Raw genomic sequence first — 265,469 nt, forward strand, 5'->3', positions numbered from 1 at the left:
TGTATAATAAGTTTGTTGATTTTTATAATAATTATTTAAAAAGTTATAATAGTAATAATTTTTGTTTGGTTAATAATATAAAATCTTTTTATACTAAGAGTGCATAATTAATAAATTCTTATATATTATCAAAGGTAGTAGTTTGAAGTAACAATTTTTTTTATTACATAGTTTGAAGTAACAATGCAGCCGTTGTCTGTGGTCCTATGGCATATTTGGATGTCGAAAAGTTTGCAAGGGATTATTGTTTTAATGTCAAGAGTAATTATTAACCAAAAAGAAAATGTCATGAATAATTGAAATTGGATGTCTATGTAAAACTCCATCGTCATTTAAAAGAGTAAATGGGTGCAATGATTATGCTTGTCTTATATATGTACTTCAATAAGTATAACCACATCACAAAAACATGAACTACAAAATAGGAACTATTTTTTTAAACTATTTATTATCATTAAAAATAAATTATCAAGATAATCGTTTAAAGTTATTTCCGTACCGCATTAATTCTTTTAAATGTCAACAATTGTGTAAAATTTTATTTCTGATTGAAGAAGATAAATCAGAACTTTGAGAAGTGAGAACTTTGTGTTTTTTTTCTTCCTATAATGGTGAGAACTTTACTTTCTAAACTAGGATTTCTAACTTATAGTATAGGAATAGATTATATTGGATCGTTTTTTTTTTTTTTTTTTTTTTATCAACATCCTAAATTTAAATATGAAAGTCTTACAAGGTGGTAAGTTATGTTAGTGTTTAATCTATAACTTTTCCAGATAAACTATGTCACGGATAGTTTTCATCAACATCTTTAATTTGAATCTAAAAGTCTTATAAAATGATAAATTCTGGTAGTGACTAATCTAACTTTACCAGATAAACTATTTTACGGTTGTTAACTTCTTTTATCTTCTTTAAAAAAAAAGTTCTTTTCATCTTATCCCATAGTTTTTCTTTTTTTGACAAAATCTTATCCCATAGCCAACAACCTAATTTTATAACAAAAAAAACATTATTAAATTAAATCAATCTTACATTAACTTTCAATTTTAAAATTATACAACAAGTTTAAACGCAAACAAATTTTTAAATAACATCTATATTCTCCTTCATCTTCATAACCGTATATCACTTACAATTTTTTTTCTTTTACTTTTATCTCTAAATTAAATAAATTATCAATAGTGATATGATTACTTTATATCTGAATCTTAATTTTTCATAATTTCGAATCTTTAAATTTAAAATATACCTGCACAAAAAAAAAAAAAAAGGTTTGGGTCTGAGTGAGTCTGACAAAACCGTGAATCCACCCACGCCTTTGCCGCAAAATTTCCCATCAAAGAATTTTAACGGTCCCAAATCACGTAAACAAACCCTTCCACGTCACACACCCGGCCCCACACTCCTCACTTTCTCGGCGCGTGTCTCACACGTGCGTCCCCAAAACACCCTAATAACACATCAAGTTCACAGTGTCATCCATCACTGCCAAACCCAAAACCTAGAACACTCTTCATCCCTCTCAAACACCAACAACACTCATATAAATATTCTTTACCATTTAATTTTTTTTTTTTGTCCTGCATTGGATATATGATATTCTCCGTCCAATTAGGTCATACACTAATTATACGAATTTGGCTTCTATGCTGTTTCTGTATTCCATTAAAATCATATAATTTTCATGATTTTTAGACTTAAATATCACCATTAAATATTAACATAATTGTTATGCATTATTATTTTAAGTACTCCAATAAAATTATATAATTTTTATGATTTTTAGAATTAAATATCACCACTAAATATTAACACAATTGTTATGTATTATTATTTTAATAGAACAACATAAAACAGGAAAGACAGAGAAGAGAAGTCAAATTTCTAATTATACTTATTAAACATGACCATCCTTGATTAAAAAAAATCTTACATTATTAAATAAATAGTTCTCACATTCTTTACCAATTTAATTTAATTTATCCCCCCCATAAAAAAACCTACAATACACTCTTCTGGATCCCTCCTCATAACCCCTTCTGTCCTCTATCGTATATATTCTTTCTTTCACCACTGTCATCTTCTGCTCCACTCTGTCACCACAACTCACTCAAGCCATTACAAGAAAAAAAAAAAAAAAAAAACTCACCCATTATTAGCCATTCTTAATTTTCTTTTTTCTCTTCAAGAGCTATAGTGTCTCAACCAGTAGTTGGATACTTAATGTGAAAATCTCTCTTAATAAAGAGATTGGAACATTGGTTTATAATGTCTTAAGAGACTATCCTCTTCGGCTAGACTCAAAATCAGTTGGTTTCTTCCCAAAAAGAAAAAAGAAAAACCATTGGCTATCCCTTTTTATTCATTCATTCATTAATTCAAAATCCAGAAACCATGATTTACTCTATCTCTTCGCAGAACCCATTGGTCTGGAACATGCCAAGACTGCACAAACATGGCAAAAAACCATCTCTGCCACCGAACTTAAGACCTATTATAATAACTTGTTTCAGAAACCATAACAACCCCAACAGCAACAGTGCAGTCGATAACAGACCCACATTCACCGCGAACACGGTGACGAGGCACGTTTTCTTTAAGGAGAAGAAGTACGAGGAGAACGAGAGGGAAGTTGTTGGCAGCAGCAACTGCAACAGACAAATGATGCTTTTGTGTGGGTTTGGCTATTGGGTGCAAGGCTTCAGGTGTTTTCCGTGGCTGGCGCTGAACTTTCACATGGCTAGCAACCTCAACTTGCACCCGTCGACATTGCAGCTCGTGCAGAACTTGGCTAACCTACCAATGGTGGCTAAGCCACTCTATGGAATACTCTCGGATGCTATCTATATTAAGGGTGCTCACAGAATACCTTATGTTGTCATAGGAGGTATGGTCAAGTAAACCAACTTGTCTTTTTGCTATGTCTTGTGTTTATGTTTCTTTGGTTGAGGGGAAACTTAGATGCAGTTTCTTGTATGAGTTATTAGAATTTAATTTTGATTACTATGTTATTAGTACCGAATATCTATTGATTTTAATTTGTAATGTGACTAATATTCGTTGGAAACCTGACGGACCATTTTTGGTGGGGTATCCCTTCCTAAGCACAAGGCTCAAACTTGAGACCTTGTGGGGGCCAAGCCTACTACCATTTGGACCAATGACTTGATTGAGTTATTAGAATTTGAGTTTCACCGTAGTAATTCATGTTGAATTTAATTTTTTTTTATGCAGAAATTTCAATTCTGATTGAAAACGGTATGAAAAAGACTTAGGCCTTGTTTGTTTATGGTTTTCAAACACAGTTTTTCAGTTTCTAAAGTTTGTTTCTCTTTTGTACACATTTGAATGTGTCCCTTAAACAATTTTCTGATTTCTAAAAGTTTGTTCTCTGAATGAATACTTGAATACAGCAGTTGGCATTTCTGCTTGTTGGATGAGAAACTATAGGAAGAGTATGAGAAAATATCTTCCAGCTATTTCTGTTTTTTTGTTTTTTAAGGAAATTTTCAAAACTTAATAATAGATTTTAGATGAGGAATTGACTGCTAAGTCGTGTTGAATTGTTTTAAGAAACAGTTCTAAAAATAAAATAAAAAATGAGAAGGAAGTTATATAATTTTGGTTTCCTTCAAAGAGATAATGTTTTTATTTCTCTGAATGAGTCAATTGGTGTTATAAAACCAGGAATTACTGACCAACAAGGAGAAACTAACCTTTCTGTATGCAGCTATTCATTGGAATATATCTTTTCATATTAATATAATTCACTTCTGTATATATATCAAATCGTCTTTTGAATGAGAATATTGATGTGATGTTTGAATTATTTCATTTTTTTCTGTTATTTTGGGTTTTATCTGAATGAAGTGAGATAAGTTTTCAAAGAGAGTACACAAGTGTAAAGACCAGGATCAGAATTTAAAACTATATCTCTTACATGCTGATAGGGTCATAGGAATTAAAAGGTCAGTCAGAAAATGTATTGAATAAGATAGACCGAGCACAGGCTAATGGCTATGAATACTGAAAATGAAAGACAGCTTAATCCATTGATTCATGAGTTTTGAGATTCTAGAATGAAATCTCTTTAGTTTTGTTGTTTTGTTTTGCATCCTTTGGTTCTTTTTCTTTTTTTTCCTATTAAGATTAGATATCTGTTTCCATGTTAGTTACGTGTCTTATGTTCAAGGTGCCTTGTTCTGTATGGACAAATTCTAAACAGAAACAAGTAAAGGATCAAATTCGTTATAAAGCAAAATTTAATTTGGTTGAATATAATTTTTTTTATTGATTAAGAAATTACAAGAGTAGTGCTCAGAAAGACAAGAAGAAAAGCAAGGCAGAACTCCTTTATTTGACTTAGTTGTCTATTTTTTTTACCATGATTTTTAATCAACGCTATATATGATTTTGACTTTTGAAGTAGTAGAGTAACTTGTGCTCATAAGAAGTTGGCAAACATGCAGCTGTTACTTAAAAAATGTTGAGTTTCTTGTGTATATGTAGTAAATTGATTAGAGTTTTAAAAATGGTCATGTGTATATGTATATTTACTATATTAACATCAGAAGATCCGAAAATGGGGAAAACATTAAACAAGAAAAAAGTTGGCATTATGTGTAAGAAATAGAACATAAAAATATATGCCACACAAAGTCTCACTTCTGTACATTGAAGGAAGTTTCTTTGGCATATCAGAGGAGTTAGGATTAGATTAGGCATTTGGCTTAATGGCTTCTATTTGGTGTAAGGCTCATTATCTTTTTAAGGGGTCTTCCTAATGGACGGGTTGAGGGATTCAATATTTAACAAATACTATTTTGGTTCAATCTTCAGGTTTTCTTCAAGTCTTTTCTTGGAGTCTTCTGGCGTTGGTCCCTGTTGCACACAAAGTGCTTCCCAACATAATTGTGTTTGTGCTTCTCAGCAATATGGGAGCATCAATTACAGAAGTAGCACAAGATGCTCTTGTAGCAGAGTATGGCAAGAAGCACAAAATTGGTAGCCTACAGTCATATGCATTCATGGCATTAGCTGCAGGTGGAATCTTAGGCAACTTGATTGGTGGTTATCTCTTACTGAAATTGCCTCCCAGAGCCATGTTTTTCATATTTTCATCCTTACTGTCTCTTCAACTAGCAATTTCTTTCTCAACAAGGGAGGAGTCTTTAGGCATAGCACAACTTTCAGGTCAAAATCTTGCTAAGAGATCCATCTCAGAAAATATCAAAAAACAAGTCTCTAATCTTGTCATGGCTATCAGTGACAAGAGCATTTCTAAGCCCCTTATATGGATTGTTGGATCAATTGCCATGGTGCCAATGCTTTCAGGCTCTATATTTTGCTATCAGACACAGTGTCTAAATCTTGATCCTACAGTAATTGGCTGTTCTCGAGTGATTGGCCAGTTTGTGCTTCTTTCAGGAACCATGCTTTATAACCGTTATTGGAAAAAAATTCCACTGAGAAAGCTGATAGGCATGGTGCAGATTCTATATGCTTCATCTCTACTCCTTGATTTCATTTTGGTTAAACAAATAAATCTCAAATGGGGAATTCCCAATGAGGTGTTTGCTCTTTGCTGTTCTGGTTTAGCAGAAGTCGTGGCACAGTTTAAGCTCCTTCCTTTCTCAGTTTTATTTGCAAATTTATGTCCAAAGGGCTGTGAAGGATCTCTAACAGCATTCCTTGCATCAGCTTTGTGTCTATCATCAATAGCTAGTGCCTTTCTGGGTGTTGGATTTGCCTCTTGCCTTGGCATTACATCCAGTGATTACTCGGGCTTGACGTGGGGAATTCTTGTGCAGTTCATTGCGGCTTTAATACCATTAAGATGGATCCATTCTTTACCAATGTCACAATCGGTTGAGAAGCAAAGGAAAAGAAGTATGAGCAGAAGAGCACGCAGAAACAGAAGAGTTGGAAAAGTTGTGTTTGGTTATGTTGATGTCTACAGGCCTGAGAGAGAATGATAGTCACATAGGTCAAGATAATCAGTTCCTACCTATGCAGCTTCAATGATTATGCGAGGATAAATGCTACTTGAGCTCTGCCACAAATTCAACACCATCATTCTCCTGAAAATAGTTTGTACAAAACTAGGAGTTTTGCTCCATGTTGAGTTCTATCTTGGGGCCAACACCTGGCTGGACCTGGTCACTGGTGGGTTTTGAGCATAGACTAGTGGTTCTTTATATTTTCTTAGGAAGTTATTTCTTGATTCTCCCATCCCACTGACGTGTATTCTAATTACCTTGGTTGTTTTCATGTCCATATCAACAACATTTAACTGATAAGGAGTATTCATCTCACCACTCATGACCATTTGATTGATTCATAAGTGGTATAAAAGAATTAGTGATCCCTTTTGGGGTCTTAGAATAATCTCTTAAAATTTTCAGGTTTTTAAAACAAAGGGTAGTCAAGTATATATATATATATATATTTACCATTAACTATTAATAAATTTAACTTTCCAAGATAATGGATAAGTTATCAAAGGCGGCAATGATGATGGCAGCAAAGGAAACAATGGTGATAGCGGCGGTGGTGACAGCACCACCTGATTATAAGCGTCATAAAATCCTAGTTCTACATATTTGGTGTAGTAAGTTGAAAAATCCAATTTTACTATTAACTATTAATATACTAACTAGTAGCTCTATTGTCCTTTGCCCTGCTAGAAATTTAGATACTTAATATAGAGAAGTAAAAACCTTGTTTTTTTTTTTCCATTGATCAGGAACAGTGGTCTTGTTCCTTCCCTTGTGCCTGAGCTACCTATCTTAACTGGCAAGATCCCTACTAGTGATCAGTCAGTCCTATATATCGGTCACTCAATCATACTTGATCCATAACAAGTTAAGATTGTAGCTTGCAATTTATATTGAAAAATCTGTTCCCTGGCTCTCTTCGATACCAAATAAAGGTAGATTGGTTAGCCTATACGGGTTGTTTTTCTAGAACTGGCTTTTTTTTTTTTTGATTTACCTTGAATTGGCTTCTTTAGGATAACATCAAAGAATGTTTTCTGAGGTGACATGCTTCACATAAGGACATCGATCCCTTGATATTCTCCTTTATCAAGGCTTCAAGTTTTGTTAAAACAGGCCACTTTATAGTTTATATGAAACTAAGGAGTCAGAGTTCTCAGGAACATTTGCCAGTTAGTAGTATTGACAATGAAGCCAAACGACAAGGGCTAAATCCAAATAACAAAACTAAATTTTCTCTAAAACTTAAAGCAAAAGAAATCTAAATTTCTTGCTACTGCTGAGTCGAAAGGGAAACCGCAAATAAAAACTGAGAAACCAAAGGTTTCTGTAAAGCTGTCAAAGAAGACAAGGAAGTCAAAAGAAGGTATTTATAAATGAAATTTGTGACTCAGGCAATGCTGAGAAGTTTCTTACAAAAAATATTCTTGTAAGGTGTAAGTTTCTCTTTTTCTCTTGATAAAGGGTATACTGTGCTTTGATATCTATGAGTGGGTATGTTAGTTATAATATATAAAAAGCAATCTCTTGTTAAGGTGTAATCTAGATGTTTTCATCTATAAATACTATAAGTTGATTGAATTTACTGTTTCTTATTAACAGAGCCAAGTTTGTGGTTTATAGAAATGCGGCACTTAATATATTTACAAAAAGAATAAAGCAAATAATTCGTGTTTAACTTTCAATCCTAACAACTGGTTTGCATTAACTACACAATTGTGAAAAAGAAATTACAAACGACCAACAAGAGGAATATGTAATTATGAACAAACTTGAACATTCCTGAGCTTTCAAGAGCATCCAATCCAACAAGTGACAAACTGAAGCTGTTTCTGGATCAAGCCCTTCCATCAACAAAACAGGGAGTGAGTTGTACTTGAAATCACTAAATTAACTAAGATGCATGCATGACATGAAATACTAGTATTTTTTGTTTACAAATCAATGATATAACACACCTTTGTTACATTTTTGTTAATTATTGGATAAAATTTTGAGATAAGAGACTTAATTTCAATAATTAGAAAACAATGAGGAATTACAATAAAGAGACAAAAACCGTACATAGGCTAAAATGCATATGATTAAGGACCAAAAGTGTTACAACAACTCTTTGTTGGAAGAAAAGATTTGTTGGACTGGATTATAAGTTTCTCTACAAGTAATAGGAATTTACTATTTCAATGCTTGACAAATCTTATCTGCAAGCCTAAATTACAGAAGGAGAATCACAAAGTAGCCCACAAACGTCTTTACTCTCCCATTCTACTTTTATGTGTGTGCGTGAGTTAAGTAAACAAAAAAGGTTGAAGGTTATTATACATGATGCACCATACAAATTCTGCATATTTTAACGTTTTTTCAATGGACTCAATAGAGTCATAGTGACCGTGATTATTATAGTTTCTTCGGTTGAAAAAATGTCTTACATTAACTTTAAAAGTGACCCGTATAACCTCTTTTTACAATATACTGATTTAGAACCAGAAATATTATCTATATAGTACTGTTGCTAAATTTTTTAAAAAAATGTTACCTGACAAGCTATTCCAATGTATAGAGATCGATTGGGTGATTAGTTCTAGCATGACAAAAAATAGCATCTTGTCTATCGAGAGTTGCATTGTCCATACCATTTCTTCTTTGAGATCAAGACCAAACCTGCCCCATGTGCCACTACCGACTAACTTAATTTGCAGTATTGTATTTTACATATCTGATACTGGAAAGGTATTTAAGTGTGTAGACAAATTACAAACATGTCACCTATAAATTGTGCCGAGAAAGAACAATTGCTTCCACGATTTTCTAGTCAAAACATGAAACTATAACATGGATGTAATTCCAAGAGTTGCAACAATGAGAAAACTGAAAATAGTAAGAGTAAAAAATTCGAGCAAGGATTGTAGTTCCATCCTTAAAGCCTTATGAAAGGACCTTTATCTTTGATCTAAGTTTAAACCAACAACTTCATAATAAAATAGCATTTCACTTGATATTGTAATCCATGGCATAGGAATTGTTCCTATAAAAATGTACATGAGAAATTTACCTGGGTGTAGATATAAACTTGGAGAATATTTAGGACAAACTTCTATGAACTCTGCAACATGATCTTTTAACTTAAATCTGTGGTGAATCTCTTTGAAGTTAATTTGGATCCGAGTGTTATATGGCTCAGCTTGTTTAGTAGTATTTGTTCTCCATCCTTACCAGTCCCCTATTGTGTTGGTTACAAATGTGAGAAAACTTAAATGGAATTTTCAATCTAAAGAAAGAACACACCAATAAAAATGAACACTTTTTATAGTACAAGGATGCACGAATTAATTTAAAATGATATAACAAGGTAATATTTTTCTGTTTTTTTTTTTTATAAAATAAGTGCCCGTTGCAAGGTAGGTAGGGAACTATTTAGAAAACTTTCAAACGCTTTTTTAATTATAAATTTAGAAAATTGTCTTACAAATTTAATGATAAGATTAATGTGTCACACTTTTTTCATATTCGGAAATTAAATTTAAATTTTTCATCTTTTTGGTATCAATTTGTTATCATCTCACACTTTTAGGGATTAAAATAAATATTTATCCTAAAAATTATAATCATGATATATAGTTATCTCAATAAAAACATATAAAAGTTAAAAAAAAAAAAAACTAAGATAATCCGGTGACAAAAGACTCCTCTCTATGTGAAGGTTTGGGATGGTCGTTGTACTCAGTCTTGTTCTTGCAAATATTAAGAGATTATTTCAAAATTTAAACCTATTAATACCCAGCAAGTCATCAAGGGCAATTTTACTGTTGTACTAAGGCTCACCGTATGATAAAAGACTAATACATTTATCTGTTACTCTAAGTGCCTCTAGACATCATTTGAGAATTTTTACGTAACTTTTTAGTATAGAGACCTAGATGGTTTATTGTTCAAAATGTTAGGACGCACTATTAGATAAATGATTCAAAATAGGTTTGAACCAAATAACATAATTTACTGAGATGGCAATACTATTTGTACATTCTTGCATACTTGTGATAGGTTTAAATAGAGTGAAAACAAAAAATAAGTGTTAGAAATACCAAATTCAAGTAAAATTACTTTAACCAAATATCTAAATAATGCATATTCTAAATATCACTATTTCATTTAAAAGAAACCAATGTGAGGAACACAGGTTTTTATATAGACTATGTTTGCTCCAACATATTTTACTTATAAGTTACTTTAAGTTAAAGTTAAAAATTAAAAATAAGAACTAAAAAAAGTAGAAGCTATTTGTTAGTTTTTATTTTATTTTCTTAACTTAAAAGCTCCTTTTAAGCTAAAAGTTGGTTGCCATTTTTTTTTTAATTTTAATGAAATATAATTATTTTATCCAACAAAAAATTATATTTATAAATAAAAAAATATTGTGTAAATTGAACTTAATTTACGTAAAACTATTTTAATTTTAACAAACATATAAAAAAATATTAAAATGGAATTTTTTAAAAAAAATTAAATATTCAAAGTTATTTTAATTAATAAAATTTTATTTAAATGATTATTTGTAAATAATATACGTAATATAAAATAAAATAAATAAATATTGATTATAAATAATAAAATATTTTATAATTATATATTGTTGATCAATAATACTTTTAAAGTAAAAAAACAAGTTTATTTAGACATAATTTACTAATATTAAATTGCATTATAAACAATATGCAATTAATGTATAAATGTTGTGTGTGTAGGGATTTGTTAATGTACTCATATTTTTTTAAAGTATGAAGGCATTAGCAACCCTCAGCGTATATTCTCATTGGTGGTTCTTTGATCTTCATCTAACCATAACCATAAAAGAATAACAAAAATTATTATTATGATTTAATTTATACATGTCTCTCATGCATCTATTTGATACCTAGTGAGAAATTAAAAAAAAAGTTTTAAGTATATAATAGGAAATATTATAGTGTAATAAGAAGAAAACAACATAGAAAAATGATGGAGGTCAATGATGTGTTTGCAGTGAAGAGTGAATTATTTGAATTAACAAATGATAACATTTAAAAAAGAACTCCATGAATTATGTGATATTACAGAAATCATCATTTTAAAAAGAATATATTACCATTGCAATCGTGTCTTTCTGGAGATCTGAATCAATTATCACCTTACGCATAGAAGAGCTAGACAAACTTGGACACTCATAGCAGGATAAGCTTTTCAAAATTTGGTAAACGTGGACAGCAATATTTAGGCCAAATATCAACAAGTTCTGGTATGAACTCAAAAAGAGATCATCAAAGTTGAGCAGATTTATGTCAATATTAGTCTCATAGTGACTCTGGTGTTGGTACATTGAAAGATGATGTTCCTTTTCAGTGCCAAATACATACTTCAACTTGCAGCTGCATAGAATATCTAGCTCTTCCAAACTCACTAACCCTCGTGCAAAACACAAGGGGAATATATATTCCAACCTTTCACATCCATCAATAGGAAGAGTCTTTAGTTTGGGGAGCTTCAAAGAGGTATGGCTTTGACTGCTAACATAATAAACATTACCATCTATTATGTGCTTTAATCCACTACATTCTTCTACTATTAGCTTCTCCAGTAGCTCTAGAGTTTGGAGCATGGATGGCGTGAAGAGACGTTAGCATCGTGCATTCATATATTATCAGTGCCTTAAGACAATCAACTAGATTACTGCCTTGTTGATCCATGAATGGAATTACACTTTTGTAACCTCCCTGAAGGTTCCTCAAACGAAGGCACTCTGCTCCTAAAAGGAGATCCTTGATTGCTAATGGTATAAAACTTTTAGCAGGAGCATTAATTAAGACCATCTACAGATAAAGCTCTAGATGGTCTATGCTCTTCCAACATGCGAGGCAGCATGTCAATTAGTGATTCAGAATGATCTAGTATTATAACATACCTCCTCAATCTTTGGAAAGAAACATTAAGTGGAAATTCCTCTTTAGATGGAGATAAAAACAAATATAATTCCTCTAGATGCAAACATCTTCCTATTACCTCGTAAGCATTATTTTCCTTAATCCTACAGTTGTACAAATCCAGAACCTTCAATTTCTTTAATTCTACAATTCCATTAGGCAATTCATCAAAACAAGAGCATCGTAAGTCAAGAATCTCAAGTGCTTGTAGGTTTTCCAAAATGGAGATATCGCCTAATTTACAACTCCTTGAGCACAAATTGTGGAGATTTTTTAATGACTCAGTTGATTGTGGCAGTGATGAAGTGCATCTTTTTGGCCCCCAGAAACGAAACTCCTATGTATAGTCACATGTTAAGAATGCCAAGATTTTACGCATGTTCAACCTTTCAAAACACACATTTGATACTTCAAATCCAATTATTGAAGAATGAAGCAAGAGAATTTTGAGTGTTGGACAATTCATATGATTACCATTAGAAAGTTGACCATTTTTCAAATCCCATAAGGAGATTGCTCTCTTATCTTTTATGGTTTCATCTTTTATCACCGCTCTCAGATCCTTTGCAGTGCTTGCCAAAATTGCTTGGCCCCTTTCAGATGCTATCCACAAAGCTACATCACGAACCATGTCATGCATTTTCACCTTTTCATTCCCTGCATGTAGCAACAAACAAGAATCCATAAGGATGCCAACAGCCAGAAGCATCTCCTCCCTAGCTTCCTCTATTGTTTCAAAAGTCCCAGTTATTCTTAGTCCCCTTCCAAATCGAAATAAATCTTCCAAATCAATTTCATAATCCTCTGGAAATATGGAACACAACAAGAAAAAGGACTTGGCTAATTCATCTTTCAAATTATCATAACTTAATTGAAGAAAGGCGTTAGGACTTCTTAGGCCTTTTGGAATAACCAGTGGTTTGGAATCTTGTAGTCTTGACAAAGCTAACTTCCAGTCTTTTAAAGTTTTTTCCCTTAACGTGCTTCCCACTGTCACAATTGCAATAGGCAATCCTTTACATTCATCCACAATTTTTGTTGCCACACCTTTCAAAGCATAAGTGGAATCATCAGTTATTTTTGCATACAATTTGAACAAAGTCCAAGCTTCTTCACCAGTTAAGAGATTGAGCTCAACAGTACATTGGCATTGCATAGAAGTGCACACTTCTCTCTTCCAAGTGATCTGAAGTACTCCACAACCCTTCTTGTTTTCATTGATTGGAATACCTAAAGATTCAAAGTCTAGGTTTTCCCCCACATCATCCAAGATTAGAAAAGTTGTGCCTTCACTTAATCTCTCTGATAGTCTTCGTGCTTTACCTATGTCTGATTCCTCTTCTAACTTCAAACCCAATTGATCAGAAATTTGTGCTTGGATGCTTCTGATATTTGGAGTTTCAGAGACTGTTGCAATGACAATCTTCTCAAACAATTTTAACTTTTCAGCTTCCTTACCCACCTCTTTCGCCAAAGCAGTTTTTCCCAAGCCTCCTATTCTAACTAGTCCAACCATGCAAACACTTTCTTCCTTTAATGCTTCCAATAGTTTGTTGTAAGATGATTTTTTAGATTCGAAAAGAACAAAACCTTTGGAAGAATAGTAATTCATGCCTGGAAGTTCAGGAATCTTAGAAAATGGATCAAACTTGCTGTTTTGATTGAGTTGAGCCATTTCATTTACTTTTCTTCCTATTTCTTTTGAAAGAAAATATTGGCATTGCCTTCTAAAATAGCCCTTTTTCTTACTTCTGAAATTATTCCTTCCAGTAGTTTCAATTCCTTCAAGACTTTCTCAACATCTTCCAACCACTTCTCAACAGTTGGTTCAATCTTTTCAGTCCTATTAATGGCTTCTTTAACTCGATCCTTGACACTCTTTTGGGTCACTTCTTTGGCACTTGGAAGATTTCCAACAAAGTTGTTGAAGCAGCACAAGTATTTAGCATGGTGTAAAATTGGACCCACTGTATATTCTGCAATCTTTGATACGATGAAAATAAGGATATCCTACATGTGAAATGACACACTCCTGGCTCCTGATCATGAATGAATCCATCACTTTTTAGCTAAGAAGTATTACGTTATGCAAATTAACTAGTGAGTGGTGATGAAATTAAAGGAAATAACAGACTACAACATTTTTTACTTTAAACCGCGCCAAACTTATCCACAGTTAAAAAACTGTTGTCTAAATATATGATTTGTTTGGCTTCCTTTCAATTTTTTCAGCAAAACCGTTGCCTATTTATATAAGGCAATACGTAATAAAGACTTGACAGTATTTTGAAGGTTTAAGCCAAGGTTAAAGCGTTGGTATTCTTCCTGCATATTAGTATAAAGTGTGAGCCTGTGCTTTAGTGAAATCATTAAACGGTGGGAGCAGTTTGCTGGGTTTGTTGGTTGCAATAGTCTGAAATTCTGATACATACAGGGGCCGGCTGTGGAGTTGTTATTATGTTTTTTTATGGGATATAGTTTATACAGCGGGGATTCTATGTGGGAATAGTAAAAGAGCAAGGGTATAATAGTTTATGGAAGACTTAATGATATTTGTAGAGGATGAGATCTGTTAACTACAAAATCTTTAAGTGATAAGCACTTTGGTACTTCTTGTGTATGACTTTAGTACTTCTTGGGATGATGTTGTTGTGCAAGGGAAGTAGTGGCGGATCTAGAAATTTTACTTAGTGAGTGTAAGAAAATAATCTATAATAAAATGGTTTCATTTTTTTTCCTCTAAGTTTAATTTCAATTTAGAAATGTTTATTCTTAAACATTATGACTTTATAAAGCCTATTTTGATTTTACAGGCTGAACATTAAGAAGTGTTATATATTTCAATTGTGTTTATTTTATCTAACAGTGTCCCTAGAATATTCCTACTGATGGTTTAATTAGAGTGGGAATGATTATTTATATTATCTCAAAAATTGGAATAAATTGTTATAATTAATAAAACTTTTTAGTGGTCATATAAATTGCCGCTACAAGTACTTAATTTTTGCTGGCAATAAAAGAGCTTTTACCAGCTCTCGTAAAAACACTCGGTAATAGCTTTATACCGACCATGGATACGCCGGCCTTAAAAGGATTGTCGGTAAATATATTAATGACTATTTTTATTGCCGCTAAAAGGAAAAATAATTGCCTAAAAGTTACTTTTGGTGTAGTGTGTAGTGTGCTATCCAATTAAATTAACCAGATTGTTTAATCCTGATATATTAGGTGATTAAATCTTATAAATAGAAAATAATAACGTAATAGTGTTTTACATACCTTTGATTGATGTTGAATTTACAAACAAAAGTAAAAGTAATTGCTGTTATGCAGGTTGGATACCTTTTCGAACTATGATATAAAAAAATAGTAATGGCAAGGTAAACATAGGACTGTAATGCTATATGGCAATTGTACATCACATTGAATATTTATAGCAAAATGTAAATTACATTTTGAATTGTTTAACCATATGTCTTAATACTTAAAGTATAGGTTATAGAGACATACTAGGAAATGATTTTGGAAGATATCTTGCGCATTTTTTCCTTTCAAAAAGATATATATAAAAAACATAAAAACAAGTATATAATAGCATTTATTTTCATATTTCTTTATTGTAATTACGTTATTATCTTTTTTTAAAAAAGCAAATATCATTTTAACCCTTCCAAATTAATGTATGGCATAATATTTTTAATATAAATCATTTAGTTATATAAATTAAAAATACTTTATTACATTTTTACATTGAATCAAATTAAAATAGATAATGTAGTTAAAAAAAAACACGGAGTATATATATTATATTAAAAAACCGGAGCTTAAAAAAAATAGAAAGAAGAGAGCCGTTTTGGTTTTGGTCTCAAGAGAAGGAGGGCTTTGGCAAAGTCCATTGGGGTATTGCTATTCGCACATTCATTTTTGCTATTGATACCATCCATGTGGGTGTCTTTTAGCTATATTCTCAAATTGTCCCTTGAATGAAACACAACGGAAACATGTTTTCATTAGATAAATGGGGGTGAAAAAAAAACACAACGAAAACATGATTTCATTGTTAATACCCTGACGAATCACACCGGAAAGAGAAAGATCTAGAGGTTTTCCAAGTATGAGACTATACAGCTGAGGATGACTTAAAAAATTAATTGATACTACCTATGCTAACAAGATGCATCTACTTTTGGATAACCTATCACATAAGAACTCTATAGTTAAACGTGTTTAGCTTGGAGTAGTTATGGGATGGATGACCTTGTGGGAAGTTTCCCAAAAAGTGTGTGAGTGGGGACAAAACACGCTAAAAAGTCGCATGTTGGTTTATGGGGTCAGTCATTGATTCTAAAAACAATTGAAGTAGATTTTCGAGATCTCAAAAAGAACTACCTACGAAGAGTTTTAACCGGTAGAGGGTTCTGATCAACAAGAGTGTTGAGTGAAGTGTCACCATGTGAAGTATCATAGTGTGTGAGTCATCAAGAAGTCAACAATTAAAGATGTTACACATTGTAAAAGTGTACAATAAAACCGTGTTTTCATTGTTATTTCATGGTGAAAAAAAATAAAGGAACGGAAATATACTATTCCGTTGTCATGTAGGATATTGGGCCCATGCATTGATGCAAACCAGAACCCATTCACTGTAATTACCCATCACAAGCATAGGCATAGCTTACTAACTATGGAGAAACAAAATTTCCAGCTTGTAGCATCCGACATGAATCAAAGTAGCCTTTGCCGAAATTTCTAGTACCTCGCATTTTGTCAAGTAATTCCTCTTAAGTTTTAGTTTTGACTTTCTTCATTTTGATTTCATTAATTATCAACTTTTCAATTCATTTTAATCATATTATTATTTGATTCGAGATAAACTTTCAAACGGGTTCAATCCAACATTGCACACAAATAAAGTGGCCCTAAAATAGTTTAGTCCACTAGAAATAAGGACGAATGTCATAAAACTTGGGATTAGTTATTGACTCTATGAAGATATTCAGTGAATGTTTGGTAAAACATTGAAAATCATGTTCACTGTAAAATCAGGTTAAAATTAATGTAAAAGAAACTATTTGTTGGTTCATGGATCTTCGTTAAGTGCAAATCATTAATTAGTTAAATTGGTGTATTGTAATAAAATAAATAAATTAGAGACTTAGGCCCAAAATAAAGGGGTAGTTGTTAAAAAAAAGTTACTTTTTTCTTCTTGATAATGGATGAATGAATGAAAGGAGAAGATTTTCGTGTGAAGTACTTTTATTTTTGTGAGAAAAGGAAAATTACAAAATGAAACCCACGAGGGAAAACTGTGGTTGAAGCATCAGCTGACAAAAGGATAACAATAAAATTAAGAACAACATCATCATAAATTCTAAAACTAATTAACTTCGGACTTATTAAGACATGCTTCAACAACTTGGTTAGATCCCTAAAGATACGTGAGAGATGCACACTGTGACATTGTCACCACAGTGTGCATCCCTCACCACAATGTTGCAATCTTTTTTAGTAACAAGAGGAAATCAAGGGTGTGTAGAAGGACACCCATTTGATATAAGATGAACAATTGTAGAAAAGTTAAGACTTAAGTATGATATTCCTATATCCTCTTCCCCAAGAAATATAGAGACCATGGAGATAGACCAAATTTCAGCATAAAATTGTCACTTGGCACCTTTGGAACACCCCCACAACCAGATAATTTGTTTTCCTTGGATACACTTGCGTCACAATTAAGTTAAATCTAGTGCACTCGTGTTGTTCAACATGGAATGCAAAGTATCTTGAGTATGTTAATTTATCATTGCTAGTTAGGGCTAAGGGTTTATTTTTTGGTAAGTTTTTCTAGAAGTCTTTTTAGGAGAAAAAAAAATAAAATAAGTTTTTTTATATGTTAAAGTTAACTCAAAGTTAATCATTAATTAATTTGTAGATATTTTTTATCTTTTAGAAATATTATATAAGAAAGTTTTTACAAATTAATTAATGCTTAACTAACGAAGAATTAATTTAACTTATAAAAAAAAGATATACAGTTTTTCTTCTTATTTTATTTATTTAGAAGTGTTTCTAATTTTTTTTTATCGAAATATATTCTTAATTAAATAACCTGATATTACAGGTAAATTTTAATGCTTTCTGAATGGTCCACTCTTGGGATACTTCACGGTAGACAGCACCTTTAGAAATAGCTTAATGTTAAAATATTCTCAAAAAGCAAAAAAATTCAACACTCATAAAATGAACTAATTTACTGTGGACCACTTTGATGATCATGTTCCATCGTTTTATGTGAAACTAGGTTCATTGCCAAGCAAATGCAGACAAATGTACAGTCACCATTTTCTGTTTCATCGTCACCATATTTGACCAAGAGCCTGCTTCTTTCTTCTCCAAATTCGTGGTGCCAGCTAAGGAAGCCTATGATACACACCCTTTCCTTCTTAGTTTTTCTTTTCTTTCAACCACCAGAGATATCTAAAAATTTTATTTTTATTTCTCCCTTAATTAATCCTCTATTTAAACTATCATTTTGGTCCTTGGTAACAATTTACTCTCATTAAAAAAAATGAAAATTCTGATTTAATTTTTAAATGGGTAAAAAGTATAATAATTATATTTTACGGTATAATTTAATAAGAAATTAATATCTAAACTTTAGAATTCAATGTTAATTCAATTTTAAAGATACAATTTAATCTCAAATTAATTTTTCAGCATTATAATTTAATAAAAAAATATCCAACGAACTTAATAATAATAAAACAAAATTATCACCTTTTTTTATACATTCATTACTAAATCCTAATTTTCATGATGTTTCTAAAATTAAATTGTCTCTCGTTACATATCAAAATAATCATTTATAATCTTTTTCACGTCAAGTTGATCTATTTTAATTGAAATCAAACTCAACTTTAATTTTTGATACTCACACACCTCTCCAAATTAACGTGCCTTGCCATAACCGCTACAAAAGCATAGTCGCTTTCTTCTTCTTATGCCCAACTTCAACTTCCTCGTTCGGTTTCTTTTCTTTTTCTTTTCTCCTTTTTGACGGAACTTCCTGGGTTTCTTTACACTTTATATGGAAGAAAAAAAATAGTTTCGTTTATGGGAATTAAAGACAACGACATACTGTTTTTTTTTTTAGGCAATGACAACGACTTCAGTCAAACTATGTTTGTAAAATATATGGTCAATGGAGAACACGCAAGCTTGAGGTGGATGCATGCATGTAGGAATTACCAGGATCTTACTGACCAATGTTTCTTGATGCTATGATTAAGAAATTATCAATAAAAGAAAAACACTTATAAGTTTAATTTGGTACAACTCGCATATATTTTTTTATTGGAAACCATAGTTAAATAAAATTATTATAAATGCGAAACTGGTCTTAAACTACATGTCACTTGTTAAATTGTAACTATATTACATCAGTTATTCCACACTCCCGAATTCAAATACAGTGGTATAAAAAAAAATAGTCTTAACTAATTAAAAATTCCTTCAAACATGATTTTTAGAATAATTGCTATCAAAATGATAACTTTCCATTATATTTTAATTTACAACTCACAATGAATTTTGAATCTACACTTTAAGTAAATTATTCAAAATCTATCAATAGATCTAACTCAATTAATTAAACATGATATATGAGTAGTGTAAATCATAGTATATCGTGTTTAATTTTTATCTATAAAAAACAACTATTCAAAATGTCTCCCATGATACCTTATACCTTAGTGGGTTTAATTATAATCTATGATGAACTGATGGTAAAGTATTTCTATTAAAAAAATACGTTAAAATATATTGTAAGTTACCATAAAACACATTGGTAACTTTTTTTCTAATGAAATTCACACTTCATTAATCAACACTGGCTGCTTACCAACGAATCCACTTTAAAAATTGACTAACAATACATGTAAGATTATTATATTACATTTTGAAGGATATTTATTTCTCCCTTGCAAGTAAAGCATTTCTTTTTTTTCTTTTAAGAAAACTTAATCATAAGTGTTTCACATTCTAACTAACTTTTGATGCTAATTATAATCATGTTGGGTTATGAAGTCTCACATCGGATAGAAGTGAAAAGGTTGAGCACTATATAAGTTATAAGTGAAGAGAAGACCCATAAACCTGAGCCTTAAAGTTTTGGGTTAGAGTGTGGTGTCAGATCTCCTTATGTGATGGCTCGTGGTTCACATATGTATCCCTCGAATCTCGCCAACAAATCATGCATGAGATAATATATTATTATTATTACTCATATATATGTGTTAATTATAAGTATATGTTAATATATTAATTATAAGGTCATTTTAAATTTACTGTTTAGAATAAAAATTATTTGTAAATAAATATTTAGTATATTTGTACTTTTGGAAAATGAAAATTTGAGAAAATTAGTTTAAGATGAATTAATTTAAATATATTTATAATCTTACAAATTATAACAAAAAGAATTATATTTAAATTCGTTTAAGAATAAAATTTTATATAATTATATAGAAAACGTATCAATTAAGAAATGAGAGTCAAAGAGATATAAAAGGTCACTAATTTTCAGGACAAGACCAAATACTTGTAAAATGACTAGATTGCCCTTATAAGACTATGTTGGGGAAATTTCACAAAGAGATGTAAAGAATAAGAAAAAATATATTCTTATACTTAGAAGAATGTTTGATTTTTCTTTGTGAGAGATTATGAGTGTTCCCTTGTCCATTGAGTTAGAGACTAATCCTACTTGTGTACTTAATTGTTATTGGTCTAATTTTTTTTTTGCATATATTGAGAATCGAATACGAATTCTTCTATTAGATAAATTATTTTTCCACATATGAACTTAATAAAATCTTACATCACTGCGTATCAACCCTATGGATTAAACCTAAAAGAATGGTTAACACAAATAAAATGTAAATTTTGGATTCTTCTAATAATCATTTAAAATTCTTCCATAAAATTACTAAAATGATCTCGGTTATAAATTCAACTAGTACTATTTGACCTATGAAGATTATAAAAATATTATCTATATGATAATATGATGGATAAGACCATCATAAATTGGCCATATCAAGGCTAATTTTATTCATATTTTCATCTATTAAAGGATAATTACAAGTTTTTCATTTAAATTAGAATTACTAATGAAAATTTATTAATCACAGTAATGCTTTTACATTTATCATTAAGTTTAAAAAATTTAAACTCAAAATCATCCAACTATCTCACTCTTAGAATTTGGGTTTAAATCTAATTCGACCACAAAAATTAGCTCAAAGGCTGAGAATTATCCCTCATTCATATATTCTATCTTGGTCTTATCTCTAACTAATATGAGACTTCAATTTTTTCTTAATACACCCTTTCATGTCTAACACTTTTTGGGCTTGATGCATGTATACTATGGTAGACGCTCCATTAATGGATCTATAAATATGTTCTTATACCATATTAAAATGAAAATTGATTTTAACTCAATCATACAAAATCGACTTATAAAGTGACATTTGCACCTCACTTGTATACTCTATTTTAGTCATATCACTAGATGTCGTAAGATATCTAACACACCCCTCTCATGTCAAGGACTAAACATCTCAAGCATAAAATTTATTGGATTGTACATCTATAGATGGTCCAATAACAGTCCTATTGTAGGTGACACAATAAGCCTAACAATATATTTTAGGATAAATCCTGATACCAACATAAAAAGTGAATTATGTGTCCAATTTAACTTTACAAAAATTACATTTAATGTAAAATTTGCACATCACTTTTATATATATATTAGTTATATCACTAGACGATATGATATCTCCAACACTCACTTTCTTGCACCACATACATGTATTTGAACATGGAAACAAAATATAAAAAATAAAATTTCTTGTGTATGTGTGTAAACATGGCAATAAAATAGAGAGAAAAAATGGTGTGTGCTTGTGAGCGTGACAATAAAATAGAAAGTTTTAAATTTGATGTGTGTGAGTTAAGTATGTTTCTACAAATATTGATTTTCGTATAAAGTGATTTATACGGTAAAAGTTATTTTTAAGAAAATGTATGTATGCACGATGTATATTTTGGTACAATACGATGTTAACCTATCTTTTATGAATTGATATGCATATGCCATAAACTATTTAATTACCTAAGAAATTTGATTTTAATTAAGTTTGAAAAAAAGAAAAAATTACTAAAGTTTTAACTTAAGTAACTTATTAATCATCAATTAATTGGAAATAAAATCCAAAAATGGTTCTATTATGAGTCGATGTGATTGAATGTCACAAAATAAAATTTAAAATAAATAAATAATATAATAAAATTAAAAGGATTTCAAAACAAATTTTTTAAAAATATCATCTAATAATTATTGTAAAAGACTTTAGAGTTTTTTTCATCCCTCACACGTATTTTTTTTTTAGGTTGTCAATTGTCATGTTTCCACTAGAGAGAGAATGTGTGAGAGAGAGAATGTGAGGCTCTCATGCTCCCTACTATCTCAATAAGATACTTTTAATATATATATTTTTTTGTATTCATATCGGTCTAACATATTATTTTCTTTAGGTATGCATCACTACTCTGCCACTAACCAAAATTTTTATCTCAGTTATATCAAACTATTTGTCTTATATCTTTATCTATAATCTTGACATTCCTAATTGATCATCCACTTCAATACCTATATGTTTTTATCTCTAAATAAAATTTCAACAAAATTTTCAAAAAAAAAAAATCTATAGTTAAAAGTAAGCTTGTATTAAATTTAAATTGTTTATTATAAATCTAAAATGAAAATAAAAATGTAATTTAAATAATCGTCGAGATAAAAAAATTATCATAAATTTCTATTAATGGAGAAGTAACGCAAGCAAGAGGTGGAGAAGCATATGGTAACGAATCTACTTAAACTATTACCACGAATATAAGTCTTATATTAATTATATATTTAGTGATGAAAACGTTTTGGAACTTCACTAATTTAATAATTAGTATTTTAAAATTTTGATTAGTTTAACTGTCATGCAATGCATAACAAAATATGTTTGTTTTTTGAACTGACATAACAAAATCTGTTATTATATGTTTCTGAAACTTAACAGTGTAATTTTGTTACCTGAAAGTATTTTCAAAATTTGAATTAAATTTCACGTAGGATGTATTATTAGTATAGATATTATTATATTTTTTATTTTTATTCTTCTTGTAATGTTCTCATTTAAATTATATATTACAAATATGAAACTAATCTATGAATATTTACATCTAAATTTAAGGACCAAAATAATAGTAGATAATTTTTTTAAGGAATAATAGTATGTAATTAACATCATAAACAAAAATGATATCAAGATATTAATATCAAATACCAAATTGAAAACCGTTTGAGTTAACAGTGATCTAGAAAATTAATGGGAAGGGTAATTTTTCATACTTTTTACATATTTAAAAAAAAAATTTTATTTTTTATTTTTGGGAGACTTAATTTTTTTTGCTTAACAAATTCATGAAAGAAAGTGAATATTTACCCTAATACTTTTTAGTTATTTCTCCTTTATATGTACCCGATCAAACATCAGACATAAGCACCTATAAATAAGCTCCAATACTGCAACAGAAAAAAATGTCAATATTAATAAAGTATTTTTTTACTATATTATTAGTATGAAATATTTGTTAGCTTTGTTAATAGCTATTTTTTGTTAAAAAATATAATTAATTGACTTTAGTAAAAAATTTCCCCATATCTACAAAACTCAAACCAGGACGTTAGTTAAAATGATTAAATTCAATTTCACTCGTGTGATAAAGTGTTATGTTTCATCCCACTCATTTTCATTCAAAATGAATATTAATTGGTGTTTACTTTAAATTAAAATTTAAAATATGAAAGTAATTAGTATATTACTGTGAAAATGATAATAACGTTTTCATATATCTTTTTAATTATTAAATTTACTTATATGTGATCAAATCTTAATAATAATTTATAACTGAGTGTGTGGATTAACTGTGATGAAATTATTCCAACTTGACTAGTGGCAAACTTAATGCAATTATATTAAACACTAAAAAAGAAATAATTATTATTTCAATTTTACTATCCATAATAATTCAATTTTGATAAAATTAATTACTTTTATTAGAAGATACAAGTGGTCTTTAAAAATAAATAACACTTATATATAATTAATTAAGTTACTTCTAACATGACTGTGTTGTTAGCTATATATAACGCGTGTAATAAAAATAATATTTTATATCATGCATAAAAACAATAAGAATCTCATTTTAGGCTTTATAATTATTAATATAATTAAGTTATCTTAATCTCTATTTTTGTAATTTTAAAAACTAAAATTATCATTATGAGAGAAGTTAAGAATTAATCAAAGTAACTTTCATTTAATAATTTTAAAAAATAAAATGATATTTATAATTTTTGAAATAAAATTAATTAATATTCATGATTTTAGAATATATATTTATTATATTACTTAAAAATATAACCAAAAAAAAAAACTATCACTAAAATAGATGTCATGTCTTTTCTTTTCTATTATTAATTGTGGGAGAATACCACATCTCTTTTAACAATCTTGTCAGGGAATACTACATCTACTATTTCACATGCTAACACACATCCTATAATAATAAAAAAAATATATTAAATAAATCATGCACGATTCATTGTAATTTGACCTATAACATGTCTGTATTCACAATCGCGAACGAAGAAGGCCAAATTTATTATTATCAAAACATATCAACCATGCACAACTGATGTTTATACATTAAACACAACAACAAATTAGCCATGCATGTGCTTCAATTTAGGTGACAGGACATTGAGCCTGGCCAGTATCTTTTGTACAGCTGATGTTTATACATTAAACACAACAACAAATTGGCATATTTTTATTTTAAATTAAAATTAATTACAATAAATTGTTAGTTATTATTTATGGCTGCAAATTAATGATTGAAAATGATAAACCTATTCAATAAATTAGACATACTAAGGATTGAATTTAACTGGTTAACTCATAGCTAGCCTTGTTCACACATTCACACATCAGTCTGTTACCTTTAGGGACTAAGATCTCAATAGGTACCCCTACATGTCATGATAGGTGGGTTAAGACCTAAAGTTATATATCAATCACCTCCAAAGACAATCGAAGAAGAACTATATAGGGGGCACTCATCTATTATCTGGTTGAGTGTATTTAAGAAGGAAGCAAAAATGAGAGAGAGAAAAAAAATAGTGAGGGTGAATTTATCTCCTATATATGATTTAGACAAATGGAAATGAAAGGGGATGGGAATTAAATTTGTGAGACCCACCGAAATATTAATCACTACTCCCATACATGAGCCATGAAATGGAAAGAAAGAAGTAATTAATGTGTCAATTTTTTCTGATTTAAAATATAAATTATTTTATTATAATACAAAACAAAAAAAAATATAATTATGTTGAAAAAAAACTAATATAATAAAATGTTCATATTTTTAAGTTAATTTTTTTAAATAAGTCAAAAATTTATTTTATAATAACTATTTCTTTCTTTTTTATTTCATTTTTAATTCAAACAAAACATAGAAATGCATATTTCTTGAAAAGTATGAGAGAATGAATGCAATAATTCTTATGAAGGACCAACACATAAGCCTAAAGGACACCAGAAAGGACAAAAAAGAAGAAAAAAATATGGCCTAAGGGTACCTTATGAAGAAAATACAAGGAACACACCTCAATGGTAGTCCCCTTGTCAAAGATCTTGCAAAAAGTACTAAATAAGTAAATATGGAGTTTCACGTTATCTGAAGGTAGATCTGTAAAGAAAAGTCACGGAAGAACAAGTCCAATGGGTGAAAATTCAAACGTAATTATGGACACAACATATTTTTTACCAATAAATATTAATTATTAATTATCAGTTTATTGTTAATAAGAAAAATATGAGAGTAAACATGACCGAAATATTTATGTTCATAAATTAAAAATTGACAAATAGATGTATGCTAACCTCAATAAATTGACTTTGGTACAAAAATCTTGAATCACTCAGTAAAAGTATCATTGTTAGATATGATCAAATTAAACATCATAGACAAAGAAATCTTGCTCTTTAAATATTTTGAATGAAAAATAATATTTTGATAAAAGTCCTCTACAAGTGTTATTTATTTAAATAGAAGAAGAAAATAATTTAACAAAATTAAAATTTACGATAAGATCTATCTATTCATTTTCCCAAACGTTGATATTCACACAATTAATACAAATGATGTCTATTGATATTCAAACGTTAAAGCAAATGTCATAAAGATAATTTTTTTTTCAAATGTTAAAATATCAATTTAATAAAATATCTTTCATAGAATTAATAATTTCCTGTGTATTTATGCTTCAAAATAAAATATACATAAATGGTTCGTGTTTAATGTTTTTATTAAAATATTAGCTTTTAAAGTTAAAATTTTATTCTTTTTTCTATGACTTTTTTTTTATTTTCCACTTATCATGTATTTTCCTCTTTTCTCCCATTTTTGTTGTCACTATTTTTTTTTTGTCACTATTAGATTCCTATTAGTTGTTCTTTCCTCTATATTCTTTGCAACCTTTTTGTCCCTTACTTCCCTTCTCTCCCCATTTGTCATTCTATTGGCATTTTTTTTTTTGTAGCAATAGTTTTATTAATTTATTATTTTTATTTTTGTCTCAATTTTTTAGTGCTTTCAATCCCACACAACCATATTTGTGCGCCAGTGCATTGTTTAATTATTGGCATACTTTCTTTTGAGTTTAATGGTATACAGACATTTTCAATTATAATTTTATTAATTTATTAGTTTTATTTACTTAGGAATTATTTTTTTTCGTTGATTTTTTTAATGCTTTCATACCATAGTTATTACCGATGTGGTGTTTTTTCTCTTTTATTTTTATCCAAGTATATATCCAGTGTTTTTTTTATCCAAGATTATTTTTTTGTCATTTATTTTAAATTTTTTTAGAATAATATGTTTTGACTATAATAAAATTCTCTTTTCACTAGATTTAACAGAAATTTGTTGTGGTCAATTTCTACAATTGATGATTTTTTTAAGCATCACCAATTTCTTTTTATGCTTTTTATACTATAGAACAATGACAAGCACAGCTTTAGATTTTAAAGGTTTATGTTTGATCTTTTTATGCATTTGACTATATTATTTATTGATATATCATGTTTTGCTATTTTTCAAATTGGTTGTTAATTTTTGGAGGAGATATATTAGACAAATATATCTATATTGGTTATTAAGAAATGTCTAGCTATTATTATTATTTTATACATCAAATTTATTATAAAATTATGCACGTGACAGTTAATTTTATTTTATTTTTAGTTGTTGACCACCCCCTGAACCAAAATCCTGGCTCCATCCCTGCCCTTTGGTATAATTTTTTTTATATTTAATTAATATTTATTGAAAATTATAAAATTATAAAAATATTCATTAAATAAAACGTGTGGCCCTTAAATTTTTTTATTTATAATACTGTAACTTTTAACTGATAAAAAATATATATTAAAAAAGTGCACTACAAATAAAATAAAACTTCTACTTGCGTCTAAACAATAGAGAAGGAAACATTTCACATTTGATAACTCACATGTTACTTTCTAATCACCTTCTTAGTTGAAAAATACCTTTTTTAAGTTTTATTTTAATTCCAAGGTCCTTTTAAGACTGGAGCAGAGTTTCTTTCTCGCCCTCAAACTTTTTCCATCATCAGAAATGTGTTCCCACGCGCAGCCCTATTGGCCACGCACCACAACAGCCCCTCTACAAATGCGCGTGTCCATCACGCGCTTCTCCGAGAAGTGAAACGAGTCTGTAGACAAAAATATTTATATTTACTGCAATAACTAATCACGGTAAAAAAAAATCTATGTGATCAACTTTAATCAAATTCTTTGCTTTCCAATTACTTTATTTTCATGCAAAATAGTTGAATCCAGACATTATTTATGAAAAGGATTTCACTACTATTTGAATCAATGATTTATTAATAATAAATATTTTAACTTGAATGATTTCTCGAATTGGTTTTTCGGTTATTTTTGTGTTGTCCCTTTGAAATGATATTATTTTTAGATTTTTATAAATTAGATTTATAATTAAATATTAACATAATTATATACAATATTTTTGAAATGATATTATTTTCATGATTTCTATAAATTAAATTCATGATTAAATATTAACACAATCTTATGCGACATCGTTTTGGATGTTCAACAAAGAAAAAGGTTGAAAAGAGACAGAAGAGAAGATAGGTGGTTTCCATATTCAACGACCGCGCCTGTGTAGTTCTGTAACGCACTTTGGTGAGGACCAACGCGCTTAAATACTCCCTCCATTCATTCATTTCCTTTCTCCAATGTGACCAGCCATTGCTTTCTCTTTTCAGTTCTCTTCTTTTCTCTCTTGGCGACACCACTGCAACACTTTCCTTTTCTATTCTCAGAGCGTTTTTAGTGTTTTTCAAGCAAGCGAGTACGGTACCATTCTATTCTACTCCCTCACGTACGTGCACATTCTCTCTCTCTCTCTCTCTCTCTCTCTCTTTTTCTGTGTTTTGTGGTGGCTTATAATTAGGAAACTACTGCAAAAGGAAACTTTTTTGCTGAATTTTCACAGTCCCAACAGTTTTTTAAAAGGTTTTTTCTTTCTTTCTTTCTTGCTTTAACCATTGTTTTTTTCCTCTCAGATTAAAAATGAGTTTTCTTAATATAACATCATTAATTCGTTCCCTTTATTTGTTTGAACACCATTAGTCTGCAACTTGCATTGTGATCTGAATCTCCCTTGTTTCATTCTTTCCTTGGGACTCGTTTTGTAGTACACTGTCCGACACGACAGTGAATTGTCGGACCAAGTAAGTTCTCGTGTCTTTCAGGTTTGACGCTTTAAGAATTGTGTACGGTCAGATTATGAATCGTTTTAGACGACTAGATCATTCGTCCTTAGAATCCTTGAGCCTAATATAATAATTTCTAGAGGGTACACTTCAAAGCCTTGGAAATTGGTTGGGAGGAATAAAACAAAGTTTTTTTTTATCTGATTGGTCATGGATTTGAATTTTCACTTGTTTCCTTAGATTATGAGATAAATGTGAGTTTTTTTTATAAGCGTTGTTTGAACCAAAATCTTTTTTCTATCTTAAACTGAGACGCCGTTTCCTTATACTAATTTCTGGGTTAAAAAAAAAAAAAAAAGAGGTGCAAACTGCACACTTAACAAATAGGAATGATCCTCATGGTCATGCTAAGTAGTACATGCTTGGACTTTGCTTCTAAAGCATCAACTTTTTCTTTATTTTAACATATTTGGAAAACACGTTAAGAATAGAGGAATCACATCTAGGATGTAGAAGCTATCATTATTAGCATACGAAAATCACATGTGAAATGTGAAAAATCATTTCTAAAATGTGAAATCAAACACACTATTGATTTCTTGTACTGTGTTGTAATTCACAACCGTTCATTAGATTCCTAAAAAATACTTTTCAACTTTTTTTCCAAGCATAGCCTTAACCACAGCAAAAGCCCACCTGAGTTTTTGACTTCATACCAAACTTTAAGATTCCTCACAAATGTATTCTTTACCGTGAACCATTGGGTGCTCTTGCCTAGTGCATCTTCTCTCTGCTAGTCAAATTGATCATCATTTCTGAACTTTGACCGTTTGATTATTATGATTATTTAATGGAGATTGCGTAAATATGTTGACATTCAATGATTCGGTAACAGTTTTGACTAGTGAATCTTTCTTTCTTAAATTTCTTTCGTGTTGCTTTTTCTCTTTTGATGGTTATTATTCGACGTATAATGGAACTTTTTTGACCTGGCTTTTATTTATTTGCTATAGAACGTTTCTTTTTTCTTTTATGAGTGCATCATTGTTTTTATTCAGAGTGGTCGCTGCATGAATGATTGATTGATTCAGTTTTTTGTCGACAAGGGATTCTGGTTTGTCTGCCTTGTAACTGCTTCAATTTTAATCAAGTTGCTGCTGCTATGTTGTCGTTTGTTTTCAGGCTGGTTTTTTTTTTACGGGTTTTTGGTTTAATAATTGCTTCTTGTTGTTGGGATCGTGTTTTTGCTCTAATAATTGCTTCTTGTCGTTGTGATCAAGTGTTGCCTAATAGTAAGAGATTTGGCTTCTCTGAAATGAATAAGGGTAATGTAGTAAAGAAAGTAATCTGTGTAATTGACGAGAAAATGAGTTGTTGATATTCTCGTCAACCACTGAAGTTACTTACTTTATTTCGGGTTATTCACTCTTAAGGTGTTAAATCCTTGAAGGTAAAAAATAAACAAAAATAAAGGATAAAAAAAGTCAAATTGTGAAGTGACATCAATCCCTGCAGGATTTACCTCTCTTAAGTTGTATTTTAGTGTTTTTCTGTTGAAAAGACAAGTCCACTTTGGGTATGTTCATTTTTATGCCATGATGGTTATTTGAATCTCTAACAGGACCGCCATGGTGAGTGAGAGTGATGGTACCAAATTCTAACCATAAAGTTATTAGAAATTCTATTCCTACAACTATTTTTGCCAACTCTTTTTGTTTGTTTATTTGCCTTTGGTAGTTTATAGGTTGATGTTTTCATATGTTTCAATTACTTGGTCACTTGATATTCAATGAATTCAAATCAAACTAATCAATTACACGATCATTATCCTTAGGAACTCATTTGTTGATAAACTGCTACCTCAAAAGCAGTGACAAAGTGGTGGAAGTTTGATAGACATTATAGTTCAATTTGTTCTGAATACCCCTCAAAAGGTCTTACATTGTTGCTGCACTATGAAATTGTGCATAGACCTGGATCCAATGGACCCGAAGCCAAATCTTAACCCTGTCCTTACTGATGCCACACCCTTAACAAGGTCAAGGCTTGGTGTGCCTTCTGGTTTGTCACCTTACTCTCCTAAAGGGGCAACCTTTCCCCATGGTACCATGCTGGCAATACCAAGGAAGAAGACAGGAATTCTTGATGATTTTCGTTCTAGCGGTTGGCTGGATGCGATGAAATCGTCTTCTCCTACTCACAATAAAGTATCCAAGGATCTTGGTCATGGGATTGGATCACCTGATGCTGCTTATAGTACCTGGCTGGTATAACATACTTTCCTCTGTAATTTTGTATGTTCAATAATTTTGGATGTTTTGTTTATGCAGTTGCATTTTACCACCTTAATTTTTTTTTTTTTTTTAATTTCACAGCTAAAGTTTCCATCAGCACTTGCATCTTTTGATCAAATTACCAACTGTGCAAAAGGAAAGAGAATAGCATTGTTTCTGGATTATGATGGAACTCTTTCACCCATTGTGGACAATCCTGACTGTGCTTTCATGTCAGACAATGTATGTAATGCTGTCTTTTGATTTAGTGTCCAGATTTTCAATTAGGTGTTTTTCTTCTCTTGTTATTACCTTGATGATCTGATCCTGAAACTTCTGCAGATGCGTGCTGCTGTTAAAAAAGTGGCGGAATATTTTCCAACCGCGATAATTAGTGGAAGAAGCCGTGACAAGGTATTTAAAGAATTTTATAAAACAAAACAATTTTCTTTCTCGGTATTTTTACTCACACTTGCACATAACAAATTTCCTTGTTGATCTTCAGTTTTGACTTTTGATTTTAACCTTTGTTACATACCCTATTGGCTCAGGTATATGAATTTGTTGGACTAAGTGAGCTCTATTATGCTGGTAGTCATGGAATGGACATTATTGGTCCTCCTAGACAATCTAATTCTGATAATCACCCTGATTGCATAAGGTCTTCTGACCAGCAGGTACTAGTTTCAAAGTTTCAGACATATGTTTGTGAATATATGTCTGGCTTCACATTGTCTTTCTAGAAGTACCTTTTAATGTCCCTCAATTTTGATTTATGATCTTTTGAAATTGCAGGTTGTTGAAGTTAATTTATTCCAACCTGCTGCTGAATTCCTGCCCATGATTAATGAGGCATGTATATTTTGAAAAATATTTTACAATGAATCTCTTTTCAATCTTTTATTTGTACTGGAAAGTTGGATGCTGATCAACTAATCTTTGAACAGGTACGTGGGTTGCTCAAGGAGTGTATAAAAGATATAGAAGGAGCAACAGTTGAGAACAACAAATTTTGTGTGTCTGTGCATTACCGCAATGTAGATGAGGAGGTATTAACTTCTTTTCTGATGCTTATTAATCTTTAGCATAAGAATAGGGAGTTTTTCTGCATAAGATGACTTCCTCTTTTTACCAACTTATTTCATATTTTACCATAAACTAATGTATCTGGTGCTAGAAGACTTCTCGCCTTGCAAAGGTTTGGGAGAGAGTCAGTGTATGCACCCTTAACTTTGCATATGCAAAGAAAGCTGTTTCTTGATTCGAATCCATAACCAACCCGTCACCAAGGCGCAACTTTACTGTTGTGCCACAGTTTGCCCTCAATTTCATATTTTATCATAATTTGTTTCATTTAATGTACAGAGTTGGCAAATTGTGGGACAACATGTATATGATATTCTGAAGGAGTATCCACGTCTGCGTGTCACTCATGGCCGGAAGGTACTATTTCTAGACCCAAATTTATCACTCGTTTTTTAAAAAGATCTAACTGTTAAAGTACTTTTTAATAATCTATGTTTACTAATTTTCAGGTTTTAGAGGTTCGGCCAGTGATTGACTGGGATAAGGGAAAAGCTGTCACATTTCTACTTGAGTCACTTGGTGAGTTCATTGTTTATATTTAATGATTATTTTCTTTGAAGATCAGAATTTGATAATGCAGTAAAATGACACGACACATCTTTATTTAGGACTTAACAATTGCGATGACGTGCTAGCTATATATGTTGGAGATGATAGAACAGATGAAGATGCATTCAAGGTAATAATGCATAACTTGTTAATTTTGATGTCATGCCTCAAATTTCTTGTTTTCAGTTTCTCTTTCCCTCTTTTGTAGATTTCCTTAATACTGATATCAAACGGACTGTAACAGGTTTTGAGAGAAGTTAATAAAGGTTGTGGCATCTTAGTGTCCCCTGCCCCAAAAGAAAGCAACGCAATTTACTCTCTTCGTGATCCCTGTGAGGTAATTCTCTTGGTTATAATTTAGTTTGTATATATATATATATATATATATATATATATATATATATATATATATATATATATATATATATATATATTTTACTGAATCTGAATCTAAATTGATGAACTAATCTATAAGGCACTCCCTAGTCCCTACCCTTATTCATTTAGAGGAGGGCTAACAACACACTATCTAACATATCTTTTACCCTCTTTTTTATTAGTTGAAATTTAATGAAAATTACAAATTCATGAACAGAGTTTATTGAAGAACAATACCATAGGTTGTTTTCTAATCAAATTTGGAGTTTCACCTTAGTAATTTGCACAGTAAAGGATTCCATCAAATATCAATAAAACTCCAATTTTGATTTGAGAACACCACCAATAGCATTTATGGTATTGCATATTTGCATTTAAGTTTTATCCTTTATTAAATAAGAGAGACAAAATTATGTGATTTCCAATAAATTTCAGCTACAAATAAAGAGTGTGATCTGAGAGTGTGCTTATTCACAAAATTTGATTATGCTAAAACAATGTAGTATGTGGATCATTAGGTCTATTTGCTTGTTTATATTGACATCGTTTTTTATGTCATAATTTCAACCAATGTTGTATCTGCAGGTCATGGAATTTCTGACATCACTTGCTGTATGGAAATCAAGCATTCAAGCTCGCTGAAAAGCCTTACAAAGTATATAGAGGAGAACATACTCCACTATGCTACATATTAGAGACAGTATTTTGTTTGTATGTTGGATTTGTTAGAAGACTTTCCAAGAGGTCTGCTGGAACATATTTGAGCTCAGAAGACCTCTGACGACAGCAACAACACTGACGACAGCAACAACATTGTCATTACCCAATTGTTTTGCTCGAAGCTTGTGTGGTAGCTGTAAATTCCAGGCTGAGAATTATATATATTGGAAAGTTTAAGGAAAATCTCCTCATAGGGTTTTTTTTTGTTCCCCCATTAGAAGTTTATTATTGTATTTATTTCATATTCTTCCTTCAGTTTTGGTTACTGTCCCTAACCAGCTCATTGGGGATTAAATATGAAATTGTTCTGGTTTTTTTTTTTTTTTATAGAAAAATTATCATATTTTAATTTTTTAATATGTAGATTGGATATCATTATATGTATAACCTATTTATATCAATCTGATTACCATTACATACTTCATAGTGCCTCCATTTCTTCACTCTTTATACTGTCCCAAAGTTATTCTAGAAAAGATCATTTGAATTGTGATATACTTATTTGAGTAAGGCTTCAATAACTATTGTAGTAAAAATGATCACATACATCGTTCAAATGTGTATTTCATCTATCAAATTATAGTGTCCGTGGTGCTGCATTAATTACTATTGTACTGTCACTGTTTGAATTACACAAAATACCACCACACGAGGCAGACGTGCCATGACACAGACGAGGCTGTCTTGGTCAGCAAGCTGACAAGGGGGTCTTTGAGTCAGCTTGTATCTAAATGTTTGGGTCTTTGAGTGAGCACAATTGGACAATTACTTAATGCATCCTATTTTTTGTTAGGGGCACATTATAATTTTGAAGTGTAGAATGTGTCATTAAGTTCTTCTATCCTCCTCCTTCCTTTGTAGACGGTGAGGCTGCTGTTTAAAGTCGTCAAATGGTAAGTATATATTTTTTTTCTCACAAAATAATGGATTAAACAATCTGTAACATAACGAATATTATTGATTGCTCAATCTGTAATTGTATAAGAATAATTATAGAATGACTAATCTGTACTTATTCAATTACGAATCAAATGCTTAATTAAGGAGATTAAATTTAGTATTATTCGGACTAATAACTTGCTGGTAGTCATCTATCTAATGATTTGGTCCAAGAGGTCCTTCTAATGGGATTGAGACCTTGTTGGAACTCACCTCAACAACTTTTCAGTTGAAGCCTTTTGATGTAATCATATACATCTAATGATTTGGTCTGAGAGGTCTCTCATAAGTAACTCGAAGGCAAGCATAGGTTCTTCATTTAATAATATCTTTGATGATGTGTCATGATAGACTTGTGTTAATCATTCTTATATGTAGATTTATGTAACATGTTATGCATGCTATTGTATTTTATTTATTTTGTCGTAACCAAATTAACTTTCTGAGGTCATAATTAATGATAGGTGTAGATGATTTTATATTTCAAATTTAGGCATTGGCCTCATGTCATGTAAACTTTGGCTACTTAGATTTTGGTCATGATTCAAGTCATATTAGCTCATGACTTCTTCAAAATTTCCATAACCACCAAGATCACCTTAAACACCTTTCCTACAACCTAAGATATGACCTTCAAAGTCTTTTCTCTTATAGATGAAGTTCCATTTTGAGTGTATTGCAACTTTACAATACTTTATATTAGCTTATTTGGGTAGTACTTTAGAACATTATGAAGTTCTATTATTGAATATTACTTTAAACAAAAGATGATTCTTTTGACATGGATATTTTTCTACACATGTTTCTTCTTCATTATTAGAGTTGTTAAAATGTCCCCACATAGTTCGGAGGACCAAGGTATAAAAATGGGGGCAGGGGCTAGGTTAGTCTAAATCTCTAATGGGCTACACTTTTGTTGGGCTAGGGCAAATTGGCCTACTTTTTTCACTTAATTTTATTTAAATTTCACAAAATAATAATAAAATAATATTTAGATAAATAGAGTTAGTAGTTTTCATATCTATATTTTTGGACTTGACCTAGCTGGTTTGGTTTACTGGGTCGGACTCAATTTAACTTAATATGTTTTGGGCCTAATATTTAATAGTCCATCCAATTTTAACAGTTCTATTCATGATTACTCATAATTGTCTATTAAGAACAATATTCTTCTTGTTCTTGAGCAATGAATGATTCCTTTCAGTTGATGAAACATTATTCTTCATTCATTGACCTTTCTAAGTTCATTTCAATATGCAACCAAACAACATCTAAATCCTTTTAGGGCTTTCACGCTTCAAGTTTGTTAGCTTTCTTATTTGATTATTACTTTACTGAATTCACTTAAATTCTAATTTTTTTTACTGAAAGCGTCTTTCTTAATACACTTAATCAAATTTATAAGCAGCCTTTAACTCAAAAGCTTGCAATTTTTCTTCAAAAGATTTTTTATAATAAAAAACATAAGGGCTTTGGACTTCACAACCGCCATGTAAGGTGTAGTGATGAGAGTGATAACATACAAAGTTTATTTTCACCTTTGTAATCAAGTTTTTTGGACACAAATAAAAAATAGATGGAAAATAAATTTCTATGATCTCTGGTTTCTTTATCAACATATATAATGCTACTTAAAAGAAAATTAAATATTAATAAAAGAAATTAAGGAAATGAAAAATGTTTTCACTATATAATTAAAAAGGAAAATATTTATTTGATTTAATACAAAAATTCCTGACGCTTGTTATTAAACAACATAAATTAGTAAATATTAAATATCTAACAAACATTTTTAATGCCTTTAAATAAATTTTACTTTTAAATTGAGAGCATTAAACATATTCATTTTTAATAAAAAAATTCATATTTTTTTGGATTACCATGTTACAAGTATGACATATATCTATGGACTTTTTATTATTTACTAAACCAATTATATATATTTTTTTATTTATAAGACTCAAACTTAAATATTAATTAAAAAAATCTAAATTCAATTCCATTTAAACATACAATATGATGGTATAAAAAAAGTATTGTTTACATGAATTTTATCTAATATTAATTTGAACAACACGAAGTATAATGCAGGAATTTTATTTAATATTTATTGTATGTGAAAATAAAATAAAATGGATCATATATTTAAAAAACAATGTATTTTACCCAACAAGTATAGTTTAGTAGACAAGTCTCGTTGAATTTGTGGGAAAAAAATTTAAGTTTGATTATTGTATAATACATTCTTATTTTCTAAGGATGATAAAAAATTTAAAATGTGACTAAGAATTAGTCACATAATGAACCTAAATGATGAGTTTGTTAAAAACTCAAAGGAAAAATTTCATAATTCATAGTGTCATTCTTAGGATTGTGTTCCATGAATAATATATGTAATCTATAAAAAAATACTTAATTGAAATAATATCTTGAATAATTTCTCACATCTATAAAGGTGTAAAAGTAAATAAAAGGGGTAAAACAACACATCTGTTCTATTTTCTGGGTCTCTCTTATGATCAAAATCATCAAATGGTACCTTCTATATATCCTCCAAAACATGTATTTTCATTTACTTTCCATTTTGTCTCCTCTTCCAATCCTATTGGAACCACCATTCCAATCCAACTCCCGCATGCCCCATGATTTGCTCTACTCCCATCTCTACATCTACCATTTTCCATCTCCTCATATATAAATTAGCCTTATAATCGTTTTTTCATTTTAATCACAAACCCCAAAGTCCTCTACCAAACCCACCATAGCTTAGCCACAACATGGAGGCCAATCCTTCTCACACTACAACCCCTCATCTTGATCATGCTCTACAAACTCCCTTGCTGAACCATCCATCAAGAGTGAACAATATTAGTCATAGACCATCAAGGGGTATCTTTGTGATACTTCTTTCCATTGTTTTTCTAGTGTCATTGGTTGCATTGATCATGATTCAGGGCCAAAACTACATGGAAAATTTGGAGAATAGCAACATAGAAATTACCCTTTTTTCTAACATCTCTAAGCAAGAATTGCCTAGAGGAGCGGCTCAAGGGGTTTCAGCCAAGTCCAACCCACCCCTTTTCCACAAAGTTTCATATAATTGGACCAACGCCATGTTTTCTTGGCAAAGAACAGCTTTTCATTTTCAACCACAAAATAATTGGATGAATGGTAAGTGTGTATTTTTTTTCACGCGTCAAAATTAATTAAATTTATGTTTTGTAGTTGCTTTGCACGGAATGGTAGGTGAGATTTTGGTCCATCATTAATTTTTCAAATCACACTTTATTCCAATTTTGTTTTTTCTTCATTTTTTGGTTTATTTTAATGATGCTGTTAATTAAGAGGCTAATCAACAATGTCTCGTTGACCCACTGGTGTTCCTGTTTCGTGCTGATGATGTCTGGTTGAATTGGCTTCAGATCCTGATGGTAAGTTTTTATTTTTATCTGTGAATTTTATTTTCCGTTGATCTTTTTTTTTAATATTCTCTAACTTTACTTTATTAATTGTTTATTGAAATAGAAAAAAAAGTAACATTTGTTGTTTGGATTTGACTTTTCTGGAGTGATATTTTAACAAGTAAATAATTAGTAATTAACGAGAAAATCAACTAGTGATAACATATTTATGAGTTATTATATACGTATACTAAATATGGAATATTAGTTTTTTAATAAGTGTATATGAGATTACTTATTTTATTCTTTAGAGCGAGTTAATTACTTTAGATAAGCGAAATCTTATTACTGTTTTAAACATTAAATACACTATTTTTAAAAAAATTATAAACACTAATTTTGCATAAATGAAAAATCTGAATTATTAATATAAAGTAGATAAGTAATCCCATTATTCTCTTTAATATAAAAAGGTGTAGATCCACTTTCTCATATATTCAGAGTAACCATATAACCAAAAATACCAACATATTCATTTCTTTCTATAGTACATAAATGTTCAAAGCAATCCTTGTAGTTGTAACTATCCTACAAGGCTTTTCGATTGGTCACCTTATTGATGACCTGGACCTTGTCATCCACACACTTAGGTAATTATTTAATATACACTTTATTATTTATTTGGACCATAATACAATGTGTTATTTAATACACCACACTTAATGGTTTAGGTCCAATCATACGTTTTAATGAACTGTATGATAAATTATTGGACATTGAAATGTTTCTCCGGCGTGAAGATCGTCTCTAACCCTCAACTCTGCCAATTATATGCAACGATGCAATGTTTCTCTATAGATGATTCCTGAGTTTTCCTTAATCCCTTTTGTTCTTGGCATTCCTTAAAAATGTATTTCAATAATTCATCTAACAAAGTATGACATAAAAAATTTACGTAGTTTATTAATTAAAGTGGTTTTTTTTTAAGAATAATATTTAAAAAACCTTAATAATTATCTTGCTACTATTTTTTAATTATGAAAGAACGACATTTTTAGTTTAACTAAAATAGATTATTCTTTTGGCAAGAGGGATTTGTTAAATTAGAACAATTCTATTTATTCTTGAACAATATAATTGGTTAATAGAATATTTTTTTTACACCATATCTATTAAACTCTAGTTTTAATTTTAAACAAGGCCACAAATTTGATGCGCCTTTTTAACATCTCTCTCTCTCAATCTAGATTGAGCAATTTGGACTAGTTCTTTGGGCTGATCTTCCATGATGGAAACAATGAAAATGTTTTCAATTTTATTACTCTCTGAAATAGTAAAGGAATAGGCAAGTGGCAACCCTCTTGAGTGTATTCAAAGTTTGGCTAGAAAACAACCGAATCTTGTTAGACTAGTACATGTAAAGGTTATGCTATGACATGTAAACTTAGGTAACAGCAAACAGCAAATAGTTCTTTGTTTTTTAGTTTGATCCTTACATCAAAATAGTTCTTGGTGTCTTTGTTTCTCCAATGATTAGGGTTAAATGTTAGCTAGATTGAAAGGCCAAAAAAATTGTCATTAAATTGGATTGTATCCTATGATTGCAGGTCCATTGTTTCACATGGGGTGGTACCATTTATTTTACCAATATAATCCTGATTCAGCTATATGGGGCAACATTTCATGGGGTCATGCTGTATCAAGGGACATGATTCACTGGTTCTACCTTCCCATTGCCATGGGACCTGACACGTGGTACGATATCAACGGTGTATGGACCGGGTCCGCCACGATTCTTCCAGGTGGCAAAATCATAATACTCTACACAGGTGACACCAATGAATATGTGCAAGTGCAAAACCTTGCATACCCTGCCAATCTATCTGATCCCCTTCTCCTTGATTGGGTCAAGTATGCGGGTAACCCGGTCCTAGTGCCCCCACCCGGTATCGGCCCGAAGGATTTTCGTGACCCAACCACGGGTTGGATCGGGCCGGATGGAAAGTGGAGGGTCGCAATTGGGTCAAAGAAAGGAAAAAAAGGCATTTCATTGGTTTACACAACCACAGATTTTGTCAATTTTGAGTCCAATGATCACTACTTACATGCGGTTCCGGGTACGGGTATGTGGGAGTGTGTGGACTTTTACCCAGTTTCAATAAGCGGGTCAAGGGGTTTGGATACATCAGAAAATGAGCCAAATGTTAAGCATGTGCTAAAGGCTAGCATGGATGAAACAAGGGTGGATCATTATGCACTTGGGACCTATTTTATTGAAAATGATACATGGGTGCCCGATAACCCACTTGAGGATGTGGGTATTGGGTTGGTTTTGGACTATGGGAGATACTATGCTTCAAAGACTTTCTATGATCCAGAGAAAGAGAGGAGGATCCTGTGGGGTTGGATTAATGAAACGGATACAGAAAGTGATGACTTGAGAAAGGGTTGGGCTTCTCTTCAGGTATGGATTTTTCTAAGCTTAATAGTACTTTTTTTTATCCGTAAAAATTAATTATGTTTAGGGGATTTACAATACTCACATACTTTATTCAACTAATTAAGTTAGAGTAATTTTTGTTATTTAAATTTGGACTATGTGATTTTAATTTTCTAAATTTTTGTTGAGCTAATTAAGTTCTAATACTTTTTAAAAATTAAATAAATTTGGTTTATCTGCCTTTTTTTTTCCTTTCTATGAAACTCATGCATATTCTCTTTTTTTGCATCATGTTTTCACAAATTAATTTAATTTCATCAATATTAAAAATATCAATGTGATTTAACCTTTTTAATATATATTACAAGCCATATTTTAGGTGATGCAAACTAGCATAAATAATGCAAAGAAGATGATGCAAAACATCAATTTGATACCACAATTCTATTTGTCAAGTCTGAAATTCACATGGAAAAATGTTGGATAGAAGAAAGGTTTTCTATTTTTACATGTATGAGTTTACTAATTGATGAGTTTGTGTGAATTTAAAACTTGCTGACATTTTTTGTTCTATTAGACAATTCCGAGAACAGTGCTGTTTGACAGCAAGACTGGGACTAATTTGCTTCTGTGGCCAGTAGAGGAAGTAGAAAGCTTAAGACTAAGCAGTGATGAATTTGAAGGAGTGGTGGTTAAGCCTGGATCTGTTGTGCCACTGAACATAAGCCTAGCAACACAGGTTTGTCTATATATTTTTGGATAAACTATCTTTTTCGTATTTAAATTTTTTTGAATTTATGTTTTTAGTTTCTGAACTTTTTATTATATATGTTTTTAGTCCTTTAACGTTTTTTATTCTTACTTCTAGTTCTTTAATTTTTTTTTCGTTCTTAGTTTTATTCCTTTTAAGGGACTAAAGTCAGGACAAAAAATAGTTAAAGGATTAAAAATAAATAAAAAAGTTTAAGGATTAAAAATAATTTTTTAAATAAGTTTAAAGACTAAAAGAATAATAATTTTATATTTTTTTTATCCGTAGAAATTGAATATGGTGTCAAAGAATTTACAACACTTATACATTCTATTCAATCAACTGAAGTAAGCCCTTCATACAGGTTTGTATATATATATAATTATATTTAAGTTATTCAAATATTTTTGTTGCATTGTCTCTCAATAATTGTACTAATCAACAACTCCTTTTTCATTTCCCAAAAACATTCACAGTTGGACATGTTTGCTGAATTTGAGATTGAAACATTGGAATCCAAAAGCATTGGCAAGAACAACATAGGTTGTGGAAGTGGTGGTGCCACAAACAGAAGTGCTTTTGGACCATTTGGTCTTTTAGCCATTGCAGATGACACACTTTCAGAACAAACCCCAATTTATTTTCGCCTTTCTAATACTACCCTTGGTAGTTCAACCACTTTTTTTTGTGTTGATGAAACAAGGTAGGAATTTGCATTTGGTAATAAAAAAATTTCTTCCTTTAAAGAAGAAATGTAGTCATGAGTAATGAGTTATTGGATATGATGTAGATCATCCAAGGCTGCTGATGTTGCAAAGCCAATTTATGGAAGCAAAGTTCCAGTCCTTAGTGATGAAAAATTATCAATGAGGGTGTTGGTAAGTGTGAATAAAATACTTCATGTATATATATACTTGTACTTGCTCACTTTAAGTATATAGGGTTACCTTACTTATTTTTGCTTGTATTTTTTTCTCACTAAATTTAATTAGTTTCTACAATAAGGAATGCATACTAATATATAGTCAAGGGGGTGAAACAAATTAAGTTTACTTGGTTTCAATTAATATATAGATTTTTTGTGAATTAACTTTCCAATATGATTAGGTTGACCATTCAATTATTGAGAGCTTTGCTCAAGGAGGGAGAACTGTGATCACAAGTAGAGTTTACCCAACGGAAGCAATATATGGAGCTGCAAGATTATTTCTATTCAACAATGCAACTGGCATAAACATTAAGGCCACCCTAAAGATTTGGCAATTGAGCTCTGCTTTTATACGCCCCTTTCCCTTTGATCAAAGTCAATAAGGAGTGTTTAAACTATACGATGTACTTTTTAATTTGCATCCTACTCAGCTATATTCCTCTTTTTTTTTGTTTGTTTATTATTATGAATAATTCATGTATTGCTATTGCCATATATATAGAGAGCAACAAGCATTCATGAAGTTGATGAATTTTGGTTCAATAATCCTTCAACTTGTTAATCTTATTTTTATCATTTATTTATTTAAAAGAAAACCAAGGGACGGCTGTTACAAAGCAAGTACAATACATTAATCTACCGGAAAAAGGTCCATATATATGAATTGCAGAATCAAATTTCATATTGCAGAGTTGTTCACAGGACATTCTTAAAGGAATAATAAAATCCAACTAGTAGCTAATCAGACACCCAAACCTCATCAAGCTGATCCTTATATAAGATGTTTCAGTTGTTCAGTTTAGCAACTTTGCTTCTCTCTCAGCATTATTAACTCTGCATTGTATTTGTTCAAGCTACAACAGGAACAATAATTAAGCAAATCAAACAATAACTCAGCTGAAAATAGCTTCTTAGTCTGAACAACAAATATAACCACTTCCATTGGCAAGGGAGGAATCAAATGCCACAGTGCCATGTAAAATTAAAATTAAAATTAAAAAAATAAAGACAGCAAAATATTTAAACTACTTTAAGCTAACTTGTTTAGGGGCTCAAACAATATAAAAGCTACGGATTTTGTTTCTGCTGGGATTATATATTTGTGTAGAGGTGATTCTGATGTGATTAATTCCGTTGGTATCTTTGTTGTGTTTCTGCTGCAATCAGAAATTATCCGGGGAAAAACACAAACATAAAGTCAGACCAGTAACTTCTTGGGAACGACTCTGTGATAAGCGTATCTGATGTTCATTTTTATCACTGCGCATATATGAATGATTTTGCAGTATTTATTTGCTTGCTGGATCATGACTTGCGGTCCAGTTTCAAGCTTTCGATTATTTATAGTAATTGCACTTTGCTTTAAAAGAAATAATTCCACCGAAACCAAGCTTCAGAGTAGATGATCCACTCATGGTCATGCCAATATTTGGTTTGTTTGCCACTGTTGACTTTCCTCTTCACAGTGCATGAGAACCACCTAGAAGGGACATTGTTGTTAACTTCTTCAATCAAGTTAAGATCTCGCTATAACACCACATTTTATAACATGTGACTTAAATTAATAGATGTACTATGTATTAGGAATTGGATCTAGCGAACTCCTCCTTGTCGGGAGATGTATCTGCATTTAGTATCTAACAATATTTCAAACAAAAATACCTTTGAAGGAGGATACCTATAGGAAATTAAAAAATGGATTGATATATCAAAACAAGGTAGATTCGCAAGTCAATTAACAAAAAGGGAAGGGTAGAAAATTAGTCCCACAGCACCCAAATGCGTTTGCTATAAAATAATTATCTTCTGAGATTTGCAATCACTAAATAAATTTAAGAAGAAGAAAAAAAGAGGAAGGCTAGGGAGAGAAAAAAGAGATTGAAATGAAAAAGAAAAAACAAAAGAGAAGGGAATACATTGTGTTGTCAAAAAGACACCATCAGCAGAATTATAGCACTCATTCATGATGTAATACAGCTGTTAAAGTTTGTGTTTTTGTAAAGATACAGTAGTTATTGGTTGAGTAACTATCAAAGAAAAAGATGTTCACCAACCTTAAAGTAAATCCATCATTCATACATTGCACTGCACTGAATCATTGATTGGCATAAGCTGCACTTCAAATTACTCCACTCCCTTATTCCTACCATGGCATTAGAATTCGTTGGTGGCGCTCTTCTTTCTGCTTTCCTTCAGGTTGAATTTGACAGGCTGACTTCTTATCAAGTTCTGGACTCCTTTCATCGAAGAAAACTCGATGAGACGCTCTCGAGCAAGTTGAAAATCAAGCTGCTATCCATCGATGCTCTGGCTCACCATGCAGAACAAAAGCAGTTCAGAGATCAACATGTGAAATCATGGCTTGTTGCTGTCAAGGTTGCTGTGCTTGATGCAGAGGATCTCTTGGATGACATAGACTATGAACTCTCCAAATGCAAAGTGGATGCTGAATCTGAATCTCAAACCTATACTTGCAAGGTACTGAACTTCTTCAAATCTCATGTTAGATCCTTTGACAAGGACATTAAATCAAGGATGGAACAACTCCTTGACAGCCTAGAATTTCTCTCAAACCAAAAGGGTGATCTAGGTTTGAAAAATGCTAGTGGTGTTGGGGTTGGATCAGGATTGGGTGGTGAACTGTCACATAAATCGCCATCAACATCTTTTCTTAGTGAAAGTGTTTTTTATGGCAGAGATGATGACAAAGAAATTATCCTTAACCGGATGATATCTGACACTCACAATTGTAACCAGCTATCTATACTTTCTATTGTGGGCCTGGGTGGGTTGGGTAAGACCATGCTTGCCCAACATGTATACCACCACTCAGGGATAGAGGGTATATTTGATATCAAAGCTTGGGTCTGTGTTTCAGATGAATTTGATGATTTCAAGGTTTCAAGAGCAATTCTTGATACAATTACTAACTCAGCTGATGATAGTAGAGAGCTAGAAATGGTTCATGCAAGGCTGAAAGAAAAATTGCCCGGAAAGAGATTTCTCCTTGTTTTAGATGACGTTTGGAATGAATGCCAATCTAAATGGGAGGAAGTGCAGAAAGCTCTTGATTTTGGGGCTCAGGGAAGTAAGATTCTCATCACAACACGCAGTAAGAAAGTTGCTTCTACCATGCGGTCAAAAGAACACCACCTGAAGCAATTACAAGAAGATTATTGCAGGCAGTTGTTGGCTGAACATGCATTCCGGGATGATAATTCTCAACCAGATCCAGACTGCAAGGAGATTGGAATGAAGATTGTTGAAAAATGTAAAGGGCTTCCTCTAGCCTTGAAAACAATGGGAAGTCTATTACACCGCAAATCTGTTTCGGAATGGAAAAGTGTATTGCAAAGTGAGATGTGGGAATTAGAGGATAGTGACATTGTCCCTGCTTTACATTGAGCTATCACCACCTTCCTTCTCATCTCAAAAGATGTTTTGCATACTGTGCCTTATTTCCCAAAGATTATGAGTTTGACAAGGAGTGTTTAATTCAGTTCAGGATGGCTTAAAAATTTCTACAATGCCCTCAACAGAGTAAGAGTCTAGAAGAAGTTGGTGAACAGTACTTCAATGATCTATTATCAAGGTCCTTCTTTCAACAATCAAGCACCAGATACAAAACATGTTTTTATCATGCATGACCTTCTCAACGATTTGGCAAAATATGTTTGTGGGGACATTTGTTTCAAGTTGGAAGCTGATCAAGCAAAAGATATTCCAAAATCAACTCGTCATTTTTCACTTGCAATCAGTCATGTTCAATGTTTTAATGGGTTTGGAACTTTATATGATACAAGAAGGCTACATACATTTATGTCAACAACTGTGTGCAGTGATTTTTATTACCGTTGTTGGCATTGCAAGATGTCAATAGACGAGTTGTTCTCCAAGTTCCAGTTCTTATGGGTCTTATCTCTGTATTGCTATTCTAACCTAACAGAGGTGCCTGACTCTGTAGCCAATCTTAAACATCTCTGTTCATTAGACCTTTCCCATACTAACATAGAAAAACTACCTGAATCAACATGTTCACTCTACAACTTGCAAATACTAAAGCTGAATCATTGTGCACATTTGAAGGAGCTGCCATCGAATTTGCATAAACTCAATAATTTGCGTTGCCTTGAATTTATAAATACTGGCGTTAGAAAGGTATCAGCGCATTTGGGAAAACCGAAGAATCTTCAAGTATTGATGAGTTCGTTTGATGTTGGCAAAAGTAAGGAGCTAAATATTCAGCAGTTAAGGAGAACTAAATCTCCATGGAAGGCTATCAATTGGTGAGCTACAAAATATTGAGAGTCCCTCCGATGCATCAGCTGTGGATTTGAAAAATAAAGCACATCTTGTGGAGCTAAAGTTAAAATGGGATGGGATTGGGGACCAGAACACTGATGATTCAACAAAAGAAAGGGATGTAATTGTAATTGAAAATCTACAACCTTCGAAACACTTGGAGAAGTTGTCAATTAAGAACTATGGTGGTATGCAATTTCCAAGTTGGTTATCCGATAATTCATTATGGAATGTGGTGTCCTTAAGTTTGAAAAACTGTCAATCTTGCCAATGTTTGCCTTCCCTTGGACTTTTGCCATCACTCAAGGAACTTACGATTGAAAGGTTTGACAGGATTATGGGTATTGATGCTGATTTTTATGGGAGCAGCTCTTCTTCGTTTACATCCTTGGAAACATTGAAGTTTTCCGATATGAAAGAATGGGAAAAATGGGAATGTCAAGTTGTGACTGGTGCTTTTCCACCTCTTCAACATCTTTCTATAAAGGGCAACTGCCAGTGCATTTTTGAAAACAGCACGGAAGCATGGTTCCTTGAATTGATTAGGCAAATGATATCTCTTACTTCTTCTCTTGAACGCTTGTATGTTATTTCTTGCCCAAATATGAATATTCCCATGAGTGGTTGCCATGATTTCTTTATATCATTGATGATCATTGACGGCTGTGACTCTCTAACGATCTTTCCGCTAGATTTCTTCCCAACACTCAGTAAACTTCATCTCAGCGGGTGTCTTAGTCTACAGAGGATTTCACATAGGCACACACATAATAATCTCAAGGAGTTGGAAATTTGGGAGTGCCCTCAATTAGAATCTTTGCCCGAACGCATGCACATCCTCCTTCCATCTCTTGACGAGCTACTGATAGCAGATTGTCCAAAACTTGAGTCATTCCCTCACGGAGGATTGCCATCAAATCTTAAAGAGATGTATCTCCATAATTGTTTCAAACTGATCACTTCTCTGAAAGGAGCTTTGAGAGACAATTCTTCACTGGAAACCTTAAATATTGGTAAACTGGATGTGGAGTCTTTCCCTGATGAAGGTTTGCTGCCACTCTCTCTACTTCTCTGTGGATCTTTGATAGTTCAGATCTTAAAAAACTGGACTACAAGGGTCTCTGCCACCTCTCATCTCTCGAAAGGTTGCTTCTTGAAGACTGCCCCAGCCTCCAATGCTTACCAGAGGAGGGTCTTCCCATATCCATTTCATATTTGGAAATTTGGAACTGTCTGTTGCTCAAACAGAGTTGCCAGAAACCAGAAGGCATAGACAGGGGAAAGATTGCTCATATTGAAAAAGTCATTATAGGGTAGTGATGCCGAGTCTTAAGAACTATCATGAAACTTCTACATGATTCTCTAGTGCTACGTGGATCTAGGTGTTTAATAACTAACTAGATGTTGACCATCTGTTATGTTGGTAAAGAGATGTATATGACATATTTTGCAGAAGTTAGAATTATGAAAAAAAAAATTATGTTGAATAACTGTTAAATATCTGTTTAAAATAGGAAATGTGTAAGGATTAAATGTAAAATACATATATTTATCACAAAGTAAGAGGGGCTGTTTATGTCTTCTTCAATATAGGGAGGAAACACATATTTCTATTTGGAAAACAAAGGAGTTTGGAATTGTAGAGTCTTGGACTTTTTTGCTGAATGTTAGTTGTGATGGTCTTCAAATCTTTAATAATTTTTATCAGCAATTCCCATTGTGCATGTCTGAAAACGGGGATTTTTTGTTGCTGGCAAGCAATGAAGCTGGGGATGAATACAGAATAGGTGAAAACAAGAGTATCATGCAAGATTTTAGGCTAAAGCATGAGATTATATGTTCTCTGTATATTGAAAATTCTGTATTTTTTTCACACATGTTTAAGTACTCTTCACGAAGATTTGGAAAGCCTTATCTATTCTATACCTGACATTGTTATAGAATCCCATTTTTAATAACACAGCTATTGTATCACCCAAGGTGCAGGCTTGTATGCTTGGAATTAGTGCTAAAGCTAACTTATTTCTTTGTTTACTGAGGGATTTGGCTATACTTTTAGCATGATGCACACATTTATTCATTTTGTATTTCTGCTTTGCTTTTGGCTGCATTTGTTTTCTTGGTTGATACCTTATTCAAATCCCCATAACTCCTTCACTTTCTCTTGATGTAGAATCTTATTTTCCATGCAAAATATTATGAGTTGTGTAGATTTTAAATCTTTCCACTTTGGCATCTCATGCGTAAGAAATTCAGCTCATTTTTCAGTCATGGCCTTTGAAGTTATACCCTTCCAATATGTAAGCTTATTGGATTATTTTCTTCATCCTAATACTGTTTTATCAGGAGAAGTAACTTCTTCTGCAATATCACTTTCCAATCTAACAAGATTATTTTCAAATTATTCATGCCATGCGGAGGGATGGTAGGAAGAAAGGTGCATGGCTTTCTGTATCTATATAAATTTCAACATTAGTTCTAGGTGCCTTCTGATGGCTCTCTTTTAGGTTCTTTTGGGATGCATAATTGCAAATTACTGCTTAAAGATAATGTTGTTTTACAACTTTACTTGCGTAATGGTAAGCAAATGACTTACCAATTTGCAAGTAATCATTTTTTTTTTGGTAATTTCCAATTTGCAAGTGATCTAGGCATACTTCTTGAAATATCATCTAGGTCAAGGAATATTGTTGCAATTGCACATGATCTCGCTCAAATAGATATGTTAGTATTATATGGCTGTATGGATTTTTTTCTTCTTCTTATCCTCTGTCTCTATGTAGCAGTTAAGGCTTGAAGTGAGTCTAGACCTAGCTTAAGCTCAACTTTATAAGAAATCAAGTTCTTTTCCATGGCTCAGACTCAACTAGTTTTAAGCTCATGAGCTATTCAAGCTTAATGGATCAATCTGGAGCCTTGTTCTTATTGAATAATTTAAATTCAATGAGTTACTCAAATTTGTAATTTAGTAAAATTTGTGGGTTTTTTTTTTCAAATGTTCAGTTGAAAATAATTTAGTCAAATAGCATTCCTCATAATTTCCAGAACTTCTTGATGAAGCAGCATGTAACAACAATCCATCCTAAAAGAAGTTAATACAGAAATCCACAATAATTCTTCCAGCAAACAAACCAATTTGCAATCAGAAAGATAAAAGATAAAAGGCCAGTGCACACAGCCTTGTCTCTGGAATCACAGCTGAGAGGTTGTTTCAAAGTAAATAATCTCCAGGTCACAAGAGTGACCTTATCATTGCGCCAAGGCTCACAATTAAAACATCTTAAAGATAGTGTAAGAAAGATCAAAACTTGAGTTATTTCTTCTTCAATTAGTGTTAATTTCATTTGCTCCAAAACTTCCTTCTCTATTAGGCTTAATTTGTGTAATCCATTGGACATGTTCAAGATCTCAAAAAACCTCTTTGCAATCTTTGTTCTACACTCATCCATCTCAGAATAGGAATCTGACTTCTTTTTTTCTCTTTTCAGCGTTTGCTTGTTTTACTGGTTGACTATTGGTGCTTTTACTTTATATATTAGTAGGAGATGAATACAGGATAGGTGAAAACAAGAGTATCATGTAAATATTTTTAGGCGCTAATGCATGATATCATTTGTTCTATTTATATTGAAAATTCTGTTTGTGTTTTCTCACACATGTTTAAGTACTTTTCACATAGATTTGGAAAGCCTTATCTATTCTATACCTGACATTGATGTAGAATCTCATTTTTAATTCCAAGGTACAGGCTTGTATGCTTGGAATTAGCGCTAAAGCTAACCTATTTCTTCATTTACTGAGGGATTTGGATATTCGTTTAGCATGATGCATGCATTTATTTATTCTTTTTGTATGTCTGCATTGCCTTTGACTGCATTTTTTTCTTGGTTGATACCTTATTCAAATCCCCCGGTAACTCCTTCACTTTCTGATAGGAGCCAAGAATTGAAATTAAATGAGAAAGAAAAGAAAGGATTTTATAGACTAGTAAGAAAAGAACAGAAAATAGGAGAGAAAACTCTCCTTCAAAGGTTTCTTCATCACAAAAGATTTCTCCTTTCACAAAGAGTTAATGCTCAATCTACAAATGATAAGATGTTTCTCTCTCAAATCCTTCTTCCCCTATTTATATCTAATAAATCTCTCTAACTAACTAACTAATCAATATCCTAATTATAGTCACTAAGTCTCCCTTCCTCATAGTCCTAACACTTTCTCTTGTAGACTCTTATTTTCCACGGAGAATACTACACTCGAAAAAACAAAAGACAGTTAGCACCACATGAGTTGTGTAGATGTTAAATCTTTAAAGATATAATTTCTACTTTGGCATCTCATGTGTAAGAAATTCACCTCATTTTTCAGCCATGGCCTTTGACGTTGTATCCTTCCAATATACTTCTAATACTGTTTTATTATTAGAAGTAACTATCTAACAAGATTATTTTCAAATATATAAATATGCAACCTCAGCTTCAATAACTTGGTCCATTTATTCATGCTATGTGGAGGGATGGTAGGAAGAAAGGTGGCTTTCTGTAGCTATATATGTTTCTACATTAGTTCTAGCCTTCTAGGTGCCTTCTGATGGCTATCTTTTAGGTTCTTTTGGGATCAATAATTGCAAACTGCTGCTTAAAGATTATGTTGTTTTACAATTTTACATTTAGTGTAATGGTAAGCAAATGGCTTATCTTCTCTTTGCAAGTGATCTAGGCGTACTTTTTGAAATATCATATGGGTCTAGGATTCTAGGAATACTGTTGCAATTGCACATGATCTCGCTAAAATAGCTATGTTAGTATTATATGGCTGTATGGATTTTTTTTTCTTTTCTTTTCTCATCGTCCCTCTCTGTTTATTTGCCATATAGTAGCATTTAAGGCTTGAAGTCAGTCTAAACCTAGCTTAATTAAGCTTTAATTTTGTAAGAAATCAAGTTCTTTTCCATGGCTCAGACTCAACTCACTTTAAGCTCATGAGCTATTCCAGCTTAATGGATCAATGTGGAGTATTGTCCTTGTTGAATATTTTAAACTCCATGAGTTACTCAAATTTGTCATTTAGTAAAACTCATGGGGTTTTTTTTTCAAATGCTCAGATGAAAATAATTTAGTCAAATAGCATTCCTCACAATTTCCAGAACTTCTTGATGAAGCAGCATGTAACAACAATCCATCCTAAAAGAAGTCAATTCAGAAGTCCAAAACAATTCTTCCAAACAGAACCAAATTGTAATCAGAAAGATTAGTGCCTATCCAAACACCTTGTCAAAATAACACTTGTTTCATATCTTGTACTTTTTTTTCCTAAAGCAAAGGAAAACCATTGTACGATTGATTTCAATAATTAATACAAAATTCATTTATCAAATTCTCTTTTAACAGAACAGCTGTCAAAACAGTTATTAACATATAACTAACTGAACAGAGAACTATCTAAAAATTAACAAACTCTGTATTAATATGTTAATACACTAGACAGAATTGTTCATTTATCAAGTGTCAGCTAACTGTAATATGCCCCTCAAGTTGGATGGCATATCTCCAAAACACTACTGAAAAAAAAAATTAGTGGACAATTCTATACTTGATGTTAATTAAAAAAGCAAGGAGTTCAAGCTTTTGAGAAGTCCAACTCTATGGAATGACCCTGTCACTGTGTATAAATTTTTTCAACGCATGATATGTAAAAAAATATTGTAAGTTCGCTTGTTCCAGAGAAAATGAAAAGCTTGCATAAGAAATGTTAAAACATATTCTTTTATTGGTTGAAATTTATAAAAAAAAATCATAAAAATTTGTGGGTCGCATATCTTATTTACTGATTTTATTTACTAATTTTATAATTTCTAATAAATTATAATAAAAAAAAGTGTGTTCAAAAAAGAATATATTAGAAAATGTGTTTTTATCACTCTTCAAGCTTGCATTATTTGTCAGAGTTTTTAACAACTATTGTTGTATTTTGCATTTCTTCTTTTTCTGATTTATTAAGATCGCTTCGATGCTCTGAAACCAAATGTAGAAAGATCAAGTTCCTTGTGTTAAATGTTCTGTACCTCTCTTTTTTAGTTTGGGTATGCTCTATATCCCACAATTGGAGTTACATGTAAGTGATTCTCTATATCCCACTTTTTGTTGTAAGGAATTTCAACAAACCAAAATTTATCATCATAACTTGGTGGCCAATTAACATTACTCTAATATTCAAAAATAAATAATTAACATTACTCTTTGTTTTCGTTCATTAATCATTGTCACTCAGATGTTATTGCACACATTCTCACGCGCACATTAACTTGACAGTGAAATGCACTTGGCTAAATGCCCTAAGTTAATGCGTGATATTGGCGCAAAACCCGCACTCTGTATGAATCCACCTTAATCGGAAATATGATTGCGTATTATCCAAATACAAATGTTTTTTTAAGGCAAATATTATATCACTTCAGTTAAGTATACAAATATATATTGCAAAATATTGTATATAACTACTACACAAGAAATAAAATAAAATAAAATATTATATCACTGATCACATGAATCAAACTATGTTGAATTATTTTAACTTGACATGTAACCTCTAGTTTGTTTTATAGATGTGTAACTGTATGTTAAATACATAGATAAAGAACTTTAATGTTAAAATTGTCCCCTATGAAATGAAAGATAACGCAATTTGATTTCAAAAAATTGAAATTATTTTTAGAAATAGATTAGATTCGACGACTTAGTATTTAAAAAACAGAAATAAGTAACTTTTTTCAGCCAAGAAATAAGTAACTTGCTCCTTGCTCTAAGGGAGTATTTGAATAATATTAGGTGATTACAGTATTTAATACAAATTATACAGTAAACATGATCTTGAAATTTATTATTGGAACAAACTAAAAATTGTTTGAACTAATTTTTCAAGCTTTTCTAGAAGCCACCTTAAATCAATGGCCGGTTTATGTTGCTTGTTACAGTAAGTGGCTTTCCCTTATCATGTTGGACGAAAATGAACGGATCGAGCTACTTAATTGACTCTTTGGTTGGTTCTAAGTCAGAGACACGATGAATATTGCACATATTGTGGGAAACGGAAAAAAATAATAATAATAACGGGAGAAAAATACTTTAAAAAGAAAAAGTGTGGCAAGCAATCTGACACCTATGTTTAAGTAAATTAAAAGGAAGTGGGATATATGAAAGTCAATTTATTGAAACAAGAAAAAGCAATGGAAAGTATAATAATCTGGGCAATTGTTCGTCTTTCTAGATGGGCTATAACATTTTATATTGAATCATAAACAGAAGAGGGCCTTATTCGAATCCATTGTTTAATTCACTTTTTGATGGGGGTACCATGATGAAGGGTTTGTGTACCAAGTGATGGAGTACTCCTAGAGATTGTAAAATTTTATTGGAAAAATAAATTATACATCGAAAGTATAAATAATTATATATTAATTTTTATAATAATTACTTTATGATTAAATAATAATATAAAATTATTTTACGTATAACTATTAAACTCAGTTTTATTTGAATCCGTTGTTTAATTCACTTTTTGATGACTTGGAAGGAAGGTTGGGAAGTCTAATTGGAAAAGAATTGGCAGGCCAAGGCTGGTTTTGAAGGAGCCAAGCTAAAGTTCTACTGTTTCATTGACAAAACATAAGTCCTGCTTTTTTTTGGGTACGCCTTCAATGTAATTTCAATTCTAATATGCAATAATATGGGGTGACACAAACCAAATTTTATTATTTTAATTTGATTCCTTTAAGGTTGGCAGATATAAATAAGAAATTTCAGTTATTGTCGAAAAAATTAACCGTTGTCCGTTGATAATTTAGGAGTAGGTAGGAGTAAGTTTGGAATAGGTATAGAAAATATTTAAGTTTAAATTGACCAAAGTTATCTAGAAGTTAATGGTCTTGAGTCATGTTTAACTCATTTTTCTTGATTAAGCAATGATTTAGGATGAGTCGTGAGTGAAAAAATATGATTGAATGAAAAAAAAATCACTCAGTTAGATTTTTTAGCATAAATTAGTTATCTAGAAAGTTGGTGGATCCTCTCCACTAATATTATGGATACTAAAAAAATTTATCAAGGTTAATTGATTTTTAATAGGTTTAAATAAATTATTTAGAAAATTTCGACAATATGAATTTAACCAGCCTCAAAGGAATATACCACATGCTTTTGAGAGTCCAAACCTCTTCCACTTGAAGTAACCATTGTTGGTACATGACATGATCTATTAATAAAAGTAAAATAAAAAAATTGATGAATAATCTCAAAAGTCAATTATAAAATTGAAGAATTTTTTAAATATTGATATAGATAGATGGTATAATTATTTTTTAAAAATATTTTTATGTTATATTATTTATTTTAATCATTATACTAATTAATATAATAAAAGTGTGATGTATGCTTAAAAGTATATTATTTTTACTTTATTTTAAAGTTAAAAGTATTTTAAGATATATTATAAGATGAATAGTAGAATACGCAATATAAAACAATATATTAAAATAACTGATCTATAACAAAAAAAATTACAAAATTTTAAAATTAAAAAAATAATAAAACTATAAATACCACAAAATATATTTTTATAAATAGATAAAATTAAAATTTATATAAAATAAAATATAAATATGTCTATTTGTGTTATTTAATAATAACTTTAACCAATAATTTTACTTAGCATTTATAATTTAATAAATTATCTTAAAAACTTTAAGTTATTAGTTAATTTTTTTGCTTTCGGTTAAATTTCATCTTTTAACTAACTTATAGCTTGAATGTTTTGCTTTAACAAATTTCAAAAGTCATGACCAACAATATATATATATATATATATATATATATATATATATATATATATATATATATATATATATATACTAAAATACTAGTTCTTCTTTGGGATTGCTATACAACTGGGATACTTTCTTTGAAGATGTTGCTTTGGAGGCACATGAAGAAAGCTCAAATTTTACTGAGCGGGAGACGTTATACTTCAACTCTAACTTAAGGCAGAGAGAAGATCAGATGCATATTAGATGGTTGGAGCATTTGAACGTTACGTTGTCATTCATGCTTAGCACAAGGTTCTCATGCATAGTCACTCCTAACACTCTCTTCAAGATAGTTGTTGACCAACAGATTCCCTAACTACTACAAAAAAGGAAAGAGTTGTTAATAGAAGAGGACGAGGATGCACCCCTAACTAAATACATTAGGGTTCATCATGGTCACACTTTCAAGCATGAGATTGAAGCCATCGAGAGGAAGGGAAAACACACAAATCTGGATTGGTATGCTATGCACTACTAGAAAATGCCTTTCTACGTCGGTTATCACCCATCGTTGAAGTGGTCGTCATAGAATATCGAAGACTCTACGACGATGGTTGTGCGACCATCTTAAAATGCACATCATTCTAAGACGATTATGTCCCAGAAACTGCCTTAGAATGTCCAACATTCTACTACGGTTTTTGGGTCATAATTGTCTTAGATTGGTGTGCATTCTAAGACGATTATGAACCAAGGGACATTGCTCAGGATTGAAACCTGATTAAAAGCCTCCTGCAAACAAAGTTCAAAGGGAGATTGATTGTTGCTACCTGACCATTTAGCACACATGTTTCACCACAGAGACTTATTTCAATAGATCAGACCATGGAAAAAGGAATTCTATGTTGAGTCTGATAAAGACTATTCCTTCATTGTCCATCTGCCATATTCAAGGTTCTTCTTCATGCTTCTGAAGCGACCTATCATTGAAGAAAATCCTAAGTTGAGCATTCAACCCTTTGTGCCCTAACTCTCTCAGGAGTATGTAGCAACACTTGAGGCCAAGTTGTTAAGGATAAGAGAAGTTATGAAGCAGGCTCTTGAGGACAAAAAAATGTTCTCTGTTGACAAGAGGCAGTATCTGGTGATTGACTTCTTCTACAAGAAAGCAACTAGTTACTACCCTCCAAGACCCAAGACTTCATCCCTTCTACCTTCTCCAATCAATTTTGTTTTAGACTCTTACTCAGATTCTTTTGATGACGAGCTCCCAAAGAGCTTTTGATGATCACCATTCAAAAGAGGGAGAAGATATTGTAAAAGTTGAACATGTTTGCATCATCTAAGAGGGAACAGATCAAGAGAAGACACCAATCTCAAGGGGAGTAATCTATTTTTCTCTTGTTGATTTATTTTATTCATGTACTCAAAGCATATCATCTTGATGTGAAAATATTTTATGAGTAAAATTAGATGTTCTTCAGATTTTAAATCCTTTGTCTCATATATTTTGTCTGAAAATATGTTTTGCTCTGATATATGTCTCAAGATTTGTTCCACATCTTTAAAGCTTGGTATTTGTTTGGCATCATCAAAAAGGGAAAATATTTTTGAGTCATAAGACTAATTAGGATCCTCAATAATTTTGATTAGATACAAATAATTGTAATGTTTAAAAGACGTGTCTTATATGCCATCATTTGCATATGAAAGATCAGACGGAAGCACACAAATGTTAATTTTTGGGAAAGAATTTAAGAGTTCATTAAATACTTTGTGTCTAAGACTTGTTTTGCAGGAAATGTCTTGAAATATTCTTCTTAGGAATTGTCAAAGGTCAAGGAAGTAAGACAATAATTAAGTCTTAAAAGAACAACATCTCTTCATCTTAAAATACATGTCCTGGTACACTTACTGTGAACAAAATTGCTCTAAGCAAAAGCACATTGACTTATGTTGAAGTGTGGTTCAAGAAAGCTAAAGAGTGGTGTTTTAGCATAGAGGGAATGTGCATTTAATGCACTAATGGACACATCGTCAAACACAAGCTCTGAACCAAGAAAAAAAAGTCATTTAGAGACAACAAACACTTTCCAGAAGACTGCCTATAAATAAGAAAAACTTTGAAGAAAAGAAGACACAAACCAGTGGGCTAATATTTGAAACTTGTTTTTCCCTCTTCTTTGAGCTCTTTCTCTACAATTTCTTAAGTTGTAAAGCTCTCAAAATACTTTGTATATCCTAAGAGAAAAATTAAGTGTTTCATTTGTATAATCATTTCTAAGATGTTTAGAACTAGTTAGTGAGTAAACCAATATCAACAAATCTCGTGATTTGTTTAGAGCCACTAGTGACTTGTTAGGACAAAGAATACAAAGTATATTTTAAGCTTGGGATAAACTCGATTTGTAAGAGTTAGTGATCGTGAAAAATACTTGTAACTTTAATTAAAGTTAGAGAAACTTGGTGGGGTGTCAAGAATTTGATGTAGTCTCAGTAATAGAAATAAATCAATATAAAACTCTCTGCATCTTAATCTTTTTCTCTTTTATTTTAACTGACAAAGAATTTGAATTTGATTTTGGATTTCAAAAAGTGTTCTAACAAAATATGTTGTTATTATCTCATCATATCTATTTGTGAAAACTTTGTTTTCAATTTGACAAAGTTAAATCAGAAGATAGTTTTAAAACATACTTACAATCATTTTAAAATTACAATTCAAATATTTTTGTGATATTTGTCTTTACATTAAGTAGCGTTACTTAACAATTTTTTTTTGAGCATATGACTTGATAATGTGTTGCTTAAGTGCGTGTTTGGGGTGACAACATCATGAAAAAAAATCATGATAAACCTCATCTTAAACCCACAACAACTCACTTGTTTCTTTGAATTCACGGTTATATCATGATTTTTTGCCCCAAAATTCTTATTTGTATCCAAACACACTAAATAAACAACTATTGCTTAACTAGTTCAACCAATTTAACTTTTATGTAATATTTATTGATTTTATTGATATTAGTTTCTAAAAAAACTAGTTGATAAAAGTGTGATTTTTTTAGAATGAATTATATATTTTTTTTCATTTAAAAAAGCTTGTATCCGAAATTCTATTTAATTGAGAATTTTCCATTCATAATAAGGTTGATTCAAGCAAAATTACCTCAAATAAACACATAAAAATAAAGAATGGCAGTGCTCTGAAAAAGGAAACATACTCTATAGAGAGAGATGAATACATTAAATATATGGCTACATTTAGATTCTGAGGTTATGCATGTAGGAATCTGGACCCTTTTTCTCAGAACGCGTAATATCCAAAAAACGTTAAAACTGGGGCATTGAAATTGAGAACGTGAGTGGTTGCTGACTTGGCCAACCGTTTCCGTCATCACAGTACGTTTTCCGCTCGGTCACAGGCAGTAGCCAGTAACAACTCATTTTAAAGCAGCAAATTTCTGAATTCATATCTAGCATTATTAGAGGTGTTTGGTTTGAAAATAGGATGCTGATAAAAATATGTTTGGTTAGATTTTTGAAAATATTTTTAATAAAAATGAAAATAGGAAACGATTAGAAAATGAAAATAATAAAATTTTGTTTGGAGTGTTTTCAATTCAGAACGATTAGAAAATGAAAATAATAAATTTTTCAGTGTTTTTATTTTCTGAAAACAGAAAACAAAAAATTAAATCATGCATGCTTTCAAAATTCTAATCTTTTAAAAATAAAAATAGTTTTCAAAGATGAAAACAAAAAATAAAAACCAAACATATATAATTTACAAATGATGATAATTTTATTTGAATCAGGATCATAGGCTTAAAATAAGTTTTTATTATGATTGGATTTTCTTTCCATATATACATTTTGAATTGATTTTTTTAAAAGGAATTAAATATGTATCACCTCAATTAATTATCTACTTAAAAAACATTATTAGATTTGAAAACACGTTTTTGTTTATTTTTAATTGTCAATTATATAAATTTTAATATTTAAAATTTGTAACAACCAAAAAAGTAACAACCAATGTGAACTTGCGCCCATAGAATGTAACAACCAAAAAAGTGCAAATTTCCTGCAGAATTTGACTCTGCGGAAAAAAAAAATGACCGGAAATTTTTGTGGAACTTTATGTGAAACATTATTCACAGGAAATACTTGTGAGATTTTATGCAGAAAACTAATCCGAAGAAAATACATGTGAATTTTCTTGTAATAATGAAAATCTGCAGATAAGTTTTCCTGCGGATTTACATGCCAATTCATTTTCGCAGGAAATATTAAAATATTTTTTTAAAAAATTTTGGTTTTAAAATCATTAAAAATAATTTCATGAAAAAAATTATTTTAATTAATCAATTATAAAAACCTCATTATTTATAATTTAAATAAACTATTAAGTAGATTAAATATTTCTTATTAGATATTCACTTAAAAAGGGATCTAAAAATAATAATTTGGTTTTAGCTACTCATCTACTAATAAAAAAAATGCATTAAAATTACCCAAATCAGAGATAAGCAGACCCAATGACCAAACTTATTGAATAACACGGCAATAAATTGCTATATAAGATCCATGCTCAAAGTTTTTTATATATTGAGAGTAGATTAAAGTAAAAAATAATATAAAAAATAAGAATATTAATTTTTTTCTCACATAAAAAGAGTTCATTTCATTACTTCTCGAAATATGAAATATTAAAACTTTTGGTTTTATCTACTTATTAATATTGAACATAATTAATAATCAATCACCCAAGAAGTTTCCTTAAGCCATCATCTGACGCCGATCTCAAAAGAATAGACTCATAATTGAAATCATCAATCCCATTTTTTTTAAATCAACTAAATGGAGGTAAAATTTCTTAAATTAATTGAAATTAGTAATTGAATGCTCAGAAGAGTAGTCAGTACCAGCCATATGTTATAAATTACTTAATCAATTAAGATGACGAAACATGCGTGCTAACCTGAGTTTTGTTGCATGTTGTGTATTGTTTTTATTTTATTTTTAATTCAAGTTTTTGTTTAGAGACTCTTTGTATTCAGGTTTTATCCTCTTTAGTTTTAACCTTATTGACTCTTTGTAATTTTTGCAACAAAAAACAAATCAGTGATGCATAGACACTCCATCATTACAAACACTACTTGTTTGACGTACATTCCTGGTGTGTTTCTCTATTTTTCTTGTAACATTATATTATCTATTACATATTTATGTCTTTGCTTTCATTTATTTCTTTGTCTCTCTCGATGTTGATGTAGGTGTCTCATAACATTTCTTTGCGAAAACCATACTTTGGTGACAGATTTCCAACGGAAAACCAAAATTATATATCATGTATGTATATCTCTGTCTATGTTAGACACAGCTGACCAACTAGCTTTAAGCACTCGTCATGTGATTTGATTCATTTTCGTCTGGTGGTTTAACATCAAAGATTCTCTCCCTTGCCATCATTGCCTACAAAAATTGCACAAATCCGACACCTAATTAACACCAAACATACAATATTTCTGCATTGCAACAAAGAAATCATATTGGGTTATTAAGGATAGTGTCAAATTTATAAATCGTGAACCTGTTTCTTCCAGTTGGTAAGAGCAGTAACAAGGGAAAGGAGAATCGATTGGACAATGGAGCCAGTGACTATTCCAATCCAGAGGCCCTTTGCTCTTAAATGTGCAACAAAGCCAAGTACGATACCTACAGGAATTCCTACCAGATAAAATGCTCCCAGATTGACATAGGCTCCTAGATGTTGCCACCCACTTCCTCTAGCAACCCCTGATTAATTAATTAATTAATTTCCGTAGCAGGTTAGCTAAATAAGAATGATAGTTACCAAGAAAATATAAGAGGCAATTAACACACCAAATGCATATTACTTCTACAAGTACCATTCAAATGCATTGGTAACATATTACTTCTACAAGTAACATATTTTAACAAATTTTCTCTTACTAGTTAAAATTTAAACCACTCTAATCAATATAGGAATGTTATCCCCATCAAATAAAGAATATGACTTACAACATATTTAGTGAGGTGAATGGAAGAGTATATTTCTAGCATTTTTCTTGTTAGCTTTATTTTACTGTGCAGTATTCAAAAGTAACAAGCATAAAATTATAAAGGAGAATAATTTACCTGAAAGAACTCCTTGTAAGCTGTCAGTAAAAATAGAGAGACAAAGCAGAGGGGTCATAACAGCCACGTAATGAACAACCATACGATCATCGCTATAGGCATAACCCAAGATATGTCTGCAGCCGAATAGTGTTGCACTTACAATTAGACCCTCTGTGACTGCAAGGAACATCGTTGCTGAAACAGCCACACGAACTGCTTGTGGATTCCCAGCTCCTAATTCATTCGAAACTCTAGTGCTATCTCATAGAATTAATGTGTCACATTTTACTATGCTTCAATCCTAATATTTGCAAATGGAAATAAAATGACCTTAGAGTTTGATTGAGAAACAAACCTAGCAGCAGCCCCAAACCCATAAGGTATGGTGAAATGTAATGTAGAGATTGTCAAGCTGGCAATATTAAAAAAAAAAAAAGTGGTTAATTTCGTTTTCATCTAAATAATGTTAGCTTAATTTCTTCAAAAAAATCAAATTAAGCATTACCATATAGATAGGACTGATGTCTCCAACTTTGGATTTGGAAAAAGTCCGGCTAGCAAAACAAGTATCTCGCAGGCCCACCATTTAAGACTGTAAGACGAAAAATTGTATGACAGATAAGTGACCATGTTGGCAAATCATTAGAGAAATACTAGTAACATACTCTTTTTTATTGATTGAAAGTGATAAAATTTTGTGTATTATAATTGATGGTGCGGGGAAATCTTGTCAAACTAGTCGACTAATTAAGATATGTTGTAGCTATTTTAATTAATAAAATGTTTCTGAAGAAAAAGTGTATGGATAGTAAAGCTAAAGAATAGTTACCAAACCATGACTGCTGCTGGGACAGCAAAGCGAAAGAAGTCTCCAACACCAACCAAAGCATTCTTGGAGAAAGGGATGCGTGTTTTCTCACAAGCAGAGGAATACCTCACAAAGGACAAAAGCAACATCACATTAAACCAAACACAAAGGCTGAAGGAGATTGCAGCACCAACATGTCCCAACTCCAATTTAAATACAAGGGTCCAACATGTTGCTCCGTGGAAGCACAAAGCTATGGCAGAGGTTAGAATCATGGGAGAAATCAAACTCTGGGTCTGGAAAAATCGTGTTAGAGGTTTGAGAATTGCGGAACCAAATAGAGCAGGTATTAGCCAAATGGCATATTTACGAGCTTCAAGGGAAATTGTTGGGTCTTGGCCTAAGAGTGTTAATATTTTGTCCATGAAAGTCCATAGAATTGTGATTGGGAAACAAATCAAAGAAAGGGAGATTACGGCAGTGTAAGTATATTGTCCAAATTTTTCATATTGCCCTGCCCCGAAAGCTTGGCCACCTAAAGTTTCCAATCCACCAGCCATCCCTGACTTCAATATTGACATAAATATAACTAAATGAGCATGCACATTATATTTCAAACGATTTGGTTTTACAAATTTGACATAAGAATGCTCCATAATACTACTCCTTATGAACACATCTTCCCTTAAAATGTTGTTTTGTTATTTTGTGACAAAAAATAAGAGAGTTATTATCGTACTTGGAGAAATCTAAAGGCTTTAGTATAGTTGGTTTTGGTGTCAATAGTTAAATGAATTTGAGTACACCAAGAAGGAGTCAAGGAGAGAAAGAGTTTCTCTATTACTATACTAATATCTTTAAATTTTTAAGAGTACTATAGAATTTCTCAAAAAAACAATTGATCAAATTGATTATGTCATATAAAACAAATTAAGAGTACTTACGCAATTCTAAAACTCTTTTTCGAAGAAAATTCTCCCAGAACATCTAAATCGTTGATACAAAGGTAACAAAAGGAGAATATATATATATATATATATATATATATATATATATATATATATATATATATTCTCATTTTTCTCTTATTAAAAATCATAAATCATATGAAAACAATTAGAGATTTTGTTATAATTATTTTTTCATCCTTTTAAATTATAAGAAAGTTGTCATGAAAGAATATAAGTCCAAAAAATTAATGATAAAATTCTTCACAAGTTCGAAAAATATTTGTTTTAAGAATATGAAAGAAAATTAAATAACTCCAAATTCTCTTATTGATCCTATATTTATTAGATGAAAAATATTAAATATTGTTTATATTTTCAAAATATTTAATGTTCTTATTTTTATAAAATATTAAGACAATTGGTTAAAAAAAGATATAGTCATAAAAATGATTCATAAAAAATAACACAAAAGGCCTAAATTGACCCGTTGACTAAGTTGACTAGACTACATTACTAAACTGTAATTTGGACCCAAAACATGAAAAGGTGTCTATCATTTTAAATACAACTTAAGATACCTTTTGTTTTTTTAATGCAACATAAGGCACCAAATTTTTAATCATCAAGTGTTCGTATATAACAATTAACAAATAGATTGATTAAGTGGAGTATAAGTTAGTCTCACATATGACAAGTTATAAATTTAAATCCTCATTTGTCTCCATAAATAAGATAAATGTAAGTTTTTTTTATAAATATTCTGTAAGTTTGAAGATTTGTCCTGCCATTAGATACCATATGAGCAATCCTTGTTATTTGTACAACTTGACATAGAATAAAGGCTTAAAGGTTTTGAGATTAGTTTTATCATAGTTTCCAAACTCATTTTCTGTAAGGAAAATTTCTTTTACACTCAATGTTTCTTGATTTCTTTTATAAATTGTATATTTATTTTTATTTATTCGTAATTAGCACTAATAATTTAAAACGTGTTTAAATAATCCATTTTATTACTCATTTATTAATTAAATTTCTTTCATATAAATTATGAGCTATTCTTTAGTTTTCTTGAAAATCTTATTCAAATAAGTCAAAAATAATTTATAAACATATCATAAATATAGGATCAATAAGAGAATGAATTAAAAATGTAATGATTAAATCATGCAAAGACCTACTTACCAAAACACTAAACCCAGAAACATTGGTGAGAGAGGTTGCAATAGCAACAGTTGAAAGAGAGAGCTGGTTAAGATGGCCAACCATTACCAAGGACACCACTTGCAAAAGATATTGCAACACACTTGCAACCACCATTGGAGCTGCTATAGTACCCACCTTCTTCAGCTCTTCCCTCATTGCTCTCCTCCTTTTCATCCATCCCCACTTTCCTGTCTCTGAACCTTCTTCCATCACTGCCTCTATCGATCAATTTGTTCTCTTTTATCTCACTCACTTTCACGTGTTATATATTACCTTTTCTTCACACGTAAGACAACGTTGCGTTATCATTTTCAGTCACCCACGCAACTATGAACTATGTCTTAAAAACTAATAAACAAATGAGCATACAAATTAATAACGGTAGAGTATTCAAGCAAAATTACCTCAAATAAACACATAAAAATAAAGAATGGCTACATTTAGATTCTGAGGTTATGCATGTAGGAATGTGGACGCTTTTTCTCAGAACGCGTAATATCCAAAAAACGTTAAAACTGGGGCATTGAAATTGAGAACGTGAGTGGTTGCTGACTTGGCCAACCGTTTCCGTCATCACAGTACGTTTTCCGCTCGGTCACAGGCAGTAGCCAGTAACAACTCATTTTAAAGCAGCAAATTTCTGAATTCATATCTAGCATTATTAGAGGTGTTTGGTTTGAAAATAGAATGGTGATAAAAATATGTTTGGTTAAATTTTTGAAAATATTTTTAATGAAAATGAAAATAGAAAACGATCAGAAAATGAAAATAATAAAATTTTGTTTGGAGTGTTTTCAATCCAGTAGAGAAATCTCATTTTGAGTAAAATGAAAATACGATGACAAAAAATGTAATTTTAAACAAATTTAAAAATATAAAAAAGATAAGAAGTTAATATATCATAAATTAAATTTTTCAGTGTTTTTATTTCCTGAAAACAGAAAACAAAAAATCAAATCATACATGTTTTCAGAATTCTAATTTTTTAGAAATAAAAATAATTTTCAAAGATGAAAACAGAAAATAAAAATGAAAACCAAACATATATAATTTACAATAATGATAATTTTATTTGAATCAGGATCATAGGCTTAAAATAAGTTTTTATTATGATTGGATTTTCTTTCCATATATACATTTTGAATTGATTTTTTTAAAAGGAATTAAATATGTATCACCTCAATTAATTATCTACTTAAAAAACATTATTAGCTTTGAAAACACGTTTTTGTTTATTTTTAATTGTCAATTATATAAATTTTAATATTTAAAATTTGTAAAAAAAATTCCTATATGTTTTCTAAAAAACAAGAAATAAAATAAAACAATGCTATGTTTTATTAATAATAATAATAATACATAAAATATTTCTTTCAACTATCATACACTATAAATTTTAAGAAAAATTCAAATTTTGTCTTTTTTTTTTAATATCATGCATAGACATTTTTTTACCCAAAGTGGGGTTTTTATATTATTATTACGTAATTATGTAATTATTTGGGTTTTCTTCTTATTATCTGACTTTAACTTACAAGAAAAAAATATAATAATGCATAATAAAATTACACAATGATTCCTGTTAAAAAAACACAATATATTGAAATTAAATTATTATTTTTCACAATGATTCCTGTAATAGGAAGGAAATCAGAGAGATTTGTTGGGATACTTTGGACTTTATAGAATGTCATCTTGCTTAATAAATAGAGTTGAACAATTCTTTCCTTGTTTTGTTAAAATTATATATGGGATGGAAATTCCTTAAATGTCGTGTAGCTTAATTAAGATTTCTTTGGTGAGAGTGAAATCTTTATTCTTCGAAATGGTTATTTTAAAAAAAATTAAAATTAGCTACGTGCGGTCGAATTTTAAAGAGTATTTATCTATTTGATAATAACCACTAAAAAAAAACTACTAAAGTAAAGAGTATACGTGGTTATAATTTTATATTTTGAAATCTTTAAATGAATAATTAATGGGAATGTAGAAATAAAAATTAGATAAAAAAACCCTATATAATTCAATCATATATTTATTTTATACTATAAATTCAAGTTCTGACATTTAAAAATGAGACAACTTCTCTACATATTTTTGTTTTTATAAAGTACTCCTGTATTATTTTGATTTTGTGATTGTCTTATAGGCTTCATATAAATTTAAAATTGATATTTTATACATAATTATCTATATCAAGTTTAATGAAAAATTTCATTTTATTTATTTATTTTTAACTGATATTTATTTTTAATTAATATAAACTATAATAATGCATTTAGAAATTAATATTAAAATAAAAATATTGAATGAGAATACAAAGTCAAGTATTGTTTTTAGGTACAAATTCTTTTAAGCTACAAATTCTCACACACTTTCTTTACGGTCTGAGGGCCAAAGTTTTTAGCTTTTTGAGTATAATTGTTTTATCTATTAATTCTCTTACTGAATATATATATATATATATATATATATATATATATATATATATATATATATATATATATATATATATATATATATATATATATTGAAGGAGTGCTCTTACTGAATAAGGAAAACATTGAATACTTTTTTAAATTTCCAATATATTAAATATATTTATTTATTGTTTAACTTTTTTTTAAGAAAGAGGATATGATGTTTACTCTATTCGGAAATGAATTCTTTCTATTTTCTCTAATAAAGCTAGTTTTTGTTTTTTTAAAAAAGAAATCCTCCTAATGAATCATTCAATTAAAATGAAGGACTTTTGTTTTGAGCTGGAAATCTTCGAAGAATCTGAAAACAAGAATCCAATTCTTACAAACATGGCAAAAATCTGCTGTTTTTTCTCCACTGGTGCTAGAAAAAAAAAAGCAAAATAAAAAATCTACTACATAATTCGACAAATTACTATAAAATAAAAGACTTTTATAGAATGAAAGAAACTCTTTAAACGTTAATTTTTTTTGGACTTCTTATTTCAAAAAAGAACATCAACGGGTTCAACCAATATCAGGTCAAAATTTATTAATTAAGTTCCACCCTGCAGTAGCACTAATATTTCAAAGTTTTTTCCTAATTAGTGTTGATTAAAGAATTATAAGAAGAAATTATTTACTTTGGAGATCACACGAGAGAAAAAAAAATATAAATAACATAATTTTAAGTATTTTAATAAAAAAATTTAAGAAACTTTTATTTCACAAATAATTTTTTTAGTCTCATAAATATTATTTCTAGAAATAGAACATCAATGTTAATCGTAAAAGTGTGTTTGGGTAATTATAAAATTAGTTGGTAAAATTTTTTATATTCTTGAAAATAATTAAGACATATGTTTTGGTTAAATTATTTTTTCTTTGTAATATATATTATAATTACTAAAACATTCTTATTAGGTTAAAAATATTAACTTTTTCCTGATACAAACAACTTTATTATAAAATCAAAAAATAAAAAATAAATTGTACTTATATATCTCATATTTTCATGACAATTTTTTTTTTCACTACTCATTTATTATTTATTAGAATATAACCCAAAATATAAATATATTTATCCACATCACATCAAACATTAACAATAAACAATTAGAGAAAAAACAAAAAATTATAATGTATAAAATTTATGAGATTGACAATAAATAAAAATTGATATATTAACAAAATTTTTTACAACAACAAAATTGAAAAACATAAATAAATAGATCATTAAGAAGAGACTGTAATAATGGGTAATATATATATATATATATATATATATATATATATATATATATATTTATTTATTTATTTTACTCACAATTTTTTTTATCCCAAATACATATTTGTTTTTCTCTGTTGAAAATAAATATTGACTGAAAATAAGATTATTACTTACCCAAATAAAAAATATATTAGAAATTAATTAATTTATTACTTCTTAACAAAAGCAATATTATTTTATCTCACCCTCTATTCTCTGGACTACCTGTGAAACAAACGCTACCTTTGTTAGTTCCATGACCAATGCCAGAGCACCCATTAACATTTCTCTATTTCAAAAATTACAATTTATTTACTATTTATTTATTTATTCATTTATTTATTTCTCTTATTACACGCCATGCCTTACAAATGCAAATAGCCAAATAGCCGTTTCTTCTCCTCTCTCTCTCTCTCTTTGATTTTGTGAATACCCAGAAGAATCCTTCACATTTATAAATCATAACACATCATATTCTTAAACCACAATCATTTTTTCATATAACATTTGGTGATTTTTGCGCACACACTTTCGAAAACACATGAAGATGGTTCTGTCTGGGTTCTCTCTGCTGCTGCACATTGCTCTGCTTGCAAGACTCTGTTTTGGAGGCGACCCAACTGTTTTCACTGAACTTCGCGTCTCATACACCACCGTTACTCCTCTGGGTGTTCCTCAGCAGGTTTTGTTCTTCGTTCTGCTCCTTCTCTTTTATTGAAACTGCGTGGCTTTTCATCTGGGTCACTCTGCTTCATGCTCAAAATGATAAAAATGAGTTCTTTTCTCGAAAGGGTTCTTTTGTGATGCTCCTGTTTTCTTTTGTTCTCTTTCTCTCTCTCAAGTTCTTTTAATTTCCGTGTCTCTTTAGTTCTTTTTTTCCTTCTTGTGTGTGTGTTGGTATCTTAAATGTTAAGAATGCATGTGAAACTAGTATTTGGAATTTGGCTGCTGCTAAGGTATAAAATGGATCAAATGTTTGATCATTTTTTTTTTCGTTTTGATTTTACTCGTGGTTTTCTTTTTCTTGCAAAAGTCCCTTATTTGAAATTTTATAGATTAAAAAGCTATAACTTGTTCAAGTATTTTCTTTATGAGATGATTGAAGCTGGTGGAGGGGTTGACGTGTGGTCCTTGCGCGATTTTAATTGAGATTATTTTTCACACGGTTTTTGAAGCCCCCTACCCCAATTTTACTTTTCTGTTATTTTGTCATCTTGCAGTCAAATGTATCCAAAAGTTCTTCAATTTTTCAGTTTATTTAAAGTTAATTTTCCGTAATTTTATTTTGGGTATAATGTGTTTCGAGGTCTGTCAATTTTCGTTCAAAATTTGTTTTAGTTCCTGTACTATAAAAACGATGATTTTTATTTTTTATATTTGGTGAATTTCGTTCCTTGCCATAACTCTGCCAGTGAGGCTGGAGGTTGATGAGGACGAAATTCACCAAATTTCGAAGGTACAAGGACCTAAAGTATCATATGATTTAGATAAGAATTTGGCTGATACGTGTTGGAAAATCCGATTGCAGGTTATAGCTATCAACAAGAAGTTTCCAGGACCTGTCATCAATGTTACAACCAATAACCATGTAATTGTGAATGTGTTCAATGAATTGGATGAAGATCTTCTCATTTCATGGTTGGTTCCAATGCTACTTTTCACTTTGTTTTTCATCTTTTCATGTATTTGCAATTTAACAAATTTGTGACTAATGGTTGTGGCAGGTCGGGGGTTCAAATGCGACGTAACTCATGGCAAGATGGAGTCCTTGGCACAAATTGTCCAATTCCTCCCAATTGGAATTGGACATATCAGTTCCAAGTCAAGGATCAAATTGGAAGTTTCTTTTACTTCCCTTCTCTTGGTTTCCAAAGAGCCTCTGGTGGCTTTGGTCCCTTTGTTATCAATAATAGAGAAATTATTCCAATTCCTTTTGCGCGGCCAGATGGAGAGATTTTCATTATGGTTGGTGATTGGTACACTCAGAACCACACGGTTAGTCATTGTCTTATGTTAATTTTTCTTTTGTGAATATGGGAGATTGAGTGCAATGTGATTAATTTTTTAATTTCTATTATGCATACAATTTGAAAGTGTAGGCCCTAAGAGCAACTCTTGATGGTGGAAAAGACCTTGGGATACCAGATGGTGTTCTCATCAATGGGAAGGGACCTTTCCAGTACAACACTACTCTTGTTCCTGGTGGCATCAATTATGAAACAATTACCGTTGATCCAGGTATTATTATCACCCCTTTTATTTAAGGAATGAGCTTTTTATATTTTACTCTCTCAAAGTTATCATTAATTCACCAATGAAGCTTTTGTGTTTTATCTCCTCATTTTCAAGCATATCTTTCAAGTTTTCATTTATTATCTTAATCATTGCCTTTTTATGTATACTTACTATTGGCAATTTGATGCCTTTCATTGTTTCCAAAGGTTTCTTAAGCAGTTTGGTTGGCTTTTCCTATCCTCTGTAACAAAATGTTATTTTCACCATCTCAAAGGATCATTTGTTAATTAGCAGCTCCATGTCCTGATTTTGATTGCTGTATGATTTCATTTTCTGGTAGTGCAGGAATTTTTTTTTTGTTTTCTTTTTCTCTCTGTTAAGTAGTAGTTTGTATTCCTATTTCTGGAAGATAACGATATTGTACTACTGATGATTTTTGGCCCTGTTGTGATTAATAGTGTTGTATAGCATGGTAATATAGATTGGAACTTACTGGCTTCATTGGTTTCTTATAACCCCATTTCAAGTTCTTTTCCCCCTTTTAAATGTTATCATAGCTTTTTCATCTAGCAATTATCTTCCTAGTGGTGAAAAAGTTGAGTATTGACTGGAATTACAAATGTACATGGCAGGCAAGACTTATCGAATTCGTGTCCACAATGTGGGAATCTCAACTTCTTTGAATTTCCGAATTCAAGATCATAATCTACTGTTGGTGGAGACTGAGGGGCATTACACAACTCAAACAAATTTCACCAGCTTTGATATTCATGCTGGCCAGTCATACTCTTTTCTGCTTTCCACTGACCAAAATGCAAGTACAGACTACTATATTGTTGCAAGTGCCAGGTTTGTGAATGAATCATTGTGGGAGAAGGTTACAGGTGTTGCAATTTTACACTATTCAAATTCCAAGGGACCAGCAATTGGTCCTCTGCCTCCCCCTCCAAGTGATTTTTATGACAAGACAGCTTCAATGAACCAAGCAAGAAGTGTCAGGTTTGTCCCTCAGAATTTTGTATCAGAGAGAATTTTATAAGAGATTGTCATTCAATGTTGCATTATTGTTTGAACTATTTTTGCTTTGGTTTATCTGATATATCACATAAAGGGAACATATTTCATTTCGTTATATAGCATTCAATCTAAATTAGCTGCTTGCTTGGCAAACTTGAAAGTTGATTATGATAGTCATTGTCTTCAAGCTTCATATATTAGCAAATTTTTCGACTACTAAATTGCCTATTATGAAAGATGAGAGAAGCTTGTTAAGTTTTATTCTATTGACTTAATAATTAAATTTAAAGGACATAGCCATTTCAGTTTCTAGTATTTTGTTCATTATTTTTTCATTATTTCACATATTTGTCTATTGTGTACTGAATTCTCCATATGCCATTGAGCAGACAAAATACATCTGCTAGTGGTGCTCGTCCTAATCCTCAAGGATCCTTTCATTATGGCTCCATCAATGTAACTGATACTTATGTGTTAAAGGTTATGTCCCTGGCGCCAATCAATGGTACAAATCGAGCTACTATTAATGGGATCTCATTTCTCAAGCCTGAGGTTCCATTCCGGCTTGCTGACAAGCATCAATTAAGAGGAACATATAAGCTTGATTTTCCCAGCAAGCCAATGAACAGGACCCCAGTAATTGACAGATCAATGATCAACGCTACATATAAGGGATTCATTGAGATTATATTGCAAAACAATGACTCCTCTATTCAAAACTTTCATCTGGATGGTTACTCCTTTTTTGTAGTTGGGTAAGAGGATCTTTTCCTTCCTTTTGTTCTTGGAGTACAATATTGTTTGTGATTGCATACAGTTCGTAAATTGATTTCTTGAATTCAGGATGGATTATGGTGATTGGTCAGAAAATTCTAGAGGTTCTTATAACAAGTGGGATGCAATATCTCGCAGCACAACTCAGGTAAGAAATTGTCACTAAAAGGGGTAATGATGGGGTTGGCCTATTTCGACAGTGAGGTTGTTTTTGCTGCTCTTTTTTATTTTTCGTTTTCCATGTTAATTTTATGAATTTTTCCAATGTTCATGAAACCTAGAAGCTTTGATGCCTGAAACACTTGGTATGAGATTTAGTCAGAAACTGAAAATATAATTGATTTTCAATATCTAATCAATAAGTTTCATATAGAACATGTTTTAATGTTTTAAGTTTTTCATATGATTTGCACATGCTAGCTAAGGCATAGAGAGTGAGTTATAAGTTAATGGTTTGTGGTCACTAAACAGGTTTTTCCTGGAGGATGGACAGCAATCCTTATATCGCTCGACAATGTTGGATCATGGAACCTGAGAGCAGAAAACCTGGACAGGTGGTACCTAGGTCAAGAAACTTATCTGAAGATCGTCAATCCGGAAGAAAATGGTGACACCGAGATGGCTGCACCAGATAATGTTCTATATTGTGGTCCCCTCAAGAGCTTGCAGAAGTACACCATATTTCTCATGCTGCATTGACATTGTTTTAGTCCTTTTGTCTTCTCTCTTTAAAACTTTGTTTTTACCTGCAGGTCGAATTCTACTTTTTCTGCAGCTTCTACTTTGGGACATAGCTTGAACCTTTTCTCATTGCTCCTGGGACTTTTTGCTATTATTCTCTTCCTAGCTAGATAAGCCTCTATTTTGCTGCTCCATTGGCATTTTTATAGTTTTCAAAAATGTAGTTATAGGATTGTGAGAAAGGTGAATTACCAACTTCTTTGTCTAAAGTACAATTGCTTTTTTAGTTATTTCATGCTTTCTGTACACATTTTTCTCTTTGTTTAGATGTCTATCACCAAAAAGCTCATTTAAGGGCTACTTGGTTTTGGTCAGTATTAATCCATGGTATACAAATTATAGGTTACTCAAATTGAGTGAATCCAGACATGTATTGTACCCAAATTTGGGTGCATCCTTTGTTAGAAATGAAAATTGCTCAAAGGAATGCGGTTTCACAAATGCATTTTAATTGCTCAAAGAAAGTCATTTTATTGTTGAAATTGCTTCTCAATTAACGTGATTTCACAACTAAGTTTTAATTGTCTCTTTCCAAGGGCAAGATTCATCTGACACAAGGTTGTTTTAATTTAATTAGTGGTCTCAAATTTAAGTCATGTATGTAGTTTTGTTATATTATCAGAAGTCATGTTAAAAATATTTGATGAATATGTTTGATTTACATTTAATGGTTCATAAAAAAAATCAAAGAATTCAAAAAAATAATACTTGAAGAAATGCGAAAGAATAGAGTTGGAAATAGGTAGTTATTATATAAAGTAATTTTCATTTATAAATAAATCATCTTTGCCCATGAGAATATGACAATTATGAATATTTTAAATTTGTAGGTATTAAAAAGCTCGTGAATGCTGTGATAAGGCTGTGTTGTTGTGAATGTTTTTTTTTTTTTTTAAAGAAAACATTAATTTTGAAAATATGATATTATTAAGTTTATTTTCTTGAAAATTATTTGTGATATCGTTGAAACAAACCCAATTTTAAGTATGTTATTTTGATAAAATATGAAATGAAAGGAGTAATATATATATAACACAAAATTAAGGTCGGAGTGCAATAAAATCACGTTAGGGGTACAATAGTAACATTTTTCAATGTAGGCCTTTTATTTTTTATTTCTTCTTATTCAATGTCAAGACCATATAATTTTGTCAGCCTTTTTCTTTAAAAAATGTTCCGTAAAAGGCAATTATTCAAATCGAACGTTTTCAAAACAAATTAAAAGATTATATTAGAACTCCAACTTAATATGGAAATAATTCACGCAAAAAAAAAAGGAAATAATTCAAGTAGTGACAATCCCAATTTCTGATTATGTTGTATTTTAGTTTTTAGTCTACCCGTTTATAAATATTGATTGATATGGCTTGAGCTTAAGATTCATGGGCATTTTTCCCTAATGACAATGGCCAAGGTAAGATGATTTAGTCAGTAGTTGACATTTTCCCTATTTTAGGGGTCCAAGATCAAGGTGGTGAAAACACGCAATATCCGCAATAAGAAATTAGATAATAATACTAACTTTTATATCTTAGGATTTTTTTAAAGAGGATTAGTAAAGGGAAATTATTAAGCATACCTCCCATAATTATTTAAAGGTTCAAATAATCTTTTTATTCCTATAAAATATGGCATTTTTTATTTTAGTCCTTTAAACTTGTTTTTTGGTTTGAGTTCTTTAAAGTTTAAATATTTTTATTTTAGTTTTTGCTATCAAGTAACAATGCTAATTAATGCATCAAGGACGTTGGCAACCCATCGACATGTGACATTATTAAAAAATTTGACAAGACAATCATATGTATTTTTCTTTGATAAATTATATTTTTAAATCTCACATCAATTAGATTGATGCCATCATCGATTTTAAATATATAGGAATTATTACATAAATTTACCTATTAGATTATTTAATGAAATGACAAGTCAATAAATTACAAACAGTTATATCATCATTTAACAATATTACTTGATAACAAATAAAAAAATAAAAGACTTGAATATTTTTTGGACCCTAGATCTGGGTCATTTTTGTTTTTGATCTTATAATTTAAATTTACTTTTTTCAGTTTTATCAATTTAAAAAATTGCTCCTTTTTTCCTTAGTGAATGATTTTTTGTAATTTAAATTACATAATTTATGATAATTTTTAATCACGTGAAAGACTAAAAAAATATTTTGAAATTAAGAGACTAAAAGATCAAATTTAAAGAACTAAAATAATAAAAAAAATCTATTTTATATGTTTCTTTACAAGACTAAGTGAAAATAAAATTCCGTATTGAATTTTTAGAGGAATGAAAATAACTATTTTATCTTTTAACCTAAATTTTAGAGAGAGAAACAATCTTAATAATCCGTATGTATATATTTTTTAGAGGACTAAAATCAAAACAATTTTTTTAAAGGACTAAAATAGAAAATTCTCCATTTTATAAAGATTAAAAGGTTATTTAAATCTTATTAAATATATATATTTTTTATTTTTATATAAATTTACTTAAATATCTTCACCCCTTAATTAAATTTACTTTACGTGGGAAAGGGAATGATTTTATTTAGGGGATTGCTATTTTCACTCCCTATTTTACTAAGTTCACATTTAATATTTCAATGAGTTTTTTTTTATTTAACTAAAATACTCCTGAGAAAAATTCATTTTCGTTGGTTGATATAATAATAAAAATATATTTTTTTTATGCATTCATTCAAATTATACAATAAAAATATGTTTCTATATTATGTATTTTGAACTGTAATAATTCTTTTCTTTTTTCTCAAGCTGCACTGGAACTCAAGGAGTGCCTCACGGGGAATTTCCTAGTGATGCATGCAATGATGAATGGATGAAAGACTTAGTGGAACGAGTCCAATATGCCTGAGGAAGTGAAAATAAAAAAATTAAAAGGGTACCAGTAATCCTCCTATCTAGCTTGTTTAATTGATGCAGGTTGCAATGCTCAAATGATCATAGTCCTTATCTTTACACTACCTAGTCACCCTCACCCTTTCATTTTTCACCATCCTTAATTGAAAATCTCCTTGTATTTCAAAATCCTTGAGCACTTCCCTGAAATGATTTGATAGAGCCTTCCAGAAATGTAATTTTGGAATTATTATTTGGTTATTTTTTGGAACGACGAATTCAGAACATATAAATTTTTTTGTAGCCTTCCAGCATTGTAATTTTGAATTTACCTTTTGATAATTCCAGATTAAGCAATCCAGATCGGATTTCTGTGATACAAATTCATTAATCTGTAAAACTGTTGGTGTATATTCTGGATTAGACAATGAAAAACTAATATTTTTGTTCTCTGGCATGATCAAGTGGCCCCGAGCCCACCCCCTGATCAAACATACTATATTAGTTATAGCAACTATTTCAACCTTTTTGTTCTCTTGTTCTTCTTTGACCAATTTTCTTTAAATATATCTAAGTAATTAGCTAGACCATAACATATTTCAATTCTAATTTCACGGTTTTGTGATGTGAAGAGTATTACACTATTACGTTTTCCCAACCTGCAATTTTCCTGTAATTAGATGCCAATCCCCCTGTAATTACTTTTAGGAATTAGGAATTTCTAGTTATTTTCTTTCCTTATTTTTATATCTTGTAAGACTTAATCAACTTAATGACTACTGTTATATAAATATTGCATATTGCATGAGTTCATCAACAGAATCATTCAGGTAAAAAAAAATCAAGAGCATTCATTCTCATTTTAAAGTCTAGATTAATGTGTTCATATATATACCATTTATCTAAATATCGGGTAACATTCAGCGGCTCGAAGTGGACATTTGCATATATTATGATTTAGATGATTGTGTAGTTGAAGGCCAACATTTACATATATTTTCTTTTGTTCTTTAGCAATTGTACCAGCTATATATATGACCTCCAACGAAGAAATGAAATAAGAAACGCATTCCAAGTCTAGTATGGACCGCATCGAAGAAGTCATTGATGGCCACCAAGCTGGACGACTTGCTTCTGAAAATGGTGCAGTTAGAAACCAGTCAGCATTTCCCAACTTCATCAACCACGAACTAGCATACAGTCTCCCCATCTCCTAACCCTCATCGTATAAAACAGGAGGTGTCTCGTTTTGATGGGTCTGATCCATTGGACTGGATCTTTAAAATCACCCAATTCTTTGAATACCATTCTACTTTAGAACATGAATGATTGGCCATAGCTTCCTTCTACATGGAAGGACTTGCCTTGGCATGGTTTCAGTGGATAACATGCAATAGTCAGTTTGCTTCTTGGCCTAGTCTTCTTCAGGCTTTGGAGGCACGTTTTGCACCATCGCAGTATAATAATTCCACGCGGACTTTGTTCAAACTAACAAAACGTAGCTCTGTCAGTGATTATCGCTTAGAGTTTGAAATGATTGCGAACCGCATCATTGGTCTACTGCCACCCTTTCTCTTAAGTTGCTTCATCTTTGGTTTGGCGTTGGAGATTAGTCGGGAGGTTCAGACATTATAGCCTTTGACACTAGTTCAGGCAACAAGTTTAGCCAGACTATAGGAGGAGAAGTTCAATGACTTCCGTCGTTCTTCTCATAACAAGCCCACCTCTCTTCCCCTCTCACCACCGCATTATGCACTTTCCGCGAATCAACATCCTTCATCACCTCTGTTACCATCCCCCAAATCACCATCAATTCCCTTCAAACGTTTATCTCTCGAGGAGTTGGCAGCACATTGCGAGAAAGGGCATTTGCTTCAATTGTAATGAGAAGTACCACAAAGGTCACAAGTATGCCTCTAAGGTTTTCTTACTAATTGTAGAGGAAGCTAACGAACTACAAGCGGACCATGTCCTTCTAGATCTCCCACCTGATAAAAGCTACCTATCACCACTACAACAAATTTGTTAAATAATGGAGGTTATTTTTTCGTTTAGTGGAGGTTTTTATCCTCCACAAAATAAATTACGGAGGTTTTCAAAAACCTCCGCAGTTAGATTCGCCACAAGCAATTAGCGGCGGTTTTCGAAAACCTCTGGTATTGAGAACATTTTGCAGAGGTTTTTTTGTAGAGGTTTTAAACCTACGCTAACTGTGGAGGTTTTTTAAAGGAGGTTTTAAACCTACGCTAACTGTGGAGATTTATTGGAAGAGGTTTTTATACCTACACTAAATATGGAGGTTTTTTGTAGGAGGTTTTAAACCTATGCTAAATGCGGAGGTTTATTAAAAGAGGTTTTAAAACTATACTATGGAGGGATTTTTTTTAAATCATGCTAGCAATAGATGTTTTACAATTGATTTTCTAATTCTCCTTATTTTCTTGTATATAATGATTTTGTATACTCATTTTAGTTTCATAATCTACATGTATTATAATTTTTCATTTTCTTATGATATCGATAAAAAAATGTAATAAAAAAACTCATAATGAGGACATAGAAATTATATTTCAATAACCAAAATAATAGCATATAGTTCAAAGATTTATAATTTAAATTTCTATTGTAAATCAAAGTATGACATAAAATCCATAACAAAGTAATATTAGTATTGTACTAAACTTTTAATTTAAATCCAAAATACATTATAAGCAAACTAAGGGTTGCTAGCACTAGAAGATCCTCTTGCATCCAAAGGTGTATTAGGAACACTTGAAGCATCATTTGGCTGAAATAAGAAAAAAAAACACTTAGTCACATATACTATATACAAGGGTGTATCACACATACTAAATCATAATGACCCTTTGTTCTTGCATATAAAATATGTTTGTTCAACAACATTAAATTTGCGTCTCATTCCATAAAATACAAAGATCAATTCCTCTTGAAATGTCGAAACACAAGAAGTGTGGTTGTGCATCAATTGGATCTCTTTAATTCCCTTACAAATTATTCTTTAAAATAACTTATGTTTAACCAAAAATATCAATAGCTGACTTCATTGTATATCACACGCATAACTAAGAGTTTGTATTATACACATTCAATAGGTTGTTAGTGACGTGTGCAACTCCTATACTAAGCATGATAAAAAAAAAAACTCCTATACGTACCAAAAAACTCCTAAAGAGAATGTTCCCTTGGCTGTTTATTAATAGTGATCAATGTTTAATTACAGTAATAACCTAATCCCTTAATTGTAAGGATAATAATCAAGATAAATCAATTACATACAAATAGTAAGTAGGAAACTAAATCAATAATGTAAATAAGGAAACAATCATATCAAAATGATGTCTTATCCCATTGGTTGAATGTCAATGCATTATCCCCTAACTGGAGTGCACAATTTAGGGTGATTAACAATTAACATCAGCTGGTGGAATTGATTCTTCTATTCTGAAAATGGTGCATGGAATTTATCGTATATAGTATAGAGCTAGAGAGAGAAAAGAATATCAAGGCTTGTAAACTAGCATATCAATTAATAATAAATAAAAAATTAAGGGGCCCCAATTATAACAAGAATGTTCTGCACCAAAAAATGAAGGATATAATCTCTATCACGAGGCCAAAATCTAAATGAAGTATTTTTTCTCTGCACCGCACCGCACTACACAAACATCCATGATTTCTCACGCATACACATTGCAAAACAAAGGAAAGAAATACCAGAGTAAAATAAAAATAATGCCCAGACAATACACATGCCAGAAGATAAGATATATTAAAATAAAATAAAAATAGTGCTTCCGAAGATAACTGCGCAATACCTGGCCTTATTTTCTCTTTGAATCCTTCGAATCCTTCGAATATCTCCGAAGATAACTGCCCTCTATAATAGCAAGCAAAACACATGCTTGTATCAAGTGTGTATTGATTTTGTCCGAATATATACATAAAAAAAAGAAAGAAAAAAACAAAGATGATGATTCGATTAATTAAAACAAAAATAAGAAAAGAGCAACGGACCTTTGAACAAAGAGAGGAAGTACCTTTGAAGAGAGGGGATTTGGGAAGCGAGAGAAGAAAAGAAAAATCAAAGCCTGGAACAAGAAACTGAGAGAAATTTTGGGGGTAATCTGAAGAGAGGGGTTTTGGGAATCTTTAATGAAGAGAAATAGGAAGTTATGACTGAAAGAGGGGTTTTGTAATTTTTTTGAGAGGGAATTTTTTTTTGTGATTTTTTTGAGAGGGAATTTTTTTTGGAGGGGTTTTGTGATTTTTTTGAGAGGAAATTTTTTTTTTCCGGAAAGAAAACATGATTTATTTTATTTTAAAGAGAAAAGAGTGGGAAAATAATATTTAATTAGCAGAGGTTATAAACCTCCACAAATTAAACACAAAAAATTGTAGTTTTTAATAAATTAAGGAAGTTTTTAAAACCTCCGCAAAATAAGCACAAAAAATTGTAGTTTTTAATAAATTAAGGAGGTTTTTAAAACCTCCGCAAAATAACCTCCATTATTTAACATTTTTTTTGTAGTGCACCTTGAGGACAAGATATTTTTTGATGGACCACTGAATGATAAGCATAGGACTACAAGGCCTAAGAGGAAAATCAATCCACCCAAGCATTTGGAGGATCACGTTTGAAGGAATTTTGTTATAGGATTTGCTGTGCTGGCACTAGAATCTATTGGAATAATTATGTTAGTGTTTTTTGTTATTTGACCTTTGTTTTTTGTTATTTGTTTTTGTTCTTTAGCAATTACACCAGCTATATATATGGCTTGTAATGAAGAAATCAAATAAGAAAATATTAGCTTTCTCTTGCCTTCACTACTAAAAAAATCATTTTTTACAACACATTTTAAGACGATTCTATTTTGGAGGTGCCTTAGTCCTCAAACTCTAAGGAAAGTTACCCCTCCTTTCCCTAACAAATGGAGATGTTTCAATTGCATGTGAATGAATGATGTTTTGTTGTTCCTTCTATTACAAACAAGCTAGTAATAATAAATATATTACATACCTTAAAACTCTGATAATTGATCAGAGTTATGGCACAAGTTATGGCATGTATCTGCCGTTTATGTGAATTGAATTTGACTAATTAATTATTTTAAAGGAGCACAAGCTCTCCCCCCCTCAGCTCTCTCATTAACGATTGATGATATGGTATGATCTGAGTTGAGGTATGGAAGAATCGTTAATTATTTAAGTTACCACAAAATCATGTGTTGATAACTTTTTATATTTTATTTTGGCGTGTACCGACTTATATAGGGATAGAGATAACAGATAATCCGAGACTAATTTCATTTAACTATAGTATGAGATTATTAATTACTTTCAAGATATAGAGATTATTGGAGTTGTATTTTACTTTTCTTACAAAATTAACCATTTTTATATATGCTATTTGAAATCGAAGTCTAATAAGTATGTTTAAGGGACTTAAATACCTAACAACTTTTGTTTTCTACTTTCTTTCTTTTAAGACTAAGAAATTGGCATAAAATAAGGATTACGGGGTTACTAATTATTTCCAAGTTGATCATTAGTAAAAATAGTATGAAAATAATCCAACTTAATTGCGTCAAATGAAATGTGTGCACGTCAAACTCAGTCAATAATTAGTTTTGACTTTGCACTTCTTTTACTACCTTTCATTCCTCAACTCATTCACTGTCTCCCATTTTTATGCATCTCTCCCTCGCCTCATGAGTGTGTTGTCCGAGAATACTATTGCCTAAGACTAAGAAGATAACAAGACCAAACATGACTTCACAAGAAATAGATGCAATGTGTATACAAACAATTGACAAATATGAATATATTTTTTCTCTCCCAAAAATCAATAGTATCGAAGTATATAACACTTTTCAATTCTATATATATGCAGTTCCCATCAAGACCCCTTCTGCCTCTTCTTTTACCATGTATCCATGCATATACATTAAACCCACACATTCCCACATATATTTATCACTCAAAAACTATTACAATAGTTCAGTGGCCTTTTCTATTTCTTCATCTTTTCAAGCTACCTAGCTTGGTTAGTTAATCGCATTCACGTTCAATTGCTACTAGGTTAGTTGCTTCTGGTAGCTATAGGTATATCACTATCAACTTGAACTCCTTCTGTTATTCTACTTTAAATTCAGGCTTTAATTAGGTTTTAAGTGCTGTGTTTTTTAAACTACTTATGCTTATTTAAACTTTTCTGCTTATCATTTCATAAAACTAACTACAATTTCATTACTCTCTGATTCTTCATTTCTCTAGTGCTTTTAGTTTCATTCCTTCATCGAAAACTCCATTGTCATACGTTTTGTTTTTGTTATAAGATGCATCTAATGATCATAATAAATTTTTTAAGCTTAATTTTATTTTCTTGTTGGCTTTATTAATTTTTCTTTTCTCTTTTCTCTGTTTTCCTGTATGTACTAATTAAGTGAACGACATTCACAGTTTTTTCCCAGAATATGGATGCGTTGTTTGTGTATATTATTATATTTGAATCTCTGTTTATGTTACCTATAATATTCTTTGATAACCTTAATTTGTTATATGTGCCGAAATTATCCAGCCGCTGATTTTCTTTGTTCTGTTGGTTTACCAACCAAGTTAACATTTGATCCTTACCAAAAGTAAGATATATACAACCTTTTTTATAACATAGAAAAGAATAAAAAAATATTAACGTTGTCCTTCATTTATGTATGAATTATCTTTTACACAAAGAATATGGTTATCTTATTATTAAGGTTGGTATATATATATATATATATATATATTTAGTTGCAGGAATAGTTGCTAGTTATCTTCTGTGTACTTTCGTCAATTTATAACAATATTATTCAGTTCACATCAAATCCTGTCATGAAGTATGCCTCACCCAATTCTATTTCACATTTCATGTCAATTTGTCACAATACTATAATTTGATGGTTGATTATATTTAGCACATAGCAATGTTGTCCAATGCATATATATTATGGCATGATATAATTAAGAAACCGTTTGATTCTTCAACAAGTCTTTCAACTTAAGTATATGTGATAAGCCGCTCTCGATATCCTCATCATGCCTCTAATCATTGGACTAAATTGCTAGATGATTTGGTGCTACCTAGAATAACTAAATGGCTAACTAGCTTGTTATACTTTCAGTTTCAAGCCTAGGTAATGTATAGTCGATGATCTTTTGCTTGCCTTCTAAACCTCCAAGAGATTTTATATAATCATATAACTTGTCTGTATTGCGAGACTTAGCAGCAAAGCATATGTGGTACCATTGGCTTCCTTGCTGGAAGTGGGCCAGGAGTGAGCTTGAAAACAAATTTTATTATTCTTATGAACACAAATTATATCATTGATTGGATTTTAAACTTTTCACTCTTCTCTATCTTTAATATCTCTTTTTTTTAGGGCTCTTCTTATTTCTCTTAGCTATTCGAAAATGGTAAAAATATAATTTCTATCAAAATAATCTCTTACTTTTCAATTCATACTTGTTCATATATAATTATAATTTTTTACACCCTAAGTTTTACACTTTTTTTTATTTCTTTTTATTTTTTATTTTTATTTCATCGCTTATCTTATTCTTATTTTCTTAAAATTTATCCTCCCTTCACATCTCTCTCTATAATAAGGTGTATATATCTCATTCAGGTGTTAAAAAAAACGTTTTCAATGTTTTAATTTTGGGATTAATGTTATACAACCTTTTTGTCTAGCATCCTTGATACTCGACCAACAAACTGTAACTAATAATTATACTTTTTCTTTTATCTTTGCTGCTAAGGAAAGGGAACATACAATTCAAGGATGTGCCCACATGCACAGGTGAAGATAGAGAATTAATAATTGAGTGAAAATAGTATTAAAGTCTCTATAAAAATTGTCTACTAAGTTTATTGTTTGTTAACGGGCACAAATATGCATTTTTTTAGTTATGTTTTGATTCTTCTGTGCCACAATGGAAAAGAGGAACATTAATTGCATGCTAGAGACAAGGATACAAAACCATAAACAAATTAGTAATTAGTTAAGAGAACAATAAGTTTGTTGAAAGAAAATTCAGAAATTAACAACCGAATATATATATATATATATATATATAAAGAATCATTTATTCTATAACTATTTGATTTGAATGTAAAATACAAACATATATTGAACAGCTGGAGTGGCTAGAGCCCATCACTTTAAACCACACAAATGACACAATAACTACAAATCCTGCAAGCTTTATCTCTTATGGGACATATGATCACATTCTACTAATTATTTTTCTATTTGAATAAATTTTAACTTAATGCTAGCTAACAGCTAGCTAGAAGTGAAGCCAGAGAATTCACATGTACTAGCTTTAATGTCATGTTCATTTCATTTATTATGTACAAGAAATTATACGGTATTTTCATTATTTTAGTATTAACTAATTGAAGTACCCCTATTATTAGTTTAAACCCAAAATCAATTTAAGCAGAGCCACTATTTCCACATGTTAATTGGACAGCTTGAGTTCGATGTTGAGGCATTTTCAGGCATCATTTCATCCTTGTCCAAGTCCCTCAACTGTTCAATATTGCTATTGTTCTTCACTTGAAAAATGTTGCCTGTGTTTGAGTATCTATTGTGATCTTTGGATGCATCTTCTTGACTAAGTTGTGAAGCAACATACTTGTCAAGAGATCTCCAATCAGTCACTTGTTGATCATTGGCATTGTTTCCAAACACTACAGCCTGAAAATTTTGTTGTTGAACTTGTTGCATCATTGATGATGCTGGCTGCATGGCATTAGGGTTTTCTTCTATACCATATGGTGTCATTGAGTTGGAGGCAGATTGGAGCAATTTTTGGTTCTCCAATGGAAGCTGGACAGGTAAATGGTATGACAAATCCAACTCTTTCTTGCAAGAATATTGGAACTGCTGGTAGGGCAAATTAGGTTGAGAGCTTTGCTTTGGTGAGTCCAAGTCTTGCATGAAAGAGACTTGGTCATCATACCAACAGGGAGAATCATGCTCACTCAGTTTACGCATGGTTGTTAGTCTCTTTTTGAATACTCTACACACAACCCATCCTTCTTCCTGCTTTAAAGCATAAAAGTCACCAAAAGTCTATTTGAATGATATGATAAATCTAGTTGCTAATATAAAGGCATTCATTGAGAATGCCACCAAAAAACAAACATAGTCATGGCTTAATAGTGATCACAAAAGCTAGTACAATGTACAATATAAGAATAAAACACAGTTTCATAAATCAAAAAACTATAAGGTGCTTCTGGAATTATGTTTTGAACAAAAAAATGATGGCTTTTTTTAATATTTTCGTTCTCATAAGCTACTTTTTTTAATTCACTAATTTTCTGTTATAATTTTTGCTTTAATTTTTAAAAATTTATTCATTTATCATAAAGTTTTCTAAACATCTATTCTGATAAAAAAAAAGTAAATAGTAAGTAGTCTATGCATAGAGAGTGTAAATATTTTTTACACTTTTTATTTTAAAACATAACTTATTTTACTTTGAAATTACTCTTTATTCTAAAATAAGTATAGTCTAGATTGTTTTGCGTACATTAAGAAAAATTATTAAATAGATGAAACATGATAATAATTTTATAAAATTAATCGTAGTATTAATATTATATTAAAAAATAAAGTAATACTTATTACGAATATTAATAAAAAAAATAATTGATATTATATTAAAAAATTAAATACAACTCTTATTTTAAAATATTTTTTTTTCTACATGCAACACTTATAGACATCATACATGTATACGCCCTCAACTACTTTCTAGTGCAATCAGGTGTAATAGTTTTCTCTTATGTATGATACATGCATCAATTATATATATAAGAAACTGAATAATGAAAACAAATCTTTACTTAATAATTAAATTTTGTTGAACTAAATATAAATCATGAGAAGGATAGGTTATTTTTCTTAATTTATTTTAAAAAACTTGGTTATAAATATAAGTTTTGAGACTTGCCTGTGGTGCGCCATTTTCATCTGTTTCAAGTCGATACTCGTGCATGATCCAATCTGATTTTTGTCCATTTGGGGCTCGACCTTTATAAAAGACTAAGGTTTTCCTCATCCCTATCAAGTCATGCTTTGAGTAGATTGCTTTGTCTCTTCCAGTTGCCTTCCAAAACCCTGCTGCTGTTGCTCTATTTGTGCGAGTTCCAGTTGGATACTTCTTATCTTTATGGCTAAAGAAGTACCATTCATTTTGCTCTTGTGCTCCTATTCTGCAAAGCTCTTCATATTTTCAAAAAAAGAAGAAAGGAAGCCAAAAAATTAATGATATATCGTTTACAAATAATATTATTTCATGTTGATTTTAAATTCTATAAACTAATTAAGTTTAATTGATACTGAGGTTATAAAATTAACTTAGTGGTGAACCAAAAAAAAAAAGAGAAATATATCATGGGATGTGGGTTTGAATTCTTCACTAAGAAAAACTAATAATTAATATTTTTGATAAAAAAAAAAAAAGAAGTTTAATTACTACCTTGAAGGTCCCATGGCTCAATTTTATAGAGGTCAACATCTTTTATGACATCGAGGTCAATCCCTCTTGAGGTAACTTTCTTCCTTAGGTAGTAATCAACAAGTTCTTCGTCAGTAGGGTGGAATCTAAAACCAGGGGGAACATGGGAAAAATTATTCATATTCTCCCTCTCTCTTCTGAGCTCTGCGTGTATAGAGTACGTATAGATATAAGATACCATTCCCTTGTATGCTTAAAATTGCTATGCCAAATTAGTGTTATTAGGAAACTCATTTGATAAGGTATGCATGCTTGGCTTTCAATCCACATTTTGACAAGTTAATTATTCATAGATATATAAATAAAATTCAGTATATGTTTATGAAAGTTAATACAATTGATCGATTTTGTAAATAGTGTTCTACTCTTTAAGCAAAAGCTTGTGCTGATTTAGTTAAAATTAAAGTAAATAAATGGAACAAGGGATAAGACATGCAAAAACTTGAGTTACCAAATGGAGAGATAAAGTCTTATGTACCATCACTATTAAAAAATCATTTTTTTACAACATATATTTTAAGACGATTATACATAACTCTCTTAAAAAGTTATATGATGACAGTTTTGTAATTAAGAAAAGCCAGAGGTTCTCTTGCATTTTGAAGCTACTTGAATCTCTTTCAAACCTCTAAAATCTCTTTAGCTATTCTCAATCGACAAAGAGCGAGAGGTTCTCTTGCATTCTAATAAGACCAGTTTGGTCATTATAATAAAATATAGTCACGCCTGATTAAGAATTAATGCATATGAATTGAATGTTAAGAATGCACCGGAAAGTTTCTGTCATTTATTTTATCTATTTTTTTATCCTGTCCATGTCTCAAATCTGAGACCATTAATTGAGCAAATCATTAGTCCAGGTTGAGGACAGACTACTCAACAACAATAACTACATGAAAAAGATGTAAGAGATCAGATGGTAGTGCATGTTATTTATTTTATCTACTTGATCTTGTTTAATAATGCTCTCTAGTACTCTTTGGCAGGTTCATAGTTAGAAGTTAGAACCAGTTAAAAATAGCTATCAACTTGCCGTAAATTTTTACATAAAATCATACTATATAAAAAATGATGGGACGAGCTTCTGATTGAAGGAAAGTAAAAATAATTTTATGCGAACTCTGCTAGCTTCTTAGTGACAGATAAACCGAATGATGAAGATTAGGGTTTACTACTTAGCCCATCCAAAATTTAAACACTCATATACCTCAATTCGGGAAACATGCAGAAGATAAATTTCTAACCTAACTCACCATGAAGGACGGGAGAAAATAATTGAACTGTTTGGGCAATTTCGTTAACTTTAATTTTAATATTAATGTTTTTTTACTCCTACACCATGTATTCTTTTGAGGAATTATATTTTCATATATTCATTAATTCGTATACCTTTTTTATACGCATCATAAAAAAGTATAAAGTTTTTATATCCTATATATTATTGTTTATTGTTTGGAAGCAATTGCTCTCATCTCCTATATCTAATGCTTGATCCTTACACACCGTTTTCCCTTTGTAAATAACCTATAAGGGAATCAGACGTAATTTTTAATTTAAACAAAAATATATAATTAGTGTTAACCTTGAGAAAGACCAATATGACTAGTGCTAGAGGCCTAGATGATTTACTTCCCAAAACATCTAATCAAAATGTGCACATATATTAATAGTAAAAATAGTTACAGATAACTAAGCCTAATTATTTCATTATTTCCTTAGCATCAAATGAAAGTATTTCCAGAGATTCCTCGTATTCAATTGCAATCAAAGCTAGCTATAGCTAGTTATATATGCAAAACATTAGCCAAAAAATTAAAAGTAGGCTGGTTATGCAAAACACTTGACAATTAAACACCATTGCTTCTAAATAACGCAAAAGAGCGTGGAAACAGAAAATTAGAATGTTTGTTGGGTCTATAAAAAATTCCATAGTTCACATGGTGAACTGAGGGAAACCGCTTTTTCCCATGTCAGTATTTAATAATAATAAAAAAGTGAAAATGATGGAACTGAATTGAATTGAATAAAACTTGTGATCCAATTTTATTTCTTGTTATAGAAATATATGTAGATGGAGAAAAAGCATGGCCATAATTATTGCATGTGATATGCTTACATAGTCAACAGACATGCGTCAATAGACATGCACGATACACTACACAATAAGAAAACACACAAGTGAGTGTCACTCATTGTGATTCCCACTAATCCATAACCCATGCTCTCAAAAAAGGATAAAGTTCATCGTGAACCTTGTTATAATTCGTAATAATAAATGCTTAAGAAATAACGAGATGCCAGAAGATATCGTCAAGCACATATAGCCAGAAAGTGGAGATTCAAAATGCAAAACGAATTGATGACAATCTTGTCTTTAAACACTTGTACAAAAGTTTTAAATCAGCAAAATTAAAGTTCTCACCACCATCATATATCTAATTGCACCGTAAACATAATATATAATTTATGAAGAAAGAAGAGATGAAAGAGAAAATGGAAATTAATCAAAAAGAGTAGTGAGAGAGATCTCATAGATCATGCAACAGAAGTATCATGTATCTACGTACCTTTCTCTCTTGGAAGCCACAGATCAAGGTGGTGCAGTCACAAATCTTCCACCAAAGATGAAAATTAAAATCCCTTAATGTCTCAGAAAAATGATGAATTGGTCTATGACACTGAGATATGATGCAAGTTAACTAAACAAGTATATTTACCTCTCAATTTGACCAAATCAGACACAAAAAATCAATGCAAAAAGATAAGAGAACGAAGGAACCCAAGTTACTTATAAACATAGAACAGAAACAACCTGACACGTGGTTCTTGAGAGAGAAAGAGGCAAAAGAAAGGTGAGGAAGAAGAAGAGTGGAAGTAGAAAAGGGTGGAACAAGGGAAGTGGGGTTAAATAAGAAGGGAAAGAAAAGAAAAAAGCAAATGAATGATATATAGTTCTTTCTTCTTCTCTCGGAAGACGATTCGATACGATCGATCTCTTTGTTTTCTCGCAAAGAATAGAAATTATGTGATGAGATCAGATAGATCTCACTGTCAGGGAGAGCTGAATTGGTGGGGAAGCTTCATTTCTGAGGGGAAAAATGCCAGACTAATAAGAAGAAAAGTAAGGAAAGGAAATGAGTGTCTCTATAGTGCCAACTCTACCAGCAACCGATAGAGACACAATTCGAATTAACAAAGAGTGAAGAATGCAACAAATGAAATTAAACTCTCTCAAAAGGGTCTCTTTCTTCTATCTATTTATCTATCTGCAAAAGCTTCTCTAGTTGTAAGTATGTAAGAGAGGCAAAGTGCAAACGGTGAAGGAAGAGGAAGTAAGGGCACTACCAATCACCAATTTAAAGGGCCCAAAAGATGAAAAAATTAATGAAATTAATATAATTAAAGGATGCCTCAATTGAAGTAGTGATGATATATATATATATATATATATATATATATATATATATATATATATATATATATATATATATATATTAAACACTTTTATTTATTTATTTATTTTTATCAGTATGTATTTATCACTTATAAATCACCTATAATTTTTACATTTTTCTTTTTTTTCCCTCTCTAACTTTTGAATAGATTTTGATGTCTAAACCTTTTCCAAATTTTTATACAGATAAAACTTATGTGCAATATCATAAGTGTTTTCTAGGACTGTTTTTTTAATAAAAAAAACCAACAACACATTCTCTAAATACTATTTATTATTGATCAAAATTTATTAAAATTGATAAAATTGTCTAGTTAGTCTCAAACTTTATATAATAAACTTCACTAATTATTTTGTAGTTTAAATAAATTTTAGTCAAGTAATAGAGAATGTTTTACTAAGTTTCATTTTCGATTCAGATTTAAGTTTTATCTTGGTAATTCATACATCAACCTTTTTAAGTTTTATCTCGGTATTATGTAAGTTATTAATTGAAACTCTATAATTTCAATATAAAAAACTAAAAGCACATGATACTTCATTTTGATTTTCTCTTTTTTACACTCAACTTGCATGTACATTTCTCCTTTTTTTATACTTACCTTATGTCTTTATTTTTCTCTCATTTTCTCATTATCACTTATTAAATTTATTGTTTTTCTCTTGATTCTTTCTTATCCTTTGCATCTGTTATGGTGTATATTCCATGTGGAATGAGAAAAATACATTTTATTTGCTTGTTACCGGTGTTGACGTAATGGAACAGCTTCCACACCCTCATGGAAAAAAAAAAGGTTAATTAACCCTTACACAAATGAGGCATGGTGGCCCCTCCTAGGCTCCCACTCCGTTCCTAGACCCTACCATTTCCACAATCTTCTTCAATTCTAAACTGTAATGACGTTGTTGTGATGATGATATTGGGAATGAGTGACTCTGGATCTCGTAGAGGTTCTGTTGGGATAATTGATCCTGATCATATGCCTAGTCTGAAAAGCTAGCAATTGGCTTCTGTTGATGTCTCTTTCTAATTAATTCTGCATAAGTGATGGTTGTTCGACATATAATTAGGTTAATGATACAATATTTGCACACCATATAATTTCAGACACCTAATTTCAAGGTGGTTCCTACGCAGAATTAGAATGGTGGTATCTCTAATGATTATCATTGTAAAAGTGAAAATCCTAAAGCCATAATTATTTTATTTGCAGTGAGACAAAAGTAATAGATAAATGCAATACTTTAAAGTTATTAATTAAGTACTGGTACTTTAAGATTGTAGCTGCTTACGTATTAATTCCATATGTAATACGTAACTTCTACTTATATCTTTTAATTTAATTTTCTTTTTCAATTCTGATCAATAATACCAATATTATATGTTTTGAGGGTTTGGTATAGGTAACTTATCATGGAAGGATGATCAACTTTTGTATTCAGTTCCATATATGTACTGTACTGTATAAGGGTTGGAGTACTTGTTGTACCACTATTTAATACACTACTTTCTTTTATTAAATAGGTAAAAGAAATACTAACAACTATCCTTATTGTATTAGTTAAGAAACTAAAATGAATTTTTTATTAAAATATACAAAATTGTGTTGTTTATAATTCTTTTGTATTCTCTAATGATTTCTTCAATAAATATATATTGGTTTTATGTGTGTTACATATCATTTATGGTTTTTCTCGCATTACAAGGTTATTTTTATGGTTTCCCATCGTTTCCTAGGTTTTTGAAGTTGAAGGCTCATCAATGTTTCTCCAATGAACTTATCAAAATGAGGTGGAAGAAAGCAAGACATTAAATGATATGTAGTGGAAAAAGCTTACTCAGAAGAAACATTGTGTTTTCTCATAAGTAAACTTCTTTTGTTTGCATGTAGTTTAATGTCTTAGTCTCTTCTAATTCTTTTTCTTAGTAATTTGATCCACCTTCAAAAGCATATAAAGAATTGAGGATAAATTCAAATCCTTTGATGGCTCATCATGTAATTCATCTCCAAGCTGGAAATTTCAGTGGCACGAATAGCTAATTAAGCAAAGACCACCTTATTGATTTCAATCTTGCCAAGCTACGTATTGTTGATGGAAACGCAGGGTGAACTCATTAGTTACCTTGGCTCATTGTTGTAATTATTCACTGTGTACGGTAACAATAATAAGAGAAGCACGAGAAAAAAAAGAGGGAATGAACAGAGGAATTTGTGAGCCTAAAGGACAAGATAAAGGAGTTGATATTGGAGGGTGTCCTTCTCAACTACATCTACACCCCTAACAACAACAGAAACGGTTATCAAGGTCGTGGTTGGAGCCGTGGAAGTCATCGTGGAAACCGAGGACAACAATCCCACAGCGGACCTATCTTTGACAAACCAGTCTATGATGATGACATTTTTGACGATATTCCCAGTCTCAAGAGTTCTTCTAAGGTCTCCTAGGACGACAAAATTAAGCAATGGTTTTTAGTTAATTTTTAACCTTATTAATGGCTATTAGCTAACCATATCCCTCAAACAATTCAAAGGGTAAGTTTGTTAAGAGGTAAATATATGACTCTAATTTCATAACTTCTGAGTTGTAATGAGTGTTATTGTTACTTTTAGTATATCAACGGTTAATGTGTTATGCAAAAGATGAAAAAAGAAAAGAATATTTAAGTATCAAATGAGTTACTTGCTTGGATCATTGTTTGAAGATTTGGAGGAGAGGAAGAACAGTTATTTGCAAGTCTTATGTTCTAGTTTATCATTATAATTGTGGAGATTTTTCTTTGATCTAGAGACCTGTGGTCTAGATCCTGCAGAAGATAAGACATTAATTTCGGGTGTTAGAGTAGTGCTTTAGAAGCTAGGATTTCGTATATAAACTGAAAGCAAGGAGAAGATTATATGGTTTCTTAGGACATATTTGGTTCTCTTAAATACTGTTTTTGTTTTAAAGATGGTTTCATAAAAAAATCTACACTCTTCAAAAGTCAAATTCTAATTTAAATTTTATTAAGTTCTAATATTATTTTGAAAATAAATGTTTCTAAAACTAAAATACAGAAATAGATAAAAGTTATTTTGGAAAGAAAAAAGAAAAAAGAAATACACATATATAAACAAAAAAGAGAGGGAAGAGATAAGAATTCTCCGAACATACCTAACTCAAGTAAAATATGTAGATGTATAACAAGACATAACAAACTTATGCTTATTAATCCCAACTATATCATTTATCTAACCATTATGGTATGAGGATTGATATTTTTTTATCTTATTAATTGGTGTCTTAGGACACGGGTTAATAAATTAAAAATAAATAAATATAGTTCTAAAAGAGTTCAAAATTAATTTTATGGTTTGTCATGTTCAACATGTATATTTTCATGGTTCCTCCTAACTAAAACATGACAAAGTTAAAAAAAAAAAAAAACTTTTTAAGAGTAAAAATTGGTTTTTTATGTGTTGCATATCATTTATGGCATTTCATGCATTACATGATTGTTGCTATGGCTTTTCCTAACTCTTTCTAGGCTTCCAAAGGCTAATCAATTTTCTTCAAAGAGCTTATCATGAAAGGTAAAGAAAGCAAGACACTAAATGACATACGACAGAAGATAACTTAAAAGAAACTTAATTAGTCATTTCTCCTCAGTAAACTTCTATTGCATATTGTTTAGCTCCTAGTCTCTTCTAATTCCTTTAATATAAGTTCACTATTTTTCTTAGTAAAAGTTAATCCCATGGGCATGACCCAAAAATAAACCCTAAGCCACATGTTTCAACATCTGATAAGAGAAAACAATAAACAAAATATTGAAGCATCATACAAATTCCACAGACAAAATCCCAAAAAAAATCCTAACCCTATACGCTTTGGCGTATAACAAGATATGACAATTAGACATCAACATTCAAATAATTAAACAATTTATAAATCAACAATTGAATAGAATGGACAGCTTAATAACATCATTCATTGTCAAACAAGAATGCCAACAAGGGATACGTACAATGGAAGAGGCTTGCTAATAACCAAGATTGTAATGGCGGTGCAAATAGGAAAAGAAAAAAATCTTGCAACATTGAAGCACAAAAGAGTCTCAATATAATAAATATTGTAGTAGTGGCTAGTTGGTGTAATTTAATAAAAGAAATAAGGATAAACTTATTGCAACATGGCACAAACAAAGGATGAACATGAATAACAAAAGAAGAAAACAGAAAAAATAAATGGAAGGTAAAATATGTTAACCATTTAAACTTTATCAACATGTATAACAATAGCTAGGAAGCCACTTCTCAACAACTATCTTTCCAAAGCATTCACTCATCTCTTTATTTCAATATTATAACAATAAACATACACTAAACAAAACAAGCTTACATTCTTGACAACTATATTTGTTCCAACAATACCATATACATACCTAAGAAATCACATAATAATCACAATTCAACTATTCCAGACAATCAAAGCATAATCACAACACAATCACAGTTCAATATCATGCTCTCCAAACTCTGCCAAAAATTAAACCATAACATATCAAAACATTTTACTCAATAAAAGATGCACTAAATACATGGTAATAGGTAATTAAACATTGATGGAATAGTAACAGTACTTTTCAGCCAACTTCTTTTGCATACAAGTAGCTAACCAATTTAGGTCCATTTTCAACATTAAGAATCATACATAAACTCATCAAATAATTAATTTTTGAACACATTTAAATGAATTGAAAGAATTCTAACCAATCACAATTTACAAAACATACCCTAAACAATAGATGAAAATGAACCTTATCAGAGATGGGTGTCAAGTATTAGATTTTGGTATCGTCAATGGCGAAGGCAATGGTGGGCAAGGATAACCCTTAAAATCAAGATTAAAAAACCAATAAGAGAACAAAATGCTGAAGAAAATAATAAAATACAAATGAAAAGGAAGAGTTTTTACCTGCACTTTGAAGGGTATGTGATGGTGGTGACAAAGATAATAGCAAAAATGAGATGCGGTGGCAGAGGTATTGCTATAGGGTTTAGAGAGTTTGAAGAGTGAGAGCAAGAGGAACTTTGAAATGGAAATGGTCTAGTTGTGGTGGTGTTAGCGGCACAATGTGATGGCTGGTACAATGGTGGCGGTGGAAACTAGATGTGGCAACAATAGGGTTTCGAGGGATGAGCGAGGGCAAGATTGAGAGGGAGTTAGGAAAGGAAATAAGGGAGAGTGAGAGGGAGTTCAAATTTGTAACGTCATAGAATCAATTCAACATCAGCTATGATTCAAAACCTATGTTGAAAATCGAATTCGACTTCAGTTCTTAGAGAACTGATGTAGAAAGGTGGCGTAAAAACCCTTTCTGGTGTAGAAGTGGCAACAATGTACTCGTAGTGCAAAGTGCTGAAGCCAAAGTATGGGATTTTGGGGGATGAAAGGGTATTTAGTACATGATCTTGGTGATGGAGAGATTTGGGGAAGATGACTGGGAGAAATAGTTAGGAAAACTGGATTGATAAAAACATCACTTTGAAAATTGGAAATGAGATGACAGTGAAGTTTTGGCTTGAAAATTTGTTGGAAGAAGATACTTCGTCAAAAAAAATACAACATGCTATGTATATTTTAATTCAAAACAACAACAATTTGTTATTGCAAAAATGGGGAGGTGGCAGGAATTAAGGTTGTTGTTTGAGACCTAAGTTGGAGGAGGGAGTGATTTGAGTGGGGAAAATATTAGGTGGATAGGTTTATGGAAGATATCAACACGATAAAACTCAATCAAGGGTTTTAGGATAAAAGGATATGGGAATACATAGCACAAGTACCTATTCTCTAAAATCAGCATACAATGCAGAACGAGGGATCTGAAAAAGCTGATACCTCTTTTTACCAGTGTTTTTGTGACATCATACCATCAAATGTAGCGGCCTTTGGGTGGCGAGTGTTGATTGAAAGGTACAAACTAAAGATAACCTCAAGAAGATCGAGAAACATTAATGTACAAGATCTTGACTACAGCTGTTCATTCTTCTGCCATTTAGAGGATGAAACTACTACTCATTTACTATTTTCATTCAGGTTCTCATATTGTGCTTCTTGTCAAATATAACATTTTGCCCAACTTTTGCTATTTTATTTTGCAATGGCAAGTTTTCTTTGCGGAAAGAACTATTTCTTACTTGGCAAAAGGAAAGAATAAACTAAATACTCAACCTTGGTAGTAACATATTCTTTTAAGTACGCAAGCAACTATCATTTACAACAAATTTAAATTTTCTGGTTCCTACTTCTTTGACGTACTTTTAATTTGACACTTCTTTTTATTTTTATCTGAAAGATCTAAAACAAAAAACATAATTAACCATATATAATAGATGTTATCATTTTAATACAATAAGTACATAGAACTTACACGAAGATAACATATCAAACAGCTTGTTATCAATAATTCTCAAGGACTTTTGGTTGTCTTTGAGTAATCAATTTGATTATACGCTTACATAACAACTTTGTACTATAATAAATTAAAAAGAACTTAAAATAAATAGTGCAACCTCTTCAAATTAACCACACCCTTAATCATCGAGTCCAAATAAGAAAGGAATCCCTGTGGCTGGTAACCATGATTTCCCAGCAATAAAATTCTCAACTGTGAATTTGGATGCTTCGGTTGCACTTGTTATGGCATGGTAACCACCCCATTTCACTCTACCTCTTGTGGAACCCCTAGGACCAAGGTTCTTGTACTCTCCATAATACAAAGTGTGGAGGGCAAAATCGCCTTTCCACTCCAACCACCCTGCAGGGTCTACCAACAAATCAAGGTAAGTTTGCAAGAACACGGTCCTTGAATATTCCCTCCATGGCCTGCCCAAGAAGGTTTTGAAGGAACTCAGCACAGGAACTAGGTCTTCAGCAGCCATGACACGCGAGTTTTGAATGCAAATCCCAGTGTTTTGATTAGGATCTGTTCTACCTGTTAGATATAATAAAAAATTTAGAATTTGAAAGTGGAGCAATTAAAATAGGTTATATATGTATTTACTAATTACTACTGTAAAGTGGAGCAATTAATTTTTAAACTCATACGGAGTAATTAGAAATTTAGAATGCAATTCTGTCATCCAAATAAACTGATGAATAGTCAAGTTAAATAAGATTGTTGACTTAATAAATATTTTCAAAAAATTGGAAACTCACATTTACTTAGTGATATAACTAAAATGGAGTATTGTTTACTCTGAAAATTGAAAATATCGGAGGTAAAATTTGAGTTTAAATATTTGTAAGTGGTAAATTAATAACAATTTTATGACAAGTAGTCTAATAGGTTCAACAACAATTATTAGAAAAGACTTTGATTCCATTTTAAAATTTGGGTTTAAAACTTAACTCAACAATCACTAAATGATCTGTGATCTAATAATAATATATAATGGGTGAGCCAATAAATTCAACAACAACTATTAAGATAGACTTTGATACATTTAGAATTTGAATTTTAAACTCAATCAACCCCAAATTCTAGCTTAGAAAGTAAGGATTCTCACCCATTTATGCATACTATTACTATTTAACGTGAGATCTCTTATAATTGAAGTGATTCAAATTGGTTGAAGTACTGATAAAATATCGATCAGAAATAAACGCTTTGGTATAAATAGATAGATTTATTATACTTCTCTTATATTTTTTCTTCCTTCAACATTACCTTGTGCTGTTATAGCATTTTTCTGTTTCTGCATTGGCCTTCTTGCATATATATTGCAGGATTGGAAAACCACAGCGGCATTGCCAAAGATGAAGTCCACAGTGCCATAAATGTTGCATTCCTTGTAAAATTGCCTTTGGGAGTGGACATAGAGAGTGTCTTGGTAGCCTTCAAATGCACAGCGATAGAATACAGAGAGGTCAGCACCACAACGCAGTGCCACTGCTTGGTGGTTTTCTGGGCCTGCTGTGTTGCGGAATGTGATGCCACGTGCTATGAACCCATCTCCTGTCACAGCTGTAAACAATAGAAGTTTATATCTTGTGATTGTGGATTTCTTTTTAATTTAATTAGCAAAGTCTATGATTTTTTTTTTCTCAAGAAAAAAGAATTTATAAACAGATATGATTGCAATCATGGTTTTAAAAAATTGCCGTCAGAAACCGCAACCATAATGTCAAAGTATTTTGACACTCAAAAATTGTATTACAGTTATAATTATGATCACATCAATTACATTTTTCTGCAATTGCTCATAATGTCATCACAATGCGACCCGTTAGCCCAATTTAAAATCATGATTGCAATGTATGGTACTCCAACCATATATATACATAGTAACAATCCACACATATAAAGCAATGAATTAAAAGTCTATGAATATACAGTTGCTTTTGTGTGAGTAAAGCAATCAAACCAAGAAAATAAAACAGGTTTTATGAATAGCTAATGCCTTTAGGGAAAAGTTTGGTTTTCATTAATGTCTTGGTTGGAGTGTAAACAGAAAAAAAAATCTATATATTAAAAGAATTTTATCTTCATAATGAGTCCATTTAATTTGAATTACTTAGAATCTAAGTTTTTAAATATAGAAAGTCTTAACACATGCTAAAAGAAATATAATATCTAGTTAAAAAGAAATAAGATAATCATTGTAGACAGTACAAACTTATATCATACCCAAGAAAAGTTAAAACTTGCGTTGAAAAGTATATCTTTTGGACATCAATATGACGTGGGTTTTGTTTAGAAAAATCTCATCTTGTGAATAAACCCTATATTGATAAATACATAAAAAAATAAAGTTTTTTTTTCATAAAATAAATTGAAAAAGGAAAGAAAGAAAGGAAGAAACCACACTGATGATATGATTTTTCTTTGACCAACATTATTAGTATCAACGGAAGTAAGCTAGAAGAAGCTTCCCACCAAGGTGGTGGCTGTTCACTCTTAATTAAGAGTACACTAATTCAACATCATGATCTGAACCAATTAGGTGTGTTCACTGTAATTTGAAAATCGAATTATATATCATTGTTAATATTTTTAAGCATCGAAATTACAACTTGAATTTTTATTTTCTTTATGAATTTTCAAAACTCAGATTAAATGAGATGAAACGACAAAACAAAAATGATCCATGGTCACCTAAATCCAATTTACACCTTAAGAGAGAAAGAGATAAAAAAAAAAAGGAGAAATGTAGAGGTAAAAAGTAATAGTGTGACATAATAAGAAATTGAATATAGGGGAAAAAAATGAGTGTCAATAAGATATATAAACTATACAAACATTCATATGCCATTATTCTTAATTCTTAGCAAAACTCTTACCAACCGTGGCCGAATTAAAAGTGGTAGAACCTCCTCCAACACTTCGGCTACCAGAAATGATGGTGAGCCTTGTACCATCACCATACAACATAATATTCTTCATAGAATTCCCAATCTCAATGTTTTCATTGTAAATCCCACGCTTAACATATATCACAAACCTCTTGGCCTCATTTCTCTTGGGAATTGCTTTCAAAGCTTCTTTGATGGTCTTAAAATCCCCCGAACCATCTTTAGCCACCACAAAATCTGGTGATAACGATGGTGGTGATGACTCTAGAAGCTTCCTATCATTGGGTGGTAACCATCTTGGTAAGCCATTTTTGTAAGTCTTTTTTGGAGGAATAAATGAGGAAGCATTGTTTAGAGCCAAGAAGTCGCTTATGATCTCTGAGACATTCTTGTTGGGAATGAGGGATAGAACATTGTTGCCAACACCAAGCTCGTGGAACCCGGTTTGGCACGTGTCAATGTTGGTTAAGGCTGTGCTAAGCCATGTTTGGAGATCATAGCTTGTGCTTTGTTTGGTAGGGTTAAGTGCTTGGTTGAGGATGTTGATGGTGTCTTGATAGAGGGTTGTACAATCTGACCACGCTGCTTTTTCTTGCTTGCTTCTACATTTTGAGCCCAACCACATGATGTGAATTTGAGCTTTCACTGATTGGTCCATTGCAATTTGAAGGATGAAGTTTTTAAATTGAAATGCACTTTTTGGGATACCATCTTGAAGACGATGACTATTTATTGTGACAAAATGCTTGCATGTTTGAGGATGTGGGGTTTGGTTGCACCAAAAATCAACGGTATTGGAGAAAATGCTTGAAAGGGTTGGGGAAGACAGAGAAAGCAAGGATATGAAGACAATGATTAGGCCAAGACTTTTGGCCATTTTGCTGAGCTTTCTCTGAGCTAGGTAAAAAAATGATAGAATTAATGTTCATGACACAGTTAGGGTTCTTATATAAATAGGTTAAAACTTAAGAGACTCAACTCAAAAACAACGCGGTGATTAAAGCCGGCAAGGTTAATTTGTAGATGAATGAAAGTGATGTTTAACATCCATAAATCCAAATAAAATTTGTTTGAAGATTATATATACTGTACTATACATAGTTTTAGGATGTATCACTTGTTAATATATGTATTTAATATTGACATTTAAATAATTAATTAATTTAATTATGTGTTGATCTCATGATGAACGTTGAAGGCTGTGTAGATATATCAACTAGCTAGAGAAATATTAAACTGATTTTGACTGATATAAATCTATTAGGTATGTTTCTTTGGGGTTGCCAAAGGGCGCTAAATTAGGTGCCTCTATGGTTGACTGGGTTGATCAAACCAAATACTTTCGAAGACACGATCATCATCATAGAGTTGCATATGCATACAATGCAGCTAACATATATCTATTTTGTTGTAAACCTTTTTTTTTTGTTAGGAAAGTCCCTTGCTTTATATATACCATGATGCTCTTACATTGAGGTGAAAAAACAAAAACAAAAAAAAATGTAGAGTACTGTAATTTTTGAATTTTCAGAGAGCATGCAATTCCAACAATATACGAGAGGTGAGTATGATACTGGATATATTTTGTAAATTTATTATGAGGATGACCCTAAACGATGTATGAAGAGCCTTTAAACCCTTTCGTCGATTCGGATTAATTGAGCGTGGAACAACCTAAGAATAAGTATGTTACCTGTTCCCTAGCTAACTAACCAATATAATACCTCTGCTAGCTAGCCTAACCTCACTTCAAAATCATTTCCAATCACCAATGTTGTTTTCTTTTCAAATATTTTTTTACAATGATATATGAATAATACAGTATAAAAAGTGTACAAAAGAATATTACCTATAAATGTTGTTACACAAACTACAGTCTAATAACTAAATTTTAAATAAATAATTGGCGCAACAAAATGTAATCCCACCATATAGCATAAAATCTCAAAGACCAGAGGTAAATGGCACGGTTGCAGAAGCCAACCATGTTGGGCCAGCAAGGAGGCGTGTGACAGTAAATTGCGACGCTTCAGCTGGGCTTGTAATCACATGAAAACCAGGCCATTTTACTCTATTCCTAGGGGAGTTGCTAGGTGCACCCAGCAATATTGCTGGTGCACCCAGCAATTTATTGAAAGTACTATTTTGCCCTTTAAAATAAAATTATAAAAAACGCAAATGTAATTTCCGGAAGACTTTTTTTCGAACAAATTCTTCTTCTCTCCCGGAACACAGATTCTTCTTCTCTCCCGGAACACAGCTTCTTCTTCTCTCCCGGAACAGCTTCTTCTTCTCCCGGAACCTGCTTCTTCTTCTCTTCTCCGTGAAGCTTCTTCTCCGCGAGGCGCGCCAAGGCTTTCTTCTTCTTTTCCGCGAACAGGTTAGTTCCCCTTCCCCTTACCCTTAGCTTGTAATGTGCATCACTGTTAGCATAGCAATGGAACCTTAGCATAACAATGGAACCTTAGCATAGCAATGGAACCTTAGGGTAGAAGACGAGAGTACGCCGGAAAAAATGGCGGAAAAGGCTGACGGAGAAGTCTTCCGGAAGACCCGTTAGGGGTTCTTCCGGAAGTTCCGGAAGAACATTTTCCGGAAAGTTTCCGGAAGAAGTGTTCTTCCGGAAGTAACCAAACGTCTTCCGGAAGAACCCTTCTTCCGGAAGACTCCCGGAAAACCTCTTCCGGGAACTTTCCGGAAGAAGTGGTTCATCCGGAAGAATTCCGGAAGACGCGCACTTCCGGAAGAACTTTCAAAGTTCCGGAAGACCTTTCCGGAAGAACCCCTTCTTCCGGAATGTTTCCGGAAGAACCACTTCTTCCGGAAGTGGTTTTTTTGTTTTTTTTTTGTGTTTTTTTTTTTAAATTTTTTTTAAACAGAAATTGTTTTGTTTTTTTTTAAATGAATTATTTTATTTATTTTGGTTATTTTGTTTTTTAGATTTTATGAAAAATGAAGTTTGGGTTTTTGATGTCATATTTTTTTTATAATTTAAATTGTGTATTTTTACTAAATATTAATTTGTAAATTAATTTTTTTTATAAAAGTAGTTGTGTTTGTTTTTGTTTATTGTTTTTTTTAAATTAGTGTTTTTTCTTTAAAAATGAAGTTGTCTATTTTTATAATTAAAGTTGTGTGTTTTGGAAGTTTTATAAAAATACTTATTTTTTATAATTAATTAGTTTATTTTATTATAAATGAAGTATTTTATTTACTAAAAAAATTGTGGATGTTTACTAAATAATTTTTTTTTACATTAGTTGTTTAATTTTTTTTAAAAATTAAGTTGTGGATGTTTAGTAATGAATTATTTTTATATTAGTTGTGTTTTGTTTTTATAAATGATGTTGCTTATTTTTTTTTAAAAAAATTAACTTGTGGATGTTTACTAAGTAATTTAGTTGTGTTTTTTTTTAGAAATGAAGTTTCTTATTTTTTTTTTAAATTAAGAGTTGGATGTTTACTAATTAATTTTTTTTACATTAGTTGTGTTTTTTTTTATAAATGAAGTTGTTTAATTTTTTTAAAAAAATTAAGTTGTGGATGTTTAGTAATGAATTATTTTTATATTAGTTGTGTTTTTTTTTTTATAAATGAAGTTGTTTAATTTTTTTAAAAAAAATTAAGTTGTGCATGTTTATTAATAATTTTATTTTACATTAGTTGTTTTTTTTTTATATAAATGAAGTTGTTTAATTTTTTTTTTAAAATTAGGTCGTGTATGTGTGAAAATAATTTGATTTAAGTTAGTCTTATTTGTTTATAAATAAAGTTGATTTTTTATAAAGAAAATTGTGTATATTTTGACCGAAAAAAATACGTGTTCGACATGATTTACAGATCATGGCCAGAACACGAGGTTTAGGTCGTGCCATAGGTAGAGTTGTAGGCAGAGATAGAGCTGCTGACGAGGATGCTGGCGATGTTCCCGAGAGGCGTAGGCCTACTGCCTCAGCCCGTAGGCTACGCGTTCATCAGATGACTACGGAGGGACGTGATATGGCTGAGGACGTCGCTGACATGACTGATGATGTCCCTGAGCAGCCTACGGAGGCACCTGAGATGCGTGCGGACGCACAGGGTGCTGATAGTGGTGAGGGGTCAGATGGTGATGATGCTGCAGAGGGATTCCCTGGTGGTCCACGTGACCCGTCAGTGCTCACATCATTTGCCGAGCATGTTGCACATGCCGTGTGGAGTGGACAGGTATTTTAATTTGTTAATTATTTGTCATTGTTTATTTATTTGTTTATGATTAATTTTTTTTAATAATTGTATAATTTGTACTTCAAATCAGGAACGTCCTGATTTGAAGTTAGTGTCACATGGGAGGAAGCTGACACTGATTGGGAGGCCAGTGCCTGAGATTGAAGGCCTGGTGGCTGCCACAGGATTAAGTCCACTGATAGATTGTTCAGTTATTACTGGCGATCCTGGACTTATATCCGCATTTGTGGAGAGGTGGCACAGTGAGACTAGCACCTTCCACCTTCCAGTAGGAGAGCTGACGATCACATTGGATAATGTGTCGTCCATTCTACATTTGCCCATCACTGGCGCCTTGCACAGTTTCCACGCTCTTTCTACGGAGGAGGCCAGATTCTTGCTCACGGAGTTGCTAGAAGTGTCTGCGGAGGAGGCCAGAGTCAAGACAGCACTCACACGTGGAGCATATGTACGATTAGGATGGGTTCGTGACATTTATGAGACCAGATGTCAGGCCCGGCGGTGGATTGTCGCAGCTCGCGCTTATTTGCTGCACCTTGTCGGTTGCACTCTTTTTGCTAATAAGAGTGCAACATACGTGCATGTGGTCCACCTTGACGCTTTCCGGGACCTCGCTCATAGTGGTGGTTACGCTTGGGGGGTTGCCGCGCTGGTTCATATGTACGACCAGTTAGATGAGGCTTGTAGGACCACCACCCGACAGCTTGCGGGGTACTTGACGCTATTTCAGGTAAATTTTGTGTTTATTAATATGTTAGGTTCGATTATGATTTAAACATATTTTTATGTTATGTTAACCTCAATTATTGTGTAGTGCTGGATCTATGAGCACTTCCCTAGTGTGCATCAGTGCGTGACTGACGATACATACCAGGAGACGTCCCCACGTGCTTCCCGGTGGTTGACGTCGAAGGCGCACATGAAGGGCATCACAGGAGCACCCTACAGGGCACGTTGTGATGGTTTGACCGTCACAGATGTTTCCTGGTTGCCGTACACGGAGCATCGGGGTGTTAGGGCGTTTCAGGAGATTTCATCGTTCCAGGGTCAGCTCAGATGGGGTCCTATGATCGTCGCAGTTCGACCGGAGAGGGTGGTACGCCAGTTCGGTTACATCCAGAGCATCCCTCCGCCGCCTGTTAGTGCACGATTGTCACAGGATCAGATAGATGACAGGTGGATGGAGTTTGCGGATCACTTAGTACCTGCGGGTCAGCCTTGTTTAGTGCCTGGGCAGGTATCTGCAGATTACATTGAGTGGTTTTTCCGCATATCTCACCCTTTCATGACACCGACCCAGGCAGCTGACCAGCAGAGGGATGCACCAGCTGCAGACCCTGAGGACTACATACAGCCGCCCAGCCCCCAGGTTCCAGTGGCATTTGACCCCCTCTCCATATGTGGTAAGATTATTTGCGCGTTTAATGTTTTATGAGTTGTTGTTTATTTTGAATTTCATAATAAATGTTTTTACTGACTTTGACAGGATGATTATGAGGGATATGAGGCGATTGCACAGAGGTTGGAGCGTGTGCTCAACCTTAGGATAGTCACTGCAGGCACAGAGTTATATGACATTATGCAGGACTGCCTGACGATTGCGAGAGGGGGACCCAGTGCTGATGGGACGGTCAGGGCTCGTCAGAGACGCCGCACGGACCATTGATCATTGTATTTATTTTGTTGTGTTGTAGTTGACATGAATATTTGTAATTATTACAGTTTTTGTTTAATATAGTTGACGTGTTTTGCACAGTTTATTATTTTATAATATAGTTTGTTATTCCGATTGTTTGTGGTCCTTAAGCGAAGTTTACGGTTGTTTTAAATTTATTTTTAAAAAAAAGGATCCTAGAATCATGAGTTTTGTTTGTCAGAATTACATAAAAAATAAAAGTTTTTAAAATGATTAATAATTCATAAGTGAATCTTTTTTCCATGTTCAAGTACCCATGTTTGTAAGAATTACATAAATGAACCCTTTTTCCATGTTTGTAAGAATTACATAAAAAACATAAGTTTTTAGAATCATGAGTTTTGTTTGTAAGAATTACATAAATGAATATTTTTTCCATGTTCAAGTACCCATGTTTGGGATTTTTTTGCGTGGGTGTGGCAGTGCCCTGAGACAACGGAGGACGGCCATTTCTCATGTTTGGACGTCAAAGAATCCAAAAAAAATAGTCCTGTTCCATGGTTCCGTCAACTAACACGTCAAAACAAAGCCTCAAGATCCAAAAAAATACGAAATGAACCCTTTTTCCATGTTCAAGTACCCATGTTTGGGATTTTTTTGCGTGGGTGTGGCAGTGCCCTGAGACAACGGAGGGCGGCCATTTCTCATGTTTGGACGTCAAAGAATCTAAAAAAAATAGTCCCGTTCCATGGTTCCGTCAACTAACACGTCAAAACAAAGCCTCAAGATCCAAAAAAATACGAAATGAACCCTTTTTCCATGTTCAAGTACCCATGTTTGGGATTTTTTTGCGTGGGTGTGGCAGTGCCCTGAGACAACGGAGGGCGGCCATTTCTCATGTTTGGACGTCAAAGAATCTAAAAAAAATAGTCCCGTTCCATGGTTCCGTCAACTAACACGTCAAAACAAAGCCTCAAGATCCAAAAAAATACGAAATGAACCCTTTTTCCATGTTCAAGTACCCATGTTTGGGATTTTTTTGCGTGGGTGTGGCAGTGCCCTGAGACAACGGAGGGCGGCCATTTCTCATGTTTGGACGTCAAAGAATCTAAAAAAAATAGTCCCGTTCCATGGTTCCGTCAACTAACACGTCAAAACAAAGCCTCAAGATCCAAAAAAATACGAAATGAACCCTTTTTCCATGTTAAGTACCCATGTTTGGGATTTTTTTGCGTGGGTGTGGCAGTGCCCTGAGATAACGGAGGACGGCCATTTCTCATGTTTGGACGTCAAAGAATCCAAAAAAAATAGTCCCGTTCCATGGTTCCGTCAACTAACACGTCAAAACAAAGCCTCAAGATCCAAAAAAATACAAAATGAACCCTTTTTCCATGTTCAAGTACCCATGTTTGGGATTTTTTTGCGTGGGTGTGGCAGTGCCCTGAGACAACGGAGGATGGCCATTTCTCATGTTTGGACGTCAAAGAATCCAAAAAAAATAGTCCCGTTCCATGGTTCCGTCAACTAACACGTCAAAACAAAGCCTCAAGATCCAAAAAAATACAAAATGAACCCTTTTAACAATTAATTTTTTGGACCACTGAAACAACGCATTCAACTTTATTATGGGAATTAAACACGCCGTAAACATATAAAGGTTACATCAACGAAAAAACAAAAAATTAAACATGACATTCAGTTCTTTAGCGACGTCCCACTGACCTCGTCTTCAACATATTTAGTAAAGACAGCTAAAATTTCTATTGGTCCATATTTTTTCCAGTAGTTAGATTGTACTAACACCTTCAGCAGTTCTTCGTTGGTGATCAGCTCATTTATTTCATATTTTATAACCGTATCTGAATACTCAAACCGAGCTGGTTGGCGGAAAAACAATCGTCTTACCGTTTGTGATTCGTGAATTTCAAGAGGGGGAATCCCTTTAGGTGCAACTTGCTTGATTAAATTCTTCAGTTCATCGATTGTACATGTTGAAGGAATTTGAAATTTCTTAGGATTTTTTCCTGTGAATGCGCAACCAACAAATTTGTTCTGCGGTGGCATGTTCCATTTGCCGTTGTAATACAGGATCGCGTCATGAATACGAGGCATAGTGCGTTCAAGTAAGTTTATTATTCCATCTGGTGTTCTTCCAACGGTGCATAATAACTCAATCGGACCAACACAAGAAAATTGATCATTACACATTAACATTGTGTTGACATCGTCATCATTTATCAATTTGATACACTCAAAGCGAATTTGGTTACCTGTATCGGTGAATGGCTTCCGGTAGTGAATTTCATCCAAAAATTGTTTGTCGGATAGCTGAAGGGTATTGTGTATTCTGGTTTTTAGGCTTGCAAAATCACACCTATTTGGTACTCGAATGGGCACCGGAGTTGAAGTTTGGAAGTAAACCCCAGTATCATTGTGAATAATCGATCCATTTGGATAAATGAAAGCCAACCTTGAGTTGACAATCGTCTGACTGCTAGTTTCTCCTAGAAATGCCATAGTTTGTGTATCAGTTGGGAGATTATTTGAAAGCAAGATAATGTGTGATTTAGTAGCCTAGTCTGCCATATATATAGATGGTTGTGACCGAGCCTTTGTTTAACTTTGTTTACAAAAAAATAGACACGCGTAAATGTGTAGTCAAGTCAGTCAATGTGTTGTCGCTAATGTGTAGTCAAGTCAACCAATGTGTTGTCGAGCGACTGCTAGTTTCAAAATGTGTACTGAAGTCAACCAATGTGTTGTCACGCTCAAACTGTAATACGCATGCATGTCATTATGTGTTGTCAATTATGACAATGATGTATGCTGCACGCGTAAATGATTTTTGTTGGACCAACAATTTCCTTGCTTAACCAAACGAGTAGTTGATAATATTAATTGGTTAGTGACGGGTTACAACGAATTATATCGCATAATGAATACAAATAAATAAACAATGAATGTTTAGTCTTCATTTAGGTCTACATAGTGTGTTTTGAATGACATCAAGCTTGTGTATTCCTGCATTCTACTAATATATGGAATTGCCCATTGCTTTGCCTGAGAATAACAATTGGTTGACCACAACAGCGCTGGGGGCGGCAACGGACAATGGTCTTTCAAATAAACCTGTTGTACATGAACAAACATTATATCATGTGCTGACCGTGCCAAACGAACCAGCGAAGTCATTGCATAATTGTTACACTAACTATGTTCAATGTACCTGAACAAAATGATTTCCAAACACGTGACCGACACATATGATGCGGTGGCCATAAGAGTCAGGTGGTGGTTGACTTCTAAGAGGGAAAAATGTCATGCTTTGTTGTTGGGACAACGATACAAGGATTACGTTATACCGTGAAGCAATCACATATCCCATGTCTGTTATATCCATCCACTTGTCCACACTAACCTGAATGAACCAAACATACACATGTAAGTAATTTAAACATTGTTATTAAAAAAAATTAACCTAAAAACATACCTTTGAAAATCCATCAACAAGTAGGGACAACTTTAATTGTTCAAATCTCTCTGTGCCACCGAAGAGGTTCATGTACTCATGCGACCACCTGCCAAGTTCTTTAAGCAATTCATTACGCACTAACGGCCACGAATCTTCCCCCATACCTAATAAAGCGCCAATGGACCGATATCCACAGTTACCGTCCGCTTTCACATCCACAACGTCACGAATGAAACCTTGAAAGAATGACGCAAATTAATCCAACATCGGGATGATCCTTGTTGGCTGACGCGGTTGAGAACATGATGCACTTCGTTTCACTGGAGAGTTGCTGCTTTGAACAGAATGAAAAGCATCAACATACTCCCAGTAAGACGGATCACGCTTTGTGGATGTTTGACTTCTTTTCATCGGTTTCTTCGGTGCACCTTTAGTGTTCACCTTTGATGGAGGAGGGCACATAGAGTTATGATCAGGGTATGCGATTTCTCGAAGTTTACTCTTCAGATTTACTTTGCCAACCACATCAAGTTCATCAAACCTTTTAGATATGACCTCTATTTCTTCCTTGATGGTGACTTCCGTCTCACATAACCCTTGGTCTGAAAAGCAAAGTCTCCTCCAAAAAAGATGGACTGACTCCAATGGGATGCTGGTAGCAGTATACCTAGAAAGCTCACATGCACAAGGAAGCCCGTGCGTGCTTCTCATCACACAACCACAAGAAGAGAGATTGTTGCCGAGATAACGTAGACGGTCAATCTCAGAAGCAATCTGATTTAAAGCATCCCTCGAAACCATCCCAAGAAGCCTCTTGTATAAGGTTTTTTTATATACATGGCCAACCACATGCGTACTGGTTTCAAAGGATGCTTTAATTTCGACGTGTTGCAGCGTGATCATGTTGTTCATGGCATCCCAAACACTACATAGGTCTCCAACGCTATTTTGTAGTACTCTTTTGAGAGCCCAATGAGCTGATTCAACCCTACATTTAAAATACACAACAAACATGAAAATATACAACAATTAAATACCATTTAATATTAATCGTTACTAACAAATAAAATCAGTTGTTAATACCTGTTTGTTGTTGTGTTGCCTAGGTGCATGACCTTATTCGTCCATGCTGTAATAAATTTTTCCTTGTGGGGGATAATCCATGTGTCGTTAACATAGTCAACGAACATCGGCCAAGGCGAACAAGCAACTTGAAACTTCTGATATGACTCATGGAACTCGTATTCGGACGGACAATCAACCAAAGTACCCCAGTTATCCATTACATAGTCCCACGCATTTTTTTCCCCGATTAAAGATTTGCACTTCGCCTTCACATTCTTATCGATATGAAACCTGCACAACAAATTAGTAGACTCGGGAAACACAGTTTTCACTGCATTCATCAGTGCTAGGTCTCTGTCAGTGACAATAACAAGAGGGAGGCGATCGTGTCTTAAAAATAGGCCTCGAAATCGTTCCAAAGCCCATATAATATTATTAACACGCTCAGCCTCCAGATATGCAAACCCAGCAGAGAATGTTATCGCCGTTGGTGTCACTCCAACAAAGTCAAGTAGTGGGAGTCTGTACCTGTTTGTTTTGTAGGTACTGTCTATAAAAAATACCAGATGACATGCATTGCATAACTTTACTGCATCTGGGTGACACCAAAACAGATCACGCACCACAACTTCATCCTTCAATCTATGCCAATGAATGTATTGATCACGTTCGAGAAGCTTCATCAGATGCTGCATTTCGGTATCAGCTCCTCTTATTGAAGAACGATATGCACTTCTTGCATTGTAAATTTTCTTTATCGTGGTGTAACTGTCGGCATTGTGTTCCTTCAACGTTAGCAAGATATTTTTCGGTTTCACCATCGACTTTGTCATATCAGCAATAATTTTCTTTTCTTCCTTAGTCAATCGCCCAGCGTATGGATGTCCAACTAAGGACTTCGCCAATTCATGATTATGAATCCCACAGATCAACTTCACCATCCAACCTTCCCCTCCACGCACTGGTTTCCCACGAAGCCTGAAGGGACAACCACATTTCCTACTCCCGGTGTCTTTTCTAACGAATTCTTTATTTCTACACTTGTACGTACCACTCCTTTCACACCCAATTAACACAAATGAACTTCTTCCTCTGCTATCGGTCTCTGTGTCAGATCTCATAATCACTGCAACAAATCCATTTTCATGGGCAACTGTTCGAGCCCATTGCAAAACATCATCTCGAGTAGCGAATACCTACAACGCAACCCTAACACATTAATTTTCATACAAACCATCAATTCAACCAATGACTCAAATTATCTATGATTACCTGAGATGTATTAAAAGCATTTGAACAATCGACATGTGGTTCATTCACTCCACATTCTTCTTGATTATCATAATCATAATCCATATGAACTTCTTGTGACATCGCAAAGTCATACCTCCATTGATCTTCGTCCATCTTAAGGACATATGCATCATACACAAGTACATTCAAATTATCATATAATCACATCCAAAAATTTACTACACCTTAAATAACAAACATATTAATAGGACATATGCATCATACACGACTATATTAAAATTATCACTATATTCTAAATTTATAACTACATTATTTACTTAAACTAAACTTATCACTATAATAAACAACTAATAAAATCATTTAATATTATACCATTATACCTAATTAAATCAATAATCCACAACATATATAAAACAGAAATAAAAAAAAATTATAAAACAGAAATATATATATATACCATTATAAAACAAAAAAATTATAATCCACAATATATATCATTATACCTAATTAAACCAATAATTCATTATTAACTAACAGAAATATATATATATATAAAACAGAAATTAAAAAAAATTACTAATAATTTAACATTCCGGAAGAAGGTCTTCCGGAAGTTACGAATGCAAATTCCGGAAGAAGGTCTTCCGGAAGTAGTTTCCGGAAGAACTTCTTCCGGAATTTGCATTCACCACTTCCGGAAGACCTTCTTCCGGAAGTGGTCATTCCGGACCTTCCTCCTCCTGTGCCTAAAATTTCTTCCGGATACACTTTTTACTGTTTTTCTTCTCTAAAAACTAATCGGAAAACGAAATAAACGCGTACCTCCGACAAAATAGGAACAACAGCCACTAATAAAACTTCAAATACGGAACACGGGACCACCAAATCTTCAAATACTTCACTTCACGGGACCACCAACAGACTGCTGAAGGGACCACCACCGAAACAACAGCAAACGGAAGAAACAAACAAAGCAAACGGAAGAAGAAACAAAGCAAACGGAAGAAGAAACAAAGAAAGCGCAGCAAAACACAGCCTGAAGACGTTAATTTAAAGAAATTTACACAAGGGCAAAATCGTCATTACATACGCATTAAATATTATTTTATTTTTACTTATTATTATAAAATAAAAATTCTTTTTTCTTCATTTTGTTATAAAACAATAATCACGTTTAGGAATTAATTAATTTTTATGGTTTAAATTAATATTTGACATGCGCGTAAAAAACAAATTATAAATGTTAGTCATAATTACGTTCACTAATTATTTAATTATTTATGCATAATAATATTAATTATTTTATTATTTAATTATTTATGCAGTATTAATTATTTTATAAATTAGTTTATGCAATTAAAAGTAAATTATTACAAAATAAAATATTTGTTAAAAAAAAAACTAACTTCCGGAAGAAGCTTCTTCCGGAAGACAATGGAATTCTTCCGGAAGAAGCTTCTTCCGGAAACATTCCGGATGACGTTCTTCCGGAAGTTGTCTGTGAGTTCTTCCGGAAGACACAAATTATTCTTCCGGAAGAAGATTCTTCCGGAAACTTTCCGGAAAAATTATTTCCGGAATTTTTCCGGAAGAACCTTCTTCCGGAAGAATAATTGCTGAAGGGCAGTTTCGTCACTTTACTGTTTGCTGGGTGCCCCAGCAATAATGTTGGGTGCACGTAGCAACTCCCTATTCCTAGTGGATGCTCCAGGTCCATAATTTTGGTACTCTCCATAATAAAGTGTGTCTTGAGCAAACTCAGGCAGTTGCTACGCACACCATCCATATTGTTGATACACCCAACATAATTTGTATAATTTTCATTTTGTTCTTTCGTAAAATTGATATGGATTGTTCAATATCCGTAAGCCTCATAAGCTCAATCTATAAGCCTCATTTATATGAGGCTTACAGATTGTCCAATCCATATCAATTTTATGAAAGAATAAAATGGAAATCATGTTGATTTGTTGGGTGTACCAGTAATTGTGCTCGATGCGCGTAGCAACAGCCACAAACTCAGAATCACCATGTGGAGACCAACCCAAAGTGTTCACCAATGTGTCCATGAATTTTCATGACCACAACTCTAGAGTTTTGTTGCCAAGGCCTACCCAAGAAAGTGTTGTATTTGTCAACAACGGACCTGAGGTCTGGTGCGGCCCGGATTTGAGAGTTGTGGATCGAAATTTCAGTATTTTGGAAAGTTCTCGGGCTTGGGCCGTGATCATGTTAGCTTGGCCCTCAAAGGGTTTTCTTGAAAAAGAAAAACAGTTTTGGAATACTACTGTAGCATTACCAAATATGAAGGTGTAACATTGGCCATAAAATTGGCGCTGTGCATGAGCCATGAGGGTGTCTTGGTAACCCATCATGCCACGCCTTGTGAGGACCGGCAGTGTTTTGGAAAGTGATGTCGCGTGCGATGAAGTGAAGGCCATCTATCCCTGAAATTGAATAATTCAAGAGTATTGAGTTAGAAGTAAGGCAAAGCATTGGACTATAGAAAAAAAATGGTAATAACTAATCTTTAATACTTTATTTTTTAACACAAGTAAAATTCACGTAAATTTCATTAAATATGTGGTTCTCATTCTCTATTATGAATTTCGCCAAGTACAAAATGAGAATCACATATTGCTGTTGCATTGCCGTAACCGCAACAACCGGTAATTGCAGTGTGATTTTCAATCACACGAAATGTTGCAACGCATCTGCAACCTAGATGGAATGAAACCGCATTAAAGCTGCAATATAGTAGCTTAGCATTTTTTCTGTTCCACTTTTTTGTAAATAAAAAAGACACAAAGATTCAGATTTCAATTTTTCTACTATAACTTCTTCTAAGAGTCAATATCTGAATGGGTGTGGCCGAAGACCCTGTGGAGTGCGGAGTGTTGCGACTACTAAATCTTAAAATTAATGAAAAGTTATGTTATCTTTAAAAGATATATAGACAATTAGAATACTTATAAAATTATTTTTCATATTTAGTGTAATCATATAATAATTTCATGTCACAACAACCGCAACATGCATGGCAGAAACAGCAACCACAATCGCAATCATCGCAATTTTAGAACCATGAATTATCAATGTAAGTAAAAGGAGCAAGAAAGAGAAAGAAGAATATCACTTACCAGCAGTTGCTGAGCTATAGGTGGTATAACCATCTTGAACACTTCTGGCACTGGTGATTATGGTATTTCTCAACCCATCACCAACCAGCATGATGTTATCATATTGTGTACAGGAACCTCAATATTCTCTCAATACACTCCTTTCTTGACATGTATCACAAATCTTGTTTTCTCTTTCCCCTTTGCCGCAGCATTGAGAGCATCTTGCACAGTCTTGAAATTCCCCGAACCATCTTTCGCCACAGCAATGTGTGCCTTTATCGTTGAAGACTGTAACAGTTTCCTCTCATGCGTCGAAAACCAACTTGGAAACGCAGCTTCTGGTTTCTCTTTCTTGTGATGTTGTTCAATGAAGTCCATGTTGATGGCCAAGCTGCTCCTTATCATCTCAGAAACATTGTTGTTGGGAACCTTGAAATCTTCAACACCAAGTTCAACCGTGCCAGTTTAACACGTTTGAAGGTTTGTGAGAGCAGTGCTGAGCCATGTTTGTGCATCAATGGTTGAACAGTTTTGCTTCTCATGAAAGCATTCAAGGGTGCGGTTGAGGTGGAAAATGGTTTTTCCATAGAGCTTCAAACAATCACCATGTACGGTTCTGTGGTTCTTTGTTGACATGTTGTTTTGGTCAGAGTCATGTGCTTCTTTTTGCGTGATGAGGGCTTGGTTTAAGACATATTGAAGAAGCATTTCCCAGAAGATAGTTTTGTGCTTGATTTGGAAATGATGACTCTTCATTTGAGTAGTGATGTAGTGTTTGCATGGCACAGGGTGTGGGGTTAGGTTGCACCACCAATCTATGTTGCTGGATGAACCTAGTCCTCTTCTCGATGATGAGGCTATTGTGAAAATTGAAGATAACAATAGGAGTGTGAGGAATATTTTTTTAAGGGTTTCCATTTTTACTGAAGAAATTAACAATGAGAGTTGTAACTTGTAAGTTGCACTTGCACCACAAATAATCTTTTATGTTTTTGGTTTGTTATGCTTTTGGTAATGAGATGTTACTTATATATATATATATATATATATATATATATATATATATATATATTTGGTTGGATGTGGAGTGTGAAAGGGGTAAACGTGTGGGCTGAATTGAAAATGATAGGGAAGAATGACACATACAAACTATGAATGCAATTGCAAGAAAGAGATGAAAGGAATACAATCTTATCTGGTAGGAAAATTAATATTTTTTAATTGCTTGAAGTAGTGCAATTTAGGGCTTGCTTAATCTGTTTTAGAGGGTACAAGTCTAATTGTTATTTTTTTTATCGGCAAAGAACATATTATATAATATATCATATAAAATTAATAGGGGTATACAAACCAATGAACCCATACACAAGTTACACTCCTTACACAAGTGGTTGATTTTTTTATAAAGGTTCATTAGATCAATAAGAAAAGAAAAAGCAAACTCCTTGGCCTTAGCACTTAATCGTGACCTTGATCTAAATTCAATCAAGTTCATCATTTACTCGGCATTTGCATCTTTGTTCTTGAAAACAATATTACTAATTGAGCTCTTTTATTATGAGACCATAGCAGCGTATGTGATCTTGAGTCTTGACAATATAATCACACAATTAAACTATGGTTTTGAGAATAATATGGTTGAGTTGGCCTGAAGTTGTGTGCTATATATCTATATTCATGTACGATGGGGAGAAAGGAAATATTGTATATATTATCCTTTCTTGAGTAGACTTCTTCCAGCGTAGGAGAAGGAGTAGTTTCTTTGAACGTAGTAATCATTTTCACTTAATTGGTGGGCGTTTGTCCTCGCAGGCGTTATGTTTAAGCATATATATATTTCTATAATTTAGGGTAACCCATGTTGTGCAGTAGTTTCAGGAATAAGCAAAATTAAGGGAAGTATTTATGAGCAATTTTGACAAAACGTTATATATTTTAATCATATTGCTAACATATATACTTATACTGTGTGTCAATGCGTTCATGGATATAACGGGTTCCACTTTATTTTTTTAATGATAATAGTTGATAGCTTTTTTTCTTTTTAATGTTAATTTCTGCCTTAGTCCTTCCATGCCAACACCAATAGCGGAGCAAATTAAATGTGCCAAATTTATTTGATATCACTCTATAAGGAAAATGACATATACTTATACAACAAAAATTATCACTATAAGTATAAAATTTGTAGCTAAATATATAAAAGACTTTGCCCCCCAAATGTTTTTGCATCAACCTTAAAGGAGTCCTATATTGACTAAATAGTTTATTACTATAAATTTTACCTATGGATATAATTTTAACTTACAATTATATTTATCTATCACTACATATAATAATTTTAACTTACAATTAATTGCTTGAAGTAGTGCAATTTAGGGCTTGCTTAATCTGTAGGTAAAAGATCTTTTGCAATACAGCGATGATAACCATTAGGTTTATTTCTAATGTCTAACTTCTAATGTCTAACATGATAGACTTAATTCTTGTAAAACCTAATCTATCTACTTTCATATTTGTCTCATGCTTTTAGTATTAACAACAATTTTAAGACCTATTAGCCCATGAAGAGAGACATAAGACCTATATAAAAACTTTTATTTAAAATAGGCCTTTTAGTAAATTAAAAGTTAGGTTTTCAAATATAGATCATATTAGACCTAAATATAAAACTTATGACAATTAATAGATAAACTCAAGCTTTGAATTTTTTGCATAGTTTAAGCCAATATAAATATAATTTTATTGGGCCCAATCTATTTTCATCCCTCCTTATGATATAGTCAATTGAGTTAGATATTAATGGGTCATTTTTAAAACCTAGTTAGATTGTACAAACCCATTTCAAAACTTTTTCTCTCACCACAACTAACTATCAACTCAATTTAGTTTGTCCGCCAACACTTATTCAGTTTCATTTTGTTCAGGTTCAAGTGGTGAGGAAAATTTGCTCACCCTAGTTTTTCCTTTAAAAGAGAAAAAAAAAACCCTTAAACGATCAAGGTACGTTTTTTCTCTTAAAGAAACATGTTTTTTTTTTAAATGTTTCACTTTTTATAATAAATAGTTCATTTTTAAAATGTAAAAAATATAAAATCTATTTTTTTCATTCCAAAACAATAAAATCTAAAAAGACTTAATTTTTAACTTAATTGCACTATTTATCCCTAACTTTTTATTATTTAGCGAATTTTATCCCAATAAATTCGTGTAGTGTATTTTACTACCAACTTTAAAAATAAACTTGCAATATTACCTTTCATCTTTGTCCGTTAATTCTTTGCAAAATTTGGGGGTAAAAATTGCCAAAAAATAAAAAGTTAAGAATAAAACTTGCTAAAAAATAAAAAAAAATATGAGGTTAAAATTAGTCGAAAAGTAAAAAAGTTGAAGGTGAAAAGTGAAATTATGTTATAATGTCACATAAACTCTATTAATCAGTTAACGGACAAATGACATAAGGTAAAATTCATAAGTTTCTTAATTAAAAATAGAAGATAAGATGTACCAAATTATTTTGTTAAGGTAAAATTTGCCAAAAAAAAAAAAGTAGAGTAAAAAACATAATTAAGTCTAACTTTACACTTAAGTGAGAGAGGGGGGGGGGATGGATCCACTAGGGTTTTGCTCTATGTGATATCTTAGGGTTTTGCATTCCTCCATTGGAGAAGTTATATGTTTGAGGGGGTTCTTGGAATTTCCTAATTCTTCTTAGGGCTTCCTGCCTCCACACAAATTCATTCCTTTAACTAAGTTATGACCAATATGATTGATATCCCTATAAGCCAACTTCCATGTGCCTGTGTCAAAGGTGACTCCCTTTCCATCAAGATGTTGGAGGAGCAATATAGGCTAGGGTAGGAGGGTTGATAAAATAACCTACTACATGGATGCCTTATTATAGGAAAGGATGATCAACCAATCAAGGTGCATGATTTGTGTGCACAATTAACTAAACATTGCAAGCCCATTGGGCAATGACAGATGATTTCATTGGGAAGGGGTTTCTATGAGTTTAGTTTCACTTCTCCAGAGAATCTTTGTAGTGTTTGGGTAGTGGGTGCAAGGAATGTGTGCCTAGGTCTTCTTCTTTTAATACCATGGACACCTAACTTCAATCCTAATAAGCAAAAACAAACACATGCCTAATCTTGGGTAAGATTCCATGATCTTCCATAGAAGTATTGGCACCCTAAAATGTTATTTAAGATTGTTGGGGCTATAGGTAGTCCTATATCCTTGGATGAAGCTACACATAATCAGATGTTTGGTCATTTTGCTCGAATTCTTATTCATTTGACCTCATTATATTGGGAACTTACTAAAGGAGATACTAGCTGAAGAAGAATGTTTTGCTTCTTTATTGGGATAACTTATGAGAAATTGCCTTCTTTTTATTCTTTTTTGCTAGTCAATTGGTCATTCTTTATCCAAAAATTATAGGTTGGAAAATAGGCATGACAGATTTATGTGAGACGGTCAGAATTAGTTAGTTGAGAAGTCTTGTGCCTCAAGCCCATGAGGACATGAACAAGCTTATGACCTTTGTCACTCGAGAGCCAAAGAAAGGGATTTTGCTTTTTTATTGAGATAATCTATGAGAAGTTGTCTTCTGTTTTGAATGTTGATCGGTCATTCTTTATCTAGTTGCTCCAAAAATTATAGGTTGAACCAAATGAATAAGCATAAAGATTTTGCTCCTACATGAAAACAAAACCCATCATCTAGTCGTGACGAGCCTATGTGAGATGGTTAGGATCAATTAACGGAGGAGTCTACACGAAAATAAATCTTGAAGTCTCCTTCCTCTTCCTTTGAAGATTCCTAGTTCTCTATCAAAAAGCCTTATATATTGAACTCTCTTAAGCTTAAAATATCTTGTACTAAGTTGTAAATTCTTAGTGTAAACACTTGCACTTATTCTTGCACGTCCATCTTATAAGTAGATAATTAGTGAGCTTACCCTTATCCAATTTCTTAATGATCTTGGTAGAAAGAAGTTGTAAATACTTGGGTTGATTGCTTGGGGAGACAACTATGCAAACTACTTGGGACGGAGAAAGAAGTGGTTTGAAAAAGGATAGTGAAAACTTGTAACAATTATACTGAAACCTAGTGCTTAACCAAGAATTGGACACATTCTCTTTGGTACAGACGAATTAGTACAAAATCTATGTTTTTTATATTGTTTATGTATGTTACTAACCTTGTGTTTCAAACTTTTTGTTTATCCTATTTTTAACAAAGGTTTTATTACAAAGCTTTCTTACCAAGTGGATCATTTTCTAAATTTTTCTGATATTGTCTAATAAACAGACAAAGATTTAAAGTCATTCAAAAAGATTTTGTAAATTGTTTAAAATACAATTCAATTTTCCTTCTTGTGCTTGTTTATGTCTTACAAAGAATAATACAGTATAAATTGTATACAGAAGAATATCAATTGAATGTGTTTTACACAAACTACCATATAACTTAATTCCAAATAAATAATTGACTCGACAAATTGTAACCACATAGCACAAGCTCACAGGCCAGAGGTAAATGGCACGGTTGTAGAACCCAACCATGTTGGGCCAGCAAGGAGGCGTGTGACAGTAAACTGTGACGCTTCAGTTGGGCTAGTAATCACATGAAAACCAGGCCATTTTACTCTATTGGTTGTAGATGCTCTAGGCCCATAATTTTGATATTCTCCATAATAAACTGTGTCCTGAGCAAAATCAGAATCACCCCATGGAGACCAACCCAATGGGTTCACCAAGGTGTCCATGAACGTTTTCATGACCACCACTCTAGAGTATTGTTGCCAAGGCCTACCCAAGAAAGTGTTGTACTTGTCAACAACAGGCTTGAGATCAGGAGCTGCCCGAATTTGAGAGTTGTGGATTGAAATTCCAGTATTTTGAAATGGGTCACCTCGACCTTGGGCAGTGATCATGTTGGCTTGGCCTTCTAAGGGTCTTCTTGCGAAAATGTAACAATTTTGGAATACCACTGCAGCATTACCAAAGATGAAGTCAACTGTGCCATAGATGTAGCATTGGCGGTAAAATTGGCGTTGTGCATGAGCCATGAGGGTGTCTTGGTAGCCCATTATGCCACACCGGTAGAAGACGGAGAGGTCTGAGGCCGATCGGAGAGCCACAGCTTGACCCTTGTGAACACCAGCACTGTTTTGGAAGGTGATGTCGCGTGCAATAAAGTGGAGGCCGTCTATTCCTGAAATTGGATAGTTCAAGTGGTTTAGAAGTCAAGGAGAGTCATAAGGAACTTTTGGAAACTGAAATGTTAGAAACACTTCCTTCACACACAATTAGAGAATTAGAAAGAAATATATTAGCAACACCCTCAGTCACACTTGTCATTATTCAATGGGATGTACTATTCTGATTTTTTAGTATAAGCAAAAAAATAAAAACCAATTCACTTTTTAACTAATAAGAAAGTTAGTTAACAATATTTAATTATATTAATCTCAATTAAATAAATTAGTTACTTTCTTTAAATGTTTTTCATTGAAATTTGATATAAGAATAATGAATTATTGTAATCAAAATCCTTATTAAATAAATGATATTAATAAATGAGGTAAAATTATTGGAAATTTGTTTATATTCAAAACCAATTCTCCAGTTTTTTTTTCTTATATTTAAACCTGAGGTATACATCAATATAAATAAAAGGAGCAAGAAAGAGAAAGAATATGGATTATAACTTACCAGCAGTTGCAGAACTATAAGTAGTATAACCATCTTGAACACTTCTGGCACTGGTGATTATGGTATTTCTCAACCCATCACCAACCAGCATGATGTTATCATTGTGCAGAGCAACCTCAATATTCTCTCTATATACTCCTTTCTTGACATGTATCACAAATCTTGTTTTCTCTTTCCTCTTTGCCGCAGCATTGAGAGCATCTTGCACAGTCTTGAAATTCCCCGAACCATCTTTCGCCACAACAATACGTGCCTTTATCATTGAAGACTGCAACAGTTTCCTCTCATGCTTTGAAAACCACCTTGGAAACGCATCTCCTGGTTTTTCTTCCATGTGGTGATGATGATTCATGAAGTCCATGTTGATAGCCAAGCTGTTCCTTATCATCTCAGAAACATTGTTGTTGGGAACTTCGAAATCTTCAACAGCAAGTTCAACCGTGCCATCTTGACACGTTTGAATGTTTGTGAGAGAAGTGCTGAGCCATGTTTGTGCATCAACTGATGAACAGTTTTGCTTCCCATGAAAGCACTCAAGGGTGCGGTTGAGGTGGAAGATGGTTTTTCCATAGAGCTTCAAACAATCTTCATTCACGGTTCTGTGGTTCTTTGTTGCCATGCTGTTTTGGTGAGATTCATGTGCTTCTTTTTGCATGATGAGGGCTTGGTTTAAGGCATGTTGAAGAAGCATTTCCCGGAAGACAGTTTTGTGCTTGATTTGGAAATGATGGCTCTTCATTTGAGTAATGGTGTAGTGTTTGCATGGCACAGGGTGTGGGGTTAGGTTGCACCACCAATCTATGTTGCTGGATGGAGCTGGTCCACTACTTGACGAGACTATTGAGAAAACTGAAGATAAAAATAAGAGTGTGAGGAATGTTTTTCCAATAAGGGTTTCCATTTTAAGTGAAGAATAAAAGTAAGATTAAGAAGACTGAAGAAATTATCAATGAGAGTTGTAAGTTGCACTTGCACCACAAATAATTAATGTTTGATCAATGTTTTTGGTTTGTAATGCTTTCTGTGATGAGATGTTACATATATATATATTTCTTAGGTGGATGTGGAGTGTAGAAGGGGTAAACGTGTGGGCTGAATTCAAATGATAATGAAGAATGACACAGATACAAACTGTGAATTCATTTGCAAGAAAAGATGAAAGGAATAAAATCTTATCAGGTAGGAAAATTAATACTTTTATTTTCTAATTGCTTGAATTAGTATAGTTAGGGCTTGCTTAATATCACATAGAGGGTAGAAGTCTCTAATTGTGATAGCAAGAAAAACAAGTGTCGTGTGATCTTTCCAGAGCGACATCTCTGAAGCTTACTTATTAATGTACTCATGACGGCTATTACAATAGAAACATACAATTAAACTATGGTTTTTTAGGATAATAAGGTTGAGTTCGCCTGAAGTTGTATGCTATATATCCATATTCATGCACGATGCGGCGAAAGAAAATTGATATATTATCCATTTTGAGTGGACTTCTTCAAGCTAGCTAGGAGAAGGAGTAGTTTCTTTGAACGTAGTAATCATTTTCACTTGGTGGGCGTTTGTCCTCGTATGCGTTATGTTCAAGCATATATATTTCTATGATTTTAGGGTAACCCATGTGCAGTAGTTTGAGGAATCAGCAAAATTAAGTAGGAAAACTATGAGCAATTTTGACAAAACATTATATATATATATATATATATATATATATATATATATATATATATATATATATATATATATATATATATATATATATATATATATATAATGATGTGTAAACGCGTTCATGGATGTAATTGGTTTCATTTAAATTTTTTAATGATTTTGGTTGGTAGCTTTCTTACTTTTTATTTTCTCCCTTAGTCGTCCAATCATCACCAATAGCGGAGCAAAAGCGCTTAATTTAATTGGATGTTTTGAAGATGGAAAATAATGTATGGCCATACCATGCTATAGTAGACATCCAGAGAGGACGAGATACAGGAGAAGAGAAGTGTAGTTATCATATTAAGGTGATAAATAAGTGTTGAAAAGAGACATAAATGATAGATATGTTAACATGAAGTATTTACATAATTAAAACTATGGTCTGTTTTAAATTATGAATGATTTGACCTGTTAAAGATATATAGGATTAATTTGTATGACAATAATTTTGTAGCCGAATCATTATAATAATTAGGATCTTTTAAATTTATTATTGTTTGTATATCTTGTCATTGTATAATATTAATTTACAATAGTATATAATATTATATAATAATCGATCAGATAATTAAATTTTAAATTTATAAAGTATATTAATGATAAAATTGTCAAAGAATAATCTGTCGGCAATATATAAAATAACAGTGGTAATTTATTGACAGATACGACATCAGTAATTCGTTGATCATTATCGACGGATATCTAATGATCATTATCGCGATCAGAACAAATTAACCATTGTCGATGGATTATTCGTGGGTAATTTTATTGACTGAGTTTTTTTCCTATGACCAAACTACCAACAAATTTGGGTTTGTCGAAAATTCATATTTACCGATGGGGATTTTCATACTTACCAATGAATTTTGGTCATCGAAAATCGGCATTTTCTTGTAATTAATGATCATTTAGTCATATAAATGATTGAGAATTCATTAAGCGATAAAAATAATGTTGGTGACATGAAAGTGGTAACTTAATGAGTTCTTATTTTTTTTATTAATTCCATTCCGACATCTTCCATATTTTTAATTGTCATTAACATTGATTCGTATAACTTAATGAGTTCTTTTTCATTCCATTCCCATCGTCCTTGATCAAGCGTTGACATCTTTCCTATATCTAATTGTCATAAACATTTAGAGCTAAAATTTGTTTTTTAGGTGTTCTGAAGCTTGATCTTGTTTTTGGAATGAGCTCATCATGAACAAGGTGAAAATAAGCATGCTCTAAACGATATGCAGTAGAAAAAATATATTGTGAAAAATATTATTCATCTATCCCTAGTAAATTTCTTATGCAACATGTTGTTTAGTACTTCTCACTACCTTCCTTATAATAAGATCATTCTCTTTCTTAGTAAGTTAATCCAGAAAAAAGGAATCCTATGAAGAGCTACGAGGATATATAACATCCCGACGAATTACACAAGAAAAAAGGAATCCAAAAGTTGTGCAAGTATAAGATGGTACAATTGATGATAACTTAAAACAAATTAACTAATACTATTTATATCAATAAGATGTATTTATTTTTCAATAGCCTATCACTTATGAACTCCACAACTCAACATGCTTACCCTAAAGTAGTTATGAGATGAGTGAAATTTTGAGAAGTTTCCTAGAAAGCGTGTGAGTGGAAATAAAACACACTAAAAAGTCTTGTGTTGGTTTGTGGAAATAGTCATTGATTCTAAAAGCTATTAAGGGTGATTGTCAAGGTCTCAAAAAATACCTATGAAAAATTCTAACCAACGAAGAGTTGAATGAAATGTCACTACGTGAAATGTCAGTGTGTGATTGTCGAGAAGTCAACAATCAAAGACGTTACAAGATAGATGAAACACTCTAACGTCATCGCTCTGTCACCATTGGTCTGCATCTTATCAACAATTTTGACTGTGATGATTTCTTAGTTCTTTATACTTTGTCAAGCAAGGTAGATGATAATATATTTTTTATTAACTTGATGCATTTGCATTCAACTATTATTGTTCGGGACTATTCAAAAGCAAATGTATGACTTTAATTTCAAAACTTCTCAGTTCTCAGAATTGTTATTGTTAGTTTTAGTATATTAATTATTAATGTGTTATCTAGGGTAGAATAAAATATGTTCATGTGTAAAATTAATTGCTTAGATTGTCGTTTGGGTAGAAGGTTTAATTTGAAGAGGGAGAACACATGTTCTAAATAGAGACTATTCTTTGGGAGGAGGGGTATGTTGTTCTATGTTTGTCATTTTATAAGCTTTTTGTTTGGCTTGATTTTGATCATTGTATATATTTCAATACCCCATATAATACTTTTTCCTAAATTCAAAAAACTCTGTCGGATATTTTTTAATTTATACATTACTTAAATTCAAAAATGTATATATTCTATTGACGTAATAATTTTAGCTATGTCACTAGCTTACAAGATAGTTTGATAAAAAAAAATTGACTTATTTTTAACCATTAGCTAATTGTATATTACTTTCCACTTTTACTTGTTTTTTTTTCTTTTTGTAAAACAACGGTGTAAACAAGAATTAAGAAAAATGACCTGCATCAAAGGGGGACGCATGTGTTAATTTGCAGCAATCATATTGACTTTCTTTTTAAGAACATTTTTGGGCACTTTGATATATATTATATTATACCCTTAGCTGACAAAGCTAAATCATAGGTAAAAAAAAAAACAAAGGCTTAATTACAAAAAGTCTTCTTCTATTTTTTCATTTCACTAAATTGATCTTCTTATTTTTTAATTCACTATCGAAATCATCTTATTTTTCCAAATTAACTATCTAAGTCCTCAGAAGAAAAATTAAACAGTGACTGTTAGCTTAAAATGTTGATTGTCGCGTGTCTGCATACCATTGGTCGTTTAAGAGATATTTCTAATTTATCCTAATCAATAATTTGGTAACTAACAACTATCTCAAACTTTCAGTTATCTTAAAACGTTCTTCTTTCTCAATGTGGCACTAATGCTATCCAACAACCTTCTAAACAATGTCATCCACCTCCGACTATGCTGCTCCTCCTCCCTTTTTTCTCCTTCCTCCACCCCAACGGGCAAATGCCTCCGTCGAGACTCCATTAACTCCTGCTTCTCCAGGTTCGAAGTCAAACGCATGCATTCATGTTTGTTGTTCCGTTGTTGATGAGTTTGGTGGAAAGGCTTTGTGTCCTCCACTAGGAGAATGTCCTCTAGATCCACGCGGTAGCGATAGAGAGGACACATGGAATTCGCATCCAGCCATGTGTCCACACACTTCATGTGGAGCACCCGCTTGATTTTTAGCAACAACTAGAGAACCTCCGTGGCCTCGAACTTGTTCAGGCTCACCGCGCAATCGAGTCCTTCCTTTTGCCCCTGCAGCACTCCAAATATGAAGATTGATAATGATTCCACCACAGACTGATCAATGCCGAAGTTTTTCCTTCCGGCAAACAACGCTACCATCCACGGAGTCGAGTTTCCACCTCTGCCATATGTGATGTTGTCGTTGCAATGTTTGATGTAGAGGAGGAGGAGCAGTGTAAGGGAGATTATGGTTGTCAAAACGCACACCATCATCGCTATGCCTGGTCTGAACAGCGGTGATGAGTTGTTGTTTTTGAGATAATTGTTAGTTACCTAATTACTCATGAGGGTAAATTGAAAATACCTCTTAAACAATTAATTATATACAAATACATGACAATCATCGTTTTAAGTTAATAGTTAACGTTTAGTTTTTTCTCTGTGGACTTAGATAATGAATTTGGAAAAATAGAAAGATTCTGATAGTAAATTAAAAAAAAAATAAGAGAATCGATTTAGTGAAATAAAATAAATAAAAAAACTTTTTTTACAATTAAGCAAAAATCAAATTTATAATTGAGGCCCGATCACGGATCACCAGCACTTAAATTCTTTATATAAAAAAAACACATACTATTTTATCAACACCGAAAAGTATGTAGCAGTCAAAAATCTCATAGAAGTATATATTGTCAATAGGGTTTGCGTGGAATTTTAATCTGTTTTATTTTTTAGGGTACGTAATCCCAGCTTTTAAATTTCGTATACAGTATTTATTATAATTATCATTTTAGCTAGACTGATTTTTTTTATTATTCAATAGAATTAAAAAAGAGTTGACTATTGACATAGAAGTCCCAAAGCACAACTTATCATCACACAAGTGTCTTTGCTCATCATCTCGTCACCCTCCATGTAGCTGCCTTGTTGACACAATTATTATTAACATAGAAAATTTGTGATCTCAAGCCTTAATCTCCTATCTTTGTGCAGCGTTTGACGCAGGCCAACGTGAAATGCCTGCACGTTCATTGAGGTTAATTAGATTATAGACTTTTGAAGCTCTGTATTTCATACGTGTCGTGTAAATGTTGGAAGCTTATCTGTCCCGTTCTGCCTTTCAAATGCCGGCGTGTATATCTCTTTCAGATGAGTTATGATGTTACAAAATATATTTGCATAACTCTCACCAAAAAACAAAATTTGCATAAGGAAAATGCTTTTTTTTTCTTCCATTCTAATTGTTATATTGTTTTTACACAAGCTAGTTAGATGTCTCAAAAATCACAGGGAAAAGTGAAACTGCTAACTGTTACTTAGAAATTAATTATCACTGACTATAGAGTACTACTTAACAGATTAGTAATGTTATACCAATTTACTAGTTTATGGCAAAACATTTTGAGTTCGTTAATTAAAATATTGATTAATAAGGCATTGTAAATAGGAATAGAATACTATTGTGCGAATTTTTTCCCCATCAATTTAAAAGAAACACCTGTTTCCAAATTCAGTTGATTGTGTTTGTTATTGAGAGCAAAGTGATGGCTCTATACGATAATAATAAAAAAAACAAATTAAAAAATTGATGGGTCTATTAATATCTTACAAGTCTGAGAGATTACCGGTATAATATTAAGGATTGTATTTCATTTAAATATTATAGTTACACTTTGTTTCTGAAATTAACAATTTTATAGTAGAATAATCATGACTACATTATTATTATGATGATTCAATTATGAGTAGTGATTATTCAAATTATACTATAAACGCTATTTGACAGTTCAGATTTTTTTTTTTTGGTTCTAGTCAGATATTATCTAATCAAACGTTTAGAGTTTACTAAATAATGTATATATATCAACGGTATAAACTATAAAGATATTTATATGGTTATCTAATTATAAATTATTGTGTATGATAAAAAAATTTAATAATTAATTTAAAAATCATCTTTATTATATTTTTTATTAATTATTGATACAATTTCTTTTACACTGAGAGTATATAAAAATAATAATTTCTTAATTAAAAAACTAACTGGAATTAATTGAAGTACAATTCATGTATTCCGGCACATTCTCTTAAGTTGCACTTTTATTAGTGAGGGACGTGGCTTAAAACATTCACGGAATACACCTATAAATCGTGCAAATCAAGGTCTCTATAGAACATGAAAACATAGAAGAAATAGAAAGAGCTGAGATCTAGAAATGGAAACCAATTACACTTTGAAGCTAGCTTCCTACAAAGTTCTCACAATTGTTGCATTCATCCTTCTAGCCATCTCTAACATCATTTCAGCTTGTGACAATTCTACCATCCCCACAAATTCCACCCAAACCAAGAATGATTACGCTGCCACCAATTACCGAAACAAAACCATTATTCCATCCAAATCCAATTACACTCAAACCTTCAAAAACTACATTAAAACCTCTTGCAATTTCACCACATATCCATCAATATGCTACAAAACTCTATCCCCCTATGCTACAAAAATTGAAGCAGATCCTCTCAAGCTATGCAATGTGTCTCTCTCCCTAGCTTTAAAGGCAGCCAAGAGTGCATCCTCCGCCATATCAAAGATTCTGAAGAAAAACAATTTGACAGAAATTGCAGAACAAGTGGTGCAAGATTGTTTTGGCAATGTGAAGGATTCCATTGGTGAACTCAAAGATTCCCTTGATGCCATGGGGGATTTGGGTGGTGTTGATAGAAAGTTTCAGATTAGCAACGTACAGACATGGGTGAGTGCCTCTATTACCAATGATCAAACTTGCTCAGATGGGTTTGATGAGATGAACGTGGATTCCACTTTGACGGACAAAATGAGAAAGATTGTTTTGGATGTGGCAAGGAAGACTAGCAATGCTTTGTATTTCATCAACAACAATGCATACTAATTAATAATAAGAGGCTTATCTTTCCTTTTTTATTTTGTTTAAAAAGGGTTTTCTTTTGGCTTTGGTATGTAATTGGCTTAATTATGATGTGTTGATTGTATTTAAAATGGTTTGAGATCAAGTTGCTTTAAAATTTATGTGCACAATGTATGGTCATTTTCCTCTCTGAACCCAGCACTTAAGCCTGTGACAGGTCCTATGTGGTGCGAAGAAAGGAATACCGGAAGTGGCAAGTGTGAAAATTAATGGCTATATTTATTTACAATCCAAATTTAATAGAATTTGTAACCTTTTGATAAAACTTAGTCGATTTTGGGTTTAAACTTATCTCAACTTTACTAAACTAGCATGTAAAATTTGGGTTTAGACTCAGTTATATTAAATCCGCTTGTGAGATAAAAAATTTCTCTTATTTATAAACATTAATTTAACTTATCACTAGTCCATATAGGATCTATAACATATCTTTTGATATGATGCAAAGGTAGCCTTCAGAGCTGAACATCTTAAGTTTGAAATATACAAGACTAGATATTTATAAATGATCTCATAATAATCCAAAAGCCGATGACTCGATTGGCCTAATACTGCTCATTATAATAATCTTTGATACCATATTAATAACATTCTGATTTATGTTTAATTCAACTTCATAAAATCAACTGTGAGGATTATTCTCACTTGAGCTATGAGAAAAAAATTAGAGGAACCAAGATAGTAAAAATTATAGTGTATAAATAAAATGTAATAGTTTTGATAATATTTTTTTTTTAACTGCAATAAAATTGGAGTGTAAAATATCTACATAAAAACTCACAAGAAAAATTTGCATGTTCAAGTCTATTATATAAACTTTCCTGTGTCAAAATGAAGATATAAAAGTTATAGAAAAAATGAGTTTGAAAAAAGAAAAAAAAAGTGGTTTTATATTATGGAAAACAAATAATTAATGAAATAGTTAATGTATCAAAAAAGGTGCTAGTAAGTTAGCCATAAGGGCTGATGTTATTAAACACCAAAATATAATAATAATAATAATAATAATAATAATAATAATAATAATAATAATAATAATAATAATAATAATGATGATGATGATGATGATGATGATAAAGAAAATGATGACAAATAAAATATTTTTTATGTTTTTTTATAAATTAAAATTATTGTTTCTCTTTCAATGATTGTTTAGTGAACATTTGGAAAATTATTTTAAACTAAATTATTTTTTGTTAAAATTAATTTTGAAGTGATCTAATTTATATTTAAATATTTAGATATTTATATTTAAAAATAAGTTAGAACTTAAAATAATTTTTTTCTTCAAACAAAATCCACCTAAATTTATCCAAGTTCAAGATTAATTTTAAATTTAGAATCAAATACTTAATATAATAAAATTATAAAAATTCTTACTAATGACAATTACACACACATTGTGTTAAAAGTTTGGATGACCATGGCTTTCCTATTTCATTATGATGTTCGGTTAATGGTTATCACATATTCATATACTTTATTAATTTAATTCTTTCATTAGTCGATATGAAATTATGCATATATATCTTCATGTCGAATGCCAAGGACTCGGCATCTCGCACGAGCATAAAATTTAGAGGACTAGATATTTGTTGATAATCTAATAATGGGTCGATTTAATAGAAATTGTTTTTTTTTTCAGCAACAGATTTAAAAAAAAAAATTGTAACCTTTAGATAAAGTCAACTATGATCACATTCTTGTGTCTGCCATTGAATCAACGAAGAAAGCTTCTAAGCTAAAGTAGTTAGATAATGGAGTCCTATACTTTTGGTAGAAGCATAGTCAACTCCAATAAAACTATTGGAATGCCTGCATAGTATTAGTGGAGGTTTGAAGCTCCTTAAGGGCTCATTCTTCAACCGCCACGCAGTTAGAAACTCGGACTGGGGTCCTTTCCTCAGTGTGTTTGCACTACTGGAAGCTTACGGTTTTAATCACTTCCCTACAAGGGTTTTTTTCACCATTCCCTCATGCATTTGTCCGTAACATTTCAATATTGGTCAACCAAAAATATTTAGCCTTGGAAGCTAATCCTTACTATATTCATAGGGCATTCCATATGCACATGTATATATGCCACTTGGGTTGGTAAGCTAGTAAAACGTTAGGCTATAGCCTCTAGGAAACTGTCACCATCTATAAGATGTAGCACTCTACTTTATCCAGCAGCAACACGATTTTATACTAATGGAACTTTGGAAGTGTAAAACCTTTATTAGTAATTTTGTAAATGACAGGCAATAATATAGAATTAAAAAATAGTGAATGGATAGACATACAATCAGTGAATTATGAGACCTTTTATCAAATCAGGTGATTTCGTAAAACTATATACCAAACTAGATTTCAAAAATCATTTTTATTGATGTCAAAAGTAAAAATCACACATCTTTAATAAATAATTTTTTAAATCACCTATTTTAGTAAAAAAAAAAAGTCGAATTCTGATATGATGCAAAAGCTCATTATCTTCAACATGATCTCCATTTTATGAGGAAGGATGTCAATACTAGATGACAGGTTATATAGATGTCCAATGTTTGGAGCATTTGTCTGCTAAGAAATAATGTTATTTTCAATGAAGCTCAAGTTGATGAAGTGTCGTGGGACCAAATTAAGGTAAGGGCTTGGTTGTGTTTATCTGATAAAAGAAAGATGAAGCATTGCTCACTAGCTGATTGGACAACCATGCAACCCGTTGGAGTGACTTAGGATAGGACTGATTTAATCATGAAGATACTGCTGTTGAGAGTGCTTCTAATACAATTGGTGTTTCGATTTCATTTGTTTGTGAATGCCAGTTAAAGGGAGGTGGAATATTGGTTTAGAGTATGTTCATGTGGGGGAATTGAATTTGTTTAGAAACATGGTGGGTGGAACAGAGTTGAAGTTGGAGTCTCCATTTTGTTCCAATTGTTTCTTTGCATGTTTTTTCGAAAGGTAATTGTTTCTTTGCATTGTATTGATTCTTGTATTGGGTTAGGAACTCTGTTCATGCTCCATTTTCTGATGCTTGTAATTACTGGGTACTTCTTGTACCCATTCTATAAAATTTTATTTGCATATCCAAAAAAAAGTGTTAATTTGTTTGAATGTGCTTTTCTCATAGAATGGACATTGTTAAAAATAAGTATTTTTTTCTCCCATTTGTCTTGGTTCTGAATAAGATTCCAAAAAAATAAATGGAATACCTTTTTAGCAAGAATTTTGTATTTATGAAAAAAGAGAATTTTTAAAATATGAAAAAAGATGCTCTGTTTTTTTTAGAAAAAAATACTTTTCAATTTTTTAGAAAAAAATATACAAACACGAACTAACTATTTTTTTTCAATCTTTTAAAAAAGAAAACATAAAAAAGAACCTGTATTGAAAGTTCTTCCTGATCGAAACTTGGCCTGGAGTATAGTTTAAAAATTGCCTTTGATTATAGAAAAACTATGTCTAACTAATTGGTTAAATAATTAATTAATTGGTTAATAATTTATTCGCTAATTTGCCTGTTCTTTATTATAGCTTAATTATTTTTTCATCTCTTTGTTTATTTATTTTGTTTAATTTCATACCACTATTAATAAATGATTTAATTCAGATAAAAACAACAACTGGATAATATATAAATATATATTTAATTTGATCCCTTAATTTTACATTGACAAAATTTGGTACCGTCCATCCAAATCGATTTGACGCCATTACTGTTTATGATTAAAAACAAGTTTAAACCACCATAATTAGTGGCGGATTTTAAATGGCCACTATTTAAATTTTAACTAATAAAACATTTAAAATTATAGAAATATTAAGTTGGTTGACTTATACGCTATTATACATTCACATACCATGCACGATTTATAATAAATTTGATGATTTTTATATTACCAATAATACATGTTCATTAAATTTTTCTATTGATAAAACATTATTGTATAAATAATTTATAAATATTTTACGGTACTAATATTAGTTCAAAATTAATTAATAAAAACAAGTAAGAAAACTAAAAAAATATCCCTTAAATATATCTGTAATTAATTAAATTCAAAAGATATTAATTTAATTAGATATAAATTATATATAATGTTTATTTCTAATATAAAAGAAACGTGACTAAATGATTAAAAGAATGAATACAAACATTATCTTATTTTTATTCTTTTTTCTTAGTGAAAGATTATGGTGTCCTTCGATCCAGTGAATCAAAAATTAAACTTAGGCCCAAAAGAATTTTAGACAGATAAAATTGAACATGAATTTTTTGTTTTTGTTCCATCATATGTGAACGTGACATGGTCTTAGACCATTTTGCTAACCCTATAGTCTAAAAATAAAATTTTAAATTCATAATACAGAAATCCTAGCTAATATATGTAAATATTTTTGTATTCATAATGATAAATTAGATTTATATAGAGAGGAAAGAAGTCACTTTGTCCTTAATAAGAGTGAGCATCAACCCGTGGAACAAGGAGAATGTGGAATTCTAGTCCCCAATTAGTTTTATTTTATCATCAACCCGAAGTGAGCATGCATGCTTGGCCATAGCTGAAATATATGTTGAAGATCGCATGCATGCGTGTTAATTCAACACGATAACAACACTCACACATATACTGGGGATTAGATCTAGGTAAATCACTTATTTATGATTAGATTGTTATGGAATTGGTAATAATTAAATTTAAATGATGATCTTAACAAATTATGTGAAAAATAATTTTATAAAACTGGCCAACCTACCTTTCATTTAAATCTTTTGATATCTGTACTAAAAAAATATTTTGATATGTCTATAAAAATATAAATACAAAATTTAATTATGATATTATCTTTTTTAAATTTATTATTAAAACTGAAATTCATATATGAATACTAATTTTGAGTAAGATTAGCGTCGAAGAAATTAGACCAAATTAAACGAACTGTTTTGTTTACAAAATAAAAAATAAAAACAAACAAACAAAGTGCATGTTTGGTTTAAAGCTTAGAAAATTCACACACCAAGTAATAACAAATGGATTAAGTTGATCCATGATTTTATAATTTCAAATATCATTTTACCATTTTTTATTTTAAAGAGCAATTGAATCAACTATTGCAATTTTAATATAAATACTAAATTAATTAATAATTTATAATTTTAGAGACTAATTTAAAATTTTATTAATTTTAGACACTAATTTGGCTAAATATTAAAGTTCAGTCAAAAAGTTAGCATGACACATTCTTTATTATTTCCACCCTTAAGTAAAATTGTGGCAAAAATATTTGTGGATATGGGACAACGATATATTACAGTAGGAGAAATACTTTATAGATGTATTTGCATATCAAAAGTGATGTACCAATTTTTAAATAAAAAAACGCATATCTGATCTGTTGCTGATGCGCGCTAGTGATAGTTAATGAATTATATTCCAAAAGGCAAAAATTTAGAGAATTAAGTATATCTTAGTTATCACCTGCAAAAGAACAAAACAAAACGAAAATGCATTTGGATTTTTTCGACAATAATAATAAAAGAACCATGCAGTATATATGGGACAAACAAAACAAAGATTCCAAGTTAGGCATTGATCGAAAGGTGGAAATTTGGACTTACCCCTAACCTTAAGAGTACGGGTAGGGCCATTATCATTATCAATAAGGTCTCTCACAATATTAAAAGTTTTCAGTTTCCATTTAACATAGAGACTTTGAATTTTAGCCTGCCCATCTTTAATTTCTTCATTACCTAAAGTGAACTGAACGTAAGGGACACCTTATTTTCTGCAATAATAGACTTGCGTCTCAAGTGGTGGATGGGCACAATTACTTACTTTCCTAAAGTTCCAATAAATTAATCGATCTGTACCTAGGGTTCTGGGACCCATAACAAGAAAAAGATCAAAAAAATTAGGGTAGAAGTCCGAAATTTCGGTACATTATCTTCAAAAGTTCCATCCTCCTATGTCCTGCCGTGTCACAAACTTTTGCAACAAGGTCCATGTATCTTTACAGGAAAATTTATAATACTCATGTAGAAAAATAATTTAGTTTTAGTCAAGTATATATATATTATATTTCATAACATTTTTTTCTTTTTGGTATTTAATTTAGTCAAATATTTATGGTTTGAATTTAAAATTTCTAATTAAATTAAAACAATTATAATTTATTCTATACTAATTGATCCACATGTTTTATAGTCTATCGTATGATAATTTAAATGAATCAAATCGATTTAGTAAATGTAAATTATTTTATCAGTGGTAAAATTAAATATATTTAAAAAGATAGTAAATTATAATTATAATAGTGGTAAGTTGTCAAAATAGTATTAAAAATAATATAATTGTTAGAAGATTATTTTGATATTAGTGATTTACAAATATCTGATTATGCTTAATGTCAAGATTAAAAATAAAATTAACTTAATTGTTAAAGGATTGTGTTGACATTAGGGATTTATCAATAACTGCCTATTGTTGGTTAAATAAATTAATTTGACAAATGGTGAGGGAAAAAAAGGAAGGAAAATAAAACTAAAAAAATAAACAAGGAACTATTGGAAATTGGACTCCCATAATATCAGCCTAGAAATTAGAAGCAAGGGCAACTAATTAAAGGGTCAATTATATTGTAATATTAGTACAATGATATATCATATTCACAGATTCATCTTAGCAATTGTAACAGTCCATTCCTTCTTGACAAGCTGAGAATTGGTCGCATTGATGGTGACATAATAATGCTACATGGAAAATGAGACTGTTGATTGATCAACTCCAAAGAATCTGATAAATTTGTCCTGCACAGCGTGTTTGACTCCCACACACCACAAAAGAGTTCAACTCCTTTCATCATAGCCAGAAAGCAACACCATGTGAAGGTTATCAGTAATGCCTTGATGGCCATGAAACCCTTTGACCTATTTGGCATTGATCCTGCACACCAGTACCAAGCTATACTTGGATTTCCAAAATGATTGAATAATGAGCTTTCTACATTCAAAACAGCTGTCAGTTGAATAAATTTGAGTATTGATTAAAAGACAATAATAATAATAATTAAAAAAGAAAAAAATTAACTTGATTTAATTTAAAAGTTAAAAAAGGATACGTGTTACTGTAATACTATAGCCATAGGATTTTATTTTTTTATAAGAAAATATATTGTGACTAAAATATAGAAAATATGGCACTATTGTCCAAGTCAATTGCAACTATAACTAAAACGTATTTAAATTTTTTAAATATTTTTATTTCTTTAGATGATAAAAATATATTTTTATTTTCTTTTTATATAAAAAAGAATAATAGATGCTCACTAAAGATGCCGGGATTTCAAAAAAAATACAATTGTGACCTAGGTGGTTTCTAAGCTCGACCTTTTTTACATATCAAAATAAATATTTTTAAAGTGTATTGATTTCACTCACATGCATCTTATGAAACAAGATCCCTTATCTCAAAATTATTTCAGGCCATACACATTTAATCTTAAAATTCTTTAGCAATGAAAAAAAATACATATCTGATTAGTATAAATTATATTAATAAATTCTTTTAAGTCATTTCTAGCTATACAATTTCAGCCTCTCATTTTAGGTGTATTCAATTTATTTATGAAGCTTTGGCCTTCTAACAATTGCTTTTTATACGTGTCTTGTCTCTTTCACACTAATAATTAGTCTTTGCTCCTGTCAGCACATAAGATGTTACTATGATTACAAAATAAAATTTTGAAGTATTTTTTAATGAATTACAACTACAAATTAAAATTAAGTATTTACAACTTCAATTCTATATTTTGTTTAATTAAATAATAATGATATTTTGAAGAAGAAGAAAAACATAAATATATGGAGATCAAGAGAGAAACACATCTTACAACATGGATAAGTATAGATCCACATTCGACAATGGTTATTCATGCGAATCACGGACTCACAATGGCTCATTTAGACTAAGCTGTCTGAATGTCCCACAAGTAATTTTAAATCCATTTTTATGCTCCATATTCAAGCACACAGTTTTTTACTACTCTGACTTCTTTGTCACACAGTTGGCTTTGCTATCCAAACTCCAAGTAGAACAGAAAAAGAAAATGAAAGAATTTTGAACCAGTTGGCAATAACTCAAAATGTTTACAAAAGAAATAATTTGAAAGACCAAATGAAAACCACCACCGTTGGTTGCAACACTTATCTATACTATAGTGTAAAGGAAATTTTCTGGGCTAGTACGTTATTTGTTTTTCTTTTTTATGTAAAACAAACACCATTAGTGATTATTTAAATTATTTTAAAATTAAATAAAATATTGAACCTCCATCTTGATGATTTAAGCAAGATCAAACTAAATAACTTAAGAAGAAACGATAGAACGGGGTGGTTTATATTTATATTTAATTAGAATAAGTTTATCATGTGTACTTTTTTATTTACGTAAACTTTTAAATATAAATTAACTAAAATGTATTTAAATTTAAATAAACAGATAAGTAAATAAGTTATAAAATGTGTAAGTGAAAAATATAAGTAAGCTCAAGGTTAGGAACAAAAGAATAAGTTTATAAAAAATAAAAGAAAAAGTTGAAAAATAATTATAAATTTAAATTTTTAATACATATATAAAAAACTATTTAATGACAAATTATTTGTATTAATTATTTGAGTTTATTTTTATTATATAGAAACGATAAAAAAAAATTATATATATTTCATAGAGATTTAACTTCTCTAAAAAAATTATATACAGAAACGAAAAATTGTTGATATATTTCAACGTACGTACGTATACATATTTTAATATCCACATACATACAAGATTTATTTTAATTTTTTCATATAAAGTGATTGCTGAGTTTTAAATACCAGAGTATTCTATTGATTAACACACACGTAATGTACGGCAATACATTTAGTAATAATTAAGTTTTTAGCTATTCGGCATTTGATTCTCCAGTTCTATTTATATCAAATTTGAAGCTTAGAACCATTTGCATATATATATATATATATATATATATATATATATATATATATATATATATATATATATATATAAATTAGAACCATTTGTGCCGTTTGGCGTGGTGATTATTAATATTTGAATCTAATTTAATTTTTAAAATTTCAGGTCGGTCACCTGTAATTTTTTCTAGTATAATTAATATTTTAAATTTTTATATTAATTATTTTTAAATCAACACCGTCAAAATCTTATCTTAGATCAAAATTAAATAAAGTGAACAATTGAAACAAGAACTATTAACCCCGGAGATATATCTTAACTTTTTTAATTGGTGAGTAATTAAAATAAAAAACTTAATTGATTCAAAGTGTAATCGATTAATTACAAAACCCATCTTATCAAAGTTTTATAAGAAAGATACAAATACAAATAGAAAGTAAAATTATATAATTCTATTACTGTAAATACAATTATAATTAGTAATTACTGTCAAAGATTTATATTTTTATTATATAATTTAAAATTTATCTTATTGCCTTATTTTATTTTACTCAATAATATTAACGAGACTTGTAATGAATGTCAATCCATTAATTAATAATTAAGTCTGTAATTATATATATATATATATATATATATATATATATATATATATGATTCATCAATTCTACTTTATCAAACTTCATAATGCCTTTTTTGGATGATATATATCAACCTATACTTACTAATAGAATTTATTAGAGAGGTATTATTTTATTCTCCTTGAAAGAATAGAGATGTATTATTAGTGTGGAATTTTTTGAAGTGTCAATAAAATTATGTTTTATATAAATATTATAAAAGTCTACAAATTTATATCATAATATGTTTTTTTTTAACTATTTATTGCTTTAACTCTTCAAACTTGTTCAGAAAAACAAAAGAGAAAAAAAAAACTCATTTTATATAATAATTTATAATTAGATCACAATAAAAAAATGATTATGTTAGTGTATATATATTATGTATCATCTATGAAAGGTTATAAAGCATGAACACTCTAAAGGCATGTGCACATGTCGGGTACATATCCCTACCCGATCCTTGTTGGGTATACATGACTCTTTATATTTGATCTCTCGAACTTGTCTCTATGAATACTGAGTATAACTCATTTCAAAATAGTCATTGTAAACTATTTAAAAATGAATCAGATTCACTTTAATAGACTAACTTTCTTGAAGTTGCTGCTCTTTTTTTTTATATAAACTAATTTAAAGTCATTTTTCCCCCTAGTGGTGGACAAGGAAATGATAAGATTAAAATTGTTGAAGTGTGATCATATCTTACCATACTTAGGTGTTATAATATTGATCGTTGAACAATTATATATTATAGTCTCTTATTATTATTTTTAACAATTTAATATCCTTTTAGGTTATAAATTTTTCTTATATGTTTTTTTTTTTACAATTCAGTTATGTTTATATAGGATTCTATTTTTATATATCATATTTAAAAAAATAACATTAATATTCCTGGATGCTAGATTTTAGGAAAATCCAATATCTTGTAATCATATCGATACCCTACTTGTATCCATACAGCATAAACTAGAGATAATCTTGTTAGAATTAACTAGGTAGCTAGGATTTTCATGGACGATAAATTTTTTTTTGAGTATTTAATATATTTATATTCCCAAATTTCAAACTTGAAAATTTTGATTAACATAGAACAAGTTTATGCTATTTAAATATATCATTTAGTTATTAGAGCAAATTACAACAATACCTCTAAGCAAATCACAAAAAATTATTTAGGCGGTGTTATTGTATTTTACTCTGGATGATTCTATCTTCCACTTAAAACAGTTTTGTTCAAGCAGAATATACATATATTATATTATGAATGAAATTTTTTTTTCTTTAAATATTTAACGTAATTATATAATTAGAATTCAAATATGAGATCACAATTAAACTAAAGAACATCACACCATTTATGTCAAGGCGTTTAGTGGTTAATTAGTATTATTAACATTTGAATCTAATAATCTATTTCAAAATGAATTTTAATTTGCTCATGCATATTTTTTAAGTTGAATTGTTAATGTAAAAAATTGTTCTACTAAAAAAACAGAAATAGTTCTTGAAATTAATTTCAAAATAATTATTATAAAAATTAATAAATTTATTATACACAACAAGTTTTCAATATATTTTAATTAAATTTATTTTTTTCTTTTTTTCTTTTCAATTATGTCATTTGTTATATTTTTCACTTTTTTTTCTTTCTATTTCTTAATTTATCATTTTTCTTCTTTTTGTTACTTATCTTTTCTTAAAGCAACATGAGAAAAGTATTTTTTTTTTAATTTCTGGAGTCTTCCCGCCTAACTCCCTTGTTGGCTTTTGGCTATCCTGTTGCGTTACCATATGGGGAAAATAAATAATATTTTTTCAACGATTTTGTTTTCTACCACTGTATTGGTATATATATCCTTTTGGATTTTCCTTTGTCAAAATATTCCTCCAATGGAAAATGATAAAAAGAAGTTCGGAAACGTAATTATGAATAGAAATATGAAATTATAGGTTATTAATTAATTTCAAATTAATTATATGTAACCATAAGAAAACCTAAGTAGTTTTTGTTTTGGTACAAAAACCTAAAGTAGTTTACATCGTACATTTTAAATAGAAGGAACTTGAAATTTTAGGCTCATAATATCAATTTTACTATGAGGCTGTGGGGTTTAGTAGGTTTAGTAGGTAACATTATTTATGTTTTAGTGTGATGGGGTGTGGGGTAGAGTAGGCACGGTCTGTCTGAACAAGTGATCATTTCAGACTTAGTTACATTTTCTTTCTTTTTCTTCTGCCGTATTCATTGCTCACAATTTTAGACTCCGATTTCATTTTTTTCTTCCATAATTTACGGTTGGGTATGGTAGGACTTGGGTCTTTAATTTAGAATCTTCATACTATTCTCCTAAGTAAATTCCAAACAATCTCTTCTTTTTATATACTTTTTGTTGAATCCCAAACAATATAATCTCTAGGACTATACACAACGAACAACATGCATATTTAAACAAACAAACAATCTGATAGTAAAACACATAATATTTAAAATAATTATCATCTTTGATTGTTTTATACAAATTTAAAAAACAATAATTTTATAAAATTAATCTTATATTATGGTTAATTCACTTTATAGATTTTATTATAAAAAAAATAAATATTACGTTTAAAACCTAGCATAATAATTGTGTGTACCGTTTATTTTATTATGAATAATTGAAATGTACCTTTTTTACTAGTAGCCAATCCCTTAAAACCCCAAATCCAATAATGTTTAAATTTAAAAAGTAATTAAATCAAGAATTCACAAATAGAAAATTCACTAATCAGCATAAAAAAAAATTAAAGCTTTAGAGCACTTGTTAACATTTTTCTAAATCTCAAAATCATAATTAATGTAAACAGAAGACTTCATTGATATACTAATTTCGATTGGCATTCGTCCATAATCGATCAATGAGAAGTAGAGAGGAAAATATAATCATAGAAAAACACAACGTCATATTTCACATTTAAGAAGCATGAGAAGATCCATATATCTATAAAGACTCACATATATAATAATTACATAGAGCACATAAAAGAAGAAAAGTAAAGCATTAAGCAACCAAGATCATTGTTCCCAACTAGTGTTGTGCAGCATAGTGGTTAATAAGCGAGAGAGCATTGCTAGTAACCTGAGCAACATTGAGCATCCTAGCCCTAATAGAGTCCTTGATCTTCCCATTCAGCGCCTTCCCGGAGAATCCATCGCCGCAAGTGCTCTCATCGGTCAAAGCAGAACTGACCCATGTCTCCACGTTGCTAATGTGCCACGTGAAGTCCTCACCCTTAACCTTACATAGCTTGAGCTCCTTCAGCGACCGGCTGAGGCGGTCAACGCTGTCGCTGATTTCCTCGGCGCAGTCCTTGAGTGCAGCGTGCTCTCTGGGTTTCAGGCCTCTGAATTTGTTGCAGTTAGCCACGAAGGTTTTGGTGGCTTGGGTGCGGTTCAGGGAGAGGGAGAGTGCTGTCTGAACCAGTTGGTGAGGGTCCTGTTGGATGCTGGAGGCGTAGACGGAGAGGGATGAGACGCAGAGGGCTGGGTACTGGGTGCTGCTGCAGGAGGATTTTATGAACGGGCTTGGGCTTGGGCTTGGGCTTGGGCTTGAGAGGCTGGGCTCTATGTGGAGTAGTGTAGAGATGAGGAGGAAGACAAGAGACCAATTTGATATTCTTGCCATTTTCTCGATTTGATATTCAGTGGAGATTTAGATCTACATTTATAGAGGGAGGAGCGTGTTTGTGTGCCCTATTTTCTTTTAATAACAATTATTTTTTATATCAGCAAAATCTTGGTAATTATTAGTGTGTATTAGTTTTTGTTGGTGGGAGAAATTTAAATTTAAGATTTCTCTTTTCTTGTTTTTTCTTTCATCATGGTAACAAATTTAATATTATTGATTAAATTAAAATAATCGCATGTTAATTGAATTAGATGTGTTGGTGGTTTGTATGGGATATTTAGAGAAAAAATAAATGATAATTAGGTCAAATTGAGTTTTGATTCTTTTATTTTTATATGGATGAATTTAGTTATTCAATTTTGTAAATTTAATATTTATTTTTTTTAATTTTGTGATGATTAAAGATAGTCACTAAATATTAAATATAAACTTGAAAAGGAATTAAATTTATATTTATATTTTTTAAAATTTAGAGAAGTAAAATTATGAGTATAAAAATATAAGGATTAAAATCAAATTTAAATAAAAGTATTAAAACTAAAAATATAATTATTATAATAAATAAATAAATAAATAAAGGTTTTTGCTTGTGATGTATGTGGGGTCTAGTTAACAAAAATCTAGGGAATTTATTATTGGGTTTGGGGTAAAGAAATGGGAATGTCATTGCCTTTCACCAATCAAGCAGCTGCTTAATACACGTCTTCTTTGTCTCAACTGGCGCATGTGCAAGTGTAGCTTTTTCTTTTCTTTTCTTTTTTATTTTTATTTTGTTGAAGTAAAAGGACTCCACTTGTTAGAACCGACATTGTGATTACTCTCTGTCTCGGATACATTTTTCAAGAAATTTATACAAGCATCAACACAGACACACAACACAGATACTAAACATGATATGAATATGAATATGTGAATATGTGTAATGTCCAAAATATAGAATATAATATTAATATTGTATCGGCACTGAATATTATTACAGACGCGTGTGTCAAACATCGAACACAATAAGAAATTGAAATGTTCGTGCTTCATAGTTCATACCAAACATGTTTTTTTCTCTCTCTTTTTTTCTCAGTGAACGTGAAGTATCTTTCACTGCAAAATTAGATATTATTTGCTTGAAGTATTATAATTTATTAAAAACTGAAATCTCTTAATATATGTGTATAAGATTGTACATCTAATCACATGTTTTAAAAATATAATTTTATCAATCTTGTATTTATACATATCTTCTATTATTAGTTAAAATATTGTTGAAAATAACAAATTTTACGAGTTACAGTTGTGCTGAAAGAAAAGTATTAACACAATCATAAAAAAGTATTAACAGGACTCCTCTTATATGAACCAGATTTAGTTAATTTTACAATGTGGGATTAGTGCTTAATTAACCAAAATGGTCCTACCTGGCCGACATAATTTCAAACTTGCTTTCACACACGATCTTAAGGTGACTGCAGCAGCCATGTGACAAACACATTCATTTGTTTGATTACTACAACTTGGACTTATCTAGAAGCGTGAGCTGCGTACGGATTATTTTTTATTTTTTATTCATCAGGTTGTAATTCTTAGATCTCACAGCGTAAATTTCTATTTGTTTTATATTTAAACATTGATTTTATTCATGTGGTCTGTATTTAACGTAGTTATGATGTGTAATTGTTTTCTTTAAATTATTGACAAAATCGTTTATAATTAAGCTAAGTTAAAAAGTTGACAGGTTGGTATATGTTTAATGTAGTACATATGTATATTTTATTCTTTTTTCTTAAAATTTGTGTACGGTAAAAATTCTCAATAAGAGAATTAATCTTACTAAGTTCGGACTGTTTTCAAGTTAAACAAGGTTACTTCTTGTATAAGACACGTATGATTTATATTAGAAAACAACATTAAATCGTGAGTTGAGATCAAATATATTACATTAAAGCAAAGTTAAAATGTTAGGTAGCATAATTGCCAAGGTGCTTGAATTAGGCTGAGGGCAATTTCTGGCCAGAAGAACTCGTGGGTACATAATATGGAGAGTACCACGAAGGAGGGAGGAATTAAATGGTGATGCTTAAGGGGGTTGCTATTGTCAGTGTCACTTTTGCTGCTGGTACCATCTACATGGGTTGTCTTTTAATACACAATCAAATCATAATTCAATTGTTAATATGTGATTGAAAAAAATAAAACACAAGGCAATCATGTTTTTATTTGTAATTTTTTTCACCCCCAATTAACATAACAAAATCATAATTTTATTATGTATTTTTTATAATTTTTTAAAATTTATTTCAAATGCAAGTTACGTTATCTTTAAAAGCAATCAAATTAAGTTTGATATAATTTATCATTTTTAATAATAATTGGTATATTTTTTAATTAAAATTGAATTAATTAGATATAAATTACCCTTCATAAACGTAACCAGATTAATTATTATATGAATTACCTTTATTAACAGTAATCAAATCAATTTATGATATTAATTTGTATCATAAGTAATTTGATTACTACTAAAAATGGAGGTGAAGAAAATAGTGTGAGAGAGGAAGAGAAATGATGGGGGTGCTATGATGGAGAAGTGAAAGAGGAAGGGGCAAGGGTTAGGGTGTAGGAAAATTCAAAAGGGTAAAATGGTCATTTGCTAAGGTTTGGTGGTGCCAATAGGAATGACCATGTTTAAGTTAGTATGAGAGTGAAAAATAAATGTGGTTAATAACATTAGTATTTGGTAAGCCCGACAACTTCATATAATATAAATTTTGGCCAATAATACCATTAGACATCAATTAAGTCAAGCAAGGTGTATGACGAGACTCAAGTTCTTACTTAGAACTAACTGTGAGAAGGTTGATAAAGATAAAATTGAACCTAATATGAATTAACCATTAGAACATTCTAAAATAGGTTATGCAACACTTTAGAGGATATTATATTTTGCCTCAACAACACTTTAGAGGATATAGTTAGAGGCAACTCTTTAGATCTCTCTATACTCCTTGGAGTTGCCTCACTTCCCTAATTTCTCATAATCATTGTTACCCCTATGAAACCTCATTCCTTTTCCTCTTTTTGAAACCTTTTCGTGAAAATTCCTTTCACAATCCTTTCAAAAACTCATCACTTATTTGTGACCTAAGGGTTCCTTAGTCCTTCTTCACATCATTGTAATTAGTCTAGAAATACAACGATTGGATAGAGGAATTCTAACATTATACGTTATTGTTTCGCGCTTAATTACACGCAACAGATGTTAGAAATATATCAGCTCAAAGAGAGAATAAAATGCAACGTATCTAGTTCAATAATACAACGAAAAGCAAATATGGAAACAGCAAATGAGTGTACGAAACCTGCAAGTGCACACACTGGTATTTTGGGATGTGAGATGTCCAAGTCCAATCTATTTATCCAACTGTCCCCATAAAAAACAGGCACTTACCCTCTTCAGCAGAACATTAATACCCCAGCAGAGGGCCATTACCCATATTATCTATTTCTATATAGACCACATATATTATTTAAATTAAATACTAAAGTTCTCAATATCTTTAAAATTTGAACTATTTTTTTATTATTATTGTGTTTATTCAATTCATTATTTTCAGTTAGTGACCAAGTAAATATAAATCAGTCCAACTAGTCTCTTTTTATTTTAGAGTCCAATCAATTCAATTCTTGGAAATTAGACCACATTTTAAAATTGAAAAGACGATCGAAAAAAGAAATCTAAACCACAATAATACCTTTAATTTTTAAAGCTTAGTATATGTCGTTCTTTATTCGGAGAGAATTGTCTGCTAATATTAAAATATTACTACAAACTCGTATATAATATCTTAATTAATAATTTAATTTGGTTAAAAAAAGATATCAACATAAATTAATTTATAACATCAAACCTTTAATTTAAGTATATATATCTTTTCTCCCTAGTGAAGCTCAACTGTCAACGTCAATTTGGTGATAAGGTTTTTATTTATTCATTTATTTACAATAGGTTAATAGCAGTGTTCCTACACTCTTTCTGATAATGGAATTTGTAAAGTATTAACTCATCGTGCCAAGTTGCATGCCTAGATGCTTAGACAAGGGGGGACACGAATCTTGTTATTAAAAAAAAAAACCATCATTTGGCATAAGAAACTATAACATGTTATCTTAGTCTCTAAAATTAAGAAAATTTCAAACAATTTCTTGAAATTTTTAGTTGTTTTATTTAAGCTTCTAGAATTAATTATTTATTAACATTTTAGATAATAAATATATGTTAATACTATTACTTAAATCAATGATTGATACTGGCTAGTAGATTGTTTTTTGAGAGACTCGATTGATTAAATATTAAAATTAACAATGTGCTGAGATTTTATGCACAGTTTTGAAAACTCCAGAAGATTTTTTTTTTTTTCCCGACAAGTGGTGGCCATGCCAGTGAAGACCATTTTCCATTTCAAATTGAAGGGCCCTTATACTTTCGAAAACTAGAGCCGTTGATATGCCACGTAATCTTGGACATTTTGTGGAATTGAGCCAACCACGAGTCTAAAAGCATTTAATAAAAAACTAAGTTTAGTTGGCTTTAAATTTTTTTATTATTTCATTGTACGATATTGGGACCATTTTGATCGTGTAAATTTTAATTATTTGATTTTAATTTTCGTATTTTAAAATATGTAATTTTTTTTATTTAACTTCACATTTAAAATTAATGAAAAAAACAATGCAGGAGTAGAATAATAATTGATATAGATGTTCTAGACATACAAATATGGAAAATTGCAAAGAAGAAGATTCTTTCGACGAATGAGCTTCGCTATCATAGGCACATGGTAGATAGATTATGTTCGCATTGTATGATGGAGTTTGAAACGCTTATCCATGTCTTGCGGCCGGGACTGCAAATGGACCAAGCTAGTTTGGGAGGTATTAATCACATTTTAGTTGTGTGACGTTATTGAGTGGATGGAGTTGAATATTAAGAATTATGAAGCACGAACACTCCAGCTTCTTGTTGTGTCCAGTGTTCGATACATGTTCGTGTTAGTGTTTAACACCGACACGACATTCATACTACGTTTTATATTTTGGATATTACAAGTGTTTATATGTCCGTATCCGTGTCCTATTCAGTGTCCATATTGGTGTCGGTGCTTCATAGATTAAGAATTATACTAGCTTTGATGGGGAAGTTAGTTGAATCAATGGTTTGGTGTGACGCTAGATAAAATTCGGTTGCATAGAAATCTGATTTTCAAAATAAATGGATTCTGATGCATGGTGTGCTTTAATTCAGGACATCACTAGAAGCAATGAGTCCATGTGGGTATCCTACAATATGTGGAAAACCCTATGGTCAAATTGGTTTTGGTGGGTGGTCTATTCCTTTAATCGATCTTGTTAAATTGAACTATGATGGTGCTGTCTGTCAGACCATAAAGACAGTTTCGTGTGGTGGGGTTATTCGAGGATAGTAAATTTAACATTGTTAAAGTTTTCTTATCTCTAGGAGACTGAGATTTTGTTCTATTTTTGAAGCAGAATTTCAGACAATGTTTTTTTGTTTTGAGAATGACAGAGGAAGCTGGCTACAAGAAGATTATTTTAGAATCTAAATGCTTCGAGGCTATTAGAATAATTAATAATAGCTTATATGTTTACACTCCTTTTAATTTATCAAGGTCAAGGTAGATATGATTCATGAAAATTTGTTGACTTTTCAATTTAGTAGTGTGATCCATGTTTTTAGGAAGTCAAACATGTTAATTCCTTTGCAAAACATGGTTTGCCCAATAGTAAAAAAGTTTGTTCTTTTCTCTCAATCCCTGATTTCACTAAAAATTTCTTCCTAGAGAATGCATATATAACTGTTTACTCTTTGAATGATAATTAATTTGGTTTTGGGACGCTTTGCCCAAAACCATTAAGAAAAAAATGTTCAACACATGCAATTAGAATGCTAGTATGGGTGTTGACTTATTAACAATATCATTTTAATGCCAACTTACAAATATTTTCGTGCTTAATATTATTTGTAAAATAATGAATACGGTTTAAACAAACAAATAGATATTAGTTGAATAAATAATTAATGAAAAATAATATTAATTTAAATTATAATGATATTAATATTACTACTCATTTCATATATATATATCACCTTAACAATTTTTCCATTCAATTTTAATTACTTTATTTTAAGTGAAAAAATTTAAAACAATTCTTTAGTATGTGTATATATGCTATTAGTCACAAACTATTTTTTTAAAATTATTAATATTTTAAATTTTATATAGAAATTTAAAATAATGTTAACGTTATTTGACATTCAATGTATTTAATATAATTGTATAATTAGAACTCGTGAGTCTTGGCATCGATCTGTTTACATGAAATTTTTTATAATTACAATTGCTACGTGACTCGTAAACAAATCTTAAAATAAAAAAAAATAGTTATACAAAAATTGAGCAAATTAAAAATTATAAATATTAGTGTGAGTAAGATAAGAGGAAATCATGAAATATATGGATCAATTGGGTTAGGTTAATTCATCTTAATGATTTCAAGTTTTAGTCTTAATTAAATATAGTTTTTGTTTGTGGAGATCAGTGTAGTTTATATATATATGAATAAGAAGATATAAGGAGTAAGTAATTAACTCATATATATAGTATAATTTAGTGGGTAAATAATGAGAAAAGAATGACGTGTTTAATATATATTTTGACTTTAAATGATTAAAAAAATCTATTTCAGTTGAATATAATATTTGATTTATTTATAGTAAATGTGAAAATACTTATATTCGATTTATATTCATAAGTTTTGTGTGACTTTAAATGAGTAATGAAATTAATATGCTCCACGTGTCATATGTGTGTTTCCAAGGCTAATTACAAATGGAAGGTAATGAATGTGACATCAAAGAAGATAGTGATTTTCGAGAAATTGAGAATCCATAAAAAAATTTGAATCCTCAATAATAGAAGTACTTGGCGATGAATGAGACATTGGATTAATTGATTGCCCATTTAATGTTCAAGTATTGTGATTCACTAGCAACCATGGAAGGAGATTGTGATTCACTAGCAACCGAGATTCAATGGGAAAAAAAATTATAGAGCCCACTAATTTAGAAGAATTTGTATCAATGAATATGACATTATCAACTGCCAATTACAGCGAGGTTAGTTACAATCTTTATTAAATTCATGTGGAACTGAGTATATGTAAATTTTGTAAGCAAATTCTCATATTTATATTTTGTGATTAAAAAAATATAATTGAAATGAAAGATTAATTATTAATAAAATTAATAAATATTACACAAAATATTACAATATCCATCATAGGGATTGTTTTAAGACATTTATGAGTTTATTTAGTTTTTTCACTAAAAAAATTGATAGGATATTCACACAAAAAATGATGAAATTAGTTATTTAAATTTAAACTTAATTCAATTAAGGCTCAATAAGATGTGATAAGATCGAGTCAATTTTATTTATTAACATAATATATCAATATTGATTATGTTTAACAAAGTTAACTAGTTAGTTGGTAGGTGAAAGCTATAAAAATTAGTGGCTAGAAACTGAAAAAATTAACTTATTAAATTAAAAGTATTCGGTAAAATTAATTGTTGAAGTAACTAAAAAATGTAAAGTAATACAAAATAATAATAACATGATTTATTTAAAAAAAATAACAAGAAAATCAATAAATATATTGAGAATAAAAGTGAGAAAATATATAAGGTAGAAGTTAGTGTTTTAAAAAACGCTACTTAAAGTAACGTTTCAAAAAATGTTAGAAGTTACTGAAAAATTATTATAAAAAAACTTATTTACCAAACAACTAAATAAATTTTTTAACTAATAAAAAGTTAGAAACTAATTGAAATATTTTTTCGAATAAAATTATTAACAAACATGTACAAGCAAATGATATATTATAAATTAACAATTAAAAAGGAATCAAAACTAGGAATCAACTCTTCATTTTAAATCATGTATTTATTTCTTATCTATTGTACTCCTTATTCAAACAAACCATAATGATAAGTGAAAAGTAGAATCACAAATAAGGCAAGAGGCTTAAGATAGAGGGGGTCCACTCAGTAAATTCAAGGGAAAAACAACAAAAAAACAAAGCTCTCAAGGAAGATAGGAAAACAGAACAAGAAGTGAAACAACATCTCAATTAACTTGCTAAATATAGACTCCTTTTTGGGTTCATCAACATATCTATAGTGTTTTTGTCCATAACTTAGAGCTTTATGTAACCGTTTTGGATCATCCACTTCATGATCCATTCGTTGAAGGCTGATGCTAGGTGCACCTAGCATTATTGCTGGTGCACCCAACATTTTTTAAAAATGCTAAAACTACTTTTACGCTTTCTTCGCATTTGTGCTGAGTGTGCATAAGAATAATCCTCAAATCGTACGGATCAAGTTGATCTATAAGATTAATACAAATCAAGTTAATCCGTATATTAATATTAAGCATACGGATCAAGTTGATCCGTAAAACATGCTGGTTGCACCTAGCATCCATCGTTGAACCTACACTTGTTGGACCAATAAGCCCGTCCAAAAGTTGCACGAGAATACACATCCAATTGTGCTTGAGCATACCTTTTTAAGTCTTCCTTAGACGCATGCCATGCACCAGTCCACTACCCTACCAATAAAAAAAAAATCATAATGTCATTCTCCGAACGTTTAATATGACCTACAAAAAAATTAGTCAATATATAATATATTGATCCAATAAAGGCTCAGTGTAAAATAATTTTAAAAAAAAATCAGTTATTATAACTTTTGGGGTAATTATTATAATAGTCAATAAATAAATTTATGGTATGTAATATAATTTGTAAATCAATAATATTGTAAAATTATTATACATCCTTAATATATTATAAACTGTTTCTCTATAAATAAATGGGTGCTTAATCTCCTTTTCATTTTCTTCTCTCTTCTTGTTGGGTAATATAGAAGAGTATCAAAAGGATTAAGGAGTTAATGATTAAGAATACTAAAAACTTTAACACCACATTTTAACTTCAAGGAATTAGATAAATAGATCACATTAAAATTTCCACACTTCTCTCTCATGTTTTGCTACAATTAGTAAAATAATATTGTGGTGAGTTGGTAGATAGAACAAATGAGAGTTTGGTCTGTTTTATTTTCTTTGGTTTATCATTTTAGTAAAGCTAAAATGCACCATATTTTTAACCTTTTTTATTACTGCATATTTTTAACCTTATTTCCCACTCTTTTGTTTTTCATATGCGCTAAACATATAAAAAAATGACGTTTCTTTTCATCTTTTAAATTTATAACATTTCTAACAAATATTGAATTCACAAAAAAAAAATGTCTATCAAATATTGCTCAAGTGACTATTTCTCGATTGTTAGGTAAAGTTCTTATTTTGGAAACTGAAATCAAATTAGTGATTGTTCCATAAAAATATATATGTTGAATTTGGTTTTTACCTACAAAACTCAGCATTTGAGGATCCTCTCTTATGAAGTCAATATTTTGTTGAGCATTCATGTTGTTGAATTTGCAGGAATAAAGATTGTAGTAATGCACATCAATGACTACTCTGTCAAAGCCTTTCACAAATGAGAGAATCACTTTAGAATCTGCATCCAATGGATTTGACATGATCGCATAAGCACTTGAGCTGTGCTTCCTCACAGCATCATAAGCTTCTTTGTAATACTTCTTAAGGATGTCTAGATTCACACCTTTTGGCTCATTCATCAGCTCTATTCCTCCTAAGTTTGGTCTGTTACCATATCTGTCAACAAATTCAAGTATAAATATATCAATGCTTAAACCATAGAAGAAAATATTTTTCAATTATACTAGACCCTTTATGATGAAAATAATGCTCAAGGTACTATTGAGATAAACTTCTTCATAAATACTCAGAGTACCAAGTGAAAAATTAAAAAGAGATGAATTTCTTCTGTAAGCTAAAATCTACTTTATAACTTCAGCTTTTAGAAAAATTAGATGAAAAAACTTCTATGAAGGTCAAAGTACTTAAGTTAATTTTAACTCATGCTAGAAACTCATTTCATTTCTATAAAAAGTTAATACAAGTAGATAAACTCTTAAAGGATTAATTAACCACATAAGAGCTGGGCATAAAAAAAGTGTGTAAAGAAAACTGAAGGTCAAATCCAAATTTCGTTTCTCGCATAACATGATTCCAAATACACAACCTCTAAAATGATGAATATTATAAATGGCTTTCAATAAGTTATAACAAGATGAATATTGCATCAACCATCATATATTATGAAATCTTGCGTTCGAGCATTATAGAAAACAATAGACCTGATTGAAATATAAATCATATTAAACATGATCAGTTATTTTCTTTCATGGAAATTCATTGACAAAAATCAAAAAATATTATGTACCAATAATATGTAAACAAAGAGGTTGACCCCTATTTGAGAATAAGAGCAAACAACAATGTTAACAACCATTATTTAAAAAAGTTCACAACTATCTTTCAACCCAAATCCAACAAGAAAAATATTTCATAATCAGCCATTTTCAAATTTTACAAATCTTTTGTGTCTGCATTTATCTATGATTTATTTAAAAATTCATTTCCACAAGTATTTTTCCTTAATTTAAGAGAATCGTTATCATTGTTTTTTTTAATAAAAAACAACAATTTTATTGGAGCAGCCTTAACTGCCAATCACAACAATGAATCTCTGGATAAATCCAGCAGGAACACAAAACCAATGGCCAACCAAAACAAAACAGTAGTGTGGTGTCAAGAAAACTAAACCAAACCAACCCATCACAGCATCAATAAAAAATCACAACTCAGAATTTTCTTAATCCTCAGGAAAGCGAAGGTGCAGTGCTTTCCTTTGGGTGTAGGCAACCCCCTTCAAACGCATCACATTAGAGTTTAGACTATATCTTTTTCATATACCAGGGACAACAACGGAAAAGATTTGACCCACACCTTCAATAATAAGATTATGAAGGACCAAAAAAGAAATAGTAGTAGTAAGCTAGACTTGTATATATATGCGTATTCACATTTGCTAAGTGACAATTTTAATGCTAATTATGATTACGAGGGAAAACATTTTATATAAGAATTGAGATAATTAAATTTGGGCTTTTATATGGACGGTTGAGATTTAATATTAAAAATTCATCTAACTTTTTAAAAAACTCATATGAAATTAAATTTTGATAATTTATGTTTGATTATACTAATACTTATTTTTATATAAGATAATTTCCTCTCATATAATAGCTATTTTCAGAATTCACTACTTTATGTGTTTTGGTTGAATGGAATGTTTTTAATATATGACCATTTTACAAATTGTTGAAAATAAAAAATAATTTAAATAATATTCTTAATATAAATTAAAAATAAAATAGTTCATTCCAATCAATTAATAATAACTAAAAGTTTTAAATGTATTTTTTATCCCTTCATATTTAGATCATTTTTATTTTTTGTCCTCAAAATTTAAATTTATTTTTTTAGTCTCTTAATTTTTTTTAAAAAAAAACTATTTTTAATCCCTCCTATGATAAAAAAAATTATTTTGTGCATCCAAATGGTAAAAAATCAATCAAAGGGACTAAAAATAACATTTGTCAAAATTGCGGAACTAAAAAAAGGAAATTTAAATTTGAGAGATAAAAAGAAATTTAAGCCTAATTTAAAATGTTGAATGTTTGATTGAAAACAAAAGGAAGTTAAAATCCATTTTGAATAATTTCATGAAGGAAGAATTTAGAAAATATTAGTCAGATTTGATATAGAAGCCCCAAAATGATGTCCCACGGTAGGGGTGTAAACGGCTATGTTTGTCTCGTGAATCCGATTAATTAATTCAATTCAACTCAATTAATATTTGATCCGAGTTGGTTGAGTTATTAGTTTAGTTTGAGTTTTGTTTTGGGGTATAGTAAGGTTGATGAGTCTCAAACTCAATTAACCCAACCCAACGCACATATATATAGTATTTAACGATAACTTAATTATTATTCTAAAATTTTATTAGTGTCATGCATGTCTTGATTTTGAATGAGTTTAATTAATTAGGTAATTCATTTCTATTTGTGATTGGGATCAAATGTTACAGACGCCTATTAGGTTCTAAATAGTAAATACAAGTTCAGGTTACTATGATCAATATAGTGTTAATTAGTCTCATTTTCTTTATAGTTTTAGAACATATACAACTTGATTAATTCTTAATTTTGTATATCTTTATTTCTCTTATATTTTAATAGTTTTTTAATTGCTAAATGCTAATTTTCATCCATCACAATATTCACACATCACTGTCCATCCAAGTGTTAAGTTAGACGGTCAACCTATGCATAATTAATATTTTTAAAAAATTGCAAAATTTTAATAATTTAGAGACTAAATTTGCAAAAAGAAAAATCAAAATTATAAATTAAAATAATTAAAGAAATATCAAAATTATAATTTAATATTTTATTTTAAATCTCATATTTATTTCTTATCTGTTGTACTCTTCATCCAAAGAAACCACAATGATAAGTGAAAAATAGAAAAACCCTAACAAATAAAGCTAGACCACAAACAAACAAAACGGAGATAAGAAAACAGAATATAAGAAATGAAACAACATGTGGAATGCCCTTGCTAAATGTAGACCTCTTTTTTGGTCCACCAACCTCTCTAAATTGTTTTTGTCCAAAATCTAGAGCTTTATGTAACCGTTTTCGATCATCGACTTGAGGCTCCATTCCATATACCTACACTTGTAGGACCAATAGGCCCATCCAAAAGTTGCACGAGAATACACATCCAATTGGGCTTGGGCATACCTTTTGAGGTCTTCCTTAGACGCACCTTTTATGCTCCACGCACCAGTCCACTCCCCTTAAAAAAATATATAATAAAATTATGCTTAAATATATTTTTTTAATTAAACATTTTTTTATTTTTGTTTTTATAATTTTTTAAGTCCTTAAAAAATATGTTTATTTTATTTTTTTATCTTAAAGTGCTTCAGATAACATTTTTTTCACTATTCAAATTATTTTTTTGCTGTTTAAAATGTATCTAAAGCACTTTAAGAATAAAAAATAAAAAAAATATTTTATAAGAACTAAAATGAAAAAAAATTACAAAAAAAAAACTCTAAATTACAGGAAAAAAATTTGCTTAGTCCATAAAATTAATGTTTCTTTCCTTTATAACATGTCTATCACAAATATTGCTCAAGTAACTATTTCTGGATTGCTAGGTAAACTGAAATCAAATTAGTGATGTTCCATAAAAATATGAAGGCCAATAGTATAGGTTGATTTGGCTTTTACCTACAAAACTCAGAGCATTTGAGGAAGAGACGCCACTAAGATCTGAGGCTCGTTCATTTCTTATGTAGTCAATATTTTGTTGAGCAGTCATGTTGTTGAATTTGCTGGAATAAAGATTGTAGTAATGCACATCAATGACTACTCTGTCAAAGCCTTTCACAAATGAGAGAAGCACTTTAGAATCTGCATCTAATGGGTTTGACATGATCACATAAGCACTTGGGTTGTGCTTCCTCACGGCATCATAAGCTTCCTTGTAATACTTCTTAAGGCTCTCAAGATTCACACCTTGTGGCTCATTCATCAGCTCTATTCCTCCTAAGTTTGGCCTATTACCATATCTGTCAAAAAATTCAAGTATAAAGATATCAATTCTTAAACCATAGAAGTCCATATATGATCATGATGATAAAAATATCTTTTCAATTATAATATTAGAAGAAAATAAGTAATGGATTGTGAGTCTAAAGTTTTACACCATCCAATTAAATCATTATGTATAGTAAGTTTTTTATTTTTATATCGCCAATATATGATTATTAAACTCTTATATTAATTCTTTCAGAATGAAAATAATATTTGGATAAAGTTATCTATAAGTACTTAAAAAAAAATAAGAAAATAAAATGAATTGAATGACTCTCATAAATTAACTTCAGTTTTTGTAGAAGTTAGAAGGAAGATTTTTAATTTATAAATGTCAGAATGCATAAGTTAATTGTAACTTATGGAATAAGCTCATAAATCTCATAGACTAATTTGATTGGTGGAATACTCATTCAGGAATTATTTTGACGATTAAATACAAATTCAGGTATTATTTCTATCGTTTAGGGACAGAGATCTCAGACATTAGCTTTAAAGTAATAATTTCACTATTTACTATGTTTAGAAAATATATATTGAAAGGACAATTCTTTAGAAGTAAAGGAAACCTTTCGGCTAAGAAGTCTATGACTTGGACTGTGTTTGGTATGTATGAATCTCCCCATTCTGTATATCCATCTCTTGTGCCACTGTGGTCATTGCCATTTTGTGAACCTTCAGCTGCATGCAAGTCTATGATCACTTTCATCCCATGGTTTCTGCAAGTTATGTAGAGTACATAATTGGTAACTAATGAAAGATTGATGGATTGGAGCTCAACTAAATGTAGCAAAATCGTTGCATTTTACAACATTAAAGCTTAAATATGTTTCTGCTATCTATAATATACCCATTTTGTGATTTTAATTCCTATAAAAAAGATTCTTTTTTGGCTAATGTCATTTTTTTAGTCCTTACAAAATTGTAAACTTTTGATATAGGTTTCTCTTATATTAAAGGATTTTGATTTTAGTCTCAATTATTTAGGAAACCACAAGCATGTTCTCCAATATATGTTTGTTGTGTCATCATTGAACAATGACAAGAACAAAAACTGAAAGAAAAATAATCAGACCAAACAGAAATAAAATTTAAAAAGACTAAAACCATAAAATGAGTGTATTACAAAGACCACAATCATATTTAAGCCAACTAGTATACTTACTGTGCCCAAATGAAAGCATTGTCCAATGCTGCCAATGATCCTCCAACAAAAGGCTTAGGAGGGTTTGGACCTTTAGCTATCCACCATCCCACAGGTATTCTCACTGCATTTAAGCCATTTTCTGACATGAATCTGAAATCATCTTCAGTTATGTATGTACTCCAGTGATCCTACAAGACCAATATAGCTAAGTATGATCAAGATAGTCTTGAATATTCTAGCAATGAATTGATAAGTTTCTAATATTTCTCACCCTCATGATTTGAGGAGCTCTATTAGGACCATAACCATTAGTAAGTTGGTACTCTCCTTGCAAGGTGGTGCCTGGTACAATATTCATACGAAAGACTGATGGGTCACTTTCATCCCAATTTGTGCCTTCATAATCTGCAGTCACTGATGTCTCTGATCCAACCTTCACATACATACATAATCGTTATTTCAATTAATAAATCTTTCTGAAACAATTTCATTTCCAATTTTGTCCAAAGTTAAACAAAATCAAATCCATCTTAGTTTAATGCCATGCACACTTACTGGAAAATCTTTTATATTGTCAACTAACTAAAAAATTATTATTAATATGACTCATCAGCTAATTATTATAAAAGTAAATTTATCATACATAATGTTTATAATTAGATGAGTATGTAAATCAGGACATGTATTATTTATTCTTTATATGTTTAAGTTAATGTATTTTAAGGTTTCCAAATAACAAGAATTACTATTTTAACCTTTTAGAGATGTGTTTAAGGTTCAAAGTACAATTTAGTGTAAGATTTTCCAATATGAGTAGCATGAAAGCAAGTACCTGTAAAAAGTGGCCATTTGATGCTTTGATTCTAATTTTGAAGGGGTCGTTGTCATCCCTTATAATCTCAAAAGTTTCCGGGTTGTTTGGTGAGTCTGAAACTGCTTCAATTTTGTTTCCACCCCCATGATTTTCCAGCCCAACAAATTTCTTGTTGAACACTCTCAAGTTGAAGGATGAGTCACTGATCCTCCACAGCTGCATATTATGAACAAATAATTAGGTCAAGAATTATTTACTGTTGCACGTTGTGTTATTAGACCACACAAAATACTCTAACGAGGAAAATTTACAAAATAAAGAAACTAAACAATAAATAAGAAAAATAATCTCATGATAAATACTGTGATTAAATTACTGTAATTAGGACATATCAAATCATATATTTCACATAATTAATGCACATCAAAAGACTCTGTTTCCTAATGCAATCGAAGTTGCACGTGTACCTTGAATGTTTCCCAACCAGAAGCTGAGTCACGGTTGGCTACAACATCAGCTCCACCCCCATTTTCAGAAGTGAGATACTTGTTAAACTTTGTAGACTTAAGTTGCACTTGAGTTCCATCCTGAAATGACCAAATATCAAAAAGTTGTATATCATGAAAAAGAAAAATAAGGCATATACCATGGTATTATTTCCCTTATGGATACAACTCAACTCTTGAACTTCTTAATTAGAGGACTTGAAAATTAGTCATGCTAAACATCATTTTACTCAAAAAAGAAAGAAAGAAAGAAAACGATGCATGGTGTTTTGTGGAATGGTAATTAAAATTCCATGCAACTAAATGAAGGGAATTGCTTGGGAGTAATAACACTAATACCAAGAGATCTTTGCTGACAATTCCATCAAAGAGAGATGGTTCTTGCATCCACCCTTCGACAACCAGCCAGTTTCCTAGATTCACAACTTTGTATGGTAAATTTTGAGCAAACAAAACATTGTGAGGAGATGAGAGGCATAAAGCAAACAGGAAACTCAAGAAGTATAGATAACCCATTTTAAAATGAAAGTGAATTACTGAATTAGTTTGCTTCCAAGGGTTGTAAGCTCAAGTATATATAATACAGGGTGGCATGTGGATTCTCTATGGTCACGAAAATAATTATTGTATATGAAAAAAAAAATTAAACGCTTAGATGATGTCCAAAGTTCTATAATTTTTTATTTTTTATTTTTGATTTCCCACAAGTTGAATAATAAATGTGGACACCAGTTTTAACGAAAATTAGACCCTTGATTCATTAAATTGTGGGAGAGTACTAGTCTCTTTTGCTAGACTCATCCCAGATGATAGAGTTCTATAATTTTGAAATGTAGCTTAATATCATTTTTTATCCACATTTTATAATGAATAAATACTTTTAATAAATATATAAGTTATACGATGATTAAAATTTATATGTTTTATCAAATAATCTAAGTTTGTTTTTTTATTAATCAAATTGTATAGAAATTGTATTTAAGAATAAAAATATTAAAACAAGTTGCAACGCATTCTGACACACATTTCTATTTTTTTCTAATAAATAGTAAACCGCGTGCAATGGGAATAAGAAGAAAAAGACATTGACGACCGCAATTGACTTGACCAAAAGTCGAAGAACACCGTATCATGTGGGTGCAGTTCTAATCTAAGATTAAATGGGATGACCCACATAGGAAGAACATTTGCAAACAGTTTTTATTTATTTTTTTTTAAAAAAAAACATGATTTTTCTAATAAAGTTTTAAAAGTCATTTGATTTAGAAAAAAAAATGGAAAGAGAAAGGACGAATTTGCCTGATGCAGAGGGAATTAAGAAGTCTGCATAAGAAAATTGCTTGATACAGAGGCAAAATTAAGAAGCCTACAAAAAAGTCAACTAGTCCAATCAATTTTACTTGCACAATCGAAAAATTTAACTGGTTTATCTCCATCAAATCAATTTGCCCAAGGTATGTATTTATGAGCCTATGCTAAAATTTTAGTCAGTTCTTGTCGATATAAGTTTTTTATGTTGAAATATTTTTAATTTTTAATTCTTATTATTTATTTTATTTTATAAGGAAGTTAAAAATTTAATTATTTATAATTTAAGATAATTTACCAAAACATCATAGGATTTATAACATATATGATTATTAAGCATATCACTTTATTTAATAGTCTAAAAAACTCATACATAAAATAAAATTTACTAATAATAAATAATTAATATAATTATCTTATATTATTAGTCTACAAAATAAAAAATTTCATCACTTAAAAACATAAATCCAATGATTCAAACAAAAATATCCAAAAAATAGCATTCATGTCCAAACTAATAAACTATTCGTAACAAAAGGGCTATACCATTGATAAGTTATAAAATTCAACCCTATAAAATATCTTAGCCATCCCATCATGTACAATGAAAGTAGCTGAAGAAAAGAAAAAATGGAGAGAAAATATTAAATGTTTGAAATAACTAATATACTCTTTTGTTGAGGGGGAAAATGCTAAGGTTTACAAGAGAGACTTAACTACTTTTTATATATAAAGATATGTAGATATAATTAATAAAAAAATATTTTTAAATAGAAATATATATATATATATATATATATATATATAATATTTTTTCACCCTCAAATTTAGGTATTTTTGTTTTTTCTCCCAAATTTAATTTTTTTGTCTCTTTATTTCAAAAATGTTATTTTAGTCTCTTCTATGATTAAAAAATCATCATAAATTATATATCCAAACAGTAAAAAATCAACTATGATAACTAAAAAAGATAAATTTAAATTTCAGAGATAAAAAAATAAAAATGACCTAGATTTGTGGGAAAAAAAATATTTTTAAGCCTAATTGACCATAAATGTTATAGATACCTATTATATTAGATTCTAAATAGTAAATACAAATTCAGTTATTATGATCAATGTAGTGTTAGTCTCATATATTTAATTCTTCGTATTGTTTATGTTAGATATATATTTTCTTATGATCTTTTCAAATTTTCAAAATATAATAATGTTTCAATCTGACCTGACTTTCTAACCTTTTTTTTTGGTGGATGACTTTCTAACCTAAAGCAAACCAATTATGAGAAAACTAAATTATTTAAATAATCGATTATCAATATAGATATATATAATCAATTATAATCATAATAAATTTTTATTTGGATAAATTTGCATAAAAAAATAGTAGTTTTAAGATATATAATAAGATCAGATGGTTAAAATCAACATTAAACCCAACTCAACGCAATCATATTCACTGTGTTAATTAGTCTGTTAGCTCTTAAAAATGGACCAAATTAAATTAATCCAACCCAACCTCATCCTAGTACACCTCTTAAAGTAGGATAACACATAATTATCTAAGAAAGAAAGTTCGTATTGAGATCATCGCACAAAAATAAACATTCAAATTAATATTTATTAAGTATAGGTATGAGACCGAAAGTTTACATATCCACAAAAATCAATATAATAAAGAGAATTCCAAATAACTGTATTAGGTATGTACGAAGTTCAAACTCTATTATCATCATTGTAAATTTATAAAAATTATCCTAAAGAGACTCAAATTCTGTAAATTATGTGATTAATTGTAGATATAGCATTCCCATGAAGAAGAAAAAACATTAAAAAGAACATTCCCATTACGGGTGCATAGTTATATACTTATTGCCTCTCAGTCTTTAAAAGAAAGAAATTTCAAAACATTTGTAGTCAGAAAGCTTTTCTGCTTTGACCAATAATTAGGTCAATGAATTTATCAGCATAAACATCATTATTAATGACCAAAAAGAAAAACAGCACAAGCAGCAAGTCAAATCAAATGCAATGAGGGAATAAGCCTAATTGTTTGGCGTGTTTCAATTTGAAAACTAAAGTTTTTCCCAATTGAAGAAGAAACTTCTGTCACTCCCAATTTCCAATTTTGTTCTTGGACCTATTCATTTCATCATGGAACGTACTCTTGCAACCAAACTCAAATGCCTTCAAACGCGTTATATATATATTTTTTAAACTAGCTAGAAACTGAAATTAGGATATATTTTCATGTAAGTTTTGCATGTTTTTATTATTTTAACAAGTTCAAATAATATTGAATTAAAAATACACGCATACAAAGAGAGATGAAGAATTAGTTTACATAGGTATAGTAAACCAATTACCCTTTTTATGAGTTTTTAATTTTCTTACGGTTAGGTTGGGATGTAGCTTGATTTGAATGTATTATGCTTGTTTTTCCTGTTGAGTCCATCTTTATTTATGTTGATTTAGTTTTAGAATTTGTATTTAATGCTTTTCCATGCATGATTGGCTCTCATTAAGAATTTATTTGTAATCTAAATCTTGCAATTGCGAAATTTAGTTGTGAATGGCATAATAGGAAGTGATTTAGAATGGAAAGAAATTACCTTAGCGAAGAATTAAGAGGACTCCAACACCTAACCATTTTTATTAATTGAATTTTCTAATACTTTTAATTGAATTCTTGTTTCTTTCAATTAAATAATAAAACTCAAATATTTCTAATTCTTTCTTTATCCTTAAATATATAAAAAAAAGTAATTGGTTGATTATGTAGCATTATTAATTATTAAAGCAGAATCTTTATGGAGACAATACTTTACTCATTATTTTATTTTACTTTTTTCTGTTTATAATTTCTAGTTATATAAATAACATCTTTTACTTTATTTTTATACCTCTTATTTATTTCTTCTCTACAGTGTTTCTCATCCAAACAAATCACAATTATATAAGTGAAAAATAAAATCATAGACAAGGTAGGAAGCCAAAAATAGAGAATCGTCCACCACATAGGTAAATTGATCTAGAAAAAGACATCAAACAAACAACACTGTTATCAGAGAATTGAGAGGAGATGCATGCAAGTTACTCCTGCTAGATGAGGCCAAACATCATCAAAGTAAAGGAGAGAAGAGGAGTACCATACAAGACACTCATTGTATTGATTAAAATAGATAAAAGATACATTAACAGTAGGTAGTGCTCTTTTAGAGAGAGAAAGAGCTTATTTTGAACAAGCCAATATTACTCTTAACAACATATTTATAATGTTTTTGGGTCCACCAACATATTTATAATGTTTTTTTTTCCAATATCTAGAGCTTTATGCGACCGTTTTGGATCATCCACTTCATGCTCCATTCATTGAACCTACACTTGTAGGACCAATATGCCCATCCAAAAGTTGCACGAGAATACACACCTAGCTGTGCTTGGGCATACCTTTGGTAGTCTTCCTTAGTCGCACCTTTTACAGCCCACTCACCAGTCCACTCCCCTAACAGTAAAATAAAATAAAAAATTATAATGTCATTTTCAGTGCATATATATTATATTGATCCAATAAAATTATATTCCAGAAGATATTTCAATTAATTTTTAATTTTTTTATTAGTTAAAAAATTCTTTTAGTTGCTTGATAAACAAATTTTTCTTTAGTAATTTTTTAATATTTTTTAATGATTTTTGAAACATTACTTCAAATAAATTTTTTTAAATGTTAATTTCTATATTCTAATTTTTTTATATTTTTATTTTTTATCCTTAATATATTTATCAAATTTATTTCTAAATTATCCCTTTTAAATAAATTATAATTTTATTATTTTTTGTCATATTATATTTTTCAATTACTTCAACAGATAATTTTATCAAACACTTATAATTTAATAAATTAATTTTTCAACTTTCAATTAATTTTGTTGAACCTAGCCGCTTCTATTAATAGTTTAGTTAAGGTAAGTGATATAAAATAACATGTGTTTTACCTCCTTTTCATTTTCTTATCTCTTCTTGTTGGGGAATATGGAAATACAATTGAAAGGATTATCAAGTTAATTAATGATTACATACAACAACACCAAAACCTTTTTTCATTAGGTGAGATCGACTACATGAATCAATACAGTTAAAAGTTAAACTTTCAAAAATAATAAGTTTGAGATTTTCTTTGAGTTACTGATTTAAGTCCACTAAAAAAATTGAACACCAAATTTTGATCTTAAGGAATTAAGTATACATAGATCACATATCTTATAATCTTGTACGTTTTTCATTAAGTCATTTCTTAGACTGCGAGATTAACTATTTATACTTGAATTTTCACACCTCTGTCATGTTTTCATACAAATAGTAAAATAACATTTGTCGTGTTGAGGCACAAGTGAGGAGTTTGTTTTGTTCTGTTTTATTTTCTTTGGTTTACCATTTTATTAAAACTAAAATGCACCATACTTTTAACCTTATTTCTAACTCTAATTTTTCATTAACCCTAAACATGCAATACGGTGAATGTTTCTCTCCATCTTTTATAACATGTGTATCAAATATTGCTCAAGTGACTATTCTTTTTTTGGAAAAAAAATATCTTTCCTGAACTGAAATCAAATTAGTGATTGTTCCGTAAAAATATGAAGGCCAATAATATAGGTTGGATTTGGCTTTTACCTACAAAACTCAGAGCATTTGTGGAAGAGACGCCACCAAGATTAGAGACACGTTCATTTCTTATGAAGTCAATATTTTCTTGAACAGTCATGCTGTCGAAACCGTTCCAAAAAAGATTGTAGTAATGCACATCAATGACTACTCTGTCAAAGTCTTTGACAAATGAGAGAAGCACTTTAGAATCTGCATCCAATGGGTTTGACATGATCACATAAGCACTTGAGTTGTGCTTCCTCACAGCATCATATGCTTCTTTGTAATACTTCTTAAGGCTCTCTAGATTCACACCAAATGGCTCATTCATTAGCTCTATTCCTCCTAAGTTTGGTTTGTTACCATATCTGTAAACAAATTCAAGCATAAAGATATCAATGCTTAAACCATAGCAAGTCATATATCATGATGTTGATAAAAATATTCTTTTAATTATATTAGTCCCTGCATGATGAAAATAATGCTTAAACCTTATTTGGACAAACTTCTCCACAAGTACTTGAGAATAATACTTAAACTCTGTTTAGATAAACTTCTCTGTAAGTACTTAAGAAGAAAATGTGAAGGTAAAAATGAATTGAACTTCTCCCTTGATTTAAAATCAACTTATCACTTCAACTTTTGTAGAAGTCAGATGGAAGAACTTCTATTAAGGTTAGTGAATATTTAATTTAACTTCTGGAATAAACTCAACTCATTTTACTTTCTTATTTTTTTACCTAAGTGCATATTGAGAGGTTTATTTAAACAGGACCTTAAAGCTAAGATTCTTGAATATATATGCATTTTTCGCTCAAATTATTTCCCTTCTCATGAATCTCAGACTAATTTGATTGGTGGAATTCTCATTCAGGAAACATTTTACGATTAAATGCATATTTAGAAACCACATAATTTCTATCATTTAGAGACTGACATGACAAACATTATCTTCCAAGTAATTATTTATCTATTTACTATGTTTAATATATATATATATATATATATTCTATAAAAGTAAAAGAAACCTTTCTGCTAAGAAGTCTATGACTTGGACTGTGTTTGGTATGTATGAATCTCCCCATTCTATTTCTCCATCTCTAGTTCCACTGTGTTCAAACCTATTCTGTGAACCTTCAGCTGCATGCAAGTCTATGATCACTTTTATCCCATGGTTTCTGCAAGTTATATAAAGAGTAAGTGATTATAAATTGATGGATTGAAGCTGAATTAAATGCTTCGCAATTGTTTCATGTTACAACATTAAACTAGCAAACTTACTGTGCCCAAATGAAAGCATTGTCCAATGCTTCCAATGATCCACCAACAAAAGGCTTAGGAGGGTTTGGATCTTTAGCTATCCACCATCCAACAGGTATTCTCACTGCATTTAAGCCATTTTCTGACATGAATCTGAAATCATCTTCAGTTATGTATGTTCTCCAATGGTCCTACAAGGCCAGTATAGCTAAGTATGATCAAGATAGTCTTGAAATTCTAGAAATGAATTAAGTCAAGTCCATTATAGTTTGTCATTTTAAGTTTCTAATATTTCTCACCTTCATGACTTGAGGAGCTCTATCAGGACCATAACCATTAGTAAGTTGGTACTCTCCTTGCAAGGTGGTGCCTGGTACAATAGTCATACGAAAGACTGATGGGTCACTTTCATCCCAATTTGTGCCGTGATAATCTGCAGTCACTGATGTCTCCGATCGAACCTTCACATAATGCACAGTTACTGTAAAATCTTTTACATTGCCAACTAATCATATTCATCCTGATATGACTTTTAAGATAGTTATTATAAAAATTATCAAACATATCATACATGACTTTTGTAATTGGATTACCGTTATCAGTGTGCATGTATAATTCATTCTGTATATGTTTAAGCAAAAATATTTTAAGGCTTCCAAATAACGAGAAATACTTTTTTTTATAACCTTGTAGAGATGTGTTTAAGATTCAAACCAAACTTTAGCGTAAGATTTTCCTATGAGTAGCATGAAGAGGGATCAGGTACCTGTAAAAACAGACCATTTGATGCTTTGATTCTAATTTTGAAGGGGTCATTATTATCCCTTATAATCTCAAATGTTTCTGGTTGGCTAGGTGAGTCTGAAACTGATATAATTTTGTTTCCACCCCCATGATTTTCCAGCCCAACAAATTTCTTGTTGAACACTCTCAAGTTGAAGGATGAGTCACTGATCCTCCACAGCTGCATATTATGAACACATAATTAGGCCATGTGAATAAGATTCCTAATTAATCCACATCAAAAGAATGTGATTCCTAATAAATGCAATTGAAATTACGTACGTACCTTGAATGTTTCCCAACCAGAAGCAGAACCTCGGTTGGCTACAACATCAGCTCCACCCCCATTTTCAGAAGTGAGATACTTGTTGAACTTTGTGGACTTAAGTTGCACTTGAGTTCCATCCTGAAATGACCAAATATCAAAAACTTGTCTATTAACTGAAAAAGAAAAATAAGGTACCATAATATCATTTCCCTAATGGATTCAACTTAACACTTGAACTTCTTAATTTGAGGACTTGAAAATTATTTATGCTAGTTGCTAAACATTATTTTACTCAAACAAAAAAGAAAGAAAGAAAATGATGCATGGTGTTTTGTGGAATGATAATTTGACTTCCATTTAAGTAAATGAAGTGAATTTGTTTGGGGGTAATAGTACCAAGAGGTCATTGTTGACAATTCCATCAAAGAGAGAGGGTTCTTGCATCCACCCTTCAACAACAAGCCAGTTTCCTAGATTCACAGCTTTGTATGGCAAATTTTGAGGACATGAGAGGCATATGTAACCGTTTTGGATCATCCATCTGAGGCTCCATTCGTTAATCCTACATTTGTAGGCCAAATAGGCCCATCCAAAAGTTGCACGAGAATACACATCCAATTGTGCTTGGACATACCTTTTGAGGTCTTCCTTAGACGCACCTTGTATGCTCCACGCACCAGTCCACTCCCCTACAAACAAAACAGAAAATTATAATGTCTTTCTCAGCACATATATTGATCCAATAAAGCCTCTTATTAATTTAGTTAAGTTAGGGGATATAGATTAATAAGTCTCCTTTTCATTCTCTTATCTCTTCTTGTTGAGGAATATGGAGAGTACCCAAACAAAAGGATTAGCAAGCTAATGATTAAGAATGCTAATGAAATCGAATATTTATAAAAACACATCTCTTGCATTTTTTTTTTTTTCATTTGAGTCATTTCTTCGTCATCTTTTGACTAACTATTCACACTTGAATTTCCACACTTCTCTCTCATGTTTTGGCACAATATAATTAGTAAAATAACATTTGTGGTGCTGATAGAACGAGAACAGTTTGTTCTATTCTATTTTCTTTGGTTTATTAGTTAGTAAAGCTAAAATGCACCATACTTTTAACCTTATCACTCTTCTATTTTCCATATACCCTAAACATATATATAATACAATTAATATTTCTTTCCATCTTTTATAACATGACGTCTATCAAATATTGCTCAAGTGACTATTTCTCGATGTAAGGTAAAGTTCTTTTTTTTGGAAAAAATATCTTTCCTACACTGAAACCAAATTAGTTATTGTTCCATAAAAATATGAAGGCCACTAATATAGGTTGGATTTGGCTTTTACCTACAAAACTCAGAGCATTTGAGGAAGAGACGACACTAAGATCTGAGGCTCGTCCATTTCTTATGACGTCAATATTTTGTTGAACATTCATGCGGTTGAAATCGCTTGAAAAAAGATTATAGTAATGCACATCAATGACTACTCTGTCAAAGTCTTGCACAAATGAGAGAAGCACTTTAGAATCTGCATCCAATGGATTTGACATGATCACATAAGCACTTGAGTTGTGCTTTCTGACAGCATCATAAGCTTCCTTGTAATACTTCTTAAGGCTCTCTAGATTCACACCTCGTGGCCCACTCATCAGCTCTATGGCTCCTAAGTTTGGTCTGGTACCATATCTGTCAACAAATTCAAGTATAAAAATATCAATTCTTTAACCATAGCAGGTCATATATCATCATGCTGATAAAAATATTTTTCAATTATACTAGACCCAGCATGATGAAAATAATGCTCAAGTCCTATTGAGATAAAGTTCTCCATAAATACTCAGAAGAAAATGAAAAGGTAAAAAAACTGAATTTCTCCCGTAAGCTAAAATCAACTTATCACTTCAGCTTTTAGAGAAGCCAGATAGAAGAACTTCTATGAAGGACAGAGTGCATAAGTTAATTTTAACTTATGGAAGAAGCTCATTTCCTTTTACTTTCTGATTTTCTTCTCCTATAAGTGCTTATAGAGAAGTTTATCTAAACAAGACCTTAAGCTAAGATTCTTGTATATATATTCATTTCTCGGTAAAATTAATTCCCATCTCATGAATCTCAGAGACTATTTGATTGGTGGAATACACATCCAGGAACTGTTTTGACAATTCAATGCATATTTAGAAACCATAAATAATTTCTATCATATGACTGACATGACCAGACATTATCATTCAAGTAATTATTTAACTATTTACTATGTTTAAACTTAAGACATATATATATATATATATATATATATATATGAAGAGAACATTCTTTAGAAGTGAAAAAACCTTTCTGCTAAGAAGTCTATGACTTGGACTGTGTTTGGTATGTATGAATCTCCCCATTCTGTATATCCATCTCTTGCGCCACTGTGGTCATTTCCATTCTGTGAACCTTCAGCTGCATGCAAGTCTATGATCACATTCATCCCATGGTTTCTGAAAGTTATAGAGTAAATACCCGGTAAATAATGAAACATTTATTGAATGAAGCTCAATTAAAGGTTGTACAATGGTTACATGTTACAACATTAAACTTGCAGACTTACTGTGCCCAAATGAAAGCATTGTCCAATGCTGCCAATGATCCTCCAACAAAAGGCTTAGGAGGATTCGGATCTTTAGCTATCCACCATCCAACAGGTATTCTCACTGCATTTAAGCCATTTGCAGACATGAATCTGAAATCATCTTCGGTTATGTATGTATTCCAGTGATCCTACAAGGCCAGATTATAGCTTAAGCTAAGTATGAAGATATAGTCTTATGGAGTTCTAGCAATCAATTTTTGGCAAGTCCATGATGGTCAATTTGTCATTAAAAGTTTCTAATATTTCTCACCCTCATGACTTGAGGAGCTCTATCAGGACCATAACCATTAGTAAGTTGGTACTCTCCTTGTAAGGTGGTGTCTGGTACAATATTCATACGAAAGACCGATGGGTCACTTTCATCCCAATTTGTGCCTTCATAATCTGCAGTCACTAATGTCTCCGATCGAACCTTCACTATACACAATATAATAAGAAAAAATTGGGGGCCTGAAGAAATATTGTTTCAACTAATAAATCTTTCTGAAACAATTTCCGTTCCAATTTTGTCCGAAGGTAAACAAAATCAAAATCCATCTTATTCACCAAAGAAAAAATGTTATTGTAAAAGGATTGACATTTTGAAGAATTAATGAGTTTGATAAGTGTCCACTGTTACTGTAAATTGTCAACTAGTCATAAATTATTTTTAATATGACTTTTAAGGTAATTATTATAAAATTTTAAAAAACTTATCATATGATGGTTTATAACTGGATAACAATATAAATTGTGTGTATTGTTTATTCTTTGTTTATTTAAGCAAAAGTATTAACCTTTTAGAGATGTGTTTAAGATTCAAAGTACAATTCAGTGCAAGATTTTACAATATGAAAATAGTATGAAGATGTAGCAAATACCTGTAAAAACCGACCATTTGATGCTTTGATTCTAATTTTGAAGGGGTCATTATTATTCCTTATAATCTCAAATGTTTCCGGTTGGCTAGGTGAGTCTGAAACTGATATAATTTTGTTTCCACCCCCATGATTTTCCAGCCCAACAAATTTCTTGTTGAACACTCTCAAGTTGAAGGATGAGTCACTGATCCTCCACAGCTGCATATTATGAACACATAATTAGGCCATGTGAATAAGATTCCTAATTAATCCACATCAAAAGAATGTGATTCCTAATAAATGCAATTGAAATTACATACGTACCTTGAATGTTTCCCAACCAGAAGCAGAACCTCGGTTGGCTACAACATCAGCTCCACCCCCATTTTCAGAAGTGAGATACTTGTTGAACTTTGTGGACTTAAGTTGCACTTGAGTTCCATCCTGAAATGACCAAATATCAAAAACTCTTCTATTAACTGGAAAAAAAGGTACCATGATAATTGATATCATTTCCCTTATGGATACAAATTTGTAGACTTCAAAACTATTTATACATGTTGCTTACCATTACTAAAAAGGGAATGAAAGAAAAATGATACATAGTGTTCTTTGATATGATGATTAAAATTTCATATATATGTAAACATATAAATGAAGTAAATTCTTTGGGAGAAACAATACCAAGAGATCTTTGTTGACAATTCCATCAAAGAGAGAGGGTTCTTGCATCCATCCTTCGACAACCAGCCAGTTTGCTAGATTCACAGCTTTGTATGGCAAAACATTACCCATTTTGAAAAGAACTTGAAAAGTTTAATATCAAAGGTCTTAAGCTCAGGTATATAAAGGATTCGTGGCTTGTGGATTCTCTACAGTCACAAAAATAACTATTATATATGGAAATATAGCTTAAAGAAATTGAAGAATGAAATTATGGATTTGACTAAAGTTAAAAGAAATAAAAGATTAAAATTATGATATCAAATCTTTTTATTTTAAAATAAAAAATTAAATTCATGATTTTTTTTTAAATAATAAAATTAAATATCTCTATTAAACAAAATAGATCAACTAAAATTATATTTAAGTTTTTTATGAATGAGATCGATTCTATCTATATAAATTGTATTTAACGATAAAAATATTACAAGTAGTTTCAAGCTTCAACGCTTTCTTACTGGTATTTCTGTTTTCTATTAAAACTAGTTTCAACGCGCGTTCTAACTAGCATTTCTTTTTTCTAATAAGTTATAACTAATAATAATAATAAATAATAGTAATAGTAAGACTATTATCCATATGTGACAATTATCCATATGTGACACGGAATGCATCTTTTCCACTATTATCCATATGTGACAATTATCCATATGTGACAATTTTAAGGTGTGTTTGATTTTTGGTTTGGACACTTAAACAAACACTCATCCTTCATCGTACGCTATACCCACGTTTCACGAATCTAATTTTCTATTCATTAAAATGTGATTCTTATGAAAACATTCATTCAAGCAATTTAATTCAAAGCTTTAATTTGTTGTTTAAGGTTGGTTGCTTTGATGTTTAAGTCTCCAGGTAGGGACCTTAATTATGCGGGGAGTGCAAGTGAATCCTAAACTTGCAACTGTTCTTTAGATTAAAGTTTTGTTCATTTTTATCCCACTGGTCATTTCTTTATCCCAAACTGCAACTTTCCCAGTTCATGTATTGATATTTTTTTATCAAGTTGCTAAAAATATTGTTTCTTTAATCCACCAAACTTAGCTTTGACTCGCCGTCTTATTAGAAGTCAAGATTATTGTATTTTATTGCCAATTTGATTTCCCTTGTTCAATTTGATTGTCTCTAGACGCTTGTGTGTTCCTTTTCTTGTTTCTTTAGTATTTTTCCTGTTTGAAAGTGCTTTTCATTATTATCATTCAAACAAGTTTCTATTTCAATAAAAAAAAAAGCTTTTAAAATAAAAGTATTCAAACATAAATCAAGTTATTATGTTAAACTTATACTTTGAACTAATTTAAGTTTACAAAATTAAGTTCAACTAAACTTAACTATGTAAATGGTAATTCAAGCACACAATTAATATTCATATATGAATATTTGATGAACATTTGTATACTACGTACGATCAGAATTCATTACTACTTAATACTTACTACTTTCTACCGAAAATGAAATAGTACCAAACAAAAATATACATTACTTGTGTTTCACGTAATTAAAAATGTTTAATGTGTCCTTTTTACAGATTAGAAAATATAAAAAAATATTTTAATAATAAAATTAAGAAGTATTTCGTGAATTACACAAATATTTTAGCATACATATATATGGTCAGGGATGGATGAGGTTACGACTTACGGAGTTAGGGGGTGGGGGGCCTTGGCCTCCCCTGGTTTTTGTCAAAATAAAATTTATATTTTATAATATTGTAGTAATTACGTTTATTTGATAGGATTTGATTTTAGAAATAATAATAATTAAGTGCCATTTTTATTTTTCTTATTTTTGATAAAATATTTTATTTCCTTTTTCTTAGTTACTGAGAATATACTTAGATTTTTCCTCTTTTAAAATAAAATATCAGAATATCATTTATTTTATTCTTTTAACAATGTTTTCTTTTGCAATTTGTTATTACTATTTGAAAGATAATATAATAATTGCATTTATAATCAAATGACTTTCTAATCTTTCATTTATATTGATTTGAATATTAACGGTTGTTTATTAACCCTTGGCAAACTTATGAACACTAGTATAAAATATTGACAAATTTCAAAACATGGAAATTAATAGTTTTTTTCTCTATCAAAATTCTGTATATATTCTCTTTGTTTTTCTCCTCTTTTTTATTGGTTTGTGAGATGCTAACGTGCTTTTTAACTTGAGTGCACATATCTAAACACACTTGTGTGTAAACTTTGAAAAAACAAAATATAATTTATGTAGAATAAAAAGCATTTATTAACTAAAATCAAATTTCATACTTGTGTATACATGTAGTTTGGATCATACATGGATTTTTTTTTTTTATTCGGTGTTGGGTTCTGGTTAGGAGAGGCAGGGTATTTTTCTGATATTGGATTTTTTGAATCTGACACAGTAAGCTGATTGGGCTTTTTCTTAGCTTGCTTTTTTGGGTGCTGTTCTGGTATAGGCAATAGCATAGGTCGCACAAAGTTATGTGTACTGTTAATTTTAAACTATAATTTAATACATCAATCAGGTAAAAAAAATTGATTAGAGGTAGATGTAAAAACACGTACGGGTAGTTTGACTTTGATTACTGTTTTTAAGTTAATGGCTGGAATATTTTTGTGTACTATATATGATAATGACTGATTGATGTATTGAACATTGTTAAAAGCAAACTCAATGGATCACATTTTGTTTTCATGTCAGAAAAGTCACGAAATATGGATTTTCCAGGGACAGCAGATGCACATTTTTAGCAATTCCAGGGAGTCTCTTCATCTAACAGAGGGAATTTATGGAGGATACGTAATAGATGTGTATTCGGGGATGGACAAGTAGACATGCAGAGCTGCATACAAGACATCATTTTTTTTACTTGGCTTTGGCTCAAGAATATCATGTGCTGTGATGTGTGCTCCTTTTCACAGTGGCAGTTCCATTTTTCATCGTGTAGTTTTACTCAATGTGCTACACAATGAAGATACTGGCTCAGAAAGCTTATTTCTAGAGAGAATCAACAAATTTGTATTGGGAGGAAATGCTGGTAGTGGACCATACAACTGATTAGAACTCAAATCAAACTGAGGAAGATCATATAGTTTTGATGATAAGTTTGGCAACACCCCAGAAATAAAATTGTTGGACAAATTTGAATACTGTAATTTTGTAAGGTTCCAAAACCAGCCAGGTATTTCTTCTGAAATTCCAACATTTGACATGTCAAGGACAGAATGATTGTTTTGGGTTTGAAGCCATTGTGGGAAATTTGTCCCTAGCTTGCAAGAAGACATTTTCAAGTATTGCAATTTGAAAGGCGGTGTTCAATTCAAGCCAAGGTTTAAAGTAAATGAATTGTCAGAGACATCCAATGTTTGTAAATCATAAAGATTTGAGAGCTTATATTCACTGACAGTGGCATTCAAGGAATTGGAAGAAAGATCAAGAAGTTTGAGTTTGGAAAGATTTCCAATACTTTCTAAGAGAATGCCCTTTATTTTATTGTGGGAAAGGCTTAATATTTGAAGTGATGATGCTCCTGAAAAGTCAGGTAATGTTCCCAAACTCACTGGAAGAGTCCCATTCAACTTGTTGGAATTTGCATAAAAGCTTTTCAAGGATGAAAATTTAGCAATATCAGGGAATGGCCCTGTAAATGAGTTGTTGCTTAACTACAGAAACTCAAGGGTATTCTTTGCACAGGATAATTTGTCCATTAAATCCTGAAGTTGGTCAATCAAAGTGTTTGAGGACAAATATACCTCCTTCATCTTACACAGGTCCTGGAATGAATTTGGTATTGAGTATTGACCCTTCAAATTCATTTTCAGAAAGATCAAGATATTCAAGAGAAGACATGCATGCAAACACATTGGGAATTGGTCCTTTCAATTGGTTACTATCTAACTGGAGATCCATAAGGCTACCACCACCAACATTCCCTACCCATGTGAATACTGAAGAAGAGAGATTGTTTGACCTGAGATGAAGAACTTCAAGAGTAGTTGAGAAATTAACATGAGAGAGAGACTTGGGATTGACATCTGGAAGCCCACAATCATCCAAATGAAGCTCAACAAGACTTTAGAAGTCAACGAACTGATTCTAACCAATTAGCAGCTCTACTAAGATTAAGAAGTGATAAATCAAGGTAAATCAAAGAAGAAAGGCCAGATAACCAACTAAGATCATTGGTACTGATATCTATATTCCAACTTAGATCAAGGGTGTGCAGATTGGAGAGGTTTCCAAGTTGGTGAGGAATTAGTCCTTCAAGGAGGCTTCAACACCAATGGCAACAAGTTTGAGGTCCCTTAACTAAGTAAAAGAGCCAATAAATTCTGGAATTCCATTTTCACCAAAAAAGTTGAAACAGTGATGGATTGATTTCACCTATTAGAGGTTGCTGTGTCTGCTCCTCAAAATGAAGATCCAACTTGATGGCATGACCAGTTTTGTTGTTGCAACTTGCAAGTTACTACCCTCCATTTGCAGCAGTCTTGCTCAGTTTCCCAAGAGAGAAGAATATTTGATTCATCAATACTGATTCATCCTTGTTTGAATGTGAGAAGTGTTTGCTTCTCTCTTTCCATGAAATTGACCATATTGGAGCACTGAACTTGTAGGCATATGCTGGTTAGGATAATTGCACACAAACAAAATGTGAAGAGTCCCAATTGGCTTATGATTTAACTTGGTACTAAACATGATGAACATTTTTAATGAAAGGGAAATCAATCCTCTTTGTCAGTAAGTATGCGCAATGGAGGGAACCGTAAATTCCTCAAGCTATAAGAATTTTGAGGAAGAAAAAGAGATTCTCAAGACTTTGAACCTTGATTTCAAATATAAAAAAAATACAACATGATCAGATTTCGTAAAGAAATTAAAACCATTTTCCTAAAGTATAGAATTTAAACAATCTTATAATTTAACTTACAAGACTATAAATTTGATTCCTGTCAATGACCGTGACAAAATATTGAACATTAGAGTCACAGCACCTCAGTCATTGACATGAAAATGTAGTCCAATTGAGCTATTTGTACAGAGCGCCATAATTCCCATTTTCTTTTCTCTTTAGTCAATCAATGTTGAGCTATTTCTCAAGAGAAGAAAGAACTAGCCTTATTTGAATCAGTATTCAGTAACCTCTGTGCTTTTCGTAGCACTCTCCTCACAGTGCACCAACCAACTCATGCAAACTCGATCGATCACAAGTCTACGTTAGAATCAACTTACTACTTTAAAGTAAAAAATAGGAAAATAAAATATCTTAAAATAACAACTCATTTCCTAAAATTCTATTATTATTCCCAAATGGCAAGCATAAACACACCTAGTTTAGCTCATTTAGTTGACATATGGTGTGTGAGTTATAAATTTCCTACAGATAAAAAAAAAACACAAAATCAACAGTAAAGCTGGCTAATTAACTAGGCTTTTTTGCAGGGATACAAAGGAGAACCACAGAGACAATCATTACCGACAAAAGCACTAGCTGGAAACTTATTCTTTGGAAGCTGACCACAAAGATGGTTATAACTCAAATCCAACTTCTCAAGCCCAACAACACTGTTTGGAACCTTCCCAAACACCGAATTACCTGACAAATCCAAATACTTAAACCTCTCCCCAAACCTTAACTTCCCCAAATCAAACTTCAACATGTTCCCCGAAACCCAAAACCCCACCAAATACTCCGTACTATTCACCAACCCAATCGCACTCCCTGAAATTTCATTCCCCGAAAGATCAATAAAATCGTAGAACTGAGTCTCCGAAGGCTTAAAATCCTCGAGCCTCATCTTTATTCCGCAATTCGCAAGCTTGAGAGAGAATATTATCGGAGACGAAGCCACCCACTTGGGAATGTTTCTCAGGTGAAAACTATTGTTCGACAAGTCCAACGATTCGATTCCCTTCACGTTCATCTCGGGAAACGGGTCCACCAGGAGGTTGTTCGAGAGGTTCAGGTTGAAGATCTTCGTCAGGTTCTTGAAACTCGCAGGCACAGTTCCCGAAAACTTGTTCCATGATAGGTCCAGCGTGTCCAGCGCCTTGAACTTTCCCAGAAAATCAGGGATTTTCCCAGAAAGTGAGTTGTGCCCCAGCTCCAAGTACGCCAATTTCGGTGCCAGGGTGGAAATTGAGTTGGGGATTTTCCCGGAAAATTTGTTGTGAGAAAAATTGAGAATCCGAAGGTCCTTGAAGGACGAGAAAAAATCCGGTATGGTACCATCGAGTTGGTTTCCCTCAAGACTCAAAAAGGTTAAATTAACGAGCTTGGCAATTCCTTGGGGAATGGTTCCGGTGAGAAAATTGTTACCGAGTTTGAGTTGAGTGAGCAGAGTCAACTCGGTTATTGAACTCGGTATGGGTCCAGTGAAACGATTACCAGTTAAACTGAGTACATCTAATCGGGTCAGGTCGTGGATGTATTCGGGTATTCGACCCGAGAGCTTGTTGTTCTCTAAATAGATATATTGGAGATTTGGAAGTTGGAAAAGGAAAGTTGGGAAGGGACCCGAAAGATCTTTGAGGTTCAAGAGGTAGAGTCCAACAAGGAGTTTGAGTTTTGAGAGGGTGGGTGAGATGGTGCCCGATAAAGTGGTTTCGGGTTTGGTGTCGAACCGACCCGAAAGGTATAGGTTTTGGACCCGGGTGCTGTTATAGTGACATTCTACACCAGTCCATTTGCAGCAGTCCGTACCCGGTATCCAGTTCTTCAGCATTCCGGACGGGTCGGATTTGATGCCCGATTTGAAGCCCAATAGGCCCGCTTCTTCGTCGGGGAGACACGTGGCACCATTGGCTTTGTAGTCTGTGAGTGTGAAGATGGTGAGGAGGAGGAATAAGGTGGTGGTGGTGGTGGTGGTGGTGGTGGTGGTGGTGGTGGTGGTGAATGACAGTGTGGAGAGGGAGGGTAATGGATGATGCATTTTTGGTTTCATGAGAATTTTGGAATGTGAGTGGGAAATGAAAATAAAGAGAGATATTGCAGAGATAATAAGGTTTCTGAAAGTTTGGTGTGTCTTTTAATGATGGAGCATTTAGTAATCAACTTTGCCTGGTCGACATGAATGGTATCTGGACCCTTTTCAGGGTACTTGTGTAAGAAATTTTAATATGAGTACTATTTTTATATGTACCATTCATCAACAAAAAGGTTTTGGTAATATTTAAATAGTATAAATTTCGACAAGTATGTTAATGATATTAAATGGTACGATTTATGGGAGGCATGTTGTTGATATATTTTGGTAAAAGAATAGTTTAAGCATATTTCTTAACATACACTATTATTTACTTAAAAATATACAAGTGTGTGTTGTTCACACAAAATTAAGTAACATATTTTGAGTATATTTATCTGCTTATGATTTTTTTTCAATGAAACTTGTTTAATACTAAAAGTATATTTGAAAAAAGAGTGAAAGTATTTGTTGATATATAGTGTTTTTTGTTTGGTGATATTTATCTGGAAGTAGCCTCCATAGTTGACTCAAATGGTGCAATTGTTGGGTCATTAAAGATTTAAAGTGGCTCACCGATTTGCCATTGAACATGCATGTCTGCATGTGCGAGATGATTCTAAATTTCTCATTCCACTTTGCGTCCTTTCTTCCCTTGCACCGCTCCAAAGAGACTTTTCGCATGCAATTGCTCAGTTGCCACTTACGTACGTAATTTATTTGTATTTTTTCAACGAAGATTTGACGGTACAGTTTGGTTTAACTTTTAGACGATAGTCATTACAACCAAATATAAAAAGAAAGATATGGTTCATCTTAAATATAATACTCATTTTGAACCAAACAAATCTTTTTTTATATATAGTTTAGTTTGGCTCAATTTGATGGTTTTTTTTTTAATTTATTTTCATAATATAACATATTTTATTTTTTAACATATTTTGGTGAAAAAATTGTCATGAGAAAGTTTGAGAATCTGAAGGTCCTTACGAGAAAATAATCCGGTATAGGACCTTCGAGAGAGAAATAATTTAGCTAGTGAGTTTGGTGTCTTTAATGGTAGGGCTAGTGAGTAGTGAGTAGTGACTAAGTTTGCCTAGACAAAAATGGTATATGGATCCCTTTAGGGATACTAGAATAAGAGACTCTAATGTGAATACGGTTTTTACATGTACAATTATTTGAATCATTCCGACAAGTGTTTTAACTTTTAATGATACTATTGTTTAAAAAAAGAAACAAACTTCTATGATTTAATAGTAGAGGTACTATATTTGAAAAAAGAGAGTGTGAAGTTAGGTGTTCTAGTAGGTTAATTCATGATATTTATCTAAAAATGACTTGCACAGTTGCTCAGTTAGCACGTAATTTGTTTTTGCCTTGGAAGTAAGATTTGTCAGAAATCACAGGTATAATTAATGACCTCTTATTACTTGAAATTCCCTTTACTTAATTATGCATGTGTTATAAGCTTTTTTTTTAAAATTTCTTTTTTCATTTCCTAAATATATGCTACTCCTATATGTTGCAGAGCAAAATCGTTCTAAGATCATTTTCAATACTCAAGTGGTAGATCGTTGTCAGCTTGTCACTAGTATAAGTAGGTGGGTGTTTATAGAACGTACAATGTAAAAAATAGGCCAAACAACAAATTGAAAACTGAACAAACTAATTAAAACTCAATAATTGATTTTTTTTATTATAATAATTATTGAATTTTAGATCCAATTTTGAAAATCAATTCAATTCAAATTAAAATTATATGTTTGTTTGTAATTCTATTTATGGTGTTAGCATTCAATCATTCTTCTATGTTTATACATTATGAAACTACAATGCTTCTTCTTTTTTCCATATATAGATCTATTTTCAAGATTACATCTTATTATTTTCATATTTATAAGTTTATTAGTTTGGGATTAACTTGAAGTTCTAGCTTCTTGTATCTGACATTTTTCTTTATCATTTAAATTTTATTTTCTATATCTAAAAAATAACTTTTATTATAATGAAATTAAATTATTTATTAGCTTTTAACCAAATGAATAATTTAGAGACAAAGATATAATAGTAAAAACCAAACTACACGATTTGGATTGTACTTAATCAAAATTTGATTTGATATCATCTTCAAATTAATTCAAATTATAAACTTAATTTTTTAGTTACTTAAGCCTAATTATGACAAATAAAAGTCTCGCTCAATCAAAATAACAAACAAAGTTATATAAATAAAAGGACTCTAAATTATACTACAAATAAAAATAACTAGTTTAAATTTTGATAATAATAAATATAAGGTTAATCCTTTCTTAAGTTTGATTTGATCTACTTTATGATTTTGTACGTGATTCAAGTGTAGTTTATTAGCTTTTTATCAAAATAACAAACACACTAATGAGTACATGTTAGTCAGCGGATCAACTCTGGATATTTGACACTAACATTCTTGACTAGAGTGATATCTATTTAGCAAGTCAAGTTATTCAACTTTACAATAATTATCAGATTCATGCCATCAACATGAGTCATAAAGAGATTTCACATTAGATAACACCATAAAGTTAGAACACACCAAACTTTTAATAACTGACTCCACAATTAGGTTCATTAACTACTTTCAAGTATCATATATCATGCTATGATGCATGATTCAAACATTAATGAACTTTGAAATAACTACAAATTGTATCTCGTGCTTATGTATAATTAAGAAGAAGAAACATAGAGGTATTAATAGAATGAGATAAAATGAGAGATTGATTTTATCGTATTAGATTTGATTTCATCTCATTTCAAACAATCCAAAACTTCTTGAATAACAAGCCTAAGCTATCATTGGCACTCCATGCACCACACTTTCCAAAATCGAATTCATTCCAACCACAATATCATGCCTAAAAAAAATTGTAGTTTTGTGTCAAATTTTAGTTCCAAGGCAAAAATAAAATACGTGCCAACTTCGCAAAGTCTCTTTCGAAGGGGAAACAAGGGCAGAACGCAACGCAAAGTGGGAATAGAACGACCTTGCACATGCTCAAAGCGGTGTGCCACTTGAATTGAATGACTCAACATTTGAATCATTTGATTTGAGTCAATTCTTGTGGCTGCTTCCAGATAAATATCACCAAACCAGAAACGCTGTCAACACAATTTTTATGATTGAATCATTATGTAAATTTTTTTATGCCTACATAAGTGACGCAGAACGGAAGCGCTAGGTTAGCCAAACGCTAAACCTGAGTAACAAAGACGAGTCGCAAGCACGAACTTGTCAAAATAGGATTTCGGAGTCCACCGAAAATTGAGATATAACTCGAATATTTTATTGAATGAAAAATAACTGCCTCTAAAGGCTACAATGATTTGGTTTAAATAGTAAGGGAAATAAAAAAATAACAAATCTAGAATAATAAAAATAGAAAATCTAGAATAATAAAAATAACAAATCTAAATCTAGAATAATAAAAATAACAAATCTAGAATAATAAAAATAGCAAATCTAGAATAATAAAAATAACAAATCTAAATCTAGAATAATAAAAATAGCAAATCTAGAATAATAAAAATAACAAATCTAAATAAACCCCCCTACATCAGTCTCCTCCACCTCAAAAGAACTCGACCCCGAGTTCTCATCTCGATAAAGGACTTCATCTGCATGGTACTCATATATATCTGCCACATTGAAAGTGTTAGAAATGTTCATTGATGCTGGAAGGGCCACGACATAAGCATTGTCATTGATCTTGCGAGTCACTTGGAACGGGCCATATTTGCGAGGCTGCAGCTTGCTGTAGGTACCAACTGGAAATCTTTCTTTTCGCAGAAACACCATCACTTCATCTCCCACATTGAACACTTTGACTCTTCGGCGTTTATCTGCCGCAATTTTGTTTTTCAATCCAGTAGCTTCCAATTTGGACTTGACAGAATCTTTCACAGCTATAATCTCTTCAGCCATATTTTCAGCAGCCACACTAAATCCAGGAGCCTTAGGCAGCTTAATCAAATCAACCACGTGCCTAGGAACAGAGGTGTAAACAAGTGAGAAAGGTGTTTTTCCAGTAGCAGAATGCATAGTGCTGTTATAAGCAAACTCAACTTGAGGCAAAGCCAAATCCCACTGCTTCGGTTTGTCACCACAAACACATCGAATCATATTTCCCAGAGTTCTGTTTGTGACCTCAGTTTGTCCATCAGTTTGGGGATGAGCTGTAGAACTCCTGTTCAGTGATGTATCAAATAACTTCCATAAGGTGATCCAGAAATGACTGAGGAATTTGGTGTCCCTGTCTGAAGTAATGGATTTTGGAACTCCGTGAAGACGCACAACCTCCCTGAAAAACAGTTTGGCTATGTTGGATGCATCAGCTGTCTTCTTACAAGCAATAAAATGGGACATCTTGGAGAATCGGTCTACAACCACAAACACGGAATCCACGCCTCGCTGGGTACGAGGTAGACCCAACACAAAATCCATAGCTAAATCCTGCCAAATGTCATCAGGAATGGGTAGAGGCATGTAAAGACCAGTATTTTGTGACTGGCCTTTAGAAACTTGGCAAGTATAGCACTTCTTGACTATGGTTCCAGCATCTTTTCGCAGGTGTGGCCAATAAAACCTTTCTTCCAGACTAGCAATGGTTTTATCCCTCCCCATATGCCCACTCAGACCACCACCATGTAGATCCCTAATTAATTTCTCCCTCAAGGACGAACATGGAATGCACAGTCGGTTTCCCTTAAAAAGAAACCCTTCACGAACATGAAAATCGTCACAAGGATGCTCACGGCATTTAGCCCATAATTCTTGGAACTCAGCATCATTCTCATACAACTCCTTCAGACATTCAAAACCTACTACCTCCTGTGCTAAAGTGACAAGCAACGAATCCCTCCTACTCAAAGCATCAGCTACTTTGTTAAGGGCTCCAGATTTATGTTGAATGATAAAAGGGAACTTTTGCAGAAAACTAACCCACCGAGCATGCATCTTGTTGATCAGTTTCTGACTATGGAGAAATTTCAGAGCCTGGTGATCAGTGAATAAAATGAATTCTCTATGAATCAAGTAGTGCTCCCACTGGCGAAGAGCTCTAAAAACAGCATAAAATTCTTGATCATAAGTACTCCATTTTCGACGAGCTTCACTCAACTTTTCACTAAAGAAAGCAATTGGTTTCTTCTCCTGAGACAACACAGCCCCTATTCCAATTCCGCTAGCATCGCACTCAACTTGGAACACTTTATCAAAATCAGGAAGAGCTAAGACAGGTGCGGTACACAACTTTTCTTTAATCAAGGCAAAACTCTGCTCCTGCTCAAAACCCCAATTGTATTTTCCTTTCTTCAAACATTCAGTGATTGGTGCAGTGATAGTGCTGAAATCTCTAATAAATCTTCTGTAGAAAGTAGCCAGCCCATGAAAACTACGTACTTCAGTAACTGATGTAGGTGCAGGCCAGTCTCTGATAGCCCTCACTTTCTCTTCATCCACCTGAATTCCATCTTCACCAACTACAAACCCCAAGCAAAGTAATTTGTTGGTACTGAACGTGCACTTTTTCAGGTTAATGTACAGCTGATTCTCTTGTAACACTTGTAAAACTAGCCTCACATGTTCCAGGTGTTCTTCCTTGATCTTGCTATAAATCAGAATATCATCAAAATAAACCACCACAAAGGAACCAATAAAAGGACGCAGAACCTGATTCATCAATCTCATGAAGGTGCTAGGGGCGTTAGACAACCCAAAAGGCATCACCAACCACTCATAAAGTCCATCCTTACTCTTAAAAGCTGTCTTCCATTCATCTCCAGGTCTAATTCTTATCTGATGGTACCCACTTCGCAGATCTATCTTTGAGAACACCTTGGATCCTGCCAATTCATCAAGCATGTCTTCTAAACGGGGAATTGGAAAACGATACTTGATAGTGATCTTGTTGATGGCTCTGCTATCAACACACATCCTCCACTGATTTCCTTTCTTAGGCACCAAAAGGACTGGAACGGCACAAGGACTCATGCTTTCACGGATAAAGCCCTTTCTTAGTAAATCCTCAATTTGCTCCCTTAAAATCTCATTCTCCTTAGGACTCATGCGATAATGAGGAAGGTTTGGTAGGCTTGAACCTGGAATCAAATCAATCTGGTGCTGAATATCCCTCATGGGCGGTAAGTCATTTGGCAGCTCATCTGCGATCAACTCGTTGAAATCCCTTAGAATTTCTAAGATTTCTCTTGGAATTGGGACCTCTTCTTTCACAGCGCTCATCACCCCTTTGAAAACAACTGGACAAAAACAATTAGCTTCTCTGACAGCCTTATCAAGTTTCCTCTCATCCTGAGTCATCACTAGGAAACTAGATTTCTTGTCTTTCGGATTCTTATCAAAATGTAGGATAGGAGCCATAGCAATTTTATGAGTGCCCCAAGTAAACATCATCACATTATCCCGTCCCCGGTAAGTAATATCATTATCAAACTGCCAAGGCCTACCAAGTAAAATATGACAAACATCCATATCAATAACATCACAAGATACCTCTTCTTTATAGTGTTTACCAATGGAGATGGGAACTCTGCAGGACAGCGTCACTCGTACCTGGGATCCCTTGCTGACCCAGCCAAGGGCATATGGCTTCTCATGAGGCTCTGCGGGCAACTTAAAATAATTCACCAATTTTTGTGACACTAAGTTCTCTGTGCTCCCATTATCTATTATGAGGTCACATACTTTATTCTTGACAGAACAATGAGTCTTGAATAAGTTTTTGCGCTGTCCTTCTTCTTTAGTTGCTAGTAACATCCGCTGCAACACAAAATTCACCCTTTCATCAGATTCTTCTTCAGCAAATTCTACCTCTGCATATTCACCCTCATCAGGCTGCTCTGTCTCGTTATCATCGTCCCTTTCTCCCACCACAGCTGCAACTCTCCTTGATGGACAGACATTGGATCGATGACCTTTCCCATTACATCTAAAACAAGTATCCATAGTGGGTTTGACATATGGATTGTTTTGTTTTTGGGCTGGGGCTTTGCCTTGTGGTGCACTGCTAGAACTACCAGTTGCCTTATTACCAGGAGTAGAATCCCTGGCTGCTGCACTTTTCTCTTTGTCACCTGATGATTCAGTATTATTCTGGGGAGAAGACTTTCTGAAGGAGGAGAAATTTCTGGGCGATTTCTCCATCAATTCTGCCTTCAAAGCTAGGTTGGACGCTTCAGCAACGGTCCAAACGGTTTGCAAACCCATCTTCTCCTGCAAGGATCCTTTCAATCCACTGATATAACGAGCCACTTTCTGATTTTCTGATTCACCCAATTCATTACGTTCAGAAAAACGCAGAAATTCAGCGGTATACTCTGTCACTGATCGCTTGCCTTGAACACATTCAATATACATTTTATACAGAATTTGTTCATAATCTTCAGGTAAAAATCTCTCAAGCATCAATTGTTTCATCTTCCGCCAAGTTCGAATGGGATTCTTTCTCTGCCTCGTCCTCTGAACGACGAGTCTGTCCCACCAGACAGCGGCGGTACTTTTCAGCCTGATTGCCACCATCTTAACCTGCTTGTGCTCAGGGACGTCCATGACGTCGAAAAATCTGTCAACATCAATCTGCCAATCTAAAAATTCCTCTACTCCCATCGTTCCGTAAAACAATGGAATATCTGCTTTCACGCGGTAATCATGGTGATTGTCACGATCGTTTCTTTTTTTAGTCACGACCTCCTCCTCTTCTGAATCCGAATCATCAATCGTATGATTGTTTCCACGACCTCCTCCCCTGTTCAGATTGATTCTGTTGTTGTTGGATAACGTTGTTACCTGTGTTGTCAGAGTGGTGATGGCCGCGGTTAAAGCCGCTATGGCACCATCAAACTCTGTTTTCGTCACCGGTTGATCTCCCATCTGATCACTTCACGAAAGAACAGGGGAAACCTGCTCTGATGCCAACTGACGCAGAACGGAAGCGCTAGGTTAGCCAAACGCTAAACCTGAGTAACAAAGACGAGTCGCAAGCACGAACTTGTCAAAATAGGATTTCGGAGTCCACCGAAAATTGAGATATAACTCGAATATTTTATTGAATGAAAAATAACTGCCTCTAAAGGCTACAATGATTTGGTTTAAATAGTAAGGGAAATAAAAAAATAACAAATCTAGAATAATAAAAATAGAAAATCTAGAATAATAAAAATAACAAATCTAAATCTAGAATAATAAAAATAACAAATCTAGAATAATAAAAATAGCAAATCTAGAATAATAAAAATAACAAATCTAAATCTAGAATAATAAAAATAGCAAATCTAGAATAATAAAAATAACAAATCTAAATAAACCCCCCTACATCAATAAGTTTCTTCTCATAAAATAGTAATAATAAAGTTTTTGGTTAAAACCTATACTAAAACTACTTAGGCATTGTTAACAACCGTCTTCACGAAATTAAAGCTATATATATATATAACAATACTTACCAATATTCTCCCCATGATTTTAGTGCTATTCTACTATTAATATCACTTGTCGGTGAGAGTCACTGGGTGTATTTTGGATAAGAATTGATAAGAACTGATTTTGATTAAAATAACTTTTAAAGTGGTGCATTGTTTGAATGTTTTATATTATTAAAAAAATTAGTGGTAAATTAAACTTAATATAAACTCTTAATTTGAAGTAAAAGTTACCTAAAATTATTTAAATTCATAATCAGTTCTTAAACAAACGTAAAATCATACTATTAAGTAATATTATTTGAACACAATTAATTTTGAAGAAATCAATACAAACACGCATTTAAATTATTTCCATGATTTATCTTAAACTTTTGTTGATTGATTGATTGTACATCTAAAAGCCGTATACATATTAAATTTCCATCTAAGGGGGTCCAATGCCATTTATGTCTAGGCTAACTTGGTTACTGACACAATGACTCTCCTATATTAAAGAGACCAAACCCTATCTCTGCATATTCACTTAATTTCATTCCAAAATCTTCATATTCATCAAACTCATCAAAATGAATCTGTACCACTCCTCCACCACCACCACCACCACCACCATCTTCACCGTCATATTCCTCCTCCTTGCAATATTATTCACTCTCACACCCCACAAGGCCAACGGTGCCACGTGTCACCCTGAGGAAGAAGCGGGCCTGTTGGGCTTCAAATCCGGTATCCGATCCGACCCGTCCGGCCTGCTCAGTAACTGGATATCGGGTACGGACTGCTGCACATGGACCGGAGTAGAATGCCACTATAACAGCACCCGGGTCCAAAGATTATTCTTAACGGGTCAAAAACCCGAAACCATCTTATCGGGTACCATCTCACCCACCCTCTCAAAACTCAAACTCCTCGATGGACTCTACCTCATAAACCTCATCAACATTTCGGGTCCCTTCCCAAATTTTCTTTTCCAACTTCCAAATCTCCAATTTATCTATCTAGAAAACAACAATCTCTCGGGTCGAATACCCGATAACATCGGTAACCTTACCCGATTAGATGTACTCAGTTTAACTGGTAACCGGTTCATCGGACCCGTACCGAGTTCAATAACCAAGTTGACTCAGCTCACTCAGCTCAAACTCGGTAACAATTTTCTCACCGGAACAGTTCCCCAAGGAATTGCCAAGCTCGTTAATTTAACCTATTTGAGTCTCGAAGGAAACCAACTTGAAGGTACCATACCGGATTTTTTCTCTTCCTTCACGGATCTTCGGATTCTTAATTTTTCTTACAACAAATTTTCCGGGAATATCCCCAACTCGATTTCTTCCCTGGCGCCGAAACTGACGTACTTGGAGCTTGGGCACAACTCACTTTCCGGGAAAATCCCTGATTTTCTGGGAAAATTCAAGGCGCTTGACACGCTTGACCTGTCATGGAACAAGTTTTCCGGAACGGTCCCTGCGAGTTTCAAGAACCTGACGAAAATCTTCAACCTGAACCTCTCCAACAACCTCCTGGTGGACCCGTTCCCCGAGATGAACGTGAAAGGGATAGAATCGTTGGACTTGTCGAACAACAGTTTTCACCTGGGGAGCATTCCCAAGTGGGTGGCTTCGTCGCCGATAATATTCTCTCTGAAGCTTGTGAATTGCGGAATAAAGATGAGGCTAGAGGATTTTAAGCCTTCGGAGACTTATTTCTATGATTTTATTGATCTTTCGGGGAATGAAATTTCAGGGAGTGCAATTGGGTTGGTGAATAGTACTGAGTATTTGGTGGGGTTTTGGGCTTCGGGGAACAAGTTGAAGTTTGATTTGGGGAAGTTAAGGTTTGGGGAGAGGTTTAAGTTTTTGGATTTGTCTCGTAATTGGGTGTTTGGGAAGGTTCCAAACAGTGTTGTTGGGCTTGAGAAGTTGAATGTTAGCTATAACCATCTTTGTGGTCAGCTTCCCAAGAATAAGTTTCCGGCAAGTGCTTTTGTTGGAAATGATTGTCTCTGTGGTTCTCCTTTGCCACCCTGCAACAAAGCATAAGTGTAGTAAGCTTTGTTGTTGATGATTTCAAGTGTTTAATTTCCTTTTACTGCTAAGTTTTCCAATAATTATGTAATTTAATAAGTAAATTGTAATTTTAACTTTCAATATATACTATATATATTTACTTTAAAACAGTAAGTTGAATGGGTATAATAATTAATATAATTTGCTCTTTTTGGAAGGTTGGTGCAAGATGCGGTATGCATGTTTTCTGTGTAATGCTAGTCCTCGTGAGCTTATGCATGTTTTCTGTGTAATGCTATTTTTGCTCTCTCTTTTTTTGTTGCTTTTACGTTTTTTTATTTATTGGCAAATGTCATTTTTTTTTTAGTGAAATAGCTTTGAGTTAGCTTGAAATTAAATAAAGAAATTTGATTTTTGACTTAAATTTACTCTTCAAGCCAAATAAGAAGAAAATTTAGATGTTGTGTTGGTTCTGTTCACACTTTGGAATTTCACTTAAAAATTCTGCGTAATTAAAGTTTATTTTAATACAAGGTATAATTTTAATTCTCACAGGAGAGTAGCATAAAAAATACAATAAAATATATTTGTTTTGTAAGCGTACAACGCTTATATATAAACATGGTTAACTGAAATTTTAAAATACAATAAAATAACAATAATAAACTTTATATTAAAATCTATACTAAAACGATTTAGACAATGCCAAGAAACGTCTCTAACTCTGTCAAAAAAATAAATAAAAAGAAAAGTCTTTAAGAAATTACAACTATTTTTTTCATAAAACAATACTTACCAGTAATTTTCCCATAATTTTAGTGTTATTCACTTATTCTACTATTAATATCATTAAAACACTTGTCGGTGAGGCGGGTGAGAGTTGTTGGGTATTTTGGATAAGAATTGATAAGATTGGTTTAGATTAAAATAACTTCTTTTTTAAGAGAATTTAAATAACTTCTAAAGTGATGGATGTTTGAATGTTTTATATCCTGAGAGTAAGTTAGAAATAAAAATTTAATATATATTCTTTAAAAAAATTATTTTAAAATTTATTTTAAACTTATAAGTAATTCTTTAACGTAAAATAAAAAATACTAAAATCATACTACTAACTAGTATTATATATATTATTTCTTCTCTAAAAAAAACTAGTATTATTTCTTTAAAAAAAAATAGTACTATTTCAGCAGAATCCAATACAAACACACATTCAAATTATTTCAATGATGTTATCTTAAAGTTTAGTTGATTGATTGTATATTTAAAAGCCGTAGACATATTAAATTTCCTATACACACAAACAAACAAAAAATTTCATTCTCTAGTATCCTAAAGGGGTCCAATGCTATTTATGTCTAGGCAAACTTGGTCACTGGATCTCCCATCTAAGGCACCAAACTTTCACAAACCTTTTTATCTCTGCAGCATCACTATATTTCCATTACCCACTCACCCTATTCTCTAACATTCCCAAGCTTCATAAAAAATCCAATTCCCGAGTTTTTTTGTTGAATAATTGGATATCGGATACGAACTGTTGCAAATGAACTGGAGTAGAATGTCACTATAACAGCACCCGGGTCCTAAGGCTCTTCCTAAGGTGTCAAGTTTCCTAAGGATTCAGTTCTTTGATTTTATAGATCTTTTAGGGAAAGGTCAATGGGTGTTGCTAGGTGCACTCAGCATTATTGTTGATGCACCTAATACTTAAGGTAAAATGATGAAAATACTCTTGATCCGTAAGTCATTTAAGTTGATCCGTAAAAGTCTTACAGATCAATTTGATCTGTAAAAATCTTATGGATCAACTTGATCCGTAAGCATTTTACGGAACAATACGGATCAACATGATCCGTAAGCTTTTTACGGATCAACTTGATCCGTAAGACTTTTACGGATCATGTTGATCCGTATTGTTTCGTAAAAGGCTTACGGATCAAGTTGATCCATATCAATCTTACGGATCAACTTGATCCGTACGATTTACGGATCACCCTCACACACACCCATCACAAATGCGAAAAAAGCACAGGGGCAATTTTGGTATTTTAATTAAATGTTGGGTGCACCTAGCAACACTCAAGGTGAATAGTAATCAATATTTGGTGGGGTTTTGGGTTTCGGGGAATAAGTTAAAGTTTGATTTTGGGAAGTTAAGGTTTAGGCAATTGGGACAAAATTTACGGGTTCATTAAATATAAATAAGAAATTTTAATGTTATATATATAATGATATTAATTATTTTATAGTATAATTGACCTATTAACTTAATTGGTTAAAATGTTGTATTAATAACTTAAAAGTCACATACTTAAATCATATCTGAATTATTAATTTTAAATTAATTCGTAAAACATATTTTTTAAAAAAAAATCATAGGACAATTTGTATGGGTTCACAGGAATTGTGAATTTGTAATGGGTTCATACAGATTAAGAATTCGTAAAATTTATAGTGATAATTTTTGGAAAAATAGAAAAAGTGTTGGATGCACAAGTAATTTACTAAGTGCACAAAGCAATTCCCTAGGGTGTTTGGGAAGGTTCCGAACAATGTTGTTAGGCCTGAGAAGTTGAATGTTAGTTATAACCATCTATTCCAACGAATAAGTTTCCGGCAAATGCTTTTGTTGGAAATGATTGTCTTTGTGGTTCTCCTTTGCCACCCTACAAAAATGCATAAGCTTAGTAATTAGTTGCTAGTTAATTAGCTTTATTGTTGATTTCGGGTGTTTAATTTCCTTTTGCTAAGTTTGCCAATAACTATGTAATTTTAACTTTTAATATATATATATATATATATATATATATATATATATATATATATATATATATATACTTAAAAATAGTAATGTGATACGAGACTATTGCAATATAACTAGTGCATTGTGTATGCAGTTGCGATGAATATTGTAAAGGAGAGATTTTAAGTGCGTTAATAAATTATTCTACTCGATTCAAATTGAATTGTTGTCGTGGATCATGCTTAAAAAATGAGAGTAATTAACGTAGTTTGCTCTTTTGAAAAGGTTAATTGGTGCAGATTCTGATGATGATTTGTTGCTAAAGACACCCCCTAGATTACTGTCATTGGTTAGAATATTAATTCCTCTTAGGCAAATTATCTTTTGATTCATCCTGTTACTTAAGCACCAATTGGTGGAACATTCACTTTCCATAACACCTTATAAAAGCTAGCATGAATCAACTCTCCACATGAATGTAGAAAATCATAAACCTCTCTAACTGTGTAGAGTTTGCTGTTACTTGCACTCCCTGAATAATAATGTAAAGTGCTCATAAATTAAGCTGCCGGGTGCCTCTTGAAGAATTTTTTTTAGATAGTAAATATTTTTTTATCGGAACGATCCTGTTTGAATGTTGAGTATGATTATTATGAACAACAACTTTTTAAAGTATTTAATATAATTGTGTACTCAGAATTCAAACCCAAGATCTCTTATTAAATTAAAAATCCAAGAAAATATCAACAAATCATCAAATTGAAATTTGTCATATTTGATTCTAAACAATATAAATGTTAACATATGCTAACGGTTGATCATCTTTGTGAAAACAAACTTAATCCCAAAGAAATTTGCAGATAAACATGGATACTATGCCGTTACATGAAATTTTATAAGTGATGTAACAACAATATTACAATATCTTGTGATCTTGTCTTGCCTCAAATAAATCCATTCCATTACCTTCGGTCTATAACCTGCCTCTCCTTAAGCTGCATGATGCACATTTATAGTGCTTTAGGGTCTCAGCCTTTGTAGGGGTCATCATAATACACTTTCCATGGTACCACCACTCACAAATATCACAGCCGATCCAAAATTCATCTTTGTTGTAATTTCCACCACAACTTCCACAAAATATTTCAATATGCTCATTTCGAACTGCTGCTACCTGTGGTTTTGTTTGTCAAACAAAAACAATCATACTTTTTTTTAAAAAAAAGTAATGGCATTGATATGTTCACTTTAATTATTACTTTTATTCTATGAAACTTTAGCATTGAACTAGATAAGGAAAACACTAACCTCAGTGCTTCCCCAAAATTTGCTTCCACTATCCATAGTAGGATTGTCCTTAATTGGTTTATTGTCGGTCACAACTTGAAAAATGGTGGGAAGAATGTTGATTAAACCAAATAAGCGTTTTCTGTCATAAAGAATCAAGGAAACCATAAATAAAAGGAACCATATGCCTAGTTGTTGGAGATGTTAAGCAAGATTCTACAATAAAGAAATTCAATAGAAGATTTATATATTGACATCTCTTCTAATTGGTGATTCCAGAAATTTCTAGTTGAAGAAAAAACAATGGTATTCAATCCAAGATAGCAGATTGTCAAGTACTCGCTATATAACAAAAAATAATACAACTAATTTATACAACACACTTACAAATGCTCAAAAAAATCAAAACCAGTCAAAATTCAAGACATTCATAATTCGTAGTAATAACCAAAGTCATAGTTAATTTAAAGACACAAACAGCGTTGATCTAAGGTTGGAAACAATATCCAAGATCAGAAACAAATGAAATTTCTTTTTACACTTCTCCCATCATAATGATTTAGCTGACCGTTGAGAACTAACACAAATTATAACACAAAGCTTCTACATTAAACTTTAGTTGATCTTTGATAAAAACAATTTTTAGTTAAATTTTACTTATTTTTTTGAATGAACTTTGAATCAATCAGAATCAATTTTCAATTTTCCATGATAAACCGGAGGATTACAACAATAAAAAAATGACTAGGGTGCATAATGATGTCCTTAATGAATAGAGAACCAAAATAAACTTGAGTTATTGCAAAATATATGCATCTCCATCAAAGTAATTAAGATCATACCTTTCATTGTGGTTAAGACGAATTCCAAGGTAAAAGGCCACAGAAAGCAACCACGAATCACTATGCACAGCAACCAAAGAAATCCAATCCCTGCGACTCACATCATCCCTAGCAAAATTGATTCCAAGAGTTGGCTCAGGGAGCTCTGGTGGAACTTCCTCTGATGGCAGAGTTACTTCCCAAGCCTTATTCGGATGTCCATAGAGGCACAAATTCTCCTTTCCTTAAAGAAACACACATAAGTCTTCAAATTTAATGGAAGGACACAACATAATATGCTTAATCATTACAAAGTCAGACAAATAAATAATCTCTATTACTCTCTCCTGTCTCAAATATAAACAAAAAAATTCCTTATTTTCTTGTTTTCATATATAAACAATTCTCAATTATTTATGTTTTATCTAATGAGATCATCTCCAAGAGTATCCTTCATTTAATAAGGCCCAATTTTTATTTTTTTTTATGCTTGATATTAGGTTACAGTGAAAGATAATTTAAGAAAAAAAATTATTTTTTATTAAAAATAACATAATTTAATCAAATTAACTTATTTTTTTAATAAATATAAAGTATGTCTTTTTTTATTTATAACTGATAGCAGAGGGAGTAAAGTGAAATTAAAACCTAGCAAAGTGAGAATAGATGTGACCCTTTAGTATCCGAAACTGATAACATAGAGCAAACTCAATGATATTATTTGACATTTCCAGGATAACTAAATTGCACAAGAACCATGCATGAACTCTCTCTTTTTTCTTTCTTTTTTTCCCTCATTACTACACATCCATTTTGTTTTCCTCATTTGTTCCATATAAACTCTACCTTATTAAGTCCAGCAAGCATTCACACACACCTCAGAGAAAAAAAAATTACAAATTTGCAAAACAAAATGAATTCCAACAAAAAAAAAAACAAATAAAAGTCCATTTTTTTTACATTTAACAGAAATCAAACTAAAAATTAACCAAAAAATAGATTAAAAAAACCCTTCACCTGGATCACAGAGCCCGTAAAGTTTATCAACATCTGAAAGAAAAAAAAGAATGCAGGAAAAATGAAGAACTTAGAGAAGCAAGGGTGAAAAGCAAGAGAGAGAGAGAGAATAATAGTACGTACCATGAGTGAGTGCACGAATAATAGCGATTCTTCGGGCGCTATAGTCCTTGAAGATCTCTTCTACAGTGCGAGGTTTGGAAGCCATGCAACCAAATGGTACGGATCAAAGTGTAGAGAAAGAAGGGAAACATCTATAGCTATCTATTTATATTTATATATATAGAAAATGAGACTTGACCAAATATTAGTTGTGGATCCTAACTTCTACTTTACAATCATTGTTGATTCACTCACTGTATTTAAATTTAATGGATCTAACTAATGAATTATTAAATTTCTCAATTAATGTTATTTATTATAAATCCTTAATAATTAATTATTAATCTTGATAATTTTAATAATAAGAAGTAATATTAAATATTGCATTACTACTTATGCTAATTTTGTTAAATTAATTAATTTAAAATATATTTCAGGAAATAATAATCAAAATTAATGATTTTATAAATATGAAGTTAAATTTAAAATAATTTATAATATATTATTTTAATTAAAATTAAGGATAGAAATGAATGAACAAATTATTATGTATTGACATTAGTTTACTTTTTTATAGAAAAAATATAACTTTTTTTTATAAAATACACAATCTCATGAAAAAAAATACTAAAATACTTAAGTTTCTATAAATTATAACTAACTTGTATAATATTTTCAAAGTATTTTTTTTTCTTTTATCTCTTATAATTCTTTTACCTTCATTTATAAAAAAACAATTGTCTTGTAGGATAATACCTATTTTTTATGGGGCAAATTCTTTTTTTATTAAAGATGTTTAAGTAAAAAAAATTATTGTGGATACAATTGACACGTATTCATGATTGCATCCTCCATTGTTTCTAATATTTTATTTCAATGTAAATCTATATATTCATGTAAAATGGACTTGAACTAAGGTGAGTCATTGATAGAAACATAAATTTTATAGTTGTTTTAATTTATATCTAATCAAATTTAATGACTTAATTAACTATATTTATCGAATTTAAATAATTCCTTTAAAAAATTAAAAGTAAGAATGAAAAGAATTAACTCCAAAAGATTGGTAAAGTGGAGCAAGATAGTAAGCAGTTTTTAAGCTTCAAGGCTTTTTCTGCATTGAACCAGAGGGCCATCTATTCCTCCTAATTTTTGTAATAATAAAAAATGAATAAAAAAAATTAAAAGACTAAAAGTAAGAAAGGAAAAACAGTTAAGGAACTATAAAAACAGACTTAAAAATTCAGGGATTAAAAAAAAATTAAAAGTTCATAAACTAAAATGATAATTTACTTTTTTTACCAAGATAAATATTATTTTTTACCTAACCACAAACACTCTAATTAACACAAAAACATCTCACTCAAATCGAAATAACTACACAAGTTATATGAATAAAATTACTGTATAGATTTTGATGCAAAATAACTTTTCTATATTTGGAGAAATAATATATTTTCTTGCAAAATAATAATAATAATAATAGTAATAATAGGTCTTCCTTTAACGAGTTCTAAGTTTAAAAAAAATGCATTTTATGGATATTATTTTTAAAAAAAGAACATCTTATTAGAGAATTAAAAATGTTTACTATTCAATTATGTTTTTTCTTTTAAAGAAGCTATTCTATTAATTAAAAATAACTTTTTTTTGTAAAGCACTTTCCCATCATTAATTTTTTGTTATGGTAAGAAGAAGAAAACAAAAATTCAACGGAAGGTTTAAACCCTTAAAGGGCCTAAAGCCCTAAAACCCTTTGAAACGGAATTTGTGTAAGAAGAGAAAGAGAACGCTGCAAAGCCGAAGCAGAGTTTCAATTCAATTCAATAGCGATTTAGAGTTTCCGAAAAGAAATTGATTTCACGCATTTTTAGGTTTGTGAGTTCCATCGTCTTCTTCCGCTTCTTTCTTCTTCTATTTTCCTTTTCATTTCATTACGAGGAAAACAAATACGAGTTTTTATTTATTTATTGTTGCAAGCTTTAATGGTATATGTGATGCTCTCTGACGATGGATTCTTTGTTTTCTTGTTTGCCCCTAATTTTACTTTTGTGTTTGTTTTTATAATTATTACAGAATAATAAAAATTATTAAATCCAAATGTTTGTGATGTTTTTTTTTTTGAAAAAATGGTTTCTGATGTTTTTCCTTCATAAATGAATCAGATGGTATTTCTGTTAATTCCTTTTAAATTGTTTATCTGTTTTTTCTTGTTTTTCTTGTTCTTCCAATCTTGCTTGGTGATTAATCGGTAGTTATGGGATGTTAATTGGAAGTGTAGGTTATCTGTAAGGAAGATTTTTAGTGATTTCACTATGCCTGGGCTCTATAGTGTCATAGCAGTGTGTAAAAAATTATGCTGAGTTGGTGATTGAAAACAAACGACTGATGAATTTCATTTAATGACTCTCTACTCACCAAAATTGGTGATTTCTGATAAATTTCAGTCAATCATAGAAAGAGTGTTAGAGAAAGAGTATCGCTAGCATTCCTCAAAATGAAATAAAATATAAGATTATGGGGACATTTGTGAATAGCAAAACTATATTTTTATCTCTTAAATATTGTTTCTTGTTCATTTGGATCTCTTTATCTCTGTCATTGCATCTTTTTTTCGTTCAAGTTTACATGGTTGGATATGAACTCTTTATGTTTCCAATTGCCTCAACTCACTGATTTACTTTATTTAAAACAATGGTATATCTATTGAGACTCTACGTTACATATTGTAAAGCCTACCTTTGGGAACTTTGGTTTGTGTATCATAAAAAAGTCAACTAGATAAAATAAAACCCTGTCGTAGGAAACCCTTTTAAGCAGCAAATATAACCAGATTTAGTAGTTTGTTATCACCAAAACTAAGGGTGCAGATCTCATTGTTGACAGTCAGTATCAGATGGATCACTTTGCAGCACATGAAGAGCAACTTGCTTCACAGAGAATGAGGCAGAAACTTGAAGAAGTAAATGTGGCTGCTCAAACTAATCTTGCCCCTGTCCAAGACTATGTCAATTACACGCTCCAGGTTTTTTCCAGTCCTTTTCTGTAACAAGTAATTTTGTGTTTGCTTATACTATTGTTTCCAGTACTTAATGTTTCCTTAGAAGATTGGATGGTATTATGCCTTGATGACAGAAGTTGTATAAGAATTGAGTCCAGAAAGTTGTATCCCCTTTGGCCAGCTGATTTTTGTCTCACATTGTTTCTTCATTTCTGGTTTTAGTTCAATTATTGTACCATTCTTCTGGTCTTATAAGTCATAAATGCAAATTATTAGATGACATAGATTTTATATTTTTAGGTATTAAAGGTTTTGACTTTCAGTACCTTAAGTCCTGTATTTTCCTTTCCACCACATTGATTTATTATATACCGATATTAGTTTTGCATACAATTGGTATATGTGGTAATGTGCTTGTTTGATAAAGCAGACATCCAATTCCATGTAGTTGATTGTTTGATTGAATAATTACAGAAAGCATATTTTAAGTGTGCATATGAGTGCTTTGATAGAAGCAAAAGGCAGGAAGAAATAAGCAGTTGTGTCGAAAATTGCAGCATTCCTCTTTCTAATGTGCAACATACATTTGATCATGAGATGGCACAGTTTCAGGTAACCCATAATTCTGTCATCATATTCTCAGTTTCATCATCTGTTCTTTCTAATTTAAATTTTTAAGTGTGTATAAAATTATTAAGGTGAGTCTTATGAAATATGAGAAACATAATAATTTCATTTTATGCAACCAAAAGGCTTCAAGAAGGTTGGATGGGGGGGAGCACCCCTGTCTATATTATAGAAAAACCAAGGCTTCAAGAATTATGGGTTACCTCATCATTTGTTTTAATATCTGCCAGTCATTTACTCTTTTTTATTTATTTATTGAATGATGACTCTGTCCTTGTCTGCATTTGAAATTTCTACATTGCATGAAAGTTGATAGCAAGTCATGGATAACTAGGTGCGAATTCAAGCTGCTTAGGTTATCTGCTCTGCTAGTTGATGGCCCAAATTATTTGTATATTCTGTATGAATTTAGTATCTGACATCCACAGCATGTTCTATTTCCTGGAAGCATTGACATTTAATACCTCCCTCTTTGGTCTGACACATTGTTGTTGAATGGTGGCACCATAGCTGCCATGACTGAATGGCATGGCAGATTTTTTGCCGACCGCCATAGGTAATTTGTGAAGGGAGGTCCACTATGGTGGTGCCATAGGCCTCCATGGTGATGGCGGAATTTTGGCCTTCCGCCATCCATCATTGATAATGTTGACTCTGACCGTGTTTTCAACTTGGTGCAGGAGAGGTTGAATAGATCTCTGATGGTGTGTCAAGATAAGTACGAGGCGGCTAGGCTACAGAAGAAAAATGATGCTATGAATGATTTGGTTTCCTGTGCTGACCAGTCAATCCAGGAAAGCATCAAGACGCTGCCACATCTTGCCAACAAGTTGAAAGCTTCCTTTGGAATCAGTGACAATGGCTCCTAGTAGCACGTTTTTCTAGTGGGAAAAGACTATCATTGTCGTTATTGGTTCATTGTAGCTTTTTTCTTCTTCCATACATTTAATTTAACCCACAAGAAAATACTTGCATTACAAACAGATCATTGATCATAAGGGTGTGTTTTCTCAACATGTGAGAGTTTTAGTCAACGATGGACGTTGTAATTTGCAAGAAAGTTTAGCCGCACAATTCCTATCTTGACTATAGTTGCATATGGTTAACATTCGAATACAGGGGACATCAAATGAAGGATATGTATAAACCTAGAATGCTTAAAAAGAAACAAACATACATTTTTTTTAAAGACAGGGTAAAAGACACAAGTCTGTTTTACGTGAAAGCATTGATTTATTTGGTTATCTCGTTTAGATTTATTATTTATGAAAATTTGATGAATGTGTTCCATCCTCAAATCTGCAGGTGGTTAGAGAGGAGAGGGTATTTATAAGACTTGTGGTCTCGATTCTTAAGTGATGTGAGATTTTGTGACTATCAAAATAATGTATATTTTTAAATTTATATAGTTTATCCTTATTTTTTTAATTATTTATAATGGTTGTATTGAAGATTTAATCTATGACATGATTATCCAGATCTTTTGTTTGATGAAGGACAAATATGGTGAGAAAAGAAATAGGTGAATGTGTTTAGTAGAGGAAAAATGAGAGGAGAAAAATTTAAAGGAAGAATTTACTTTTTCCTTTTCTTATTTTTATTAATGTTTATTTAAACTGATCATATATATTTTTGCTTTTTTCTCACTTATTTTTATTTATTCTTCTTATTTTCATTCATCATATTTGTCACCTATTTTTTCTCCCATCAAACGGATCCTTAAAAATTTGTATCATTCCACTTGAAACAATGTTGTTACCAGACAATAAATACTAAAATCATTAATATTAATAAAAAAAAGTACATAGAGTAGAAATGTTAAAATTTTAGTTTAGTGAATTTGAAATACTCCTATTATAATTCATTGTTTGGATATAGGATTTTAACGAATTTAAGTTTACATAAATTTTTAAAAGAATTTTAATAGACTAAAATAGTAAGAATTGAAATTTCATTTAATTGGTAAGAATTTCAAAAATCTCCTCTCACCTAGTAGTCATTTGTTCTCTCTCTCACACGTTTCACAACCCCTATGGTGTCGACAACCTCTTCACGCTGCCACCATCTCAAACCTTCATGTTGAGCCCTAGTCAGGAATCGGATCTGAAGCCCAACCTAAAGCCTGAACCACCTAAATCCTAGCCCATGTTTAAGCGAACCAGGAGTCATGCAGGGAGGTGTTGTTGCTTCGACGAAGACGATGAATGTTTGTGGTGGTGATGAAGAGACCCACAGAGTCGTTGATAAGCACCAGATCTAAAACCACGGTGTTGGCTACAACGATTGGCTACAAGGAAATGTCGATCCTAGCTTGTGGTAGGTGTGGACACAACGACGGTTGAAGGAGGGAGGACCGTTATCGTGGCCACGATATAAAGAATGATGTATTAATGATCATTTACTTTTTTACTATTAAATATCAACTCCGTGCTCAAGTTCATTTACTTTTTTATTATTAAATATTGTCTAGCATTAAAATTATTTTAAATATTTAAATATTTAAAAAATGATTAATATTTATTTTTATTTAATATTGAAATTTTAAGTTTTAAATAAATATTTTAAAATAAAATTTTGAATTTCATTGAAATTGAATTACTTTATCCAAACTAGAAAATTAAAATACAACAAATTAAATTGTTTCATCCAAATAAAATATTTATAAAATAAAAGAAATTTAAATCAAGATCATTAAAATATTGTGTATTTGAATTTCTTAAAAATTTTCAAATCGTTCATTCATACAAAAGGTAAGAGTTCCAAATGTTGATATCTCAAAGGCATGTGATGGAAAAGTTCCTTCCATAGTTAATAGTTATAAATAAATATGGGTAGCTCCTATTTGCAAGGAATGATGCATCTTTCAAAACTTGAACTGTTACAATTACATCACGTGCATTCAAGTTTTTTACCACATTTTTTTTGTTGAACACTTTTTATTTTTTTATGGCGAGAAAAAGAAAAACCCCGCGAAGGGTTTAAACCGTTTGAAACAGAATAGTATAAAAGGAGGAAGAACGCGCAGAAGAGTTTCGAATTTCAATAGCGACGAACGATAGAGTGAGAGAGTGAGAGAGAGAGTTTTCGAGAAGAATTTGCAACAACCAACGCCTAAACCCCCATAGGTACGTTTTCAGGTGAGGGATTAGTATCATCTTCCATTTCTTCGTTCTTCTGCTTTCTTTTTTTATTTCTTTAAGCTAAAATAAAAACGAGTTTCATTTTATGCTTTTATGGTTGCAATTGCATGCAAGCTTCATCTTCTGTAATATTCATGCATGAGAGACACATTATCTGTTTTTCAATGGCATCAGTGCTATGAATTTGATGGTCTTTGATGCTTGATTCTTTGTTTGCCCCTAATTTTGTTTTTGTGTTATGCTTTTATAATTTTTATGGAAAATACAAATTTTCAAATCTGATGTTTGTGATATTTCCTTAAAAATAATTTCAAATGATTTTCCTTCGTATATGAGTCAGATGGTATTTCTGTTGAGAAATTCTTGTCCCTTTCCTATTTTCTTTATAATTCTTTATCTAATCTCTTACTGAAATCTTGTTCTTGCAATCATCTTGGTGGAATTTTTTTTAATTACATATTGTGACTGTCTTCTATATTATCAATTTTAACAATTAACTTGTTTCTTTTCCTCCCTCAAATAAAATAGATTTTTGTTTTTCCTTGTTCTAATCATACTTGGTGGATTTTTTTTTAATTACATTTTTTCATTCTAATGTCAACTCTCAAATTTTTAATTACATATTGTCATTCTAATGTCAACTTTTCAAATTTTTTATGACTAGTCCTTGTTTTTACGACAATTCAATGGGTATGTTTGATGACTAGACCTCGTAGGTTAATTGGTGTTTATTGGATGTTATCATGTTAATTGGAAGTGTAGGTTATTTGTATAGAATATTCTTATTGATTTGACCATGCCTGGCTCTATAGTGCTATTGATTTTCTGCGTGAAAATTCTTTATCCTTTGAATTCAGTACTAGCTGTGATTGAAAAAAGATAAATACATAAAAGATTATGGGTTCATTTTTTTAAGAGATTATGGGTTCATTTGAGAATAACAAAACTATTAGGCATAATTTTAAGTCTTATCTTATAAATATTTCTTGCTTATTCAGATCCTATTGTCTCTGTGATTGTATCTTTTCTTTGTCAAAGTTTAGTTTACACAGTTGAATATTGATTCTATATGTCTGTAATTGCCTCAACTCACTGATTTACTTTGTTTAAAACTATGATATGTGGCTTGAATCTACATTACATATTGTAAATCCTAGCTTTCAGGAATTTTGGTTTGCTTATTATAAAAAAGTCAACTAGATAAAAGGTTATAGTAGGCAATCTTTTTAATAAGCAAACCAGATCATGCAGTTTTTTTATCCTCAAAACTAAGGGTGCAGACCTCATTGTTGACAGTGAGTAACACATGGATAACACAGAAGCTGAAGAGCAATTTGCTTCAGAGATGCTGAGGCCGAAACTCAAAGAATTGGAGGAGGCTGTTCAACCTAAGATTTCCCCTGTCCAAGACTATGCCAGTTTTACTCTTCAGGTTCTTTCTGGTCCTTTTCTGCAACAAGTAATTTAGTGTTTGTTTTTACTATTGGATGCTAGTACTTAATTTTTCCTCAGAAGATTGGATGGTTTTTATGTCTTGATGACAGAAATGGAATAAGAATTGGGACCAGAAAGTTGTATCCTTTTGGCTAGCTGATTTTTGTCACATTATTTCTTGGTTTCTGGTTTTAGTTCAAATTATTGTATGATTCTTCTGGTCTTATAAGTCATAAATGCAAATGACATGGATTTTATATTTCTAGGTATTAAAGGTTTTGACTATCTGTACCTTAAGTCCTGTATTTTCCTTTCCACTAGTTTGATTTATTATACGTTGATACTAGTTTTGCATAAAATGAGCATATGTGATAATTTGTTTCCTTGATAAAGCAGACTTCCAATTCCATCTAGTTGATTGTTTGATTGAATAATTGCAGAAGGATTTTTTTAAATGTGGATATGAGTGCTTTGATAGAAGCAAAAGGCAGGAAGAAGTAAACAATTGTGTCAATAATTGCATTGATCTTCTTACTAAAGCGAAAAAAACTTTGGATAATGAGATGGAAATGTTTGAGGTAAGCTACTCCATAGTTCTGTTATCATATTCTCTCTTAGTTTTATTATCTGTTATTTCTTATTTAAATTTTCAATAGTGTATAAAATTATTAAGGAAAGTCTTATAAACTAAAGAAGCTTTGAACCTATATACAAGGATGATTAATTGGGGACTGATTCTAGGTGGATTCATTGAAACATGATTGAGGTTTGGCTGACATCATACAATTTTATTTTATACTTTCTGGTTCCTGTATGCTTTGATCATCGGCCTTCTCTATTTCCTTTTCTTAGTGTGTTGGTTTTTCTAAATTGTATTTTGTGCATTCCAAATGTGGTTCTTTGCAATTTTCTGATAGTTGCAATCCTTGGAAATTGTTTTATCTGTCTTGGGAGGACGGGAGTCTTGGATTGTTGGCCAGTAAAAAACACAGGTTGTGAAGACCATGGTTATTGAACTTTGACTATTTGTAATACTGATTGTGCAGTTTGATCTGATGATACAAATCAATCATTGAATTGTTAGCTGGCCAAAAGTTTGGTGCTAATTTTTTTTTCTTGAATGAGGTCTCTGTTAACTTGTTGCAAATTCAACTTGCTTTGGTTATCCGCTATGCTAGTCGATGATCCAAATTATTTGTACATTTTGGATGAATTTAGCATCTGACATCCACAGCATGTTCTATTTCCTGCAAATATTTTGACATATAATTAAACTTATCAAACTCCAGAGTTTATATAAACTCATGGAAATTCTGTAAACTCGACTCATAAATTTCAAGAATTTATTTTAATTTTTTTAATTTAAAAATATTAAAATACCTATAAATAATATAATAATTTGATGACCTTATACTTTCCTCTTTGGTCTAACATTGTTTTCAAACATGGTGCAGGAGAAGATGAAGATGAGTACATCATTGATGGTGTGTCTACAAAAGCATGGGGAAGCTAAGCTCCAGCAGAAAGCTGGTGCTGCGCTTGATTTGGTTTCCTGTCTTGACCAGTCAATCCAGGAAAACATCAAGTTTCTGCCACATATTAACAAGCTGAAAGCTGCCTTTGGAATTAGTGACGATAGCTCCTCGTAGCTTATTTTTCCAGGGGGAAAAGACTACTATTGTTAATAGTTTTTAGCAGCTTTTTTTTTTTTTCCTTCCATACATTTTTAACCCCACACGCAAATCAAAGTGGGTGCAAACCAAACTTGCATTACAAACAGATAGTTATGGTGCTTTCTAAATATGCACACTTCCTATAGACTGTAGTTGCATATGGTTAACATTCGAGTACAAGAACTCCAATTTCTCAATATACACCAATCCATTTAAAGAAATGACCTTTCTCAACCACAGCACAGCATTTTGGTATTGTTAGTTTAATATAATCTCATCTCATTTAAAAAAAAAAATCTCAATTTTATATTTTAACAAAAAAAAGTATATCTAATTTTGATTAATCTATAGATCCTGATTTCTGAAATAATATGGTTACATATCGGCGTCGTATCTTTCACCACATCATATTGTTTGTTGATCTCATACAAGACTTACATGTTGTAAAAGTAATGATGGAAAAGTTTGTCCAAATGCTTAATTATTCTTGATGGCTAAATACACTCAATTAAATGACACAATACAAAGAGATAATTAATGGTGTACAATTCACACCAAAAAATATGAACCAAGGCTGAAAAGTAGGATAGTAATTAAGTTATGATAATTTAAACATGGATTATTGATTATCAAGTAATAATATAACAAATTAGATACATGATATGCGATTAATCTTGTATACCTGTATATATATATGTACATACACAATAAACTCAACTTTATAATGGAAGCCACAATCCTTAACTTTAGTACTGCAGCTGTTTTATGATAAATAGCTTTTGTAACATTAAGAAATGGAGTCTGTAACTGTGCCTAAATTCAGTGTAACAGGTTGATGTACTTTCATGATATACACCATATGTTCAAAGATTGCTAGAATAATGCATCGTATTCACCTGCAGGCTTAGTCACTTGATCAGCCTTTCATTTCACCAAGAAATTTCTATAGAAGCAGGCATCTACTGCGAGCTTTAATGGCAGAAAATGTGCCATTTACTCATCCAAAAGTTTTAAGGAAAATTAGGATTCATGTTCAAGCAACCACCTCCACAGTGGAACTGACCCTCCTGTAATTCATCCACTCAGAAAAAAGTCAAAATTTAATATGCATTTGAAAATGCTTATCGATAGCTTATTATGACACAAGCACTTCTGTAAGTGTTTGAGAGAACCTATAAAATTAGCTTATGTGTCCATAAGCTATTTTCAACTTATTTCAATTAACTTGCTGGGAAAACTAAAAAAAAAAAAAAGCTCACAGTTTATATGAAAAGAAGTTAACCCTATATCCTCTTCAATTATTAAAAAAAAAAATCTTATACAATAGTGCTTATATGATAAGTACTTATTCACTAAGCGCTTGATTAAGCTGTTCACTCAAACGCACCCTTACTGTAGTGGAAACTCCTTCTGGAGAAGGTCCAAATTACGACTATCACAAGCTTCCAACATGTCATTCCTAGAAGCACAGCTGGAAAACAGGACGAGATAGAAGGTAAGTCTCGGAAATATAAAATAACAATTAATTTGAATTTTCACTCTCCCATGGATTTGCCTCAGTCAAATCCTGATCTACTTTTCTCTGTTAATTTATATTCTAATATCATACCTCAATGAAATTCTCAAATATTGCCATGCATTCTCTGCTTTTGGATTCATGGCAAGTGCTCGAACATAATATCGAATGGACTCGTCATACATACCCTGTAGGAAATGTGAACGTATAGTAAATTAGTATTGTCATAACACAGTTAAGAGTGAACACCTGTTTTGATAAGTACATCAAAATGATCCTTCAGTGTTTCATGTCAAAAAAATAGCATTAAAGGCCTAATTGGAGGTCAACATTTGGTATTGAAGTACTATTTTAATATATTTATTATTGGAGAACCAAATCAACAATACTTGTAATTTTAGAAAATCAAATTGAGTACTTACTCTAAATTCAATACCAGATTAGTGTAAAAGCACCAATACTAAATTCAAATAAAGACATCAATGTTTCAGAGGTCAACAATAGTCATTTCAGAAACAATAAAACAGTATCATTCATCTAATCATTAGGATACCCTACCTGTACTAAAATTCACAAATTATCAACTGCCTATTCAAACTATAAACATGCATAATTTTAGAAACAAGATTGATTTTTAAATTTTTTTTTAAAAAAAGTCCTTTTAATTTTTATAAAAAGGATTGATGAAGTTAAACACACAAGAAGCCAGATCAAGTAGAAACAAATTCTGCTTATTCTAATTTCAAAAATTATGACAGACAATTTTATTACACAGATCACTAAAGTTTAACAAAATTTCACCTTATCAAGAAATTATTCAATGGGTTTTAGAATTCAAACTTTTATATGTATTAAAATTTAATTTTTCTCTACCAACTTTTTAGCTCTTTCAATTTTGAGATTGGTAGTAGGCATTAGAAGAGTAGCAGCGACAAAAAACTTAGTAGTGAAAAAGTAGCAAATTTGAGAAAGTCAATAAAAAATAGGAAGGCGAAAAATTAAGAGGTGAAAATTGGTATCTTCAGATAACTCTATCATTTTCATTCCTCCATCTTCGACATCTGTTAGAGAATAGAAAGCAACTCTTTGGGAAATTTTGTTGTGTATGGACCCTATCAAAAAACTTGTTTCTTATTTCTCTTGTCAAACAGTTAAAATTTGGTATCTTCATCATATCTTCCTCCTTTCCATTTCCTTACTCGTTACACCCAAACAAATAAAAGGTATATGACTCGTTCTCAAGGCACACAACTGTAGCCTAAGCTAAACTTGTCCAAAATACTTGCAATGCGTTATTATACCACACCAAAAAGAGTCACACCTAATAAGTTCCAATACATTGCATAGATGGATATCCTAATGTACTCCCACCAATGCTACAATGTACTGCCTCTTGCTTTGGAGCAAACATTGAAATCCAGAACTAAATATCATATGAAAGTTGAATATTTCTACTGATGTAGCTGCCAAACACATATTACAGTTTAACACTTGCAGTAGCAGATACCACAAACATAGTAAAACCGAAATGTGACAGGAATGATTGATGATTCTACTTCCAACTTGATATGTCCGATACAAATAAGATAAAAGCCCAGCAGGGAACTGACCTGGTTTGCATAACTGATACCCATATTTGCCCAAGCACGAACATAATTAGGCTTTAAATCCAGTGCCTGAAATGATTATTGTTTTAGACAAAAGGTGAATTCCATCTAAGAGACAATAGATTTAATTAAAAAATAGATTTGTAGGTTTCCTCCAAAAACATGACTTTACAATGCAATGATAGAAAAGGCAGTTAATTTAGGCAGACTGAATTAGAGCATTTGACTGTCTTCTTCATAGATTGCTACAATTTTTTTCATTTTTTTTGTTACTTAGCAAACGAAATATATAATACTTACTCATAAAATTACAGTTGGAAACATCTGTACATGAAAATATAATAAGAACTAGTGATATACATTATACCCTAAAATAAGCTTTTACCAGGTTTTGAAAAGAGACATGACAAACTCCCTAACTTTTAGTTCCATAAATGTCTCGTTCATGGTCACACATTTTACTTGTCAAAATCTTGATACATTAAGTTACATTTGAATGACATAATTACCTGTTGATAAGCCATTATTGCATCAGCACTTTGAACACTGTTTGCTTGTGTTGCACCCAGCTTGTTCCATAGAGAGTAATCCTGCGGCTTAAGTTTCAGTGCTCTTTCAAAAGATGCAATGGCTTTGTCATATTCTCTGGATAAGTTGTACATGACCCCTAGAACTATGTGGACATCTGCGTCATCAGGTGAGAGTTCAGCTGCTTCATTAAATAACCTAGCAACCTGCAAAAAGAAAAATCAACCTTTCGAATTGTTAGATAGTATATTTAATACACGTTAAATATGGAAATAGCTATCACTAGAAATCAGGGATGCAATCACTAAAATTTAGGGATTTGATACATTCTTATGTATTAATGACTGATTTTGTTGTACCCTAATACGTGATTATAAATAAGATGCATGTATGGACATATACAACACACAACATTCAGATATATTTTTTCTATAATCTATATATTATGCTTTAAATAGTTTATTATATTTTGTATTCCTGTTTTCTATAGTTTATCATATTTTATGTTATGTTTTACATTAAAAAAACAATAAAAAAGAAGCTAAATTGGGATCAAATTGAAGCCCAACAAATCAAACCAGAAAAAGAGAAAATAGAGAAAAATGTTTTGCCCAATTCCCTTGAAACCCTAGGAACCATCAGCTTCTTTGATAAGTGTTGGGTGCCGCCACTGTTGTGAAAGTGCAAGTGCAACCCTAATTCCCTATGGTAGATGGTAGAGAACATAGATGGAGGATTACTGAAAGATCGGTGGCAACAAGAGGGATGAGACTAAGGCTGTCTGACGACAGCACGGGTCGCAGCACCCTGCCCAGGGTGCAAATAGACCACAAAACCCGCAAAATGCTAACCCATTTTCTCTGTTTCTTCCTACTCGTAAGGGATTGTCGATCCCACAATTGAGCGAAGTTTAGGAGACAGGACTAGGATTATTGTCTACCCAAAACAACTGCTAAGACAGCACACCTCCATAAGGCTTTTCAAATACATTTGTATGTCATTTAAAAATTATAATGTGTTGTGCATGAGGTTTTTACTGTCCCCACTATATGTAATAATTCTTTACACAATTCCCACTATAAGTAATCAATCCACTTACATCAGCATAGTACAAAGAATCAGCCATCTCAGGCGGGGCAAGTGTTCCATATTTTGGGTGATGGCGCAACCATCCATATAGATACTTCAGAGCAGCTGTTTGCTCCAGTTCTGCAAATATTAGCAGATAACTTAATATTTTATATCTAGGAATACAATGTTTACAAGTCGTTTGCATCAATGCTTTACAAATTCAGCAAAACAGAAGACATGTCCAAACTGGAGTATAAAAATATTAGCTTCCTTAAAGAGCTCTCCAACCTCTACAATTTTCATCAAAGAAAAACTCCAAAAATATGGGTAGGAACATACAAATGAAATTAATTCAAGCTAGCATCAACGCTTGATGTGAGAAATGATCTTTAAGTTAATTTTCTATTATCATTTATGTCATTCATCCACGAAATGAATCAGAAGCAATCACTAACCATTTGTATGACTAACACCAAGAGCAAGAAGCACTTCCAGGTTTGTTGGGTTAGCCTCCTGTGCACGCATCATTGCTGCAATAGCCTGTGTAAGTTTAAGAAGTTTTAGAACATTTAAATTCTAAAGTAAACATTCAAAAATACAAAACAATGGATGGATCAATGCAAAACATGGTTAAGTTGAGATAAGTACTGACACTTAGACTATATAGTAAGGGACAAGGAAGAAGAAAGTGTCATTTTTTTACCAAATAGTCAATATAAAATTACATGAAGTGGCAGCATAAAATGTACATGGAGGATTTGGATAGTGAGTTTATATTAAACAAGGCCTTAGAGGCAGAAAAGCAGTCAAAAATAGGTCACAGAATAATAAGATTTCTATTTAATTACACCTAAGTGCATTCTACCACTTATGTTATGAAAATACCCATTTTAAATTATTATTTGTATATATGAAATGGGCATATACAAATATACCATTCAGTGAATCATTTTTTTCCAAATGAAAGTGGAAGCATAAACTGTATACTATATATCCAGAACCATCATTTGATGGTTTCGGCAAAAGAAGCAAATTTGAATAGCATAATTCATTGAACTGCAATATCATATCTACCATAGACTGTTGGCATACAAATACAAACAAATAGATAAATAGAATTGTTGGTTCAGTAGAATATTTTGTATGGTTCCAGCAAATTGCAGCTACACAATAATGTCATTGCAGAGACACAAATAGGGGGGATTATCATCAATAAGGCATAACCTAACCTGTTGATCATCATCATTCTCTGCATGTGCTATTCCAAGCAGTCTCCACCCTTCAGCATTCTCAGGGTTTTTTAGGACTTCAGCTTCCAATGCTAGAACTGCTTCACTTAAAAGTCCTTTTCTGAATAGATCTTGGCCTTCTTTTAGCGGATTTGGATGACCAACATAAGGATTTAAATCTGAAAAGACATACACACCCCTCGAACTGTCTAACTGCTGCTTGGCAGCCACTTGCTCATTTAGGAACCTTCATATAACCCCCAAAAGAGATTTTGATTAATGAGGGAATAATCTCCTCAATGGCATGTAAAATATTCAAGTCTAAAGCAAAAAATATAGGCATAACCCAAGCAAAAGGACAAAAAATAAAAACAATAGTGAAGGAACAAGAACAACCATTTTTTAATGTTAGTAAAAGAATAATTGTCCTATGGTTACTAAACACATACATAACTGCCATACAACACATCAAATAACTGTCTTATTACTCTCATCTATCCTGTCATATTATTTCACTCCTGCTATGCTGTATGTATAGACATAGAATAGAAACAGCTGTCCTAGACTCCAAGTTTTGATTTTTCACATTGGCTGAAATCTAAATGCCATGTCAATTTATAATAAGATTAAGGGCAAAGAAAATATGTGCTTAGTATATGAATTTCCAAGGGCAATTGTGGCGTTCTCTTGCTTCAATATAAAAACATTAGAAAAAGGGAATCAAGAGTGGTTAAGACATTTCTCTTAAAAAGGAAAAGAAGGTGTTCTTTGTCAATCTATCGGATAAATAGTTCTCTGTTGAAAAAAAAAACAATCGCAATTCAGTCAGTAGGAAAGTTTGACTTACTCATCATATGCTTGTGCCCAACTATCAGAAGTGCTATCCCCTAAGGCTCCTTCACCAAACTGCTGACCAAATTCATCTGCCCAATCATTAACTTTCAACTTTGAGAATTCATTAACCCACTGATCATCAACTGCATCATGCTGCCGTCCTTCACTTGTAAATTCATTCGCCCACTGATCAGGTCCATGATAAACCTTGAATCCACAAGTGAGAATTCAAAAATTTGAGAAGAAGGGCTAGTAAATTAATTAATCCCAATTTGCTATGCACTTTCATGATTTCATTACTTTGTATTTAAATTTAAAATAAAATCAAGTCAAAATTAATCAACTGTGAGATGTATCACAGACTTGCATGAGTAAAAGAGTGGCCTAGTGCATGAAGCTCCCATTATTTTCTTCCTTCTTGTTCAGGAGTATTTTAATATTCCCTTGACCTGAACATTCCCTCTCTTTTTTCTAATAATCATTTTTATTCTATAATGCACCTAAAATAAAGTGCAGCAGCTGTGTCATTTAGAAGTTATTACATAAGTATAAATACTTTGGAGTTTAAGATCAGTGTTTCAAATCACAATCATTCAGCGCCTTTTCAGAAAGCTCCCCTATTTTTCACTTAGTTTTATAACTGAATATATTCTTAACCGTAACCAAAAACTACTTCTTGATATATCTTAGCTTTATAACTGAATATATGCCAGTCAATAATATAAAACACCTGCAAAATAATATGGTTCCAAGCTCATTGGAGATACCTTATCATTCAAAAATTCTCCAGCCCATGCATGACCATGATTATATTGCTGATTGTATTCTGTTGCCCAATCTCCAGATGCAGGTAATGCATTCTCTTTAACTTGATTGTCATCAATAATCAACTCACCACGGCTCATCTTTGACACAAATTGAAGGAATTTTGAGTTCTGCATACCACCAAAGCATGTTACTGAATTTTTCTTTTATTTCGAGGAAAGAAATGCAACAAGAGAATAAAATATTCTTCTTAACAAGGGCACATGAATATAACACAGTAAAAACAAGCTCACCAACATTCAACAGAAAGTTGTTATTCCATACACATGCTTTCAAGGATATCCTTTCATAAACATTATGACATAGCTCAAACAGATTCTGTAAAACCAATCTTTCACACTTTTTCCCTCCTCAATCTTGTCATCTCTCTTTTCTTTATTTTTAAATGATTGGATAATCTATAGAAAAAGGAACAGCATTCCTAACGCAGCCAAAGCACAAGAAAAATATAACAAAAAAAATAAAATAATGCAAGGTATCAACTCAACACTACCCAGTCCCTTTGAAAAACAATAATGAAAACCCCAGACAACCATTAGCTTTAACACGAAAGGAAACCAAGAACACTATTCTATGTCAAAGAATTCATGATAGCTGAGATACCATCTCAAAACTCAAGCATTACATCTATCCTTGAACATCAAATATCAGCATATCAATGGAAGACTATTCCCATCAATTTACTCCTGCTAACATATTAAAAAATTCAAAAAAAAATCAAGAATAATTCTCCAGCATCCGGCATTATAAAATCAACGAGGAATTACTGTAAATGTTAACATAGTAATTCCTAAAACTCATGTTGCCCTAAGTAACTTAGAGTCATGTCATGAATCATATTATTTTCACAAGCACCAAGTGATCTTCCCCTCCTGTAAATATTAGTACTACCATTAGTCCACTACTGAATAAATTGAATATAGGTGATAAATCAAATACATTTTAATGTAGCATAGATAGAATTTGTGCAAGACCTAAAATTTGTGTCTTGAGCACATGAAATTCAGGCCAAGGAACATAATAACCTTATGTCTCAAAGTTATCAAATTCTTCACACAAGTAGAAAATTTAGCTAAATTCAATATCTATCCACAATATTCACTTACAAGATTCACTACTCATATTCTTAAATTTGCAAGAGTAAACAATTATCAATTAGGGGATTAATGTACAAATATTTCTCCCAAATTTCACATTTTATTTATCAAACAAAACAGTACACACAGAAAAAACAAACATAGTGAAGAAAGGGAGAGTAAATTAGCAAAAAGTCAAAAATTAATGAACTTCTATCTATTTTGATATCTCATTTGAAGTACTGGAATGGAATTATTTACATGCTGGTTAAATAGAAATATAGAAGTCACGTAAAGCAGAGAAACCTGAAATTTAGGGTCACCATTTTGGGCCAACGTGTTTGCAAGCATACGAGTCTGCTCCCTTGCAGCAAAGTTAGACATGTTCATACCTCGCATTTGATCTACTGATGACAATTGGGACTGCAAAAATAAATAGGAAGAGAAAATAATCTTTATAAAAAAAAGATTAAATGAATTACAAATAATAATTTATACCGAGGTACATTGAGAAATTGATTATCTACAACTACCAGTATAATCCAAACCTACTGATACCAACATCAAGACCTGCATAGAAACAATTGCATGAAAGATATATTGTATGAAACAAGAAATGATGCCTCCCTCCATTTTGAGTTATATGTTCTTTCATGACCTGTTTATTTGGGATGTTCTGATTGAAATTAAAATAATCTCAACAACAACAACAACAACAACGCCTTATCCCACTAGGTGGGGTCGGCTACATGGATCAACTTTCGCCATAATGTTCTATCAAGTACCATACTTCTATCCAAACCATTAATTTCGAGATCCTTTTTGATAACCTCTCTTATAGTCTTTTTGGGTCTTCCTCTGCCTCGAATTGTTTGTCTTCTCTCCATCTGGTCTACTCTCCTTACTACAGAGTCTACCGGTCTTCTCTCTACATGCTCAAACCACCTAAGTCTATTTTCCACCATCTTCTCTACAATAGGCGCTACTCCAACCCTCTCTCTAATAGCTTCGTTTCTAATTTTATCCTGTCGAGTCTTACCACACATCCACCGCAACATCCTCATCTCCGCTACACCTACTTTATTCTCATGTTGGCTCTTGACCGCCCAACATTCTGTTCCGTACAAAATTGCCGGTCTTACCGCAGTCCGATAAAACTTTCCCTTTAGCTTGATCGGTACCTTTGCATCACATAACACCCCCGATGCTTTTCTCCATTTCATCCATCCTGCTTGAATGCGATGATTCACATCCCCTTCAATTTCCCCATCATCCTGTATTACAGACCCAAGATATTTAAACCGTGTGACTTGAGGGATAATATGGTCTCCTATTTTCACCTCTGAGTTAGAAACCCTCCTTCTTTTGTTGAACTTACATTCCATATACTCCGATTTGCTTCTGCTTAGGCGAAAGCCATGTGTTTCTAGAGCTCGTCTCCAAGTTTCCAACCTCTCATTCAACTCCTCCCTCGACTCTCCAAGGAGGACTATGTCATCTGCAAAAAGCATGCATCTCGGCGCTATCTCTTGGATTTGTTCCGTGAGGACATCCAGAATTAAGGTAAAAAGGTAGGGGCTAAGGGTTGACCCTTGATGTAAACCAATTGTGATGGGAAAATCGTCTGACTCTCCACCTTGTGTCCTAACACTAGTCGATACCCTATCATACATATCTTGGATAGCTCGAATATATGCAACCCTAACCCCTTTCTTCTCTAGAGCTTTCCACAAAATCTCTCTAGGCACTCTATCATACGCTTTCTCCAAGTCAATAAAAATCAAGTGCAAGTCTTGTTGGGCCATGCGATATTGCTCCATCACCCGCCGTAATAAATAAATCGCTTCCATGGTCGACCTTCCCGGCATGAAACCAAATTGATTCTCAGTAACTTGAGTCTCCTTTCTTAATCTCCGTTCGATCACTCTTTCCCATAATTTCATGGTATGACTCATGAGCTTGATTCCCCTATAATTTGCACAATTTTGTATATCCCCCTTGTTCTTATAGATTGGCACTAACGTGCTTCTCCTCCATTCCTCCGGCATGCGTTTTGACCTCATAATTTCGTTAAAGAGTTCGGTGAGCCACTCAAGACCTCTATCTCCAAGAGTTTTCCACACTTCAATAGGTATGTTGTCTGGCCCCACCGCCTTACCATTACTCATTCTTTTCAACGCTTCCTTTACTTCCTGTTTCTGAATCCGACGATAGTACTTATAGTTCCGGTCCTCTTCTCTTGTGTCTAGACTGCTAGAGTCATATCCATATCCATCATTAAATAAGTTGTGGAAATACGCCTTCCACCTTTCCTTGATATCTTTTTCATGCACTAAGACTTTGCCTTCTTCATCCTTAACACACTTTACTTGATCCAAATCTCTAGTCTTCCTCTCTCTACCCTTAGCAAGCCTATATATAGATCTTTCTCCGTCCCTGGTTCCTAGAGCTTGGTATAGTCCGTCAAAAGCTTGGGTTCTTGCCTCACTCACCGCCTTTTTGGTTTCATTTCTAGCTATCTTATACTTATCCCAAGTTTCAGAATTTCTACACCTAGACCACTCCTTGAAACACTCCTTTTTTACTCTAGTTTTGCTCTGAACATTTTCATTCCACCACCACGATTCTTTACCCCTAGGTCCAAAACCTCTAGATTCACCCAACGTCTCTTTAACCACTTTAATAATCTCTTGGGACATCTTGTTCCACATATCATTTGCACTTCCTTGTGATTGTCCACACCAACCCTCTCATATCTTTTGTTGGAAGATTCCTTGTTTCTCACCCTTCAAGTGCCACCATTTGATCCTTGGTGCTACCAGAGGACTTCTTCTCTTTGCCCTATCTGTAATTCTTACATCCATAACCAAAACTCTATGTTGGGTAGTCAAGCTCTCTCCCGGGATAACTTTACAGTTCAAGCAATACTTCCTATCAGACTTCCTGATAAGGAAGAAATCTATCTGAGAACATGTCCCTCCACTTTTGTAAGTGATAAGATGTTCCTCTCTTTTCTTAAACCATGTATTGGCTATAGAAAGATCCAAAGCCTCCGAAAACTCCAAGATGGATTTACCCTCCCCATTCATCTCCCCTAGGCCAAAACCCCCATGCACCCCCTCAAAACCTCTAGCCACGCTACCTACATGTCCATTGAGATCCCCTCCTAGGAAAACTTTCTCTCCTTGGGGTATATCCTGAAGTACCCCTTCTAGATCCTCCCAAAATTTTACCTTAAAGTGTTCTGCTAACCCAACCTGAGGTGCGTACCCACTAATAACATTAAAGGTGTCCTGTCCCACTACCAATTTTAAGACTATGATACGATCTCCTACTCTTCTTACATCCACGACATCCTTCTTCCACTCCTTGTCCACAATAATCCCTACCCCATTTCTTGATCTGATTTTTCCCGTATACCACAGCTTAAATCCCGAGTTGTCTAATTCTTTCGCTTTTTCACCTGTCCACTTAGTTTCTTGTAGACACATAAAATTGATCTTCCTCCTCACCATAACATCCACTAGCTATCTCAACACATAAAAGAAATCAAACAGTCAGATATATGGCATTCCCCAAATGGCTCTTTCCTCCTGATATGTGTGCTATACACAGGTGATGGATGCCAACATCAAGACCAATGAAGAAACAGGGCATTGCATCAAAGTTCAGAAAATTATATGGAAGTGAAGCCCATCGACAAAGAAAAAAGGCAGGGACGGTGAAAACTGAATTTTAGAGGAATAGACCTACAATGGTAGAAAAGGCTGTAGAAGCAACATCGTAGTCCAGGAAAATCTAAAATCAGAACTTTTTTTTTTACAAAGAGTCTAAAATTAGAACTTGGGAGTGATGCTAAGGAAGCAATTTCCACTGACTAATTATATGATGAACTTGTTTCAGAGATTCATGGATTGACCAAAAATGGGTATTGCAGGTCTAACATTATTCAAAATTCTGAGTTTACAAAACTTTGAAACAGAAATATAAGAGTAAACCTACAATGTTTGCTTTAGCAGTCAGTCCAGTATAACAAGTCTCCTCAATAGAGTTCAAGGATCTCAATTTCATGTTAATAGACTCAACACTAAATTAATTTGCATATAAAAAAGAGTAAGCAACTTCAAATTATAGCGAGAAATAGAAAAGTAAAGACTTCTCACATGTTCAAATTCAGACACCCAACCATTTGCACCATACTGTTGCTCAAATGAGTTAGCCCATGAATCGGGATTATCATATTTCTCCCTTTGTTGACTAAATTCAGAAATCCACCCGTCTGGAGCAGGAGGACCAAGTCTCAGGTTACCTTGAGACTCATTCCAGTAATCCTCAAGCTCCCGAAATCTTTCAGGCATAGGTCCCTTACCACGGACACTGCTGTCAATATCTAGAGAGCATAGAAGTGCATTTACCTGAAAAGTAGTTACATGTGATGAGTTCGGAGTCAAGCTATCAAGCAAAAAGAATATAGGCAAAGACAATATTTTATTTTAGGACAATGTACCAAAATATCTGGAAGAAATCATTATTGATCACATGTATATTGAACACATGATCACTCCATATGCTTTATAAAAGGAAAGGCTGGCATACTCTAGAGTAAGAGCTTCTCAAATTTCTGAGTAAAATTTTGGCGAAGGTATAAGTGATGCTAATAAACCTTTGACTCAGTAAAATAAAAGGTCAGCCAAAGTGCATGAAGAAACAGCTACGGTACAGGAGCAACTCCCAAGCCATCTAATCCAGGTTTAATTTGCAGCCAAAATATAATTTTTAAAATCATTTTAACAAAACTTGAAGGAAGATTACATGGGAAGAACCTCTTGTGCAATCACACCAGAGCCTAGGTGAACACCCTTGCACCTAATCAGTAATCCAAATTGAACTTAAATCTCTAATACACAAGCAACTAAATTGTTTCTGTTACTCTTTTCCCTAAATGACCAATTCATATTTTAGAACACTATGCTCATTTGCATGCAATAAACTAAACTAAGAGAGACCATGTGAAGGCTTCCATGAATTTCCTTACTAGGGCATCAATAAACTAAACTAAGAGAGACCATGTGAAGGCTTCCATGAATTTCCTTACTTGGGCATCAATAAATTCTTCGCTTTTATCCACAAAGAGATGCCTGGCCATTATGCTGCTGCGGTCACGTATGCATTGTTTATCACCTTCAGATAAACCCAACATCGGAAGTGGAGCAGGATGAAAAGGCACTCCACCACGGCTGCTATCAAGAAATGAATGCAAAATGTTTGATAGAACTCTCTGCGGTGTCCCTGCAGAGATAACAACATCAACTCCACACCTCTTCTTCTATGTTCATTATTTTGAAGCATCCAAACAACATAATTGAGTCCACAGCACAAATGCCACTAATTACAGCACTTCAACTCAATCCCACACCATGGCAAGTCAAAAGAGTACGATTGTTTTCTAATAAGAGTTGTTTGGTTTGTTAAAATATTTTATGTTTTCCAAAGTTTACACAGGAAAAGGAAGACAAAAAGTAAAAAAAGAAAACGCTAAAAAATTGTTCACTTATTCTTGTACAAGAGGAACGGCAACACACTCTCTACTGTTGGTTGAAATTTGTTGGAAATCACAAAACTGTGTAGGCCACACTCTTTATTTAATGAAACACACTCATGATTTTATAGTTTTTACTAAATTTTAACCTACAAGAGAGATTGTGTTAAGAGAAGTGTGTTGCTAACACTCCTCCTTGGTACAAAGTACAAACTTTTGAAAACAGAAAACATTTTTCTCATACCAAACAACCCCTAAACCAATCCAAACACAACCTACCATCCAACGGCGGCTGTTGAATCCCCGGTGGCAGTTGGCGCATTTGGGCAGCCGCCCCATCACGCTGTATCTCATCCCATGTCTCCTCAAGGCCAGTGGAGCCACGGAACCTATGCAAAAACTCCGAAGCCTGTGGTTCCGTAAAAAAAAAAAAAAAAAGTCACTTGGATAATTCATTAAGAAGTATCATAACAATAGGAGTGGTGAAGGGAGAAGGGAAGGAGAGAGAGGTGGTGGGTTGGAATCCCCTGCTAACAAAAACTAGCAATCCTAACAACTAACATTTGCCAATTAAAAAAAGAAGTATCATAACAATCAATCACAAGCACACAAAAATCCGAACCAAACCGAACCTGGGAGTTTAAATTCAATAGAGGCTTATCGAATTCGGAGCCGGGAAGCTGATTGGCGGGGAGAGCTGTGGAGTAAAATTGGGAAGCAGGGTCAGTAGGAGTGGATGTGGGAATCTCCTTCAGCCTCTCCTGTTGTGAGCAAAATAAAATGAGAAATTAGTGAATAAATGAATGAAATTAGAGAGTGAAATAAAGAGAGAAAAAAGGGAAGAGAGGGTGTAAGATACCTGAGTTTTGGACGAAGAGCCAATAAGGGCGTTGGCGAGGGAAGCGAGAGGGTTTGAGGAAGAAGAAGAAGAGTCGCCACATGCCGCGGCACCAGAAACGAGGTCGCGCATCGCCATGGTTGCCAACAAACTCTTGAACTACTATTCTTCTTCGAATTGGAATGGCGGTGGCTGTTTTGTTTGTTTGCTTTGGTCTGTCTCTGTCCTTCTTCCCCTCCACCGGTACCCTCTTTTGGGCTGTTTTATTATCTCTATGTGCGTGCCTATGCTTCTTGTCATTTTCTTCCCCTTTTTTTTTTACAATTTTTTATTTTTAATAGGGAATGGGATTAAGAATTTAGGATTGGATTAAAACTTGTGAGTTATGTCTGAATTTTAAGGATATTTTGATTAATCCTTTATAATCAATAATTAATATTTTAGGTTTATAATGAATAATTTAAACTGTGATATAAGATTATCTAATTATTAATAAAAAATAAAAACTATTGAAATTTATTTGAGATAAAATAGGATAAATTGAAAGAAATATTCAAGAAAAGTAAGTATATGAGTAAGAACAATCATCACAAAAGAATCCAACATTTCTTACCATATATGACCTCACATGTTGTCATATCTTTGTTGGAGAAATAAATGTTATTGTAAACAAACTTTACAAAAGGTAAGTACCTATCCCAACTCTCCTAAAACACAAGCCCTGAGAATGTCTTCTAAGGTTGGGATAAGTAAGGATGGTAAGCTATGCTAAAACTAAGCTTGATACCTAAGGCTTGGTGAAGTGCTTTAACAAAAAGGTAAATCTAGAATCCTTGTTAACTAACATTTCGTATAACCTCACAATCTCTTAAAAATAAATCTTGGACAACTTCTCTAAAGAGAAAGTGGCCTAGATAAGTGATCAGACTTAAATATCTACATTATTACCTAAACAACATCACTCTTTATGTGGTCTAGAGTAGACCTATGGTAAAGTCCTTGAAAACACTCCCCCACTTCCACTTCAAAAGTCTTAGGGATTGTAGGAAGTTAGATGGCTTTTGGTGCTTAGCTTTGACTTGTTAACAATTCAAGCACTTGGATACAAACCCCATTATGTTCTTCTTCATCCCCAACCACCCAAACATCCTCCTGAGATCTTGGTGGCTTTAAGATATATCATGGATTCACTCTTATAAGTTTCTCAATCGATCATATGTAGGGATCACCCAAACCAAGTTGCAAATATAATTAGCATAAAAAGTTAATGCAAGATACATGTTCCCAAAAGAACAAAAAAAGAAAATAACCCATTTTTATTTAGATATGTAAGCTTCTCAAGTCCAGTTCATGTTTTAGCTTTTAAAGTTGCAAGTTATAGATGAGAAAAGAAAAGAAAATGAGTATTCTTTTCTCACGTAGGCATAGTAGTGATGTGCATTTAAGTTTTAACATTAGTCACACATTCACAATACACACTTATAAATTATCACTCATGTTAATTCAATTAGATATTATTAATTTATTATACCATGTAATATGCTATATATTTGTTTATTTATATAATGATTGGTCCAATCAGGCACAAGCCTAATTGGCCCACCGAATCAAGCAAAAAATGATCATTTATGTTTAGGTCACCTAATTAGCCAAAAAATGATCATATTTAGGATGCCTTACAAATGATGTCTCCACATCTTATGGGTAAAAACAATAGTTGCTAGCTTAAGGTCGTGGATAAGGTAACTCTCCTAATGTGGTCTTATTTGTTTAGAGGCATATGCTACTACCTTTTTATCTTGCATCAAAACACATTTGAACCACTTATTAGATGGATTACTATAAACACTACTACAAAAGCATAATTCAACGTCGGTTAAAAGCGGTATACTATGTCAATTGAAGACCGTCATCGTCTGCGACGACGTAATAAATTCAATAGCTTTCAACGACGGTCAAAGAAAATCGTCGTAGACATTCTAGAATTTTAAGACGGGTTGCCGGACAGCCCCGTCTTAGAACTTACGAAAGACTACGACGGACATGGGGACAGCACCGTCGTAGACCTAATCGTGTTCTACGACGGTTGTATCCTACAGACCGTCGTAGAATGGTCCACAATTCTAACACGGCTGTCGGACAGCCCCGTTGTAGAAGTAACGAAAGACTACGACGACCATGAGGACAGCACCGTCGTAGACATAATCGTGTTCTACGACGGTTGTCTCCTGAGAACCGTCGTAGAATGGTCCTATTACTACTACGGTGTTTTGTTGCGGACAACCGTCGTAAGAGACGGTCTTAATACTACTACAGTCTCGATACAGTACCGTCGTTGACATAAACGTGTTCTACGACGGTTGTCTCCTAAGGACCGTCGTAGAATGGTCTTAATACTACTACGGTCTTCTGTTGCCGACGACCGTCGTAAGAGAGGGTCCTAATACTACTACGGTTTGCTGAGTATGACCATCGTAGAAATGTGCAGGTTCTATGACGGTCTTGTTCGTAGAACCGTCGTGAAATGTGTTTTTTTTTTAAAACAACAAATTGTGCAGTAAAAAGAAGTATAGAAGTCAACCTCAAAACTCCCTAATGCTTCAAGAATAACTAGCATTGGTGTAGAAGTCAACCTCTCTTTGAGCTCTTGAAAACTTCTCTCACATCTTTTATCTAAAACAAATGGTTGTCCCTCCAATCACTCTAGTTAAAGGTAAGGTTAATTGAGAAAAAATCATGGATGAATCTCCTATAATAACATGTTAAACCTATGAAACTCTTAATATGAGTTACGATCTTTGGTCTATCCTAACTCAACCTTGATGAGATATGCAACAATCCCTTCTTGAGATATCACATGTCCCAAGAAGTTCACCTCTCTGAATCATAACTCAATTTTATTTATTTATATCCTCCTATTTCTTTCTTTTTATCTTTTTTTTCTTGCATCTCACTTATAATCCAAACAAAATGTTAATATCAATATGCAATGTGATTGTGTAAATAAAGAGTTTAATAAACATGTATTGTTAGTGTAAATTTTTTATATTATCAATTAATTAAAAAAGATCATTGGTATGATTTTTGGGATAAATTATAAAAGTCCATAAATTTATTATATATGATTGAAAATCACAATTAAAAAAAAGGTGAGGTTGAATTGTATTTATACACGTTTTTACAAACATTTTCTTAAAGCAATTTTGAGTTTAAAACCAAAGACAAAATACACAAGACGTTTATGCTACGTACCTCATCTCACCTTCACTATCCACCACGAATTCTACTAATAATAGAATTACATGAATCATTATTTCACACTATTGTAAATATATTTTTTCGTCAAGCCTTTTCAAGTCCATATTTGCTCTTTAGTTATTGCCTTTATGGGCAAATAGAATCAAGGATTCTTTGTTAACTATCCATTTCTAAGCTCTATCCAAATTAATCACTTTGTTTAAGAGATTTTATTTAAAATGATAGTTCAAGAGCTTGGCACACCTGATTATGGTCCTCGCACAAGTCCCATTGTTCAACTCTTAACTTGGAGTGGGCATGCCAAAATAATGCAGCCACCATCACAGCCAAGCATAGTCTGAGCCATGTCCCATCATCTTGGTACCATCACCCGAGTTACAAGCTAGCATTATCTAGCTCGGTCCAAATTAATCACTAAGAAATGCTCTTAGGGTAATATCATGAGGCTATCGTCCTAAATGACAAATTAAAACTTAGATAATGTTTATTTAATGATACACAAAATATACAATAAAGCACTTATAATATTGTCACTTCAATCCACATTAAAAAATAGATTCTTTACACTTATTCTTTTGAGTTTTTATAAAGAGCTTTCTTGTTCCGTGATTTGTATTTTGAGCATTAGTGCATTTAATGCATTTCACCAATATAATAGTCACGTAAGATCTGATAAGCTATCATTCTGTGTGGACCATCTTCCCACAAAACAAAGAAATTTAAGCATTTGGATAAATGAATTCCTCCACAAGTGATCCTTATGTACTTGAATAGAAGTAATCAATATACTAAGATGAATAATGCAACATAACAGTCTTTTTTATTTTAACATATAGACTTTAAATCATCCTTTGATCTAACAATCAATTTGTGATTGACAATTTTTTGTTTGTAGGAGGTAAGACAGAAAAAAAAAATGAAAAGAAAAACCAAACTAACTAAAAATTAGGAGTCACACCCATGGCATCCGCTAACAAGAAGTGATCCATGCCTTTGGGAGCTTCATCAAGTAGAACTAGTTGATCTATATAAGTTGCACCCATTTTGGCAAGGAAATAAACCTTGTCACAACTTTAATCTGCATTGTCTCATTTGCTGCTTTATGCTTTTTTCATGCCTTTTGATGCAAAAGTTTATTGTTTTCTATCTTTGTCTTTTCTGATGAAGGACAAAGCACTTGAATCTTCTCACATAAGCACTATCTTCCATTAGGACAAAGTAGTTAAAACACTTAAACAGAAAAATTACTTGATAGATAATTCATAACTTATTAAATTAATCATGTTACGATGAATAATTCAACATTATTAATCCTTTTATGTATTTAAACAAACGAGTTTTAGATCGTCCTTTTGTAATCGAATTAAATGATAGTATAAATAACTTTTATATTTGTTTAGGTCAATATATATTTAGTATAAAATATTTACCAATTTTATTAATTATTGAAGAATACTGACTAGTCAACTTTATAGTGTGAGTATATATAACCTTATTTTAGAGTTATTTAATGAAATACTTTTTCTTTGAAAAGAATGGAGTATTTTTTGTTTTGAACATTAAAGACGTGTTTGGTATAAAAATAAATACTTTGTAGTGTTGTATGATGTAATTTTTTGAGAGTATAATTGAAAGAAATGGGTGATATAATAGGGAGCCATTCATTTGAAAGGATGGGGATTGAGGGGGCCCACACCTATCACTATTCTATCATCTCATCGGTGGAGATTTCTATCGCTAATTAAATTAAATTAAAAAAAAAGGGTTTTGTTTTCATCCAAACTCTCACACTGCCTCTTCCTCTCAGATTCAGGTTCCAACTCTTCTCTCTCTCGCCGTCTAGGTTTTTCTCTCAAAATTTCGAAACCCCGATTTTCTCTCAATTCGAATCTGCGATTCATCGTAACCTAAATTATTAGATAGTTATATTATCTCTCTGCGTTTCTTTCAGCAATTTTCTATTTTCTCCTCTCATGGCTTCAGATTCCAAAAAGGATTTCCCTGCTGGTATGTGCAATCTCCTTCTCTAGATGTAATAATAATAATGATAATCAGAATAATAACAATAATAATTACGTTATTGTTATTTGTTGGATTATTTTTCCCATCTGGTGAAAATTCAACGCGGTTTATTTGATTTATTTAGCTTATTTTTCCTTACTGGATTTATTGAAAAACTAAGCGGTTTTTTGCCCTAAAAAAAGTCTTTGCCAAAAGGGTACTTCAATTTTGATCTCAATTGATGGTTATTTATCACTTTATAGAAGATGTCTTGTGCTTGTTGAATCGAAGTTACGACATGAGTTTGGTGTTTTCTAGTTACATAATTTCCCTCATGTATGACTTATACCTGTGTTTATATTAATTAATATTTATATTTATATATGATGAAGTATGGATATATGAATACTAAGAGTAGCACTTGTGCCCTTTATCCTTTACTTTGGGTGTACTGGACGTAGCTTCTTTTTTTCTTTTCCTTTTTGTTTTTTTAAGTGCAATAATCTCAGAATAAAGTTATTTGTTTATTTATTCTCCTGAATTTATAACTTTGCTACTTCCTCGTTATTTTCGTTCCTTCTTCCACATAATCAGAACCCAAGGGGGGAATTGCTTTACACTTTGTGGTTCCCTCTAATTATTTGCTTCTGGAAAAAAAGTTTGCATTTGTGTGTAGGCATGACGAAGAGTAAGAGATAGTGTCCTGGCACTTTGAAGTTGCACAATTCTATTAAGTACTTGTTGTATGAAGTTTTGCTTAATGAATTCTTACAAAAATACTATTGTTGCGCACTTATCATTATGGGTAAATCCGTATTATACTATATTGCCTTGAACTCATGATTTTGGAATCTGCACGGACCCTTTTGCTTGTAGAACAAGCCATTATTTGAAGGTTCTGTTTTGTTATCTGCTTATTGGTGCCTTCTTTGTTTGACTTATTCCTAATTTATTTTGTTTTACTTTTGTCCCCATCATTTATATTTCTTTTTCTTTTAGTGCTAGCAATTAGAATAGCTGCTATAGTTTCTTGAATCTTTAAAGTGCGTTAGTTTTTCACATGTTGAGATTTTCTTAGATGACAAAGCTGGAACAGAAGAGAGTAAAACATCCAAAGATGAGACTTCATCTAAAGATTCTCCAGCAGAACAAAGAGCGACAGCTACTTTTGGACCTAGACCTGGACCTGCTGGGCATCCAGGCAACCCTTTTGATCTCTCAGCAATGTCTGGTCTGCTCAATGTAAATCATTATCTTTGTTTTCTTATTTGTATTATATGTGTGTTGTATGTTGTATTTATTGATAATTAGGCCATGTTAATTGTTAATGACATTGAGTATTTTTGCATGCACTTTATGAGCACGTACCATCTTATAGATATTGTTGTTTTTTCAAATGCTTGTTTTTACAAGTCTTGGTGGGGCCCTGGTTTTGGAGCCTGTGGTTGGACAATGATGGTGAGATTTGTAAGGGGAAAAAAACTATTTATAAATTTTTTAGAGTTCTTCACTGTTGACAGTGAGACTTCACCAGAGTTGTATTTGTCTTTTTCTTCAAAGCTTTCCTGAGTATGAGAGTAAAGGAATGAGCATTTTGTGGTGGTTGTGGATTTGTATAGGAATAATATTGTGATTGATAGTTTCATTTCTTTTAACTTCTATCTTTGAATTAATCTTTTACGGCTTTTATTTGGAATCCATGGAATAATTTAAATGAGGAGAAGCATTTAATTGGTTTTGAGCTCTTTGTATTGTTTGACCTGAGTCTTCCCTATTTCATTTTTCACTCTTGAGGGAATTTTGTTTGTCAGATGTTTGGAGTTGGCTCTCAATTTCTATTCTATATTAATATTTCTTCATATAGGCATACTAATGCTTAAATGTGAAATGCATAGGATCCAAGTATCAAGGAATTGGCTGAACAGATAGCAAAAGATCCATCGTTCAATCAGATGGCTGAGCAGCTTCAGAAAACTTTTCAAGGAGCTCCACAAGATGCTATCCCTAGCTTCGATAATCAACAATATTTTTCAACCATGCAACAGGTTATGCAGAATCCTAATTTTATGACCATGGCTGAGCGCCTGGGTAATGCATTGATGCAGGTCACTATTTTGCCAATTTCTCCCTTATATTTTTGTTCATGAAATTTCTACTGGTTGATAGAATATAGACGCTGTAACAGGATCCGTCTATGTCTGCCATGCTTGAAAGTTTTTCTAATCCATCAAATAAAGACCAGCTTGAAGAAAGAATGGCACGCATCAAAGAGGATCCATCTCTGAAACATATTTTGGAGGAGATAGAGACTGGCGGTCCTGCTGCTATGATGAGGTTTAGAAGCTTTTTTTTTTTTAAAAAAAAAAATTTCTTTTACTGTTTTGACATTTCCATATTTCCCCCATAATATTTATGTCAAGTAGCTTCTTAAGTGATTATTTTTATTTCAGGTACTGGAATAATGAGGAGGTTTTGCAGAAGTTGGGACAAGCCATGGGTCTTGCCAATTCGGGAGATGCAGGTGCCTCTGCTGAAAATTCTGGGGCAGATGAGACCGAAGATTTGGGAAATGAAGATGAATCAATTGTTCATCATACTGCTAGTGTTGGTGATGTGGAGGTGTGATATAGCACTATTTTTCTACATGCATATGCTCTAATATCTTTTCGTTTTTTGAAAGAAATCATGAGTTTTACTCTATGATCGAAGACTTGGAAGTTATTCCAATGAAACAATGAAAGACAATGTGTAGTTATGCTTGTGCTGTTGTGCATGCCACTTTTTTAGGTAGAAGGTGCTGGTGTGGGACACACAAATTAGCAGTGTTATCAATGGCGGAATATGGTGGAAGGCCAAAATTCCGCAATATAAACATGCCATAACATCATATAAACATGCAATCTATGCTATTAATTGGTGCAGTTGATAGGAAGCATAAACCTTGTATTTTTAAGGACCTTTTTTTGGCTCTGGAAGTCTGCAGTGGTGATTTTCTTAATAAGATGAGTTGATTTGGTTCTATTTGGTGCAAATCACATGGTATTTTTAAGGGAGTTTCTTTAATAAAGGTATAAAGGGATTAGGTAGCTTTTAGCCCTTGATGTTATCTCTTTATTGCTGTTATTTTATTTCCACATCTTCTGTATGGAAGATCACTTATCTTCTGAATTGTTACTACTTTTGATTTTCTTTTATCAATTTTAAAAATCCATCTTATAAGGTTTTGGATTATACAATATAAATTGCAACTTGTGATATCCATTGTAGAAAAGGTGGCTTAAAATCTTTTTAAATTTATGGATATTAGACATTTATTATTGCAGTTGCATGAACAAGTGTGTTTTTGCATGCCTCTATACATATGTTATGTGCCTTTTTCTTTGTCAACTTTGAAGGAGTAAAAAATTAAACAGAATTCAAACTGTTCATTTTTTAAGGGTTGATTTGGTTGCTAAGCCATCTAGTTATGGTATTGTTTAATCCAGCCCTTGTCTTTAGTGTCATCAGGTATGATTTGAAATATTTGAGAGCTAAAATTTTACACATTTAGGGCTTGAAAAATGCACTAGCCTCTGGTGCTGACAAGGATGAAGAAGATTCAGAGGGAAGAACTGCTTTGCATTTTGCCTGTGGATATGGCGAGGTATGCTAATATTTGGAGTAAATATTTTCTCATCTCTTACATCACATGCTTTTTGTTTCATAGAATTTCTGCTTATGTTGTTGGGTGGTGGTGTTGACTTTGTTTAGAACCATGGTGGGAAATAAATGAAGGATATATTGAGGCTCAGGTTATTATTTAGTAAAAGACTATGGCCTTGATTGTTTCTTCCACCATGGTGGTGGAGAGTGGCAGCAGTGTCAGTGGTTAATGGATAGTGCTATTTGGGTTCTACCTTCCTTCAGCCCCCTCTCCCATGGTGTCAAGCAAAGTGAATGGCTTGTCAGGAATTATAATTTTAGATCCTAATTAGGTTCTTTCTAACACCTGGCTGACATGCTCTTTTATCATTTCAGGTAAAATGTGCTCAAGTTCTCCTCGAGGCTGGAGCAAAAGTGGATGCTTTGGATAAGAATAAGAACACTGCTCTCCATTATGCAGCTGGTTATGGCAGAAAGGAATGTGTGGCCCTTCTCCTTGAAAATGGTGCTGCAGTGTAAGTAGTCTTTTCATTTTGTGTTTTGAAAACCTCCAAGTATTAATTCCATTGCTTACAAAACTATTTAATGACTATTGGTGCTTAATTAGGTTTAATCATATATAGTTCTTTTTCCCTCCTTGTTCAATTTACAGTACTCTCCAGAATATGGATGGTAAAACTCCAATCGATGTTGCGAAGCTAAACAATCAAAATGAAGTCCTAAAGCTACTTGAGAAAGATGCTTTTCTGTAGTTGTAATGCATGATGCCATGCTGTCACCAACAAGCAAAGGGGGAAACTGAGGGGAAGAAGGCATGGTGACTTCGTTATTTTCTCTTTTGGTTTCTTCCAGCCATTTAGTGTGTTAAACTAAATTGATTAGCGTTGTTGGATGAGTTACCATAGAATTTGTTATCTATGGTCTTGTAATGCATTTATTGTTACACTGCATGATTTTGAAGATTAGTGCCGTCATGATTTTATTAATGTTTCAATTTTACTTATAATACATTGCTTCGTGGGCAAATTCTGGTTCAAATGATATTGTACAAGAAAATAAGGCGAGTCAAAAGCTGAAAAGGTTTTGGAAGATTTTGATCTAGGGGACTAAAAATTGCCAACAAGTTATCCTCTAAACCTGAACATCGATCCCTCCGAATTCAACTCTCCGGGACTATATGTTTTGAAAATTGATTCAATGGATCGAAGTGTCTAATTTTATCTGTCGTGGGTTTCTTAAATTGGTATAGTTATGTTTGAGGACAACTAGCATATCGGGAAGTCTGGTTTAATTTGTGTTTTGTGCGTTACTGTTAGCAACAACCCAAATTTGCATTATTAAACATGCAAATTACAAAATTTCAATATCAAGTTTTATGTAAATTCCATCAAGAGATCATGGTCTTTAAGATTGACTGAAATTGATTACAAATTCTCATTAAGTTTAATAATTATATTTTAAAATATCTCAAATTCATCATTATCATTATCCACTATCACTATTATGAACATCACAATCATCACTATAATCGTCATAACTAACGTTACTATTGTTACTCTCATTATAGTTGTAGTCATGATCATTTCGTATTATCACTAACATGATCATGGTTGTAATTATTGTCTCCATCGTCGACATTTGTGATTTGGCACAATTGATGTATGTGCTTTTTATTTTAGTCACCATGAGTGTATATTGTAGGCATTATGTACTAATAAAATAATTATTTTCTTGTAGTGTATCCACAAAGGAAGATATAGGTGGAATAATTAAGGTTGCTTGGAATAAGTTATATGTGAATCTAACTTGCAGACTTTGAGAACTTTTATTTTGTGGATTTCATTTATTTTTCTTTTGTTAGGGGCTATCTTTATTTTTTCTTTTCCGAAGTCTTTTAAGAGCTGAATTTTATTTCTCTTTTGATTCTAATACATCATTCCAACCTGCTCTATTTATTCTTTGCCCATACCCTTAGTTTAGGTATATTATCATCTTTTTATTCTCAAACACATTGATTTTGCCTTTTGAGATGCTTGGCTTTATGTTTGTGTTTTCTTAAGCAAGTGTATTTTGTATCTAAAGCAAATATAAAAATGGCTCTCAAGGTTAGAAAAATCAAGCAAACATATAATTGAAAGTTGAAACAACATTTGTTATATATATATTTCATCTCCTACATTTTATTTTGTGGATTGTGATTTTACATCACACATACACAAGTTTCTATAAAATATTCATAGGCATGCAACCATTATATCATTTATTTCTTGATAACAAATTTCTTTGACTCAATGGTGTTACTTAATTTAACTTAGTGAATTGTTGATTTGAGACCCACCCTTCATATTTTAAACCTTTCTTTCTTAATGTTTCAAGAAAATTTATGTTTATCTTGTTGCAACATTTTTATTTAGGATGTCTTTATTCCTTGCAGTTACCTAATCTGAATCTATTATGATGGAAAAAGCGTCATCTTCTAATGAGGTAAGGACACTAGTTTTAGTTGGACGTACTGGCAATGGCAAAAGTGCAACGGGAAATAGTGTTCTTGGAAGGAGAGCATTCAAGTCAAGGACAAGTTCTTCTGGTGTAACAAGTGTGTGTGAATTGCAAAGAACTATTATGAAAGATGGATCGATTGTTAATGTTATTGACACCCCAGGTGAAACATAATCGTGCAAGTAATTTGAGTTAAAGAAGTGCGATTGCATAACTAATTTTGCTATTGCATCATCCAAATTTTATCATTATAAATTTAAGGCTTAAGTATATTCTAGATTCCTAGAAAAAGTAGTTTATGGTTTTAGTTCCAACAATTTTCTTTTTGGTTTTTGTTCCTTGCAAATTTCGTTGCTACTTGTTTTGGTCTCTACCATGAACATTAGCAAAAACATGATTTTACATCCTTGCAAATATAACAATTTTGTTTTTATGTTCTAGCATAATATGGTGAATTTTGTTTTAGTCCCTATAAATATAACTATTTTTTGTTTTTAGTACAAGCCATTATGTCCTTGTAAGATATATTGATTTCTATTTGCATAAGGGCCAAAACAAGTGATGAAGATCATTGAAGAGATCAAATACCATAAATTATTATTGTGGTTATAAGTAAGAATAATTATATTTGCATGAACATAAACATATTTAATCCTAAATCTGAAATCTAAAAAGTTTTGTAGGACTATTTGCTGGAACTGATTCTGCTGGGAAGGAAATAGTCAAATGTATTGATATGGCTAAAGATGGAATTCATGCCATTCTTATGGTGTTCTCTGTTAGAACTCGCTTTTCTGAAGAGGAACAAGCTACTTTTCTTACCTTGCAAGCATTGTTTGGACACCAAATTGTTGACTACATGATTGTGGTCTTCACAGGAGGGGATGATCTAGAAGCTAATGAAGAGACACTTGATGATTATTTAGGTTGCGAGTGTCCACAACCTCTTAAGGTTTCTTGCAAATATCATTTATATCTATATATACTCATTTTTCTCTCTCATAGTTTTCAAGCCGGAAGTCTTATTTTTGAGAGAAATGATAATCATAAATATAAATCATTAGGTCGTATTTGAATATTTAGATTAAAAATTTTAATATTGACAGTCTATATATATGGTTAGAAGGTCCAAATTTATAGTTTTCATTTCTCACATTAACAAATACTTATAACTAATGATTATTATTGAAAAGTTAATTTGAATAGTTTTCTTAAATAGTTATAATTAGAAATGTCTTTTAAAATAGAGTACTTTTATAATTGTAACCAAACCAAGAATAAGTTCATGAATTAAAAAAAACAATAATAAGTTATAATTTAAGTAAAATATTTTCTTTATATATTCTTCAAATCATTTAAAAAAATATATAGACATAGTGGTTAAGTTAAATAAACATAGGTCCAAATTCTTAATTTGTAAGATATTTGCTTAAAATTCATAAATATGTCATTTTTTTGCATTCATAATATGCCATATAAAGATATTGTTGTTGCCTCTAAATATATTAATACTTGCATTGTCACTGTATATATATATATATATTATTAGTAAGAGTAATATTTTTAGAAGAGTTGAAAATTCAAATTGAATAGGATAATAATTATACAGAAAATATTTAAATAGTAGTGTATAATAAAGTGTTTTTTTTACAGATGTACGATAAAGTGTTATGCACTATTTTAATGTAGTTAATTAGATACATTTGAAATATAACTTTACTAAATCTTAAAAATTTATATTGTTGATCATAATAAAAATATACATACTATACTCAAAATAACTATAAATTAATAAAATATTTATTTCTTAACTTTTTTATATACTTCAATTATTTTTCCATATTTAAATAAACTGACGATCTTATATCGTGTTGAATTACATTCCTTACTATTATGGTTACTTCAAATACTATTTGTGTAAATATGTTGAAATATACAAGACTATTCTGTGCTAAATCTACAATGTAAACTTTAGAATTTTGTTGACTTTAATAGAGTTTTAATGTTGTTGTAGGATATTCTGACCCTGTGTGGCAATCGTAAAGTGCTTTTTGATAATAAGACTAAGGATGAAAAAAAACGATTAGGACAAGTTCAAGAACTTCTCAATGTTGTGAACATGATTATATCACATAATGGTGGACGACCATTTACAAATGAGTTGTTTATAGAATTGAAGGTAAAAAGTTTTATAAATTTTGAAAGTGTTCATTATTATTGAAACTTTGGTAAAAAAAATAAAATGATATCAATGAAGTCGTCACTTGATCGTGCAGGAGAAAGCAACAATACGAGATAACCAACAAAAAATGGTTGACTCCATGGGAGGATATTCAAAAGCAGAAACGTTGGGGATTAAAATGCAAATGCAGCAAAAATATGATGATGAGCTAAAACGAATTACTAATATGGTACATACTATATCTTCTAGTATTTATTTCATAAAATTTGTTTCTATTTACTTATTTAAAGTTAAACATATTAACACTCTCTTAGATTTTACTGAAAATTTGAAAGTATAGTAAGTTATTGCTATAAATACACGAAAAATTGTCACTTGGTGCGAGATATATATGCAAAAGTGTGTTATTGAAAATCAACATATACTTTAAATGTTGGTTTACATAAAAAAATTGCATTAATATTATTTTGTGTCTTCTAATTTTATATGATAATGTTTATCATATTATAAAATATGATCTCTGCTCTTATATATATAAGAAATAAATATCTAATTCATGAAGACCAATAAAAATAATTAAATTAGTTTATCTTAATTAATATTCATTAATTTAAAATTTATTCTAAAAGTACCATAAAATTAATTGGTTCAAGTGACGGTTAGATGCTTATAATCAAAGGATTAATTTTTCAAGAAATGAATATGTGTTATATTCTTAATAACTCAATAAATACATTACTTTTTATGAAAAATGAGTGATATATGATTAATAGACTTCATAATAGATTAGGGATATAAAGTTAACAATTAATACATTTAAAAGTGATCATTTGTTATAATTTTGAACAAAAAAAATACCACCATTTATTTTTTGTATAAAGGAACAAAGAGTTATTGAGGTAGTTTTGTTTTGTATTTTTTTTCAACACTAATTAATAATCATTATTATCTTGAAATAAAGATGTTATTTTAAGGAGGGATGAAAAATTGGGTCAAACCTAATTCACCCTCAACTCTCTAAAAAAACAGGTTAGGTTGGTTGGATGAGGACATGATGTCTTCTACAACTTCTATGCGTATGAATAGCTTGTACATTTTCCATACAATTAGTAACTTTTGGTTCAATGCTTCAATACATTAATGCATGGCTTTTGACTTTAATACTTTTGGGGTGTGCTTTTGAACAATATAGACTCTTTTTCTTCATTATTTTGTTCAACAAAGCATATTCTAACGATCATTTAATCATGTGTAGCTTCTTATATTATCCCTTAATTAAAGTTATCCAAGAATCATGCTCCTAATCACACACAAGTTTTGATATATGTACTTTCATTTAGAAAACATGATTGTCTGCCATGTTTCTAGTCAACTCTCCTTTTGGTAGTCCTATTTTTAATAGGAAGAATCTATGTTTAAAAGACTTTCCATTCTAAAGGCTTCACACCTTTCTTTATGCTTATGATCAAGTTCTGTCTTATTAAAACACATCTCAAAGCAAACCATCTCTTTAGATAACTTATAATTTACTTCTTAAAAGTTTGTTATCATTAAAACTTAAGCTTCTAAAAAGAGTTTTGTTTCAATAGATTCAACCAATACCTTCCCAAAAAAAAAAAGCTAGATTGAGTCTAGTTTTGAGAGTGGTTGGAAATTCCAACTCACTCCATTTAGTAGGTTAAATGAGTCAACCTTATAGATTTAATTCATTTTTTCATTTCTAATTTTAAGGATTTATTATTACTAACTTGGTATCATAAATTAATTAAATGTGTCAAATCTATTTGAAGTATTAACAAGCTTATTTTATAAATTGATTGATTCTACAGCCTAATATTATAATTGACATCTAATTAATTAAAACATGAGAGTGAAATAAAATGAACGTTAATGAATATTATCCCATTATTGTTTTTTAAATAATAAATTTATTTTAATATATAGGTTGAATCAAAGTTGAAGGAAGAAAGTGCAAACCTTTTGAAAAGTTTGGAGGAAGAGAGAGTTGCTAGACTTAAAGCTGAGGAAAATTATAGATCGATTCAAATTACATCGAATAATGAAATTCAGAAACTCAAATGGGATCTTGAGGTGGCAAATAAGAGACCACCCACTAGGCGTGGTTGTGTCATAATGTGATTTTAATACCTTCAAAACATTTGTATTTTACCTTCGCGATTGTAAGTATTTGTATTGACTAATACTTCTCAAAATGTTGTATATAATTACTAAGGATTGCTTTATAATTTGCCATAATTCTTTTATTATTATGGATATCTTTTATTTTAAATTCATATTTACTATGATTTTGCAGGTCATGTATAATGAGATTTTTTTTTTCTCACTTGGCTTTCATATTTCTCTCATAATTTTACAATTGTATCTTAGAATAATGTATCTCTCTATTAAAGTCATGAACATGTACAATGCTAACCTTCAAAAGCATACTTTGTCGAATCAATGATATTCTTTTTCATTCTTTAGTTTGATTTAAAATAATAAAAAAACTCACTTTATTACTAACACATATTCAAACAAAAAACCTATTTTACTGATTATATCTATAACTAACAGTTGAAATAATCTTTCCACAATTAATCTAATCATGGAAAATATATTTGATTCGAGATTTTCTCAGTTTTATCTATTTATTCATCTAGTTCATAAATACCAATGGAGAAGAGACAAAAAGGAAATGTTCTTTTTAAAAAAATTGTCAATTAAATAATTATTGCTTCAAATTTTTAAAACCGTTTTTCAAGAGTCACCGATGTCAATCACTTTCCATTTAACAAGCAAAGCAAAATGAATAATTGTTTAACAAAAATAACAACAGATCGACTCAATGCAGTGACTGTTATTTTTCTACCATACACTCCACTTAACCCAGTAAAAGTTCTATTCCTCCAAGACATGCAAAAGAATTAGGCCACAAAGCACGAACATGAAGGATGGTGACTCAACAAAGAATCACAATGAAACTTCACATCTTGTCCTTGAACTCTTTTGTCCCCTCTACATCGCAGACTTGTTATAGAAAATAAAAAACAAATACCTTTTTCTCCATTTTTTTCCCTCTCCCTATTCTCTTCAAATCAAAGCAATACTATGCTTCAATAATCTGTGCCTAACCAGCAAAAAGAGTTTAAAAAAAACATCTATGCCTACAAAGTTGGAAAAGTGCGTTGAGGATGTCCACCAGAAATGAGCAACCAAGCAGCTCTCACATAAAAGCAGTTCGTCCACCCCTTCTGCTATGCCTATCGTACGCGATATTAAATTTGTCCACCAGCTCATTCATTGAGCTACACCAAGACAAAAGATAAAAAAGAAAAAAATATTAATATCATAAGCATTTCAAGGTTACACTTCTGAACTAAAAAAGTGTTCACATTTCTTGAAAAATATTTAAAAATCTTGGGAGACATGGAGACATGACTATCTGAGGGCTAGAAGCTAGTCAGTTCCAACCCACCAGTGAATGTTTTTGGTATAGCAAAAAGTGAAGTGTTTGGAATCCATTTGATTTGTTAAAAATATTATATTGGATAGGACAATAAGAACAACACAGGACAAAAATACAAGTTACAGGATAATTTTTTATCATGTACATTGTTTGCCGAATAATGAACAACACAAGTAATATAAAATTTACTAAAATACCTAATATTAATTATCTTAATACAATTTATAATAAATTTAATGTGTTTACTGATATAAAGAGAGAGAAAGATTAGAATAAAAAATCTGGTGTTTCCTTTTTAAAATGATTATGTTGGTTAGTTATTATTTTTTTTTTTATTAAAGTGATAGAAGTAGGGATATGAGTCTTTCTAATATTTTATACCTGAGACAAAAAGTTGTTCCATGGTTTTCTGAATAATAAAAATTAGAGATTTTTTGTTATTCTCATAGAACACTATGAACCTTTTTGTTATAAAAGGGAAAAAAACTAAAATTACAAAACATGGAAAGAATAAAAAGGACAAAAAGCACATCATACCTTGAACAGTTGGTCAGCATTGCCAGGTAACTAATCAATACGGTGTCATTGTACTCCTACAAGGAAAAAAGATGTTATAAGCTAAAGAAAAATTTACATAAGCATTTAAAAAATTGCCTTGTGCAAAGAGTCCACATATAATTGTACCAGTGCCTAGTGTACATTAATCACATGCATATTACACTTAATACCCTTCGCATATTATATAATTACTGCTAGCCGGGCTTACTAATATTAATACAAATACCTGCACCCACAAAGCTTTCACTTGTTCTAAATATATGTTTTATAATTAGGATTTAGGAAACCATAAGGTCCACTCTCTAGAAGGGTGACCCGTCACAGTTCATGATGGTTGCACAAATAATTCCAAATAAAAAAGTACTGAAGTCTGAAACCATAACAATAGGGCCAAGTTAATTGACCCTCCTTTCCCCATTTTACATGCAAAGGCTAATTTGAAAACACAACAGGCATGCCATCAAGTCCAAAATTCAAAACAGAACACACTCACCATCAAGAAATCATCTTGAAATTTCCCAGATTCAATAGCAGGCAATCTTCTCAGGAGACTTGACACTTGTCTTAATAGTGAATTCTCACAAGGAACATCACCTGCTTTTAAACAGTAAGGTTAATGATCTTATTTATTAGAGTTTCAATATTTGAACATGTATAATTTATAGTTGAAGCAGGAAATGGAAATGTTGTTCACGGAATCACTGAGCACCTATTATATTGTTTTGAAACTGATTTGGGAAATATGAATATAAATACTTAAAACCATGTGATGCTTCTGAAACAGGATCTGACTTTAAAAATCATGTTTAATTTTTTTTTTATATAATGGGTTGATATTTTCAAAAAAAAATGTTTTGGTGCATTTCTCAAGTTAAAAAGAGGCTTTTGAGAAACAAACTCAACAAAAAGATACCTCATAAAAGAGTTTATTTTAAAACTTCAGAGAATTCATGGAGTGGTCATATCATAATTCATAACAGAATCTAATTTGCTAAACTTGGGAAGACATGTACAAAGATACATGACAGTTATAAATAATAGAAAATAATACTACTGTGATTCGCCTAAAGCCTAATCATTAATCTATTACAATTTCAATCAGAATATGGTCTCAACTTATCAAGCTAATCCAGATTATAATTATATGCCAAAGATTTTATTTCAAGTCACCCTCTTTGCAATAATAATAATAATAAAAAAAGATAATTTGAAACTTCGTCAGACACTTGAGCATTATCATATATACATTTTATATAATTTATTCTCAATTTTATATATTTATCTCTTTAAACACTATTAGTAAGGAATTAGCAACTTGTAAGCCTTAAGGAATTGACAGATCAAAAGAATAATATTTTCAAAAGATTTCTAATAACAAATAATTTCTTATTGTCAAATGCTATTTTTGCAGAAATGATACATACCTTTTTGCATTGCAAGAAGATAGTGGTGTAGCACCTTTATTCTGCTATGAAGCATTTTGATGGCACTGTGTGTACCAGTAAGGTGAGCAGCCACTGTAATAAGAAAACATGGAATATTAGATACATAAAATAAAACTAAAAAAATCACAACTAATCCCACTAGGTGCAGTGACTTACATCAATCAACAACATTGGACTTTAAAAAAAACCAAAAATTCAGTAAACTTAGATCTTCCTCTACTTGTTTTATTTTGAATATCTTCCGATTTAAGCTACTTTACTTACTGAAACCTTCACTGGCTTTAGTTAAATTCAACAAAATTTCATGTTTTCCATTAACTGCCCAAGACAACCCTTCCCTATTATCCAGACTCATGACAAGCTATACACAATTCAATAGAAGAATATAACATAGGTATAATTACCTAACAATAAGAACAGAAATAAAAAAACTTCCCCCACTCCAAAGGCTTAATGAAAGATAATAATGCAAAGAAGAGTCTAGAAAAACACTCACATTGTGTAGCAGCTGAACCACCATCAGATGGCTTAAGATGAGCAACATGATCAACTGATATCCGTTCTGCTTCAACAGTCTTCAGCAAAGCAAGAGGAGGAGGATAGAAGGGAATCCAAGTCAATCAATTAATTTAGAAACAGTGATTTAAAATGTGAAAAGGGATAGAAGAAGTCATAAAATCCAACCTCAATAGTATAACTTGAGCGAACAAAGATAAGTTGTGGAATCCCATCTATGACATGCAGTTCTGTATTGTAATAGCCAGCACCAGCAGAAACACAATTAATTTCCTCAGTACAGTAAGCAGACAAAACAACACCAAAAGGTGAAGTGTTGGCTATTGTGAAGTCATGAGCTAATAAGAATTCTAGGATAGATTTACCTTCTACACTTCCTTCTCCAAGATCATAAACCCCACATGAACCCTCATATCCTCTAGATGTTCTCCCTACATGAGCATTTAGATCCCCTCCTAAGAAAATGTTATTCTCCTCCATGTTGACTAATGCTTCTAAATCCTCCCAAAATTTTATTTCACAGTGCTCCTCTAATCATACCTGAGGTGTATAAGTACTCATCATATTGAAGGTCTCCCCTTCCACTACAAGCTTTGGAACTATGATCCAATCTCCTAACCTTTTTTACATCCACAACATCACTCGTTAATACTTTTCTACAATTATTCCCACCCATTTCTTGATTTAATTTTGCCAGTGTACCCCAACTTAAAACTAGAGGTGTCTAGTCCCTTTGTATTTGGTTCTTTCCTATGGACAGAATTTATCCTCCGAACCAGAGTGTCTACTATTTTCATTAATAATACCTGTAAGTGTGACTACATTTCATGTTCCAAAATGAATCCTACTCCCATGAACTAATTCCTTTACCCACAATTTCTCACAAAAAAGCAGGAGCCTTTGCTTATTTTTCACTACATCTAGGTGTCAATGCAGTGGATCATGTTCATTTAACAGTGTGCTCAAGCCATAAGTGAATAAAATTTATTCTTTTATAAAAGAATATCATTGTAAGAAAATGGAAATACAGAACAAGTAACTAAAGCTCTTTCCTTATTAATGCTTTTTTCATTTTTGCAACTGTGGTTGAAAAAACAGTCACATACTAAATAACACAATGATGGAGATTACTTACCACTTTCAAAAATACTGACAGGTAGATCCTTCTGAGAATGGTTGATAGAAGGATTGAGAAGAACATAAACTGGACTTTCATTGATATCCATCAACTGTTACAGCAGAGGTCCAGATAAAATCAGAAACTAAAGTAACTTGAATTTGAATGTATTCGACTTCTGAATAAATCACTGGAAGAGAATTTCAGATGAACAAAGGCACAAATTTGTTAATTATGTATAATATTCAACTTGTGGAATTGAGTCACTCCATGGTGGGGAGAGGAGAAAAGGAATGCAAAAAAGCCATATTAATTACTCTTTTAACCAGAATAAAATTTCATTTGCTTCACCCTTGGCCCATCTTAATCTAGAGCTTAATTCTACCTTATCATATGCTTCTTCAAAACATATATCCAAATAAAACAATCTTCAAGCAAGAAGCTATTCCTCTTCCATGTGAATTGAACTCGTACAACAACACTTTACATCTAAAGTCCTCAAAAGAATCAAAACCTCCTCATTCCACTCCTTCATCATCTAAACAATTTACTAAAATTCCCTCATGATCCTAAACCAAACCTACCTACCAATCTATTCACAATCATGCTTAAATTGAGACAAATTGCTATAATGCAAACTTACAGCTTTGTGAATATGCATATCTGATTCCTCTGCATCACTCCCAGTCGAATACCAGCCCAGTATGTAGAAGTGCGGGAACACCTTCTTATCTGAAGAAGGAAAAAAACAAATCATCTTCCAATAAAATCAACACCTCCAAAAACTTAAATGAATAAATGAAACACAACTTTGAGAGAGAAAAAATGCTTAAAATAAATAAAAACCGATTTTCAGAAATTAAGTAACGCCACATTGAAATTATAAATCAAACACAGCCATTGTTAGGTTTCAAATTGCTGTCAAAGTTTTAAGAAACGGGCAGCGGCAGTGATTTGGGCCGCAACATCAAGTTTTTGAACTGTCTGCGACCACAACGCGATCACAATTGGGACCGCATTGGCCGCATTTGTCCGCAATATCAACAAACATGATGAAATCGCAATGCGACGAAACCAATATATTTAAAGCCTTGGCTGTCACAGTTGCAACACAATCCTTAACGTTACGGGAAATTAAGGACAAATGCAGTCACAATTGCATAAAAATTGAGAGAGGGAGAGAAAGAAATACTGAACAGAGTTCTTGCTTCTTCTCGAGAAAGGTGCGATCGAGGGAGTGGGTGGAAGGATCGTAGAGGAGTTCGAAGCTGTTGAAGATCTCAACGGTGCGACCCTTCTGGACCCCTATGACGCAACCATAGACCCGCGGGTGGAGCGGCGGCGAAACGACGCCGTCGCCGCCGTTGGCGTTGTTGTTGTTGGTGGTGGTGTGCGGTGGCGCGTGGGTTGGGTTCATCTGAGACTTGACCCTGGTGTAGTGGTCGGAGATGTTCACGATCACCAGAGGGTGCAGCTTGAACGTCAATCCGCTACTCGATGAAGAAGCCATGACACCAACGAGCGGAATGAATCAATTTGGGGGTTTAGGGTTTAACGCTTTCAAATTTCAATCGGAGTTAGATTTGTAAGGGTTTTCTTCTTCTTCAGAAATCTACCCTTGAAAGAGAAGAAGAAGAAACACACTGGATAGATACGATACTCACAAGCACTTTTGTACTATCTCATCTTTTGAAAGCAAAAGCCATAAATTTTTTAATTACATTATTAGGTTTAATATCTTTTTTATAGTAATCCCATCAAACTTAAGACCTTATATAATTATATCTACTAACCCAAAACGCTTAATATTAATACCATCATCACTGGGTATTTTTAGAATTTTTTTTTAAAAAATGTAATGAAGTCTTTAATTTTCTATCATTTTTCACAATATCTAAAATTATCACAAATAATTTTTTTTAAGTTTTAAGTTGATAGAAACTAATTTTAAGAATCCAAATACAAGAATTGTAATCTATCAAAAGGATATGCTATGTGAGTTATTGAAAATTCCTTTACATTATCTTTGATTTCTACCAATAAAAAAAATCAAATGTTCAATTATATTTCACTACTAAAAAAAGTATTTTTTATAACTGTTTATCTACATCGGTTATTATAGACATGATGTAAAAGCTGGGGCAGTGACATTTTTGTAATTATTAAAAAAAAAATTGCATTTTACGACGTAATTTCTAAGCACCAAGGGCAAATTAAAGTGGTTCAATTTCGATTCCTCTATTGCATAGGTTTTTCTTAACTGTATTATATCACGACAAACTCTTTGGCTGAGATGTTTGCATTCTGAGGCATTTTGAGGCAACTTCTGCATGCATGTAACAATGATAGCCTGACCTATTAGTATAAATACCATCCTTTGTATGCTTCCAAATCAGCCTTTCTCAACGGTATTTGCTTTATCTCATCACGAACATGTTGTGAGAAAAGTGTATCCAATAACTCAGCCCGCCAAAGCATTGTTTCAGGATCAATAGAGGGTTTTCTCCCTTACCCAAGGGTGGATCCTGGAATAAAAACCCCTCCATTTTGCAACCACTTGTCTTCCAAACTCCTTCCTCTTTTGATCATGGATGTCAATCATTTCATCCTCTTGACGTAACAAAATTATGCATTAAACATCATTAATTGGCTTTGAAAGAAATTGAACATATATCACCACAAATACTCTTCCTCCTTTTACTCTTCGAAATCCTAGGATTGGTTGTGCAACTGCTACCATTTTATGAAAGACATCATCAAATATCCTTTGAGTTTTGTTTCAAGATACTTCTACACTTATCTGGACAGAAGAGTTCAAAATTTATGAGCAAATGGCAACCATTAGTGTTGCTAAAAAATTTGGAAAGAATTCAACAGAAAAATTATATATACTCCTCTCTGAACTCAATCTTGTTGCCCAAAAGACTTGGCTTCATACAAAAGCATATTTATGTTTCATAAAAATCAAGATCTTGTATGCGCTTCTTGTTGAATAATGCTATGTGTACATAACTATTAATTTTACCGCAGTTGTATTCTCTGTGCAAATAGAGTTGTTCAACTGACTTATGCATTCCAATTCTAGAAGTTTTCTCTCATATTATTCACATGCTTCCTCCCCACAACTTTGGTTGAGCATGTTCTGTCTGTACTCTTTCTACATGCCATGGTATGTGTTGGGTTATTTAACTCTTAAAAATTGGTGTTGATCTTATTCACCAAACACCATTCTACAATTGCCTATTTTGCTTATGCAAATGTTACTTTCGTTGAGACACCCCACTTTATATTCCTACTACTAACAATATATATGTGCTCATGACCTCACATTCCTTCAATATGAATTTCACTCTTGAGTTAGAATTTGGATTGATAACATTGTGTGTCCATCTAACCACTACAAGTGTCCTTGCTGACTCACCCTTCTGCTTTAGTGCATTTAACTACTGTGAATCAATTCCATTCCTATAGTTCATTATCTTTGTTTACAGCATTTCATTCCTATTGTTTCTCCTTTTTTTTTTTAATCTTCTATGGATATTTTCTCTTTCTCTTATTATTTGAATTACATTTTATGTGATACCTTTTAGTTCTAAGCATCATTGTTTTCAGCAACAGAGATAGAGGAGTCCTCAAAATGATCACAAGAAATTTGGGCATATACAACAGGGAAATCAAAGTCTAGGATAAATTATTAACTTTTACCATTGAATTTGTGGTTAAAAAGGAAGGAGATGTTGTGAATTCAAATTCCATACAATAATAATTTTATAAATCAATTTTGGTTTCACTTTTTAGAAGATTTCAAAATTGATTTTCGATCTAAAATTAATGTTAAATTGAAACAAATTTGAATAAGTTTTGTGTTGAATTCAAAATTTTATATTAAATTTTATTCATTACTTGATTTTATAATAAAAAAATTCAAACATGAATCATATCACTTCAGAATTAATTTTAATCAAAATCAATTATTTCAACACTTATTCAAATATCCACTAACAATTAATATTTATCGATATAAAATGTCAAAAAAGAAAAACCAGCACCTGATAATTCATCAGCAGTAGGAAGGCATTTAATGTATTTCCAGTAAAAGGAAATGGAGTTTTCAAAATCAATTTAAGTCATTTGAATAGATTCAGTTCAAAATCACATGGACAACACCGTAAGAAAACTAGTTGCACTGAGGCAATTAAGGAATGACCGGACAATACTAATTTGAACAAATTATACATAAAACCCTTTCATGATAGTGATTTTTGACTCAGCAGAGAACACAGATACTATAATTGAGGAGAAATGCTGCAATGCCCCAAGTTTTGTAGTGTAATTATGGGGGGAATTTTAAATGACTTTGTTGTATAATAAAGTGTCAAATAACCATCCTATGCAATTTGAAATATAATTTATAAATCAGAAGTGCATTTTTAAAATATTTGTTGCATCGTGTCTATGTTTCCATGAAAGACCAAAACGTCTATAACTCAAGCTAGGCATAATAAACTCATCTATTCTCTACTTGCATCTGGTCATCCGAAAACAAAAAAATTATGTTACTAAAGTACAAGCAACAAACTACTATTATTGATATAGAAAGAACAAGATAATGGGAAAACACTAAGTTTTTAAAAAAATGAAAATGAGAAAAGGATAACCTGTGGAGTTAGATTTAAGATGAAGGATTGAGAGGCTGAATGCATTTTTGCTTTCAATTGTCACCACAGTATTTCTCTGATTAGAATCCAGTTTTTTTTCTTCTCTGGCCAATTCTGTTTCTACCTATAACTTCCATGATCCAACCCCCAAAGAGAGGTTGTGCTAGAAGAATATTAAATATGCACCACAGTTCTTGGAACCTACAAGATTTTACAAAACTCCATAGTCCATATTCATATAATACCCCCTCTCCAAACAATAGGAAATTTGAAACCTGTTATAGTATCCATTATCTTCTAGTTAACATATCACCAAACAGGAAACATAATCAACTAAATATAATCTAATCGTCCCAGTTTCATTCAACTGTAATCAACTATCTCTACCTTTCTTCACAGAAAAGGGCAAAAAAAAATAAAAATAAAAATCGGTGGAATGGAAGAATGTAATTAAAACTGAACATAAGCAAAACAATTTCATATCTTACATGTATTAATGTCCTTTATAAGATCAGTATGCATAAGTCTCCATAAAGAAGCATTAGCTAATCGTTAAAAACATAGCACAAGAGAAATATGTTAAACACATTTTTTTAATACAATCTTTTCAACACTTTTTTTTTCTATTATTAAATAAAATGTTATGTTAGTGTCACTAATAAATAATGTACCCAAATTATTTAGTGAGGCCCATACAAAATTTCATCAAATAATAAATAATAAAAGAGTATTAAAACCATAAGGTTGTTTTGCTGCAATAATAAAGAGTGATTTACTGCAATAATAAAGAGAGAGATAGTTTAAATTTAAAACAAAGTGATTATTTAAACAGATAAAAGTTGTTTCTTAAAATAAACAAAATTATATTTTTTAAACAAAATAAGTTTAGATAAACACACTAAAAAACATAAAATTACAAACTGACAACGACCCCAAGCCAGACCTAAAATAAATGCTATTTTTAAGAAATAGTTTTAAATAAAGTAAAAGCTCAACCCAATTACCCATCATAAATTCATAATATTTTGAAACGGCGTCGTATTGTGCTGTGAGAAAACCCAAAAACTGAAACGCGCGTCTCACTCACTCACTCACTCTGTGGACCTTAGACATTGCCCTCTCTTGCCTCACTCCAAACGGCGCACATCACCGGCGCGGCGGCGATCTCCTTCACCGGCGGCTTTTTTTTTTTTTTACAACTCAAATTTTGCGTTCGCTTCACTTCCTCTGGAAATCTCTTTCTATTCGCTGATTTCATTGTTGTTGTTTAACCACCACAGCGATGGCAACGATTTTGAGGAGCAGCGGAGGAAGATTGGGCAGCGTTTTAGGGTTCTTCAATAGGCTCATTCATTCGCTGCCCCAATCTCCTCCTTTATCTGCGACCATTGATTTTAGTTCCCCAACTTTCTCTTCTTCTTTTGGGGGCTCTATGGAGCTTATGGCTGTCCCAAAACGCAAGGTACGATCTTCACTTCTCTGTCGTTTTCGATTTCTTATTCTTGCTACTGATAGAGTATAGAGTATGCTGATGCAATGTATTCCCTCTTCTCTCAAATATAAGAAAAAACACATTTTTCTTGGTCTCAAATATAAGAAAATTTCAACCAAGGGTAAGTTGGGAAAAATTAATTTTTAATTGAGATTCATGCAATTAAATGTGATTAACTAACTTTATTAGTTAGCGTGAATCATTTTCTTTTTAATCTTATATTTGAGACCGGAGTAGTAGTGTTTTATAACATGCAGGATTATAATTTGTGCACTGTGTTATTGTTTACATTTTTAATGGTTTTGCCTGGCATGCAGGTTTCTCCCCATAAAAGAGGAATAAGGAATGGACCAAAAGCTCTTAAACCTATTCCTGTCATTGTCCTCTGCAAGTAAGACTTAAGTCTCTTTCTCATTAGTGTTTGCTGTTATCTGTATGTTCTGCAAATTCCTTTTTATTAGCTATATTAGAGCATTTTTGGTTACCATTGGTATGGGGTACCCACCGGCTTTGTCGATGATTAATCTCCATCGGGAAGAAACCTGGCTGACCTCATTTGTGAGGTTCTTCCCTTTTAATCACGTTTTTTTCATCCACAAAGCTCGAACTCGAGACCTTGCTTTAGTGGATAGAATCCAATATCACTCGGACCAACGACTTATTGGTAGTTATATTAGAGCATTTGAATATTGGGTTTTTGAAATATATATACCATTCAATTTAGGTGTGAATACCGATTCATTCATCATGCCTGGTCATATTTTAGAAGTTTCTCACAACTTGTGGTCTATATTCTGCAACAGAAAATGGTTTAAGTTTCTGTTTTGGAACAAATTGAATGGTCAGTTTGTTAAGCTGAGGATCACAAAAATGAAAATACATCTTCTTAACTTATTTCTGGTAATGTGTGAGTTTGTTTAAACTTAAAAAATAAGTGTTTTTTATATAAGCGCTTTTTTAAGAAGCAGATAAGATTTGCTCCTCAAAATAAGCAGAAAACTGTTTCTTTTAAGTAGAAACAGTTTAGACAAATACACTAAAAAAACAGAAAGCCAACCCAATATGAGATACAATGAATTTTTTATAAGTTTACAATAATTTTATAGTATTATTAAGAGTTCATGCCCAATTGGCTAAAATATTTTTTTTATTGAACCTACCATAGTAGTTATATATATGTTGGAGAAAAAAGGCTGGAAGGGAGGGAGGGGTGGGGTTTCTTTATTTGTAGGGGTCTAGGGTGAAAACTTTATCCTTGATGCTTGGGCTAAAGCTAAACTACCCTGAAGTTTGGAGTGCAATGAAACTGTTTAGTCTCCTATGAACAATGTAAACCATTTTATTTATGACATGCCATTGTTGCGATCCCCATTCTTGCTCTCATTCACTTCCACCCTCAGTCAAACCTGCAAAAACAGTCTAGAAAAGAGAAAATTATACTTGGCTTCTTTCTGGCTTAGTCACTGTTACCCTCAAATCTCATTCACTGGGTTCATCATGCTATGTGCTACCACTTCAAAAGGAATTAATCCCTAATATGCTCTAGTTTTGTTTAAAAACTATATGAAGCTAGCAAATAACTGACATTGTTTTTGTTTCTACTGCTACTCAAACTGTTCACTGAAGTTAGAAAGTTGCTGACAATATCATTCCTTTCCAAATTCTTCTTGATACGTAGGTTGAAGGAGGACAACTCTAAAAACTAAAAAGTAGTTGAGAATCATCAGATCAAAGATTTGGTAGCACTTAAACTAGAGTACCTATATGTAAATTATTTAATCACAGTTGGTTTTTCTTCTTCACCATGTGTTCTAGGACAATGGATTTCACAGTAAAAGGATCTCTCAAAATCGATATGGGAGTTTCCAATTTTTTTCTCAACATTAGAAAATATAGTTTGGGAACTTCGCTTTCAACATGGCTCATGAATAGCCTTATCCATGATTTCTTAGGTCCTCCTTTTAGCCAACTCTGCATTTTCAAAGAAGTTCACTTAGTATTTTTCTCTGAACCAGAAGAGGGATAAGAGAGAAGGAGGGGAGGGTAAACTGTAAAATGTATTTCCCATATATCTGCTGTGTGGGATTCCATCATCTACTGTCTGTGAAGTATTTATGACAGGCTTGCACTGATAAATTTCAAAATGCATGTATATTATATTGTTGTCTACATGTGACATGCATAGGTAGGTTTACTAAGTGTATGTCCATTCTATACTGGTACCAATTGATTATTTTTTACTTTTTATTTTTTTCAGTTCAGATATGAGTAATTAACCTCACTTTTTCTGCAGGAGTTGTGGTCGTGCTAGGCTTCCACACTTCTTCTGTTGCGGTGGGAAACCAAATCAAGGTAATACTGGTGAACAGAAAGGTAGTACAAGCTAATCAAGCTGTTTGCGATGCACCAGATGTTGGTTCATGTGCAGGACCACTCGTAAGACTAGGTCTGTTTGGTAGAAATGTTTTATTTCCTTGTTTCTTAAGCAATGCCATTATTGAATCCGAGGTCTTTTGCTTTAAATGATAAATGGAGTGGTTGGTGGGTAAAATACTAAAATTTATGGATTTTGGAGATGATATTTTACTTCCATTGAAGAATAGCAGCTTTGGTGCTTTACTGTTGATCTCATGGCTAATTTATTTTTCACCAAAATATTGTTCCTTTGAAGCTAAATAGAGGTGTAATCTCATGTTCTGATATCTAAACTGGCTAAATAACAGTAATCATTCATATTTATACTATCATTTTAAATTTAATGATAAATGATAAAAGCTCACCAATCTGAATTCACCAGACTATCGCGGAACCTTATAAATTTAGGCAGAAGGGCCTGTGTTATGTGTACTGAATCACTCCGCCAAGCAATGGCAAGTGTCCTTATTTATTCCCCCTTTTATACGTCAGTGGAGGACCAAAAAACTTGTGAAAATTTGCTACTTGGTGAAAAATACAAATTCGAACAAAGATCCCCAACACTTCTGTGATTCACATTCGTGAATACTAAAAGCCTATTCTTATTCTTATCAATAATTTTATTTGGAATGCCAGTTTGTTTTGTTTTTTTAATAGAAAAGAGAAGCAAAAGTCACTACAATTGGGTATATAACTTAATTGTACCGTTTCCATTTCCTAATTAACATCCTAAAAATATCAATTTGACATTCCAGAATCAGCAATGTTCTATGGTACAAAGAAATTCTACACCAATTATACGAAAATCACATGTTTATGTATGACTGGTTGGGTGGCTGTTAAATTTTAAAAAATGAAAAATAAGGTATTTGACGGATGGTTACTTTATATACAAATTCATCTCATACGAATTTGTAGTCTTTACACATTTTTCTTTCAGAGGTAAGATCAAGGATAAATTTAGTTAAATCTCGTGCGCCTGATCAACTTCACCCAAACCAAAGCTTAAAATTGGGTATGATATTGTAAAAAATGATAAACATGATTGGTTAAGGCCTAGTTTAGAGTTAAATATCAAGCACGTTCAACCATACTCAAAATCCTATTTTTTATCTGGTGTAGACTTTTTTTTTATAACCCAAAGGGTTGACGTATAAGTATAAGATCTCTCTAGGTTTACAAGAGTTCAATAATCTATTTAAGATGAGAATCGTATTCTTTAAATTTTAAATTTTGATGCAATCGAATGAGTAATAACTCAACTTGAGTAAAGAAAATATCAGCTAATTCAAATATCCCACAAGGAATTGGATTCGATCATCAATTTTATGGACTTGATTTTTTTTTTTTAAACCATTATGACCCAATCCACAATGAGTTGATCCAAACGGTAAATTTAACCCAAGTTGATACTTCTATTAATACTCGAAGTTATGCTTAATTCAAAAAGAAAACTCAAAGATGTTCTTCAGTTCTTCTCTCGTGTTTTTATGATGGCACTCCATGAGACAAAGAAGGTGGAGATATTATAGGCATAATTGGTGGTAATACAAACGTCTTTGATATATTAAAAGAGGGGACTAGCCGCATAAATAGAATCATACATGAGAATGAATTAACAGTGGTATGGGAAGAGGAACTGGGAATCTGCCACTATTAATTCAAAGCAAAATACTAACAACTAAAAACATTAAAAATGTATAAAAATCTATTTTTAATTATTACTGTATTTTCAAATTGTAATAATATTAGTATTATGTTTCAACTTTTTAATTATTAGTGCAAATAACGTTTTGATGTGATATTTATAAAAAAGAAAACTTGTTAAATTTAAAATTTTATATCTAGATAATATTTTTTTCGTTTTAATTCTGTGAACGATTTAAACATAAAATATAACTCTGACTAATGCTAATTTTAACAGAATTAAAATTAAAATTGAAAATTCGAATCACAATTCTGTCCGAAAGAATTTTAAACTTACTGTATCTTAGACCATCCAACTATCCAAGTTCTCAAATTGTTAATTTTTTTTAATGGAAGTCTAATTGAAATTAAACAATGATTAAGAGAAGATAGCTGTGACATGTGGTAGATAAATCACAATCCAAAGTTTGACTAAACCTAGATAAATGAGAAAATAAAGTAAAGAAAATCTTGAGAAGTGGGGGCACCACTTTCCCTTATTCTCCATAACCTGTCCTTGCTCGCCATGTTTTACCCTTTTTATTATAATCCGTTTTTAACTTTTTAATTCACCTACCAGTTCACTTCTATATGCATTCAAATTTCACTTTATCCTAAGTGCAACATTTTTCCTGCAAATCAAGGTCTCCTCTGCTATTTATTCTTCTTTCTTAATTACCAACCAACCAGTAGTACTATATCATATCATATCAAATGCATACTTTTTTTTTTATATATTTCCTACCTATCTCTTCCTAAAAGTGAACATTTTTTCGAATGAAAATTTGAAGTTTGATTCATTATGTCATGAGATAATAGTCTCTTCCGTTATACTTAACCTCTCGTTAGTATATCAAAGGCATAGTTGATTATGAATAGTGTTGTCATTCTATTCAATTCAACATGTTAGGTGCACATGATGTTGAACTATTTGAAGTGGTTTTGTGTATTTGTCTTGCTTGAAAACATCCCAACAAATCTAGCAATTGTTTTTATTTAGCCCACTAGACACGACCTGAACATCGTACCTGCTGCACATCCACACTGTCAAATTCCAAAAGGTATTTTCCAGACCAAATGTGGTTTGAGAAATTATTGCAAGCTCCCCAACTCACCATTAATGTGTGTTTCATAATGATTTCCATCATTACTTTTAGATGATTATCTTGAGTTTAATGGCAGAGATATTATTAAAGCATCTAGTATTAATTATTGCTCCAAAAATATCCTATTGAAAATACAGTACACTAACTCTTATCATTAATGAAATTAACTATCATCAAATAAATTAGTTAATCCGATTGGTATGGGTTTAATTTTTTGAAATAAAGCATTGAGTTTAAATATTACGATGAAATAAATGTAATTGAATTTTCTGACATAAATTATGCATCATGAAAGTTAATAATAAATACAGTACTTTATACTTATGGTAACCCAACAATTATCACCAATTTTGATAAAGGGAAAAAACTTAATGTTGTAATTTATTCACACGAACTACTCCCCACTATTCAACTCAGTAGACACTAAGCAGTAGCTGCATAAGTTTCTCGAATATCTTCAAAACCCCAAACTTTGGGTGATAATTACGTCTTTGAAACCGGAAAGCGATTTGGACCACTTTTTTTATATTTCCAATTTTTAATAATAATAATAATAACGATTCCTTCCCCTCACGTAATTTCAGCTTCCCCAACAATTAAGTCCGTCTTCTTTCTTTATTTATTTTTTCTTTTCCCCCCTTAAAAGAAAACGTTGAAAAAGCAACCCAAAATCAAAGTTATCAGACTTGCCTTTTCTACGGTCTCTTACTCAATTGTTCTGATGTTGCTCCTTAAAAATCACACAGTTTTAAAATTGAATTACAAAATTAAATATTAATATGATTACATGAACTCTTTCTTAGTTATTTCTATATTGCTCCTTGTGCCGTAAGGTGTTGGGTTAAGTCCCGCAACGAACGCAATCCTCATGTTTAGTTGCCAACATTTAGTTTGGAATCCTAAACAGACTACCGGTGATAAGTCGGAGGAAGGTGAGGATAACGTCAAGTCATCATACCCCTTATGTCCTGGGCGACACACGTGTTACAGTGGACGGGACAAAGGATCACGATCCCTCAAGGATGAACTAACTTAAAAAACCCGTCCTCGGTTCAAATTGTAGGACAGAAAACAACTGAAAAAAAAAAACAACACAGAAATCAATTTCAGATAGAGTAGGTACACGTACAGCCACACAAGTCTGAAATTCGGGACAAGAAAGGAAAACAAAGCCCCCGCACCCTCTCTTGTCCTATTCGATAAAACAAATCAAAATTCGGAAATTCTTTCTAGTTATTTTGGGTTGGGTTTTGAAATAGTATTATTATTATTATTATTATTTTCTGATGAAGCATGAGAGTGAAAAAAGGTGAAAAAATGAAAAGAGAGAAAGCATACCTTAGGAGGAAGATGTCATGGTCAGCAAGAAGAGTAGTGAGGTTCCTTGTGACTGCCTTATTCATCATAACCGCAGCAGAAGCAACAAACTCTGATGCGCTTCTATTGATACACTTCAAGCACTTACACGTTTCCTCCGATCCCTTCAACTTTCTCTCCGACTGGGACCCGCACGCGCCATCTCCATGCGCGTGGCGTGCTATCACCTGCTCCTCCTCCTCCGGCGACGTCACCTCCATCGACCTCGGCGGCGCCTCCCTCTCCGGCACCCTCTTCCTCCCCATTCTCACGTCCCTTCCCTCTCTTCAAAACCTAATCCTCCGTGGCAACTCCTTCTCCTCTTTCAACCTCACCGTTTCTCCACTTTGCACTCTCCAAACACTCGACCTCTCTCACAACAACTTCTCCGGCAAGTTTCCCTTCGCAGACTTTGCTCCCTGTAACCGCCTCAGCTACCTCAACCTCTCTAATAACCTCATCACCGCTGGGCTTGTGCCTGGGCCTGGGCCCTGGCCCGAGCTGGCCCAACTTGACTTGTCCAGAAACCGCGTCTCCGACGTGGAACTTCTCGTCTCCGCTCTCGGAAGCTCAACTCTCGTTTTACTTAACTTCTCCGACAACAAACTAACGGGTCAACTCAGCGAAACGCTCGTTTCGAAGAGTGCGAACCTCTCATATTTGGACCTCTCTTATAACGTTCTCTCCGGGAAGGTTCCGTCGAGGCTTCTAAACGACGCCGTTCGGGTCCTCGATTTCTCGTTCAACAATTTCTCGGAATTTGACTTCGGTTTCGGTTCGTGCAAGAATCTAGTTCGGTTGAGTTTCTCGCACAATGCAATCTCTTCGAACGAGTTTCCGCGCGGGTTGAGCAACTGCAACAATCTTGAAGTTCTAGATCTTTCTCACAATGAGTTCGCCATGGAGATTCCATCAGAAATTCTTGTCAGTTTGAAGAGTTTGAAGTCTCTGTTTCTCGCACACAACAAGTTTTCCGGCGAAATTCCGAGTGAGCTTGGAGGCCTTTGTGAAACTCTTGTTGAACTTGATCTCTCCGAGAACAAGCTTTCTGGTTCGTTGCCTTTGAGTTTCACTCAGTGTTCTTCTCTGCAGAGTCTTAACCTCGCGAGGAATTTTCTCTCTGGGAACTTGCTTGTTTCCGTGGTGAGCAAGCTTGGGAGTCTAAAGTATCTAAACGCAGCGTTTAATAACATGACGGGACCGGTTCCGTTGTCGTCGCTTGTTAACTTGAAAGAACTTCGGGTTCTTGACCTAAGCTCGAACCGGTTCAGCGGCAATGTTCCATCGTTATTTTGTCCTTCGGAGTTGGAGAAGTTGATCCTCGCTGGCAATTACCTTTCAGGGACTGTACCGTCGCAGCTCGGTGAGTGTAAGAACTTGAAAACTATTGATTTCAGCTTTAACAGTTTGAACGGTTCGATACCGTGGGAGGTGTGGTCTTTGCCTAATTTAACTGATTTGATTATGTGGGCTAATAAACTCAACGGAGAAATCCCCGAGGGGATTTGTGTTGAGGGAGGGAACTTGGAGACTTTGATTTTGAACAATAATCTAATTTCGGGGTCCATTCCGAAGTCGATTGCGAATTGCACCAACATGATATGGGTGTCGTTGGCGAGCAACCGGTTAACTGGGCAGATACCGGCTGGGATTGGGAATTTGAACGCATTGGCGATTCTTCAGCTGGGCAATAACTCGTTGAGTGGGAGGGTTCCACCGGAGATAGGCGAGTGCAGGAGATTGATATGGTTGGATTTGAATAGTAATAACCTAACTGGGGATATCCCTTTCCAGCTTGCTGATCAGGCCGGGTTTGTTATCCCGGGGAGGGTTTCGGGGAAGCAGTTTGCGTTTGTGAGGAATGAGGGTGGGACTAGTTGCAGGGGTGCTGGTGGGTTGGTTGAGTTTGAGGATATTAGGACAGAGAGGCTTGAAGGTTTTCCCATGGTGCATTCCTGCCCGTTGACGCGGATTTACTCCGGTAGGACCGTGTATACTTTTGCTTCCAATGGGAGCATGATCTACCTTGACCTTTCCTACAACTTGTTGTCTGGGAGCATTCCTGAGAATTTGGGTGAGATGGCCTATTTGCAGGTGTTGAATTTGGGGCACAATAGGTTGAGTGGGAACATTCCAGATAGGTTTGGTGGTTTGAAAGCAATAGGGGTGCTTGATCTGTCTCATAATAGTCTTAATGGGTCCATCCCTGGGGCGTTGGAGGGTCTTTCTTTTCTCAGTGACCTTGATGTGTCTAATAATAATCTCAATGGGTCCATTCCTTCTGGTGGTCAGTTAACTACTTTTCCAGCTTCCAGATATGAGAACAACTCTGGCCTTTGTGGGGTGCCTTTGCCGGCGTGTGGGGCTTCAAAGAATCACTCGGTTGCTGTTGGGGATTGGAAGAAGCAGCAGCCTGTTGTAGCTGGGGTCGTCATTGGTTTGCTTTGCTTCCTCGTGTTTGCACTTGGGCTTGTGTTGGCTTTGTACCGAGTGAGGAAGGCGCAGAGGAAGGAGGAGATGAGGGAAAAGTATATAGAGAGTCTTCCAACTTCTGGGAGCAGTAGTTGGAAGCTTTCCAGCTTTCCTGAGCCTTTGAGTATCAATGTTGCCACCTTTGAGAAGCCTCTGCGGAAGCTGACTTTTGCGCATCTTCTTGAGGCTACTAACGGTTTCAGTGCTGAGAGTTTGATAGGTTCTGGGGGGTTTGGTGAGGTGTACAAAGCTAAGCTGAAAGATGGTTGTGTTGTTGCTATCAAGAAGCTCATTCATGTGACGGGTCAGGGAGATAGGGAGTTCATGGCTGAGATGGAAACAATTGGGAAGATTAAGCATAGGAACCTGGTTCAGCTGCTGGGTTACTGTAAAATTGGAGAGGAGAGGCTGCTTGTGTATGAGTACATGAAATGGGGAAGTCTTGAGGCTGTTTTACATGAGAGGGCAAAAGCAGGAGTTTCAAAGCTTGATTGGGCAGCAAGGAAGAAGATTGCCATAGGGTCAGCAAGAGGTCTTGCATTTCTTCACCATAGTTGCATTCCTCACATTATACACCGGGACATGAAGTCCAGCAATATTCTTCTTGATGAAAATTTTGAGGCCAGAGTTTCTGATTTTGGCATGGCGAGATTGGTTAATGCCCTTGACACTCATCTCACAGTCAGCACGCTTGCCGGAACACCGGGCTATGTACCCCCAGAGTACTACCAGAGTTTTAGATGTACAGCAAAAGGGGATGTCTATAGCTATGGTGTCATATTGCTAGAGCTTCTATCAGGAAAGAGACCAATTGACTCTTCTGAGTTTGGTGATGACAGCAATCTTGTTGGATGGTCTAAGAAGCTTTACAAAGAGAAACGAATTAACGAAATAATTGATCCTGATTTAATTGTGCAGACATCTAGTGAAAGTGAACTATTACAATATTTGAGAATTGCTTTTGAATGTCTGGATGAGAGACCATACCGGCGGCCAACTATGATACAAGTGATGGCTATGTTTAAAGAGCTTCAGGTTGACACAGATAATGATATGCTTGATAGCTTCTCTCTCAGAGACAATGTTATTGATGAAGCTTGAGAAGAGGATCTTTTCTACAAGACTCAAAGCCCTTTGACAGTTGAGAAGGAAATAAAGAGGTTCTCAAAATTTGGAGTGTTGCTGACTAAGTTGACAATTCTGGTGACACTGATCTATATCTATCCTATCTGAAATTGGAGGAGGGTTCTTTCACCTTTTTTTGATGTATATAAGACACTTAATGAGACCAAGAGATCAAAGGCAATCATGGATTGAATTGAAGGTTGAGACTTAAGGTTATAGACAGTTTTGTATGCTTCTTTTTTGCCGATCTAGTGTTCAGCCACTTGAAATTGGTAGATATATATGTATTTTTCCTATGAACTTCACACACTCCATCATCAATGCCACTTTTGCTGATCACTTCAATATTTTGTTTGCCATTTCCATTGGGTTCTGATACTACCACAGTTTTGCTCATTTGGTGTTTTGGTTCATATTTCAACTGTCAATTTTTATTGTCTGTAGAAACCTAGAATCTGTTGTAAATATAAATGAAATCTTCATAATTGCATATTATCTGGATTAGATTAACATCAAATGATCATTGTTCTGTAAGATAAAATAGAGGTTGAAGTTTGGATGCCAATCAACAAACACATTTATCTTTTTGGGTTTCTTTGTAATTAATCAAATCTCAAATAGAATCTTGGTAACCTTAAAAAGAAGGCATATCACAGGGACATGAACAGGGTCAAAGGCTACAGAATATTGAAAATACATGTTCCTTTATTCTTCTTACTTGCGGATTGCTTTGTATATTACTGGATAGCAAACTTAAAACAGCAACAATAACAGCAGAAGCTTTTTTGCTTTGTAATTTTCTTTTCACTTTTTGATTTTTTGAGTTGTTCTATTGGGGTTAATACTGGTTAAATTTAATGCAGTAAATTCCCTTTTTATAATGCTTATTTGGTAAATTCATAGGATAAGGAGTAAGATTTCATAACATTTGTGGAGGTTATATATCATGTGACAACCACACTAGGGGAAGGTTAAGAGGGTTAATATCTATACAAATACCCCAAGCTTGAACTGCACTCTCTCGTAGCTGGTGGAATGTAGAAGCTTTTTCCCTACTGTTGCACATATGATGATGAGAGAAAGCTATGGGAATGCCGGTGCAATTGCTGTAGGCCTGTTGCAATTACTTGAATAGAGAAGCTACCTGCATTCATGTGGTACTATTATTTATCATCTCATTTTTGTTGCATTTTTTAATATTGCAGCACATAAAAACCACATATGGAAGTTGCATATGTTAGATTTGCGTACTCAGAAAGTTGCATGGCCTGGGTTGCCCTCTTCTGTCCATTCATGCAGCATTGTGCTTGTTTTTCCCCTTACACCTGTACCTTTAGTATTTATTGGTAATTGTTGCTCTACACCAAGTCTGGTGCTTCCAATTTTCAAAGTTAATATCAAGTGTGTCAAATGACTTGTTATGAAATAGATGTCTAATTCTAGGCTCAGTCTATGAGCTTTATATGAATTTTTCGTTTGATATTTGCAATACTTCGACACTGTTTTACATGGTAGCAGAGTGATTTTTTTTGTCATGAAACTGGAGTTCCCTCTTACCACTTGATTTTTGACAGTGAACTTGATGATACTTTCAAAACATACTGCTTTTCATATTCCTTGATCTATGTGTCTACTTAGGGGTGAGCATTTTTCACGTTTCCTAACACCATGAACTAATTTCATTCCCTTTGCAGACCCTGGGTTTGCTACCCTGCTTGTTGAACTTGTATTTCAGTCAATTTCATTCTGTTAATCCATTGCTATTAGGTAAAGCACGTGTAGTAAACATCTTCAAATCATAATAATGCATCAAATCTTCAAGTTTGGAAATCTCTCTATTCTCTGTACAGAGATGAGTGAATCTGAAACTTCAATATAATCCTACACTAGTACACAGACAAAACTTGATAAAATTCCTTAGGTTTTTATGTTATTGTTTTCTTATCAGAATTGAAGTTTTATCTCAGTAATCCACGTGATAAAAGTCTGCATTAAAAATCAGCATATACTAAGGTAAAACTTTAATTCTGATTCACAAGTAGAACCATATGCTCCTGTTTAGAAATCAGAAGTGTTATAACTGTCACAATTGTGGTGCACCAATGTTGAAGAAACTTCTCTGAAATTTAATACTATATAGTTAGCTGCTTGCGTTGCTCAAAGTTCAAAAGAAGGGACCTGTCGAATATGCACCCTTTTAACTTTCCAAAAATATGCAATTTTAGTATCATAGCTTTTACAACAAGCAAGATGGTCCTCAAAGTTCCCAGCATGTGTGAGATGATGTTGATCGTGACTCACATTTGTCCAAAATTTGATGGACTTTGTCACTTAAAGTAACGTGTTTGGTTAGAATTTTGTCTGTCAATGGTTATGTGACACTTTCGTCAAATGGATGAGCTGTCGTTTGGGAGGACTAATTGGCATACTTTGTGAAGATAAAACCATCTTATACAGTTATACGCTTTGAAGTTTAAGGACGAAATTGCATATCATGTAACGTTGAATGGTATAAATTGGACTTTAAAGAAAGAGCATTATCATACTACAGTAGAGAAATCTATTCTAATTTATAAAGTTTTGTTCCTGGCATTATGGTGATTCGACATTTCTAACGGTTTATATGGTATTGAATTGTTTAATTTAAAAAAAAAACTAAAATGATATTGATATAAATTGAATAAATTAGATACCTTGTGTTTTTAGAGTTTAATTTTATAGTTATGCTATTTTGTACGATGGATACATAACGAATTTGCATGGATTTCAGTGTATATATTTGCATGAAGTTAAAAATGGTAAAATTGGTGCAGTTTAATCTTGTAAGATTTAAAGATTAAAGATGGGGTCAAATTACAAGGAAAAAGTAAGAACTTTGCAGAAAACGTAATTACAGTCAGCTTGAAGTTGAAAGACACATGGAATTTAAAAGATTTTAAGACTTGACTGTAATATATGCCAATCCGTGAGCTTCAGAGAAACTAAACACATGTTTTTCAAGTACATGATTAGCTTCAATTACATTGTGCAAATCATGGTTATCAAACTCTCGAGTTAACTTGCTAACTCTTACGAGTTTACAAGTTCACTTGTCCTCTGCGAGTTGACTTTTGAGTAAACTCTTTTTTTTAGTAAATTCTGGACAAACTCTATAAACTCTAAGTAAACTCGGTAGACTCTCGAGTTTACCACTGAGTCAACGAGTTAACAAGTTAAAAAAATTAGACCAAAATGCAAGTCATTATTTTAGGTTTTTGTCTTTATAGCATTCATGATACCTTCATTTAATGTATTATTCTCAAATACAAAATTCTCACATTTAATAATATTAAATCCTTGTTCTCTAATAACATCAAACTTTCGATGAGAATGATCTACCACTATTATAACCTCTGCAAGTTATTATTTGGTAGTGATGCATTATTACTAGACTTGGTTATTTAAATATTCTGAACATTATGATTTACTATTTTGCTTTATTATATTGTTAAAATGTTTAATTAGTATGTTATTTATAGATATTTTGTTATTATTTTTATATGAAGTAGACTCTTACGAGTCTACGAGTTGAGTCACGAGTCAAGTATATGAAACTCTCACAAGTTTGCGTAAACTTTTGAGTTTGATAACCTTTATACAAACTATACTAGTACTTAATGAGTCAAAGCTAACCGTCTCAAATTGGTATCATCATCTGTCTAAGCTAAGGTGTCACATGCCTTCTTCATTTCTAGCCAAAGAAATATTTACATCAATATCCTCTTATAACAGAATGTACATTTTCTTCTAGCTTATTATAAATTTAAGCATGTTATGTACTATTTATTTATCACTCTCAGCCAATGGACCACCAAGTGCTTTTGACCAAACCAGTTGAGTATCCTGCACTAAACCATTGCCCTCATGCCAATACTCCTTGTCCAAGTATACGAACCTTCATATTTCAACTAATTATATTGAGCTCCCTTACCTTTGCCAAAACTTCAATACATAACCTTAGTCATCTACCAATTTTTTTTCTCCATCAGTTACTAATCTTGTGAATCTAACGAATTAAATTGACATTGTGAAGAATTATAAGATTGATTTAGTGGTTAGAGGAACAAGGGGAATGAATAAATCTTGGGTTCAAATCTCCTCTCACTAATATTCTAACAATAATTAACAAGTAACATTTCTCCAAAAAAAAAAATGATCTTGTGATAGTTTCTTGACCTCTTCTATATTTTTAAAATCATATCTAGTGAAAATTTGGAGGCATTTGTTTTACACTTTTACTGGTTGACCAACTAATTTCACTAACAAATGGTGCTTTACAAGTTTCTGCTTGTCGTATAGCATCTCGTGAGTCCCATGTGAAGCAATTTTGAATCAATAAAGTTTTTTTACGTCATAGCTTATGTCATAAGTTTTAGCATGAAGCTTATTAAGATGAATTAAAAAGAAATTCATTTCGTAATTTCACCATCAATTGCAAGTTTGTTGAAATGAGTTTTTTTTTCTCCAATAAAAAAACGGAGTTATAACTTATAAGCCCTTTTTATAAGAATAATTCTAACAAAAACCTTTGTGTCGATTTTAAGTTTCATTGAGTAAAATTTCCACGAAATATTTGTTGGAAAGCTGCATCAATTAGAAATTAAATTAAATTCTTAAAAAATCAAAATAATAATTTATTGAATTCGAAATAAGGGGTTCAATTTAGTTGATTGAAAAGTGTATGAATGTTATAAATCCTCGGTATTAACTTATTATATCCAATTCTTACGGATAAAAAATAAAACTAATAAAAAATAAAATTTCACTTTCTTTTTTTGTGGGCAAAAAAGAAGTCTTAAAATAAATGGAACTGCGTACCACTTTTTTATATAATTAAAGCTCAACTATGTTTTTAATCCCTAATAAATACTTATATTTTATATTTATTTTCTGGTAATTTTTTTTATTGAGTTCCTAATAAATCAATAATTTTGTTTTTAGTTCTTGATATTTTTTTTAGTCTTTGATAAGTTAACAAATTTTATGTTTGTTTCATGATAAAAAAAAATTCATTTCTTATTATTCTTTTTCAAAGGGATTAATTACAAATGAAAAAAATTCATCAGGTAACAAACACAAAATTGATTGATTTATCATTGACTAAAAAAGTGTTAGGATCAAAAAAAAAAATTGTAATATCATGAAACAAAACAAAACTTTTTTATTAGAGAACAAAAAAAATTTAGATATTTATTTTATTAGAAATTACAGCCTCTAATTAAAAAACCTAAGACGCATCCAGTGTTTGAATGAGCAAGGTTCGGAATCATTGGCTTGCAAGAAGTATAGAGATCCAATGAGATTTAAGAATGATTAATTGGATTTGACTACTTTTTTCTGGGAAAATACCTTAAATTTACTTCTTTCATTTTTACTTTTGTTTTGATCATGAAAAAGGAGAGTTAAGAGGAAGAAAAAAAAAAATACAAAAAACTAATTGAAATAACATAAATATTTTGTTTCTTTTGGAATTATTGGGCACAATTCTTCTATTATGGGAGATCCATATGACAATAAACATTGGGACCTAGAATGGCTTTGATCCTCTCTTCAATCTCCGTCCAATCTTTCTTTCTTTAATTATACTTTTTTAGTAAAGGTTTGTCCAATACCCAGCTTTATTGGTTGTATAGCTATTAAAGCTAAACATGCAAACTTGCACGTTATTTCGAATTATATAATCTTCATTATTTAACTATAGCTGATAATATCTTGTGTATATGAGTTTTTAGGTACCCTTATACCTTCAATATTTTCTCCGTCGATAAAAAAAAAAAGTTAATACTAATACAGTAATATGTTTACATTGTTTACATATATGCGTTCTTATTTTGTGGTGAAGAGACTGGAAAGACATGACATATAAGACGTGAAAATAGGAGAAAACAACAAAAGTGAATATGTTTGGTATTATATGAAATATGGTAGAACAAAAATAAAAAGTGATGTCTTTTTCAAATTTATTTACTTGCAAAAATGAATTAATCGATTTTGCATAACGTGTTATCACCTGACTTTCACTTTCATCATGTGTCATTATATCAACCCACAGTTGATGTGTCTCTTTGTTTCGATTCAATCTATAACTTGAGTATCTTCTTTGGAGAAAAAAAAAACGCATACCTCGTTTGCTTTGCTATTTGAGACTATCTCATCTCAAATTTTTTTTTCTTAAATCAAACCCTTCTAAATTTTCTGTTTTTCTTGCTTAATTTCATTCACTTATTTCTCTCGTTCTTATTTTTATTTACTTTTTACTTATTTAATTTCTTTCTCTCCTACTAGATAGATTGAGAGATAAAGGTAGGAGGTGAGAATATGTAAGTTTTCCTATTAATAATTCAAAAAAAGACAAGCAACCGTATTAAAGCTTTACTAAACAATATTAAAATATTAACTAGCTCTCCTCTTGTAGATATATTTGTTCCAAAAAGATGCATCTGTTTGTCATTTTCTATTTATCGTTTCGTCGAGGTAATTACTCTTTAGATTGCAATATATATTATAGTATATGCTCCTCCTTGTCCTAATATATATAAGGTCGAAAGGTCCTATAATTCAGTTTTTGGTTTAGTCTTTGAGAGCTCCGGATATTTCGCTATGTTAACTTGTCTTTATCGCATTTCAAAAACTGTCCTCGCCACGTTCACGTACACAACTATACCATTTAAAATGCGAACTTAATGCATTAATTAATAGTACTATAGTTAAACTAATCTAAAAGTCTGTATATTGCAAGTAATTAAACAGGAACGATGCATGCAAGATAGTATGAACTCATACCCAAAATCGTTGTAGAGTTTAAGTTTTTATAATGTTGGAGTGCATAAATAAGTTAATTTGTCAATTTTTATGTGAGATTAAAGGGAAACATACTTATATCCTATTTTATGTCTTGACAAAAAAAATTTGGTTGTAACCAAAATCCTATTTTATGTCACATTTAGTTTAACGAGGCATTTATATTACAAAATGACCATAATAATTAGTTTACTTTTCCGGATTGAACATACTAATAATATCTTTACTTTTTTTTTTTGCTGATGGGTTGGGCAAACATCCCAAACCAAGATTAAGATATTATTGACTTATCAATAAAAGAAACATCCTCCATGAAGGAGTTACAAGCAAAAAATCTGGTAGAGGAAGAAAGATACAATTATCTTTGCTAATAGAAAGACCATAGTTAGCAAAGCTATCAGCAAGCATATTTGACTCCCTAAAGATATGGTTCATAAAACGAATAAAGACAAGAGAGAAGATATTCAGGACACTGAGTTAATGGTTTGAGAATGAATTCTGTATATTGATTTCAGCAAAAAGATATAATTTTATATACATGTATTGCCCTAAAGGAATAAGGCCAAAGAATGTCATTTTTGCCTAACAAATTACAGCTCATACTATTCTAGAATCTACTATAGGATCATAACAGAAAAATGTTTGCATAAAGAGATATTTACAAGAATGAGAGCTATTGGGTTGTACGGGTTTTGGGTCATTGTTCTGTTAGCCTCCCTCAAGCTGGAGGTGTATAAAGATCAATTAACTCCGGCTTGGATACATTTGACTTGAAGAGACGAGGTAATAATGCCTTAGTGAACATGTAAGCAAGTTGATGAGAGGATGGAACTGGCAGCAATCACATTAGACCTGCTTAAGCATTTTCCCGAACAAGATGGCAGTCAATTTCCAAGTGTTTTGTTCTCTCATGAAACACTGGATTTGATACAATGTAAAGTGCACTTTGGTTTTCGCAATATAATGTTGCAGGTTTGGAACAACATATTTTTAAATCATTGAGAAGATATGTGAGCCACTGTAGTTCACATGTACTTGTAGCAAGAGCACGATACTCCGCTTCCGAAGACGAACGAGACATTGTATTTTGCTTTTTTGTTTTCCATGACACTAGAGAGTTCCCAATGAAGAAACAATAACCTGTGATTGATCTGCGGGTGTCAACATAAGTCGCCCAATCAGCATCGCTGAAGCCAATTAAATGTATAGGAGTGTCCCTCTTGAATTGAAGACCTTTGCTTGGAGAACCCTTCAGGTATCTTAAGACTCTCCTTGCAGCACCTAGATGAGACTTTGTGGGATGAGCTATCAATTAGCTGAGTTATTGGGTTGCAAAAACAATGTTAGGACGGGTTGTGGTGAGGTAAACTAGACGACCAACAAGATGCCTATAGGATAAAGGATCATCAAGAAGATCACTAGAGTCATCTTGATGCAGTCGCAATGAACTGTCCATAGGTGTTGAACAAGGTTTGCAACCCATCATTCCAAAATCAGCAAGCAACTCAAGACAGTATTTACATTGTGATACATATATGCCATCAGCAGAGTGATTTATTTCTAAACCCAGAAAGTATTTCAATGCTCCTAAATCCTTAACTCGAAAATTCGAATGAAGAATGTTTTTGATTTGGGCCATTTCGGCAGCAGAATTCCCAGTTAAAACAATGTCATCCACATAGATCAACAAGTTGTAAATTCATCTCCATTGTGTTTGATAAATAAACTATGATCTGCATGTGATTGTTGGTAACCAAATGAAATAAGAAGATCAAAAAGCTTTTCATACCATTTACGGCTAGCTTGCTTGAGGCCATATAGAGATTTTTTTAGTTTACAACTCTGAGAAGAGCCATGGTCTTGCAATCCTTGAGGAATTGTCATATAAACCTCTTCAGACAAGTCACCGTGGAGGAAAGCATTACTCACATCGAGTTGTTGAAGCTGACATTTATTTGCAAAAGCAAGAGCGAGGATGAAATAGATAGTGGCCATTTTTACCACGGGAGAGAATGTTTCAAAGAAATCAATTCCTTCCACTAAAGAGAAACCCTTTGCAACCAATCGTGCTTTGTACCGTTCCACACTTCCATTTGATTTTCTCTTAATTTTGTAGAAACATTTGCATCCTATGGGTTTAACACCAGCTAGAGTATCAACAATTTCCCTGGTGTTGTTGAGTTTTAAAGCCTCAATTTCATCTTTCATGGCTTCAACCGAACAAGGACTCAAACTCGCTTTCTGATAACTTCGAGGTTCAACCCCAGAAGATAAATTCATTATATAGTGACGCTTAAACTCAGAGATGTTAGAATAAGACAAAACAGACTGGAGGGGATACAAGCATGTTGATGATGATTGATTTGGTTGTGTCTTGATGCTACAGATATAGTCTGCAGGGAGAACATTGGGTTTGATAGGTTGAGAAGAGCGTCTTGGGACAAATGGAGTAGGTGTAGGAGTGAGGCTATGGTAAATGTCGATTTGGAGATGGGATAAAGTTGGGTTGTTGGGTGGTGTAAGTAGGAGTTAAATCCGGATTGGGCATTTGTATTGGGTTTTCCTCATGAAGGTTTTGGGCATTAGTTGGCATAGGTAG

General features: G+C 31.9%; 24 protein-coding genes, 1 long non-coding RNA gene and 3 pseudogenes across 35 annotated transcripts; 13 read left to right on the forward strand and 15 right to left on the reverse strand.

Moving 5' to 3' along the window:
• The first annotated feature begins 2,035 nt into the window (after positions 1 to 2,035).
• LOC114417418 (probable folate-biopterin transporter 8, chloroplastic) lies at positions 2,036 to 6,320 on the forward strand. The gene is made up of 2 exons (XM_028382617.1): positions 2,036 to 2,890; positions 4,843 to 6,320. Exons 1-2 carry the CDS (start codon positions 2,398 to 2,400, stop codon positions 5,976 to 5,978), a joined length of 1,629 nt encoding a protein of 542 aa, XP_028238418.1. The 5' UTR covers positions 2,036 to 2,397; the 3' UTR covers positions 5,979 to 6,320.
• A 4,463-nt stretch (positions 6,321 to 10,783) lies between these two features.
• LOC114416392 lies at positions 10,784 to 13,969 on the reverse strand (annotated as a pseudogene).
• Positions 13,970 to 28,294: 14,325 nt separating this feature from the next.
• On the forward strand, positions 28,295 to 34,337 carry LOC114417419 (trehalose-phosphate phosphatase A-like). 6 transcript variants are annotated; one of them, XM_028382618.1, is made up of 13 exons: positions 28,295 to 28,374; positions 28,458 to 28,573; positions 30,742 to 31,174; positions 31,283 to 31,423; positions 31,523 to 31,594; positions 31,732 to 31,857; positions 31,976 to 32,032; positions 32,128 to 32,229; positions 32,546 to 32,623; positions 32,716 to 32,785; positions 32,875 to 32,945; positions 33,060 to 33,152; positions 33,779 to 34,337. In XM_028382618.1, the coding sequence occupies exons 3-13, from the start codon at positions 30,863 to 30,865 to the stop codon at positions 33,833 to 33,835; spliced, it is 1,179 nt and encodes a 392-aa protein (XP_028238419.1). In that variant the 5' UTR covers positions 28,295 to 28,374; positions 28,458 to 28,573; positions 30,742 to 30,862; the 3' UTR covers positions 33,836 to 34,337. The 6 variants fall into 6 exon arrangements, with proteins under 6 accessions (XP_028238419.1, XP_028238422.1, XP_028238421.1 ...); XM_028382621.1 differs by having other exon boundaries at positions 28,458 to 28,548; XM_028382620.1 differs by having other exon boundaries at positions 28,458 to 28,543.
• Positions 34,338 to 37,366: 3,029 nt separating this feature from the next.
• On the forward strand, positions 37,367 to 42,918 carry LOC114417421 (acid beta-fructofuranosidase 1, vacuolar-like). Its single transcript, XM_028382624.1, has 7 exons — positions 37,367 to 38,023; positions 38,275 to 38,283; positions 39,861 to 40,717; positions 41,271 to 41,432; positions 41,921 to 42,147; positions 42,235 to 42,322; positions 42,552 to 42,918. Exons 1-7 carry the CDS (start codon positions 37,630 to 37,632, stop codon positions 42,753 to 42,755), a joined length of 1,941 nt encoding a protein of 646 aa, XP_028238425.1. The 5' UTR covers positions 37,367 to 37,629; the 3' UTR covers positions 42,756 to 42,918.
• A 1,039-nt stretch (positions 42,919 to 43,957) lies between these two features.
• Positions 43,958 to 48,578, forward strand: LOC114417420 (annotated as a pseudogene).
• Positions 48,579 to 60,688: 12,110 nt separating this feature from the next.
• On the reverse strand, positions 60,689 to 64,825 carry LOC114417422 (protein DETOXIFICATION 14-like). The gene is made up of 7 exons (XM_028382625.1): positions 64,559 to 64,825; positions 62,448 to 62,992; positions 62,124 to 62,210; positions 61,974 to 62,030; positions 61,637 to 61,875; positions 61,068 to 61,273; positions 60,689 to 60,949 (listed from the first exon to the last, which is right to left on the reverse strand). Exons 1-7 carry the CDS (start codon positions 64,787 to 64,789, stop codon positions 60,872 to 60,874), a joined length of 1,443 nt encoding a protein of 480 aa, XP_028238426.1. The 5' UTR covers positions 64,790 to 64,825; the 3' UTR covers positions 60,689 to 60,871.
• A 3,852-nt stretch (positions 64,826 to 68,677) lies between these two features.
• Positions 68,678 to 73,516, forward strand: LOC114417423 (monocopper oxidase-like protein SKS1). The gene is made up of 9 exons (XM_028382626.1): positions 68,678 to 68,990; positions 69,837 to 69,946; positions 70,033 to 70,303; positions 70,408 to 70,546; positions 71,176 to 71,542; positions 71,950 to 72,315; positions 72,404 to 72,482; positions 72,806 to 73,005; positions 73,087 to 73,516. The coding sequence occupies exons 1-9, from the start codon at positions 68,850 to 68,852 to the stop codon at positions 73,187 to 73,189; spliced, it is 1,776 nt and encodes a 591-aa protein (XP_028238427.1). The 5' UTR covers positions 68,678 to 68,849; the 3' UTR covers positions 73,190 to 73,516.
• A 10,596-nt stretch (positions 73,517 to 84,112) lies between these two features.
• LOC114417424 (NAC domain-containing protein 7-like) lies at positions 84,113 to 89,834 on the reverse strand. The gene is made up of 4 exons (XM_028382627.1): positions 89,103 to 89,834; positions 86,497 to 86,679; positions 85,969 to 86,240; positions 84,113 to 85,052 (listed from the first exon to the last, which is right to left on the reverse strand). The coding sequence occupies exons 2-4, from the start codon at positions 86,654 to 86,656 to the stop codon at positions 84,453 to 84,455; spliced, it is 1,032 nt and encodes a 343-aa protein (XP_028238428.1). The 5' UTR covers positions 86,657 to 86,679; positions 89,103 to 89,834; the 3' UTR covers positions 84,113 to 84,452.
• A 6,593-nt stretch (positions 89,835 to 96,427) lies between these two features.
• Positions 96,428 to 100,254, reverse strand: LOC114417426 (pectinesterase-like). Its single transcript, XM_028382628.1, has 3 exons — positions 99,314 to 100,254; positions 97,701 to 97,997; positions 96,428 to 96,965 (listed from the first exon to the last, which is right to left on the reverse strand). Exons 1-3 carry the CDS (start codon positions 100,200 to 100,202, stop codon positions 96,565 to 96,567), a joined length of 1,587 nt encoding a protein of 528 aa, XP_028238429.1. The 5' UTR covers positions 100,203 to 100,254; the 3' UTR covers positions 96,428 to 96,564.
• Positions 100,255 to 101,169: 915 nt separating this feature from the next.
• Positions 101,170 to 115,088, reverse strand: LOC114417427 (annotated as a pseudogene).
• Positions 115,089 to 119,473: 4,385 nt separating this feature from the next.
• On the reverse strand, positions 119,474 to 121,822 carry LOC114417428 (pectinesterase-like). The gene is made up of 2 exons (XM_028382629.1): positions 120,824 to 121,822; positions 119,474 to 120,323 (listed from the first exon to the last, which is right to left on the reverse strand). The coding sequence occupies exons 1-2, from the start codon at positions 121,722 to 121,724 to the stop codon at positions 119,629 to 119,631; spliced, it is 1,596 nt and encodes a 531-aa protein (XP_028238430.1). The 5' UTR covers positions 121,725 to 121,822; the 3' UTR covers positions 119,474 to 119,628.
• Positions 121,823 to 127,986: 6,164 nt separating this feature from the next.
• LOC114417429 (pectinesterase inhibitor 4-like) lies at positions 127,987 to 128,878 on the forward strand. The gene has a single exon (XM_028382631.1). It carries the CDS (start codon positions 128,043 to 128,045, stop codon positions 128,733 to 128,735), a length of 693 nt encoding a protein of 230 aa, XP_028238432.1. The 5' UTR covers positions 127,987 to 128,042; the 3' UTR covers positions 128,736 to 128,878.
• A 12,313-nt stretch (positions 128,879 to 141,191) lies between these two features.
• LOC114417430 (21 kDa protein-like) lies at positions 141,192 to 142,054 on the reverse strand. The gene has a single exon (XM_028382632.1). The coding sequence runs from the start codon at positions 142,020 to 142,022 to the stop codon at positions 141,426 to 141,428; it is 597 nt and encodes a 198-aa protein (XP_028238433.1). The 5' UTR covers positions 142,023 to 142,054; the 3' UTR covers positions 141,192 to 141,425.
• Positions 142,055 to 150,201: 8,147 nt separating this feature from the next.
• On the reverse strand, positions 150,202 to 151,929 carry LOC114414268. Its single transcript, XR_003667170.1, has 2 exons — positions 151,533 to 151,929; positions 150,202 to 150,709 (listed from the first exon to the last, which is right to left on the reverse strand). It is a non-coding gene; the product is annotated as an uncharacterized LOC114414268 (long non-coding RNA).
• A 2,594-nt stretch (positions 151,930 to 154,523) lies between these two features.
• Positions 154,524 to 158,776, reverse strand: LOC114417431 (probable glucan 1,3-beta-glucosidase A). The gene is made up of 8 exons (XM_028382633.1): positions 158,570 to 158,776; positions 158,192 to 158,311; positions 157,743 to 157,940; positions 157,182 to 157,343; positions 156,929 to 157,098; positions 156,333 to 156,482; positions 155,398 to 155,738; positions 154,524 to 154,957 (listed from the first exon to the last, which is right to left on the reverse strand). Exons 1-8 carry the CDS (start codon positions 158,744 to 158,746, stop codon positions 154,776 to 154,778), a joined length of 1,500 nt encoding a protein of 499 aa, XP_028238434.1. The 5' UTR covers positions 158,747 to 158,776; the 3' UTR covers positions 154,524 to 154,775.
• A 3,890-nt stretch (positions 158,777 to 162,666) lies between these two features.
• On the reverse strand, positions 162,667 to 170,816 carry LOC114417432. Its single transcript, XM_028382634.1, has 15 exons — positions 170,656 to 170,816; positions 170,296 to 170,415; positions 169,993 to 170,190; positions 169,383 to 169,544; positions 169,091 to 169,260; positions 168,831 to 168,980; positions 167,846 to 168,186; positions 166,892 to 167,184; positions 166,514 to 166,633; positions 166,211 to 166,408; positions 165,744 to 165,905; positions 165,466 to 165,635; positions 165,213 to 165,362; positions 164,212 to 164,552; positions 162,667 to 163,042 (listed from the first exon to the last, which is right to left on the reverse strand). Exons 1-15 carry the CDS (start codon positions 170,764 to 170,766, stop codon positions 162,861 to 162,863), a joined length of 2,868 nt encoding a protein of 955 aa, XP_028238435.1. The 5' UTR covers positions 170,767 to 170,816; the 3' UTR covers positions 162,667 to 162,860.
• Positions 170,817 to 175,599: 4,783 nt separating this feature from the next.
• On the reverse strand, positions 175,600 to 177,789 carry LOC114417433 (MDIS1-interacting receptor like kinase 2-like). The gene has a single exon (XM_028382635.1). It carries the CDS (start codon positions 177,621 to 177,623, stop codon positions 176,106 to 176,108), a length of 1,518 nt encoding a protein of 505 aa, XP_028238436.1. The 5' UTR covers positions 177,624 to 177,789; the 3' UTR covers positions 175,600 to 176,105.
• Positions 177,790 to 186,608: 8,819 nt separating this feature from the next.
• On the forward strand, positions 186,609 to 188,299 carry LOC114417434 (DNA damage-repair/toleration protein DRT100-like). Its single transcript, XM_028382636.1, has one exon. It carries the CDS (start codon positions 186,689 to 186,691, stop codon positions 188,156 to 188,158), a length of 1,470 nt encoding a protein of 489 aa, XP_028238437.1. The 5' UTR covers positions 186,609 to 186,688; the 3' UTR covers positions 188,159 to 188,299.
• Positions 188,300 to 191,668: 3,369 nt separating this feature from the next.
• On the reverse strand, positions 191,669 to 194,226 carry LOC114414269 (PHD finger protein ALFIN-LIKE 2-like). Its single transcript, XM_028378564.1, has 5 exons — positions 194,120 to 194,226; positions 193,997 to 194,029; positions 193,001 to 193,223; positions 192,180 to 192,300; positions 191,669 to 192,045 (listed from the first exon to the last, which is right to left on the reverse strand). The coding sequence occupies exons 1-5, from the start codon at positions 194,202 to 194,204 to the stop codon at positions 191,845 to 191,847; spliced, it is 663 nt and encodes a 220-aa protein (XP_028234365.1). The 5' UTR covers positions 194,205 to 194,226; the 3' UTR covers positions 191,669 to 191,844.
• Positions 194,227 to 195,823: 1,597 nt separating this feature from the next.
• Positions 195,824 to 198,919, forward strand: LOC114417435 (protein FAM136A-like). 2 transcript variants are annotated; one of them, XM_028382638.1, is made up of 4 exons: positions 195,824 to 195,972; positions 196,985 to 197,123; positions 197,574 to 197,711; positions 198,407 to 198,919. In XM_028382638.1, the coding sequence occupies exons 2-4, from the start codon at positions 196,995 to 196,997 to the stop codon at positions 198,593 to 198,595; spliced, it is 456 nt and encodes a 151-aa protein (XP_028238439.1). In that variant the 5' UTR covers positions 195,824 to 195,972; positions 196,985 to 196,994; the 3' UTR covers positions 198,596 to 198,919. The 2 variants fall into 2 exon arrangements, with proteins under 2 accessions (XP_028238439.1, XP_028238440.1); XM_028382639.1 differs by having other exon boundaries at positions 195,833 to 195,976.
• Positions 198,920 to 200,700: 1,781 nt separating this feature from the next.
• Positions 200,701 to 204,194, forward strand: LOC114414270 (protein FAM136A-like). 3 transcript variants are annotated; one of them, XM_028378567.1, is made up of 4 exons: positions 200,701 to 200,851; positions 202,163 to 202,298; positions 202,741 to 202,878; positions 203,755 to 204,194. In XM_028378567.1, the coding sequence occupies exons 2-4, from the start codon at positions 202,173 to 202,175 to the stop codon at positions 203,947 to 203,949; spliced, it is 459 nt and encodes a 152-aa protein (XP_028234368.1). In that variant the 5' UTR covers positions 200,701 to 200,851; positions 202,163 to 202,172; the 3' UTR covers positions 203,950 to 204,194. The 3 variants fall into 3 exon arrangements, with proteins under 3 accessions (XP_028234368.1, XP_028234366.1, XP_028234367.1); XM_028378565.1 differs by having other exon boundaries at positions 200,702 to 200,863; XM_028378566.1 differs by lacking the exon at positions 200,701 to 200,851 and having other exon boundaries at positions 201,912 to 202,298.
• A 406-nt stretch (positions 204,195 to 204,600) lies between these two features.
• LOC114417436 (peroxisome biogenesis protein 5-like) lies at positions 204,601 to 219,294 on the reverse strand. 2 transcript variants are annotated; one of them, XM_028382641.1, is made up of 16 exons: positions 219,058 to 219,293; positions 218,831 to 218,959; positions 218,478 to 218,607; positions 217,755 to 217,948; positions 216,823 to 217,074; positions 212,966 to 213,082; positions 211,526 to 211,693; positions 210,772 to 210,965; positions 209,925 to 210,171; positions 209,151 to 209,235; positions 208,724 to 208,833; positions 207,606 to 207,830; positions 207,100 to 207,165; positions 205,583 to 205,677; positions 205,361 to 205,444; positions 204,601 to 205,040 (listed from the first exon to the last, which is right to left on the reverse strand). In XM_028382641.1, the coding sequence occupies exons 1-15, from the start codon at positions 219,172 to 219,174 to the stop codon at positions 205,363 to 205,365; spliced, it is 2,211 nt and encodes a 736-aa protein (XP_028238442.1). In that variant the 5' UTR covers positions 219,175 to 219,293; the 3' UTR covers positions 204,601 to 205,040; positions 205,361 to 205,362. The 2 variants fall into 2 exon arrangements, with proteins under 2 accessions (XP_028238442.1, XP_028238441.1); XM_028382640.1 differs by lacking the exon at positions 204,601 to 205,040 and having other exon boundaries at positions 205,063 to 205,444; positions 219,058 to 219,294.
• A 4,766-nt stretch (positions 219,295 to 224,060) lies between these two features.
• On the forward strand, positions 224,061 to 228,972 carry LOC114417437 (ankyrin repeat domain-containing protein 2B-like). Of its 2 annotated transcripts, none has more exons than XM_028382643.1 (9): positions 224,061 to 224,137; positions 224,246 to 224,301; positions 225,374 to 225,537; positions 226,191 to 226,400; positions 226,481 to 226,629; positions 226,746 to 226,914; positions 227,846 to 227,938; positions 228,313 to 228,452; positions 228,590 to 228,972. In XM_028382643.1, exons 2-9 carry the CDS (start codon positions 224,268 to 224,270, stop codon positions 228,687 to 228,689), a joined length of 1,059 nt encoding a protein of 352 aa, XP_028238444.1. In that variant the 5' UTR covers positions 224,061 to 224,137; positions 224,246 to 224,267; the 3' UTR covers positions 228,690 to 228,972. The 2 variants fall into 2 exon arrangements, with proteins under 2 accessions (XP_028238444.1, XP_028238443.1); XM_028382642.1 differs by having other exon boundaries at positions 224,063 to 224,107.
• A 1,077-nt stretch (positions 228,973 to 230,049) lies between these two features.
• On the forward strand, positions 230,050 to 234,885 carry LOC114417438 (immune-associated nucleotide-binding protein 9-like). The gene is made up of 6 exons (XM_028382644.1): positions 230,050 to 230,177; positions 230,372 to 230,599; positions 231,120 to 231,388; positions 232,451 to 232,615; positions 232,713 to 232,847; positions 234,563 to 234,885. Exons 2-6 carry the CDS (start codon positions 230,392 to 230,394, stop codon positions 234,755 to 234,757), a joined length of 972 nt encoding a protein of 323 aa, XP_028238445.1. The 5' UTR covers positions 230,050 to 230,177; positions 230,372 to 230,391; the 3' UTR covers positions 234,758 to 234,885.
• A 486-nt stretch (positions 234,886 to 235,371) lies between these two features.
• LOC114417439 (COP9 signalosome complex subunit 6a-like) lies at positions 235,372 to 241,401 on the reverse strand. Its single transcript, XM_028382645.1, has 9 exons — positions 240,918 to 241,401; positions 240,364 to 240,452; positions 239,739 to 239,832; positions 238,772 to 238,833; positions 238,584 to 238,662; positions 238,067 to 238,159; positions 237,136 to 237,236; positions 236,622 to 236,677; positions 235,372 to 235,923 (listed from the first exon to the last, which is right to left on the reverse strand). The coding sequence occupies exons 1-9, from the start codon at positions 241,228 to 241,230 to the stop codon at positions 235,842 to 235,844; spliced, it is 969 nt and encodes a 322-aa protein (XP_028238446.1). The 5' UTR covers positions 241,231 to 241,401; the 3' UTR covers positions 235,372 to 235,841.
• Positions 241,402 to 245,413: 4,012 nt separating this feature from the next.
• Positions 245,414 to 248,546, forward strand: LOC114417440. Its single transcript, XM_028382647.1, has 3 exons — positions 245,414 to 245,840; positions 246,188 to 246,261; positions 248,164 to 248,546. The coding sequence occupies exons 1-3, from the start codon at positions 245,661 to 245,663 to the stop codon at positions 248,255 to 248,257; spliced, it is 348 nt and encodes a 115-aa protein (XP_028238448.1). The 5' UTR covers positions 245,414 to 245,660; the 3' UTR covers positions 248,258 to 248,546.
• Positions 248,547 to 251,874: 3,328 nt separating this feature from the next.
• LOC114417441 (serine/threonine-protein kinase BRI1-like 1) lies at positions 251,875 to 256,426 on the forward strand. Its single transcript, XM_028382648.1, has one exon. The coding sequence runs from the start codon at positions 252,371 to 252,373 to the stop codon at positions 256,004 to 256,006; it is 3,636 nt and encodes a 1,211-aa protein (XP_028238449.1). The 5' UTR covers positions 251,875 to 252,370; the 3' UTR covers positions 256,007 to 256,426.
• A 7,765-nt stretch (positions 256,427 to 264,191) lies between these two features.
• On the reverse strand, positions 264,192 to 264,509 carry LOC114416394 (uncharacterized mitochondrial protein AtMg00810-like). The gene has a single exon (XM_028381250.1). It carries the CDS (start codon positions 264,507 to 264,509, stop codon positions 264,192 to 264,194), a length of 318 nt encoding a protein of 105 aa, XP_028237051.1.
• Positions 264,510 to 265,469: the final 960 nt, after the last annotated feature.

The sequence above is a fragment of the Glycine soja genome, chromosome 6 (genome assembly GCF_004193775.1).
Source record: "Glycine soja cultivar W05 chromosome 6, ASM419377v2, whole genome shotgun sequence".
Lineage (NCBI taxonomy): Eukaryota > Viridiplantae > Streptophyta > Magnoliopsida > Fabales > Fabaceae > Glycine > Glycine soja.

Coding starts and splice junctions, on each gene's coding strand:
- LOC114417418 (XM_028382617.1), top strand. CDS start 2,398: ATGATTTACTCTATCTCTTCGCAGAACCCATTGGTCTGGAACATGCCA. Junction 2,891..4,842: donor ACCTTATGTTGTCATAGGAG/GTATGGTCAAGT, acceptor TTCAATCTTCAG/GTTTTCTTCAAGTCTTTTCT.
- LOC114417419 (XM_028382618.1), top strand. CDS start 30,863: ATGAAATTGTGCATAGACCTGGATCCAATGGACCCGAAGCCAAATCTT. Junction 32,624..32,715: donor GTGTCACTCATGGCCGGAAG/GTACTATTTCTA, acceptor ACTAATTTTCAG/GTTTTAGAGGTTCGGCCAGT. Junction 32,786..32,874: donor ATTTCTACTTGAGTCACTTG/GTGAGTTCATTG, acceptor ATCTTTATTTAG/GACTTAACAATTGCGATGAC.
- LOC114417421 (XM_028382624.1), top strand. CDS start 37,630: ATGGAGGCCAATCCTTCTCACACTACAACCCCTCATCTTGATCATGCT. Junction 40,718..41,270: donor AGGGTTGGGCTTCTCTTCAG/GTATGGATTTTT, acceptor TTGTTCTATTAG/ACAATTCCGAGAACAGTGCT. Junction 41,433..41,920: donor ACATAAGCCTAGCAACACAG/GTTTGTCTATAT, acceptor AAACATTCACAG/TTGGACATGTTTGCTGAATT.
- LOC114417422 (XM_028382625.1), bottom strand. CDS start 64,789: ATGGAAGAAGGTTCAGAGACAGGAAAGTGGGGATGGATGAAAAGGAGG. Junction 62,993..64,558: donor TTTCTGGGTTTAGTGTTTTG/GTAAGTAGGTCT, acceptor TCAATATTGAAG/TCAGGGATGGCTGGTGGATT. Junction 61,274..61,636: donor CTTACAAGGAGTTCTTTCAG/GTAAATTATTCT, acceptor TTAATTAATCAG/GGGTTGCTAGAGGAAGTGGG.
- LOC114417423 (XM_028382626.1), top strand. CDS start 68,850: ATGAAGATGGTTCTGTCTGGGTTCTCTCTGCTGCTGCACATTGCTCTG. Junction 68,991..69,836: donor CTCTGGGTGTTCCTCAGCAG/GTTTTGTTCTTC, acceptor ATCCGATTGCAG/GTTATAGCTATCAACAAGAA. Junction 72,316..72,403: donor TACTCCTTTTTTGTAGTTGG/GTAAGAGGATCT, acceptor TCTTGAATTCAG/GATGGATTATGGTGATTGGT.
- LOC114417424 (XM_028382627.1), bottom strand. CDS start 86,656: ATGAATAATTTTTCCCATGTTCCCCCTGGTTTTAGATTCCACCCTACT. Junction 86,241..86,496: donor TGAGCCATGGGACCTTCAAG/GTAGTAATTAAA, acceptor GAAAATATGAAG/AGCTTTGCAGAATAGGAGCA. Junction 85,053..85,968: donor ATGAAAATGGCGCACCACAG/GCAAGTCTCAAA, acceptor GCTTTAAAGCAG/GAAGAAGGATGGGTTGTGTG.
- LOC114417426 (XM_028382628.1), bottom strand. CDS start 100,202: ATGGCCAAAAGTCTTGGCCTAATCATTGTCTTCATATCCTTGCTTTCT. Junction 97,998..99,313: donor TTTTAATTCGGCCACGGTTG/GTAAGAGTTTTG, acceptor TATTGTTTACAG/CTGTGACAGGAGATGGGTTC. Junction 96,966..97,700: donor AAATGCTATAACAGCACAAG/GTAATGTTGAAG, acceptor TATATCTAACAG/GTAGAACAGATCCTAATCAA.
- LOC114417428 (XM_028382629.1), bottom strand. CDS start 121,724: ATGGAAACCCTTATTGGAAAAACATTCCTCACACTCTTATTTTTATCT. Junction 120,324..120,823: donor TTATAGTTCTGCAACTGCTG/GTAAGTTATAAT, acceptor ATCCAATTTCAG/GAATAGACGGCCTCCACTTT.
- LOC114417429 (XM_028382631.1), top strand. CDS start 128,043: ATGGAAACCAATTACACTTTGAAGCTAGCTTCCTACAAAGTTCTCACA.
- LOC114417430 (XM_028382632.1), bottom strand. CDS start 142,022: ATGGCAAGAATATCAAATTGGTCTCTTGTCTTCCTCCTCATCTCTACA.
- LOC114417431 (XM_028382633.1), bottom strand. CDS start 158,746: ATGGGTTATCTATACTTCTTGAGTTTCCTGTTTGCTTTATGCCTCTCA. Junction 157,344..157,742: donor CAAATGGCCACTTTTTACAG/GTACTTGCTTTC, acceptor ATGTATGTGAAG/GTTGGATCAGAGACATCAGT. Junction 157,099..157,181: donor GAGCTCCTCAAATCATGAGG/GTGAGAAATATT, acceptor TTGGTCTTGTAG/GATCACTGGAGTACATACAT.
- LOC114417432 (XM_028382634.1), bottom strand. CDS start 170,766: ATGGGTAATGTTTTGCCATACAAAGCTGTGAATCTAGCAAACTGGCTG. Junction 168,187..168,830: donor ATAGACTTCTTAGCAGAAAG/GTTTTTTCACTT, acceptor ATTTGTTGACAG/ATATGGTACCAGACCAAACT. Junction 166,634..166,891: donor TTGTCAACAATGACCTCTTG/GTACTATTACCC, acceptor TGGTCATTTCAG/GATGGAACTCAAGTGCAACT.
- LOC114417433 (XM_028382635.1), bottom strand. CDS start 177,623: ATGAAACCAAAAATGCATCATCCATTACCCTCCCTCTCCACACTGTCA.
- LOC114417434 (XM_028382636.1), top strand. CDS start 186,689: ATGAATCTGTACCACTCCTCCACCACCACCACCACCACCACCATCTTC.
- LOC114414269 (XM_028378564.1), bottom strand. CDS start 194,204: ATGGCTTCCAAACCTCGCACTGTAGAAGAGATCTTCAAGGACTATAGC. Junction 193,224..193,996: donor TTACGGGCTCTGTGATCCAG/GTGAAGGGTTTT, acceptor TGTTTCTTTAAG/GAAAGGAGAATTTGTGCCTC. Junction 192,301..193,000: donor CGTCTTAACCACAATGAAAG/GTATGATCTTAA, acceptor TCTTTATGACAG/AAAACGCTTATTTGGTTTAA.
- LOC114417435 (XM_028382638.1), top strand. CDS start 196,995: ATGGATCACTTTGCAGCACATGAAGAGCAACTTGCTTCACAGAGAATG. Junction 197,124..197,573: donor ATGTCAATTACACGCTCCAG/GTTTTTTCCAGT, acceptor GAATAATTACAG/AAAGCATATTTTAAGTGTGC. Junction 197,712..198,406: donor ATGAGATGGCACAGTTTCAG/GTAACCCATAAT, acceptor AACTTGGTGCAG/GAGAGGTTGAATAGATCTCT.
- LOC114414270 (XM_028378567.1), top strand. CDS start 202,173: ATGGATAACACAGAAGCTGAAGAGCAATTTGCTTCAGAGATGCTGAGG. Junction 202,299..202,740: donor ATGCCAGTTTTACTCTTCAG/GTTCTTTCTGGT, acceptor GAATAATTGCAG/AAGGATTTTTTTAAATGTGG. Junction 202,879..203,754: donor ATGAGATGGAAATGTTTGAG/GTAAGCTACTCC, acceptor AACATGGTGCAG/GAGAAGATGAAGATGAGTAC.
- LOC114417436 (XM_028382641.1), bottom strand. CDS start 219,174: ATGGCGATGCGCGACCTCGTTTCTGGTGCCGCGGCATGTGGCGACTCT. Junction 209,236..209,924: donor AGAATGATGATGATCAACAG/GTTAGGTTATGC, acceptor AAACTTACACAG/GCTATTGCAGCAATGATGCG. Junction 205,445..205,582: donor TATTTGAGAATTTCATTGAG/GTATGATATTAG, acceptor CCTGTTTTCCAG/CTGTGCTTCTAGGAATGACA.
- LOC114417437 (XM_028382643.1), top strand. CDS start 224,268: ATGGCTTCAGATTCCAAAAAGGATTTCCCTGCTG. Junction 225,538..226,190: donor CAATGTCTGGTCTGCTCAAT/GTAAATCATTAT, acceptor TGAAATGCATAG/GATCCAAGTATCAAGGAATT. Junction 226,630..226,745: donor GGTCCTGCTGCTATGATGAG/GTTTAGAAGCTT, acceptor TTTTTATTTCAG/GTACTGGAATAATGAGGAGG.
- LOC114417438 (XM_028382644.1), top strand. CDS start 230,392: ATGATGGAAAAAGCGTCATCTTCTAATGAGGTAAGGACACTAGTTTTA. Junction 231,389..232,450: donor AGTGTCCACAACCTCTTAAG/GTTTCTTGCAAA, acceptor ATGTTGTTGTAG/GATATTCTGACCCTGTGTGG. Junction 232,848..234,562: donor TAAAACGAATTACTAATATG/GTACATACTATA, acceptor TTTAATATATAG/GTTGAATCAAAGTTGAAGGA.
- LOC114417439 (XM_028382645.1), bottom strand. CDS start 241,230: ATGGCTTCTTCATCGAGTAGCGGATTGACGTTCAAGCTGCACCCTCTG. Junction 238,834..239,738: donor TGTCAGTATTTTTGAAAGTG/GTAAGTAATCTC, acceptor ATTACAATACAG/AACTGCATGTCATAGATGGG. Junction 238,663..238,771: donor GCTCAAGTTATACTATTGAG/GTTGGATTTTAT, acceptor GCTTTGCTGAAG/ACTGTTGAAGCAGAACGGAT.
- LOC114417440 (XM_028382647.1), top strand. CDS start 245,661: ATGGCAACGATTTTGAGGAGCAGCGGAGGAAGATTGGGCAGCGTTTTA. Junction 245,841..246,187: donor TGGCTGTCCCAAAACGCAAG/GTACGATCTTCA, acceptor CCTGGCATGCAG/GTTTCTCCCCATAAAAGAGG. Junction 246,262..248,163: donor CCTGTCATTGTCCTCTGCAA/GTAAGACTTAAG, acceptor CTTTTTCTGCAG/GAGTTGTGGTCGTGCTAGGC.
- LOC114417441 (XM_028382648.1), top strand. CDS start 252,371: ATGAGAGTGAAAAAAGGTGAAAAAATGAAAAGAGAGAAAGCATACCTT.
- LOC114416394 (XM_028381250.1), bottom strand. CDS start 264,509: ATGGCCCAAATCAAAAACATTCTTCATTCGAATTTTCGAGTTAAGGAT.